The sequence below is a fragment of the Schistocerca americana genome, chromosome 1 (assembly GCF_021461395.2).
Source record: "Schistocerca americana isolate TAMUIC-IGC-003095 chromosome 1, iqSchAmer2.1, whole genome shotgun sequence".
NCBI classification, from domain to species: Eukaryota; Metazoa; Arthropoda; class Insecta; order Orthoptera; family Acrididae; genus Schistocerca; species Schistocerca americana.
In genome coordinates this window covers 303733835-303958416 of record NC_060119.1, presented here as the reverse complement: position 1 = coordinate 303958416, position 224582 = coordinate 303733835, and the positions used below count along the sequence as shown (strand labels likewise).

The window sequence follows — 224582 nt, the reverse complement described above, 5'->3', positions numbered from 1 at the left end:
GCATCATATTCGGCACTTTCCCGTGTTGTCCGACGGCCACTGTGTGCGCATATTTCTACCACTCCCCACCACGTGACAAGTGTTCTGTTTACGAATAGGGGCCTGAGCAGGCGCGAGCGCTCACGTTCAAAACCGGCGAGTTGTTAAGCCCCGAAGTAGACATCGTGGCCACCGTAGAGGTGATAATTCTGCCTTGTTTTCCACGCGCATTATCTGCACACACACGTAGTGCGGACTGTGGAGGTCACTGGGCACTGGTGTAGGCAGCTCAGACAAGGTACGCTCCGTCAGCAGGTCTCGGGGCCGTGAAGCACGGGTGGCGGCCCAGAGCGCTGGCCAGCGCTGGCACGGTCCACTGAAACAGCGGTGCGACTCAGCAACCAGTCACACATGAACAGCTTCACTCACAGCCTCGTGCTTTAGTGCGGTATCGAGGCACTTTCCTCTTATTACTGCGTCTTTGTTTTGTAGCTCATATGAGACACCTTTGAAGGGCGCTGACGTTGACTGCCCTAAACAAACAACAACAATAGCACTTACAAGGGAACCTCCCCATCGCACCCCCCTCAGATTTAGTTATAAGTTGGCACAGTGGATAGGCCTTGAAAAACTGAACACAGATCAATCGAGAAAACAGGAAGAAGTTGTGTGGAACTGTGAAAAAATAAGCAAAATATACAAACTGAGTAGTTCATGCGCAAGATAGGCAACATCAAGGAAAAGTCTGAGCTCAGGAGCGCCGTGGTCCCGTGGTTAGCGTGAGCAGTTGCGGAACGAGAGGTCCTTGGTTCAAGCCTTCCTTCGAGCCACAATTTTTTTATTTTCAGACATAATCAGGTTCGTTCTCCAAAATTCCAGGACATGTTCAGATTTGCTTGGACATATAGAGGATTTGACGGTCTACACAAGGAAAAATTAGAAAACGTTAAAAACCGTTAAAAACATATGTTTTGACAGAGCATAGGGAACCCTCTGCGACAGTGAAACTGTTGCATTCATTTGTTGCAGTATAGTGACACACTCTTATGTATTCATCACTTTTTTGGGAGTGATTATCACATCCACAAGAAAACCTAAATCGGGCAAGGTAAAACCCATTCGCCAAGTGTACAAGTTAGGTGGGTCGACAACATATTCTTGTCATGTGACGCACATGCCGTCACCAGTGTCGTATATAATATATCAGACGTGTTTTCCTGTGGAGGAATCGGTTGACCTACGACCTTGCGATCAAATGTTTTCGATTCCCATTGGAGAGACACGTCCTTTCGTCTACTAATCGCACGGTTTTGCGGTGCGGTAGCAAAACACAGACACTAAACTTATTACAGTGAACAGAGACGTCAATGAACGAACGGACAGATCATAACTTTGCGAAAATAAAATTTTCGCTCGAGGGAAGACTTGAACCAAGGACCTCTCGTTCCGTAGCTGCTCACGCTAACCACGGGACCACGACGCTCCTTACCTTAGATTCGTCCTTGATGTTGCTTATCTTCCACATGGACTACTCAGTTTGTATATTTTGCTTATTTTTTTCATAGCTCCACACAACTTCTTCCTGTTTTCTCGATTGATCTGTGTTCAGATTTTCAAGGACTATCCCCTGTGCCAACTTATAACTAAATCTGAGGGGGGGGGGGGGGGGTGCGATGGGGAGGTTCCCTTGTTAGTATTAACATTCTACTTAAGAGTAATACCATCTTATTTCTTTTTGTTCCTTACGTTCACAGGCAAAATACCCTCAGACTTCAAGAAGAATATAATAGTTCCAATCCCAAAGAAAGCAGGTGTTGACAGATGTGAAAATTACCGAACTATCAGTTTAATAAGTCACAGCTGCAAAATACTAACGCGAATTCTTTACAGACCAATGGAAAACCTGGTGGAAGCCGACCTCGGGGAAGATCAGTTTGGATTCCGTAGAAATGTTGGAACACGTGAGGCAATACTGCCCCTACGGCTTATCTTAGAAGCTAGATTAAGGAAAGGCAAACCTACGTTTCTTGCATTTGTAGACTTAGAGAAAGCTTTTGACAATGTTGACTGGAATACTCTCTATCAAATCCTAAAGGTGGCAGGGGTAAAATACAGGGAGCGGAAGACTATTTACAATTTGTACAGAAACCAGATGGCAGTTATAAAAGTCGAGGGGCATGAAAGGGAAGCAGTGGTTGGGGAGGGAGTGAAACAGGGTTGTAGCTTCTCCCAGATGTTATTCAATCTGTATATTGAGCAAGCAGTAAAGGAAACAAAAGAAAAATTCGGAGTAGGTATTATAATACATGGACAAGAAATAAAAACTTTGAGGTTCGCTGATGACGTTGTAATTCTGTCAGAGATAGCAAAGGACTTGGAAGAGCAATTGAACAGAATGGACAGTGTCTTGAAAGGAGGATATAAGATGAACATCAAAAAAAGCAAAACGAGGATAATGGAATGTAGTCGAATTAAGTCAGGTGATGCTGAGGGAATTAGATTAGTAAATGAGACACTTAAAGTAGTAAAGGAGTTTTGCTATTTGGGGAGCAAAATATCTGATGATGGTCGCAGTAGAGAGGGTATAAAATGTAGACTGTCAATGGCAAGGAAAGCGTTTCTGAAGAAGAGAAATTTGTTAACATCGAGTATAGATTTAAGTGTCAGGAAGTCGTTTCTGAAAGTATTTGTATGGAGTGTAGCCATGTATGGAAGTGATACATGGACGATAAATAGTTTGGACAAGAAGAGAATAGAAGCTTTCGAAATGTGGTGCTACAGAAGAATGCTGAAGATTAGATGGGTAGATCATATAACTAATGAAGAGGTATTGAACAGAACTGGGGAGAAGAGGAGTTTGTGGCACAACTTGACAGGAAGAAGGGACCGGTTTGTAGGACACATTCTGAGGCATCAAGGGATCACAAATTTAGCATTGGAGGGTAGCGTGGAAGGAAAAAATCGTAGAGGGAGACCAAGAGATGAATACACTAAGCAGATTCAGAAGGATGTAGGTGGCAGTAAGTACTGGGAGATGAAGAAGCTTGCACAGGATAGAGTAGCATGGAGAGCTGCATCAAACCAGTCTCCGGAGTGAAGACCACAACAACAACAACACATTCACAAGAGAGTAACAGAATCTCTAAAAGGTAAATGTTATCCTTCCAGTTGAGTACACGAAGATTCATATCAGTTCCTCCTAAACGTACAACCCATCGTAGGATTTCCCTCATGACATTATTTCGCTCTAGTCCTAGGCGACATCCTTCAAAAATTCTACTATCATGAAGTATAACAATACAAGTTAGTTCGTCGTCATCAACATTGGTCGATTTATTCAGTGCTGAGTGTCGCGACCTCATTTCTTCATACACTTCTTTAGAACTGAATCTTCAACTGGATGTCTCAATCCACAATGATCGTCGGCTGTTCTTAATCCTAGATTACCAAACTCTCGTAAAATTTACGATGCAGCTGGTATCTCTTCGCGGTTCCCGCCAATCTGGACACATGAGCAACACGTTCTCTTGATTACCTTCTTTGTAAACATTGTCGTTAATAATGGCTGAATAATTTACTGCCTGACTCCAACGATTTGCTGACTCTGTGCACTTTTCGTATATATTACGAATGTTTAATAATGGCTCTGAGCACTATGGGACTTAACTTCTGAAGTCATCAGTCCCCTAGAACTTAGAACTACTTAAACCTAACTAACCTAAGGACATCAGACACACCCATGCCCGAGGCAGGATTCGAACCTGCGGTCACGAGGTTCCAGACTGTAACGCCTAGATCCGCTCGGCCACTTCGGCATATTTGTTTTATATCGCCGTATTTGTTTTATAGGTTAGAATTTTTCAAGCACCATCATAGGTGAAATATCGAGCAGTGACAGCAGTTAGAAGAATGTTAGTATCACATTGGTGTTCTTCAGAGCTAATCTCGTTTTTGCTACTGAAATTATCAGAATATTGGTGGTGCCGAATCTGATTTTGACATTAGTATACTGGGTGATTTGCTTGAAGAAGCTGATAAAGACGCAGGCACTGGAGAATTAAGTGAAGGAAAAGCAAATGAGGAAAACGAGGAATCAGAAGAAGATTGCTTGGGTGACCATGGATGACCAAGTTAGTCTTGCTTGGATTGTAATAAGCAGAAATCTCTGTTTGCGCATAAAATACTCTTGGATTTATAATAATTATTTGTAACTTGTGCATAACATAAATTGTGACTTACTTTCCAATTTGAACAGTAAAACTGTGATTATAAAGTATAAAACAGGATATTTTATACTTACCTTATGTATAACATATCATTGCGTGACTAATAACAGTTGTTAACCAAGGTACAATCCATAAATTATGATTTTTAAAATAAAATTTGAATTAGTCAAATTTAGGATGTTTTAGTAGCAACGTAACATTCCACCCCCTTTAGTGTTCTTCTGCCTTCGATTATACTTTGCAAGATTGTCTTTTCTACACTATCCCCTTCTCTTCGCCGGCCGTTGTGGCCGAGCGTTTCTAGGCGCTTCAGTCTGGAACCGCACGACCGCTACGGTCGCAGGTTCGAATCCTGCCTCGGGCATCGATGTGTGTGATGGCCTTTAGGTTAGTTAGGTTTACGTAGTTCTAAGTTCTAGGGGCTGATGACCTCAGATGTTAAGTCCCATAGTGCTCAGAGCCATTTCAACCATTTTTGAACTCTTCACTTCCGAAAACGTGTCCAAGGAACTGGGAATAGATTTGACTGGCACGGGAGGATAACCTTATTGTGGTGTAAGGTTATTCTATAATAAAAATACTGGTTCTTCTTTCTGAGCATTGCACACATGACATATTCCTCCAACGCAATATCTCTAAGGCCCTTTAAACGAGCCAGGTCTCGCAGTCGTACAAAAACGCAGGGAACACCAATGATTCCATCAACCGCAACTCCGTTAGTTCAGATATTGTCCGATTCTATCAGATCTTGTAGATTTTGATCAGTGCATCTCGGCCAAGGACAATTCGTCGTTTTATTTCTTTAAGGCACGTCCCCGTGTCATTGATCAGATATCCTAGATGTACGAGTACTCTATCAGCCACTATTTCCAGATCCTTAAAGCAACCTGCGAGTTGTATTTGCACTAAACTTCGTCGATTGATAATCATTACCTTGGTATTTTTCATGTTTATCTATAGACTGAAATTTAAACTGTCTACACTCTGGAGAACAGATCATGGTTCTTTCTCACTTCCTGCAATGATAAAAATAACTGTCAGTTAAATATAGTCGTAAGACTATTGGTACTGGTGTTTTGCCTGTTGGCTTCTGTCTCGGATTATTTGAAAGACGTTAAACAGACAATCTTAGTTCGCTGAACATCGGTCGAAAAATCCGAGACACGTGCCAGCAGGTAGTACGTCAGCAAGTGGCCACGAAAGGCTAAAGTATTTTGTACTATTAGTACTGACGTTAAGCAAAGGATTAATAACAGTAACAATAATAATGATAATAACAGTAGTAATAGCACCACTCTTGTTCAAAGGCGTGTTTGGTAAAATAATACAAAAAGGGCGAAAAGAATAAAAACTTTGGAAACCGTTGAAACCGTTAAAGATTGGAAATAAAAAGAACAGTGTGGAAATGGTTTATCTCTCGCAGACGATACGGCCTTGATAAACAAAATATTTTAAAAGTGTAATAGAAGAAATCAGTGCAGTGAAAATGGTAGCAGAAAAATCGTATCTCCACTTTGTTCTTCAACATTTTTTGTCAGTTGCAAGCAGAAACGTATCGTTTGCAAGTCTCTTCCTATTATTAACCGTCGTCATCTAACGGGCAAGGCTCATTCACTTTCTCTAAGTGCAGACTGGAAGAGGTGGGAGAGAAGCAACAGCCTTATCTTGAGCAGCTAAATCGACAACCAACGCGTAATGGAAATATTTTAGATCTGGTAGCCACGAACAGACCAGACCTCATCGACGGTGTCAGTGTTGAGGCCGGCCGGTGTGGCCATGCGGTTCTAGGCGCTACAGTCTGGAACCGAGCGACCGCTACGTCGCAGGTTCGAATCCTGTCTCGGGCATGGATGTGTGTGATGTCCTTAGGTTAGTTAGGTTTAATTAGTTCTAAGTTTTAGGCAACTGATGAACTCAGAAGTTAAGTCGCGTAGTCCTCAGAGCCATTTGAACCAACCAGTGTTGAGACTGGGATTAGTGATGATGATGTTGTCATTACGACTATGGTTACGAAAGTTAAAAAGTCGGTCAGGAAGGCTAGGAGAGTATTCTTACTAGAAAGAGCAGATAAGCAGTTGTTAGCATCCCACTTAGTAAATGAATCGACTTCGTTTACTTCCCGTACGATGGACGTCGAAGAATTATGGGCATATTTTAAACGCATTGTAAATCACGCATTGGAGAAGTATGTGCCGAAAAAGTGGATTACGGACGGAAAAGACCCACCGTGGTTTAACAGCGCAATTCGGAGAATGCTCAGGAAGCAAAGACAGTTGCACTCGCGGTACAAGAAAGATCGGGAGAATGAGGACAGGCAAAAGTTAGTAGAGATTCGTGCTGCTGTAAAAAGAGCGATGCGCGAAGCATACAACCACTACCACCGTCATACCTTAGCAAAAGATCTTGCTGAAAACCCAAGGAAATTCTGGTCTTACGTAAAATCGGTAAGCGGGTCGAAGGCTTCCATCCAGTCACTCACTCATCAGTCTGTCCTGGCAACGGAAGACAGCAAAACGAAAGCTGAAATTTTAAATTTAGCATTTGAGAAATCTTTCACGCAGGAGGATCTTACAAACATACCGCCGTTTGAGTCTCGTACAGATTCCCGTACGGAGGACATAGTGATAGACATCCCTGGGGTTGTGAAGCAGCTGAATGGGTTGAAAATAAATAAATCGCCAGGTCCTGATGGGATTCCAATTCGGTTTTACAGAGAGTACTCTACTGCAGTGGCTCCTTACTTAGATTGCATTTATCGCGAATCTCTTGCCCAACGTAAAGTCCTGAGCGACAGGAAAAAATCGCGGGTGACGCCTGTATATAAGAAGGGTAGAAGGACGGATCCGCAAAATTATAGATCAATATCCTTAACATCGGTTTGTTGCAGGATTCTCGAACATATTCTCAGATCGAATATAATGAATTTCCTTGAGACAGAGAAGTTGCTGTCCATGCATCAGCACGGCTTTAGAAAGCATCGCTCCTGCGAAACGCAACTCGCCCTTTTTTCACATAATATCTTGCGAACCATGGATGAAGGGTATCAGACGGATGCCATATTCCTTGACTTCCGGAAAGCGTTCGACTCGGTGCCCCACTGCAGACACCTAACTAAGGTACGAGCATATGGGATTGGTTCCCAAAAATGTGAGTGGTGCGAAGACTTCTTAAGTAATAGAACCCATTACGTTGTCCTCGATGGTGAGTGTTCATCGGAGGTGAGGGTATCGTCTGGAGTGCCCCAGGGAAGCGTGGTAGGTCCACTGTTGTTTTCTATCTACATAAATGATCTTTTGGATAGGGTGGATAGCAATGTGCGGCTGTTTGCTGATGATGCTGTGGTGTACGGGAAGGTGTCGTCGTTGAGTGACTGTAGGAGGATACAAGATAACTTGGACAGGATTTGTGATTGGTGTAAAGAATGGCAGCTAACTCTAAATATAGATAAATGTAAATTAATGCAGATGAATAGGAAAAAGAATCCCGTGATGTTTGAATACTCCATTAGTAGTGTAGCGCTTGACACAGTCACGTCGATTAAATATTTAGGCGTAACATTGCAGAGCGATATGAAGTGGGACAAGCATGTAATGGCAGTTGTGGGGAAGGCGGATAGTCGTCTTCTGTTCATTGGTAGAATTTTGGGAAGATGTGGTTCATCTGTAAAGGAGACAGCTTATAAAACACTAATACGACCTATTCTTGAGTGCTACTCGAGCGTTTGGGATCCCTATCAAGTCGGATTGAGGGAGGACATAGAAGCAATTCAGAGGCGGGCTGCTAGATGTGTTACTGGTAGGCTTGATCATCACGCGAGTTTCACGGAAATGCTTCAGGAACTCAGGTGGGAGTCTCTGGAGGAAAGGAGGCGTTCTTTTCGTGAATCGCTACTGAGGAAATTTAGAGAACCAGCATTTGAGGCTGACTGCAGTACAATTTTACTGCCGCCAACTTATAATACGCGGGAAGACCACATAGATAAGACAAGAGAGATTAGGGCTCGTACAGAGGCATATAGGCAGTCATTTTTCCCTCGTTCTGTTTGGGAGTGGAACAGGGAAAGAAGATGCTAGTTGTGGTACGAGGTACCCTCCGCCACGCACCGTATGGTGGATTGCCGAATATGTATGTAGATGTACATGTAGATCTTATTGCTTTTCCTAAATCAGTCCAGTTGGAACTTTCACTGCCACTGTCATTTAGATAATTTTATAAATCATATGCTTTTGCAGTCCATTTTCCTTTCCCTCATCATAGTTGCAAACTTATCCGAGACCACATTGTCAAATGCGTTTTCCAGCTCTATAAAAGACGTACATGCGTTTCATCCTTTCTCAACAAACCTTTCCCCAAAATTCGCAATATTTTATCTGTTATGTACTCGTCCTAAAACCAAACTGCTTCTTAGCGAAATTCTCCTCCGATACTTTCGCCAGTCTTTCATTCACGATTCTTAACACAGCTATGATTGCTTATGAAACGAGACTAATTGTCCTCTGCATTTCTTGGTTCCCTGTTTCTTCGATGTTGAAATCATTACCATTGTCAGAGAGCCTCTGATCATTCACCACTGCCACATGTCTACTTACTTAGCTTCGATATTTCTCTTATTTCTGCTAGATTGGAACACTTAAATATTCCTCCTGGTATCGTGCCTGTACCTACCAACTGCTTTACGGCATTCCATTGCAGCTATTTACTTCATCATCCACATCCAGACACAAATATCGCAAGGAGTATATGCGCTATAAAGTGAATGTATGAATTTACAGATATCCGAAAAGGTTATAGTGTCCCTTTTGAAATATTCAAGCCGATATATTTGAAGTAAATAATAAAAGGACTCTGAATAATATTATATGGACATAAACGACAAATTAATTATGAAAATGTATTAAATTAGCTTCAAAGAAAGACTGTATCGATTGCAATGTAATAAAAAGATATTATTTATGTTAGGTGAAATCGTAGTGCATAACGATCTCGAAACTAACGTTATTATCTTTGTCATTATACATAAGAGAAAGAGTATATTTAAAATCACTTCGAGTCGGATAATTTCTTCTGCTGTATGTAGGGTAAGCTTGTTATTGTAAAGCGGTAGCTTTTGCTCTTTTTGTTCTCGTACGTAGCGAATAATTCAAGTGTGTATTCTGTGCTTAGTGCAAATATATTTACAAAAAGTGAGTGCATTGTGTTACTTAAAGAACCCATGCAAAAAATTCTTCCTGAATTAATAATTGCAAGAAGTTATTTAGCATTTTTTCAGTCTCTGTGAAGCGAGTAGCGGTGATCTTTGACTGGCAACAATTGGCCGCCATTGCGTGGCGTATTTAAATTTATTTTTTTGTGTAACATATCACCACAGCCGGAGCAGGAAGAATCATTTCAAGTTATTCAATTAACTAATTTTATTTTGTCAAAACTGCATGCTTTCAAAGATACGATTTATTCTAGGTCAGTGAAACTGGCCTGCATTACATTTCGCCGAAAGCCTCTGAAATAATTTGTAGAGAGCCTGGCGCTCATTTGAAACAAAATTTAATGCTTATCTTTGGCCACCTACAAATCAATATACAGGGTGTTACAAAAAGGTACGGCCAACCTTTCAGGAAACATTCCTCACACACAAAGAAAAAAAATATGTTATGTGGACATGTGTCCGGAAACGCTTACTTTCCATGTTAGAGCTCATTTTATTACTTCTCTTCAAATCACATTAATCATGGAATGGAAACACACAGCAACAGAACGTACCAGCGTGACTTCAAACACTTTGTTCGCGGAAATATTCAAAATGTACTCCGTTAGCGAGGATACATGCATCCACCCTCCGTCGCATGGAATCCCTGATGCGCTGATGCAGCCCTGGAGAATGGCGTATTGTATCACAGCCGTCCACAATACGAGCACGAAGAGTCTCTACATTTGGTACCGGGGTTGCGTAGACAAGAGCTTTCAAATGCCCCCATAAATGAAAGTCAATAGGGTTGAGGTCAGGAGAGCGTGGAGACCACGGAATTGGTCCGCCTCTACCAATCCATCGGTCACCGAATCTGTTGTTGAGAAGCTACGCACTGATGTGCTTGATGCTAGTACTGTAGAGCAATGAGTCGCATGTCAACAGAAGCACCGAAATCAGCATTACCTTCCTTCAATTGGGCCAACTGGCGGTGAATCGGGGACGTACAGTACATACTGACGAAACTAAAATGAGCTCTAACATGGAAATTAAGCGTTTCCGGACACATGTCCACATAATATCTTTTCTTTATTTGTGTGTGAGGAATGTTTCCTGAAAGTTTGGCCGTACCTTTTTGTAACACCCTGTATATACATATTTCTTATATTATCCCTTTCTTGTGTTTCACTTAATAATAATAATAATTAATAACCACAGAAAGGAAGGGATAATATAAGGTCTCTGTAATAGGCTAATTTACATATTGTTGCTGTAGATTGATACTGAATAAATAGGTCATTTACTTTAGTTACAGTGGTCCACGCGATAATTTCAGAGTATCACAAGGAGTGTAAGTACACAAGATCCTCGTCTTGTACGAGCTGTCGGACATCACCCAGTTTCTGGAGCACCTTTCTGCTGAGCGTGTATCCCCACACTCTGTGCTGCACTCCCCTTGTTCCCACGTTCCCTCTGCCTACTCCTCGAGGCGCGCGGGCCGTCGCTGGATGTGAGGTGTCGGTAATCGGTGGTATCGAGACGAGGGCTGGGTTAGGGCAATTATGTGCCGTGGCTGCAGGCGCTGCGTCCACTAACCGTTCTCGCGGCCAAGTGGGCCGCTGCCTCTTCGCTCGGAGCATGGCCTTCCCACGTGGAGAGCCGCCTCAGGCGCCGACCACCTGCTCGAGTATGCAGCGCCAGCCTGTTCATCCACGGTGTGATGTCGTAAAAACTGAAATATCACTGCGCTCACTGCGGCAGTTACGACCGGAAGTCAAACTCTTATACTGGCTGTGCAGTGTGTCTCAGCAGGAAACAGACACACGTTTTTAAGTGAAGACTATTGACCATACGGAAGGGAAAACATTAAAGAAGCACATGCTCTGTATAAGATACCATTCGTAATTTCAGAGAACAGTTTGATACGGTATACCAGAACAGACTCAGTCTGTCTTCTATCGATGACACATTCTTTGGCAGCAGCCACACTGAAAATTAGAATAAGTATTCTAAAAATACAATACTTAAAATGGTCAGTTTCTAACGCTCTCTGGCAGCACGCATCCAAAGCGAAAGTTAAAAGAACATTTCGATGTATAATGCTCACTGTAACAAATAATTTATATGTATTCCTGTTAATTGAATTTCAAAAGGACACTTAATTTTGTGAGAAAAATATAATTATAAATTTTGCTATTATAAATGGTTATTCAAAGAGTGTAAAATACTATCTGTGGCGAGGACGTGAAAACCGCCACAGAAGAAACGATACGTAATCAAAAACGACAAAAACTATACAAGAATTAGTTACGATATAAATAGGCAATATATTGTAATACAATCGCTTGTCTTCTGCACGGACTGAATGGGAGAGGAACCCGTGACTTTGCATTAGACTCTTACGTAGTCTTCATTTGTCATAAGTCGATGATCGACACCATTTGTAGCTGAGATTGTAAAAGGTGTGTAAAGATTTTAATGTTTCTGTTAAAATATATTTATCTAGTAAAATCTGTTTGTCACAATTACTGCAAAGTTCGCACCCATTTTATTTAAGAAATTTCAGCATTTTATTGGCTATCGCTGGTGGTGCGGAGCAGCGCCGCGAGCGAGCAGTCTGCAGCAGCTGCAGATTTAAATATACGATCGCTATAACGACCACATCCTAAAAAGGGTACAGGTAGAGGTGAACGAAAATAATAAAGTGTTTCTTTTCACAGCATTACAGACGCAGAATAAAAGGAGATAGTAGATTTTATCTTGTGCATTCATAGGTGGATACAAGCTGCAGCTTTTGTAAATTTTCATTCAAAAACGTGATAAATTCTGAACATATTGTAAAGTGTATTTAAAACTGGATAATTTTCCTGGGAGCTTAGCAATATAAAAAACATTTTTATATAGTGAAGATAGTCTTATGCTTCGAAGCTAGTCGGGGTATATCTAGTTAAACCAAAAATTCACTGCAACGTGAAAATGTTTGCTAACTTCGATGGGAAATAGTATTTTCATTCTTGCACAAACAGCTTTAGTACTTGAATAAAAGTAAAACTTGAATAATTATTTTGGAATATTCAAAGAAATTCATTTTTATTAATCTGCAACAGAATATTTCATACGTAAAGTAATAATCACAGATGAAAAATTTATTGCAAACTTTCATTCCTCATGTCCATCCATGTATATGTTAAGTTCAATCTCAATGGTTTCCCAATCAAATTAAACGCAAGAAGCAAAGAAAGTTTAAAACCAGACGGTCAACTCCCGAATAATCAGAACAGACTCGTTAAAAGTTCCTAGAAGAATAGAAACAGTCCGCTTTTGGGATTCTGAAGAAAACAGTATCAAACAATATACATGTGAAATTATAAACGTAAATACGTATTCAATATACTAACAGCTTCAGCTTTAATAAATAACGCACATAACTGATATTATCTGCAGGTTATTAAATCCTTTCGAACAAACTGACAGAATAGATTTCAGAAAAGGCGACTTGGTGAAATGAGATCTGACACAATTCAATCGTAATAGCATTTTTGTACTTTGTCACTTTTTTCAAATGTACATGCCAGTAAATTTAAAAATGCAAATAACACAAATAAATTCAAACATGAACACTACATTCTTATAAATTAAACTTGCCACTTCATGACCATTGAAACAAAATTTTCTTATTTAATCATATTCATGAAAGTCAATAATTACTGTGATTATATCTTGCTTCTATTGGTTTGAAAATAACCCAGAAAGCGCTTTACTTTATTTCCACCGCGAAAAATATTTGAGATTTTTAAATAAAATAATTCATTTTTCTTCTCCGTGTTGCCTTATTTAGAAGCTAGTATCTAACATTCTGCGTGGTGTCTGTTTGTTCTATATCGTGTCTCCCTACCACTTTCGCGCAACGACGCTCTGAGCGTGTTTTTTAGGGAATTGACTAGTTTGAACCTGGGACCTGTTGCTGGTAAGGAGACGCCAGACCACACATGACATGTAGAATTCAGAAGAGTTCAGTGAGACTAGCGATGATATAACCAAATACTTAATGATTTCAGCGTCAGCTTCACTGCACTCCCTGTAAAGGAATCTTAATACTAACTAAATTTAGTGGAAGGGGTTCAAGGCTTTCCTATTTTTAGTTATCTGGTAAAATAACGTCGGAAAAGCAGTTAAGTTTACCATTGGAAATTTTATTCTACTCACAAAACATCGTTTATAAATTGCACTATTGATAAAAGGAAATGTTTTAATACAGGATGGTAAAACCAACTGCGTTCAACAAAAATGTGAACGAATATTCCCTGAATGGGTTTCCAAGTTCTACAATGGATTGAAGGATGACCTATGCCATATCACATCTATAATCTAGGTTTAAATTAAGTTTCACAAAAGAGAAAACTATCAAAATGGTCTATAGTGACCTTCAATTATCTTTAATTACTTATCTAACTTGTCGTAAATTACAGTGGCTGATGTGGCTTCTCAATAACTATATAACAGAAAAATCATCGCGTTTCAGATTTTTACTTCAAGTGGCAAATGTGAACACCATGAGCTTTAATTGACGATCGACACTAGTATTACGCAAAAAGGGGGTGTAACAGATGACACTTCTGCAGTTCTGAGTGAAGCTTTATGCGCTGTTATGCGGCATCGCGTGTGTTCATTACCTTGTCGGTGTTCGTCAGGGGGCGGCGGAAAGCACAGCTCCGCTCACCTCGCCGTCTCGGAAGCAACTCTCTCCTAACTTCTCCTTACTACAATTTACCGAAGTTGGTTTAAAAAAACCATCTGGCTGTGTTTTCATCTGACCAATCAGGGTCTCAGTGTTAACCTTACGCTCCGCCTAAAAATTCTGTCTATCCAATGAGAAACGTTATACTTTTCGTGGTGGGGCAATGTTTTTAAAGTTTGCAACGTAACAGAGACGCGAAAGAGTCTCACTTGCAGCTGGTGTGGCCCTTTTAATGTTATCGTAAGGTCTATACTGTTCTTCTGGAGGACTCTATCTTTCAACATGGGCTGGGGGATGGTCCTGACATAACAGAGACGCGAAAAAGTCTCACGCTAAAACATGCGGCTGGGGTGGCCCTTTTTGTGTTATCGTAAGATCTATACTGTTCTTCTGGAGGGCTCTAGCTTTTGACATGGGCTGGGGGGTGGTCCTGACGTAACAAAGACGCGAAAAAGTCTCACGCTAAAACATGCGGCTGGGGTGGCCCTTTTAGTGTTATCGTAAGATCTATACTTTTCTTCTGGAGGGCTCTAGCTTTTGACATGGGCTGGGGGGTGGTCCTGACGTAACAGAGACGCGAAAAAGTCTCACGCTAAGGCTCTAGCTTTTAACATGGGCTGGGGGGTGGTCCTAACGGTTAGCTAGCGACGTGAGTGTCCGTCCCTTATCGTAGGGCCTTCTAACTTAACATGGTTCTGCTCTCGGCTTCTGCTCTCGTTTCTCCCCTCGGAACTGCGTCTGACTCACGGTGGGAAGGTATGACATGCATTTAGGCATTCTTGTGTTAGTCTGTGGTATTCCATTTGCTCACTCGTTACTCGTATTACTTTGGTTAATTTAATGTCACGATTTATTCAGAGCTATGTGACATACTACTCGATTTGCTTATCATGTCAGGGTTTTCATGGAAGGTGTTGGATTTGCCTGACACCTTACAAGTATAATAGTAATGTTATAAGCTATAATGTACACCTTTAAACCCTGGCAAAATTTCGTAGGTAATCATTGAGTTTAGATTTATAAACAGATTACTTTAAAAACTTATTACTAACTTTTTATTTTAGATTTCACCTAGCTAACTCATTGATACTACCTAGCTAAGCACGCTATGAAAGCACGATGGCAGTATATCATCAGAAAAACTGTAGAAGTGTTATGGGATTCTTTTCATTCCACAAGTGTTCTTTGAATATAGTAATGGTCTTGCGCGCCGGTCGGAGTGGCCGTGCGGTCCTGGGCGCTATAGTCTGGAGCCGAGCGACCGCTACGGTCGCAGGTTCGAATCCTGCCTCGGGCATGGATGTGTGTGATGTCCTTAGGTTAGTTAGGTTTAATTAGTTCTAAGTTCTAGGAGACTGATGACCTCAGAAGTTAAGTCGCATAGTGCTCAGAGCCATTTGAACCATTTGAACCATGGTCTTGCGAGCACGAGTAATGTTGTGTGGGGAACACATCATTGTTGGCCATGTGGTTAGGTCCAGTTTACTGTTTTTCGCATGCAGCTAGGGACGAACTTCATTATAGCGCAAACTATAAACACCTCAGATGGACGGGTATTTCATGCACGGTACGCAAATTGGCGCATCAGGAAGCTGTCTGCCACATGGGTACTACGAAAATATAATTTCTGCAAGCAGATTCGTTTGGTCATATCACAGCATTATTTACTGGTATTGAGGAGCAATGTAAGTACAGTTTTTTGGAGGTACGTAAGGAATAACCGAAATAAGGATGACAATGATGCACAGCATCTTCAAAGTGAAGAACAACGCACTACAAAAAACTCGAAGAACACATTAAAAGAGATGAAAATATCTGGCATCTAGAAAGCAGCTGCTACAAGATGGGCATCAGAAGCAGATTGACGAATATGTTCCTGGACATAAGAAGTCTCTTGATATCTAATACTGACGTATAGCTCAGGAGGAAATCTTTGCAAAGAATGGTAAGTATTAGAAGAAACTTGAACTTTTTGAAATGTAGTGCTAGAGACGAGTGTCATAAAGCGTGAGCAGAAAAACCACGAAATGAAGAGGTGCTGGAATGAAAGTAAAAAACGGGATAAGACATCTATGGACATTATTGTTAAACAAAGGATCAGATTAGTTGGGCATGTTCTGATGCCTCCAAGTTGGCATCAGAAGGAGCAGTGGAATGGAAAAAAATGGCAGAGATAAACGAAGATTTAATTATACAGAGCAGATTGACGAGAACGTTGATGGCTTATACAACCGAAAAAAAAATAATTGTACACGATTTAGGACGGTACCAAACCACCTAGGTACGGAGGTACTTAAAGTGTTGAACATGGCTGCGTAGTCAGTGACCGTTTACAAAGTAAAGTTAACAGCAATAGCAACACTCGGTCACAAAAAAGGAGTCTTTTGATCCTGGTTTCGGCAGTGCTGTGAGAGCCTTCATCAGAATCACAACTCTCAAATTGGTATGTCGCGCTTGATTTTTAGTTTAATACGTGACATGCCAATTTGAGAGTTATATTCGTGATGAAGGCACTTGTAGCAGTTCCGAAACCTGGGTCAAAAGACTCCTCTTTTGCGACCGAGGGCTGCTATTGCTGTTAATTTTACGGAGACACATTAATTTCCACCTACGAGCAATTAACACTCAGAAAGGTGAATGTTCCATGCTGACATGCTCCAGAGAAGGCACAAACCGCCCCCGGTCCCTCGCCTGATAGAAAAGGAGAGTTACTCTATTAGATTCATATGACATCATATTTAATGGCTACTTGAGAAAGACGAAAATAATTCGCTAGATAATGAAGAAATACCAGCACAATAGACCAGAAAAGATAGTTTCCGTGCATCAGTAGCATAAATCCGCTCCCTTCTCTGCAAATTTCTACAGTCACAAGTCCAAACTTTGCTACTTCGAGCAATGAACTGCTACCTTGGTCCCTCTCCTCCGTGTTCGTCACTTACAGCTTTTTTTATCTTTACTAACTTGAAGGAAAGGCAAAAAGGATGTAAATTCACATCGAATAAAGAAAGGATGCTAGACAAAGATATCTTTTGCGAGATAGGCTAAAGTAAGTTATGAGTATTTGTAAAAAGTATGTGGATCCACGAACAGATCGTTGAGAACGAAGTCCGGTTTAGTAGAAAAATGATCTGAAAGTAACTCCCATTTAAAGTGCTGATTGTCGTGAGATAATTCCAAGTGACAGCTACAGTGAAACCCCATCAATTCGCACTAACTGGGGAGAGTCCAAGGCTGGATTATTTAATGTGTGAATTACAAAAATAATTTCCAAAATTGTTATCTGAAACTATAGGTGGGAATGTAGTCCATGTAGTGGTCCAATAAAAACTTGATGAACTGTACACAGCGTTGTTGTTTGTTCCAGATGTACACAGTGTGTGACGGAACGTCACATAAATCGACATTTCGAGAAAAATAAAAAGGGTTTTTCGTGTGTTAAAAAATAGTGACGTGTGAACTATAAATTATTGAAAGACTGCGTCCGTGTGCGCGATGAATGTCAAATATTAAAAAGTGTAGTTTATTGTCTGTAAAGCTCGCAAACAGCAATGCGTTTGACAAATAGCCTTTTTTTTATAGTATCTGCGTAATGTAGATGAAGAAGAACGGAGATAATTCTTTTGGGTTAGACTTTTTTTTCCTAGCTTGTTTCGTCTAGCGGAAGGCCGTCATTGTATCACAGTCTGATATTTAATGTATGTCTGTCTGAAAGTTATCAGAATATATGTCCAATTGTTATTAGAAAGTGTTGGTTACTAAAGTAGTGAGCACCTCCCATAATAGCCACCATTAATTGTAATTAATAACTCTATTTCAGAACTTCGTGTTGCGAGGAGCTCTCTTTCCCTAGCAGCATTTGGTCGGCCATTACGCTGACGATGTTTTTTAGTTAGAAATTCAGTCTCCAATATTAAATGTAAATGCGGTAGACTTCTCTATTTTGATCTTTTAATGGTTTCAAAGCTAGTAAAGTAAAGACAAATTCCATTCATTAATGTTTTGATACTGAAGGAGTTCAGTATGTTTAAGATTGGCCGCTTAACGGCAGATGAGATTCTCCTCAGTTTTTGCCTTGCAGAGAACGAATAGTAAATACAGAAAAATATTCCGTTTAATAAGCATACAAAAATCTCAGTTTCTTTGTGAAAGTTGGTACATGAATGACCAGTAGCCTCTGAGAACCAAATTAATCATTACAGTTTGTGTAAAAGCACGCATATTTTCACTCAATAATAGCAGCGCTCACGCGAACTATCTGTTAGAAGGCGGTGAGTCGAGCGCTGTGTATAAAATACACTCCTGGAAATGGAAAAAAGAACACATTGACACCGGTGTGTCAGACCCACCATACTTGCTCCGGACACTGCGAGAGGGCTGTACAAGCAATGATCACACACACGGCACAGCGGACACACCAGGAACCGCGGTGTTGGCCGTCAAATGGCGCTAGCTGCGCAGCATTTGTGCACCGCCGCCGCCAGTGTCAGCCAGTTTGCCGTGGCATACGGAGCTCCATCGCAGTCTTTAACACTGGTAGCATGCCGCGACAGCGTGGACGTGAACCGTATGTGCAGTTGACGGACTTTGAGCGAGGGCGTATAGTGGGCATGCGGGAGGCCGGGTGGACGTACCGCCGAATTGCTCAACACGTGGGGCGTGAGGTCTCCACAGTACATCGATGTTGTCGCCAGTGGTCGGCGGAAGGTGCACGTGCCTGTCGACCTGGGACCAGACCGCAGCGACGCACGGATGCACGCCAAGACCGTAGGATCCTACGCAGTGCCGTAGGGGACCGCACCGCCACTTCCCAGCAAATTAGGGACACTGTTGCTCCTGGGGTATCGGCGAGGACCATTCGCAACCGTCTCCATGAAGCTGGGCTACGGTCCCGCACACCGTTAGGCCGTCTTCCGCTCACGCCCCAACATCGTGCAGCCCGCCTCCAGTGGTGTCGCGACAGGCGTGAATGGAGGCACGAATGGAGACGTGTCGTCTTCAGCGATGAGAGTCGCTTCTGCCTTGGTGCCAATGATGGTCGTATGCGTGTTTGGCGCCGTGCAGGTGAGCGCCACAATCAGGACTGCATACGACCGAGGCACACAGGGCCAACACCCGGCATCATGGTGTGGGGAGCGATCTCCTACACTGGCCGTACACCACTGGTGATCGTCGAGGGGACACTGAATAGTGCACGGTACATCCAAACCGTCATCGAACCCATCGTTCTACCATTCCTAGACCGGCAAGGGAACTTGCTGTTCCAACAGGACAATGCACGTCCGCATGTATCCCGTGCCACCCAACGTGCTCTAGAAGGTGTAAGTCAACTACCCTGGCCAGCAAGATCTCCGGATCTGTCCCCCATTGAGCATGTTTGGGACTGGATGAAGCGTCGTCTCACGCGGTCTGCACGTCCAGCACGAACGCTGGTCCAACTGAGGCGCCAGGTGGAAATGGCATGGCAAGCCGTTCCACAGGACTACATCCAGCATCTCTACGATCGTCTCCATGGGAGAATAGCAGCCTGCATTGCTGCGAAAGGTGGATATACACTGTACTAGTGCCGACATTGTGCATGCTCTGTTGCCTGTGTCTATGTGCCTGTGGTTCTGTCAGTGTGATCATGTGATGTATCTGACCCCAGGAATGTGTCAATAAAGTTTCCCCTTCCTGGGACAATGAATTCACGGTGTTCTTATTTCAATTTCCAGGAGTGTATTTCGTGCGTACTTCGGAATAGTCGATGTCCGTACGTATGTTATTGTGTTATTGGGTTATTTCAGAGTCTCATGCTAGCCTACAATATTTAACAGAGTAAGTAATATTGCAGTACAGAGTAAATAATTTTTCAGTATTCAGTATTTATTTATTTATTTTGATTAATCACTGCATATATACAATTTCACAAAACTTCCAATCCCGAGTACCGCGATAAGTGCCACCGAAAAGAAACCACACAAACTGTATTTGGTCCAGTTCGCTTCTGTTTCCCAGCTACCTCATTTTAATTTAACAAAAAAATCTGAAGTTTTATTACGTTTTATCTTCATGTGATTAGTATCAGCGGCTTGGATTTTGTCAAACACTCTCATTTTGTCTTCTAGAGTTAAAGATTTATTTTTGCATTACACTCACCTCAGTTGCTGTATTGTACTGTAAGACACTTTGTATATCGCACGTCGTCATGCGAACTGAGCTGGCTTTGACATCGTCGACCAACACTGACCTTTAACCAACACTGACACATACGTTACTCATTATAGGTCACGGATGAAAGGAATAGGAAGGTATAGGATGCGCTCGACTGATGTCCGGTGCAGCACGGCGGATCTTCAGTCAGCGGCATAAAAAGAATATATAAAAAAATTAAAAATAAATACAGTGAATTCCAGAATAGTGAAGTCCGAATTACTGTAGTGTTTTTATTTCGGTCTCCTACATCGCATTTCGTCTAATATGTGGATGTTCAAGTATTTTGTTCCTGCTTTCGTCTTTCCGTTTATGCGTGAACACTTTACTTACTATCCATAGTTTGTCTGCTTATTGCTCTACAAGCTTAGTGAAGCGTTGTTTAATTGATTTTGTTTCTTTGTCGTCTACAGATTTTATGGCTCTAAGCACTATGGGACTTAACATCTGAGGTCATCAGTCCCCTAGACTTAGAACTACTTAAACCTAACTAACCTAAGTACATTGCACATATCCATGCCCGAGGCAGGATTCGAACCTGCGACCGTAGCAGCAGCTGGGTTCCAGACTGAAGCGCCTAGAACCGCTCGGCCACGGAGGCCGGCACAGATTTTATGAATAATGTGTTTTGTTTTTTGTCTTGTTGCATACTGTGGAACAAGGCAAAAAAAATTCGTTTAATTAATGGAATATATTAATACAACATACGAGTGCAATGTTTCATCAAGTACTCTCAGCTGAATCAATTAAAATAAAATATTTGTTGTTCTCATTGCTTGTCTTTGTTGAATTCTTGCAGTGGTTTTGGTTGACAGAGGAAGCTAGCATTTTCGCATATGTCGGCATTTAGCTTCTGTTTAACTCTCACCTTGGTCTACATTTTTCCTTTCCTAGGTTCTTAGTTATTAATGGTGTTACAAATTTTTCATATTTTGAGAGATGGTAGTTTGGACAAAACAAGAAAAACATAACATGCGCAGCAAACACGGGCTCTAAAGTGCATACCTAAAAAGCTATGAGAACTGGCGCATCTCTTTGCTATTACGAACGACCGACAGAGTGCAGTAAAAAAATGAATAAATATATGGCAACACATTATTGTGTAACTGTGAAACAGCAGTGCCTCTAATGCAGTCTGCTTGCTATTGCATACGATCCGCACTTATGAAACACCGGTGACGCAAGTCCTCAATACGGTGACCGTTCATAGCGAGGCATGCTTTTGTGCGACCTCTTAGGGAATCACACAGTCTCTGAAACACTCCTGGTTGATCACAGCTAGGCGCTTCAGTCCGGAACCGTGCTGCTGCTGAGGTCGCAGGTTCGAATCCAGCCTCGGGCATGGATGTATGATGCCCTTAGGTTAGTTAGGTTTAAGTAGTTCTAAGTCTAGGGGACTGATGACCTCAGATATTAAGTCCCATAGTGCTTAGAGCCATTTGAACCATTTGGTCACGGCTGCGACCGCAGGCACTGATGACGCGTTCCTGTGTGTTCATCATTAACCCTTGACTCATAACGTGTGGTCTCCCAGACTACGCAAGAATTCTCGAACTCTTTCTTACAGGTAAATTCTGGCGGAATGCTCCTATACTCCCATCCATCCCCTCCCCCTTTTCTTCCTTAAATCACCCACTTAACAATGTTTTACAGTTCCTTCAGAATCGTACAAAACGTGTTCGCTAGTAAGTGTCAATTTTGACGATCCTAAGTTTGATGAAACTATTTGTGGATGAAAGAAGACGTCATTGATATAGATCTAGAGACAGACGAAACAGACGACTTTGCAATAACCAGCGATCACAATTCTGCTAGCCAACAAGAAGATCACTGAGAGGAAGAACATCAAGACAATGACAATGGGGGAATAGTGTTAGTTAAAATTAAATGTGTTCTGAGTGGTGCTAAAGAAAAATGCAAACCCTGGCATTGAATATCAATTTTTCAGACATTCTTTTTGTACCAATCGAGTAAAATTTTTATGAGCAAGTTTAAACACTGGTATTTAGCTTTACGTGAAAATTGACTTTTTGCAGAGTTTAATTTTTCAGAATGTAAAATTAAGTTCTCAAACAGTTCGTTTACGTGTACAATTTAAAAAACCCCACAAAAGTATACTTTAAATAATTGTAGAAATAAATGTTATACAACTTAAATTAAAATTTTTAAATTATTTACTCCCTAAATCTCGGTTTAAACATGGGTACCAGAGACTGCACCTCATAGTATACGTTACAGAAAAGTCACCTCATGAGTTAAATGTTAATGACCCCTGAATACAGCAAAGATTCAGAATGTCCACAACGAAAAGTTCTGACTAAAGTATTGGATTCCCTCCCCCTGCTCCTCCCCCCCCTTTCCCGACCAATCCATAGCCCATTAAATGTCTATGTGAGATGTTGTCGGATACTATGCAAAAACTGGACGCAGATGAACAAGAGCTCATAGGTCGCAAGGTATGCTGTTTAGAGCCCATGTTTCTGGACATTTTTCTTGCTTTGCTCCATACTACATTCCCTCAAGTATGGAATACTTCTTTCTTAACGCTCTGTATTGACTATTTTTTCTCTAATTCCTTAATGCAGCCCGTTAGCCCAGCCTGCAGACCGCTCATGTCGTCGTTTTCTATTTAAGATCCGCTACCTTGATTGCTGATAAATAAATCTGTAGATAAGTGTACGATGATGTCTGCCTGTACTGTTTTTCCGTCAGGTGAATTAACTATCGGTGCCGTGTGTACCTTTGTTCAGACAACAGCTACTACCTCAAAATTTGTGGAACTACATACTACTCACTACTTAGTTATCAGCCTCGCTAATTCTCTGAAGCATGGCGCCTTGGACTAATGACAGTGAGGAATGGTTGCATCAGGCAGTGCTATGATACCCGACACATACGACGATGCTGTCGGCCAGGTGTACCTTCGCCTAATGCTGAGTTCGCACTGTGACACCGGTGCAACTGCTGCTGAAGTCTGAGTTTCACACGTACTGCGGCACAGCACTTCACTGTCGCCGATAATGTGATTCCCACCAACGTAACATACAACATATGTTACGCAAACATGTGGTTCATCCACTTGAGCCATTCGATAGCTTTGTAATTCAGCCTCGAAATCATATCAGTTACGTTATCTGCACTGTGCCATATCTCGACGCACTTTGCTAGACTAATTGTACCACTACTGCGTGGAAAAGCTTGTCAGCTTTCCTCATGCTTTGATCCGCTGGTGATGTTGAGTTCCAACCAGCCAAAGACTGTACCGTCGCAAATTTCATTCTCTTCTTCCTGTATACGATGTACATACTGTAGATACTGTCCTCCCCTCTTAAAACCTAAACCTTGTAATGGAGGGATGTGTATAATGTATTTTCAACTCCTACCTGACGATAGGTAGATTGTAATACACTTTTGGCCCATATATGTATTATCACAGCCCCTTCTGCTAATCATATTCCCCTCAGTTCTTCATAATACTACTTCCAGATTCGGCTTGGACCCGGTCGATGACATCCACGCATAGCCACAGTGATACTTCGTAGTATCTCCAAGATAAGGAAATGCACTCTTATTTCTTGATTATGCCTAACTTCTGACTACTAGTTTAAAAATAACGAAAAATTGTTACATTTCAAAACAGAAAATCTGCATTACACGTAAGTTGTTTAGAAACAGACATTGAACGATTTTAAGAAACGAAGCGGATCCACATTTGTAACTGTTGTCTTATGCTGTGCACTTTTCGGCCCATATATGTATTATCCCAGTAACTGCTGTGAATCTTATACCCTCCTGTTCTTCAGCACACTTAAATTTATAATAGGACTTGTAGATACGGCTTGAACCCGTTCTATGACATCCAAATGTCGCCAGTGTAATGCTGCATAGTATCTCAAGGATCAGAAAAGACGCTCCTATTTCTTGATACTGCTTAACTTCTGGCAACTAGTGTAATAATAATGAAAAATTATTAAATTGCAAACCAGAAAATCTGCATTGCACACAAACTGTTTAGGAACAGACTCTGAGAGACTTTAGGGAACGAAGGGGTTGGGGGTTGTTTTGGGAAGGAGACCAGACAGCGAGGTCACCGGTCTCATCGGATAAGGGAGGGACTGGGAAGGAAGTCGGCCGTGCCCTTTCAAAGGAACCATCCCGGGATTTGCCTGGAGCGATTTAGGGAAATCACGGAAAACCTAAATCGGGATGGCCGGACGCGGGATTGAACCGTCGTCCTCCCAAATGCGAGTCCAGTGTTTAACCACTACGCCACCTCGCTCGGTGGAACGAAGGGGATCTACATTTGTAATGATCTGTTCCCTTATGCATACGTGAATGAAGTTAGTGGAAGAAAGTAATTCAACAGGGATGATATTTAAAACTGTTACCTTAAGTTAAAACTAAACTTTCTTACGTTTTGCAAAATCTTACTAGGATTGTTTACTCCCAGAATTCGTTCAGTTTTACAGTGTCTCCACTTTCTCTTGCTTCGACCAATCTAAATGTCCAGTTCTGCCCAATTGGCTACTGGAAAAAATACAACACCCTCAAAGACGAGGTCACTTTACTGGCAATTGAGGTGACATGTAGTTCATCATTTGTAGGAGCATATGATAACAAACTCACACCAACTGAAACATACACGTCACAGTAAAGCGTGCTAAACAGTCGGACCAATACGCACTCTACACTCCGCTCCCCTACCCAACTCGCCACCCTCTGGAGGCAACTCGGACGTGTATTACAGCATGCGAACGGCCATAAAGGTTCCGAACGGCATTATGCTATAGACTGTTCCAAGCATCTTGCACTTTTCGGCAGCGGTTTTTGCAGACCCTGGAGAACAAGTAAGTTCCCGCTTCAGCATGTCCCATGCGTGCTCAGTTGACGAGAGATTTTGCGATCTCGCTGGCCGGGGCTGTTGTTGCGCAGCACAAAGAGCACGGTGCGTAGCAGCAGCCAATGCGGACTTGCATCGTCCCGCTCAAAAAACACAGCACCTCCCTGTCGAAGAAATGGCAGTATCACGCGGATAACAGACTGTGCAATGTGGTGGCCACTGGGTACCTTACCCTGTAGAAACACCAAATGTGACAGCGAGCTGTATCTGATGCCCCCCCCCCCCCCCCCACACACACACACACTATGAAGCACGGAATGGGCCATGTGTGTCATGGGCGAATGCAGTCCGGAAGAGGGAGCTCACCAGGTCCACGCCATACACGAGTACGTCCATCGCCCTCATACGAACAGAACCTCCTCTCATCGCTGAAGACAATACAGCATCATTACGGTCCCCAGTCAAATCTTTCTGACACGCCAACCTTGGGAGTGTAGTGGCGTCAGTGGCAGCATGGCCAAAGGCACACGTGGTCTTAATGCCGCTGCAAGCAGGCGGTTCACAATGATCCCTGATGACATAGCAGATACAATATGTGTCCGAACATCGTCTCTGGATGATGTTCCGTCGATCATCGCTGGTTGCATATTGAGTTTATCTTGACGTGCGTCTATATTACGTGGACCTCCAGAACATTGTTTGCAGGTGTGGGAATGTCCAACAGACCACCCAGATACATTGCGCCCAACATATGCAGCAATCCGACGATACGTCCATCCAGCTTTCCACAGCTCTATAGTGCGAACCCCTCCAAACGGTTAACGCTGTTCAGCAGGAACACGTGCTCGCTGACGTGACAAAGTTGTACCTTACAATATACACTACTGGCCTCTAAAATTGCTTAGCCACGAAGATGACGTGCTACAGACGCGAAATTTAACCGACAGGAAGAAGATGCTGTAATATGCAAATGATTAGCTTTTCAGAGCATTTACACAAGGTTGGCGCCGGTGGCGACACCTACAACGTGCTGACAAGAGGAAAGTTTCCAACCGATTTCTCATACATAAACAGCAGTTGACCGGCGTTGCCTGGTTAAACGTTGTTGTGATACCTCGTGTAAGGAGGAGAAATGCGTACCACCACGTTTCCGACTTTGATAAAGGTCGGATTGTAGCCTATCGCGATTGCGGATTATCGTATCGCGACATTGCTGCTCGCGTTGGTCGATCCAATGACTGTTAGCAGAATATGGAATCGGTGGGTTCAGGAGGGTAATACGGAATCCTTGACGCTGCATCATAGACAGGAGCGCCTCAACGACGAACCTGGGTGCACGAATGGCTAAACGTCCTTTTATCGGATGAATCCAGGTTCTGTTTACAGCATTATGATGGTCGCATCCGTGTTTGGCGAAATCGCGGTGAACGCACATTGGAAGCGTGTATTCGTCATCGCCATACTGACGTATCACCCGGCGTGATGGTATGGGGTGCCATTGGTTACACGTCTCGGTGACCTCTTGTTCGCATTGATCAGTGGACGTTATATTTCAGATGTGTTACGACCCGTGGCTCTACCCTTCATTCGATCCCTGCGAAACCCTACATTTCAGCAGGATAATGCACGACCGCATGATGCTGGTCCTGCACGAGCCTTTCTGGATGCAGAAAATGTTCGACTGTTGCCCTGGCCAGCACATTCTCTAGATCTCTCACCAATTTAAAACGTCTCGTCAATGGTGGCCGAGCAACTGGCTCGTCACAATACGCCAGTCACTACCCTCGATGAATTGTGGTATCGTGTTGATGCTGCATGGGCAGCTGTACCTGTACACGCCATCCAAGCTCTGTTTGACTCAATGCCCAGGCGTATCAAAGCCGTTATTACGGCCAGAGGTGGTTGTTCTGGGTACTGATTTCTGAGGATCTATGGACCCAAATTGCGTGAAAATGTAATCACATGTCAGTTCTAGTATAGTATATCTGTCCAATTAATACCCGTTTATCATCCACATTTCTTCTTGGTGTAGCAATTTTAATGGCCAGTAGTGTATGTTGCAAGCACTGGTCACCTCTAAACTCAGCACCAGTTACTGACGGCAGGGTCAAAACAGATGGTGCCTACTCAGACCTCCTGAGACAGCTGATCGCCGATGACGGTGACAAACGAATCAGTAACACTACAATCCTTCATCATGCACATATACCCTGGTGCCACTGAATAAAGTCCTTCTCGATGTTGCAATTTTTTTCTCCGGCAATGTATTATTTTCGTCCAACGGCCTTGCCGCAGTGATAACACCATTTCCCGTCTGATCACCGAAGTTAAGTGGTGACGGGCTTGGTAAGCACTTGGATGGATCACCATCCGGGTCTACCGAGTGATATTGACAAGCTAGGTGCACCAGCCCTTATGAGGCCAATTGAGAAGCTACTTTATTGATTAGTAGCGGCTCCGGTCGCGAAACCTGACAACGGCCAAAGAGCGGTTTGCTGACCACAAGTCTCTCGGTATCCTCATCCGTTGACACCTAAGAGCTGAGGATAATACGGTGATCGGTTTGGGAGTGTTTGTTTGTTTGCTTTTAGTGTATTGTTTTCAGCAGTGATCCAGATGCCCCTAAAAGCAACTTTTTTCTTACTTGTGATTTTATCTTACCTACTGACTAATGCTTTGGTCATGTTGTTGTCAACATAAATATAAAAAAATAAGCCCGAGCTTATACTTGTTTATGTATTTCGTAAGAGTTTTTGTCACGTGATGGATGATGCATCATTGTTGTCGCCAGTATGAGAGTGCACTGCGAGCATCCTTCAAAAAATGGCTCAAATGGCTCTGAGCACTATGGGACTTAACTTCTAAGGTCATTAGTCCCCTAGAACTTAGAACTACTTAAACCTAACTAACCTAAGGACGTCACACACATACATGCCCGAGGCAGGATTCAAACCTGCGACCGTAGCGGTCGCGCGGTTTCAGACTGTAGCGCCTAGAACCGCTCGGTTACCCCGGCCGGCTGAGCATCCTTCATTGGAACAGTACTTTAAAACACAGTTTGAGACGGTCACCACATTGCTTTCAACTGAGTGACAAAATTGTACAGAAGAAGAAAAGATAACACAAACTGGTCAGTCTGAGGGAAGTAGCAGAGTAGCGGAATCGCTAATCTGTTTCTATAAGCAGACATGGTGTCATGACCGCAGTATCGAAAGAAGCAATGATAAGGCTGAACTGAAGTCGCCTCTCAGATCTTTTGCGCACGTAACCATAAGGAGGTCTCTGAATCAACAATTTCAAGCATGTTTACAGTTATGCTACCCAGCAAATCCTGACTGGATTTTTCTAATACATACATCACTGCCGCCAAGTAATGTCATCGCGGCCCGTGTGTTAGTTACTAGTTGTTGAGAAAGTGGGAAATGTTTCACGAGATACTACTCGAATGCCCGTTGACCGAAGTAAATCATGTTCTCAAGCATTTCGTGAAATGGAAAGTCACCTTCTTCGATAATCGCGAAGATAATTTCTACATTAGTGGATAAAGTGAACCAGATCTGCTACACTGAAGGCTAGTCGTTGCTCAACGGGATATCAGGCACGATGATTGCAGCTTCGGCGTTAATCTTAGTGCTTTTGGGTGAGTGTCTGATTTTGTCGCAGTTATTCAAAGATTTGAAATTAATGATTTAATAAGGATTTTCAACAAACATTTTTAATAACATGAACCGGTATTTGGTGTTTTATCGAGTCTCGAGCATTTCGAATGATGTGACGCTGGCCCCCATTTCTGTCCACCCTGTCCAAGTCTCCGTCCTGTTTTCGTCTAAAATCTGTTTTATTTTATACGTATTTTCATGTCTGTAGTTCTATCCTCTGTTAGAGTGATTATAGTAGATTTACAACTGAAGTTTAAAAATATTTTTGTCATTGTCTGCTCAATGCGCCTCTCCTTTCTTTTACTTTATTAGTATTTGGGTACTCATTCATTCCAGATCTTTAAACACTGAGAAAGAAGTGTACGATAAATAATGGATCCCAACTGAGCAAATCTGTAGCGTTTAGTCGTTTAAATGAAAGTAATTTCTATCCTAGTTATTGTTACATGCAAGTATCATCAGTCTTAAAGAGTAGACAGTATCACGCAACACTTAGACTCGAAGTATATCGCTAAATTCAGTTAGGGTAATTCTTCAATAACACGCTGTTTTCTTCAGTTGCCACCAATAAAGTGACATTATTTCCTAAAACTAGTCGCGTATAATTGAAGAATTCTCATTTTTTAAGGATTGCTCGTCGCTTGTAACCCGATTATTCTCGAGTTTGAAGTGATCATGAATTACAATTGACGGAAGTGTTGATCTACTATTTGCCTTTAAGTGTTAACTATAAAACGATGCGGAAATGTTGATTCTCACGTTTAGGTACAACGTGAGAATCATTTAAATGTGCGCCTAGACGACCCGCTGCTAACATAGCGGATTTGGCAGTATTCCTGTCTTAGATCACAGGTTAGATGATTTAGAACAGATTTGACAAAAACGGTTTAGATTGTCAAGATCAATGTTCGAATAGATATAGCAAACTTCCTTATCCCTAAGAATTCTTCTGACACGCTCTGAATTTTAGCGCACTACTTTACTGAAGTAAACCTCCGTGGACTGGGATTCAAATCTCTGTCCGTCAGCTAACACTGTACGGTCCACATGTCAAGGGACAGAGGGAAAACTTAGGGTTACCAGGAGGTGTTCTTAACTGTGTTTTACGCCACGAGGGTTTCCCATCTGTTACGGGGATCTGACATGCACACAGAAAGAATATGGGGCACAACATATCTTTCAAGACCAAGAATTTGCTTCATAATGAGTTTTCCACTTCTCTAAGACTACGGTCCACGGCAGTAGTTGATTGTAGGAAAGTCTTTAAGATAGTTGGGTAATGCGAAACGTGGTGCTGGAAATCTCCTTCAATACAGTCCACAAGCTGTGTTAAATGGGCGATCTTCTCGATACTGCTAAGAATTACTGTTTGTATACAATAACTAAATTTTCTCGTGTTCTAATAGCATATCAAGTGCTGCTTACAAAGCGGAAATGTTAACTTGTTCTATTGTCGTTGGTATTGGTTTTCGTTCAGTTAAAAGTTGAATAATTATATTTGTTCGCCCTAATTCAGTCCGTTCCCCGTGCATATACCTACATCCAATTCATTATTTGTAGCATTACTTGATGATGATGTAGTCTTACCGCAACTTAAGTTCGCTTACTACTCTTTCGATCAGTAATGATTGACAACTACCTGCAAAAAGAAATAACTTAGTTTATTGGACCGTTCTTCAGTTCCGACCAATTGCAGTGCACTTCGTCCATTGATAGAACATCAGACTCGATATGAGGTGTTGCTGTTTTCCGTTAAGAGATTTCATTACCTTTCCAAATAGTAAATAACGTCAGTTAGACCTTAGACGTAATGTTGGACATGAAATAATTCGAAACTATTTGACATTTTTTTCGATCGGCTGAGTGAGTATCTGCACGTCATATGAATATCCGGAGAATCCTTCCGAGATGTGCCAGTTACTTCGTACAATATGATTTAATAATCACTATCGAACTACCAGAAGCTTATAAATAAATAAAGAATGTTCCGATAAAATCCTAAACAGCGAGAGCGAGGAAGAAAAAGAGCTTCAAAATGTTGTTAGCACCCATTATTCTGTTAGCACAATATTTGGATTGACAGCTGAATATATGGTTCACCAGCCATGTGACTGGGCTGGTAGTTGAGGCTACGCAGTCTCAAAGTTCCCATAAACAAGACAGCGTTGCTAGAAGAGTCGCAATTAGACGGCGGCGTACATCTTCGTTGTGATAATCAGTTTCCGAAGTGTTTGATGGCTGTAGAGTCCTCTTACTCATATGTCACCTGCAAAGTGGACTATTCGTCGTGAGAACGATGGCACAGTCATTGTTTGCATTTGTGTGGACGTTAATACGTTGTGCGATAGTACTTTTGCAGTTGATGATGTGGTCGCAATAAATGAATGCGTTTATTCGGAAGACACCTCAAAATCCACAGCTGGAAACCAAAATATGGCCCTGGCACAAGGAGAGCAGCTAACTCGAGGCTTTGATCGAACCAAATGAGTTCATGTCGATTCTGCATACTTTCAAGAATTCCCATGTGACTTCATATGCGCGACTTCTTATTGATATATAAAACTAGGTCTTTCAATTTGACTAAAACCATTTACCTTCACGCTGTTTAATTTCATTCTCCAGTTTGACTAACGCCTCCTGATTTTTTCTGTTTCATTCATTTATACTTAGTATTACACTTAGTTCCATTATCAGTAAAGTGCTAGCAATAACAGATAGCACTTAAGATAACCGATAACTATTATTTTAATGACGTTTATCAAACGTTTCGTGCTAGTATCCCCTCCTGTGAAGAACGCACAAAGGATGGGAGATATATCGCTGCTCTAAAAGTGTGTAAACAAATGTGAAGAATCTCCAGAATATCGGAGACAGACCATCTCTCTTTTCAGTATGCAGTTGTTTGATATACGATACGAGTTTCTTTTCACGGGAGGAGCAGACGAGATGCTCTAAATTCAGCCAAATAGCGCAGAAAGTTACTTCTTATTATGGAAATTTAATACTTTGGACTGAGATCTATTTCATGGCTTGACATTCGGCTTCAGAACTAAGCGAAGCTAACTGAATTGCAGTATTAGCTTCCTGAGCAAGTGCGCTGCTGTTACCTTAACGTTAACATATTTTAAACTTGCATTATCGTTTGTGAAGTATGATCACATTATGAAGCTAAATACGGCAGATGACAGCACTTGAATCCATTATTATAATTATATCTACAGCTTTATCAAATAGCAGAGCTCCCTACTTGTCTGCAGCATGCTTCAGAAACGATCATGTGTCTTCTGATGAGTAACATTAAGAGTTCTCCGTGTTTCGTTCTAATATACAGAAAGGAAAAAGTATGTATACGGTTCTGCAAGTATCTAACCAATCAAAAGTTTCCTCTACGAAGTCTTAGGCCAGTTTTAGAAGTCAGAGCTTGTAAGACGTCGTGGTCTCCTGACCTTCATTGCTTACATATTCCGCCCTCACAATCATATTCCGCACATCAAGACGCTTCATTCGAACCCAAACTCGATAAGATAAAATCAATGTTGTATGAATTCATGTAAACGATATGCAATTAACAAGTCAATAGCGCGTGAGCCTACCGGAGTAGCCGAGCTGTTCTAGGCGCTACAGTCTGGAACCGCGCGACCGCTACGGCCGCAGGTTCGAATCCTGCCTCGGGCATGGATGTGTGTGATGTCCTTAGGTTAGTTAGGTTTAAGTAGTTCTAAGTTCTAGGGGACTGATGACCTCAGCAGTTAAGTCCCATAGTGCTCAGAGCCATTTGAACCATCTGAATAGCGCGTAAATACCCAGATCATACAATATTAGTTGGAAGCGACTTTACCCTACTTATTATAGAGTAGGATCTTTGGCTTCATTGCATGGAGTTCAGACAGACAGTCATGCGAAATACTTTTGAACACGTTTTCTGAAAATTGCCTTGAGCAGCTACCTCGGCGGCCTAACACACAATGGAAATACCTTAGACCTTGTAGCTACAAATAGGCCGGATCGTATCGACAGTGTCAGTATAGAAACAGGAATCAGCAATCATGGTATCGTTATATCAACGATGGTTACGAAAGTTAATAAATCAGTGAAGAAGGCTAGGACAGGGTTTCTGCTAGATAGAGCACATAAGCAGTTGTTAGCATCTCACTCAGAGAGTGAAATGGTGTCAGTTTTTACCAGTAAGATGGGTGTGGAGGGATTATAGGCAAAGTTCAAGCAGAGTGTAAATCCTGGTCTGGAGCGTTATGTGTCTAGTAAATGGGTGAAGGATGGGAAAGACCCACCACGGTTTAATAGCAAATTTCGAAAGATGCTAGGGAAGAAGAGACTGTTGAACTCTCGTTTCAAAAGAGAAAGCACAAATGACGACAAGTAAAGGCTATTAGAGATTCGTGCGTGTGTGAAGAGATGAAAGTGCGAAGCATACAACAGCTACCATCGTCATACCTTGGCAAAAGATATGGCAGAGAACCTGGGAAAATTCTGGTGCTATGCAAAATCACTAAGCGGGTCTACGGCTTCCATTCAGCCGCTTGTTGACCAGTCTGGTGTGGCAGTTGAAGATAGCAAAACGAAAGCTTAAGTTTTAAATTTCGCACTCAAGAAATCGTTCATACGCGAGAATCGTACCAACATGCCGTCATTTGACCATCGGACAGACTCCCATATGGAAGACAACACGACAAGTACGACAGGCGTAGAGAAACAACTGAATGATTTGAAACCAAATAAGTCAGCAGGTGTGGATGGAACCCCATTTCGGTTTTACAAAGAGTGCTCTACGGCACTGGCTACTTATATGGCCTGCATTTATCGCGGATCTTTCGCCCAGCACAAAGTCCCACACGACTGAAAAAAATGCAAATGACTGCTGTGTAAAAGAATGGACCCGCAAAATTACAAACCAGTATCCCTGACTTCGACTTGCTGCATCCTTCAAAATATTTTCAGTTCGAATGTAGCAGATTTTCTTCAGACTGAGAAGCTCATGTCCACAAATCTGCACGGTTTTAGAAAGCATCGCTCGCGTGAAACTCAGCTTGCCCTTTTGTCATTGCACATGAAGGGTAACAGGCAGATTCGATGTTTAGATTTCCGGATAGAATTTGAGACGGTGCCCCATTGCAGGCTGTTAACGAAGTTTCGAGCATATGGAACCAGCTCACAGATACGTGAGTGGCTCGAAGACTTATTAAGTAGTAGAAGCTAGTAGGTTGTCCTCGACGGCGAGTGTTGATCAGAAAAAAAGCTACCGTCAGGAATGCCCCAGGGAAGTGTGGAGGGACAGCTGTTGTTCTATATACACATAAACGATTTGGCGGACAGGGTGGGCAGCAACCTGCGTTTGTGTGCAGATGGCGCTGTGGTGTACTGTCAGCTGTCGAGATGAGTGGCAGGAAGATACAAGATGACTTACAAGGGGAGGCCGCCAATTGTGAAATTCAGATTCGATTCATACTGTGCATAACAAAAGCTCATGGCCAGAGGCGTAATGTGGCAAAGCACCGAGATGCACTTCTCAGCCGTTGTCGAGAAAATCGACAGTTAAAATAAACCGTTGCGGTGAAATGCCCTCTACGGTTAATAATTTTATACAGCGTCGTGGCGCAGAGGTAAGCGCTAGGGTTTGTAATCGGAAGGTCGCCGGATCGAATCTCGTGCCATGCAAATTTTTTTTTTATTATTAGGTTTTTGTAATTCAAATATATATATATATATATATATACTATTAATGAATTGCTTATGCATTTTGGTGAAGGCGGATATCGCTCTCCAATTGTACCGCCTCCATTTTTCCGTTTGTTTAACAGGGTGTACCAAAGCTCTCACGTCCGCACTGATTTTCGACGATGTTATAAGTTGCGCTGGGGACCGCATCTACCTTCTTTCAAAGTTAGCAGGCAAGTACGCTTTTATGCGGCGGCTCGTTTCGGCCCATTCAACATCTGTCCTTCAAGTGTAACGAGCGAGTAACGGAGCTTATATTTCATACCTGCCACAGCAAATTTGTGTTCGTGGGGTCTCTATTCTAATTCGAACGTTTGACTTACGCTATACGTATTCGTTTCGGAACATCGTTTCTACGTCTTCCGTTAACTATACGTGGTTAACATTATGAAGACAATTAATAACATTATATATATATATATATATATATATATATATATATATATATATGTGTGTGTGTGTGTGTGTGTGTGTGTGTGTGTGTGTGTGTGTGTGTGTATAGACACATTTGAATAACAAAAAATAAATACTAAAAAAAAAAATAATTGTATGACGCGAGATTCGATCCGGCGACCTTCGGATTACGAACCCGAGCGCTTACCGCTGCGCTACGACGCTGACGATAATTATTAATCGTTGAGAGTATTTCACCGCAACGGTTTATTTTAACTGTCGATTTTCTCGACAACGGCTGAGAAGTGCATCTTGGTGCTTTGCCACATTACACCTCTGGCCATGAGCTTTTATCATGCGCAGTATGAATTGAATCTGAATTTCACAATTGGCGGCCTCCCCTTGTTAGACAAAATTTGTAGTTGGTGTGATCAATGGCAGCTAGCTATAAATGTGGGCAAATGTAAGTTAATGTGGATGAAGAGGAAAAACAAACCTGTTATATTAGGATACTGCGATAGTAGGGTACTGCTTGTCATTTAAATATATGGTCATAATGTTTCAAAGCGATATGAAATGGAACGAGTATGTGAGCACTATGGAAGGGAAGGTGAATGGTCGACTTCGGTTTATTGGGAGAATTTTAGGAAAGTGTTGTTCGTCTGCGAAGGAGACCGCATATAAAACGCTGGTGCCACCTATTCTTGAATACTGCGTGACTGTTTGGGATTCGTACCAGATCGGACTGAAGGACATCAAAAATGTTCAAATGTGTGTGAATTCCTAAGGGACCAAACTGCTTAGGTCATCGGTCCCTAGACTTTCACACTACTTGAACTAACTTATGCTGAGGACAACACACACACCTATGCCCGAGGGAGGACTCGAACCTCCGGCGGGAGCGGTCGTGCAGTCCGTCACACGGCGCCCAAGACCGCTCGGCCACTCCGCACGGCTGAAGGACATCGAAGCAATTCAGAGGCGAGCTGCTAGATTTGTTACTGGTAGTTTCGAAAAACATGTAAGAGTTACGGAGATGCTTCTGGACCTCAAATGATAATCCCTGGAGGAAAGGCGACATTCTTTTCGAAGAACACTACTGAGAAAATTTAGAGAACCGCCATTTGAAGCTAACTGCCGAATAATTCTGCTGCCACCAACATACAGTGCGCGTAAGGACAACGAAGGTAAAATACGAGAAATTATGACATACGGAGTAATATAGATAGTCATTTTTCCCTCGCTGCGAGTGGAACAGGAAAGGGAATGACTAGTATGAGGTTGCGGAAGTGCTACAATATTTTGACCAATATACGTATGAGAAAGAACTTTTTTCGACAATGAACCTAATGAATCATAATTAAGAAACAACCCGAACGTGAAAATCAGTGAAATTGTCTGCATCTGTCACTGTGCCGACAACTTGTAAGATATAAAAATTATATTACGTCTGCAACACACCAAAAATTATTAAGCAGTATTGAAAATAGTTTTATTTTTTGTTGTGTGTCGTTGAGAAATGTGAAATATAAAACCAAGTTGTATGCACTGCGGCTACATTTCCATTTAAATATGGCGTGTTTGCAGTTTTCCGCAGGCCGCCTCCTCACACTCAGACAGCGTGCCGTGGCGGTCGGGGAAATGTGCAGCTGGCTGAGCACTATGACACTCGTGCCGGGGCACGGCACGCGAGCAGAATACTTGGGCACTCCTACTGTAATACGTGATAGAACCAAGTTTTTTACCAAACAGTTTTCTTAAAATCGGATGATAATTATTTCATAGTGCCCATCATGTCCACTCAAGAGATTCAGCTGCGGCTGCACTGCACATGTACATGTACGATGAATTTCCGCGTCACACCGGATCATGTTGAACCGGTCGAATGTTTGCATGGTCCGCATCAGTTAAGTTCCATAGGATGAAGTGTTTGCGCGAAAAAAATTAATTTTCAAGACGACAATGCCTAGTGACAGCCCGCCTCAGAGAACTTATTACCTTGGTCGATAAAATGTAGATAAAGGTACGCCTGACTAATAAGCTGGGCAGGTTTGAGAACATGCTTACCCACAAGCAGCGTACCCTCCTCCCACCAACACTGTCAGACATTAGCTGGACTTCCATTTTCTGTGGAGGGGGAGGGGTGTATCGTCAGTTATCTGGGTTGATATAGCCCGTCACGATCAGTTACAAGCTCTTCACCTCAATTATAGCTTGAGTCCTCTACTATGTATTGGACACATTCCACTCTCTGTCTGCTTCACAGTTTTTACTATCTACAACTCTCCCAAGTACTGTGTAACTTACCTGTATTTCTTGATGGGTTAATAAATGTCCTATGATATGTCCTTTTTCTTATCAATGCTTTACAAATGTTACTCTCCACTTTGATTCAGCAGACAGCCTTCTCAATTATTATCTTATCAGTCCACGTAATTACCTACATCTTTATGTGGCACTACAGGAATGCACTCTTTGCGTGTGTCAGTCTCCTTTTTTATGTCCTCCTTCTTTCTTCCGTCAAGTTTTATTTTGATTCCAAGTCAGCAGAATGCCTTCACTTTATTTACTTTGTTATCTTCAATTTTGTTGCTATTATATCGCTTATTTCTCCCAATCCCCATTACTTACGTCTATCTTCGGTTTGCTCTCAGTCTATAATACGTGCTCTTTAGATTGTTTATTCCTTTTAGCAGATCCTATACTCCTCACATTCACTGGGGATTGCATCGTCAACAGCGAATCTTGTCACTGAAATCCTTCCTTCCTGACTTTTAACCCCATTCTTGAACTTTTTTAGCCGGCCACTGTGGCCGAGCAATTCTAGGCCCTTGTCTGGAACCACGCCACCGCTACGGTCGCAGGTTCTAATTCTGCCCCGGGCATGGATATGTGTGATGCCCTTAGGTTGGTTAGGTTTAAGTAGTTCTAAGTTCTAGGGGACTGATGGCCTCAGATGTTAAGTCCCATAGTGCTCAGAGCCATTTGAACCAATTTTGAACTTTTTTTTGTTTCATTGTTGCTTCTTCGATTTACATAGTGAAAAGTAGGGGCGAAAGACTACATCGATGTCTACCTCCACCGTTTTGAACTCCACTGTTTTGCTTACAGGATTTCTTGTAGGAAGCAAAGTGTACTGTTCTCGTCTTCTAGGAGGCCTTCATACGAAGTTTTGCAAAAGTTTCAACCACCATTGGACATTACTGAATCGTATTTTAACGGTCTCTTTGCTCATTTAACCAACTACTACGGTCAGCAGATGCACCTTGTTGCTACTAATCACCAGCTTAATCAATGGCATAAACAAAATGGCAACCGTGAGCAAAGTAGACTTAAAATTCGAAGGGTCTTGCACGCAAGTGCAGCTTCCTGTACCAGAACTGTACAGTTTCGTATACAGAATAACTGATTTGCGACGCGACTGTACCCCTTCCTTCCGACACGGAGGTCGCAGCAAAACCTTTGTCCACGTCCGACGATAGTCTAGGTAAAGTGTTTAAAATTGCTAAATCATCCCAGGCTGCTTCAGCAGCACCGCGTGCTTTTACACATGAACAAGTGTCCCAAGTTGTTAGTCGCCATCGCAAGCAGTTGTCAACTGATGATTCATAATAGCAATCGTTTATATCGATATCGATATCGATAGCGACTCAGGGGCGTTACAGCTCATGATTGAAGAGCGTTTCACGTGGGCTCAGCCACTCACAGCAGCTCAGTCTTGTGTAGAACGCCACATGTATGTTCGCAGGCGTCCGGATCAGCGGCGTCTTTTGAGAAGTACGTTGGCCATTCTGTTCCTTCCTCAGTGCCGAAAGATCTTTTTGGAAAGCTAATCAGATAGATCAGCAACGCTCTCTCTTCTCGTCCATCATACATAACACACGCATTCAAGTAATCTTCAGTCCTGTCCTGGCTGCAGCAGCGGGCACACCGAACGCTGGTGCCCGCATCGTGTAGTGGACTGCTGGGCTTGCGGCAGGCGCCCGTGTGCCAACTAGCCGCACGCCGGCCTCGTGCCCAGGAAAACGCAGTCACGGCTGCGGAGCAGGCAGCTAACCTGCTCACTTTGGACTTGATGCTGTCTGGCCAGTCCATGGAATTCCAGCTGGACACCAGCACTGCCGTGTCTTGAATTAACGAGGGCACTTAGTGCCGACTCAGCTGGCCCCACTGCATTGGGGCAGCGTCGTGTAGTGTCGTGTCTTGCTGCCACGTGGCCATTCCTCTCCTCAGAGAACTTCCCCAGCATCTACGTACAGAAGGTCGAATGCGTACTAACCTTCTTAGTTGTGCGCTCCCCTACTGCCATTAACATTTGCGGGTTAGACGACTCTACCAATTAAGTGTCGAAAGTAAAGGATCAAGTTCGTTTAGTGTCCAATAACGTGTCTTTTCTGATCTTGACACCCTGTGCACTTCGTTTAAGGAGGTATTTGAACCAATGCTCGGTTGTGCACGTAACAGCCGGCCGGGGTGGCCGAGCGGTTCTAGGCGCTACAGTCTGGAACTGCGCGACCACTACGGTCGCAGGTTCGAATCCTGCCTCGGGCATGGATGTGTGTGATGTCCTTAGGTTAGTTAGGTTTAAGTATTTCTAAGTTCTAGGGGACTGATGACCTCAGAAGTTAAGTCCCATAGTGCTCAGAGCCATTTGCACGTAACATTATGGTTCACATTTCTCTGAAGTTGTCTGTGGTGCCTATATGTGGCAGAGCTCGCCCACTTCCACTTGTGGTTTGTGAGGCTGTTCAGGAGGAACTCGCTTGGCTTCGGGATCAAGACTTTATTTCCAAGTCTCCACCACTCAGTAGGCGAAGCAGATGATGATCAATCAAAAACCAAACGGTTCTTTATGTGTTCATGGTGATTTTACCTACTACTAATTCCCAGAAGAGTTTTTGAGTAAATTGTCTAAGGGCCTCTATTATTCGAAGGTAGATTTAATTGGTGCGTATCTCCAATAGCCACTGGATGATGCTTCACGTCAGTTGCTACTTTTAAATACGCCATCCAGCTTAAACAGGTTCAATCGCCTACTGTTTGGAGTTGCGACTGCACCTGTCAATTTTCCAAAAGTATTTAAAACAACTGAGTCAAGGTATTCCACACTGTGTTAATTATTTGAACGATATAATTGTCACAAGGGCGATGCACCCGGTACATCGCAAGAATGTTGAACCTCTTTTTAAATGGCTTCAGGAAGACGACTCACGCTGTCAGTTGCAAAAGTACAGTTTCTTCACCCTCAGCGTCAAATACCTGGGGCACATTCTTAGTCACGAAGGTATCATGCCCGCGCGCGACCACGTCGACGCGATCCTAAAATTGTCGGTTCCCACTAACCTTAAACAGTTGCTGGAGGTTCTGACTAAACATGTACTACGCCACGTTTATTCACCAAGTGGTGGAGATCGCGCATCCTTCTCATCACCTGCACAAGAACAGCGTCAAATTTCTCTGGTTGACTGCCTGTCACCAGGCTATTAGGCGCCTTAAGCACAGTCTCAAAACAGCTCCGCGTCTGTTACCATATATGCCATTGACACTGGCGTGTCTCAATATGGCGCTGAGGCAGTTTGTTCCACATCGGATGTTTCTGAGCGCCCATTTGCCTTCGACTCCAAGACATTAAATGCTACTCAAATAACTCTTCCCAAATTGAGAAGAAGGGTTTGGCTCAAGAAATTTCATGTGTATGTGTATCTGAGCAAATTCCACCCATGTTTTGGGCATGTAAGCACCCTGACGTGATGGTGCAGCATCGGCAGTGCTTGGTGTTGTTTTTAAACAGGTACTCAGCCCAACACAGCAGCGTAAATATTCTGTCCTGCCTCCCTCTTGACTCCGATGTGGAATTTGATCACCTGGAAAAAGTTTCTTTTGCCCTGGATCAACACCTACACATAACCCTGGACAAATGATGATACGCAGGACTGCATCGGCGCCATCCTATGACTCAGTCCTGAGAAAGGTTTTGGGCCGTTTCTGGGTACTATGTCGCTGCTGGTGGTGGACGCCCACTGAAAATTATCGTTTGTAGCTTGCATGCTGTCCACTTCCACCCCTGCTACCATCTGTGCCATTGAAAAGATTTTCAACCCACCTCCTATGAGGAGATTAAGTAGATGGTCCATACATTCAAAACACAAATGCAGAAGGCCTGGAAGAAATTATCAACTAATGATCCATTGCACACCTTCCTTGCAATGTACAGGTCCATCCCTGTATGTGGGATCAATCCAGCCAGCGGACACCAGCATCGTAACCTGTTAGTCCCGCAACCAGCGTAGCGTGCTCATCCTGTGTACCGACCCACCTACACGCAGGATGCTCTTGTCTGGGCTCACACATTCAGCCTGTGTCTATGGTGGTCCAGAGGGGTCGTTGTAAACAACAGACGACGTCAGCTGTTTGACGTCACAGCCGGGTACGTCCGCCCTACCCACCACCACAACTAGCTCAATCTGTGACTGCGTCCCTGCTCCCGTTTACGCCTCTAATCCATGGACAGACACCAGGATCGGCCACAGCTTGATCTCTCGCCCACTTCCTGCGCATCTGACGCCTTGATACGACTTTCACCACTGCACGCCCACTATGCGCGTTGCAGGTTCACATGGCTCTGAGCACTATGGGACTTAACTTCTGAGGTCATCAGTCCCCTAGAACTTAGAACTACTTAAACCTAACTAACCTAAGGACATCACACACATCCATGCCCGAGGCAGGATTCGAACCTGCGACCGTAGCGATCGCGCGGTTCCAGACTGTAGCGCCTAGAACCGCTCGGCCACCCCGACCGGCACCATGCGCATTGGTGGGGGGTTACGTTTTGAGAGTCTATGGAGATGGAACCGCTATACCCCAATCTTACCTCATGACGGAGGTTACTGTTACTCCCATTACCCCCTCCGCCCTCAACGTGGCCTCCCGATGGATTTAGCAGCAAGTGTATGGTACTAGATCTGCCGTTACTCTACTCTCCCTCTCCTCCCGCAGTTGAGGGCCCCACAAACCAAACGTCATTATCTCCCCCACCCCCCACCCCACCAATCGTCGACATTATCGGTCTTACAAACCGATTTCAGGGTGGAGGGATTTGATATCCCCACCAGTGGAAGATGCGTTTCACGTGGCCTCAGTTACTTACAGCAGTGGTCTAAGCAATCATCTGCGTCCCAGTCTTGTATAGTACGCCACATGGTGTTACCAATCACACCTAGCTTCTATACAGATCCCGAGCTGCTCTGCAAATTGACTGACTGGTTATAGTTCTTACAAGGGAAGCTCCCCATCGCATCCCCCTCAGACACAGTATTAAGATGACCCAGTCGACAACCTGTCAAAAACTGAACACAAATGGTTCAAATGGCTCTGAGCACTATGGGACTCAACTTCTGAGGTCATCAGTCCCCTAGAACTTAGAACTACTTAAACCTAACTAACCTAAGGACAACACACACATTCATGCCCGAGGCAGGACTCGAACCTGCTACCGTAGCGGTCTCGCGATTCCAGACTGTAGCGCCTAGAACCGCACGGCCACTCCGGCCGGCAACTGAACACAGATGAAGCATGGAAACAGGGAGAAGGTGTACTGAACTGTGAAAAAAAGCAAAATAGAAACGTGAATGGCCCAAGAACAAGAAGTGCGATAAAGAGCAGCCTCCAACGACAGCAGCGTCGTGGTCATGTTGTTGACTGCCGAAAGGGCGACCCGCGTGCAAAACCACCGTGTGGCTTTTTTTTTTTTTTTCACTGCATCACTGCATTATGAACTGTCCGCCCGGTCACTGAAATGTTTGTTCTCCTTCTGTAGGCTTGGCAGTTGTCATACTGTACATTGGTTATAGAATACGAGCCATGTGGTAGAATACGAGCCATGTGGTAAGAATAAGTTACCGTCGCAAATAAATGTGATGAAAGTGAGAGCAGACGAGATACCTCATAGAAGACGCTTAGAAATGAAAATAACAAATAAACGGATGTGAACTATGTTACAACAAACGAATTCTAGAGTCCAGACCACCAAAACGGAACGCAGCTTCAAAAACGTTAAAAACGTTTGTTTTGACTAAGCACAGAGAAACTGCGTGATTGTGAAACTTTCGTTCATTTGTCGCAGATTACGTGACGAACTACGATGTTTTCATCATGATCACAATCACATTGATACGAACACTTATACCGGGCAAGGAGGCATATCTCATTCGTTAACCAGTCGCACAAATTAGGTGCGTCGATTAGAGATTCCTATCAATGACACACGTACTGTCACTAATGCCGTGTATAACACACCAGACGTGTTTTTCCGCGGAGGATTCGTTTGCCTTATACCCCTGTCATCAAACGTTTGCGATTACCATCCGAAAGTCACTTCCTTTCGGTTGCGAATGGAGACGTGCAGAATCAACTGTCATTATAGGCCCCTACCTTACTCCTCGCTGTTGCGAACTGACGTTACACCACGACACAGACACAAATTTGGATAAAGGGAACAGCGCAAAAAAAATGGCACAGGAGAGGTTTGAACAAGGCTCACCTTCCTGGTAAGCCAACACCGTAACCGCTTAACCACGACGCATTTGCTGTTTTGCACCCTGCTCTGTATTGAACTACTTCTCCTTGGACCGTTCACTGTTTCTATTCTGATTTTTTATCACCGTCCATTACACCTTTTTCTTGTTTTATTGCTTGATCTTTGTTCAGATTTTGATGGGCTGTCCATTGGGCTCTCTTACGACTAAATCTGAGGAGGGCGCGATGCAGAGTTTCTTTCGTTAGTGTTTATTCAGTGCTCCGCTCATGACGAACTACACTTTGTTTATGTATTACCCATTCGTATCAGGAGCAGACGTAGAATTTATAAATCTCTGAAACTTTAAAATTTGTATAATGATTTTAGACCACTGGCCATTAAAACTGCTACACCAAGAAGATATGCAGATGATAAACGGGTATTCATTGGACAAATATATTGTACTAGAACTGACATATAATTACATTTTCACGCAATTTGGGTGCATAGATCCTGAGAAATCAGTACCCAGAACAACCACCTCTGGCCTTAATAACAGCCTTGATACGCCTGGGCATTGAGTCAAACAGAGCTTGGATGACGTTTACAGGTACAGCGGCCACCATTAATCAAACGTTTTCAGTTGGTGAGAGATCTGGAGAATGTGCTGGCCAGGGCAGCAGTCGAACATCGTTCTGCAAAGAGCGGCTGTCGTTCATGCGAACGGTTTGTCGTCGTATATTTTTGAAAAATTTTACAGGGATGGCATTTTTTCTTTGCCACATGAGCATTACTCCTGAGCAATCCCATCAAGAAAAAGAACCTCCAGGAAGGTGTAAAACGTAGATTACTGAATCTATACACCGCATTAAGAATGAATTCTCACTGTACTATGCAGTACTTGTGCCTGTGCCAGCTAAACGCAGTCTAATGAATTAGAAGCAAAGCCCGTACTACGGTGAAAGGGTCTAGTTTATCTGCTGTTGATATCCTTTACCTGACTAAAATGGAACTTTTTCACGAAAGTAACAGAGGCCTGTTTGCAATATACTGCTACCAGTCACACTGATCTACGAGCACGTGGTCACTCCACTTGCCATATAGTTGATAAAAATTTCCATCCTCCGAGAAGAAATGCAGATGATAAACAGGTATTTATTGGACAAATATATTATACTAGAACTGAGATGAGATTACATTTTCACGCAATTTGAGTGCATAGATCCTGAGAAATCAGTACCCAGAACAACCACCTCTGGCCGTAATAACGGCCGTGAAACACGTGGGCATTGAGTCAAACAGAGCTTGGATGGCATGTACAGGTACAGCTGCCCATGCAGCTTCAGCACGATTCCACAGTTCATCAAGAGTAATGACTGGCGTATTGTGACGAGCCAGTTGCTCGGCCACCATTGACTAGACATTTTCAATTGGTGAGAGATCTGGAGAATGTGCTGGCCAGGGCAGCAGTCGAACATTTTCTGTATCCAGAAAGCCCTGTACAGGACCTGTAAGATGAGGTCGTGCATTATCCTGCTGAAACGTATGGTTTCGCAGGGATCGAATGAAGGGTAGAACCACGGGTCGTAACACATCTGAAATGTAACGTACACTGTTCAAAGTGGTGTCAGTGCTAACAAGAGGTCACCGAGACGTGTAACCAATGGCACCCCATACCTTCACGCCGGGTGATACGCCGTATGGCGATGACGAATACACGCTTCCAATGTGCGTTCACCGCGATGTCGCCAAACACGGATGCGACCATTATAATGCTGTAAACAGAACCTGGATTAATCCGAAAAAATGACGTTTTGCCATTCGTGCACCCAGGTTCGTCGTTGAGTACATCATCGCAGGCGCTCCTGTTTGTGATGCAGCGTCAAGGGTAACCGCAGCCATGGTCTCCGAGCACATAGTCCATGCTGCTGCAAATGTCGTCGAACTGTTCGTGCAGATGGTTGACGTCTTGCAAACGTCCCCATCTGTTGACTCAGGGATCGAGACGTGGCTCCACGATCCGTTACAGCCATGCGGATAAGATGCCTGTCATCTCGACTGCTAGTGATACGAGACCGTTGGGATCCAGCACGGCGTTCCGTATTACCCTCCTGAACCCACCGATTCCATATTCTGGTAACAGTCATTGGATCTCGACCAACGCGAGCAGCAGTGTCGCGATACGATAAACTACAATCGCGATAGGCTACCATCCGACCTTTATCAAAGTCGGAAACGTGATGGCACGCATTTCTCCTCCTTACACGAGGCACCACAACAACGTTTCAATAGGCAACGCCGGTCAGCTGCTGTTTGTGTATGAGAAATCGGTTGGAAACTTTCCTGATGTCAGCACGTTGTAGGTGTCGCCACGGCGCCAGCCTTGTGTGAATGCTCTGAAAAGCTAATCATTTGCATATCGCAGCATCTTCTTCCTGTCAGTAAAATTTCCCGTCTGTAGCACGTGATATTCGTGGTGTAGCAATTTTAGTGGCCGGTAGTGTAAAATCACAGTGCTCCTCACCTGCCCCTCCTCACATTAATGTAGCTTCTATACTAGCTGGAATTTTGTCAATTCTCGTTGCGTCTTCCACATGAGGAGACTAGACAGGCTTACCAGCGACAAGGCAGACGTCGGTGAGTATAGGCAAGTGCTGAATTTCTGCCTCTGCCAGCCGTATAGCGCGGTTACCATGATGCATGACAAGGCGTCAACAATGTTCTCCTTTAAGCAAAATGGTTCAAATGGCTCTGAGCACTATGGGACTCAACTGCTGAGGTCATTAGTCCCCTAGAACTTAGAACTAGTTAAACCTACTAACCTAAGGACATCACAAACATCCATGCCCGAGGCAGGATTCGAACCTGCGACCGTAGCGGTCCTGCGGTTCCAGACTGCAGCGCCTTTAACCGCACGGCTACTTCGGCCGGCTTTAAAGCACGCGACAGGAATTTTCATCTGAGATCGGAGTGTACCATGCGTCGATAATTCAGAACCAGTGAACTGCCGGAGCTGCGAGCAGCTCTTCGTGTTTTAGTATTTCTCTTGTCCTTTCGATACTTTCCCGTTCGCACACCCTGCTGTTTTCATTGGTAAACAGCCTCTACGTCTAGCTTCTAATCTCATCCTTCTCATTAATAATTTGTCTTCGTTCATTGATAAACCCGAGTGATTGATGACATTTATTGCCTCTGCTCTCGCTTTATCTACAGCCGCCTATCCAGTTTTATTCCTCCTCTCCTGTATTGCATTCCCCCTCTTTTTACAGCACTACTATCGATACTTTGACCATTTTTCACTGACACAGTGAAAAATCTATTTCGTTCTCTTCTGCTTTAAAATTGTGGTATCCCGCTTTCTAATTAGGAGGATTAAAATTTTCACAACTAATACAGTTTGTGTTTCCTTAATCCGGAACCTCTGGCGCAAAATATTTTAATTAAAGTAAAACGCTGCCTGTAACCACTAGTGTAATCCAGGTAAAAATACACTGAAACGCCAAAGAAATTAGTATAGGCATGCCTATTCAAATACAGGGATATGTAAACAGGCAGAATACGGCGCTGCGGTCGGCAACGCCTATAAAAGACAACAAGTGTCTGTCGCTGTTGTAAAATCGGTTACTCTGCTACAATGGCAGGTTATCAAGATTTAAATGAGGTTGAACGCGGCGTTATAGTAGGCGCACGAGCGATGGGACACAGCATCTCCGAGGCAGCGATGAAGTGGGGATTTTCCCGTGCGACAATGTCACGAGTGTACCGTGATTATCAGGGATCCGGTAAAACATCAAATCTCCGACATAGCTGAAGCCGGAAAAAGATCCTGCAAGAACGGAACCAACGACGACTGAAGATAATCGTTCAACGTGACAGAAGTGCAGCAGCAAGTTGCTGCAGATTTCAATGATGTGTGCGAACCATTCAATGAAACATCATCGATATGGGCTTTCGGAACCGAAGGACCACTCGTGTACCCTTGAAGATTGCACTACACAAAGCCTTTCGCCTCGCCTGGGCCCGTCAGCATCGACATTGGACTGTTGATGACTGGAAACATATTTCCTGGTCGGAGGGGTCTCGTTTCAAATTGTATCGAGCGGAGGGATGTGTGCGGGTATAGAGAGACAACCACGGGAACCCATGGACCCTGAATGTCAGCAGGGGACTGTTCAGGCTGGTGGAGGTTCTGTAAATGGTGTGGGGCGTTAGCAGTTGGAGTGATATGGGACCCCTGATACTTACAGATATGACTCTGACAGGTGACACGTGCGTAAACATCCTGTCCGATCAGCTGCATTCATTCATGTCCATTGTGCATTCCGACGGACTTGGGCAGTTCCAGCAACAATGCGACACCTCACAAGTCCAGAATTGGTACAGATTGGCTCCAGGAACACTGTTCTGAGTCTAAATACTTTTCTGGCCACCAAAATCCCCACACAAAGATTATTGAACATCTCTGGGATGCCTTGCAGCGTGCTGTTCAGAAGAGATCTCCACCCCTCACACTCATACGGGTTTACTGGTGTCAGTTTCCTCCACCATTACTTCAGCCGTTAGTCGAGTCCGTGCCACGTCGTGTAGTGGCATTTCTGCCTGCTCCCGGGGATCCTACACGATGTCAGGCAGGTATACCAGTTTCTTTGGCTCTTCAGTGTCAATCTGCGGTCTCAGTGCAGCTTAGTAGCGTACACTGCGGTTCTTGGCTTGAATTACACAATACGGCTGGGGTCAGAATTGTCTGTCAATATGATTCTAAGCTCGTTTCAAGCTCACAGAAAGTGCTTAAGTCACTTTACGATCAAAATACTTGTCTTGGTGGGAAGTTGCTCGCTGAACTAGCCTATACGACGGAGAAGTAATTCGAACATTCAGCTTCTATTGTGGGACACAAAACATTGAAGGCCTACCTAGAAGTTGTCGCCAGCGATCACAAAACACCAGAAGATGACCAATATGTGCAAATTATGGCGGTTAGATACCCCGTGGAGAATACAACAGAACTGCGCCTTGCCTTTTTGGCCTACAGACAACAGTTGACACGTCCCAGACTAAATTTGCCATTACCATTTCATGTTGACATCCACCTGTCCTAGTCCCTCCCTCCTTCTCTCTCTCACTCTCGTGTCTGCATATATATATATATATATATATATATATATATATATATATATATATATATATATATATATGTGTGTGTGTGTGTGTGTGTGTGTGTGTGTGTGTGTTTGTGTTCTGAAAGGTATGACATTGCACAGGGTACTGAATTCATTTCCCTTAATTATTGCCGTCTGTATGTGAAAGCTTTGTAGTGGTTAATAAAAAAGAAAAAGAGAAGAAAAGAAAAGATTGAAAATGTGAGAAGAAATGGTGAATAAAAAGGGGGTTTTAAAATCGTTAATGACCGTGAAAAAGGGAAAGAATGAAATGCAAATCGGACTTCGTATTACAGAAGAGTTATCGGACTTCGTGATTCGGAAAAGCTATTGTTGGGGTGGTCCTTGTGGCGTTTCTGAGCAAAACTCAAACCAATTTCCACTACAAAAATTATTTGAAAGAGAACAGAGAATAACAAAATGTGATTAACAGGGGGAAATGGCGTAGATAAGAGTTCATCCTTTACCATGTTAACATGTCTTCTTTCGTGCGTCGTCCAGGTCTTCAAAAATCTCCTACTTCATTTCTGCGTGAAAAGTACTAGCTGCTCCGAAATCTTGCAGTCGCCCAGGAATCACTAAATTATACAAATCAAAATCGTCTTCATATTCAATGCAATGTATTTTACGTTGCTGCTTCCATCCTCTGAATTTCATACAAATTTCCACAATACGTCTGCACATCAATAAGTTGTTTTTTGTCTTAATCAGACCAAGACTAGCTAATAAGTAAGTTAAGCTTCCGCTCTCAAAAGACGGATAGATAACAAAAAAGTTACAAATTTAGTACCTTCATTTTCTTATATATTTTCTCTGCCGTCGAGCGCTCATACCGCTGCGACGGTATAATTCATATCTGAGGGAACGAGTGTAGCGCGGCGAAATTCAAAGTCCCGCTGCAGCTTTCTTCTATAGAAGTTATTGCTACAGGCTGTGACTGGATTTTAGTATTTTTCAATCTGCATATGTGTTATTTGGCTGTTGCCTGCGAGGGACTAAGTACCCACTAAATTTACTATGTGAGCTATCAGTTTTTAGGGCTCTAAGCTGTTCCCAAAAGATTGTTTAAAAATTTGTATTTGTCTGTCATATCTATACAGACTGACATGTGTTGTATGTAAGTTGGTTCATACCCGAGATACTGTATTTGTTTCATGTGTTCTAACATTTCTCTGTGTGGTGTTGTCTGTTGTGTTACATATTTGAAGTCCCTGTTTCTTTACAATATTGTCTATTCTGTGAACTATGTAATCATCATAGGTAAGAATATGCCATTTTGCTTTGCGTGTGGGTTTTTGTTCTGTGGTGTCGCATGTGGTGCAATGGTCTGTGTACTTAAAAACGTTTGCGCATCTCTTCGAATAACAGGCGGAACTACAGCGGTTGGACAGAAATGCGATAACACGGCGAGAAATGCATGCTTGAACAGAGCAGTAGTTGTGAGTGCATAAGCCGGAGCTAAGAGAATTCGAACGTGTACAGTTTTTTGTCCTCATATGGCGGGTGCTTCCATAACCAAGCTAACTGATGTGTTAGGGTCTCAAGAGGCACCGTATACAGGGAAAGTGGGAAACCATCATCCTCTAAGTGACAACGCGGACGAAAGTGGGTGTTGAGTAATCGCGACGATCGGTGACTGAAGAGGATTGTCACCAAAAGTCAAAAGAAGCACTGCAGAACTGCATGTGGCACTCGCGAACCACGTCAGCACCAAGGCAACAAAAAGGGAGCCCCGTAAGCAGGGAATTGCCTGGTGAGCTTGATTTCCAAAACCCACTCATCAATGATGCAAAAGCCCGTAAACGGTAAACGTGCTACCGAAGCCGTAAAACCTGGATTATGAAGCAGTGGAGGAATGTAATTTGGTCGTATGAGACTTGTTTTACGTTGTTTCCAACTTCTGGCCGAGTTTACGCACTGAGAGTGAAACATTGTGGTATTCAGTGATGATTTGGTCAGACATATAGTGGTATCCCTTGAACCCCATCGTTATTCCACGAGATCATATTGCTGCGAAGGGGTATCTACATTTAGATCTACATGACTATTCTGCAATTCACACTTAAGTGCCTGGAAAAGGGTTCTTCGAATCGCCTTTAGACCGTTTCTCTATCGTTCCAATCTCCAAGAGCACGTGGAAAATCGATCATTTAAATTTTTCTGCGCGGCTCTGATTTCTCTTATTTTATTACTGTGATGTTCTCTCTCTATTACGATGGCGACAGTAAAATATTTTGACATTCAGAGGAGAAAGTTGGTGACTGGAATTTCGTGAAAAGATCTCGCTGCATGGAAAACTTTATTTTAATGATTACCACTCCAGTTTGTGTATCATATCCGTGATACTCTTTCCCATATTTCGGGATAAAACAAAAAGAGCTTTCTTTGGACTTTTTGGATGTTTTCCGTCAATCCTATCTGGTAAAGATCTCATAGGGCACAGCAATACTCCGGCAGAGGACGAACAAACGTTGTGCGTGCGGTCAGTTCAGTAGGCTTGATGTATCTTCAAGTGTTCTTTCAACAAAACGCAGTCTTTGGTTTGCCTTCCCCACAATATTACCTATGAGATCGTTCCAGTTTTAGTTGTTCGTAATTCCTACGTATTTAGTTGAATTTATAGCCTTTAGATACGTGTGAGTCATCTTGTAACCGAAATTTAACGAATTCCTTTTTGTACACAAGTGGATGACCTCACACTTTTCCTTATCAGAGACAACTGCAACTTTTCGCAGCATGCGGGTATCGTATCTGAATCATTTTCCAATTGGTTTTTGATCTTCTGATGACTTTACTAGAAAGTAAGGACAGTATCATCTGAAAACAATGTAATCTGGCTGATCAGGTTGTCTCCTAAATCGTGTATATAGATTAGGGGGAGCAGAGGGCCTACAACACTTCCTTGGAGAACTGCATATATCACTTCTGTTTTATTTGATCATCGTCATTCGATTACTACCTGTCAGTAAATGAGGAATCCAGTCGCACAACCGAGGCGATATTCCATAGGCACTCAATCTGCTTAGAAGTGTTTTACGACCGTTCTGGCTGATCAGATCTATCCCACTGTGCAATATTTGTTGCCCACTGGTGATGCTATGCTCCAAGACGACAGGGCCGCTGTTCACACAGGTCGCATTGCCAGGTCCTGGTTTAATGAGCACGAAGACAATGTGTCGTATTTCCCGTGCCCTCCACGGCCACCAGATCTGCATATGATTGAGCCTTTGGAGAGGAGTGTGCGTGATGTCCACCTTCATTGTCTGGCAGATGATGCTGTGGTATATGGTGAGGCGTCGAAGTTGAATGGCTTTAGGAGGATACAAGGTGACTTACACAAAATTTATAGATGGTGTGATGAATGGCAGCTATCTTGAAATGAGGGGCAAATGTAAATCAGTGAGGATGAGTAGGAAAAAGAAACCCCGTAATGTTCAGATACAGCATTAGTAGTGTCCTACTTGATACAGTCACGTCGTTTGAATATGTGGGCATAATGTTGCAAAGCGATATGAAATGGAACGAGTATGTGAAGATTGTGGCAGCAAAGGGGAATGGTCGACTACGGTTTATTGGGAGATTTGTAGGAATGTGTAGTTCATCTGCAAAGGAGACGCAAGTGCGACCAATTTTTGAATACAGCTTGAGTGTTTGGCATCCATACCAGACCGGATTAAAGGAGGAGCAATTCAGAGGCTGGATGCTAGATTTGTTGCTGGTAGATTTGATCAACACGCAAGTGTTACGCAGATGCCCTGGGAACAAGCGGGAATCCCTGGAGGGAAGGCGACGTTCTTTTCGAAGAAGACTATCGAGAAAATTTAGAGAGCGGGATTTGAAGCTGACTGCAGAACGATTCTGTTGCCTCCAGCATACACTGCGTGGTTAAAACCACGATGATAGGGTACGAGAAATTAGGACTCATGTGGAGGCATGTAGATAGTCGTTTTGCCCTCTTCATATTTGCGAGTGCAAGAAAAAAAGAAATGACTAGTTGTGGTATGGGATACTCTCCTCCACGCACCGTAGGGTACACTACTGGCCATTAAAATTCCTAAACTAAGAAGAAATGCAGATGATAAACGGTTATTCATTGAACAAATATACTACAACTGATATTTGATTACATTTTGACGCAATTTGGGTGCATACATCCTGAGAAATCAGTACCCAGAACAACCACCTCTGGCCGTAATAAAGGCCTTGATACGCCTGGGCATTGAGTCACACAGAGCTTGGATGGCGTGTACAGGTACAGCGGCCCATGCAGCTTCAACACAATAGCACAGTTCATCAGGACTAGTGACTGGCGTATTGTGACGAGCCAGTTGATCGGCCACCATTGACCAGACGTTTTCAGTTGGTGAGTGATTTAGAGAAAGTGCTGGCCAGGGCAGTAGTCGAACATTTTCTGTATCCAGAAAGGCCCGTACAGGACCTGCAAGATGCGGTCGTGCATTATCCCGCTGAAATGTAGGGTTTCGTAGGGATCGAATGAAGTGTAGCGTCACGGGTCGTAACACATTTGAAATGTAACGTCCACTGATCAAAGTGCAGTCAATGCGAACAAGAGGTGACCGAGACGTGTAACCAATGGCACCCCATACCATCACGCCGGGTGATACGCCAGTATGGCGATGACGAATACACGCTTCCAGTGTGCGTTCACCGCGATGTCGCCTAACACCGGTGCGACTATCATGATGCTGTAAACAGAACTTGGATTCATCCGAAAAAATGACGTTTTGGCATTCGTGCACCCAGGTTCGTCGTTGAGTTCACCATCGCAGGCGCTCCTGTCTGTTCAAATGGTTCAAATGGCTCTGAGCACTATGGGACTTAACTTCTGTGGTCATCAGTCCCCTAGAACTACTTAAACCTAAATAACCTAAGGACATCACACACATCCATGCCCGAGGCAGGATTCGAACCTGCGACCGTAGCAGTCCCGCGGTTCCGGACTGCGCGCCTAGAACCACTAGACCACCGCGGCCGGCGCTCCTGTCTGTGATGCAGCGTCAAGGGTAACCGCAGACACGCTCTCCGAGCTGATAGCCCATGTTGCTGCAAACGTCGTCGAACTGTTCGTGCAGATGGTTGTTGTCTTGCAAACGTCCCCATCTGTTGACTCACAGATCGAGACGTGGCTGCACGATCCGTTACAGCCACGCGGATAAGATGCCTGTCATCTCGACTGCTAGTGATACGAGGCCGTTGGGATCCAGCACGGCGTTCCGTATTACCCTCCTGAACCCACCGATTCCATATTCTGCTAACAGTCATTGGATCTCATCCAACGCGAGCAGCAATTCGCGATACGATAAACCGTAATCGCGTTAGGCTAGAATCCGACCTTTATCAAAGTCGGAAACGTGATGGTACGCATTTCTCCTCCTTACACGAGGCATCACAACAACGTTTCACCAGGCAACGCCGGTCAACTGCTGTTTGTGTATGAGAAATCGGTTGGAAACTTTCCTCGTGTCAGCACGTTGTAGATGTCGCCACCGCTGCCAACCTTGTGTGAATGCTCTGAAAAGCTAATCATTTGTATATCACAGCATCTTCTTCCTGTCGGTTAAATTTCGCGTCTGTATCACGTCGTCTTCGAGGTGTAGCAATTTTAATGGCCAGTTGTGTAGATTGCGGAGTACCGATGTGGATGTAAGATCATCGTTACCTGAACTTACCACTATTTTGCATGAAGAATGGTATAAGATTGCTTAAAACCATACAGGTCCTGCTTTTATCTATTCCGAGACGAATGTTTGGAATGCCAACGGTTTTGCAGAGTGATGAGGCTTGGTAATGTGTTGTGCTTTTTTCTTGTTTCCACCCGTCGTAAATTCCCACGATTTCTTCAGCAGTGGAAGCTCTGACGTGAGGTGGGCACGCTGTTGCAGCGGCCGCCGAGGTGTCGGTGGGGTCGGAGTGCGCGGCGCGGCAGCTGGCGGACGGCGTGGTGTGCGTCTGCAACGCTACCTTCTGCGACGAGCCGGGAGTGCCGCAGCCGCCGCCAGCCGGCAGCCTGCTGCACGTGCTCACCTCCAAGGCGGGCGCCCGCTTCCAGGAGCAGGTCGTCCCCTTCCAGGAGGCTGGCCAGGGTGAGCTGCTTCTCGTCCACTTCCCCGCTATTTTACTCTTAAGTAAAAGTTGCCACGTTAAAACCGATCTATAGGTTACAAACAGCTTTACTTTTTGTAATCTGTAGGTTGGTTTTAACCTGGCAACTGCTTTACTACAGTGGTGTGCGCATATGTGTAAGAACAGAAAGAAATCCGGTAGTCTCCGTGCCGCCTCATCGTCCTGTTCAGCGCAGCTACGGCTGCACAAAGAGAGCGCTGGTCAGCCTGTTAGTCGAGCTGCAACGGTGCCATTACGAGTAGAGAGTCGCATGTGCTCGAACGCTCCCTCTGTTCTGCAGTCTTTCTCACATGATGTTACAGAAACTGTTGTTGTGGTTGAAAGGTCTCTGTTGGATTCCTTTCATGTTAATTTCTTAAATCTGTTGTCATTTATGGCATACATTCCACTTCTAAATTTACTGTGGTGTTTCTGACTATCTGGGAGGAGACAGAGCAGTGGAACGTGTTACTTTTACACTACTACACTTTAAAACACAGTTTATATGTAATTCATGTCACACAGTCACATACGGAACCTGCATCCGCTTTCTTTTATATGCTGTATATGATAAGATACTGTCATCCCCCTTCCCTTCTGTGTGAAAGGATGAATGAGCAAATGTATTTCTAGTTGCATGCTTGATGGCAGCAGACAAGCCAGTCTGCTAGAGAACAGCAGGACCAACGTCGGAACAGGTAGCTACGCTTTCTGTCTGTCTCATGTCATGTTGGTATAGGAAGCTGCCACTCTGGTAACTTCCGATTGTATCCGTGGAGCACCCTCGGTAGGGGCCCAGGCAGTCTGTCCGCAGTGAGCGTCTGAAGTGGTAAGATCTCCGGCTATCCGGTGTGGCCGTGCGGTTCTAGGCGCTTCAGTCTGGAACCGCATGACCGCTACGGTCGCAGGTTCGAATCCTGCCTCGGGCATGGATGTGTGTGATATCCTTAGGTTAGTTAGGTTTAAGTAGTTCTAAGTTCTAGGGGACTGATGACCACAGATGTTAAGTACCATAGTGCTCAGAGCCATTTGAACCATTTTTGAATCTCCGGCTAAGCGCGTCTCTGCTAAGTCCGTAGGACAATGGATTTCTTAAGTTCAGCCTAACTGAAAATTTAATCACCTTTATTTCAGGTTTAGATCTAAAAAATCTAATGTTATATTAAATTGCAACGCAGTGTAATTCGAGTGTGAAGTTCAGAATATCTTCCAGTAGTTGCTTTGTCACTACCTTGTGAGTAAAGTGGAACCACGTGTTGAGGATCCGTAACTCTAACTAAGATCATCAATCTTAAATGCGAATGTGCGTGAGATTATAACGTCTCGTCTTGACAATATTTTTCAATATAGCAACTTTTCTTTATGTTCAACCCACGTGGGGTGTACTTTGTGCGACCAGCACCACGTGCTTATACAATTGTTTGACCCATCACGTTAATAGTAAGAGGATAGTAACCAGTTCGACGTTTTTCTTTTGTAAATTGCGTTTCGATGTAATTTATTTTAATTATCAAAATTATTGTGGAGTTACACTCTTTGTGTAAACCAAGTTGACCACGTGAAGCATGTGGTGTAATCATCAAAGTAGCCCTCAGCTATTCTTTTCGGGAAGATTTCACAGAGAGTTGGTATGAATGTAGTATACCAGTGTGTGGTAATTTCATGACGGACAGGATTGCGCTACGAACGTAACTTCTTTGGGTGAAAATTAAATCGGTTGGTTGTGGCTAATTTCGTCTTGCATATGTTTCAACGTCCTTCGTGTGTTATTTTATGAATGCAGTGTTGTATGCAGTCTCCCAATCTTGGCTCCATATTTGATGTGTTCCGTAAGATTACAAACTCCCATTTTCACAATCCTAAATAAGGCACTAGTTTAGTTATGAATCAAGTTTAATATGCTGAAAGTTTAACGGAACAATGATCAATGTCCATATATAAACTGATTTATTTCCTTTTATTTAAATTCTATATATATATATATATATATATATATATATATATATATATATAAGAGAATTTAAATAAAAGGAAATAAATCAGTTTATATATGGACATTGATCATTGTTCCGTTAAACTTTATATATATATATATATATATATATATATATATATATATATATATATATCACCGGTTCTCGTAAGATGACTACTAAAAGACTATAATTAATGTTAGTCTGGTTGCGAATTTGGTAAGCTAGACTGGATACCTGGTGAAACAGCTGCTCAGTAATGCAAGCACCGCTTTAAGAACAACTTAATGCATCAACATTACATGGTCTTCAGCCCTGACACTGGTTTGATGCAGCTCTCCATGCTACTCTATCCTGTGCAAGCTTCTTCATCTCCCAGTGCCTTCTGCAACCTACATCCTTCTGAATCTGCTTAGTGTATTCATCTCTTGGTCTCCCTCTACGATTATTACCACCATGCTGCCCTCCAATACTAAATTGGTGATCCCTTGATGCCTCAGAACATGTCCTACCAACCGATCCCTTCTTCTGGTCAAGTTGTGCCACAAACTCCTCTTCTCCCCAATTCTATTCAATACCTCCTCATTAGTTATGTGATCTACCCATCTAGTCTTCAGCATTTATCTGTAGCACCACATTTCGAAAGCTACTATTCTCTTCTTGTCCGTCCATGTTTCACTTCCATACATGGCTACACTCCATATAAATACTTTCAGGAGCGACTTCCTGACGCTTATATCTAGACTCGACGTTAACAAATTTCTCTTCTTCAGAAACACATTTCTTGCCATTGCTAGTCTACATTTTATATCCTCTCTACTTCGACCATCATCAGTTGTTTTGCTCCCCAAATAGCAAAACTCCTTTACTACTTTAAGCATCACCCGACTTAATTCGACTACATTCGATTATCCTCGTTTTGCTTTTGTTGACGTTCATCTTATATCCTCCTTTCAAGACACTGTCCATTCTGTTCAAATGCTCTTCCAAGTCCTTTGCTGCCTCTGACAGAATTACAATGTCATCGGCGGACCTCAAAGTTTTTATTTCTTCTCCATGGATTTTAGTACTTACTCCGAATTTTTATATTGTTTCCTTTACTGCTTGCTCAATACACATATTGAATAACATCGGGGAGAGGCTACAACCCTGTCTCATTCCCTTCCCAACCGCTGCTTCCCTTTCATGCCCCTCGACTCTTATAACTGCCATCTGGTTTCTGTACAAATTGTAAATAGCCTTTCGCTCCCTGTATTGTACCCCTGCCACCTTCAGAATTTGAAAGAGAGTATTCCAGTCAACATTTTCAAAAGGTTTCTCTAAGTCTACAAAAGCTAGAAACGTAGATTTGCCTTTCCTTAATCTATCTTCTAAGATAAGTCGTAGGGTCAGTATTGCCTCACGTGTTCCAATATTTCTACGGAATCCAATCTGATCTTTGCCGAGGTCGGCTTCTACCAGTTTTTCCATTTGTCTGTAAGGAATTCGTGTTAGTATTTTGCAGCCGTGGCTTATTAAACTGATAGTTCGGTAATTTTCACATCTGTCAACACCTGCTTTCAAAAAATGGCTCTGAGCACTATGCGACTTAACTTCTCAGGTCATCAGTCGCCTAGAACCTAGAACTAATTAAACCTAACTAACCTAAGGACATCACACACAGCCATGCCCGAGGCAGGATTCGAACCTGCGACCGTAGCGACACCTGCTTTCTTTGGGATTTTATTTATTATATTCTTCTTGAAGTCTGAGGGTATTTCGCCTGTCTCATACATCTTGCTCGCCAGATGGTAGAGTTTTGTCAGGACTGGCTCTCCCAAGGCTGTCAGTAGTTCTAATGAAATGTTGTCTACTCCCGGGGCGTTGTTCCGACTTAGGCAGTATCTATCTTACCCCTAGTGAGATAAGCCTCTACATCCTTACATTTGTCCTCTAGCCATCCCTGCTTAGCCATTTTGCACTTCCTGTCGATCTCATCCTTGAGACGTTTGTATTCCTTTTTGATTTCTTCATTTACTGCATTTTTATTTTCTCCTTTCATCAATTAAATTCAATATTTCTTCTGTTACACAAGGATCTATACTAGCCCTCGTCTTTTTACCTACTCGGTCATCTGCTGCCTTCACTATTTCATCCCTCAAAGCTACCCATTTCTTCTTCTACTGTATTTCTTTCCCCCATCCCTCTCAATCGTTCCCTTATGCTCTCCCTGAAACTCTCTACCACCTCTCCTCTGGTTTAGTCACTTTATCCAGGTCCCATATCCTTAAATTCGTACCGAAAATTCCTAATTACAGAAACTATTCATTAAAAAAAATAATTTTTATGTCACACATAACTTTATATGTCAGCTTCATGGTGAACTGCCCATCATTTTGCTAATGGTCATACTTATTATCATATTCGCTTTTACGTGACATGGTGCACGAAATTCGAAACGTTTGCAATGAAAAATATGGGTCTTTATGATTTTGCGTTTGGTACACATTACATCAAATGTTTCTGCTAACGTATTGAATTTTTCTTCATACTTGGAAGGACGTCTCTTATTCTTCTCCAGTCTCGAGAAAATGGATTTTATGTAACACTTTCACTTCCGGCCTCATGTGCACGAGAATGAGATGTTCCTGTCTCTTATACCGTTCGAGATATCGAAATGGTTCAAATGGCTCTGAGCACTATGAGACTTAACATCTGAGGTCATCAGTCCCCTAGAACTTAGAACTACTTAAACCTAACTAACCTAAGGACATCACACACATCCATGCCCGAGGCAGGATTCGAACCTGCGACCGTAGCGGTCTCGCGGTTCCAGACTGCAGCGCCTAGAACCGCACGGCCACTTTGGCCGGTGGCTCTAAGCACTATGAGACTTAACATCTAAGGTCATCAGTCCCCTAGACTTAGAACTACTTAAACCTAACTAAACTAAGGACATCACACACAATGCCCGAGGCAGGATTCGAACCTGCGACCGTAGCGGTCGCGCGTTTCCAGACTGAAGCGCCTAGAACCGCTCGTCCACACCGGCCGGCCGAGATATCGAAACTAGATTTTGGTTAAAGATAGCACGCTAAGAGGAGAGTATGGTGTCTTATGGTTAACATATAGGACTTTGTTACCTACGTCGATATACTACAAGCTAGTTTTTGTTTAATTTTTTCAATCCAGTATTGTTTTGTATGGAACTGGGGACCTAGAAACGACGGAGATGCTTCGTAACCGCCGTAGCCCGCAGTGGTACACAACCCCACAACAGGCTACAGCAGTCCACTCACCCTGGCCGCCATGCCTTCCCGCCCAGAAAGCAGCGCTTTAGACCGTAAATATACGAGTAATTTCTTCTCTTAAGTTACTGCAAACTGACACATTGAGGTTTTCCGTAATGTACTCACCTCTCTGGTCGCGTATTGCTTGTTTAATAAGACACTCTGTTGCAAGATTCTGTCGCAATAGCTATTTCAAGGCCGGCCACTGTGGCCGTTCGGTTCTAGGCGCTGCAGTCTGGAACCGCGTGACCGCTACGGTCGCAGGTTCGAATCCTTCCTCGGGCATGGATGTGTGTGATGTCCTTAGGTTAGTTAGGTTTAATTAGTTCTAAGTTCTAGGCGACTGATGACCTCAGAGGTTGGGTCGCATAGTGCTCAGAGTCTTTTTTTGAGCTATTTCGGGGTGAGTTTGTGCAGTTTATACTGTGGTTTGGCAAAAGAAGCAAAACTGAATCTGTCAGCAAGACAAATGTAGTTGTTACACATAACTGTTGATCCATCTTCAAATGGTTAGCAATTTAGACAAAAATAAATTATCGATTCTGTTACAATATTGATAGTGTAGCGTTTCGTGACGCAAAAACCCATAATTAGAGTGCGACGGACTATTAAGGGGAGCCGGAACGATGAAAATGACAAAATTAACGTTTTTTGGTTTTTTCATTATAAAGTTATCTGGAGCTTTCTGAATAAAACAAATCAAGTTTCACCCGTCTAAATGTGTTTTTCATCGCTGCAAAGTTGACCCATCGCGTAAACGGTTGTAGCGACTTGGTGTGTCACCTCTGACGGCGCCACTCGCTGACTGCAAGCAGGGTATCTTTGCCGAATTAGACAGTGTTTTGTTTTCCAAGGTTGGTTGGTTGGTTGGTTTGAGGAAGGAGACCAGACAGCAAGGTCATCGGTCTCATCGGATTAGGGAAGGACGGGGAAGGAAGTCGGCCGTGCCCTTTGATGGGAACCATCCCGGCATTTGCCTGGAGCGATTTCGGGAAATCACGGAAAACCTAAATCAGGATGGCCGGACGCGGGATTGAACCATCGTCCTCCCGAATGCGAGTCCAGTGTCTAACCACTGCGCCACCTCGCTCGGTCTTTGTTTTCCAACGTTGTATGGCTAATGTTATCAGATAGGTTTACTCACCTACTAATTTGAGGATTAAATGGAGTAGCGTTTACCGATATGAACAGTCACTTGTCACAGAGATAAACGCTATATCGTGTGTGTTGACTTGTGGAGTTTGCTTTGTGTTGCTTAAGTGTTCAATTTTGCTTATTTGACGAATTTTGCTCGTACCTGTAGCATTGAGCATATGAGGAGAGCAGTATGGGCATTATTTTTTCGTAATGCATCAACAAATGAGCACCCACAACATTCACTGTGGTATAAGTACCAATCAAGAAAGGAATATGCCCATAAAAACAGTTTGCCAAATGCTGTAATTGATGTAATTAAAGCCCATATTCAGAGGTTTATCACAGCCAAGTTCATTGGAAAAGTGTTTACATGTGAAAACACAAAATTCAAATGAAAGTGTAAATAATTTAATTAATTTGGATTAGGATTCCTAAAAGAGTGTTTGTACAGATGTGAAAATAAATCGCAAATTCAGTTGCAATCCTACGGGAATCATGTTACGCGGGTATCCGAAAAACGAACAGCTGGGACTGAAACTTACCAAAGAATTTTATTTCCACACTTCAGTCATCTTTGACACAACAAAAAGTACAGCAAAGAGCTTACAATCTTTCCGTTCCTATCCCTGAACAGAGTGGGCGAGTGAATCTTCTTAATACAGACGTAGATGAGAAAGTTCTATATGTTAACCATAAGGCACCATACTCTCCTCTAAGCCGGAACGATGATGTTCCTCAAAAATGAAAATTTTGAAGTTACGGGAAATGGCTTCCAAAGTTTTTAATACATTCCTGCCCCATATGATGGATTATCGGCATCCTCTTCTTTTTCCAGTGTATGAAGTTTCTTTAATTTCTGTTTTGGTTTGGCAAAACAAGCAAAATTCAGTGTGGCTTCTGGATAAATGTACCGTATGCGTTAGTCAAAACTCCTCACTGATTACACTTCTGAACAAAAATGTTTTTACAAGTCAGGTGAAAAACACGCAGATAAAAACATTGCATTTTGGAGTGTATGATGCAGTGGCAACATACAATGAAGAAAACATTATCAAATGAAACTTAATGATTATGAGCATACGTCTCCTTTTCAATGGTCTTTTCTTCCCTTTTGCTTCATGTTGTAGGCTTTTGTCTCTTCTTCCTGCACCTCTTAGTCTTTCTTCATCAACTAGGCACATTATGGAAATAGTGTTGTGTCCTGGTTGGAAACCTAAACGTTTCAGCACATCACATTTTATGAGCATAAATGGAAAGATAAACTATCAACCTACACAGTGAGTGTGCAAATGATTTTTATCAAATAGTTTCGTTAAAATCTCATGAATAAGGTTATGTGGTCGTTATTATTCGCGCACCTGCCATTCGGACAGTAATCCGATAGTGTATTCCGACACTGCCAGGGTGCTTCTGCTGCGACAGCAGTGGGTTCGAGTCTTCATTTTGATCGTCATCTCTGTGTTCAATTTCTGTTGCGTTTTGGCAAAAGAAGCAAAATTTAACGTGGCACCTAGATAAATGCAACCATGTGCGTTTTTACGGAATAGTTTCTGTAAAATCGTTTGAGAAAGATTGCAGGACGCGTGCCTCGATTCTGTCAATGTAGCTCGTCGCCGGCCTGTGCAATGAAGCGGCCAGAGATTGTCTCGTTCCTGCAGTCATGGACGGTGCGGCTGGTCCCGGCGGAGGTTCGAGTCCTCCCTCGGGCTGGATGTGTGTGTTTGTCCTTAGGATAATTTAGGTTAAGTAGTTTGTAAGCTTAGGGACTGATGACGTTAACAGATAAGTCCCATAAGATTTCACACATTTGAACATTTTTTTTATTGTCTCGTTCATTCCCGCTCGCTGGCAGCCGCGAGATCGCAGCCGTCGGCGCCGCCACCCGGCTGCCACCGTGTGTTGCCTGCCTCATTAGACAACAAGGGAATATTTTTCGCGCTGGTTCAAGTCGCCTCACAATCCCCCCCCACCTGCGCAGGTAGGCCGCTTTCTTCCTGTGCGCATCTTAAGAATGCGTGTGGTGGCCCGATGGATAGTGGCAAGGAGCAGAGACGCTCCGGTCAATAGCGTCATTCTGCCCCATTTCCCTTTAGTGGCTGCTTCAGGATGTGCGTACAAATTTAGCATCGATTTTCAAGGTAGTTAAGTATGGTGAGTGTACTTAAACACTCTAATGTTCCTGGCATAAAGCAAACACGACAGGTATTTCGTTGACAAGTGACAGCGATTGTTTTCCGAACATCTAGTTCTGTCCAGGCGGAGTCATCCCCAGTGTTGGCTGTTAGCACGGTAACCATAGGTTGGGAGCACGAGGGATGGGACAAAGCGCACAGTGGCGACGCACAAAGTATTCTCACCTCTCTTCACAGAACGCATAGTACAGCCAGCTTTGTTATTTGCACACCATTACAAGCAACTTAGTTCTACATCTACATCTACATTTATACTCCGCAAGCCACCCAAAGGTGTGTGGCGGAGGGCATTTTACGTGCCACTGTCATTACCTCCCTTTCCTGTTCCAGTCGCGTATGGTTCGCGTGAAGAACGACTGTCTGAAAGCCTCCGTGCGCGCTCTAATCTCTCTAATTTTACATTCGTGATCTCCTCGGGAGGTATAAGTAGGGGGAAGCAATATATTCGATACCTCATCCAGAAACGCACCCTCTCGAAACCTGGCGAGCAATCTACACCGCGATGCAGAGCGCCTCTCTTGCAGAGTCTGCCACTTGAGTTTATTAAACATCTCCGTAACGCTATCACGGTTACCAAATAACCCTGTGACGAAACACGCCGCTCTTCTTTGGATCTTCTCTATCTCCTCCGTCAAACCGATCTGGTACGGATGCCACACTGATGAGCAATACTCAAGTATAGGTCGAACGAGTGTTTTGTAAGCCACCTCCTTTGTTGATGGACTACATTTTCTAAGCACTCTCCCAATGAATCTCAACCTGGTACCCGCCTTACCAACAATTAATTTTATATGATCATTCCACTTTAAATCGTTCCGCACGCATACTCCCAGATATTTTACAGAAGTAACTGCTACCAGTGTTTGTTCCGCTATCATGTAATCATACAATAAAGGATCCTTCTTTCTATGTATTCGCAATACATTACATTTGTCTATGTTAAGGGACAGTTGCCACTCCCTGCACCAAGTGCCTATCCGCTGCAGATCTTCCTGCATTTCGCTACAATTTTCTAATGCTGCAACTTCTCTGTATACTACAGCATCATCCGCGAAAAGTCGCATGGAACTTCCGACACTATCTACTAGGTTTTGGAAGTAATATGCCGTTGGGTGTAGAGTACTGCAGACACATGGCAGATGCGAACGGCCTGCACTTGGTGTGCGACGGAGAGGGCGAATCAGCTTCGCACAGTTTGCTGGAAGTTGCCGAAGAAGACCGACACTGCTCTCATTTTCAGAAAAAAAAAAAAAAAAAAAAAACAGAACACCTTGAACGACTAGAGGTAGGACGTTCATGTTCGCAGGACGTGTACATTAGAAATGATTAACATTTCAATCATTTCGCTTTAGCACATGTCCCGTTACCTAGCAGGCACAGGGTCCGCCATGGGCCCTGATAACTTGTTCCATGCGTGATGCCATCGACGAGTATGAGTTGCGAATGGCGTCCTGTGATAAGCTATCCATGCTGTATTCAACCGGTTCCAAAGTTCATCCGTGGTGACTGGCATTGGGTAACAGCGCTGCACCCGTCATTTCATCATATCCCACGCAGTTTCAATTGACGACAAGTCTGGTGATCTGGCGGACCGGGGCAAAAGCTTGACATCCAGTGACACCAAGAAGGCACCTGTCCTTGCACAATCATGTGGTCGTGCATTGTCTTGCTGAAAAATGATATCTGGGGTATTGTGCAGAAAGCGTATGGCTATGGGTCACACGATGTTATTCACGCAGGTCACACTGATCACAGTCACCTAACACGCCAACTGTGATGTGTGGTTGTACCCAGTAGCACCCCACACCATAAGGCCTGGAGTTGGTGCTGTAGGTCTTGTGTCAATTGATGCCACTCCCCCTGTCTGCAGCGAACCAAAACGCGGCCATCATTATCAGGCAAACAGAAACTGGATTCGACTGAAAATGCTACTGACGCCATTCCTGTCCCCAGTAACGTCATTCCATACAGCCTTGCCATCTAGCACTTCTCCACATTCGTCAAAGGTACATGGAGAAGTGGAAGAGCGCTCGTAACCCACGCAATGATAAATGATATCGCGGCGCAACACCACGTACCGGTAAAATTAAACATATGTCTCTAAAAAATGGCTCTGAGCACTATGGGACTTAACATCTATGGTCATCAGTCCCCTAGAACTTAGAACTACTTAAACCTAACTAACCTGAGGACATCACACAACACCCAGTCATCACAAACATATGTCTCTGGCAGGTAATGTAACCCCTGATACTGTACGATGTGTTACACTGTTCTACTGTTGCGCCTCGTGCGGTAGCGTTCTCGCTTCCCGCGCCCGGGTTCGATTCCCGGCTGGGTCAGGGATTTTCTCTGCCTCGTGATGACTGGGTGTTGTGTGATGTCCTTAGGTTAGTTAGGTTTAAGTAGTTCTAAGTTCTAGGGGATTGATGACCATAGATGTTAAGTCCCATAGTGCTCAGAGCCATTTGAACCATTTGAATTGTTGCGCCAGAGCCGAGGAGGACGCAGATCTGTGCGGTAATGCTATTGGGATGAGGGGTCGATCTTTTCGGGGTGTGGTGCGACGTGACCCATCTTGTGTTCTTCAGCTTTCCGTGAATCAGTCTGCATACACCCGTTGCACTGCCGAAACACTTCGTCCCACACGGGCAGCAATTTCCCGGATGGCTGCAACACATTCTCTCAGGCCAAACCGAACGAGGTGACGCAGTGGTTAGCACACTGGACTCGCATTCTGGAGGACGACGGTTCAAACCCGCGTCTGGTCATCCAGATTTAGGTTTTCCTTGGTTTTCCTAAATCGCTTCTGGTAAATGCCGGGATGGTTCCTTTGAAAGAGCATGGCTGATTTCTATCCCCATCCTTCTCTAATCCGAGCTTGTGCTCCGTCTCTAATGACCTCGTTGTCGACGGGACGTTAAATATTAATCTCCTCCTCCTCCTCCTCCTCCTCTCACGCCAAAAATCGGCCCTGTTTAAAACTCACTGATTACAATTCGCGCATACATCTACAAGGCATCCTTCACGTCTGCTCAAGTCACAATGATTCATTATCTTCCCCTTATAACGACAACGAGAGCCACAGGCACATTTTACCAGTAGGTGGCGTTGCGCCGCAATATCATTGTTGACCTCCAACAAGTGGGCCGTCATGGTTCAAACGCTAATTATTTCTGCAGAACATACTAATGTAGATATCCTGTGAATATGAATGTCCTATCTCTAGTCGCTCAAGGTGTTCTGCATATTGTGAACAAGGGCGCACCTCGCCTAATGACGCAGCTGCTTCTGCTGGTTGTGCGCCACGCAGCTCTCATTCGCTTGCGCAGAGGCCGACAAGTTGCAGTGCACCCAGGCAAGATATGCTTTCCGTAAGGATTAAACGTACGTCTCTGGAAAATAAAAACCGGAAGAATTTTATCTCTAAAACTATTCCAGTATGTGAAAAATCGGTCATATGGTGCATATCATGGCAGAAATTCGATATTTTTCAGCACACTATCACTTTGGCGTACTAGGAGGCCATTACACAACACCGCTGCAGCATTATTTTCTTTAAAATGGAGTCGGCTCTCCGATCAAGAGCAGTACAAATTCCAAAAAGTTGTGGCTGCTATTCCTTCGCTTTCCATGACAAAGAAATTAGTGATATCTGAGCTGTGACAATTGTTGCAAACGAGCTAAAAGCCCTCGCATTTACTTCTTCAAAGCATTAAACAAGGTTCACCCCAACTATCAAATGCAAGTTATGCAGATATCTATGAAATGCGTGTAAAAATCTACAGCACGTTTGCACAGGCTTCACTGTACTGTCGGTGTAATGACATTCAAAGACTTCAGAATGCTTACTGGTAAACCTTACGCCGTACCCTTGCCGTATGACCTTGAAGGCAATGTATACTGCCGACGAAATTCCTGTTATTAGGATTTTAATGCTCACGCCACTGATAACACTACTCTCTGGCTTCGAATGAACTTTCCTAACTCTGTTACTTGGAGGAGAAATACATCCATTGTAGAGGCAGGCGACCATTGAGATTTGGCGCAACTTTGAAGCATGAAAAGATCCCGATTGCACAATTCTTTATTTAGCATTACGCGTTTTAAAATTTCATCATCAAACAGAAGTTTTAAATCAAATTTTAGTAAAAGGCTCACGGATGTTACCACATAGACTGAATGTAAAACAGATATCACCTTACATAGGCATATTTCAGAGTGCTGTTTTCTAACCGATGAGAAACAGTTTGACACTTGTGAGATGCCCGGCTTAGCCCGCAGGACAGGACAGGCAGTTTAAATTGTGGAAAGGAGCCAAAATAATGGGCTGTCAGTTACATTCGAACATACAACTTTATTAGTTGATCAAACATTACAAGAGCCCAAAAGAAATTTTTTTAAGCACACAGCTTTAATCTATGGGACTTAATTACTGGCTGAAAGCCACTTTAATTTAAAAACGGCTGACGGCCAATAACTTAAAACGCAAGCATAATCAGAAATTTAAAAGGCAAGCCTTATCTTACAACAGCTCTTTATTTAGGCTGAAGGCCCAAAGAATCTGAGATTTTCAGAGCAAACAATTTGAATTAAAAATAGGCTGAAAGCCCAACACTTAAGGCTAAACAGCAGTAAATTTAAAAAGAAGGTCTTATGTAAAACAGTTCTTAATTAGGCAAAACTCAACCAAAATAGAAATTTAAAAGGCAAAGCCTTATCTTAAAACAGTTCTTTAGTTAGGCAGAAGGCCCAAAAAATCAGACAGTTCAAGAGCAAACAAGTTAAATTCAAATCGGCTGAAGGCCTAACACTTAAAACTCCATAACATCAATTTTTTAAATACCAAAGACCTTACGTGAAACAGTTCTTTAATTTAAGCTGAAGGCCTTAAGAGACATCGCTACTGACATCCATAATCGGTAGTGAAGTTTAGTATGCATAGCTATGAAGCGTTCAGATCATTACATGCATCAAAAACTGCTCGAGGGTCTCTCATTGAACGGACACACGCTTCAGGTGTGAGCACCATCCATAACAAAAGATCTGCAATACTATTAGACAAAACCTGATAAGCAAGAAATTGAAGTCAGTTCCAGAATAAAAGCTTCTTCGTCTGTAAATAAGAAATGAAATCAAGTAGATAAATCTGATTACATTAAATTTTAAGTAAAGAACTATTCGATTTAATGTGATGACGACCTGGAAATACTATATGAAAAGTATTTACTTAAGTAATTTTTATTAACAGACAAAATTATATTTATGAATATTGATAACCAGTTTAGATCTTCTTAAACGATTAACTTCAGATCTCTAAAAATTAGTTCTATGCACTTTGACTTAAGATATAAAATATATTCAGTACCGGTATTCTAGATAATGAGATCATAAATTCCTCATACTAGTGTGCTCCACATGAGGGTCACGAGGTGTCACTATCTTAAAATATTTTCTGTTAGACAAGTAGATAAAATCATCTGGCGATGGTTAAAACTGCAATAAAAACTACGTTATCTAAAGTGTGCTATATTGTTTCATTAATATGAGAAATTTAAAGCAAGAGATCTATTTTTTCTGTTTATTCAGTGCTAGTCAGGAAAAGTAATCTCTACAGAACCTAAGATTAATAATACATGGGCAGATTTCTTGCATCCTTTGCTATACAAACCTTTTGAGGCGTTATCCCATAGCTCATAGTTCAAGTTTATTAGAGTCACAAGGAAATAACAGTGAGTTGCACGCAAATAAAACACTTTTGGTAATATTTGTGTTTAAAAGAGCTCTTCTCCATAGCTTCATCTATTTTCTTCAATTCATTTTCATGAACTACCACTGATATTAAGCATGTTTCATCTGCTGCACCTACATAATTGTAATTTACCTAGTTTTTGTAGCTGTTAATCTAAGGAGCGCCAATTTTACGCAGAAATAAAAGCAGTATTCAATATTTAAACGATTTATGAACATAATCAGATGCCTATAAATAATTTCGAGTGCAGGTAGTGGAATGTTAATCTCTCACGCTGAAGATAATATCGATTTTTTTTTAAATTAGTGGAGACTTTACCAGAAAAAATTAATTCGTTCGTCTGCTTAATACCAGCTGTTGGTGCTGCCTGGTTTCACGATCCACAAGCTATGATGTTCTCATTTTATTGTCGTTTGTTACATTTATTAAGCCGAGGAGATACGACCAAACATTGCACTAAACATGACGACATCCTTCTGCCTAAATTTCAAAGCTCAACCCAGAAGAAGTTCCCTAAAATTCTGTTGACAACGTGCAACATTTCCCTCGACAAGGACGTCCCGATAATCCTCTTTTGAGAGTAGTCGAGCGACAGAAGTGGTCACCGTTGAGAAGAGGCCCATAGTGGTTTTTCTTGTAGCGAATAGAGCCCTGTCACGCCGACAAGATGCCACCTCAGATACAGTTGTCACCGTCAGAGTCAAAACTGAGCCCCTTCCATCAGCAGAGGACACAGCTCTTCCCCGTCACCAACAAAACTTTTGTCAGCCACGTAATATATAACAGTCAGGTCTAAGATGATCATACTATTTAATAAAATCTCTCTTAATATTATTTTTACTTAATTTGCGACAAACACACTATCAGGGCACAACTTATGAAAAGTAGGCGAAAAGAATTGTGTTCCGCAGTGTTTTGCGCTGTAATGCATTTTGCATCAAAGTATTAAACTAATTTTGTATACTACTGCTAGATCACAGCATTCTTATAAATATTCTAATATTATTTCAGTTTAAGTTCTAATGACACAGCAGGCAGTTCAGCTGAAGAAAAATAGACGTCTCTAAAAGGGGTGATCAAGGAATTAGGATAGACAAACACAGGTATAAGGAAACCGTGGGTAACAGAAAAAAATCTGCAACTGAACGAAGAAAGGACAAGTACAAAAATGTTCTAGGAAAGACAGGAATATAGCAGCATAAATGACTAAGGGATGAAGTGAACAGGAAGTGCAGGGAAGGAAAGGCGAAATGATTGCAGGAAAAATGTGAATAATTCAAAAAAGAAACTGTCGTTGAAGCACTGATTCACCGTATAGAGAAGTCAGAACAACCTTTGGTGGCATTAAAAGCAAAGGCGTCAACATGTGCGATGAGAATTCCAGTGTTAAACGCAGAGGAGGGAGAGGATAGTTGGAAAGAGTACATTTAAAGCCTGTACGAGGCGGAGGGCTTGCCTGATGATGTGACGGAATATGAGATGGAGTCTATACGACAGACATAAGGGATCCAATATTTGATTCAGAGCTCAACAGAGCTTTGGAAGACTCGTGATCAAATAAGGCATTTAAATAATTATGAAGACAGTAACTGTTCTCGAAAGAACAGATGCTGTTGATGACCGTGCAGCTTTCCCCTGGAATAAATGATGACAAATTAAAACCCTCAGCTACCGGCAGGTGATGTTTATATACCTCGATGTGGACAGTTGAAAATGTGTGCCCCGACCGGGACTCGAAACCGCGATCTCCTGCTTACATGGCAGTCGCTCTATCCATCTTTTTTTTTTTTCTTTCGCGGGTAAGTGCTCTACCAACCTTTTTTTTACCATCTTTTTTTTTCTTTTTTTATATGAAGGAAGGTAAGAGAAAGGAGAAACAGAAACCTTTATTATTCACAAAATAAACATAGTACGTCCTGACACACGATGACTGTCCTGGAAGGAACCTCGCTGCCGTCCTACCATGCAGCATGAAATAACAACAAAATCAAAATGGGGCCACCTCCGGCACCCTAAAGAAAAGTATTTATGGATATGAAAACAAAATTTGAAGTACATCCAATTGCTAACTGTTCAAGCGTGAGTTTTTCGTAGGTCGCATACTCGCGTAGTGTTCTTAGTCGATCACATTACTTGGTCGGTTTCACAACGAAAGCACCGCCGCTCATCTTTGCGCACCCGGCACACCCCAATTATATGGCGGGTCCGCAAATACCGTTACCAGGAAATTGGCATACCAATCCTTGTACTTTTGTAGCCGTAATAGTTTCGTGTGTCCATCTTGCAAGTAATGCCAGTAATCCAGGACGTTCAGTAAGTTCGTACGTGTGTCTCTATAGATGTAATGGACCGTCATATTTGTGATCCACGCCACTGCGTTCGTCTTATGACGCGGAAAGTACGTTTCCTCTGGAAAAAATACTATGTCAGAACAGACTGCTGTATAGATAGTGCGCCGCATGAACGCTATTATCTTTCTTGCGAGAGTCCAGACAGCCAATGCCTCGCCGCAGACCAGCCGATGGTCGTCCGTATCCAGCACGCCGCATTGCTGACACAAGGGCGAAGCCGCCAAATGTATTGCGTACTTTTTATCATTTGTAGGGTATTTTCTGTTGACGACAATGTACCATGTTGACCTGACAGATGTAGGTAGGTGGGGGTGGTGGACCGTGCGCCACACCACGTGCCAATTAACAGCTGGATGTTTGCGTTCCACCCTATTCCGGGCGATCTGTCGAAGAAGCAGATGGTACACGTCCTTCGATGTCGACTGTCGGGTCGTCGGTAAACGTTCTAGAACGTAACTGTGTTCCACGAGGAACGTGCGCACATACGTTAAAGGGGGCGATATATGGCCGACACTGACTGAAGGAAGATGCGATGTGGGTACGAGTTCTTCGATGATCGTCCCCGTAAGCTAGTGATTCCTGTTGCGCCACCGTTTGAGCATAGTATTAATATACATGGCACGCGCCTTCTCGTGCACGTTCACTAAACCAACGCCCCCCTCTCGCGCTGGGAGGGTAAGCGTGTTGTACTGTACCTTAAAGAGTTGTCCCAGGCACACATAGTACCCAAAAGCCGCCTGAATCCTCATAGCCATCGTGCGCGTCAAGGGAAGAAGGTGCGTCAGGTGGCACATCATGGGCGCGAGATAAAGGTTGACGAGTAACACTCGCTGGAGCATATCCATCGACCGTAGGGCGTTTAGTCGTACTGCCGTGCGGACTCTGAGTAACAATCTTCGGTAGTTGTCCGCAGCCGTTCTCGCTGTCTCTTTATGAAAGGTGATACCCAAACAGCGGAGGGTTTCCACCGCGGGTAAGGGTCCTTCCGTTCCTGGTTCTAGTCCACGCCCCACATGCATGAATTGTGATTTTCGGTAGTTGACCACACTTCCAGCTGCCATCCCATACGTCTGTAGCCAATCCAGTGCTGTTTGAGTCTCCCTCTCATTCCGTACGAGGAACACAATATCATCCGCGTATGCCCTGCATTTGAATGATAATTGTCGTAGGGAGATCCCGCTAAGACGGCGGCGAAGGCCTGCAGGCCTGCGAGGCACGGTTCTAAGGCGATTGCATAAAGGAGGATCGACGAGGGGCAACCCTGTCTCACTGATCTTAAGATCTTAAAATACTCAGTTCTCCCTCCGTTGACCACCATCGCTGATCTGGCGCCGTGCAACAAACGCACCACAGCATTGGTCAAAAATGGCGAGACACCCATCCTATTCATCACCGCCGTGAGGTACACATGATCCACGCGATCAAAAGCATGATCGAAATCTACTGCAACCATCGCCCCCCGGAGGCGGCATGCAGCCGCGAGGGCGACGACGTCACGATAGTCTCCCAAGGCTGTGTGGATGTTACTGATGCCGCCAAGACAAGTCTGATCGGCATGTATTCGATTCTCCAGCGACTTTTTGATACGACTTCCCAGGATGCGCATGAAGAGCTTGTAGTCACTATTAAGGAGGGTCAAGGGGCGATAATCACAAGGCCGTTTGCCACCACGGGGCTTCGGTATTGGTATCATGAGCCCTTCCGTGAATTGAATGTGAACCGGTACTTCTTGCTGCAGAAGCTCATTAAACATACATAGCCACATCGGTGTCATAATGGTCACAAAGACACGGTAAAATTCCAACGGGAATCCGTCTGGACCTGGGGACTTGTTGCAAGCACCTCGTGTAATCGCTTCCTCCAGCTCTTCACACGTAATTTCAGATAACCCGTCCGCTTCCCCGTTCACACTCGTCACGTCTGGGATCTCTTCCAGGACGTTCCCCAGCTCCCTCTGACCCTCCCCGTTGCTCGCATAGAATCTGCTAAAATGATCCGTGAACGCCTGTGCTATGCCCCTCTGTGTTGTAAAACGACAGCCATCGCCGAGATCGATCTCATGTATTAAATTCCTGCGTCTTCTTCGTCTTTCCTTTATCACATAATGCATCGAGGGAACCTCGTTGGGCAGGAAATCCTGCGACCTCGCGCGTATCATCGTACCTGCCATCCTCTGCTTCGCAAGTTGTACCAGCTTCGCCTTAACTCGGTGGACGGCCGTCTGGCGTTCTGGTGTAGGTGGTTGAGCTAACAGTTCCCGGAGAGCCGTAAAGTAAAACTCAGTGGTCGTGCGCTGCCATTGAGAAACTTCCTTCCCGTAACCTATTAACGTCCTCCGTAAAGCTGGCTTCGCGCACTCGATCCACCACTGCAGGACAGAACCGAAAGAATTTCGTCGACGGAGGCAGCCATGCCACGCGTCCTCCACCATGCGTCGGCATTCTGCATCTCGCAGGTGGGAGACGTTCATCTTCCAATTACCCCTCCGTCTCCACACCTGCTGTCTATTAAGGTTGACCGTACAAATATATGCCTCGTGGTCTGTAAATGCCGTCGGCCATATTTCTGCGTCCACCGTCGACGTTGCTAACGCCCTTGAAACGTAGATCCGGTCCAAACGGCCCGCGGAGTGGCTAGTAAAAAATGTATATCCTGGTTGGTTTCGATACTTCAGGTCCCATGTATCGACTAATTCCATCCCGTTGATCAGCTCCCTAAGTTCTTGGCTAGTAGTATAGTTAGGTTGTTGGTGCTTTCTATCGAGCACACAATTAAAATCTCCGCCGAGTATGCAACCATCGTATCGTCCCTGGAACAACGGTGTAACCTCATGGGCGTAAAAATCTGCTCTGTCCCTTCTCTTATCCGAGCCTGACGGTGCGTATATGTTGATCAAACGTATTCCACCTATGGTCACGGCCGTACCACGGGCAGAAGGCAAATATTCCACTTCGTCAGCACGTATCCCTTCCTTTAATAGTATAGCTGCGCCAACGCCCCTCTCGTCACACGGGGAACAGTAAATGTCGTAACCGTAAAAGTCCGAGGGGGGAAGTACCCGAACTTCTTGTAATAGTGCTATGTCTAAATCCGCAGCCTTTATCATGTCACTGAGCATCTTGATTTTTATCGGCGTCCCAATGCTATTGATGTTAACAGACCCTATCCGATAAGCTTGTTGCATGGCTGTCAACGTAGACAGGGCACCGTACGGTCGCTAATTCTTCCGTACATAGGCTGCTGTCGTACTAACGTCCCCCGCCGTACCCTCATATGGTCTGCCGTTATTCCGTGCACCCATCCGGTCTTACACCGGGAGAGTGCGTGGGAGCAGTTCCTCTAGCATCATCAGTTCCCCACGGGGGTGGGTCTTCTGACCAGTCCCCTAGTGTCCCATCGTTGTCGTGCGGTGCAGGCGCCGTAGCCTCCTCAGTAGCCTGTTGCCGTCGATCGGGCGCCTTCGCTGTGTCTGGAGCATCGTCAGCGGTAGGTCGTGCCGCCGTCCCGCTGGCCACCGTTGCATCCACGCTAGGCAGTTCTTCTGTATCCATGGTCGTCTGCTCTGTACCCGTAAACTTCTCAGAATTGTCTGCTAGATCAGAGTGGTCGTTCTCCACCGTGAGGCGACGCTTCTTCCGGCGTTTTGGTGATCGCTGTTTGCGTTGCCGGGCCTCGGAATCAGAGGTCAGCATGGTCTCCAGTTGTTCGTGGGGGACGTCGGAATCATGCGCCGTCGTATGATCGACGTCTCCAAGTGCGTTATCTGAAGGGGCCGCAAGCGGAACCGAAGAGAGGGCGTCCTGTGACTGCTGCAGGCGGTACACCGCAACGTCATCTTTCTGAGGCTCGCCACGATCCGTCGCTGTCTGTGTGTTCTGGTACGCGTCTGTCTCGCGGCCCACGTCATCGCGTAATGCGGCGACGTATGTCATGGGGAGCACAGTCGGATGCGGCGTGAGGGGTGGATCATCCCGTGGCAGCTGTAATAACCTTCGTTGAGCACACTCAGAACGTATGTGTCCCTCTTTCCCACATCCAGAGCACGTCCTTGGTTGTCCGTCGTAAACGACAATCGCCCGACAACCGGCGATGTATAAGTATGACGGGACGTGTTTTCCGAGTTCGATCCGTATTTGTCTGACGCCATTGAGGACAGGATACGTCTTGAAACTCGCCCATTTTTCAGCCACGTGGGATAGGACCGTTCCGTAAGGACGCAGGGCGTCTGTCACCAATTCTTCTGGCACTTCGAATGGAAGCTCAAAGACGCGGATCGTTCGGAGGCCCATGCCGGCGTGTTCAACAGTTACCGCTCCAACATTCCCGTCCGAATGACAGAAACGAAGTCCTTGTCGGTGTCGAACTAGTAGTTCGTCACATGCCGCTTCATTTATGAGCTTGACATAGACCACGCTGCTGACTATAGATAAGTGTATTCCAACTAGAACGTCAGGTTCGATTTTCACCTCGTCCCGTAAATAACGTTCGATCTCGTAAGCCTTCGGTCGAGCATATTCGTTAGCAAAACTAAATTTCAGTGTCGATTTGCGGAACGACAAGGCCATGATTCGTTCTATGTATGCCGCCACACACCGCTACACACGTAACGTAAACACCTCTCGCGCAGACGTGCGGCAGGGACGTAAACACCGTCCGAACCGCTGCGCCGCCGAAGGCTGACTGTGGAGGGCTTGCCTGATGATGTGACGGAATATGAGATGGAGTCTATACGACAGACATAAGGGATCCAATATTTGATTCAGAGCTCAACAGAGCTTTGGAAGACTTGTGATCAAATAAGGCATTTAAATAATTATGAAGACAGTAACTGTTCTCGAAAGAACAGATGCTGTTGATGACCGTGCAGCTTTCCCCTGGAATAAATGATGACAAATTAAAACCCTCAGCTACCGGCAGGTGATGTTTATACACCTCGATGTGGACAGTTGAAAATGTGTGCCCCGACCGGGACTCGAAACCGCGATCTCCTGCTTACAGGGCAGTCGCTCTATCCATCTGAGCCACCGAGGACACAGACAAATAGCGCGACTACAGTGACATATCCCTTGCACGCTTCCCTCGAGACTCACATTCCCAACTGTCCACAAGTCTACATATGTAATGTACCTTATAGACATTTGCCCATCCACTCATTACTCGCGCACACTTTGGCAATTCCCGTAAGAGTTTGGGCAACCTGGGTGCATTCGCACAGACGAAGGTCAATGGCCGGGTAGCCTTTAACTATATATATGAAGACAGTAACTGTTCTCGAAAGAACAGATGGTGTTGATGACCGTGCAGCTTTCCCCTGGAATAAATGATGACTAGCAGGAGATCCCGGGTTCGAGTCCTGACACATTTTCAACTTGACACATCGAGGTATATCAACAACACATGCCGGCAGCTGAGGGTTTTAGTTAGTCAGCATTTAAATAACATTTCATTAGAATTTCTATAACTGAAGAAAGTTGCAACCAAACGACTATTCAAGTTGCTGTGTAGAATCTATGAAACTGAAGACGTACCAACAGACTTGCGGAAAAAATCGTCGACACAAGTCCTGAATACAGCAAGGGCCGGTAATTGCGGAAACCATCCCAGAGTCAGTTTAACAGTTCATGCATCCAAGCAGCTGACAAGAACAATGTACAGATGAATGGAACAGAAAATTGAGGATGTGTTAGATGACTATCAGCTTGGCTTTAGGAAAAGTAAAGTTGTCAGTGGGTCAGTTTTAATGTTGCGCTTGATAGTGGAAGCAAGATTTTTAAAAAAAGTCAAGATACGTTGGTAGGATTTGTGGACACAGAAAAAACATTAGACAATGTAAAATGGTGCAAGACTCCAGAAATTCTGAGAAAAACGAAAGTCAGCATTAGGGAGAGACAGGTAACATGTACAAGAACCAAGAGGGACAAAAAAGAGTACAACACTAAAAACGAAGTGATGGAATTAAGAAGGGTGTAAACAGGGATGGAGTCATTAGTTCTTACTGTTCAGACTATACTTGGAGCAACAATGATGAAAATTAGAAAAAGTTTCAAGAGGGTGAAAAGATAACAATTAAAGAATTGGTATTGTTGGTGAAAGTGAAGATGAATTACAAGGCTTGTTGACGGTAATGAACGGTCTAATGAGTACATAACGCAGATTGAGAGTAAATCGAATAAAGACGAAAATAATGAGATTTAGCGATCTACTGAACACAAAAATTGGTGCCAACGAAGTAGACAAAGAATTCTGCAACCTTGAAAGTAAAATAATACACGACGGCCGAAGCAAGCAGGACATAAAAAGCACAGCAGTTCAGAAAAAGAGAGCACTCCTAGTCAAGTGATAGGTCTTAATGTGAGGATGAAATTTCTAAGAAAGTACGTTTGGAGCGCAGCATTGTATGGCAGTGAATCGTGCCCTAGAAAAGGAGAGAATCGAAGCGTTTCAGATGTGGTGCTAAAGAAGGAAGTTTGAAATAAAAGTGGACTGATAAGAGAGGAATATTCTTCGTAGAATTGGCGAAGAAAGAAACGTTGACAATAAGAAGGGGCAGAATAACAGGACGTCAAGAACAACTTCCGTGGTACTAGAGGGAGTGCAGATGGAAGAATCGGAACGGAAAGACAGAGAGTGGAATTCATAAGACAGATAATTGAGGATATAGGATGAAAGTGCTTCTCTGAAATGAAGAGACTGGCGCAGGAAGGCCAAACAGTCGAAAACTCGTAAATGATATTTTATTGTAACTACTCTCAAGTGTAATTTCTGTAATTTCTACATGTATGTAATTAATTGATATATGAAATCATCGAGTTTAGCGGAAGGTCTTCAATTTGGTTAGAAATAGCCAACTTTCGTGTCCACGTCGCTGATCACTCCGTCAGCTTCTCAGCGGACATCACGATACTGAGAGGACTCCGGTCCTAGCCCGATCGACCGCTATCGAAACCAATATGTCAACATTAACGGTCAACGACTCTACCCGCTCTATAAGGGAGACGTTCTACGAATGTGCAAAATCCTCTGTTACGAACTGTGTATCTTGTCCGACTTACTTGTAATTAGCCAATCAGCGTTGATTCTGCATACAATAGTAGCGATGTAATCGACTCGCAGCTACATTCATTATATCCTTAGAGTTAACATGTTTCGTTCCAAAACATGTACTTATTTACTGTCTCTTTTTCTTCCGCCTCTTGTCCTCTACCCCGTGTGCTAGGAAATGTCCTAAATGGCGTTCTTTTAAAAAGCAAAGGCCATTAAATTTTCAGACGTAACATTACAGACAAAACAATTCTAAACGTGCCAGGCAAGTGCAGTAGATTGCGTGCCGTTTACTGCACTGAGATACGAAGCAAGCAGAACTACATTGAAACACCGAAGTAAACATGAAATGTTACGAAGTCAGAATGTAACTGTTACACGTCAGATAACCAACGAGCCACAATTTCCTCTCTAACGGCTACGACATCGACGGGATCTTAACGTTAGCTCTTGTTTCATTCTTTCACTACTGTCAGACTAAACATATTATTCAACGGACCACTTATACTTTCCTATACCGGAAGGGAAACAACGAATAAACCAATGGAAGAAACATTTTAATTTTCACATGAGAGGGTAACATTGGTTAACTGCGTCTCATTTTAAAGTTTCAGGTTGCAAACATTGCTCAGTGTTACGACCATCTGCATACACGACAGCCTGGACCCACACTAGAAATTGTTCACAACACTTTCGAACGTTGGTCGATGGCGTGTTCAGCCGTCGCGACACAATTTGAAGATCGTACACTGCGTCCAACATTCTCAGCCACGGCAACAGTGACTGCTTCAACAGTTTGTGACACAGTTGGTCTTCGGCGTCTCCTGGAGCAATTACCAAATCGCCAGTTAAATCGAACTTCCGAATCACGTTCTTCAACCCCGGCGCGGAAAGAGAGCCTCTCCGTATTCCTTTAATGCATCGGTAGTCGCGAGGAACAGGAGCACTAATTCTGTTGTTTTGATCAAACAACTTCACGAGTAAAGCCTTGCTCGCCTTGATCGTATCCATATTGACTGTCAGCAACTGCAATGCACACTGACGCTGGTGTTCCGATCCTACCTCGCCGTACCAGTACCGGCGCCCAAACCCAAGTTATGACACAAACGCTACCCATAACGCAAATCCTGCAGTGCACAATCCGAAGATCATTCCTACAAAGTTGGGTAGCCGTACGGTAAATGGTTTTCCGTCTACACTGGCTCAAATAGCAAAAATTTATTACGAAAACCATGAATTAAGAAATGAACCAATCTATGTGGCAAAACGGAAATTGTTTTTGCTGAGCAGAATGTCACTGTTCATTTCCCGTAATCTTTCTACTGACTGTTTGAAGTAAACAATATCTAACTGAACGACTTTCATTACCGAAGAACTGTTGTTAGTTTAGTCCTCCGTAAGAACAGGAAGGCCGGAAAGCGTCTGGAACCGCGCGATCGCTACGGTCGCAGGTTCGAATCCTGCCTCGGGCATGGATGTGTGTAATGTCCTTAGGTTGGTTAGGTTTAAGTAGTTCTAAGTTCTAGGGGACTGAACCTCAGATGTTAAGTCCCATAGTGCTCAGAGCCATTTGAACCACTTTCTAGGCCGGTAAGAGAAACACGGGTTAGATAACAGTTCACAATTATACGTTTAAATATTGCATGTTTTCTGCCAATTACGTTGTGATTAAGCTTTACTTTATTGTGTAACCCTTACGATATGCTGTTCAGGAAATAAGCTCCCTTTTTTAATGTTTGACTTTTAATCACTTGTGTACATGTGATTACGAAGGCTTTCCCGGCGTAATAATTGATAATATTCTTCTCGGGTGTGCAGCTGGATCATAACGTCATCTTGACACAATATTTCCGCGGTCCAACTGGCCGCCATCTTCAGGTGAGAGTGCTGGTACACGATCTCGCCGGAACTTACTTCTCACCGCAAGCTGCGGCCCCTATATAGGCCGCAGAAAGGCCCACAACGCGTGCGCGAGAAGGTGCCGTAACTGTCTTCTAGATCAAGTAAAACATACCGCGCCGCCAGTGGTGGAAACAGGAAAATCGAGATATCGCTATCAGAAATTAAAAATTGTTGCCCCTGCATCTCGCTATTGGGACTGTTTTTTAAAAGAATCCATAGAGCTTCGTTTATCTGAAAATCTTATTAATAGAGACAAAGGTTACCTTTTAAGTAAGACTTGGAACCCAGTGTTATCACACATTAAAAAACAACGGTCTGTGTTTCGATCGTCGGAATAATTTTTAATTTTTGATAGCGATATCTCGATTTCGGCTGTTTCCACCACTGGCGGCTCGGTATGTTTACTTGAGCTAGAGAACAGTTACAGCACCTTCTCACGCACGCGTTGTGAGTCTTCTGCGGCCTATATAGGGGCCGCCGCTTGCGCTGAGATGTCAGTTCCGTGGAGATCGTGGACTAGCACTCACACCTGAAGATGGCGGCCAGTTGGACAGCGGAAATATTGTGTCAAGATGACGTTATGATCCGGCTGCACACCCGAGAAGAATATTATCACTTGTGTACATATTGTACATATGTCTGAACGTGCACCGTGTTTGTGATGCAGCCGGCGACACGGAGGCGGTCCTGTCGGTGAACCGCTCGGTGCGGTACCAGGAGGTGCACGGCTTCGGCGGCGCCATGACCGACGCGGCGGGCCTCAACATGGCGTCACTCAGCGACGCTGCGCGGGAGAACCTGCTCAGGTGCGTACTCAGCAAAACCAGCGGCAGCGGGGAGGTACCGCGCTGGTGTCCTTCTCATTCACATGATTGTTTTGCCTCGTCTTTTGGTTGTAACACTCTTTAAAAATATCCAAGTGTAACGTCCTTTAAAACTATGTTTTAGTGTAAAATTCTTTAAGAAAATATATTTTGTGCTATCCAAATTTACTGTGTGTTGTGTTGTTTAGAAAATGGTGTGATTAATCAGTTTTACTGAAATCCAAAGAAAAATTAAACAGCTTAATCTGGAAAACCAGTATGTAATGCCTATCCGGGCGGGAAGGAGCGCCTGGTCACCGGCACGAATCCGCCCGGCGGACCGGCCAGTCTGTGGATGGTTTTTAGGCGGTTTTCCATCTGCCTCGGCGAATGCCGGCTGGTTACCCTTATTTCGCCCCAGTTACACTATGTCGGCGATTGCTGTGCAAACAAGTTCTCCACGTACGCGTACACCACCATTACTCTACCACGCAAACATAGGGGCTACACTCGTCTGGTGTGAGACGCTCCCTGGGGGGGGGGGGGGGGGGGGGGTCCACCGGGGGCCGAACCGCACAATAACCCTGGGTTCGGTGTGGGGAGGCGGAGGGGTGAAGTGGACTGCGGTACTCGTGGGGTTCTGGAACACTGCGGCTGCGGCGGGGAAGGTGCCTCTCCGTCGTTTCTACGTCCCCGGTTAACATACAGTGCAATACAATACAATATAATGTAATGCCTATAACGAAAGTCTCGTAAGCACCGACTTCTATGGCCCTGTGCAATAAACTGATAAAATTCCCTATGCAAATAAACAATGAAATACATTGTCCTTAGCTCTTGAGTCGCAGTGGATGTAATCTTGGTATTCCGTTCTCTCCACAGTAGGCATACAAAATATTCAATCTTGCCTCAGCAGAGTGCAATACCGGCTGTAAAATAGCTTCATACAAATAATGTAAGTAGATTAGTTGATAATGAATAACCTTGCAAACGTTCAGTGATAATTTTGGATACTGGCTCAGCGCTGTGCAATGCTGCCTGCATTGAAACTGTTACAAACATCAGTACTTTTCTGATTCTGGCACATTAATATTTTTTTTGACTGGCTGAAAAAATTCTTTAAACAAACACCACATGGAAGAGGATGAGATACTGATAACAGCATATGCTAAGATTGCATTCTTTAATTCGAAAATTGTATTGAAATAAAGCTTCTCCTTCATAAAATCTGATATGAAACATTTTGCGTTAACTTCAAAGTCAGTGAACTTCTCAATTGTTCTGCAATTCTCACTTACTGAGATAGTTAACAATACTTGAATAGTAACATGACAAATGGTCTTACATCGATTCACAAAATAGATCCCAAAGTTAACTTGTCTGTATCAGGATTACAAAACACACAAAATGTTACAAATCGTGTATACCTAATCAACCTATGCATTAAATCTGAAGGCAAATACTTGGTTCCTACAATGAAGGGTCAGTACTGTAAAATTAGCAAGATCCACATTGCGTTGCTGCATACTTAAAACCAAATAAACAAAATTTCAGTACCTTACAAAACTGTATTACGCTGTGTCCATAGGCCAACAGCTAAATTCTCACAGATAGCCACTAGCTTTAAGTCTTTCATCCTACCTGCGACAGAGAGCAACACTGACTGCTACTGCATTCTGCGCGCCCCTACTTACAATCGATTCTGCCGCTCAGGCAACATCTTTGCTTCAGTGGTGTCAAAGATATAATCTCTTCTACATGTGATACCATAAAATACCATACCATACCATAAAACTCAATAACGGAAAGCGGAAAATAATCTAGCAGTGCTGCGTTCGATCGTGTAACACGATTATAGCGATGAAACAATGCAGGTTTTCAGAGGAAATGACTGCCAAGATTTACCTGAACATTGATGAAAACTTTCTGGTGTAAGAATCTTCGGCACTTGAAATATTTAAGCACGTATGCCGTATTGAAATTAGCGAGTTGACGCAGCATCTAAGAGATTAGCTCGTACTCAAGGATTTTTTATCCACGTTTTCCGAGATTTCCTTGAGTCATAAGTTTGGGATGAGCTCACAATCTCATTCAATTAAACTAGTGCTCTGATCATAAGATCGCCATACCAACGCCGCTTCACAAGGTACCCTTGCTACGTTTCTTCCTCAAATTTTTCTCAGTTACACTCTTTGCTTCTAAGGGAACTACGTTAACGATTTTAGAACTACAAGAACTTTGTTTCCTAAAACAGACACGTACCTGTAACCAATGACTAGTCTTTTGAAAATCCACGACGCAGCGAAAAGAATGGAAAATAGATTTAAACGCTCTGTCGACGTCAATGTGGTTAAATCTTACGGAAATAACAGTGCTGGCATTCCAAAACAACGAGCTGTTTCTATTAGCAAGCCAAATCTCAAGAATAAGTTAAAATACATACTTAGGTACCATAACCTCTATCTCTGAGCGGTGATGACAATTCCGTTCTGACGCTTTAAACAATAATTTTTTAAAGAAATTTTCTGTATCCTGTTACCAGACCAAGAGAGGCAGCTTCTCTTATCGACTTAGTAACACGCTGATTTTAAACAATACGGCAATTAGACACGCTTAGATCGTTGACTGTCATATTGCATCGTGCGAGATCTTATTCTGCTGTTGATCCGAAAGACAGCACGTCTTGTGATTCCAGCTGCGTACCTATGTCGGACGAAGCGCAGCACGCTCCAGACAGCACACCCATGTTACCGCGTATCTGTTGCTGTTTCTGTATTGTAGTAGGTGGCGTACCTGTGAAGAGTGTTTTGAGGTGAAAAGTGAATAGTTGCAGGAAGTTCATAAAACTGCGTGGCAAGCAAGCACCGGCGTTCTAACCACAGATGAGCCAGTCGGACCCGTCCGACCGCCGTGTCGTCCATCAATCAATGGCGTCACGTGGGTGGGGTCTGGAGGAGTGGCGGTCAGTGTACCACACCTCCGGCCGTTGCGGCTTTGCAGACCTGGTGCCACTACTATTAGTGCACACTGTTCCAGTCCTCCCACCAAGGAAAAAAATCCCTGGCAGTATCGGGAATCAAACCCGGATCCTCTGCATGGGAATTAGCCCCACTGACTACTCGGCTACGGAGGTGGACAACATTGTGTGTGGGGGGGGGGGGGGGGGGTGATCGAAGAACAACTGTTTAATAAATCGCATGGGCACTCTTACCGGTTTAGATAATAAGTTGTAAAAAATATGTAATTAAAGCAACCAACCAACCTGTACTCATTGCCGTGGCTCTTAAAGTAGCAGTTGTGCTTTACTAAACATAAATCGTTTTTTGATGCTGAATCACGTTGGGTCCGTGGTATTCCAATGTCTTTCTAGCCATTCCTAACTATGACAGTTCATCTCAATGATATTCCTAACAACAGTAATACTCCAGAAAGAAATTTTCACTCTACAGCGGAGTGTGCACTGTGCGTAACTTCCTGGCAGATTAAAACTGTGCGGTAGACCGGAAGTCGAACATGAACATCCATCTTTGATGGACTATAGCTTCACAAATTAACCTACCCACGCACAACCAACCACCCGCCCTCATAGCTTAGTTACCGCTAGTACCTCGTCTTTTACCTTCCATACGTAACAGAAGTTGCGGGACTACCACTCTTGGAGGAAATGATAGTGTGTAAAATGGCTTTACCACAGTCTACACAGTTTACATATTACATACGTAATTTATATGCATGATGCATTAAAGGAATAAAATTGACAACACAAAGTGGTTAAAATGGTACCATCATTTGGACGAAACAGTCGTGATGACATGAGTAAATATGACTCACGATCTGCTAAAAATTTTGATCCTGTATGATTTTAATATAGTGGTATCTGATACTCCTCAAGAGAAAATATTATAATTATAGCAGTGTATTTAGTGTTACTTTTACTACGAGACACCCTGAGTGCAACGCGTTCTTGCTTAAGTTTGGGATTCATTATGATATTTTTTGGGAGATACGCTTATTTCAATGCTTTCCCACATTTATTATTCAAAAGTATTCGACCATATCACCAACCACATATTCTTTTACCCGGGAGAAACAGATTATACTTTTTACAACTTCAGGTAGAACTAATAAGCAGCAACGAATAGTAACCGTTCTTTCATACGCTACGAACAGCCCTAATAATATCTCTGACTCAGAGGTGTCGTTGTACAGACGATTACACAGAAGGAAATATTGTATGTTTTTCAAATATTTAAAAAAGCTTTAATTTGTGTTTCTAAATTAAAACATCTCTGTTTACTGTAACCTGCCTACCTACTCGTATTATACTTTAAATATTATTACCTCTTTCAAGTAATTATGTTGACTTTAAAATTGTAAAAAGTGGCAAGAGACATGACTTCCTCTAGCTACATTTACGAAGTAATTTATGCTAGACCACTGCAGCTTAATTCAGCAAAATGGATTATACAATGATTATCGTTGTGTTGAGTCATTGTCATATAGTCATCCCACTACTTCTCTTCTAATATATCCAAACTAAGATTACTCATCATAAAAAATGAAACACAAATCGTATTTGGTCCTACTTGATAATGTCAATTAAAAAAATTTAAAAAAATAAAAAGTTGATGTAGACGGCGGCAGCTTTTGTCCTCCAGATTATTTCTTTTGTCAACGCACCTCGTTCAGGTCACTTACAATACATACAACATAATAATTCCACTATAATTAACGTACATTATCTATACTACAATATAAAGATAAGTCCTACTTTAACGTTGGTACCAAAAATATCGAGTAGTTCTTGATCGATTTAGTTTAGATTTTTACACGAAACTCTAATAAACATTCCGGCGGACATAAGCGAAAGGTTTCTCGCAAAATTCTCAGGAACTTCATGACTGATTTAATTCAGATTTTTACAGGATACACTAACGTAAGTTCGGACGGGTATAGGCCACATACTTTTTTATATGTACAGTATATAAACATATATATAGAATTTATACTTCTAAATGGAGAGAGCCGCGCGGGATTAGCCGAGTGGTCGAATGGCGCTGCAGTCAGACTGTGCGGCTGGTCCCGGCGGAGGTTCGAGTCCTCCCTCGGGCATGCGTGTGTGTGTTCGTCCTGAGGATAATTTAGGTTAAGTAGTGTGTAAGCTTAGGGACTGATGGCCTTAGCAGTTAAGTCCCATAAGATTTCACACACATTTGAACTTTTTTTTTAAATGAAGAGAACTCTTAGTTTCAGATTGTTACCAATAATCTCGGAGAGTTTTAACGATTTACTTCAGATATTTACAGGATAGTGTAATAAACATTTGGACGCACATAGGCTACATAATTCTAAATAGATATGGTATATAAGTATATATTTACTATGTAAATCGGAAAGGTTCTTAGCAAAAATATAAAAAGTTCATAACCGATTTACTTCAGGTTTTTACACGATATCCTAATAAATGTACAGTGGGATATACGCTACATATTTTTGAACACATATGATACATAGGTATACGTATTCTATCCAAATGAAATAGGTTATTACCGAAATATAGAGAATTTCTTGATTTATTTGAAATTTTCATCCAATAGTCTAATAAACTTTCCGACGGACATATGCCACAATTTTTGTAATATATACATACTACGTAAAAGAAAATCGTTGTTATCAAAAATCTTGAAAAGTACTTGACCGATTTTCTTCGAATTTTTGCACAATACTCTAATAAACTTACAGGAGGACGTAGGCTTCAATTATTAATATATATGGCATTTAAATGTATATACTACATAAAGGGAAAATAGTTGGCAAAAATCTCGGAAAGTTCATGACTAACTCGTTCCAAATTTTTACACTATACTCTAATAAACGTATGAACAGGCATAGACTATATATAGGAGATGAGAGGGGTCAGGAAGAGATGGACAGGGAAATTGGGGAGACAGAATTAAGACGAACATCCAATTCCCATACAAATTTAACAGTTGCCAAACATTGCTGGATTCACTAGTAAGGTATAAATTTATCTAGTAGTAAACTCTTCTGAGTGATGGAAATGTACTAACAACACCCACTGAGATGAGCGCTACAAAGTGGTATTTTTTCAATAGTTCAGTCAGTAGAGCGATTGGTTTCGAAAAGCAAAGGTTCTCGGTTGCAGTCCCAGTCTGCTAGATATAATGTGCCAGGAAGTTTCAGAAATAGTATTGACAGAAACTCTCATTTTTAAAAAGTGTTGCGCAGTATGATGACACAAAATATTATAACGCGTCTGCACTTCATACCTGCCAGTTATCTCGCGTGAAATTTAAAGCCAGGAAAATATCCCACTGCACTCATTGAGAGTAATTGCCTCTTTCAGTCTCTTAAGGGCTAGTCATTGTACGGTCGCCAAAGACGTACACTATGCTGTATGATGACGACCCCCTCTCGCCCTTCCTGACTGCTGATGTCTCTCGTCACATTGGGCACAGTCCGCAGCTCGTAGTCGTTCGGTAGCGTTCTCGCTTCCCGCGCCCGGGTTCCCGGGTTCGATTCCCGGCGGGGTCAGGGATTTTCTCTGCCTCGTGATGACTGGGTGTTGTGTGGTGTCCTTAGGTTACTTAGGTTTAAGTAGTTCTTAGGGGACTGATGACCATAGATGTTAAGTCCCATAGTGCTCAGAGCCATTTGAACCATTGGGCACAGCAGCCCTGACCGCGCAAACGCAGGGAACGTCACAAGACGAGTGCGCCTCACTAGATCATGCTGAGAGGTTTTCTACGAATGAAGTGACTTGTCTTTATTCAGTAGCTGTGGAACATGAAGGGATTGGACAAGGGAGTGTAGCTGCGGAGCTTTAATCACAGCAGACACTGCGACGCTACAGTGGGAGGTGTGTGCAGGGCGTACTTCGCGCCGGAGGGCCTGCACTACAATATGGCGCGCGTGCCCGCAGCGGGCACCGACTTCTCGACGCGCACCTACTCCTACGACGACGTGGAGAACGACACCAGCCTGGAGCACTTCAGCCTCGCCGACGAGGACCTGCTCTACAAGGTACGTCACGCCTTTCACACCGCTCCGCACTATGCACTGCGGTTACGAAAATCATGGAACACCTAATACCGTGTAGGACCTCCTTTTGCAGGCGTTGTGCAGGAACTCGACATGGCTTGGAATCGACTCGCTGTTACCCCACTGCAGAAGTACTGAGCCATGCCCCCTCTATAGCCGTCCATAATTGCGGAATTGTTGCTGGTGCAGACCTCTCGATTATGTCTCATAAATGCTCTATGCGATTCATGTCGGGCGATCTGGGTGGCCAAATCATTCGTTCGAAGTGTCTATAATGTTGTTCAAACCAATCGCGAGCAATTGTGGCTCAGTGACAAAGCGTACTGTCGTCCATAAAAATTCCATAGTCGTTTGGGAGCGCGAAGTCCATGAGTGGCTGCAAATGGTCTTCAAGTAGCCGAACATAACAATTTCCACTCAATGATCGATTCTTTTGGACCAGAGGACCCAGTCCGTTCCATGTAAACACAGCCCACACCGTTATGGAGACACCACCACATTGCACAGTGTCTTGTTGACTACTTGGGTCCGTAGCTTCATGGGGTCTGCGCCACACTCGAACCATACCATCAGCTCTAACCAACTGAAATTGGAAATTATCCGACCAGGCCACGGTTTTCCAAACGTCTAGGGTCCAACCGATACGGTCACGGACCCAGGAAATGCGCTGCAGGCGATATGCATTTCCGTCGGTCGTCTGCTGCCATAGCCCATTAACGACAGATTTCGCCGCACTGTCCTAAAGGTTACGTTCGTCGTACGTCCCACATTGATTTCTGTGGTTATTTCATGCAGTGTCGCTTTTCTGTTAGCACTGACAACTCTATGCAAACGCCGCTGGTCTCGGTCATTAAGTGAAGGTCGTCGGCCACTGCATTGTCGGTGGTGAGAGGTAATGCTTCAGATTTGATATTCTCGGCACATTCTTGACTCTGTGGATCTCGAAAATTGAATTCCCCAAAGATTTCTGAAATTACATATCCTTGCTTCTAGCTACAACTGTCATTCCATGCGGCTATAATACCGTCAGAAACCGTTTCACATGAATCACCAGAGCACAAATGACAAGTCTGCCACTGAATTGTCCTTTTATACTTTGTGTACGGGATACTGTCGCCATTTCTATATGTGCTGTTCCATGGACTTTTGTTACCTCCGTATATAAGTGGCATCTCTTTACCCCTTGTTAACAGCAACAAATGTTTGGCGCAACCTCCATGTCCGCATCGTGTGCGGACTTAGATTCGACACTGATACAGTCCGAGAAACTAAAACAATTAACTTGACTGTGAAGTAAAAACAAAATACTCCGTGCAACAGAACTGAAGGATCACTTTTTCGAGACCCGTAATTCCCGTCCATTGCGACTCTTAAATTTGAGATTTGGCCCAAAAGTGTGTTTTACCTTCCTCTGTAATGTTGCAAGAGCCTGGCGGCGTGTTCAAAATGTTCAAATGTGTGTGAAATCTTATGGGACTTATCTGTTAACGTTATCAGTCCCTAAGCTTACAAACTACTTAACGTAAATTATCCTAAGGACAAACACACACACCCAGGCCCGAGGGAGGACTCGAACCTCCTCCGGGACCAGCCACGCGGTCCATAACTGCAGCGCCTGAGACCGCTCGGCTAATCCCGCGCGGCTGGCGGCGTGTAACATCATCCGCGGGCTAAACGACACTTCAAACTACTAAGTGTCGACATGTGCAAAAGAAAGTCACTAATCATAAGTTCATGTGACGTGTAAGATAGGTTAACGATGTCACATTGGCACCAAATTTTACCATATTTCTGCCCACTGCCATAGTGGATGTGTAACACGATCGGAAGGTCGCCACATCTCCTCTCACCCACATTTCGCCTGTTCTTTTTTTTAACGCCTCTGTGATGGAAGTCAGAACCGCGACGGCCAGGGTTGATATCGCCGCTGCTCAGAATCGGCACGGAAATGCCGCATGAGGTGGCATAAAGAGCGCCAATGAAACCACTCTTTCGCTGGGGCGTTGATTTCATCATATTTCGCTATCGAAAACGACAATTCCCAGTGCTGTGGCCAACAGGAAGGCGTTGTTCACTTTTCACGCTGCTGACACTCCCGGGCACATCTAGCCTCCCCTAAGGACATTGTGGGGCTGCATCCTCATCGAACGTGAGCGCACCCATTTGCAGTACGACCGCAATCTTTGCTCTCGTTTACACGTTGGAACCACTAGGGACCGTTCAAAACCATTCAACAAAATGTGAATGTGATCCGAAGCAGCTAATGGTACTTATGCATTTTCAGTGCTCCTATTTTGTGTCCTCCTGACACATGGGTAAATAAAACGGCAAAGGTTCCCTCTAAATTATCCAAAATGTACCTGTTTAGACAGAAATCATGAGGAACGCCTAAGAACTTGCAGCCCGGCAAATCCATTCGACACACCCTGATTCCAAATGGCTTACAATCAGGTAAAAATGGAAATGAGCGGTTGGCGTCATTGGCCGGGAGGCCCCTTACTGGGCAGGTCCAACCGCCATGGTGGACGTCTTATTACATTCGACGCCACATTGGGCGACCTGCGCGCCGGATGGGGATGAAATGATGATGAAGACATCTCAAAACCCAGTCACCCTGAGCGGAGAAAATCCCCGACCCAACCGGGAATCGAACTCGAGCCCGTAGGACGGCAATCCGTCACGCTGACCACTTTTTTTTGCGTTTAGTCTGGTCGGACGTCGCAAGACATCCGTTCAAGTTGTTCCTTGAGTTCTTTACTCAGTCTTTTTTTTATTACAAAGGGCCACCGCCTCTCTGACCGAAGACTCTGAGCTACCGTGCCGGCTACCACTCAGCTATCGTTGCGGACGTACAATCAGGTGCAAGAGCAGCACTCCAGCGGCGAAACAGCAGGAGCACAACCCGCTTGCGGGCACCTGATGCGCTCATCTTGGGTTGTTTGTCAACGTATTTTAAGGTGCTCTACGAAGGCGGTTGGCCGCGCGGAACGGTCGCGCGGTTCGAGGCGCCGTGTCACGGATTGCGCGGCCCCTCCCGCCGGAGGCTCGAGTCCTCCCTCAGGCATGGGTGCGTGCGTTGTTCTTAGCATAAGTTAGTTTAAGTAATGTCTAAGTCTAGGACCGATGACCTCAGCAGTTTGGTCCTTTAGGAATTCACACACATTTGAACGTTTTTTGAAGACTGTTGGGAGGCACTACAGGAGGACGCGATATACACTCCTGGAAATTGAAATAAGAACACCGTGAATTCATTGTCCCAGGAAGGGGAAACTTTATTGACACATTCCTGGGGTCAGATACATCACATGATCACACTGACAGAACCACAGGTACATAGACACAGGCAATAGAGCATGCACAATGTCGGCACTAGTACAGTGTATATCCACCTTTCGCAGCAATGCAGGCTGCTATTCTCCCATGGAGACGATCGTAGAGATGCTGGATGTAGTCTTGTGGAACGGCTTGCCATGCCATTTCCACCTGGCGCCTCAGTTGGACCAGCGTTCGTGCTGGACGTGCAGACCGCGTGAGACGACGCTTCATCCAGTCCCAAACATGCTCAATGGGGGACAGATCCGGAGATCTTGCTGGCCAGGGTAGTTGACTTACACCTTCTAGAGCACGTTGGGTGGCACGGGATACATGCGGACGTGCATTGTCCTGTTGGAACAGCAAGTTCCCTTGCTGGTCTAGGAATGGTAGAACGATGGGTTCGATGACGGTTTGGATGTACCGTGCACTATTCAGTATCCCCTCGACGATCACCAGTGGTGTACGGCCAGTGTAGGAGATCGCTCCCCACACCATGATGCCGGGCAGAAGACAATTCACAGTACGATGAGTAACAGGAAGACCATGTTCACAATCTATGGCAGTGCTGACGCTCTCGGAAGTTCAACCTTCCTCTAAAGACGTTGTGGGGCTGCATCCCCATTAAACGTGATCTGACCCACTTGGAGCACAACACGACCGTAATTTTTACTCTCGCGTACAAGTTCGAACCACTAGGGACCGTTCAACACCATTCGATGAAATTCGAACGTTATCCGAAACAGCAAAAGATGTTTATGCTTTTTCATTCCTTCTACACTCCTGGAAATGGAAAAAAGAACACATTGACACCGGTGTGTCAGACCCACCATACTTGCTCCGGACACTGCGAGAGGGCTGTACACGCAATGATCACACGCACGGCACAGCGGACACACCAGGAACCGCGGTGTTGGCCGTCGAATGGCGCTAGCTGCGCAGCATTTGTGCACCGCCGCCGTCAGTGTCAGCCAGTTTGCCGTGGCATACGGAGCTCCATCGCAGTCTTTAACACTGGTAGCATGCCGCGACAGCGTGGACGTGAACCGTATGTGCAGTTGACGGACTTTGAGCGAGGGCGTATAGTGGGCATGCGGGAGGCCGGGTGGACGTACCGCCGAATTGCTCAACACGTGGGGCGTGAGGTCTCCACAGTACATCGATGTTGTCGCCAGTGGTCGGCGGAAGGTGCACGTGCCCGTCGACCTGGGACCGGACCGCAGCGACGCACGGATGCACGCCAAGACCGTAGGATTCTACGCAGTGCCGTAGGGGACCGCACCGCCACTTCCCAGCAAATTAGGGACACTGTTGCTCCTGGGGTATCGGCGAGGACCATTCGCAACCGTCTCCATGAAGCTGGGCTACGGTCCCGCACACCGTTAGGCCGTCTTCCGCTCACGCCCCAACATCATGCAGCCCGCCTCCAGTGGTGTCGCTACAGGCGTGAATGGAGGGACGAATGGAGACGTGTCGTCTTCAGCGATGAGAGTCGCTTCTGCCTTGGTGCCAATGATGGTTGTATGCGCGTTTGGCGCCGTGCAGGTGAGCGCCACAATCAGGACTGCATACGACCGAGGCACACAGGGCCAACACCCGGCATCATGGTGTGGGGAGCGATCTCCTACATTGGCCGTACACCACTGGTGATCGTCGAGGGGACACTGAATAGTGCACGGTACATCCAAACCGTCATCGAACCCATCGTTCTACCATTCCTAGACCGGCAAGGGAACTTGCTGTTCCAACAGGACAATGCACGTCCGCATGTATCCCGTGCCACCCAACGTGCTCTAGAAGGTGTAAGTCAACTACCCTGGCCAGCAAGATCTCCGGATCTGTCCCCCATTGAGCATGTTTGGGACTGGATGAAGCGTCGTCTCACGCGGTCTGCACGTCCAGCACGAACGCTGGTCCAACTGAGGCGCCAGGTGGAAATGGCATGGCAAGCCGTTCCACAGGACTACATCCAGCATCTCTACGATCGTCTCCATGGGAGAATAGCAGCCTGCATTGCTGCGAAAGGTGGATATACACTGTACTAGTGCCGACATTGTGCATGCTCTATTGCCTGTGTCTATGTACCTGTGGTTCTGTCAGTGTGATCATGTGATGTATCTGACCCCAGGAATGTGTCAATAAAGTTTCCCCTTCCTGGGACAATGAATTCACGGTGTTCTTATTTCAATTTCCAGGAGTGTAATATTCACGCAATCCCTCAAATATCTCTGTTTTCTGTTGTAAACAGGAAGATAGATGCCAGCCAAACCGTTACTCTTCTGTTTGTTCTGGAGTTTCAAACACTAGTCCCATAGGAAAAAAATCCATTTGAGTGAGAACTTGCAATGGCGCTGACGTGGGACTGTGCCACCTCCCATCCCCTCCTCCCGTGTATCCGATGACAGTGATCTTTGTTACTCAGGGGCTCACGGACATTAATATCAAATGCAGGAGGTGCACTGTCGTGTTGATGACATATCCATTCAGGACCAACGAAACGTACAACTGGCAACAACTTTGGCAGCACATCTCGAACGAACTTCAGGTAGTGCAAACGATTCAAAAAGGATGGACACAAATAGTGCCCTATAGTTGACATGGTCCAGTTCTTCCCCACAAGTTGACAGAGAATCATTATTGGCAATCTGAGATGAGCACAGCATTTGGATTTTCATCACTCCAGGCATGGGCGTGGCTACAATCTATTAACACGGTCATTTACCCCCATTGCTACCACACGTCTTTTATAATAGAGGTATAATTGCCGCTTAGAACTCCGAATACTGTATTCTAATTGTTTAGTGATGAGTTTTCTTCCACTGAATGCGACACAGCTTTCTCAGATTCTTCTGTATGAGGATGTCACTGCTGAGAAATTTGGATGCGTCTCTGTGGCCTGAACGATCCAGTTCCTCATAAGGTTTCGTCCATGTCGAGAAACTTACTCCAGTTGGGATGACCCCCATTGTTTGGATTTTCTCTGTCTATTCATTCGTCTTTCAGTGCACTACATCCTTCATTAACATACGTTAACTACACCTTAGAGTTTCCTGTAATTAATGTTACATCTTCGAAAAGCTGTCAAGAATTATAAATAATGGAGATTCGAAAGTGGACACGTACAGACGAGTCTGTATTGCGTTTTATGGTAGTGCCACTGACATCGATGCGGCGGGTTCCGACGTTTAAAGATCTTGGCCCATATGAAATATTGATTTCCTACCAATGGTTCCTTAATTCTAAGCGCCTAGCTTAAGATTTTTCTAGATCAGTACAGTTTTAACTGTAAACACTTGCGGCATCCCGTGTTTCTACACGGGCTGTAACTGTTTGAGGTGGTATTATTGATCTAAAATTTTAAAGTAAAACTGACTGAAAATACGAGAAATGGCATTACGTTTAACTTCCGAACAGTTGCGTCATGGCTGTTACTGATAATTTAAGACAGCTATATTCAGAAACCTGTTACAAATTGTACTTGTATTTATTTGATCTTTTACCTCTCGGGAGTGCCACCAGAACTTGAACAACGAACACGTTTACGAGAAGAGGCATGCAGTGTACACAGTCCTTATTGTTCACCAACTAGAGCAGTGGTTCCCAACTTGGGGGTAATTACGCCGTGAGAGTAAAATGTAATTTTCAGACGGGTAAAACAAAAGAGTTCAATTTTGTTTTGGCCAGGAAACCAAATTATTTTTAAAAAATCATTACTCATATTAGTCATCTTCCTCAAACAGGCCACTCACAACATCCATACTTTGCGCTTTGTAAAACGCATCTATGACAGTAGAACTGGGAGACATACATCAGAAACGCCTAAATATCTCATTAAAGTTCCTTCTCTGTGTTTCAGGTTGTTCCCAAAAGAGACTAGAAATTGTTTCAATATTTATTTCACAACAATTGCAAAACCCCACGTGTGTGTAAATGAATTTAACTGAAACAGAATTAGTCGTGATACAGGCACACCCTTGTGACCCAATGTTGGAATTAGTGTACTCAGCGCATTGATAAAAACTACGAAATACTGTGGCCCTGGCAGTGAATCTTAGGAGGGGAATTTGATTTAATTAATCTGTGGTTTATTACAAAAAACATTACTGTCGTAAAGCATCCAAAACAATCATGGAATTACTAAAGCTGCAATCGCAGAATTAACCACTAGAACTGTAAAAGTTAGACTATCAGTTGACAAGATCACTCGATGAGGTCAGAATTGCTTGATAATGTCGCATCTGGCTCCATGGAATATGGAGTGTAGTCATGTATGGAAGTGAAACATGGACGATAACTAGTTTGGACAAGAAGAGAATAGAAGCTTTCGAAATGTGGTGCTACAGAAGAATGCTGAAGATTAGATGGGTAGATCACGTAACTAATGAGGAGGTATTGAATCGGATTGGGGAGAAGAGAAGTTTGAGTAGAAGAAGGGATCGGTTGGTAGGACGTGTTTTGAGGCATCAAGGAATCACAAATTTAGCATTGGAGGGTAGCGTGGAGGGTAAAAATCGTAGAGGGAGATCAAGAGATGAACACACTAAGCAGATTCAGAAGAATGTAGGTTGCAGTAAGTACTGAGAGATGAAGAAGCTTGCACAGGATATAGTAGCATGGAGAGCTGCATCAAACCAGTCTCAGGACTGAAGACCACAACAACAACTGACTATATAACGATTATAGTGACTGTGTGCAGAGAGAAATGGAGAAACCAACAAACGTGGACCGAGCGAGGTGGCGCAGTGGCTAACACACTGGACTCGCATTCGGGAGGACGACGGTTCAATCCCGCGTCCGGCCGTCCTGATTTAGGTTTTCCGTGATTTCCCGAAATCGCTCCAGGCAAATACCGGGATGGTTCCTTTGAAAGGGCATGGCCGACTTCCATCCTCGTCCTTTCCTAATCCGATGAGACCGATAACCTCGCTGTTTGGTCTCTTCCCCCCAAAAACCCAACCCAACCAACAAACGTGGGACAAGGAAACCTATCATGAATCTGAACTTCAGGCACTCGATTTTCCTAAAATGACGGGCCTGGAAGCCATGCTCACCATACTCTTCAGTTTAACACAGACGGTATGGTGACACCGTGTCTCGCTACTCTTATGTTCGACACCAGGATTGCTCTCTGAGGAGCCGGATACTGGATCCCAGGCGGCTCCTCCAGTTGAGTGCGCAGCCTGCAGCCTGCACAGGGAGGGAGTCTTTCTTTCCAAGTCAGCAAGGATGTGACTGGTCCCTTCTTCCCGCCTAGAAAATCTCGACCAACAGTCCTCTCTAAGCTTACATAAGCCCGCCAATGGCACAACTGTTTCTTTAACAAGATATCCGGTCACGTACAGGCAAAATGTCGAAAAACCAAAGCTCTCAATTTCTTTCCCTCTTTTCTAAAGAACGTGTTATGCCCTCTGGACATCACTTCTGTCCCACGAATCAGTGCCCACTCAACCAACAGCTAGCCTCGCATTCCACGTCCTGGGAAAAGCTAAGAAACTGTGCTCGCTCGATGCTACCCACCAACGCTGCGACTTCTGAATCTGCAGTATGTCAGAGCTGTTTTTCAATGTCTTTTTCTTTTTCTTTTCTTTTTTTTGGATATCCAGGAGATGTTTATCTGCTAAAATCATTTTTCTCAATATGGTCCGAGTGCCTACCTCATGCTGGCAGCTTTCCATTGTCAGGAACGAATGCTTTAGCTTGACCAGGTGGATACGTAAAAAATGTAAATGTCGTGTGACAAGGGCCTCCCGTCGGGTAGACCGTTCGCCAGGTGCAAGTCTTTCGATTTGACGCCACTTCGGCGACTTGTGAGTCGATGGGGATGAAATGATGATGATTAGGACAACACAACACCCAGTCCCTGAGGGGAGAAAATCTCCGACCCAGCCGGGAATCGAACCTGAGCCCTTAGGATTGACGTTCTGTCGCGCTGATTACTCGGCTACTGTGGCCGGACAGTGGATACGTAACAAAACAAGATTCACACGACGGTAGTGGAGGTGGATTTTCTCAAGACAACGAGAGAGCAGCTACGCGTGCCGGTCCCCTGCCCACAGCCCCCGCAAAGCGCCTCGTTCCTTCTGCTCTCAATACGTCATGTGCCTCGTACCTTATAGTGCTCCTCGCTTCCGAAGCTTACTCAGAAAAACAACTGTCATAGCCAGCATCGTGGTAGGTTAAAGAATATTAAAAAGCGGATCTGATATCACCATACACAATCACTGTAATCTTATCACTCCATATAAACTAACTCAATTCCCTCCTATCGCGTTAATAATTAAAAATAAATGAAAAGAGGTGAATCAAATGGCTTGCCTCTTTTCACAGAAAATGAACTAATTGACAGCACAGCACAACAATAATTATAAGATTTCTACTACACAGTAGTAGGGATACGGTGTATTGCTGATATTGTTGTCGTTATTAATAGAGGGAGCGGTAACCCACGAATCAATAGCATCCTCAAGTCTTCCATTTTCCTCTTGTTCAGAAGTAAGGAGTCTAGCAGTCAAGTGATTTTCAAGCAGGAGTATAGTGCAAAAATTTTAATTTGACTGATTTTAAATGGGAGATGCAGGGTGTTGGTGAAGCAAGTGGCACTAGGGAATTGAGTGGTGCAGAGGAATCGTGTTTTGTAACGAATGTCTACCCTCAAAGTGTATAATTATGTTTCATTTCTGAGAAGAAATTGTTGGTAGCAGCAGGCCGTTGTGGCCGAGCGGTTCTAGGCGCTTCAGTCTGGAACCGCGCGAGGCCTACGGTCGTAGGTTGGAATCCTGCCTCGGGCATGGATGTGTGTGATGTCGTTAGGTTAGTTAGGTTTAAGTAGTTCTACGTTCTACGGGACTGATGACCTCAGATGTTAAGTCCCATAGTGCTCAGAGGGCACTGAAAATTGCTTCATCATTCCATTAAAAAATAAACAGTAAGGTCTACCATTGTCACTGTTTCATTATTGTGTGATTTAATAAAACGCCTAGAACAACTAAATGTCATTTAGATTTCACCATTTTGAAAACTGTTTTTCTTTATAAAGTTTAGTTAGAAGCTAATGTTGTTGACGAAGAGGGAAGGAGAGGTTAAAGGCTAATATCTGATTCCATTGGGTGGTAACAACCTCTGAAAGACTGGGAACCTCTGTACTAGGACCAGCGGAAACTTCAGAAAATTCAATTTCTAACCACGAATCTAGCATTTGTAGACTTAGAGAAAGCTTTTAACAATGTTGACTGGAATACTCTCTTTCAAATTCTAAAGGTGGCAGGGGTAAAATACAGGGAGCGAAAGGCTATTTACAATTTGTACAGAAACCAGATGGCAGTTATAAGAGTCGAGGGACACGAAAGGGAAGCAGTGGTTGAGAAGGGAGTGAGACAGGGTTGTAGCCTCTCCCCGATGTTATTCATTCTGTATATTGAGCAAGCAGTAAAGGACACAAAAGAAAAATTTGGAGTAGGTATTAAAATCCAGGGAGAAGAAATAAAAACTTTGAGGTTCGCCGATGACATTGTAATTCTGTCAGAGACAGCAAAGGACTTGGAAGATCAGTTGAACGGAATGGACAGTGTCTTGAAAGGAGGATATAAGATGAACATCAACAAAAGCAAAACGAGGATAATGGAATGCAGTCGAATTACGTCGGGTGATGCTGAGGGAATTAGATTAGGAAATGAGACACTTAAAGTAGTAAAGGAGTTTTGCTATTTGGGGAGCAAAATAACTGATGATGGTCGAAGTAGAGAGGATATAAAATGTAGACTGGCAATGGCAAGGAAAGCGTTTCCGAAGAAGAGAAATTTGTTAACATCGAGTATAGATTTAAGTGTCAGGAAGTCGTTTCTGAAAGTATTTGTATGGAGTGTAGCCATATATGGAAGTGCAACATGGACAATAAATAGTTTGGACAAGAAGAGAATAGAAGCTTTCGAAATGTGGTGCTATAGAAGAATGCTGAAGATTGGATGCGTAGATCACATAACTAATGAGGAAGTATTGAATAGGATTGGGGAGAAGAGAAGTTTGTGGCACAACTTGAGTAGAAGAAGGGATCGGTTGGTAGGACATGTCCTGAGGCATCAAGGGATCACCAATTTAGTATTGGAGGGCAGCGTGGAGGGTAAAAATCGTAGAGGGAGACCAAGAGATGAATACACTAAGCAGATTCAGAAGGACGTAGGTTGCAGTAGGTACTGGGAGATGAAGAAGCTTGCACAGGATAGAGTAGCATGGAGAGCTGCATCAAACCAGTCTCAGGACTGAAGACCATAACAACAACAACAACAACCAGGAATCTGTGTGGTTTATTAACATTATGACCACCGACCTACTACTGATATAAACCCGTCCAGGAGATAGCAGGGTCACCTGGCGAGGAATGAATGCTAGTCAGACACATACACAGTTCACGTAGCATCAGTGAGCGTGTTATCCGTGTGTAGACTGGGGAAGGCGCCCGATCTATCTGAATTTGACCGAGGACAGATTGCGATGGCCTGGAGGCTCGGCATGTGCATTGCAGAAACTGCAGGACTTGGGTGTTCGAGGAGTCAGTGGTAAGGGTCTTCAACACGTGGCCAAACAAGGTGAAATCACATCCTGGTGTTGAGGGGTTGGGTGGCCAACTCTCATTTGTGATGTCGGATATTGTAGGCTGTGCAGGCTGGTAAAACGGGACAAGCGGCAAACTGTGGCGGAACTAACATCAGACTTTAATGCTGCACAGAGTAAAAGTGTGTCTGAACACACAGTGTTCCGAACGCTTCTAACAAAGGCCCTCCGCAGCCAACGACTCATGCACATGCCAATGTTAACACCACGACACCGGCAACTACGACTGAAATGGGCACGTGGTCTTGGGCACTGGACGCTGGCGCAGTGGCAGTGTTGCTTTGTCTGATGAATCCCGCCGGTGGAAGGTCGCAAATCCCTCGTCTTCCAGGGCAGGGGAACAGCTCCTTGACACCTCTACTGTGGGACAGAGACAAACTAGCAGTGGTCCCATTATGCTCTGAGGAACATTCTCGTGGGCATCCAAGGCTCCATGGAGCTCGTGCAAGGTACCATGACGGCAAAGGAATATCGTACATTGATTGAAAACTTCATGACGATCGTGTTTCCAGACGGCAGTGGAATTTTTCAGGAGTGTGATGGTGGGTTCGAGGAACTGAGTGGTGGATTACAACTAATGTGCTGGCGCCAAGCTCGCCAGATCTGAACACGATCCAACATATGTGGGATGTGATTGGACGTGGCGTCAGACCTTATCATTCCTTCCCGGAATTTACGGGAATTATGCGACTTGTGTGTACAGAAGTGATACGAAATACGTCCAGTTACACTCATGCTCATAAATTAAGGATAATGCTGATACATGGTGAAACAACACTCTGCTAGGCGGTTTGGGGGTTTAAATCACCTCAGGGTATCACCATGCGGTGTATCTGACTTGCGGTCGTCGCACGGTGGCGCTGGCAGCAGTCAACATACGCAGAGGTGTGTTGGCGCATGTCAGAGTACGGTGCAGCGAGTAAGTTTGCAGACGTGCTAATGGTGACTGTGTGTTGAAAATGACTCAAAGAACACATATTGATGACGTTATGAGGGTTAGAATATTAGGGCGACTGGAGGCTGGTCAAACACAGCAGGTCGTAGCACGGGCCCTCCGTGTGCCACAAAATGTGATCTCAAGATTATGGCAACGATTCCAGCAGACAGGAAACGTGTCCAGGCGCTACAGTACGGGACGTCCACAGTGGACAACACCACAAGAAGACCGGTATCTCACTATCAGTGCCCGCGCAGACGGCCACAGAGTACTGCAGGTAGCCTTGCTCGGAACCTTACCGCAGCCACTGGAACAGTTGCCTCCAGACACACAGTCTACAGACAATTGAACAGACATGGTTTATTCACCCGGAGACCTGCTAGGTGCATTCCACTGACCCCTGGTCACAGGAGATCCCGTAAAGTCTGGTGTCGAGAACACAGTACATGGTCATTGGAACAGTGGTCCCTGGTTGTGTTCAAGGACGAGTTCAGGTATAGTCTGAACAGTGATTCTCGTCGTGTTTTCATCTGGCGTGAACCAGGAACCAGATACCAACTCCTTAATGTCCTTGAAAGGGACCTGTATGGAGGTCGTGGTTTGATGGTGTAGGGTGGGATTATGATCGATGCAGGTACACCCCTGCATATCTTTGACAGAGGAATTGTAACAGGTCACATGTATCGAGACGTCATTTTGCACATGTATGTCCGCCTTTTCAGGGGTGCAGTGGGTCCCACCTTCCTCCTGATGGATGACAACGCACGGCCCCACCGAGCTGTCATCATGAAGGGGTACCCTGAAACAGAAGATATCAGGCGAATGGAGTGGCCTGCCTGTTCTCCAGACCTAAACCCCATCGAGCTCGTCTGGTATGCTCTCGGTCGACGTAACGCTGCACGTCTCGATACCAAAAATGGCTATGGGACTTAACATCTGAGGTCATCAGTCCCTGAGAACTTAGAACTACTTTAACCTAACTAACCTAAGGACATGACACACATCCATGCCCGAGGCAGTATTCGAACCTGCGACTGTATCGGTCTCGCGGTTCCAGACTGAAGTCTTCATACCCCTACGACACTGCAGGAGCTCCGACAGGCACTGGTGCAAGAATGGGAGGTTATATCCCAGCAGCTGCTCGACCACCTGATCCAGAATATACAAACCCGTTACCCAGCCTGTGCACGTATGCATGGTGATCAGCCGGCCGCGGTGGTCTAGCGGTTCTATGCGCGCAGTCCGTAACCGCGCGACTGCTACGGTCGCAGGTTCGAATCCTGCCTCGGGCATGGATGTTTGTGATGTCCTTAGGTTAGTTAGGTTTAAGTAGTTCTAAGTTCTAGGGGACTGATGACCACAGATGTTAAGTCCCATAGTGCTCAGAGCCATTTGAACCGTGGTGATCATATCCCATATTGATGCCGGGGTACATGCGCAGGAAGCAGTGCCGTTTTGTAGCACATGTGTTTCGGGACGGTTTTCTCAACTTATCACCAATACCGTGGAAATACCTGCTATTAGAAGGTTGTGATAATGTTCTGGCTGAGCAATGTATATCCGGTAACTATAGCAATCACAGTGACTTTACCTGACCTACACATCTGAAGCTCAGTATAAAAGCACTTTGCTCCTTTGCTCCAGCAGCTGCGTACCCTGACAGTGTGTGGTGCTTTTTGTCGGCAGATTCCATACTTGCAGCACGCGCAGGACCTCAGAGGGGAGGAGCTGCTGCTGGTGTCGGCCGCCTGGAGCGCGCCCACCTGGATGAAGACCAATGGCAAGTTCAACGGCGAGGGCAAGTTGATCAGAGAGTACTGGCAGCTGTGGGCCGACTACCTGCTCAGGTTGGTCACCTGCAGTTCATACCTTTTCTGTAACATTTATAAATACGCTGCAAACGTGGTGCAGAACGTCATGTACTGCTTTCCTCCCTGAGACATTTGTTCACAGGTTGGAAAATTTTTAGTAGGGTATTCAGTTACGTTCGTGTTTAATGGAAGGTGCTAAATCGCTGTGTCAGTTTAGGATCCATCCCAGAGGTGCAGCATAGAGATATGGACTCATATTCATCTCCCACATCTACTTTTCATGTAAGACGATTTTCTGGCTACGTTTTGGGACGTTACAGACCCGAACTTTTCGACTCTGTAAGTGCAGAACAGGGAATCAGTGATCATAAGGCCGTTTCAGCATCCATGAATATGTAAGTTAATAGGAATATAGAAAAAGGGAGGAAGGAGTAATAGAAGGCAGATTTCAGACTACCTAACAGATCAAAACGAAAATTTCTGTTCCGACACTGACAATGTTGAGTGTTTATGGAAAAAGTTCAACGCAATCGTAAAATGCGTTTTAGACAGGTACGTGCCGAGTAAAACTGTGAGGGACGGGAAAAACCCACCGTGGTTCAACAACAAAGTTAGGAAACTACTGCGAAAGCAAAGAGAGCTTCACTCCAAGTTTAAACGCAGCCAAAAACTCTCAGATAAACAGAAGCTAAGTAATGTCAAAGTCAGCGTAAGGAGGGCTATGCGTGAAGCGTTCAACGAATTCGAAGGTAAAATTCTAGGTACCGACTTGACAGAAAATCCTAGGAAGTTCTGGTCTTACGTTAAATCAGTAAGTGGCTCGAAACAGCATATCCAGACACTCCGGGATGATGATGATGGCACTGAAACAGAGGATGACACGCGTAAAGCTGAAATACTAAACGCCTTTTTCCAAAGCTGTTTCACAGAGGAAGACCGCACTGCAGTTCCTTCTCTAAATCCTCGCACAAACGAAAAAATGACTGACATCGAAATAAGTGTCCAAGGAATAGAAAAGCAGATGCGCAAAACTATAGATCTATATCTCTGACGTCGATCTGTTGTAGAATTTTAGAACATGTTTTTTTGCTCGCGTATCATGTCGTGTTTGGAAACCCAGAATCTACTTTGTAGGAATCAACATGGATTCCGGAAACAGCGATCGTGTGAGACCCAACTCGCTTTATTTGTTCATGAGACCCAGAAAATATTAGATACAGGCTCCCAGGTAGATGCTATTTTCCTTGACTTCCGGAAGGCGTTCGATACAGTTCCGCACTGTCGCCTGATAAACAAAGTAAGAGCCTACGGAATATCAGACCAGCTGTGTGGCTGGATTGAAGAGTTTTTAGCAAACAGAACACAGCATGTTGTTATCAATGGAGAGACGTCTACAGACGTTAAGGTAACCTCTGGCGTGCCACAGGGGAGTGTTATGGGACCATTGCTTTTCACAGTATATATAAATGACCTAGTAGATAGCGTCGGAAGTTCCATGCGGCTTTTCGCGGATGATGCTGTAGTATACAGAGAAGTTGCAGCATTAGAAAATTGTAGCGAAATGCAGGAAGATCTGCAGTGGATAGGCACTTGGTGCAGGGAGTGGCAACTGACCCTTAACATAGATAAATGAAATGTATTGTGAATACATAGAAAGAAGGATCCTTTATTGTATGATTATATGATAGCGGAACAAACACTGGTAGCAGTTACTTCTGTAAAATTTCTGGGAGTATGCGTGCGGAACGATTTGAAGTGGAGTGATCATATAAAATTAATTGTTGGTAAGGCGGGTACAAGGTTGAGATTCATTGGGAGAGGCCTTAGAAAATGCAGTCCATCAACAAAGGTGGTGGCTTACAAATATACTTGAGTATTGCTCATCAGTGTGGGATCCGTACCAGATCGGGTTGACGGAGGAGATAGAGAAGATCCCAAGAAGAGCGGCGCGTTTCGTCACAGTGTTATTTGGTAACCGTGATAGCGTTACGGAGATGTTTAACAAACTTAAGTGGCAGACTCTGCAAGAGAGGCGCTCTGCAACGCGGTGTAGCTTGCTCGCCAGGTTTCGAGAGGGTGCGTTTCTGGATGAGGTATCGAATATATTGCTTGCCCCTACTAATACCTCCCGAGGAGATCACGAATGTAAAATTAGAGAGATTCGAGCGCGCACGGAGGCTTTCAGACAGTCGTTCTTCCCGCGAACCATACGCGACTGGAACAGAAAAGGCAGGTAATGACAGTGGCACGTAAAGTGCCCTCCGCCAAACACCGTTGGGTGGCTTGCGGAGTATAAATGTAGATGTAGATGTAGATGTACAATATTTAATGTCTGTTATTGAAAGATATTACACAGCCGGAATAAAATGAGTACACTCTTAGGTTCCCAATTCGCTCAAGATTTATTATTGCAGCAGTGCATGGAAATAGGTCGACTCACAAACCCAAATCCTTACTTTGAAATTGACCAACATTCTAAATTCATAAAAGTTCTTCAGTTTAAATACCTTGGATCACGTTTCAACAGTAAAAATTTCATAACAATTGATATAAACGAAAGAACAGCCTCAGGGTCAAGATGTCTGAACTCACTAAGCAACCCACTCAAAAGTAAAGCTTTGTCAATCACCACAAAGATGAAGATATACAACACTATCATCTGCTCCATTGTACTGTACGGTTCAGAAAGCTGGACGTTTAGAAAGAATGAAAGAGAAAAACTGAATGTTTTCGAAAGATAAGTAATGAGAAAAATCTGGGGACCTGTGTTGGAGAAGGGCGTATGGAAAATTCGAAAGAACAATGAAATTTATCAGCTAATGAAACAACCTACTATCATCCAGAAAAGTAGGAGACTGCAATGGGTTGGGCATGGGGCTAGAATGGAAAACAACAGAATCACCAAAAAAGCATTTGAAGGAACTCTCCAGGCAACAAGACCACCGTGCCGACCTCGTACAAGGTGGAAAGATGACACAGAGAAGGACATCGCAGCATTTGGAATTTCCGCAGGGTGGAGAGAGACTGCGAGAGGTAGAAGGCGGTGGAAGCAGATAGTTGATGCAGCGCGTTGTCTACAGGGCCTGTGATCGCTGAGGAGAAGAAGAACAAGAGAAGAGGAAAAGTGGCATGAAATTACACTTAGAGATGATAGTACAGGCGGTTCTGGTGTACCAGGCGTCGACCCATCGTGAACACCGATGTTAGTACGTGGTGAAACTTCCACAGGCGGCAACACCGGCGCTGATTCTGGCATCCAGCTGATCGTACAGATGACGAATACTGTACTAGGATACGCTATTTCACTCCTGTTCACGTGGTTTTGTAAGAATGCTTCGTTGAAGAGTCGCACCAGTCACTTCTCGTCCCATCACATCCCACACGTGCTCTATTGGAGACAAGTCCGGAGATCGTGCTGGCCGGGAAAACTGCTGCACATCTTGCAGAGCGCGTCGAGTTCCACGAGCAGTCTCAGGCGAGCATTATCTACATCCATACTCCGCAAGCCACCTGACGGTGTGTGGCGGAGGGTACCTTGAGTACCTCTACCGGTTCTCCCTTCCATTCCAGTCTCGTATTGTTCGTGGAAAGAGGGATTGTCGGTATGCTTCTGTGTGGGCTCTAATCTCTCTGATTTTATCCTCATGGTCTCTTCGCGAGATACACGTAGGAGGGAGCAATATACTGCTTGACTCCTCGGTGAAGGTATGTTCTTGAAACTTCAACGAAAGCCCGTACCGAGCTACTGAGCGTTGCAAAGTCTTCCACTGGAGTTTGCCTATCATCTCCGTAACGCTTTCGCGATTACTAAATGATCCTGTAACGAAGCGCGCTGCTCTCCGTTCGATCTTCTCTATCTCCTCTATCAACCCTATCTGATACGGATCCCACACTGGTGAGCAATTTTCAAGCAGTGGGCGAACAAGTGTACTGGAACCTACTTCCTTTGTTTTCGGATTGCATTTCCTTAGGATTCTTCTATTGAATCTCAGTCTGGCTCTGCTTTACCGCCGATTAACTTTATATGATCATTCCATTTTAAATCACTCCTAATGCCTACTCCCAGATAATTTACGGAATTAACTACTTCCAGTTGCTGACCTACTATATTGTAGCTAAATGATAAAGGATCTTTTTTTCTATGTATTCGCAGCACATTACACTTGTCTACCTTGAGATTCAATTGCCATTCCCTGCACCATGCGTCAATTCGTTGCAGATCCTCCTGCATTTCAGTACAATTTTCCATTGTTACAACCTCTCGATATACCACAGCATCATCCACAAAAAGCGTCAGTGAACTTCCGATGTTATCCACAAGGTCATTTATGTATATCGTGAATAGCAACGGTCCTACGACACTCCCCTGTGGCACACCTGAAATCACTCTTACTTCGGAAGACTTTTCGTGTTGGAACAACACAGCTTCATGTTGCACGAACCGACCGATAGTTAGCGTCTCTCTAGAATCACCATGGTGAACAAGAGTTGTAGCTTATCGCAACCCGGACCACGAGGCCTGCGTTGGTGCCAGTGTGTCTCGGACGAATGCACTCTACGGGATAGCGCACGCCACGAACTACGTCGCACGAACAAACGACCATCATTTGCGTGCAGGCCGAATCTGCTTTCATCCCTGAAGACTACGGCGCGCAATTCTATCTTCCCTCTGACAACACCAGTCTAGCCGTCCTTGTCCATGCTATGGCGCGAGTGAAAGACGGCCTAGAGGTGTGTGCGCTCGTAGTCCCAGTGCTAGTAACCGGTTCGCAACAGTTCGTGTTGACGTGCCTGGGCTTACAAGTCTTATGTGTGCTGTGATAGCTGCACAATCTGCCACTGCTGTCCTTACAATACGACGATTGTGGCAGGTGTATGTGTTGCATGGACGTCCATAACCACGTTTGCGGATGTGAGGACGTTCGCGAGACCCCTGATACCAGCATCGTTGCACAACTGATGCAGCACGTCCAACTTGTATGGCAGTTCTCCGAAAGGACAGCCCTGCCTCTCGAAAGGTCACAATTTGACCCCTTTCACATTCGCTCAGCTGGCTGTAGGAAGCACGAGCGCATCTTCATGGCACGGTTGCCTGCTTACTTCACAAGTTCGCACCACACTGGGCCTCCCGGCTGTGATCTTTCCCTGATAGGGGTAGACAGAGGCGGCGCTGTGGTAGCTATGCCACTGCGCTATCTGTTGGCGGACGACGTTGAAATCATTGTCGGTACATCTATCTCCCAGGTGGCATATTCCGTCATCGGATCAAAATCGACGTCGTCTCTTTAGGTTTCCCGACAGCGTATTTGCACAATATGTAGTTGTATCATGTCAGATCCCGTACCTATGATATCCACTGCCGACTAAAATGTATTGCAAATAAGTGGCTGGAAGAAAACAAAATGAAAATAAGAGGAAGGTATATTTTTTCGTGTCCAAGTGTTGTAATAGTGCAAGAGGAAAGGAGCTCAAATTTAATCCTGCTTCAGAAAAGTTAACTCCAATTGACGTTTCATGGAATGTGAGTTGGATCTTTTATTCTTGATTTATGAAATTTCATGCAAATAAGATAATGCAGTAACAGATTATATAATTTGTCGTGGAAAGTACCAACTCTGATGCTTGCACTCCATTACGCACTGGGAATGAAAGCTTTAAAAGGGTGTGCGGTGTTAACCCAGAATGTGTTTAATAAGGGAGTCAGTCAGTTATATGTCCTAAAGTTCAGATTCATCGAGAATTTAATAATTGAAATATGTTTGCTAATAAAAATTGCATTTCTTTCAAAAATGGCATTTGCAGGCGTGTAATTGACTACACATTATTCTTCCAGGTACACTCATAAAGGGTGTAAAGGAAAATACTGACAACGTTTTGCACATACTGAAGAATGGCAAACTGATCGTTTGTGAGAAGGGAAACCCTGCCAGGAAGTGAACAGTTTCAGCCGTCTGGGGTGCAAAAATTTAAAATTCGTGGTACGAGAACTTATTTTTGGCCATGTGAGGTGCCGAAAAGAACCCAGGCACTGCTAGCAGACAGAGGGCCAGGAATGTTGCCACAGGGGCCCCACGCTTTGTTGCGTCTGGGCAGGAAGCGATGGGACATATGGACCCAATGCATATTATTGGGCTGCAGGGCAAGTAGAGACTTGCAGAATAAATGGTGCTCGTCAGCATCATCTGATACATGCATGACAAGAGTAAACAAAGAGTTTTCAGTCACAGAAAAAAATGTAATTCGTGGCAACGAAGAAATTTTTTCAGAGAGGAAATTTCATGCCGAATGTGAGATAGCGTGAGAAAAGAGGACGTAACTGAACAATTACAAAAGTTGCTGTTAAATAATTAGATTAGCGAGAAGAAGAACCGGGTTTAGGCAATCAGCTGTATGAACACGCCGAGTGAAATCTTTGCAGAATGCTAGGGATGAGGTCTTCGAAGCGTGTGAGACTTTGCTGCTAGACTGCAAAGGCACTTAGCTTACACGCCTCATGGGAGACAAATCGCTGCTTTTCTGCGCAAGCAATGGCCGCCTGCGAGAGTCATAGCCGGTTGCCGCTGCAGCATTCTGGCACCGCCGCTCGCAGTGGTTGTATTCTTCCTGGGCGGAGCGAGGACACTGCAACGGTGGCACCGCTGACAAATCGGTCATCGCCCGGTAGCGACACGCATTTACACGCCTGTCATACAATTGCTGCCAGTGTTCGATTTGTCTCTGAGTTACTACAAGAAGTCAGTGGAAAACGAGCGTGAGAGTTTCCATTAATACAATGGACGTATTGATGTTTGCTGATTTCAGTCATAAGTTACCTAGAACTGTTTTTTGTATCCTGATCATTCCTCCCATGAACCATGGATTTTGCTGTCGGTGGAGTGGCTTGTGTGCCTTAGCGATACAGATAACCGTACTGTAAGTACAATCACAACGGAGGGGTATCTGTTGCGAGGTCAGACGTGTGGTTCCTGAAGAGGGGCAGCAGCCTTTACAGAAGTTACAGGGGCAGCAGTCTGGATGACAAACTGATCTGGCCGTGTAACAGCAACTAAAACAGCCTTACTGCGCTGGTACTGCGAACGGCTGAAAGCAAGGGGAAACTACAACCATAATTTTTCCCAAAGACATGCAGCTCTGCTGGATGGTTAAATGATGATGGCATCCTCTTGGGTAAAATATTACGGAGGTAAAATAGTCTCCCTACGGATCTCAGGGCAGGGACTGCTCAGGAGGATGTCGTCATCGTAGTGTGGAATGTTAGATCCCTTAATAGGGCTGGTAGGTTAGAAAATTTGAATAGGGTAATGAATAGGTTGAAGTTATAGTGTGAATTAATGAAGTTTAGTGGCAGGAGGGAAAGGACTTCCGGTCACGTGAATACAGGTTTATAAATACAAAATCAAATACGGATAATGCAGGAGTAGGTTATAATGAATAAGAAAGTAGAACTGCAGGTAAGCAACTACGAACAGCGTAGTGAACGCATTGTCGTAGCCAAGATAGACACGAAGTCTACGCCTACCACAGAAGTACAGTTAAAGGAGATGAAAATTTAATTGTGAAGGGGGACTGGAATTCGATAGTAGGAAAAAGGAGAGAAGGAAAAATACTAGATGAACCTGGACTGGGGTAAAGGAATGAAAGACGAAGTCGCCTGATAGAATTTTGCACAGAGCATAATTTAATCATCGCTGACACATGTTTTAAGAATTATACAAGAAGGTAGCATACGTGGAAGAGACCTGGAAACACCGAAAGGTTTCAAATTGATTATGTAATGGTTAGACAACGATTTAAGAACCAGGTTTTAAGAAATGGTTCAAATGGTTCTGAGCACTATGCGACTTAACTTCTGAGGTCATCAGTCCCGTAGAACTTAGACCAATTTAAAAGTAACTAACCTAAGGACATCACACATATCCATTCCCGAGGCAGGATTCGAACCTGCGACCGTAGCGGTCGCGAGGTTCCAGACTGTAGCGCCTAGAACCGCTCGGGCACTCCGGCCGGCCCAGGTCTTAAATTGTAAGACTTTACCTGAGACAAATGTGGACTCTGACCACAGTTTAATGGTTATGAACTGTAGATTGAAATTGAAGAAATTGGAAAAAAGGTAGGAAATTAAGGAGATGGGACTTGAGTAAGTCGAAACAACCAGCGGTTGTTGATAGCTTGAGACGGAACATTATATAACGGTTGACTAGAACAGCTGAAATGAATACAGTAGAAGACTAAGGTCTAGTTTTAAAAATGGTTCAAATGGCTCTGAGCACTGTGGGACTTAACATCTGAGGTCATCAGTCCCCTAGAACTTAGAGCTACTTAAACCTAACTAACCTAAGGACATCACATACATCCACGCCCGAGGCAGGATTCGAACCTGCGACCGTAGCGGTCGCGCAGTTCCAGGGTGCAGCGCCTAGAATCGCTCAGCCACACCGGCCGGCTGTAGTTTTAAGACATGGAACAGTGAAGGCGGCAGAGGATCAAGTAGGTAAAAAGACAAGGCCTAGTAGGAATCCTTGGATAACAAAAGAGGTATTGAATTTAATTGATGCAAGGAGAAACTTCGATAATGAAGCAAATAAAGCAGGCGAATAGGAATACAAGCGTTTAAAAAATGTGATTGACAGTAAGTGCAAAATTGCCAAGCAGAAATGGCTAGAGGACAAATATAAGGATTTAGAAGCCCTTCCACTAGGGGAAAGATAGATACCGCCTACAGGAAAATGAAAGAGGGCTTTGAAGAAAAGAAAAGCAGATGAACGAATATCAAGAGCTCGCATAGTAAATCAGTCCTAGGCCAAGAAAGGGAAGCTGAAATGTGGAAGGAGTATATGGAGGGTCTACCCAAGGGAGGTGAAGTTGAGGTCAATATTATGAAAATGGAAGAGGACGTAGAGGAAGATGAGAAGTAAGATATGATACTGCGCGAAGAATTTGACAAATAATCGAAAGACTTAAGTCGAAACAAGGCCCCGGGAGTAGACGATGTTCCATCAAAACTAATGATAGCCTTGGCAGAGCCGGCCATGACAAAACTCTTCCATCTGGTGTGCAAGATGTAAGAGACAGGCAAAATATCCTCAGACTGCAAAAAGAATGTAAGAATTCCAGTTCCAACGAAAACAGTTGCTGACAGGTGGAAAATTACCAAACTACCAGTTTAATAAGTCATGGCTGCAAAATACTAACATGATAACACGAATTCTCTACAGAAGAATGGAAAAATTGGTAGAAGCAGACCTCGAGAAAGAGCAGTTTGGATTCTGGAGAAATTTAGGAACACGGAAAGCAATACTGACCCTACGACTTATCTTAGAAGATAGGTTAAGGAAACGCAAACCTACATTTATAGTATTTGTGGACTTAGAGAATGCTTTTGAGAGCGTTAACTGGAACACTCTCTTTGAATTCTGAAGGTAGCAGGGGTAAAATACAGGGAACAAAAGGTGATATACAACTTGTACAGAAACCATACGGCGGCTATAAGAGGTGATTGTTATGAAAGCGATGCAGTGGTCGAAAAGGGAGTGAAACAGAGTTGTAGCCTACCTCCAATGCTGTTCACTATGTATATTGCATAAGGAGTAAAGGAAACCAAAGAAAAATTTGGAGTAGGAATTACAGTTCAGGGAGAAGTATTTAAAACTTTGAGGTTTGCCGATGACACTCAAATTGTCAAAGACGGCAAAGGATTTAGAAGAGCAGTTGAACGGAATGGACAGTGTCTTGAGAGGATATAAAATGAGCAACATAAGCGAAAAAAATGGTTCAGATGGCTCTGAGCACTATGGGACTTAACATCTGTGGCCATCAGTCCCCTAGAACTTAGAACTACTTAAACCTAACTAACCTAAGGACATCACACACATCCATGCCCGAGGCAGGATTCGAACCTGCAACCTTAGCGGTCACGCGCTTCCAGAGTGAAGTTGCCTTGAACATAAGCGAAACAAGGATAATGGAATGTAGTCGAATTAAATCAGGGGATGCTAAGGAATTAGATACGGAAACGAGACACTTAAAGTAGATGAGTTTTGCTATTTGGGCAGCAAAATAACTGATGATGGACGAAGTAGAGAGGATATAAAATGAATAGTGGCAATGGCAAGAAAGGCATTTCTGAAGAAGAGAAATTTGTTAACATCGAATATAAATGTGTCAGGAAGTCATTTCTGAAGGTATTTGTCTGGAGGTTAGGCATGTATTAAAGGGAAACATGGACGATAAACAGTTTAGACAAAAAGAGAATAGAAGCTTCCGAAAAGTGGTGCTACAGAAGAATGCTGAAGATTAGATACGTAGATAACGTAACTAATGAGGAGATACTGAATAGAATTGGGGAGAAGAGGAATTTGTGGCACAACGTGAGTAGAAGAAGGGTTCAGTTGGTAGGACTCGTTCTGAGGCATCAAGGGATCACCAATTTAGTATTGGAGGGAAGCGTGGAGGGTAAAAATCGTAGAGGGAGACCAAGAGATGAATACACTAAGCAGATTCAGCAGGATGTAGGTTTCAGGAGTTATTCGGAGATGAAGAGGCTTGCACAAGGTAGAGTACCATGGGGAGATGCATCAGACCAGTCTTCGGACTGAAGAACACAACGACATAAACAACATCCTAATCAGTTATGCACCGCATTAGCCAACAGTCCATGGTAGATGAAACTTCCTGGCAGACTGAAACTGTGTGCCGGACCGAGACTCGAACTCGGGACCTTTGCCTTTCGCGGGCAAGTGCTCTACGAACTAAGCTACCCAAGTACGACTCACGCCCCGTCCTCACAGCTTTACGTCTGCCAGTACCTTGTCTGCTACCTTCCAAACTTCAGAGAAGCTCTCCTGCGAATCATGCAGAACTAGCACTCCTGAAATAAAGGATATGCGCAGACATGGCTTAGCCACAGCCTAGGGGATGTTTCCAGAATGCGAGTCCATGGTAGATGTATAGACTGCGTACAACAGCCTTCCTTTACAGATGATGCATTTTTCCATAGTGCCCTCCTCTGATCATAATTCGCTAACTTTTTTGTAATCGTGTTTTGCAAACGGGAACTTAAAAATCTGCGGCACAGGTGGAGCTTAATACCTTTATTTATTAAAGTATGTCCAAGTACAACTATCTTATAATTAAAATTAATTAGTCTTCACGTTACTACATAAGTTTCTAGAACGGTGCAACGCATTAGCCAACAGTGCAAGGTAGATGAACAGACTGCCCACAAGAGCCTTCCTTTACAGATGCTGCATCTTGCATCTTTCCACAGTATCCTGCTCTCGTCATAATTCGGTGACCGTGTTGTGTATCAGAGCAGCAACCTTGTAGGTAGCATTATCACTACACTCCAGTAGTGCTTAATCTCCCATCACGTCCTTGGTGCCAAAATTCCAAATACAGAAGACCACGGGAGATTCCGGCAACATCTCTACCGCCTCAACATAACCCCATCTTCATATGTGAATACGGTAGTGAGGAAGATGCTAACCACATTTTATTCGGCTGCGGTAGAAGATATCACGATACTACAGCGCCGTTTGATGTCCTCTGGCAATACATTACGAACGAACATTTTAACTCTTTTTGCGGCAGAAGAACTGAATGTGTACAAACTCCGACAGATTTAACAGCGGAACGTGAAATAATAATATAGGAGAAACGAGTCTTTCTACATTACAATATTGCAAATAAATTAGTACGATTTTTCTTCTCAACCATCCTATTATATTAATGAATTTCCACAGGTCATGGACTTAATTAGTATTAAATGAATGCGATAATGGTTGCATTTAAATGTTAAGAAGCATTCTGATGCTAGCTACATGAATGGTAGTCAAAAACCATTAATAAATTTAAAAAAGAACATTATCACATGTACGAATAAACGAGTTTCGAAATGACTAATGTGCTGCTTTCACACGGCAAAGTTAGTGGGAACGATGAACTGCTGTACAGTTGTTTGTAGAAATGTTTCCCACAGTAAAACGGTGAAAACAGCAAGAGAGACACGAAAATGATGTTTTCCACCTGAGATATTCCCAGGATTATAGCGTGTATATACTTCAAAGTGGGCTTTCTGTCCTTAAATTTTATTGTGTATACAGTCAAGCTGTGTGATTGTTAGAAGTATACATTGTTTTTCTGGGCCTTCCGAACACAGCACCAATACACTGCATTTCTGTTCAATAGCATCAAAAGCGGATGTCGGCTGTCCCTGCTTGGCTCCAACAGTTGCCCTTGAGGAGGTTTTAAGAGGAACCGCCCACTTGCACTCCTTAAGTGTGTGAGTGCATAAGAACCAGGTACATCTGCGCTATCTACAGAAAGTGCAGGCTATAGTACGGGAGGGCTATCCACTACACTTAAGCAGTAGTATATATATAGGTCTATATTCTCTCGCCACAAGGCGGTACTATGGTGCTGTTCACTGATGAACGAGAGCTCACTATAGACAGCTTTGAGAACCCTCACAATACAGATATTTCGACAAATTAAAATCCACGTGCTCAAGGCGTTGGAAGAAACCAACACAGGTTCAGTTGAACGTATGGTTTGCTATAATTCGTGATTACATCATTGAAACTAATTTAATACCAAACAGACTAACAGGACCGATCTGCTTCATGTTTGCCAGATACGTTCTTCCCATCCAGTTGGATGCGGTGTGACACTGGTTCGCTTGTTAATGTGGCTGCAAAACGACGGACGTTTTTTATATAAATATGCGGCATCATCTGGTCGCCATATACGAAAATCGATTGACTGGTCGACTGATCTTATGCATCTTGCCTGTAGTACGTGGAACACTGTGAAGATGATAAAGTGTGCCACTCCTGAGACTTTATCACAGGAATGCACACTGTTATGGAAATAGTGAACACGAAGTCACACTTATTTCACGATGTGGCTGACTCCCCACACCGTCGATGTACACTGTGATATCACACTGGAGGAGGAAAGTTTGCAAGCTTCTTGTAATGCATTTGCACGGCGTAAGTTTCTCAACGAAATGTGGAAATCTGAAAATGAACATACGGCATTGTGGGCCGGGAGTCCCCCATTCGGTGAAGTTCGGCCGCCGAGAGCATTCGACGCCACATTGGGGGACTTCAGCGTTTAGATGGGGGATGAGATGATGATGTGGGCAACACAACACCCAGTCTCTGAGCGGAGAAAATCTCCTGCTCCAGCCGGGAATCGAACCCGGGCCCCTTGGCTTTGCGGAACACTGACTCATCAGCAGTACCAACATTTCTCTAACTTTCAAGCTCCTCCCACTCCGAGCGGGGTGGCGCAGTGGTTAGCACACTGGACTCGCATTCGGGAGGACGACGGCTCAAACCCGCGTCCAGCCGTCCTGATTTAGGTTTCCCTTGATTTCCCTAAATCGCTTATGGTAAATGCCGGCATGGTTCCTTCGGAAGGCACGGCCACTTCCATTCCGCAGCCTCCCCTACTCCGAGCTTGTACTGTGTACCTAATGACCTCGTTGTCGAGTGACGTTTAACACTAATCTCTTCGTTCTTTCATGCTTCACAATACGAATTTCAGGACACTGATTACTTCTGTGAAAATTATCAGTTTATCATCCTTCTCAACGTACTAAGAATTGCACAGGTACAGTCGGTGTGTCCGCTTTACACTGATGCCAGACGGGTTACGTGAGCTATTTGGATGCCAAGCATAGTCTCAAGAAACTTTGACACTAGTGTTCTCAAACTTCGGCGCCCCACAGCGCCGGAAATATACGTCTTAAGACAGGAATTCCAGTTTGCAAAATGACTAGTTTACAGCCCCGCGCAACATACTAACAGTTCCATCGTTTCTTCTGTGCATCCTTTTTGGGGAGTTATCAAGCAAAAACAAAATTACATTAAAAATTAGAGTCATCTGTTGATCTTTTATATCCATAGGTTGTTTGCTGAGGACTTTTATAGGTGAATTTTTCAATCTCTTTTGTGCTAACGTTAAATTCATTCGGTGATAGTGTACATATTTTTTCTTTCCGGTTTCGTTACTGGGAATTTCATGATTGCTCTTATCCTCAAACTGATGGTTTGTAACTAATTTTATCAATAAATGAGAGCACTATAGAGCATCATTAAATATTAAGAACCGACTAAGCATGTGTCTATAGGAAATGCTTATGTGATATCCAAATATTTATAAATTCTTTCGACTGACTTCTTCTAGGTGGGCAAATCTGCCGCTATCACTTTTACAAAGAGAATCATTTTCACCAGGATATAGAGTTTAAATGAGAATCTTATTAAGTATTACTGGCTGGTTTTGAGGATGCGCTCATTCTGAAGAACACAATGGCTGTGTACATATCGGCCCCGTGAGAAATGTGTAACAGAATCCACATACCATGCATAATGGACGAACGCGCCTTTCATAACAGTGCGTGTCGTATGTAGTTGCTTTATACCTCTTACAAATATGATGTGTCCACGTCCACTATGAAGCCGAGAATAAACCCACTCTTGAAATTATGTATTAGTTCTTAATAATGCGCTCATTTAAACTAAAACTCTGGCGTAAACGATGTCGTTCTTCGTAATCTCTTTCTCCTGTGCACTAAATAGAATACCCGACAAAAAGTTTGAAGCACCCAGAAGATGAGGAGGAAACTAAATGAAACTTCAGGGGTTGAGAAGGTATGTGATATTTCAGTAATTACAATTTCGAGTAGATTTAAAAACGACTTGGCAGTCTGTGGCCACTTATCAGTATGACTTTGCACCCCGTCTGGCCTGAATGCATCCACTGATACGGTTGGGAAGCTGGCCCACAACTGTTGTAACTAGTTCTAAATATTCTGGGTACTGGCAAAAGGGACGCAGTTGCGTCCGTGTTGGATCTACATATGTTCTGTCGAGGTCAGGTGTGGGGATCTTATTGGACAAGCAATTACCTCAACATTACGGAGACACTCCATAGAAACATGCATGCCATGTGCGGAGGATGTGAGGAGCATTGTCTTGCTGAAAAATGTCCTCACGATACTGTCGCCTGAGAGGTAACACGTGCGGAAGCAGGATGAAAATAGTTCAAATGACTCTGAGCACTATGAGACTTAACTTCTGAGGTCATCAGTCCCCTAGAACTTAGAACTACTTAAACCTAACTAACCTAAGGACATCACACACATCCATGCCCGAGGCAGGATTCGAACCTGCGACCGTAGCGGTTGCGCGGTTCCAGACTGGAATACAGGATGACCTTGGCGTCCTGTTGTGCAGCCAGAGTTCTCTCGATCACTACCAGCTGCTACCTGAAGCAGTACCCGATGGTTCTCCACTCCAAGAAGCCAGGAGTAACGCTGCTGTTCCCCTTCAAAATATTGGAAGAAAGCGATCTCTCCCCAGCTCGCCACCATACTCTTTACTTGGTTACTTTACTTTACGCGATCAGGCCCAATGGACCGCGCGCTGCTTTGAGAGATTGCCTCCACTTCAGCCTGTCTTCGGCACCTTTCTGCCATCCTTTCAGCAGTCCCACTATCTGAAGGTCTTTGAATACGCAGTGACTCCATCGAGTTCTAGGTCTTCCTACGGGCCTTCTGCCGGTTGGCTTGGTGCTGAGTACAGTTTTCGGCCATCGGTTGTCCTGCATTCGAGCAACATGCCCTGCCCACTGGATATGATATTTTTACTGTTGAAACGTGATCCAAGGTATTTAAAGAGAAGAACTTTTCTGAATTTAGAATGTTGGTCAATTTCAAAGTAAGGATTTGGGGTTGTGAGTCGACCTATTTCCATGCACTGTCGCAATAACAAATCTTGAGCGAATTGGGAACCTCTGAAAGGGTGTACTAATTTTTTTCCGGTTGTGTTATATCTTTCAATAACAGACATTAAATATTGTAACGTCTCAAAAGGTCTTTGAATACGCAGTGACTCCATCGAGTTCTAGGCCTTACTACGGGCCTTCTGTCGTTGGCTTGGTGCTGAATACAGTTTTCGGCCATCGATTGTCCTGCATTCGGGTAACATGCCCTGCCCACTAGAGTCGTCGTGTCTTCATTATAGCCACGATGTTCGGCTCATTGTAAATATTATACAACTCTGTATTGTGACGAATCCTCCATTTTTCACTCTCATTAACATAAACTGGTACAAAAAACTTACGAAGGTCTTTCCTTTCAAATACCATCAGTCTGTTCAGATCTGGCTTGGTTGTACTCTAGGTGGCGCATCCATATAGTACTGGCTGTAGGAGTGTTTTGTAGATGTTTATTTTGAAATGTCTGGACAAACTTCTGGTTACAGCGATTACATACCTGTAGTCTTGCCTGTATTTTATTTTGCTGGGTGGTTCATCTCTGAATACTGCCCCCAGATATTTGAACTCCCTGACTTGACTCGCCACCATACTTACCGAGAATAATTATCCGGTGTAATGCGAGCCCGCGATTCACCGCTGTACACAATGCAGCGCCATTCATCAGCAGTCCATGTTTCCCTGTCATATCACCACTCCAGACGCAGCCGTTTGTGCTGCTGTCTTAACAGCCCTATATCCAGTGTTATATGGGATGTGCTTTATCTGAGAGTGGGGAGATGTACCACCACCAAGGCAGGATCGCTGTATTGTGCTTCAAGCACATTGTAACTCCTGCAGATTTTCAGACGTGATCGACCGGATCCTTGATGCTAGTATGGCTGCCCTCGCATCTGACCACTGTCACATCCGAATGCCCTACTAATCTGGATACTACACAGTTCCATCAGCTGGCCAAACAGAAACAGTTCAGACGCTGTCAGATGGTGATAACATTGTCTCGTAGGAGTAAGTGACGTCTTCGTGTCCTTCATAGTGATTACTGAACTTCTGACGCTGTCCTCCCAGTTCAGACACTGAAAGGAGAGAAGTGATGGGATACCTCGTAATGTCGTGTCAGACCTCCTTTTGCCCGGTTTTGCGTAGCGTCTCCAGGTGGCATGGAATAAATGAGTCGTTGGAAGTCCCCAGGAGAAAATTGAGCCATAATGCCTCTCCAGACGTCCATAACTGCGAAAGTGTGCCGGTGCAGGATGTTGTGCACGAACCGACCTCTCGATACTGTCCCACAAATGTTCGATGGTATTCATGTTCAGGAAATTCAAATGTGTGTGAATTCCTAACGGACCAAACTGCTGAGGTCACTACTTAAACTAACTTATGCTAAGAACAACACACACACACCCGTGCCCGTAGGAGAACTCGAACCTCCGGCGGGAGGGGTCGCGAAATCCGTGACATATCGCCTCAAAACGCGCGGCCACTTCGCGCGACGATGGGATTGATGACAGGCGATCTGGGTGGCCAAATCATTCGCTCGCATTTGTAACTTATTTATTAAATATTTTGCTTAAACTGCTGAGTGGAACTGAAAGCAAGTGAACCTACTTTCTCTTTACTTATTCTTATCATGTCAACACTGACCCACAATATTCTAGCGCAACGTAATTTGACTGCTCAAAAAAATTAAAACCTGACTTAAAAAAATTAATTCAAAAGAATGGCCGTGACTAAAAAGAAATCTTAACAATAACCTATACATTTCATTAAGTACTTACCCCACAAAAATCTTCATTAGGGGAACTACGGCAATACAGCGAACGTCAATACTGCCAGCTAAATAAAAGATTCTAACTACTAAAGCCTCTAACTTCTAGGCACGTGGTTAGCAAAGGAAAGCTTTTGTTGCAAACCAAATAATGTATTTTCTACCTTAATAATGTGACATCCAGTTCAGACGCAAACATAAATCGTCATTGACATCTAGTACAAAAGCACATAATCATGAACAATATTCAGTCTCCAGGTCGAACATGTACGGATCGTTAGCCTACGCTAGCACTTCAGACCTCTCCCCTCCATCAATGCTAACTTCTCACATCTAACATCCATCACTGCTGGCCATTCACCTTCAACTGCTCAACAGTACTTCCATCACTGCTGGCGACTAATTTCCAACTGCCCAACACTACTGGCGATTAACTTTCAACAACGAGTCCAGCCAGCCACAGAGCCTCTTACAAAGAAAGCGCAGTCACACAGGTCCAAGCAAAGCGCTACACAGCGCTGCCAACACAGAAGCAGCCCACTTACACATTGTCCAGAAAGTTCTTCAAACCAGTCGCGAACAACTGTGGCCCACTGACATGGCCCATTGCCATGCATAAAAATTCCATCGCTCTTTGGGAACATGAAGTCCATGACTGACTATAGAAGATCTCCAAGTAGCCGAACGTAACCACGACCGAGTCCACCCCATGTAATCAGAGCCACCACCAGCTTGCACAGTGCCTTGTCGACAACTTGAGTCCATGGCTTTATGGGGTCTGCAGTACACTCTAACCCCACCATCAGCTCTTGCCAACTGAAGTCGAGACTTACCTGATCACGCCGCGATTTTTCCGTCTTCTAACGTCAACCTGAGATGGCCCTGGGCCCAGGAGAGGCTTTGCAGGCGATTTCATGCTGTTAGCAAAGGCATTCGCGTCGGTTGTCTGCTGCCATAGGGCATTAACGCCAGATTTCACCGCAGTGTCCCAAGGGATACGTTTGTCGTACGACCCACACTGGTTTCTGCCGTTATTTGATACAGTGTCACTTGTCTGTTATTGTTGACAAATCTACGCAAACGCTACTGTCCTCTGTCGTTAAGAGAAGGCTTTCGGCCAATGTTTTGTTCTTTGTAAGAAGTAATGAGTTAAATTTGGCATTCTCGGCACACTCTTGACACTTTATAGCTCCGCATATTGAATTCCCTACCTATTTCCGAAATGGAATGTACCATGGCTCTGAGCACTATGGGCCTTTACTTCTGAGGTCATCAGTCCCCTAGAACTTAGAACTACTTGAACCTAGCCAACCTAAGTACATCACACACATCCATGCCCGAGGCTGAATTCGAACCTTCCACCGTGGCGGTCGCGCTATTCCACACTGTAGCGCCTAGAACCGCTCGGCCACTGCGGACGGCGAATGTACCATGCATCAGGCTCCAACTGTCTTCCGGCGTTCAAAGTCCGTTGATTCTCGTCGGGCGGCCATAATCACGTCGGAAACCGCTTCACATGAATCACCTGCTTACAAATGGCGGCTTTGCCAATATCGCATTGCCGAAGCCGCCATTTGTACGTAGGCGATTCATGTGAAAAGCCTTCCAACGTGATTATGGCCGCCCGACGAGAATTAATATACCATGTGTATGCGATACTACCGCCAGCTATGTAGTATGTGCATATTGCTATTCCACGACTTCTGTCACCCAGAGTACACCATACCAGGTCTGGTAACAACGCTAAACACGAACAGCCACTGTGGTGGCATTTGTAGCTGTCATAGAGGATTGCAACTGTAATTATTTACGTGCCCGTCCATGATGTGTACGTACACCAAGTTACATTGACATCCGACCATCTCATCAGGGTGGTTCACTTCTTTCGTCAGGCTGTGTAGCGGCATCGGAGGGCTCTCTTCTTTGTCAGTAAACATAGAGCGAAAATGTGTTATAGAAACCTAAGTATGTTTTCTCGGCTGGGGACGTCACAAGACAGTGTCACAACATTGTGTACGATTTTTGCCAATGGGGCTATAGTTTCAGTCCACCAAGCAGTTTTCATCCTTGAGATTCAATTTAAAAAATGTTTTACAGATAAACATGCCTGGCCTCTCCATAGCAGCGAACAGCTCTCTGACGTTTACTATGCTGGCGGTATTGTGGGGAAACTGTCGCTAGCGATGATCGGTCCTCTGGTGCGCAGGTTCGTGGAGGAGTACGCCTCGGTGGGGCTCCCCATCTGGGTGCTATCGGCGCAGAACGAGCCGACGGACGGCAACTCTGACTTCTGGTTCAACTGCATGGGCTGGTCGGCGACGGAACAGAGAGACTGGGTGGCGCAGCACTTGGGGCCCACGCTGCAGGCCGCCGTCGCGCAGCCGCCGCCCGACGTCCTCGTCATCGACGACCAGCGCTCCATGCTCGACCGCTGGCCGCAGCAGGTCCGTACATCTGACCCCTTCTCAAAGGGCGTTCCTCCGTGATAGCATCCAGGAAGCACGCGGCGACTGCGTTTAAGGACATTCTTGAAGCTTCCTGACATCATAATACACTACTGGTCATTAAAATTGCTACACCAAGAAGAAATGCAGGTGATAAACGGGTATTCATTGGACAAATATATTATACTAGAACTAACATGTGATTACATTTTCACGCAATTTGGGTGCATACATCCTGAGAAATCAGTACCCGGAACAACCACCTCTGCCGTAATAGCGGCCTTGATACGCCTGGCCATTCAGTCAAACAGAGCTTGGATGGCGTATACTGGTACAGCTGCCCATGCAGCTTCAACACGATACCACAGTTCATCAAGACCAGTGACTGGCGTATTGTGACGAGCCAGTTGCTCGGCCACCAATGACCAGACGTTTTCAATTGGTGAGAGATCTGGAGAATATGCTGGCCAGGGCAGCAGTCGAACATTTTCAGTATCCAGAAAGGCCCGTACGGGACCTGCATCATGCGGTCGTGCATTATCCTGCTGAAATGTAGGGTTTCACGGGGATCGAATGAAGGGTAGAGCCACGGGTCGTAACACATCTGAAATGTAACGTCCACTGTTCAAAGTGCCGTCTATGCGAACAAGAGGTGACCGAGACGTGTAACCAATGGCACCCCATACCATCACGCAGGGTGATATGCCAGTATGGCGATGACGAATACACGCTTCCAATGTGCGTTCACCACGATGTCGCCAAACACGGATACGACCGTCATGATGCTGTAAACAGAACCTGGATTCATCCGAAAAAATGATGTTTTGCCATTCGTGCATCCAGGTTCGTCGTTGAGTACACCATCGCCGGCGCTCCTGTCTGTGATGCAGCGTCAAGTGTAACCGCAGCCATGGTCTCCGAGCTGATAGTCCGTGCTGCTGCTAACGTCGTCGAACTGTTCGTGCAGATGGTTGTCGTCTTGCAAACGTCCCCATCTGTTGACTCAGGGATCGAGGCGTGGCTGCACGATCCGTTACTGCCATGCGGATAAGATGCCTGTCATCTCGACTGCTAGTGATACGAGGCCGTTGGCATCCAGTACGCGTTCCTTATTACCCTTCTGAACCCACCGATTGCCTATTCTGCTAACAGTCAATGGATCTCGACCAACGCGAGCAGCAATGTCGCGATACGATAAACCGCAATCGCGATAGGCTACAATCCGACCTATATAAAAGTCGGAAACGTGATGGTACGCATTTCTCCTCCGTACAAGAATCATCACAACAGCGTTCCACCAGGCAACGCCGGTCAACTGCTGTTTGTGTATGAGAAATCGGTTGGAAACTTTCCTCAGGTCAGCACGTTGTAGGTGTCGTCACCGGCGCGAACCTTGTGTGAAGGCTCTGAAAAGCTTATCATTTGCATATCACAGCATCTTCTTCCTGTTGGTTAAATTTCGCGTCTGTAGCATGTCATTTTCGTGGTGTAGCAATTTTAATGGCCAGTAGTGTAAATCGTGCTCAGTTCGTTGAGAGCTTGCCCACGCGAAGTAAGATTCCGGTTTCGTGTCTCATTTCGTCTCTACTTTCGATTTTCCTGGAAGTTTTCGATACTCCTTCAAGTAATCTAGAGATATTCCATGAAGTTTCGGGATTGCAGCCGGATCGCTTCAACATCGTACTACGATATTTCGGCTGACAGGCATTCAGCCATCTTCAGATAAGTGTTTTGCACTGGAAAACGCTCAGTTGAAGATGATTGATCGATTGTGCGCCGAAATATCGTGGCAAGATGTCGACATCATCCGGGCGCAATCACGAAACCTCATGGAATACTCATTACCCCGAAAAAACGTCAAGAACCAAATCTATAGTTAATAGTTTTAACATTAGTCATAACTTGTTGTTAGAATATTTGACAGTGAGAAGGAACTGGTGTTTCCACCCCGCTACTTTATATGGTTCAAATGGCTCTGAGCACTATGGGACTTAACAGCTATGGTCATCAGTCCTCTAGAACTACTTAAACATAACTAACCTAAGGACAGCACACAACACCCAGCCATCACGAGGCAGAGAAAATCCCTGACCCCGCCGGGAATCGAACCCGGGAACCCGGGCGTGGGAAGCGAGAACGCTACCGCACGACCACGAGATGCGGGCCGCTACTTTATATCCAAGTACACAGTGTTCCTTATTAATTATGATAAATTGGTCATATTCATATTTTGTTGTGATACCGAGAGCCTCTTGCGAAGGGATGGGCACCACTGTCTTTATTTATTTACCTTATTGTGCACATACTTTCGTCGTTTGCATTATATTCCTATCAGTTATGGACTGAATGAATGTTTTGATTGTGATTTCGTGAATATATCAACTGTACTTCAGGAATACGTGTTTCACATATACGGATCAGCCGGAACATTATGACCACTGACCTACTATCGATATATCTCGTCCAGGACATAGCAGCGTCACCTGTCAAGCAATGACTGTTAGTCAGACACACGAACGGATCATGAAGTATCAGCGAGCGTGCTATCCGTGTAGCCGGCCGGAGTGGCCGTGCGGTTCTAGGCACTACAGTCTGGAGCCGAGCGACCGCTACGGTCGCAAGTTCGAATCCTGCCTCGGGCATGGATGTGTATGATGTCCTTAGGTTAGTTAGTTTTAATTAGTTCTAAGTTCTAGGCGACTGATGACCTCAGAAGTTAAGTCGCATAGTGCTCAGAGCCATTTGAACCATATCCGTGTGTAGAATGGGGAAGGCGGGCGATCTACCTGATATTGACAGAAGATGGATTGTAAAGGCCCAGAGGCTCGGCCCGAGCATTTCGGAAACTGAACGATTTCTCGGGTGTTAGAGGAGTGCTGTGGTGAGGATCTTCAACACGTGGCGAAACCAAGGTGAAATCACATCCAGACGTCGTGATATTTGGCGGACACCCCTCATTACAGATGTAGAACGTGGTAGGCTGGGCAGACTGGGAAAGCAGGACAAGCGTCGAGCTGTGGCGGAAGTAACATCAGACCTTAATGTTGGACAGACAAGTGTTTCTGAACGCACAGTGCACCGCACACTCCGAAGGCCCATGCATCTCACAATGTTAACATCACGACATCGACAACTATGACTGAAATGAGTACGTGACCATTGGCACTGGACGTTGGCGCAGTGGCAGAGCGCTACAAGGTCTGATGAATACCGATACCTTCTTCATCATGCCAATGAGAGGGCGCGAATCTGTCGTCTTCCAGAGGAATAGCTCCTTGACATCTGTACGGTGGGATGGAGACAAGCCGGCAGCGAGTCCATTATGCTCTGGCGAACATTCACGTGGGTTTCCGGTTTGCTTGGGTTCAGTGGAGCTCGTGCAAGAGAGTGCAAATGCGGTGATTCCTGGAGTTGGGTAGACGCGCCGGCCCCGGATCGAATCCGACCGGCGGATTAACGACGAGGTCCGGACTGTCGGCCAGCCGGGATGTGGTTTTTAGGCGGTTTTCCACATCCCGCAAGGTGAATACCGGGTTGGTCCTCAAGTTCCGCCTCAGTTACACCAATCACAGACATTTGAAAACGTTCGCACTATTTCAAGACTTACACTAGACGCAGACAGCTGGGGTACACTACTTCCGTCCCGGGGGGTTCGGGGTGGCGGCAGGAAGGGCATCCGGCCACCCTCTGTAGTTAACACTGCCAAATCCGTAATAACAAAGCCTACCCCGCGTTGGAGTGGGACAAAGGCCCGAGAAAGAAAGAAAGAAAGCTCGTGAAAGGATCCATGATGGCAAAGGAGTATTGTACACTGGTTGCAGACCACGTACACCCCTTAATAACGATCATGTTTCCCGACGGCAGTGGCATTTTTCAACAGGATAATGCGCCAAGTCACAAGGCCAGGAGTGTGATGGAGTGGGTTCGAGGAACACAGTGGTGAATTCCAATTAATGTGCTGACCACCAAAACGCCAGATCTGAACCCGATCAAACATATCAAGAATGTGATTGAACGGGGCGTCAGAGTTCATCCCGTCCCCCCACCCCCTCCGAAATTTACGGGAATTACGTGATTTGTGTGTGCTGATGTGTTGCGAGCTTTCTCCAGCAGCCGATCAAGGCCTCATTGCTTCCATGCCACGACGTATCACAGCTGTTACCTATGCCAGAAGTGGATATACGGGTTGTTAGGTCAAAGACGCATCTCTAATGGCAGAAACTTCGGGGTTTTGTGGGAAGTCCTCCCCTCCACTTCAGGGATGAGCCGAGTGAGCATTAGCGGAGCCCCTCCACTTTACGTCACCCGTCTTCCGTATGTCTGAGAAGGTGGTTGCACGCTGTAGTCCAGTCCAATAAATTTCAAAAGGATGAGGTACATTGTAGCCATAATTACTAATCCGTTCTTTTTCACCACCGTCGTAGTCAGGGTTATTTTGTCATCACGAGTTTTAGTCATTTTCCAAGTAAAATCATCTATTTTTGTAATGAGAGCATAGTGTTCATTTTCAGTCTAGTCATACGAAGTTAATCCTGCATTGCTTTTAGCACATTCGATGTTTATCGAGTTCTTTTTTCCGTTCTCTTGCGTTCATTAGTTTTAGTTAACTTGTTTGCTGAGTATTTTGTGGTTTTTTTTTTTTTTTTAATTAGAATGGGCATCACCCTTTTTCTTCAGTCAACCATGTGGTCGCAAAGAAGAATGGGGAATCTCTTACAGTGTTTTCAATCTAGGCTTTCTTGACTGAAGTGTGAAATATTTAAGTAATCTTGTGTGTGAAATTATTTGATTTTATTTCATTTTTGGTCCGATGGTTAATGTAATTCTGCATGGAGAAAGGACTATTTGCATCCTACGTCAGTTAAAAATATGACTTGCGTGTGAAGCGCGTCAAATTTTGCTATTAATCCAAGAACGATCCATTGGTAAGTACACGTTTGAGCCACTAATTTCCAGCTTTCCACGTGGGCGTTCTGGTAGAAATTCAAAACAGGTCATGCGTGTCAAGCTTTGTCATCAGTCCGATAACGATCGAATATTGTGAGTAAATGTTTATGGCATTGATCTCCAATATCCCGAATGGTGTTGGGTGGACGGTCTTTGCACAATTATCATTCTTGTGGAATTTCATAATAGGAAAAGCTTGTGATGAATTTTTTGGGATATATTAATGATTTGCTTGTATTTTATCATATATACTTGAACGTTTTTGCCCCAATTTGCATTATCCTATGCACCCCACGTACGGTTGGTTTCTTCCCTCCAAAACCATTAAGACCCCAGTAGCAATTTTGTTTAGTTTATCTTTCGAATTTGGATCCACTATCCCATGTATGAGCGGCTTGAAACTGAAAGTTATGCGTGAATCAGGATTTCATTATAACAACATAATATTCCTCCCTCTCCCATGCATGATTTACGAGACCGATTAGGTTAAGCTGAAGACCATCAGCGCATGTAATATGTTTATTGTTGTTTGTTCCTCACTGAGATATGGCAGAAATGTTGGAATACTTCATATATCTAAATGAGAACCCACAATTGTTTTGACTAATGATTTGAACCACCTGATCTCACCTGTTAATAGACTACTGAATTGAAATATCTCAGTTATGATTCTAATGCAGCCAGTAAATAAAACTACGACCCCTGTAGTAAGGAATCGTGTCTGACTGTGGCGCTAATATTTTCAACGAGCTAGCTTCTTTGGTTGCTTGTGTTTTCCCGTTGCGTTATCCGTTGGCAAAATTGTCCCTTTAATATGCGAATCGTTATCTGCTCAATTAGATGTACCTAGCCCACCTCCTTTTATAAATGACCAAGAAGCACTGAACCAGAGAAGATAGTGAAAGTGTTAGTTTATCCGGCACATCAACGTCCATGGTCAGGCAACGAGATAGCAGTGTCCTCTGCTGTTTGTTAATGTAGAATGGAAACTCCAATCCGATATGTATCAAACTTTATCACATGCGATAAGATAAAGCTCTACTACTCATTGTGCTGTTGATATAGGTACGCTGTTGCCTCTCTCGGACATTTGAACTAACGTACCAAGTCACTTATAAGACGACTCCAAACCACGTGGAGCTCGAAATTCTTTTAACATTAAAAACTATAGGTAGTAAATGATTATACTTTCATTCCATTCGGAACCGATGTCTATCATCAATATCAGTAAGAGATGTTAACCCTCCACCCCCTCGGGCAAAAAAAAAACACTCTATGGCTGTGGCATGAAAGCAAACAGCCTCGAATTTCATCTTGAGGAATTTATTGCCATGCCCCTAAATAGATGCCGTATCAGTTTGTGGACGTTGCTGACTGAAGGATGGTATGAATGTATACGTCTTACGATGGCATCACAGACGTTCTCTATGGATGACGTATCTGGGGACTTGGCAGGCCACTCAGTTATTAGTGCATTCCTCAAGACGCTAGTGGTGTAAACTGCACTATGAGGTCTTGCTTTATCCCATTAGGTACCCTGGTCATGAAGAATATGACAGCAGGATATATAATCTGGCCACATACGTGAAAGCAATCAGCAGTCCTTCAACAATTATCAAGTCAGTCCTATCGTCATCGTTGTACAATGATTCCAGAAGTGGAAGTGCTATACATATTAAGAATTACTGCTTCATGTGACTTATCACCAGGTCTTCTACGGACACGTTGGCGTCGATTAGACCGCCGCAAACAGAAGCGTGATTCGTCACTGATCACTATACTTCAATGTCCCATTTGATTTTGGCTCTACACAATGGTTCAAATGGCTCTGAGCACTATGCGACTTAACATCTGAGGTCATCAGTCGCCTAGAACTTAGAACTACTTAAACCTAACTAACCTAAGGACATCACACACATCCATGCCCGAGGCGATTTATCATACACGAACAGCAGTTGACCGGCGTTGCCTGGTGTAACGTTGTTGTGATGCCTCGTGTAAGGAGGAGAAATCCGTACCATCACGTTTCCGACTTTGATAAAGGTCGGATTGTAGCCCATCCCGATTGCGGTTTATCGTTTCGCGACATTGCTGCTCGCGTTGGTCGAGATCCAATGACTGTTAGCAGAATATGGAATCGGTGGGTTCAGGAGGGTAATACGGAACGCCGTGCTGGATCCCAACGGCCTCGTATCACTAGCAGTCGAGATGACAGGCATCTTATCCGCATGGCTGTAACGGATCGTGCAGCGACGTCTCGATCCCTGAAACAACAGATGGGGACGTTTCCAAGACAATAACCATCTGCACGAACAGTTGGACGACGTTTGCAGCAGCATGGGCTATCAGCTCAGAGACCATTGATGCGGTTACCCTTCACACTGCATCACAGTCAGGAGCGCCTGTGATGGTGTACTCAACGGCGAACCTGGGTGCACGAATAGCAAAACGTCATTTTTTCAGATCAATCCAGGTTCTGTTTATAGCATCATGATGGCGTATCACCTGGCGTGATGGTATGCGGTGCCATTCGTTACACGTCTCGGTCACCTCTTGTTCGCATTGACGGCACTTTGAACGGTGAACGTTACATTTCAGATGTGTTACGACCCGTGGCTCTACCCTTCATTCGATCCCCGCGAGACCCTACATTTCAGCAGGATAATGCACGACCGCATGTTGCAGGTCCTGTACGAGCCTTTCTGGATATAGAAAATGTTCGACTGCTGCCCTGGCCAGCACATTCTCCAGATCTCTCACCAATTGAAAACGTCTAGTGAATGGTGGCCGAGCAACTGGCTCGTGACAATACGCCAGTCACTACTCTTGATGAACTGTGGAATCGTGTTGAAGCTGCATGGGCAGCTGTACCTGTACATGCCATCCAAGCTCTGTTTGACTCAATGCCCACGTGTTTCACGGCCGTTATTACGGCCAGAGGTGGTTGTTCTGGGTACTGATTTCTCAGGATCTATGCACCTAAATTGCGTGAAAATGTAATCTCATGTCAGTTCTAGTATAATATATTTGTCCAATAAATACCTGTTTATCATCTGCACTTCTTCTTGGTGTAGCAATTTTAATGGGCAGTAGTGTAGATAACATAAAGCAGAAAAACTGGGATTTTCCATCATTTAAAAATATAAGTGTAGAAGCTAATCATTCACTTCTTCTATATGTTATGTGATTATCTAAAATCAAAGGATGGAAATTTTTATCAACTACATGGCAAGTGGAGTGACCACGTGCTCGTAGATCAGTGTGACTGGTAGCAGTATATTGCAAACAGGCCTCTGTTACTTTCGTTAAAAAGTTCCATTTTAGTCAAGTAAAAGATATCAACTAGCCCCTTTCACCGTAGTAGCGGCTTTGCTTCTAATTCATTAGACTGCGTTTAGCTGGCACAGGCACAAATACTACATAGTACAGTGAGAGTTCATTCTTAATGCAGCGTATAGATTCAGTAATCTACGTTTTATACCTTCCTGAAGGTTCTTTTTCTTGATGGGATTGCTCAGAAGTAATGCTGATGTGGCAAAGAAAAAATGCCAGCCCTGTAAAATTTTTCAAAAATATACGACAAACCGTTCGCATGAACAACAGCCGCTCTCTGCAGAACGATATCTGACTATTCGTACGAGGAGCTGAACATAGATCCCATTTTTATCATTTTATGAAGGGCATTCTAATTGTGCCACACTATTAACCGATAACGCAGAACGATCACACAAATTATCTTATCAGGTACGTGATGAATTCGAAGAATTGCTGACAGATATAACACTTTACGCAATCCTGAACGGCGAATGTTTATCAAATACGTTCACCCAGTAACACGGCTTCTGTATACAGTTAACTCTTCGGCTGAATCAGTCCCGCTACGCGTATCCGCAATACAAGTGAGCAGAGCGATTTGCTAAGAGGTGAAATTTGTGTTCCACGGTAGCCACAAACAATGATAAATTTACGATTTACAGACTGCGAAGCACAGAAACAGGAGTATTCTATACTACGTGTCAACATTGCTTCAGAAACGTATACTACTGGGGAAAGGAACAGTCACCAAAAGTTCTCTTTAGGCTAAATAATGCCTTCAGTAAGGTAGAGAACGTCGACAGCAACTACTGAACTTCTTAAAATGTGCTGTCATACACACTTAGACGTACCTATGTTGACATCGCAACAGGACGGTCATGATACCGCTAGCAGAAGGTGCATTTGGTCTGATGATAACCGCTGTCTTGTCTAATCCCATTACACATTGACAAATGCTTTCGTGATTGTATCGTAAGCAAATAAAAGAATAATAAGTAATTACGTCACTCCCTATGAAATTTTCACGTAGTTGGTATCCCACAGTTCTAAGGCAAAAACGTTACCTACTAGTCCCACATAACACAAATTACGAACTGTAAGTATCAATGCGCCGTGACGGAAACAGGGAGTCCTGCAGTATCTGTATGAGTGGTCTTCCAGAGATTTAATTGCTGAACAGGTGTAAAATAAGAGCAGTCGCAGTACAAACGTCGTGGAGAAGGGTGCTTACATATAATGGAGCTAATAAAGTTTGCTTGTCATAGCAGAAGTCAGTACACAATGCCAAAGCGTCTGAGATGAACAGCACAGATACCATGACACGAATTTTCAAGTCTATAGGGAACTCTCACGAAACAAAAGAAGCAGTCTCAAGCTATTTCTTTATGCTCCTCTTTCCCTACCAGAAAAAAATGGCTCTGAGCACTACGGGACTTAACATCTGAGGTCATCAGTCCCCTAGAACTTAGAACTACTTAAACCTAACTAACCTAAGGACATCACACACATCCATGCCCGAGGCAGGATTCGAACCTACGACCGTAGCGGTAGCGCGGTTCCAGACTAAAGCGCCTAGAACCACTAGGCCACACCGGCCGGCCCCTACCAGAAGACCAATTAAAAAACAACGTGCACTTTCAAGTCTTCGTGATGGGATCAACTAGCGTATCAACGAACCCTCCAAATATAAGTTTCACTTCAACAGTGTGAAAATGTGAAAGACAAGAAACAATAAAATCACACAAGTTAGATGGCTCCCACACACCATTGGAACCAGATTGATTCAGGATTCATGTGTACGAGTTTCCTGGTATAGTCAGGCCCACGTCCCGATGCCCCTAAGACAACCACTACTGCGCCGTTAGTCAACAGCTTCCAAAGAAACGATGACTTCCTTGGACTGAGGGCTAAAAGTGGTGTGGCAATGCTCATCGTGGACGAACATAGTTCCACAGTCCGCCTCCGTAGCGTAGCTGTAGCGTTTTCGCTTATCACGCAAGGAGTCCGGGTTCGATGGATGTTGTGTGTCCTTCATCATCGTTTTCATCATCATTGACCTGCAAGTCACCAAACTGGCGTCAACTAACTCTCCCGGATGGGGCCTCCCGGCCAACAATGCCATACTCTCATTTCCATAGCTCCACATCTCTCATTCATATCAACATACGGGAAGTTAATGTAACTGTACATATGACGTATCGGGTGCTCTCTATACCTCCCCTTCCCGTCTTCCCGCCATCCCTCCTTCCCCTCCCCCTCTCCCATCCTTCCCATGAATCAAGCTACCACAATAAATCATTGCTCAAGTTTCCTCTGAGGGATATTAATGCACGGAATTTGTGAAGTGGTTCTATTACCACCTGTCACCTACCTGCAAGGTAGAGCAATGGAGAGCCTCGTACGGGTTTTTGAACATACAGCAAAGCATGCATTTCAGCGGTGTTGTCCGCCATTGATCTCTCGATGCGCACTTTACCGTTGTCGTGAATAGCACATTGTCCACGACAGTTATGCTAATGCAGCGCTACTTAGCCACGCATTATTTCGCTGGTTTCTACTTTCTCTTTAATCCTGCCACAGGGTTTAATCTCTAGATACTTCGAAGTCATTAAACAAGGTTAAATTGTTTGGTGTTCTTAGAAGGGAACCGCGCCTATTCGTCATCAGCGATTTCGTCCAGGGCTCTGTGGGAAATGAAAGCGACAGAAGCGGAAGCTCCAGACGGCCAAGAGTTCAGAGAAAATAGCATTTCTGGTGCAGGTCGCGCGAAGCATTAACCATTTATGTCAGCGTTGATTTCAGGCAGCGGTTGGCGCAAGGAGAGAGGACAGAATGGTAATCCGAGGGTGATGGACTCGAGGCTTACGCCGAAAGTCTTTTATTTTCAGTTTTGACGTTTCTTAAGCTGCAAACGAGCCGAAATAATATTCAGTGTATTCGATTTATTAATATTTTCATAAAAGGCATGAAAATAGGCAAAGGAGAATTTTGTATTAGAAATAAATTTCCAGGAAGGAATTATAAAGTGTACTTGAGAACTTGTAATATAAAGTTAGATACTTTTGTCGTTTTGCAGTTGATGATTTAGACGTGCTAGGGTGATTTCATCACGAAAACAGGTGAAGCTGTAATTTTCTCTGATCTTGCACACACCATAAACGCCACATTTTTACAATTACAGGTTATCTTACAGTTGATACAGAAGTACAGACTTGGTTTCCATTCACAAAAGGCTCGTTCTCATCGCACAGTTTGGCAGAAAACCACGCATAGTGCAACATTTGGCCGGCCGGAGTGGCCGAGCGGTTCTAGGCGCTACAGTCTGGAACCGCGCGACCGCTACGGTCGCAGTTTCGAAACCTGCCTCGGGCATGGAAGTGTGTGATGTCCTTAGGTTAGTTAGGTTTAAGTAGTTCTAAGTTCTAGGGGACTGATGACCTCAAATGTTAATTAGGTCAAATGTTAATGATGCTGATGAGGACAACATAACAGCCGGTCCTCGCGCAGATAAAATGTCTAACCTGGCCAGGAATCGAACCTGGGCTCCCTGCACGCAAGCCAGCTACACTGCCCACTTTACTTTTTTTTGGCTTAAAGCTCTAACGATTTTTCTTTTTAGACTTCTTCCACTTCAGGCATTGGTCCCTAACACCGCAACTACCCCCAACACCTTTGTAACACACAAACAAAACCGGTATCTAGTGCCACCGCGACTTTCTTCTTCGAAGGATGGATGTTTCTCACAACCTCAGGCTCCGTCCACGAGCAGAAATGAAACCTGTCTCCAAACAGTTTGCGGGTCGTCTTCTCGCTCATCTAGGGTAAACACCCTATAATTATCGCTGATGTCTCTCGACAGTCCATTCTATGCTACATCTTCAATTTTTTCTCGCACATTGTACGCCCCAATGCTCTGGAGAGTGCGTCAATAAAGAGCGAATCACACGACACTTTGTGTCGTAAAACCGTATCCTCAATCAGGGTACCAGTTAGTGTGTCCTTGTGCGAAGCACGTAGGTGATGCACAGTCCTCAGAAAGAGGGCACTTGCCCTATTTTGCATGTTTATCATTCCAACACCGTCCGAATTTGTGGGAAACTTCAGTGTGTCATAACGGGTCTTGAACACACCACCATCGGTAACGAAATTGCCAAAGGCCGCTTGGAATTTGGCAGCCACTAAAGCAATCAGTGAGAGAACGTGTACGTAATGATTAACTTTCGGGGCTTGGTTGACGTTCACAAAATATACGCGCATTATCAAGGCAAGCGTTCGAAAGGTACGGAGACGACCTCGCGTGCGGATCGTATTAAGTAATCTGCGATAAGTAGCTGCCACAGTACGCTGCTGCACGCTCTCACGGAAGATCACCGCCAAACACCGATGGAACCTCGGTAACGGGCACCAGCGTACGGATAGTCAGTGTTCTGCCAACTTCCATGTAGTGCAACTTCCGCAGATTGATATCGTTGCCAGTCACCTCTCCGTATAGCTGAAGCCACGCTGTAGCCGTACGTACATCTTCTCCAAGAAAACTACATCTACATCTATATGGATACCCTGCAAACCACATTCAAGTGCCTGGCAGAGGGTTCGTCGAACCACCTTCACATTTCCCTATTATTCCAATCTTGTATAGCGCGCGGAAAGAATGAACACCTATAACTTTCCGTACGAGCTCTCCGTTATTTTATCGTGGTGATCTTTCCTCCCTACGTAGGTCGGTGCCAACAAAATATTTTGCATTCGGAGGAAAAAGTTGGTGACTGGAATTTCGTAAGAATATTCCGTCGCAACGATAAACGCCTTTCTTTTAATGATTTCCAGCCCAAATCCTGTATCATTTCTGTGGCACTCTCTCCCATATTCGGCGATAATACAAAACGTGCAGCCTTTCTTTGAACTTTTCCGATGTACTCCGTCAGTCCTATCTGGTAAGGGTCCCACACCGCGGAGCAGTATTCTAAAAGAGGACGGACAAGCGTAGTGTAGGCAGTCTCCTTAGTAGGTCTGCTACATTTTCTAAGTGTCCTGCCAATAAAACGCAGTCTTTGGTTAGCCTTCCCCAGAACATTTTCTATGTGTTCCTTCCAAATTTAGGTGTTCGTAATTGTAATACCTAGGTATTTAGTTGAATTTACGGCTTGTAGATTTGACAGATTTATCGTGTAAGCGAATTTTAACATGTTCCTTTTAGCACTCATGTGGATGACCTCACACTTTTCGTTATTTAGGGTCAACTGCCACTTTTCACACCATTGAGATATCTTTTCTAAATCGTTTTGCAGTTTGTTTTGATCTTCCGATGACTTTATTAGTCGATAAACGACAGCGTCATCTGCAAACAACCGAAGACGGCTGCTCACATTGTCTCCAGAATCGTTTATATAGAGAAGGAACAGCAAAGGGCCTATAACACTACCTTGGGGGACGCCAGAAATCGCTTCTGTTTTACTCGATGACTTTCCGTCAATTACTACGAACTGTGGCCTCTCTGACAGTAAATCATAAATCCAATCACATAACTGAGACGATATTCCATAAGCACGCAATTTCACTATGAGCCGCTTGTGTGGTACAGTGTCAAAAGCCTTCCGGAAATCCAGAAATACGGAATCGATCTGAAATCCCTTGTCAATAGCACTCAACACTTCATGTGAATAAAGAGCTAGTTGTATTTCACAGGAACGATGTTTTCTAAACCCATGTTGACAGTGTGTCAACAGACCGTTTCCTTCGAGGTAATTCATAATGTTCGAACACAGTATACAGGGTGGTCCATTGATCGTGACCGGGTCAAATATCTCTCGAAATAAGCGTCAAACGAAAAACCTACAAAGAACGAAACTTGTCTATCTTGAAGGGGGAAACTAGGTGGCACTATGGTTGTCCCGCTAGATGGCGCTGCCATAGGTCAAACGGATATCAACTGCGTTTTTTAAATAGGAATCCCCATTTTCTTATTTAATATTCGTGTAGTAAGTAAAGAAATATGAATGTTTTAGTTGGACCACTTTTTTCGCTTTATGATAGACGGCGCTGTAATAGTCACAAACATATGGCTCACAATTTTAGACCAACAGTTGGTAACAGAAGGTTTTTTAAATTAAAACACAGAACGTAGGTACGTTTGAACATTTTACTTCGGTTGTTCCAATGTGATACATTTACCATTGTGAACTAATCATTTCTGAGAACGCATGCTGTTACAGAGTGACTATCCGTAAATACCACATTAATGCAATAAATGCTCAGAATGATGTCCGTCAGCCTCAATGCATTTGGCAATACGTGTAACGACATTCCTCTCAACACAGACGTTTTTGAGATTCCCGATTCCCGCGCAATTTGTGTGCTACTGATGTGCGGATTAGCCGCGACAGCAGCTAAAACACCTACTTGAGCATCAACATTTGTTGCAGGTGTTGGTTGACGTTTCACATGTTGCTGGACACTTCCTGTTTCCTTAAATAACGTAACTATCCGGCGAACAGTCCGGACACTTGGATGATGTCCAGTATACCGAGCAGCATACATACACACGCCCGTTGGGCATTTTGATCACAATAGCCATACATCAACACGATATCGACCTTTTCCGCAATTGGTAAACGGTCCATTTTAACACGGGTAATGTATCACGAAGCAAATACCGTCCGCACTGGCGGTATGTTACGTGATACCAAGTACTTATACGTTTGTGACTATTACTGCGTCACCTATCACAAAGCGAGAAAACTGGTCCAACTAAAACATTCATGTTTCTTTACGTACTGCACGAATATGTAATAAAAATGGGGGTTCCTATTTAAAAAAAAAAAAGGCAGTTGAATCCGTTTGACCTATGGCAGCGCCATAGAGCGGGCCACCCATAGCGCCATCTGGTTTCCCCCTTCAAGCTAGACAAGTTTCATTCTTTGCAGTTTTTTCGTTTGATGCTTATTTCGTGAGATATTTGGCCCGGTCAGTATCAATGGACCACCCTGTATGTTCTAAAATCCTGCTGCATATGGACGTTAACCATATGGGCCTGTAATTTAGTGGATTACTCCTACTACCTTTCTTGAGTATTGGTGTGACCTGTGCAACTTTCCAGTCTTTGGGTGCGGATTTTTCGTTGAGCGAACGGTTGTATATGATTGTTAAGTATGGAGCTAATGCATCAGCGTACTCCGAAAGGAACCTAATTGGTATACAGTCTGGACCAGAATACTTGCTTTTATTAAGTGATTTAAGTTGATTCAGTATTCCGAGGATATTTACTTCTATGTTACTCATGTAACACCCTGAACTACGAAAGCAGACACTGTCAAGGGAGTATTTTTGCTCCACGATAAGGCCCTTGCGCCTTCTGTACAGGAGACAGTCACACATGCTGCTCCTTAGGCTATCAAATTTTGCCCCCCCCCCCCCCCCACACACACACCATCCTGTATTCTTCTGACATGATACCCAGAGACTTCTCCCTCTTTCCTAAGATAAAGAAACTGTTGCATGACAGGTGTTTCCGGGATGAAGACGATGTGATTTTGGAGGTAGAACGTTTCCAGAAGAACCAAAATGAATTCTTCCACAACTAAGGCACCCAAAATGTCATTCATTCCTTGAAAAAATGCGTCGTATTTAAGAGTGAATATGTAGAGAAGAAATAATACCGTCAGCTGAACTTGCTGAAGGTAACTGAAACTTTCTGAGTAGCCCCGTAGATTCCGGACGAAGCAGCACCCTCTCGTGCACCAAGTCTTTCTCCTGTTGAGAGGCTTCAACGGAGTCCGTTGCAGCTATTTAACGAGACGTTGACAACATGGCCGTAACAGTTTAAGAACTGATTCGTCTTCCATATTAAGTGAGAATGAAACGAATGAGGCATGGGTTACAGGTTCTGTGTTGCACACCTAAATTGTTATATAGGAGAGCACCAGCAGCAGCGAGTACTGTTTGTATAAAGCGTTTTTGTACTTATTTGCTGCGCTTAGCTTTTAAATAGTTTTTCTGGGAAAACCTAGCGTAGTTTTCGCGTCTCGTATTTCAGTGAGTGTTTCTTGATTATCAGAGTAGCTCATCAGAAGATTATCTTGGGAATTTGTCACCGTATAGAGTAGGGTAAACATAGTCATGTGTAGGGACTGTGGTTGTTGTGAGCGGACGCAAGGAGAATTGGCCACTCTTCGGGGGCAGGTGGAGGCTTTGTCTGTTAGGCTCATCGAGCTCGAGGCGCAGGCGTCGGCTCGTAGTGGCGTTGGGGCAACTGTGGTGAGACCTATGCCTACTTCGGTGGCCTTGGAATCACATGGAACCCCTGATGTCGCTGCGTCTTCCGGCAGTGAGCATCTTACCGGTCAGCCATCACTCCAGGGTGAATGGCGGACAGTGGTGGGCTCGCGCGTGCCTGGCCGAAAGGCGAAGGTGGGATCTGGCCGCGTGGAAGCTGCCTTACCCCTTTCCAACAGGTACGGGGTGCTTCCTAGTGGTGATGACATCGTTTCCGAGCCACCACAGGATGCCTCGCCTGTTGGGCCAGTGGCCGATTCTCCGGCAAGGTCCCGACAGTCACAGAGGGCGGGCCTATTAGTTATAGGGAGCTCCAACGTTAGGCGGGTTATGGAGCCCCTTAGGAAAATAGCGGGTAGGTCGGGGAAGAATGCCAGTGTGCACTCGGTGTGCTTGCCGGGGGGTCTCGTCCGTAATGTGGAGGAGGCCCTTCCGGCAGCTATTGAACGCACTGGGTGTGACCGGCTACAGATAGTAGCACATGTCGGAACGAATGACGCCTGCCGCTTGGGTTCTGAGGCCATCCTTGGTTCCTTCCGGCGGCTGGCTGATTTGGTGAAGACAACCAGCATCGCACGCGGAGTGCAAGCTGAGCTTAATATCTGCAGCATAGTGCCCAGAGTCGATCGCGGTCCTCTGGTTTGGAGCCGTGTGGAGGGTCTAAACCAGAGGCTCAGACGACTCTGCGACTATAATGGTTGCAAATTCATCGACCTCCGTTATTGGGTGGAGAACTGTAGGGCCCCCCTAGACAGGTCAGGCGTGCACTACACACCGGAAGCAGCTACTAGGGTAGCAGAGTACGTGTGGCGTGCACACGGGGTTTTTTTAGGTTAGAGGGACCCCCCCTTGGGCGAAACGATAAAATACCTGACGGCTTACCAGAGAGGACATTATCATCGTTGATAAAGAACGTCCGTCCTCAGAGACCAAAAACAGGAAAAGTTAACGTAATATTGGTAAACTGCAGGAGTATCCAGGGCAAGGTTCCTGAATTAGTATCTCTTATTGAAGGAAATAGTGCGCATATAGTATTAGGAACGGAAAGTTGGTTAAAACCGGAAGTGAACAGTAACGAAATCCTAGACACAGAATGGAATATATACCGCAAGGATAGGATAAACGCCAATGGTGGAGGAGTATTTATAGCAGTAAAGAATTCAATAATATCCAGTGAAGTTATTAGCGAATGCGAATGTGAAATAATTTGGGTTAAGTTAAGTATCAAAGGTGGGTCAGATATGATAGTCGGATGCTTCTATAGACCACCTGCATCAGCAACCGTAGTAGTTGAGCGCCTCAGAGAGAACCTGCAGAACGTCGTGAAGAAGTTTCGTGATCATACTATTGTAATAGGGGGAGACTTCAATCTACCAGGTATAGAATGGGATAGTCACACAATCAGAACTGGAGCCAGGGACAGAGACTCTTGTGACATTATCCTGACTGCCTTGTCCGAGAATTACTTCGAGCGGATAGTTAGAGAACCAACTCGTGAAGCTAACGTTTTAGACCTCATAGCAACAAATAGACCGGAACTTTTCGACTCCGTGAATGTAGAAGAGGGTATCAGTGATCATAAGACAGTGGTTGCATCAATGACTACAAGTGTAATAAGAAATGCCAAGAAAGGAAGGAAAATATATTTGCTTAACAAGAGTGATAGGGCACAAATCGCAGAATATCTGAGTGACCACCATCAAACGTTCATTTCTGAGGAAGAGGATGTGGAACAAAAATGGAAAAAATTCAGAAACATCGTCCAGTACGCCTTAGATAAGTTCGTACCGACTAAGGTCCAAAGCGAGGGGAAAGATCCACCGTGGTATAACAATCATGTACGAAAGGTACTACGGAAACAAAGAAAGCTTCATCATAGGTTTAAGAGTAGTCGAATCATAGCTGATAAGGAAAAGCTGAACGAAGCGAAAAAGAGCGTAAAGAGAGCAATGAGAGAAGCATTCAACGAATTCGAACATAAAACATTGGCAAACAATCTAAACAAGAACCCTAAAAAGTTTTGGTCATATGTAAAATCGGTAAGCGGATCTAAATCCCCTATTCAGTCACTCGTTGACCACGATGGCACCGAAACAGAGGACGACCGAAGAAAGGCAGAAATACTGAATTCAGTGTTCCGAAACTGTTTCACTGCGGAAAATCGTAAAACGGTCCCTGACTTCAGCCGTCGCACGGACGCCAAAATGGAAAATATTGAAATAAACGATATCGGAATTTAAAAACAACTGCTATCACTTAGTAGCGGAAAAGCATCCGGACCAGACGAGATACCCTTAAGATTCTACAGTGATTATGCTAAAGAACTTGCCCCCTTTCTATCGGCAATTTATCGTAGGTCGCTGGAAGAACGTAAAGTACCTAGCGACTGGAAGAAAGCGCAGGTCGTTCCCATTTTCAAGAAGGGTCATAAATCAGATGCGAATAATTATAGGCCTATTTCGCTTACGTCAATCTGTTCTAGAATAATGGAACATGTTTTGTGTTCTCGTATTATGACGTTCTTAGATAATACAAATCTCCTTCATCATAACCAACATGGATTCCGCAAACAGAGATCATGTGAAACTCAGCTCGCCCTATTTGCCCAAGAAATTCACAGTGCCGTAGACACTGGCGAGCAGATTGATGCCGTACTCCTGGACTTCAGGAAGACATTTGATACGGTTCCGCACTTACGTTTAGTGAAAAAAATACGAGCTTACGGAATATCGGACCAGGTTTGTGATTGGATTCAGGATTTCCTAGAAGAAAGAACACAACATGTCATTCTTAACGGTTCAAAATCTGCAGATGTAGAGGTAATTTCGGGAGTACCGCAGGGAAGCGTGATAGGACCTTTATTGTTTACAATATACATAAATGACTTAGTTGACAACATCAGTAGCTCCGTGAGGCTATTTGCAAATGACACGGTTGTCTACAAGAAAGTAGCAACATCAGAAGACTCGTACGTACTCCAGGAGGACCTGCAGAGGATTAATGCATGGTGCGACAGCTGGCAGCTTTCCCTAAACGTAGATAAATGTAATATAATGCGCATACATAGGGGCAGAAATCCATTCCAGTACGATTATGCCATAAGTGGTAAATCATTGGAAGCGGTAACGACCGTAAAATACTTAGGAGTTACTATCCGGAGCGATCTGAAGTGGAATGATCACATAAAACAAATAGTGGGAAAAGCAGGCGCCAGGTTGAGATTCATAGGAAGAATTCTAAGAAAATGTGACTCATCGACGAAAGAAGTAGCTTACAAAACGCTTGTTCGTCCGATTCTTGAGTATTGCTCATCAGTATGGGACCCTTACCAGGTTGGATTAATAGAAGAGATAGACATGATCCAGCGAAAAGCAGCGCGATTCGTCATGGGGACATTTAGTCAGCGCGAGAGCGTTACGGAGATGCTGAACAAGCTCCAGTGGCGGACACTTCAAGAAAGGCGTTACGCAATACGGAGAGGTTTATTATCGAAATTACGAGAGAGCACATTCCGGGAAGAGATGGGCAACATATTACTACCGCCCACATATATCTCGCGTAATGATCACAACGAAAAGATCCGAGAAATTAGAGCAAATACGGAGACTTACAAGCAGTCGTTCTTCCCACGCACAATTCGTGAATGGAACAGGGAAGGGGGGATCAGATAGTGGTACAATAAGTACCCTCCGCCACCCACCGTAAGGTGGCTCGCGGAGTATAGATGTAGATGTAGATGTAAAGTGTTGACAGGTTTACTGATTCATCTACTATTTACATAACAGATCAGCCTGCTGAAATATGTCTGGAACTTTACTTGATGTTTTAGCCTCTTCCGGTTACATTTTAGTTCTTAACAGAAATAAATATTTACAAGTTTATATGTCTTGCGCCCGAATATGTGCGCGTACATGAGAATGGAATGGGGGTTTGTGAGTGAGTAATCCTCTTAGAAGATTTTGTGGAATCCATATTAGAGTTCTGAAAAACAATTGAATCATATTCGTCTTGGAATGTTTTAGTGAGAGCGTCAATAACAGTGCTGTTGCGTGCTCTAAATGCATAACGGTCGTCATCTTCGTGATGACGTGTCAGTCCAGTACTCGGTGACATCACCTTTCTGATGCCTGCGTAAAAGGCAAACCGCAGCCGAAATCTTTTGGTCCAGTTACATGGAGTAAATAACTGAAGACTATGGTCGTAATTGAAACCTGAATCATCCTGATGGTAAAACTGTATCATAACTATGAATAACAGAAAGACGTATATTTGACCACCTGGCCATCTCTACGTTTTACAGACGTTCGGTTCTCATCGGCCCTCCACGGCAGTTCATATAACAAATGATGCCTCGACGAGACAGCATTAATTGGAATTCTGCTCTGAAACACACAGCTACTTCATAGTTGTTTGCTACGTACACCCGATACAAGTCAGTTGTGGCGCCGTGAGGCTACACGCACTAGCACTACGGCATCACACTCAACTGTTGTGTAATATTATTTAGGTATTCGATGATTATTTCTGTGTTTGTTGGCCCATCTTTAGACGGGAGCTTGTGTTTCTCCTGCATGTTATTTTCCTCGTATTATGATAGAATAAATGTGTTTAATAATCTCCACAAACTTTCACCAAAACTCGTCAAACGTTAATGGAGAATTCGCAGACGAGGTGTGCTTGTCTAACCGATTTCAGATTGCGTTTTTTGCGTCATATAATTTCTGCAAGAAATGTGTGTATTTTTTTAGTGGCCTCTTTCTTTCAAAAATGGCTATTTATTACCTTGAAAATACAGGAATATTCTCAAATCACAAGACATTTCAGTTATATCAATTACACAAAAATCATTGATAAATATATCACCACTGTAACTGCGACCTTTTCCTGCTGCAACTTGACCCAACTCAAGTTAGCACTTGTGCGTTGCTAGTAACTAGTGCCCACTATAATTTTCCTCTAGGCTGCTTCAACCCCCCAACTGTGTCACCTGTTTTTTTTTTTTGTTTTTTTTTGTTTTTTTTTCTCAGTCGTCTCTTCTGGTCTTTCTCGTTTGAGTTTGTAGTGATTATCATGTCGCTTACTCACCTCCCAATTTCCGCGATTGGCTGTTTAAAACTACCAGTGTCATATACAGTACATAAAATTAGGAAAGTGACCAGCCATAGGTACGTCATCTATCTCAGATATTTCATTTGTTTTCCCATTTAGCATGTTTTTGCAGAGATTGTGTCCATCGGTTCAAAAGAGAAAGCTCAAATGACGGCAACCAAAAGTTAGTAGAGATTTTCGCATCTGTGTAAAAATCTATGCATCATACCTTAGCAGCCGCGCGGGGTAGCCGTGCGGCTAAGGTGCCTTGCTACGGTTCACGTGCCTCCCCCCACCCCCCCCCTCCCACCCCCCTCCCCGTCGGAGATTCGAGTCCTCCCTTGGGCGTGGATATATGTGTTGCCCTTACCGTTAGTTAGTTAAGTTAGTTTTAGAGTAAGTGCTGTGTAAGCCTAAGGATCGATGAACCGATGATCTCAGCAGTTTGGTCCCATAGAACTTACCACAAATTTCATACCTTAGCAAAAGATAGCGAGAAAATTCTGGTCCTATGTAAAACCTAAAAGGCTACCATCCAGTCATTCGTTGAACAGTCTGGCACGGCAGTAGAAGGCAGAAAAACGGAGGATGAAGTTTTAAATTTCAGTTTCAATAAATCGTTCATGCACGACTATCGTACAAAGACACTATACCTATAAGGCTACCATCCAGTCATTCGTTGAACAGTCTGGCACGGCAGTAGAAGGCAGCAAAACGGAGGATGAAGTTTTAAATTTCAGTTTCAATAAATCGTTCATGCACGACTATCGTACAAAGACACTGTCGACATAAAAGATTTCTGGGTATGGTACCGCGTCATAATGTATAAAACAACTGCTGCTGGAGAAACAATAACGTTTCGGCCACGGTTGCAGCGGCCTTCTTCTGAGTCTACTGGGCTATTATGTCGACTGACTCTGGCCGCGGAAGCCTACGCAATTATAAAAGACACTGTCGTTTGACCATCGCACACAGGTCCTTATGGACGACATACTAATAAGAATCCCTGGCGTAAGAAATTTACAACAAATAAGTCGACAGGTCCGGAAGAAAACCCAATTCGGTTTTACAAAGAGTACTCTACTGTATTGACCCTTTACTTAGCACCGAGCGAGGTGGCGCAGTGGTTAGACATTGGACTCGCATTCGGGAGGACGACGGTTCAATCCCGCGTCCGGCCATCCTGATTTAGGTTTTCCGTGATTTCCCTAAATCGCTCCAGGCAAATGCCGGGATGGTTCCTTTCAAAGGGCACGGCCGACTTCCTTCCCCGTCCTTCCCTAATCCGATGAGACTGATGACCTCGCTGTCTGGTCTCCTTCCCCGAAACAACCAACCAACCTTTACTTAGCTTGGGTTTATCGTCAGTCTCTCGCCCAGCGTAAAGCACCAAGTGACTGGAAAGAAGAGCAGGTTATTCTTGTTGCCGGCCCTGTGTATGAGAAGGCTAAACTAACTGACCCCAAAATTACAGACCAATATCCTTAACATCAGTTCGCTGCAGAATTCTTGAACATATTCTCAGTTCGAATACTATAAATTTCCTTGAGACGAGAAAGCTTATGTCCACGAAACAGCACGGTTTTAGAAAGCATCGATCAGCCTCATATTTTCACTAGTCCCCGTGTTGACTTAGAGTTTGTGTATTTTTACTGTATTTAGTGTTTTTTGTTAGTAGCTGTGCCTGGGATGCAATGTACACTCTATAGCCCGGATTTTATCGCTCTTCCTGATCACTGGATAAATAATGGAAAGTGCTGCTCGAGTGTTTGCAGTCTGCACTAGGTCGGATTAAATGAAGACATCGAATCAATCCAGAGGCGGGCTGCTACATCTGTTACCGGTAAGTTTGAACAATATACAAGTGTTCGGAGATGCTTCGGGAACTCAAATGGGAATCCCTGAAGGGAAGGCGACGTCCTTTTCGAGGAACACTATTGGGAAAATTTAGAAGCCCAGCATTGCAACTGACTGCAGAACAATTCTATTTGCGCCAACATACTTCTCGCGTAAAGACCACGAAGATAAGATAGAGAAATTAAGGCTCTTACGGAGGCGTATAAACAGTCGTTTTTCCTTCCCTCTATTTTGCGAGCAGAACAAGAAAGGAAGTGACTAATAGCTGTCCAGGATACCTTCCGCCACGCATCGCACAGTGGGTGGTTTGCGGAGTATGGATGTAGATGTAGATTTAGATGTAGATGTAGATTAGCAAGAGAAATAACATCAAATTCATTGGAGAAAGCTACCAGCAGCAGCAAACCAGACGTAAATTAAAACAGCAATATTCTCGTTACCATCTCTTCTTTTTTTTCTCTTTTTTATGTTTTTTCCCCACTGTTTTCCCACCATTTACAGTAGGTCCAATGCTGATTTAGAGTGTATACTTTTGCTATATTTAGCGTCTTGCGTTACTAGTTGTCCTGGGATGCATCATGACTCTACAGAATGGCTGTGATTTTTTGAAATACAATTGGGCTAGCGCATAAAATTATTTTATGCGCTTGAAAACAGTGACTTCGAGGCTTCTCATGATTTCATTGTATTATTTACCACAGAAAAGTAATGACGTACAACAACTGTTATGCTGTGTCTGACGATGGTCAGATAAATGACAAAAGGCTTGTGTTGATCGGTAAAATAGCAACCGATACTAAACATCGAGATTACCAGTCATTGCAGCTTCACTATAAAGCACCAATATAATGCCGCACCTCATTTTTAAACGAAAATCAAAATAAAGCCGTATCTGTGACGTTACAAAAATTACAAATTATTGCGCAAAGCTCCAAATATAAGGTGAAATGTACGAAAAATTAAAAAAAAATGAAATGAAATTACAAATATTTGAAATGAGACAATTAATATAGAACGTACGATCCGTATCTATAAAGGAAACTAAAATTGTTCAAAAAACGGGTATTGTTCAGGCCATCAAAAATAGTTAGAGAATAAAATAGTAACAAAATGTGTAGTAAAATGTGTCATCGGTGCCAATGGTTAAATTTTTTTCCTTGTTCAGTGCTGAACCGCATATGTCAGTTGGGCGTTGTTGTGGTTATGTAGTAGTAAGCTATCTTGTATTGATTTCAGTAGGTTGGTTTTTTACGCTGCTGTTACGTTATTGCAAAGTATTTCATTTAAAATTATTTAGTCTCACATTTCACATTTTTTGCTATAAATCTGATTATGGAAGTCTCCCGATAGGCGTCGTGTGACAATAAATAAAATTATTTTGGCGTTTAAAAAAGTCTTTTAGCATTTAGTACCAACTGGCTGCAATACACGACAGGTCAGAGTACATTACACGGTTGATAGCAAGCGGTCCATTACCCCTTTCAGATATACTACAGATATATATATTGTATATTAAGTTAATTGATCAACAACGCGAAAAAATATTATTATTTGAGTGAAACAGGTTAGAGTCAAAAGTTACTTACCCTAAAAAGAAATTTAATTTTTATTGTATATAAATATAGAAAATGTATATTTTTCATGTTTTCACAGTACTGTTGTTCAGATTATAAATAAACTAATTGTGAGGTGACCTGAATCATGAGCAGGCGACGTACAATTGACCGTGCGAAAAGCTTGATTCCCTTAACACCACAATGTCGGAACGATTGGCCATGTGCTTTGTTGATCATGCTGTAAGCCAACTTTATTGTAATTTCAATCGCCTTAAACTGAAGGACAATCCAGATGGTATTAAAGGTAATCATGATATAAGTACCGTCTGCCCTTTTCCTTTGTCAATCATTATACTCGCTTAGATGACGTTATCCTGCAGTTTTCTGATGCAGAGTCTTGTAATTTCCTCAGTTTCGGCGAATTCAGATACCACAGTTATGACTAGCGAAGCAACCTTAAATCTGAGGAAGTGTAACAGCATTGGCAAAATGCAAATAGCTCTGAGCACTATGGGACTTAACATATGAGGTCATCAGTCCCCTAAACTTAGAACTTCTTAAACGTAACTAACCTAAGGACATCAGACCCATCCATGCCCGAGGCAGAATTCGAACCTGCGACCGTAGCAGCAGCGCATTTCCGGACTGAAGCGCTTAGAACCGCTCGGCCACAATGGCCGGCTAGTGTAACAGCATTACTGGAACATTCGCCGAACTTAAAAATTCAATAGGAAAATTCACAGTTTGATTCTCATTTGTCATAGTATCGATCGACATGTTTTTTTTCCGGAATCATCTCTTGAACCGTTGTGTTGTTGTCGTTGACAATGTCGTTTTTCTTCGCTAGAATAACTCGTTCGCTTAGCCATTCTGAATTGGTATAATTTCGACTGTATCCGAGTATATTTCGATTATGAGTTAATCAGATGTTACAACGATGTTACACAATTCATTTTTCAGTATGATCTGGCCGGAACTTTCGTCTCCCGACATTTGCCTTCTCATATTTCTCGTTAACTTGATTATTTTTACATACTGCCATATGAACTTTTTTTTTAAGATGGCGTTTGCTTCATCCCCTGGCGTCGATTTTGAAATGACAGACAGCGTTTGACGAAAATCGCCTTACAATATTAGTAACACACTTCCCATTAAACCCACGTTATCTCTTAACTCCTGAAGTATCATTTATTGCTTCCAAAGACATTCTGCGGGACATTGTTGTGCTTTTGTCTCATACGATGACGTTGCACTGTTTCAATATACCGTATGTCCACGACCTGATGGTTCTGTTATGTCACATACCAGTACCGGAATTTCATGTTCAGCTACAGTCAAAGATAATTTTAACGCAGAATGTGCTGTTCGTCCACCATCCATTAGTGTAGCCGCTTGTCATAAACGCAGTGTCTGAGAAAACGGTATTGATAAGATAGCTTATCTTCTCGGTGACATTTGCTCTAACGATTTCCTAAGAGACATTCTTAATGGAGAAACGTAAATATAGCTTCGGGCGTTACAGGCCCGTTTCTTTTCACAATATACAGGGTGATTCACCTAAAACTTAAACTGCAAATATTGCGGAAATGGAAAGTTTTATTAATGTGTGGTTTTCAAAGAATGGATTGGTAGTCAGAGGCTCGCACTGTAATATTACTTAGAAAGAGTATTTTGTGCAAACATGAACTTTTTGAAATGGAACATTGCCGATTAACGTAAACAGACTAAAATTAGGGTAAGTCAGAATATCAGTTGTGCTAGTTGTAGGATTATAGTGCGAATCGTTTATGAGATATCGTATTTCGAAAAGTTCCCACACCGACACGGGTACAATACCTCTGGTAGGACACACTAAAGATCAACAGAGGTGCAAACACTAGATATGTGGATTCTGGCCAGTAACAAGTCACCTGACCATCACAGGTTGTGTTCAAAATGACCACCGGCAGCGACAGTACACGCTTCTTGTTTGGTAGGAACTACTGCTGCACAGTTAGCCGAGCGCTCTAACGCACTGCTTTCCGGAGCGCCTCGTCTCCGGCACGAATCCGCCCGGCGGACTTGGGTCGAGGTCCGGTGAGCCGGCCAGCCTGTGGATGGTTCTTAGGCGGTTTTTCATCCGCATCGGCGAATGCGGGCTGGTTCCCCTTATTTCGCCCCAGCTACACTATGTCGGCGACTGCTGCGCAAACAAGTTCTCCACATACGCGTACACCACCATTACTCTACCATGCAAACATAGGGGTTACACTCGTCTGGTGTGAGACGTTCCCTGGGGGGTCCACCGGGGGCCGAACCGCACAATAATCCTGGGTTCGCTGTGGGCGGCGGAGGAGTGAAGTAGACTGCGGTAGTCGTCGTGGGGTTGTGGAATACTGCGGCTTCGGGAGGGGGGGTGGGGGGGGGACGGAGCCTCTCTGTCGTTTCTAGGTCCCCGGTTGACATACAACACACATACATACTGGTGCACACGTGGTGCTAGCATTTCAGAGGAGATTTCCGTGCAGGCTGCCGTAATACGTTGCTTCATATCATCGGGTGAAGTTGGTATGTCTTTGTAGACAGCGTCTCTCAGCATTTCACAGGCAAAAATCGTCTACAGGTATCAAATCCGGGGAACAGCTGGGCAAGGTACACGTCTTCGGCGTCCAGGCCCACGATTTGAAAACATTTTTTTAAGAAAATCTGTAGTACTTCTTGCACTATCGGCTGGAAAACGATCATGTTGGTACCACAGATTCCTCCTAGTCTGCAGAGAAACGTCATCTAGCGTTTGTGGAAGATGGTCTGTTAAGAGGACGCGATTCTTGTGCGGGTTTAGTGGTCCGTCTATGAAACACGGGCCTATGAGCTGATGATTCTCTATCCCACACCACACGTTTACAATCCATGGACGCTGATGTTCCATCTTACGAAGCCAACGGATATTGTCAACAAACCAAGAGTGCCAGAATGAGATTTTCACTCTGCAGCGGAGTGTGAGCTGATATGAAACTTCCTGGCAGATTAAAACTGTGTGCCGGACCGAGACTCGAACTCGGGGCCTTTGCCTTTCGTGGGAAAGTGCTCTACCAGCTGGCAGAAGTAAATCTTTGAGGACGGGGCGTGAGTCATGCTTGGGAAGCTAGTTGGTAGAGCACTTGCCTGCAAAAGGCAAAGATCCCGAGTTCGAGTCTCGGTCCGTTACACAGTTTTAATCTGCCAGGAAATTTCAGACCAACACTGCATGTTTCGGCAGTTTACCTCGCCTTAATTTGTAAATGTGGCTTCATCAATAAACACGATAAACGATACATGTGGAGTATCCTTTCTTAATGGCAAGTACAAAAGTTAACACCATTCTCACAATCGTTTCCATGTAGCTCTTGGTGGAGGTAGATATGATAGGTATCGAACCTATGCCGATGGAGTATTCTGACTTATGCCACTTTCTCGTGCGATTGCGCGGGCGCCATCGTGCGGATCAATTGCAACAGCAGCAAGAACATTAATTTCCTAGTCTTCTGTCGTCAGTTGTTCCCTTCTGTTACGTTATGTAGATGTTACACTACCATTCTCACGCAACTGAATGAAGAGGTTGATAAATAACAGCGGAGGTGGTTGATTCTAATGTGATGTCTTGCTGCATACACTATAAAAGAACTGACTGCAGTCTTCCTACACTCTCTATGCACCACGAGTGTATCGGCTTTTTCTGTATTGGTAAATCCCATCATCCACTCACGACCTACTGCTTGGACCATCACACACCAACTAACTAGCAGCACGTCGCAATCCAGTCAAGGAACACAGAAGCACACTATAAGCAAACATAGCATGATACCTAGCAACTACGCAGGTTGAATGGCACAAACAAATGTCACTGCGGAAACTTTTCAAAATGTGATATCTCATAAGCGACTCGCACTGGAATCCTACAACAAACGCCAATGACATTCAAATTTAACCTACTTTCTGTCTGTAAATATCAATAGGCATTGCTGCATTTAAAACAGTGTATATTTTCACAAAAATGCACTTTTGAAGTATTATTACTATCTGTTTATTGGCTAATAATACGAGCCCCCCCCCCCGCGAGTATGAATCCATTCTGAGAAAACCGCTCATCAGTGGCACATTCCATTTCTCCAATATATGCGGTGCAACTTTTAGGTGATTAATCCTCTTACACACCGTCAGTCCAGAAAGTTCCAAGATTGATTTTATTTCTGGTGTACAAGCGACATCAGAGCAACAGCTACCATGGCAGCTTCAACTAACAATAATAAAAAACATACGTGGATTCGACCAGTCAGTCCTGAGCAAGCTGTGCTACGCAGTGGATGTGCTGCCGCAGTGTGTTATCGTTATTGTGTCACAGAACGCAGCCGGGCAACGAACTGAACAATTCCAAATCAAGAATGTCATGAAGAAGAGGAAAGTGTGTGCGAAGTTCGTCCCGCACACTTTGACTCCGGAACGAAGTCAACGACACATGGACGCCTGTCGCGATTTGATATAACAGATATACGCAAACTTGGTTTTATAAATACGAATACACCACAAAACGACGAACAGCCCTAATATAAATCATATTCCTTGCTAAAAATATACACCACTTTTAAAGACTACCTCTATAATGCTTCGGTTGTAACTGTTGCGCGAGCAGCAGGTCGTATGCTTTGGAATGTAGCAACCATCGCAAAATCAAGTTCGTGGCTGACGCGGACCGTTATTATTTTTGGACTTCATACGAAACTTTACTCCGTCCTCTCCATAGTTGCATTTGGCACACTTGGTCAACCGATACCGTTCTGCTTACAGAGGTAACCAGTGTCCCTGAATTGTCGATACCACCGCACAGCACTCTGTTTACATGGCGATTGCTTTCCATAATTTCTTCTGAATGAGCACTAGTCTATTGTAACAGATAAATGTCTCGCAAATTCCAACACACAAAAGCACTCTTTTCTTGCTTTGTCACTATTTTCTCAGAGCTCTGACTCTTAAAGCCAAATGCCGAGCACAATGCACGCTCGATGTGTGAAGCTCATGCATCAATCGTATTAATATATGTAATACGAGGGTAAGTCAAATGAAAACCTTAAATATTTTCGCTTACAAAGTGCATAAATTCCTTTAGAAAAAAATTGTTTTGGTAGTCCGCGAAACCACTCATACACCGCTTGGCGTACCTCTTCATCAGAACGGAACTTCTTTCCTCCCATTGCGTCTTTGAGTGGTCCAAACATATCGAAATCACTTGAGGCAAGGTCTGGTGAGTATGGTGGATGAGGAAGACACTCAAAATGCAGGTCTGTGATTGTTGCAACTGTTGTACGGGCAGTGTGGGGCCTTGAATAGTCACGTTGCAAAAGGACACCTGCTGACAGCAATCCACGTCGCTTTGATTTGATTGCAGGCCGCAGTTGATTTCTTAGGAGATCTGTGTATGATGCACTTGTGACAATGGTCCCTCTAGGCATGTAATGCGCCAAAATGACGCCTTCTTCGTCCCAAAAGAGAGTCAGCATAACCTTCCCTGCTGATGGTTCGGTTCGAAACTTCTTTGGTTTTTGTGATGAGGAATGGCGCCATTCCTTGCTCGCTCTCTTCGTTTCCGGTTGGTGGAAGTGAACCCAGGTTTCGCCCCATGAACGATTCTTGCAAGGAAGCCATCACCTTCTCGTTCAAAGCGCCGAAGAAGTTCTTCACAAGCATCAACACGTCGTTCTCTCATATCAAGAGTCATCTGCCGTGGCTCCCATCTTGCAAACACTTTGTGAAACAGGAGCACATCATGCACGATGTGGTGTGCTGACCCATGGCTAATCTGTAAACATGCTGCAGTGTCATTCAGTGTCACTCGGCGGTTTTCCTTCACTATGACTTCAACTGCTACAATGTTCTGTGGAATCACAACTCGTTGTGCCTGACCTGGACTGTGGTATCGATAGCAACGATGCCACGGCTTAGATGCAAGTTAAGTTGGCACTACGACAGACACCGACGACAGCGCCCTCTAGCAGGCGCTGTTGAGGTCTACGAGCGCCCCTGAAGATTCGGCCCATTTCATCAAGTGCAGACAGCCAGGAAACACCGCTTCAGCTTAGTTTGCTATTGAGGCTATGTACGAGTTACGACGGAATACGGTTTTGGATCTACGGGCTTTTCAGTTGTATAGTTACGTATGTCATAGACTAATAATTAAATGTACTTTCACGTAAAAAGCTGTACAGAGAGTCTTACCTCACCTGCTCCTGCTCACTTCCTACAGTCGGCCTACGCTTCAGTTTACAGGAGCAGACCCACGCGCTGCCTTCTAGGCGGGATACAAAATGGAAGAGGAGCATCTTTCACTGAAGTCATACCATTTGCGAACTTCCTACTCCATTCGTAGACTTGCTGCCGTGACAAACATGCATCACTGTACTGAACCTTCATTCGTCGATGAATTTCAATAGGTTTCACACCTTCACTACGCAAAAACCGAATAACCGAAGGCCGTTCTCCCCTGTTGCAAGTCGCAAGTGAGGCGGCCGTCTTTGTACTGATACTGCGACGGTATGTGTGCATCTGCACTATGCTGCCACCTACAGGCCATTCTGGACGCTGTTTGAAGCACGCTTACCAACTTACAGGATAACGGCGCGAAATTTCGATTTGTTATTACAAAAAAAAATGGCTCTGAGCACTATGGGACTCAACTGCTGAGGTCATTAGTCCCCTAGAACTTAGAACTAGTTAAACCTAACTAACCTAAGGTCATCACAAACATCCATGCCCGAGGCAGGATTCGAACCTGCGACCGCAGCGGTCTTGCGGTTCCAGACTGCAGCGCCTTTAACCGCACGGCCACTTCGGCCGGCTGTTATTACAAATTTAAGGTTTTCATTTGACACACTCTCGTCCTTGGGAAAACAGAACTCTGGTAACAAATGAATCATTTATAGCAGCCCTGTCGTTCTGCTTGTTAATGAGCAGGAAAGTTTCACTCTTAAGCAGCTCTTGACGTTGGTTAACATTTTGGATTCGGCTGTTAGTTGCTGGAAGCAAATTAGTATACAATACGGCTTGGAACCGCGGGCTGCAGATTGACCCGCGGTCGCGGCCCCGACGCAGCCCAGCCTTGGCGCTCCCGCAGAGCGCGTGGGCCCCGCTTAGTCACCGCCGCCTCTTGTTCCAGATCCTCACCAACGAGACGGTGACGCAGTACGCCAAGTTTGTGGGCGTCCACTGGTACACCGACCAGTTCTCGCCGGCCTCCATGCTGGACGATGTGCACCAGCTGTCTCCCGAGACCCAGATCCTCTACACCGAGGCCTGCAATGGTGAGCCATCTACTCGTCGCTTTTCATTCAGCCAGCGCCCTCCAGTGGGAAAGCCCATACCGCACAACTCCATTACTACACCTTCCTTACTTTATATTGTTGTAATATGTGCACTACTGGCCATTAAAATTGCTACACCAAGAAGAAATGCAGATGATAAATGGGTATTCATTGGACAAATATATCATGCTAGAACTGACATGGGATTATATTTTCACGGTTTTTGGGTGCATAGATCCTGAGAAATCAATACCCAGAACAACCACCTCTGGCCGTAATAACGGGCCTTGATACGCCTGGGCATAGAGTCAAACAGAGCTTGGATGGCGTCTACAGGTACAGTTGCCCATGCAGCTGCAACACGATACCGCAGTTCATCGAGAGTAGTGACTGACGTATTGTGACGAGCCAGTTGCTCGGCCACCATTGACTAGACCTTTTCAATTGGTGAGAGATCTGGAGAATGTGCTGGCCAGGGCAGCAGTCGAACATTTTCTGTATCCAGAAAGGCCCGTACAGGACCTGCAACATGCCGTCGTGCATTATCCTGCTCAAATGTAGGGTTTAGCGGGGATCGAATGAACGGTAGAGCCACGGGTCGTAACTCATTGAAATGTAACGGCCACTGTTCAAAGTGCCATTAATGCTTCCAATGTGCGTTCACCGCGATGTCGCCAGTCACGGATGCGACCATCATGATGCTGTAAACAAAACCTGGATTCATCCGAAAAAATGACTTTTGCCACTCTTGCACCCAGGTTCGTCGTTGAGTATACCATCGCAGGCGCTCCTGTCTGTGATGCAGCGTCAAGGGTAACCGCAGCCATGGTCTCCGAGCTGATAGTCCATGCTGCTGCAAACGTCGTCGAAGTGTTCGTGCAGATTGTTGTTGTCTTGCAAACGTCCCCATCTGTTGACTCAGGGATCGAGACGTGGCTGCACGATCCGTTACTGCCATGCGGATAAGATGCCTGTCATCTCGACTGCTAGTGATACGAGGCCGTTGGGATCCAGCACGACGTTCCGTATTACCCTCCTGAACCCACCGATTCCATATTCTGCTAACAGTCATTGGATCTCGACCAACGCGAGCAGCAGTGTCGGCATACGATAAACCGCAATCGCGATAGGCTACAATCCGACCTTTATCAAAGTCGGAAACGTGATGGTACGCATTTCTCCTCCTTACACGAGGCATCACAACAACGTTTCAGCAGGCAACGCCGGTCAATTGCTGTTTGTGTATGAGAAATCGCTTAGAAACTTTCCTCATGTCAGCACGTTGTAGGTGTCGCCACCGGCGCTAATCTTGTGTGAATGCTCTGAAAAGCTAAGCATTTCCATATCTCAGCATCTTCTTCCTGTCAGTTAAATTTCGCGTCTGTAGCACGTCATCTACGTGGTGTAGCAACTTTAATGGCCAGTAGTGTAATTACCCACACACACAGACGAAGGAAGCATCTAGGAGCTCACGATTAGTGTGAGATAATTAAGTATAGGTGATTGAGAATTGGAACTTGGGCATCATGAAGTTTACGCTGTAAAAACACTGCTACTCGTATTCCGATGCGATTTCACTATATGTCTTGGTTGCACAGTTTTATTCATCGACTACCGCTTTCGAAAAAATATTACCATGATTTCTGCACGGAACTACAAAAATGGCTCTGAGCACTATGGGACAACTTCTGAGGTCATCAGTCCCCTAGAACTTAGAACTACTTAAACCTAACTAACCTAAGGACATCACCCACATCCATGCCCGAGGCAGGATTCGGACCTGCGACCGTAACGGTCGCGCGGTTCCAGACTGAAGCGCCTAGAACCGCTTGACGACTCCGGCCGGCACGGAACTACACTCATGCTCATAAATTAAGGATAACTGCAGAATGTGGTGCCACACAACGTCGCACTACACAAAACTGGCGCTAATAGCATAAGCACATAGGGAACACACACGACACAGCTCTGTAAGTCCACGGTACAGGTGATAAGTTGAGAAAACCGTTCCGAAACACATGTGCTACAAAACGCCACTGTTTCCTGCGCATGTACTATGACATAAATATGGGATATAATCACCATGCACACGTACACAGGCCGCACAACGGGTTGGCACAATTCCTCTGTCAAAGACATGCAGGGGTGTACGTGCACCAATCATAAGCCCACTCCACACCATCAAACCACGACCTCCATACAGGTCCCTTTCAAGGACATTAAGAGGTTGGTATCTGGTTCCTGGTTCACGCCAGATGAAAACCCGGCGAAAATCACTGTTCAGACTATACCTGGACTCGTCCGTGAACATAAGCTGGGACCACTGTTCCAGTGACCATGTACTGTGTTCTTGACACCAGGCTTTACGGGCTCTCCTGTGACCAGGGGTCAGTGGAATGCACCTAGCAGGTCTCCGGGCGTATAAATCATGTCTGTTCAGTCGTATGTAGACTGTGTGTCTGGAGACAACTGTTCCAGTGGCTGCGGTAAGGTCCCGAGCAAGGCTACCTGCAGTACTCCGTGGCTGTCTGTGGGCACTGATGGTGAGATACCGGTCTTCTTGTGGTGTTGTACACTGTGGACGTCTCGTACGGTAGCACCTGGACACGTTTCCTGTCAGATGGAATCGTTGCCATAATCTTGAGATCACACTTTGTGGCACACGGAGGGCCCCTGCTATGACCTGCTATGTTTGACCAGCCTCCAGTCGCCCTAGTATTCTACCCCTCATCACGTCATCAATATGTGTTCTTTGAGCCATTTTCAACATACAGACACCATTAGCACGTCTGAAAACGTCTGTACAGTTACTCGCTGCGCCGTACTCTGATAAGCACCAACGCACCTCTGCGTACGTGGACTGCTGCCAGCGCCATCGTGCGACGTCCGCAGGTCAGATGCACCGCATGGTCATACCCCGAGGTGATTTAAACCCGCAAACCGTTGTTTCACCATGTATCAGCATTATCTTCAATTTAAGAGCAGGAGTGTATTTCCATAGAGGAAATGTGCTGAATGCCTTTAAAAAAAAACACTTTCTTCACTTTAATCTCCACGAATAATAGCGTAATTTTTTTAAAAATATTTTCACAGTTTTTGGAAAAAACGGCAAAGCCCACAGAGAAGTGTCACTGACTTTCAGTAGAAGTTTCGTATTAACCCTTTTACAAATATTTACATAATACGCTATTACTCGTGACATATATTGGCCATCTTCAAAAACAACAATAGAAAAATACAAAATAAATATACTTTATCACCTAAAAACATAGAAAAATTGGTCATCTGATTAATGTTATAGTAGAATTTTATGTACCTATAAATGTTTTTCACTTTTTAAATTTTTCAATGTTCTGTCCTGACATAAGAAGATGCGCAGGTACAGGGTGAAAATTATTTAAATACACAAACTCTCGTGGGTTGCTCGAGACACTGAAACAAATGTCTTTCTCTAACGTCATATTTTCGTGTGAGGATTTTTTAAACTTCGAGACTGACTTTTTTTGGATGAAAATTAATCGAATCAACAAACTCTTTGAGGTTCCACGGGACACTGAAAGAACTTGTTTCTAATCTGTTTTCCTGTGGGGCACCATTTTACAAGTACATCATATCTTACTAAATGTAGACAAAAATTTCTTTATTGACGAGAGACAACAACATGAACACAACATAATTGCTTCAATTACAGTAGAGGTTCAAAAATGCCTCCACTGACTTGTAAACAAAGGTTACACCGAAGGAGTCAAGTTCTGTCTAACAAGACCAAAATTGGTGTAGTGTCCTTAATTCTGCTACTATTCTGGCAACCAGATCCCCTTTTAATTCGACAGGGGTTTTGTAAACAAGTTTGCGCATCTCTCACGACACAAAAACTCCAGAGGGTCTAAATCAGGGGGTCGAGTAGGCCGTGGTGCAGAACCATCTCTGCTGGTACACTTTTACGGAAACTGTTGATTCAAGAATTGACGCACAGGACGACTGAAACCTTCCCGTCGTGCTAGAAATGGCACGTCATCCAGCAATTCTGCCAATGTTCGAGATGTACAGCTAAATTTGAATGTCAAGCAGCTATTATGACTGAACAACGGATTATGCCTGCTACCAGTACAACAGGAACCGTTTCAAGAACAAGTCAGTCATTGCAAAAATGGTTCAAATGGCTCTAAGCACTATGGGACTTAACATCTGAGGTCATCAGTCCCCTATACTTATAACTACTTAAACCTAATTAACCTAAGGACATTATAAACATCCATGCCCGAGGAAGGATTCCAACCTGCGTCCGTAGCAGCAGCGCGGTTCCGGACTGAACCGCCTAGAACCGCTTGGCCACAGTGACCGCCCAGTCATCGCAACTGAAGCATCCGTGATTCCCTCTGCCCCATGGCTAGCCTGCAGCTGTATTTACCTGGAAAAAGCAGTAGTCTACAACTGCCATTCCTGTTCTCATAAACAGCGAATGAATTATGTAACAACTAAATTGAAGTAAAGCAACCTCTGTATGGACGGCGGCCAGGCTCTATTCGAGGCGAGAAGGGCGAGACCATCGCATGTGTTCCAGTAAATGATACCTCGACGCCGATCCTCTAGGCTGGCTTCTTTCACTCGTACAGCACCAGCGGACTCCCGTTCCCAGATGTGCTCTCGTTGCCAGCCACGTATAGGTGACGCAAGCAGACTGTAGCGCCGCTGGTTTGGGTGCCGTAGTCGAGCGTTGTTGTACTGAAGTAACGACACCCTCGTATTCATTATCAATTGTTTCTTACATTCTTCTTATACAGGATGATTCAGGACGAATGTCACATAATTTGTGAGGTAATTCTAAATGTGAAAATAAACGGAAAAAGTCCTATGAACCTGTGTCCAATTTTCGAAATTCTGATAGGCGGTGTATTGGACAAAGTAGTGGTGGGACAGATGTCTGATCCATCCTACAAGAGGTGTTCAAAAAATCCTCCACCCATCTCAGTGCACTTGTCAATGCATTGGAGGATGTGCTGTGTTGCACATCGAACATTATCTTGGCAAGTTTTAATGCGGGTAGCAGAATCGTTCATGCGAGTGAGGAGTTCTTCAGGTGTATCCACCTCCGTAGCGAACACATCCCTCTTTAACCGCCAGCCGGGGTGGCGGAGAGGTTCTAGGCGCTACAGTCTGGAACCGCGCGACCGCTATGGTCGCAGGTTCGAATCCTGCCTCGGGCATGGATGTGTGTGATGTCGTTAGGTTAGTTAGGTTTAAGTAGTTCTAAGTTCTATGGGACTGATGACCTCAGAAGTTAAGTCCCATAGTGCTCAGAGCCATTTTGAACCTCTTTAATCAGCCCCATAAACAGAAGTACATTTGGATTAGGTTGGGTGATCTGGCAGGCCATTTAATGGGTCTGGCGCAGCCAAACCACTGTTGAGGAAATGCGTTATGCAGGTACAGTGAATTGGTGACCCATTATGTTGTAGGTACATTTTCTGTCATTGGTCTAATGTCACATCTTCCAAAAGTACATGTAGGTCTTCTGTCAGGAAATATGCTTATGCTGCGGCTGTCATACGAACTGGCAGGAACACAGGCTGTATCACCAGGTTATCAATCATACGACACCAGACGTCCACTGAGAACGTAACTAGGAATCTTGTTTTCCTAGTGTTGTATGGGTTCTACATCGCCCATGTATAAGAATTGTGGGTGTTCATTGTGTGTAAATGTTGTCTCATCTATAAATAAAGTCTGTTGCATGATGTCTCTGTGTACAGCCAACCATTCTACTAACTGTTGTCTGCTTACTGAGTCACTTGGCTGCAGATGTTGCACAGGCTGCACATAGAATGGGTACAAGCCCTAGGAATGTAACGCACGCTACACTCGCGTTTGTGGAATATCGAGCTGATGGATAATGCATCGTATACCGGTGGTTTGACTCCGTTGTACCATTACAGTAATGACTTTCCTTTCCTCAAGTGACAGGACAGCCTCTCGTTCTGTTATTAAGTGTACATGTGGTAGTGTTCTATATTCATTTAATGTTTGATTAAAGCTTGTGGTAAGCTGCTATGGGACCAAACTGCTGAGGTCATCCGTCCCTAGGCTTACACATTACCTAAATTAACTTACGCTAAGGACAACACACATACCCATGCCCGAGGGAGGACTCGAACCTCCGACTGGGGAGCCGCGCGAACCGTGGCAAGGCGCCCAAGACCGCACGGCTACCCCGCGCTGCTGATGTTTAAAAAAACCTCGGAAATACGCTGGCACAGCGGGTTCATCGGTCAGAGAAACGTCTCCGATATTTTGTCACAGCAGCATAGGCACTGTCATTACAGTACCTACACACAAACAACATGTCTGCATATTCTGCCTAAGCAAATGTATGCGGCATGTTGGTATTCGTGGACACAATGGTCTTGCTCAATTAAACAACGCTCATGCTTGACAAGCACACGGCCTCACGATTGCATGCTGGCTACGCTTACAGCTGTTGACTCGGTTCGATGTCATAGTGATGCCATCTGCTGGAGAACCGCCAAACCTCTTGTAGGATGGATCAGTCGTTGTCGCACCATTATTCTGTCCACTACAGCGCCTACACAGCATTTCAGTAAGTAATATTCACACTTCTCTTCGTATCCATTCTTCGATGTGTGTAGTCTTTAACTCGCTCCATTTCTCTAACGATCGAAAATCGAACGTATGTTTATAGGACGTTTTCGGTTTATTTTCACAAGTAGAACCACCTCACACATTATGTGACACTCCACCACATTTACCCTCTATGTGTTGCTGTTATTGTGACTCTCCCCTTATTTAATGTGTTTGAAACTTTCTTGTTTGTTTTATTTGGAATATACGCGCATTTGGCCAGCTTTTGTAAGCAGATTCAGATGTAAATATAGCCCCTAACTGCATACTGAAATTCCTGGAATGTCTAAACGTTTCTGGTAGCGAAATAGTTCATCCCCAGACATACATCGATGGCGAGCCCTCTGTTGGAACAAATCTTTTAAGTGTTCGATGTAATCTGATCAAATTAAATACAGCAATTCATTCCGACTGCTTTTAAACCCAAAACTGTTCCTTTCGATCGCCATTTTTAATAATTTATTTGACTGTAGCAGCAGACTTTAGATAAAAGAAATTCATAAATAACAGTCTGTGCGTGTGTTGTCACCAATTTACTGTGCTTCCAGTAAGAAATAAACTTCGCATCATCTGAATAATTCTGTTCTATGATATTAGGTCAAAAATCGTTCGTTTCCAGACAGACTCTAAAACCACAATACTTCTTTATTTTTGACATTCAATGATCGTTGATGATGACTTAAACAATACAATTTATATTGCTTGATTGTGATTCTGTTTATAATTACGGTGTTATTTTCTAAATAATTACCTCAGAATATATCCACCGTACTTGTGGTTTGTAAATTAGATTCTGACTACCTTTTCTGTGCCTCGGATAATTTTCTGATCTCTGTGAAAACAGCAGACAACGTCCTGTACCATCTTGTTGCAGGACTGAGGGACATGGGTGAAGTCGCTGTTCTCCTCGGTTCGTGGGAAAGAGGGGAGAAGTACGCCACGAGTATTATAGAGGTAAGGAGGCTACAAACATCTAATATTTGCCTTCAAAAGTACCCAGATGACGACCTATGTTCTGACACTACAACTCCATATAAAATTAGAATACCGTCACAAATTGGCTTCTGTTTTCTACTTTTGGCAATAGTTTATCACCGCTTTCACCCTTTGTGATGAATTCATCGCCATGAACGAAACATGTTAACGATATTAACTTTTTGCATGTATAAAGATGGGTATGTCATGTAATTAATATCATATAGCAATATCACGTGGATGGGTTGAATAGCATCCTACGATTTTTTAACACTCATCCAGTTGAAACTTCCTGGCAGATTAAAACTGTGTGCCGGACCGAGACTCGAACTCGAGTTCGAGTCTCGGTCCGGCACCCAGTTTTAATCTGCCAGGAAGTTTTATATCAGTGCACACTCCACTGCAGAGTGAAAATCTCATTCTGGACTCACCCAGTTGTTCGCAAAACTTAGTTATCTGTGTGTATTTATTTATACTTCTCTACTGCGCAGTTTTGAGGTGTGAGAACGAATGTAATGTATCAGTGTATTATGTACGCAATGGAATTTTTAAAACGTTGTTTTAAGAGGTGGCACTGTCACTCATAAATACCCCCTGGAGGAAATGTTTAGAGTACAAATCATACGAAACATTAACTGTTACCCAATAAGAATACCATTGCAATATCAATTTATTCAGTGGATTATTCCAAACAGTGTGAGGTTAATCAAATATCCAGTCTTGTGCCCTACTGGCACAGATCAAATACTTCCTCCGAGCCGCGCGGGATTAGCCGAGGGTCATGGACTGCGCGGCTGGTCCCGGCGGAGGTTCGAGTCCTCCCTCGGGCATGGGTATGTGTGTTTGTCCTTAGGATAATTTAGATTAAGTAGTGTGTAAGCTTAGGGACTGATGACCTTAGCAGTTAAGTTCCATAAGATTTCACACACATTTGAACATTTTTGAACTTCCTCCGATCGATGTTCATAAATACATACCAAACGAACAAATTAAATGATGGAGGGAGAGCTATGCTGCTACTGAGAGGATAAATTCTGGACTTGACAAAACAGTTTGTTTGCAGTAAGACCTACATGATGAACATGAACGAGAAATAAGCTACAGATGGACCAGTGAACACATAAAAACTTGAAATGTCTACAGTAAACTAATATTGACTATATTCTGCCTAATTCTTCCAAATTGTGAATAACGCGATCTGGGATTTTCTACAACTTCGCTTCCATAATGAAAAACTAGAAGAATCTACTCCACTCAGTTAATGTGAAACGTCAGTGGAGAAAATTTTACAGATGATCCCAACAGTTTAAAGTACATGCCCTGAATACTGGAGTGGGTGTCTATTTCACCGTCTCAGACAGCGAGATGGCGGCCTGCACTGACGGCTCTCGAAGTATCCGGCGCTGCGAGCACGGCTGAGGCTCTGCAGTATTTTCAATACTGAAACCTAAATCCTCAGACAGCAGACTATCGTCCAGGAACTGCTAAGTCCAAGCTGTATCAAAATAGCTCCACTGCCAACAACCAAGGTAAGACGAAGAAGAGAATTTGAGAACCTTATTAATCGTAAGTACACAACAGAGAAAGAGATCTTCACAGAATTGTATGCCAGACGTAAGACGAGAACTCCCAGCCAAGAAGCGGAGTTCAGAATCGACTTAAACGAACAGCAAAGTTCTCCACACGAGCTACTCCCTCTACACGAGCTATCACCTGTAATAGAAGTTCTATCGAGCCCAAGGGCTCAGACGGAAGTCTGTCCAGCTAGCTGGCTCAGACAGATCTCTCTCGCCTTTCCTAAAAACTCATGGCTGTCCAATTCATCTCTGGTTACCTCTCCCCTACATAGGAGCAGGCATAGTGCATTCTTTTCTGACTCCCACTCTCCTCACTGTAAAACACCTTTGGTAAACTAGAAACTCAAGTTTGGTTTCTTCCACTGAACTTCCTAGAACAGAATTTCTCTACTCTTACTTCACACAGTTCTTTGGTTGTTCGGGGGAGGAGACCAGGCAGTGAGGTCATCGGTCTCATTGGATTAGGGAAGGACGGGGAAGGAAGTCGGCCGTGCTCTTTCAAAGGGACCATCCTGGTATTTGCCTGAAGCGATTTAGGGAAATCACGGAAAGCCTAAATCAGGATTTCCGAACGCGGGATTGAACCGTCGTCCTCCTGATGACGAGTCCAGTATGCTAGCCACTGCGCCACCTCTCTCGGTTTCAGGCAGTTCTACCAATTGGAAACGTCTGCTTTAAAAATCGCGGGAAAGAGGGTGGTGGACGTGACTCTGCAAACGGCTGATGGCGCTAGCCCACTGCCCGACACATTCCAGGCGGCTTCTGCATCATCATCATCATCATCATCATCATTTAAGACTGATTATGCCTTTCAGCGTTCAGTCTGGAGCATAGTCCCCCTTATAAAATTCCTCCACGATCCCCTATTCAGTGCTAACATTGGTGCCTCTTCTGATGTTAAACCTATTACTTCAAAATCATTCTTAACCGAATCCAGGTACCTTCTCCTTGGTCTGCCCCGACTCCTCCTTCCCTCTACTGCTGAACCCATGAGTCTCTTGGGTAACCTTGCTTCTCCCATGCGTGTAACACGACCCCACCATCTAAGCCTGTTCGCCCTGACTGCTACATCTATGGAGTTCATTCCCAGTTTTTCTTTGATTTCCTCATTGTGGACACCCTCCTGCCATTGTTCCCATTTACTATCACCTGCAATCATCCTAGCTACTTTCATATCCGTAACCTCAACCTTGTTGATAAGGTAACCTGAATCCACCCAGCTTTCGCTCCCATACAACAAAGTTGGTCGAAAGATTGAACGGTGCACAGATAACTTAGTCTTGATACTGACTTCCTTCTTGCAGAAGAGAGTAGATCGTAGCTGAGCGCTCACTGCATTAGCTTTGCTACACCTCGCTTCCAGTTGTTTCACTATGTTGCCATCCTGTGAGAATATGCATCCTAAGTACTTGAAACCGTCCACCTGTTCTAACTTTGTTCCTCCTATTTGGCACTCAATCCGTTTATATTTCTTTCCCACTGCCATTACTTTCATTTTGGAGATGCTAATCTTCATACCATAGTCCTTACATTTCTGATCTAGCTCTGAAATATTACTTTGCAAACTTTCAATCGAATCTGCCATCACAACTAAGTCATCCGCATATGCAAGACTGCTTATTTTGTGTTCACATATCTTAATCTCACCCAGCCAGTCTATTGTTTTCAACATATGATCCATAAATAATATGAACAACAGTGGAGACAGGTTGCAGCCTTGTCTTACTCCTGAAACTACTCTGAACCATGAACTCAATTTACCGTCAACTCTAACTGCTGCCTGACTATCCACGTAAAGACCTTTAATTGCTTGCAAAAGTTTGCCTCCTATTCCATAATCTCGTAGAACAGACAATAACTTCCTCCTAGGAACCCGGTCATATGCCGTTTCTAGATCTATAAAGCATAGATACAATTCCCTGTTCTACTCATAACACTTCTCCATTATTTGCCGTAAGCTTAAGATCTGGTCCTGACAACCTCTAAGAGGCCTAAACCCACACTGATTTTCATCCAATTGGTCCTCAACTAATACTCGCACTTTCCTTTCAACAATACCTGAGAAAATTTTACCCACAACTCTGATTAAAGAGATACCTCTGTAGTTGTTACAATCTTTTCTGTTTCCATGTTTAAAGATTGGTGTGATTACTGCTTTTGTCCAGTCTGATGGAACCTGTTCCGACTCCCAGGCCATTTCAATTATCCTGTGTATCCATTTAAGACCTGACATTCCACTGTATTTGATGAGTTCCGACTTAATTTCATCCACGCCAGCTGCTTCATTGCACTGCAATCTATTGACCATTTTCTCCACTTCCTCAAATGTGATCCTATTTCCATCATCATTCCTATCCCATTCTACCTCGAAATCTGAAACATTATTGATCGTATTTTCACCTACATTGAGCAACTCTTCAAAATATTCCCTCCATCTGCCCAAGGCATCCACAGGATTCACCAGCAGTTTTCCTGACCTGTCCAAAATACTTGTCATTTCCTTCTTACCTCCCTTTCAAAGACTGCTAATTACACTTCAGAATGATTTTCCAGCAGCTTGACCCAAGGTCTCCTACCTGTTTCCAAAGTCTTCCCAAGATTTCTTCTAGGATGCTGTAATTATCTGTTTGGCCACCTGTTTCCAAAGTCTTCCCAAGATTTCTTCTTGGATGCCGTAATTATCTGTTTGGCTTTGTTTCTTTCTTCAACACAACTTTTTCTGTCTACCTGAGTTCTAGTATGTAGCCATTTTTGATACGCCTTCTTTGTCCTTTTACAGACTGCCTTGACTGTGTCAGTCCACCAAGCTGTTTGCTTCATCCTACCTTTACACACTACTGTTCCAAGACATTCTTTAGCCACTTCTAGTACTGTGTCCCTGTACCTTGTCCATTCCTTTTTCAATGACTGTAATTGACAACATTCAACTAACTGGTACCTTTCTGAGATCACTGTTATGTACTTGTGCCTGATTTCCTTATCCCGAAGTTTTTCCACTCTTATCCTCCTACATATGGACCCGACCTCCTGCACTTTCGGCCTCACAATACCAATTTCACTGCAGATTAGATAGTGATCAGTGTCATCAAAGAATCCCCTGAATACACATGTGTCCCTCACAGCTTTCCTGAATTCCTGATCTGTTATTATACAGTCAATGACAGATCTGGTTCCCCTGCCTTCCCAAGTATACCGGTGAATGTTCTTATGTTTAAAAAAGGATTTTGTGATTACTAAGCCCATACTGGCACAGAAATCCAAGAGTTGTTTCCCGTTCCTGTTGGCTTTCATATCCTCTCCAAATTTACCCATAACCTTTTCATACCCTTCTGTTCGATTTCCAATCCTGGCGTTAAAATCACCCATGAGCAGAACACTGTCCTTGTCCTTTACTCTAACAACTACATCACTGAGTGCCTCATAAAAACTAGCCATTTTATCTTGATCTGTCCCTTCACAATGCGAATATACTGACACAATCCTAATTTTCTTGCTAGACACTGTCAAATCTATCCAGATCAGTCGTTCGTTTACATACCTTATTGCAACTACGCTGGGTTCCATTTCTTTCCTGATATAAAGCCCTACACCCCACTGTGCTATTCCTGCTTTGACTCCTGACAGGTAGACCTCGTATTCTCCCACTTCCTCTTCTTTCTCACCCCTTACCCGAATGCCACTAACAGCTAAAACGTCCAGCCCCTTCTTACTTGCAGCCTCTGCCAGGTCTACCTTCTTCCCAGAGTAGCCCCCATTGATATTAATAGCTCCCCATCTCACTACCATTTGTTTGCCAAGTCGTATCTTAGGAGTCCCTGGTTTGTCAGTTAGAGGTGGGACTCCGTCACCTCCAAAGGTCCGAGGCATTTTGCTCTGATTGTTGCCAGCATCATATTTAAAGTACCAGGGAAGCAGGTTGCTAGCCTTACTTGCCCCGAGTCCCATTGGGTATTACCCCTAACGGTTGAGGGACTAACCGGTGGATTTGGTAGTCTTTGCCGTATGAGCACAAAGGTGACCACGACTCAGAATATGTCCAAGATGCCCTGCCTTATTCCAAAGTAACTGGTGCATTGTCTAAAAAAATTTGTCGGCTGTCGTTGTACGCCGCTTGCCCTCTCATTCCATTCTGGACGCATGCTCGTGAAAGCTGGCGCCATCGGCGTCTCCGGGTCAGCGACAACTCGCTTGCAGTATCCGTGCCGCTGTTGCATCTCCAGACACTACCTGAAAGGGCGTTTGTGCGCGCAGCCATCGGCTAGCACCCCGCTGTCTTTCCTGTTCGCCCGCTTCTGGCTACACTCCGGCCGAGGTCCCATTGTCCCATTCCTCCACCGAGCTTTTCACAGCAACACTAGTTTCAGGGCCAATCACCTAGCCTGATTCAGTTATTAGTGCCAAGATGTGCTTGTCGTTATCAGTCACATTCTGTGTTCGTAATAAAACGGCCCTTCTCCTTTAAAATATCAGAACCCAGTGTAATTCCATGTCATAGTGTATTTTGAAAGCGCTTACGACATTAAACCTTGGTCAAAGTATTATTGTGGCCGGTAATAATCAAGTTCTGGTGTTTCAGACTCGAATAACAGCCGGTCTTCGTGAATGTGGTGTGTGGTAACGTGTAACTTCGACCGTCCCCCCAACCTCCCCCTCTCTCTCTCTCAAACAGTTTATTCCAGTGTGGGACATTGTGCCGATACTGGGTGGACATGTTCTTCCGGAAAACTTAGCAAAACGATCACTACCAGAATCAGGTGCCATTTTACTCTGATAGCAAACGTGATGGGTGCTTACAGCGAGTAGTTAAAACTGCTGACGCGGGGTTGCGGGTTGTGGATGTGAAAGGAGGCAGCGAAACGGTCTAGAATGGTGTACCATGTAATGTTCTTCACCATACTTAGTGGTATGCTGTATGGAGCTTCTTACGCACGTCCATTAAATTTCATTTTACTGTACTCGTAATACAGCCACATTTACATCTACATCTATACTCCACAAGCCACCTTACAGTGTGTGGCGGAGGGTACTTTATCTAACAGTGACTCTTCACTGCCGGCCGCGGTGGTCTAGCGGTTCTAGGCGCGCAGTCCGGAACCGCGCGACTGCTACGGTCGCAGGTTCGAATCCTGCCTCGGGCATGGATATGTGTGATGTCCTTAGGTTAGTTAGGTTTAAGTAGTTCTAAGTTCTAGGGGACTGATGACCACAGTAGTTAAGTCCCATAGTGCTCAGAGCCATTTGAACCATTTTTTTTGACTCTTCACTCTTTTGCTGTTCCACTTGCATATGATTTGCGAGAAGAACGGTCGGTAGTGTCTGTGCGGGTTCGAATCTCTCTTTTGATGATTGATATTCGTAGGCAGCAATATATTGGTTGGTTCTTCTAGGAGCATAAGTTCTCAGAACTTGAAAAGTAGACAATTTTTACTTGGCAGTTTACGCCCAAACTGCCATACAACCCCTTTTATAATGTAACATGTACAACCTACTAGTTAGTGTAGTCGACTGTTCAGTGCTGCACAGAAACTGCAGACAGTATTTACTACTCCCAATGATTTAAAAGCTATTTATTTCCTCCTTCCCTTTTCTTATGGTCATGAAGAGCTGTCATTTTCTGGAACCTTAAAGCTTCCTTTAGGTGATTCATGACAGGGATGTTAACTTAAATGGACCAGAGTGCTATAAACTTATTTGGCGCTGAAGGCAGCCCCAAAGCAAGTAAAGAATAGGGAAGTTGTAGTGTCTTGTCTCTGGACAGCAGCTGCAGGAGGGCAGGCTACATTCCATCAAACAGCATTGTGCGGGACACTATAAGAAATCCTTTCTGGTGAGATAGAGATCTGAAAGCCAAGTGAAGTACTCACAACTTGAGACCGTGAGACCAGTAATATGTCTGCAGCCATGCCACAAAGTAACGTTCGTTTAATCCGAGTAAGCGAGTAATAAGAACTCTGATTGCCTCACAATAGCTCCACTCCGTCTTCAGGCCACGAGAGGCCTACCGGGACCATCCGACCGCCGTGTCATCCTCAGTGGAGGATGCGGACAGGAGGGGCGTGTGGTCAGCACACCGCTCTCCCGGTCGTTATGATGGTGTTCTTTGACCGGAGCCGCTACTATTCGGTCGAGTAGCTCCTCAATTGGCATCACGAGGCTGAGTGCGCCCCGAAAAATGGCAACAGCGCATCCGAGTGCTGACCACGCCAGACAGCGCTTAACTTCGGTGATCTCACGGGAACCGGTGTATCCACTGTGGCAAAGCCGTTGCCTTCTCACAATAACTCACAATAATTATTTCAGTTGGTTGTGCTTTTTCCCATGTGTGTTAATGCAGAAAGTTTCTGGTTGACGGCTGTTGGAAAGCTGTCATGTGATTTCCCTAAATCACTCCAGGCAAATGCCGGGATGGTTCCTCTGAAAGGGCACGGCCGACTTCCTTCCCCATCCTTCCCTAATCCGATGAGACCGATGACCACGCTGTCTGGTCTCCTTCCCCAAAACAACCAACCAAAGCTGTCATATAATGAGACAGATTTTCTGCTTTCCCTCCTGCACCGCACTATTATTGATTACCATGACAGAATCGACAAGAGTACGAATCTGTTAAAGTAGTTTATTAAATTATCATTGGCCAGAATACTCAGTGTCTAATGCAGTTGGCTGGCAAGATTCCTACACTGGATGAACGAGCTACGTTTTTGGAGAGATATCAGTGAGTACACTTGCAGAGGCAAATTGAACAGTAGATCTGTTCTCAGTCGTTGAAAAGTACTGCACAGACGGATGTCTCCTACTCAGAGCAGAGTGCAGAGGTACTCAGAATTTTCAGTTGCTGCTGCATACATCTTCCACACTCATTCCATCCAAGAGTGGTAAGCATGAGCCTTTAGTGCAGTCACTGAGCTGAGGGTATGCGAAGGTAATTAATGTACATCAGGTTTTAGTTGTGCAGTTTTAAAATTCTCTGCCTGCCGGTTGCACCCATCGCGCACTCTGGTGAGTGTATTTGTGTTTGTACTCGCTTTTCTGGGTTCCTTCTTCAAATCACTAACCATTTTTGCGGTCATTGGTCATATCTGTGCTGCAATATCACATTATGCTTTTGTCTGTCCATGCACCAACGCCAAGGCTATAATTTATAATTGCAATCTTTTGTCCACTTATTAATTCTTTACATGCCCGACGCAGTGTGTAAATCATTTATTTGATGGCTTATGGTTGTAAGCCATCAAACAGCGCCTGCTAGTTTCCTTTTCTAGTGAGATGAGCCCCTTCATTAATACATCCGTGTGAGGTGTGGTACCTGTACTTTCATGCTTAACTGGGCCACCCCCTACAGTTTTAATTCAATAAGACGTTACCCGTAGCACAACATTGTTTCTCTTACATTTGCATGATCTTAGGGGTATGCTAAGCAGCTCAGATGACACCTCAAACCACATCGTGGTGCAGAACTCTTCTTTTGCAGCGCCTAGGACTGGAGTTGAGTGGGCGTGTCCGTGACGATTTCGCACTTACTAAATGAACCTAAAACGAAACATGCTGCTCTCCTTTCAATTTTCTCTATTTCCTCTATCAATCCTGTCTGATACGGTCCCCATACTGACGAGCAGCATTCAAGTTTTGGCCGAACGAATGTTTTGCAAGCTGCTCCCTTTGTTGATGGATTATATTTCCAGAGGATTCTTCCAGTGAATCGCTGTCCGCCATCTGCCTTCTTCGCGATTAATTTTATGTGGCTGTTCCTCTTCAAATCGATCCGCATAGATACTCCCAGATATTTTACAGAAGAAACTGCTTCCAGTGACTGTTCTGCAATTTTCTAATGACACGATAAAGGATCTTTCCGTCTGTGTATTCGCAATACGTAACATCTGTTTAAGATGTCGTTCAGTTGGGACTCCCTGCGCCATGCATCGTTCCTCTATAGGTCTACCTGCATTTCTCTACAATTTTCTAGCTTTGCGACTTCTCTGCGTACAACAGTATCATCCGCGAAAAGCCTCTGCTTGTGAAAAGTAATAGTCCTGAAACACTCCATTGAGGCAGGCCCGAAATTAATTTTATGTTTGAACGCTTCTCACCGTTCAGAATGACTTGCTGTGTTCTCAGTCCAATCACAGAGCTGGTCTGATATTCCATACTCTCGTATTTTGTTCATTAGGCGGATCAGTATGCATTCCAGAAGTCAAGCAACACGGCATCTGTCTGGGCGCCTCTATCTACTGCTTTCTCTGTATCATGCACGAAGACAACGATCTGGGCTTCACACAATCGTTGTTTTCGGAACCCATGTCGGTTCCTACAAAGGAAATTCTCGGTCTCCAGAAACGTTATAGAACGCGAACATAAAACACGTTCCAAGTTTCTACAACAAATCAACGTTAGAGATATGGGCCTATTGTTTTGTGCGTTTGTTTGACGTCCCTTCATGTAAATGGGAATGACCCTTTTTTTCGAAACATTATCATTGCTTAGATACTATGGTACACTGGTGCTACAAGAGAGGCAAGTTCTTTCGCATATTCTTTGTAGAACAGAAATGGTATCCCGAGAGGTCCAGCTGCCTTTCCTCTGTTGAGCGACTTCAGTGCTTTGCTATCCCTTGCTCACTTATTTCGACATCCGTAATTTTGTCATTCGTGCGAAGATTTAAAGGAGGAAGAGCCGTGTGATCTTCCTCTGTGAAACAGTGCAGGAAAAGACGTTTAATATTTCTGCCTTCTCTGTTTCAGAGCCATCATAGTTACAGTGTGTCTGGACAGTTGTCTTCGACCCGTTCACTGATTTAACTCAAGTCTAGAACTTCTTTCCATTTTCTGTCAATTTTTTTATGTGCTGAGATTGTGAAGGTCTTCCTCTTGAATATAACATCCAATTTTTCTGAAATTGTAACCATTTGTTTATCTGTGCATGTACAGCGCTGGACAAAACGAGCGAGACCCCTCGCCTTTTCGTTATGCTGAACCGCACAGCTTTAAAGTCTGCTCCACAGCATAACAGGCAAGGCGACGAAGTGCTACCAACATACTATACACAGGCGTGAAATTGAAAAACTATTCGAACTTTGTCAGACTGTTTTCAGTCGTGAGTACGGCTATATTAATGCTGATTAATGTGTTAAACACATCACGTAAATATAAGATATAAATGAAAGAAGAAACGCTAATTAGTATGAACTGTACTAATAAAAATGAATTTCAGCTTATAGAGATTGCATAACTGTTTCAGTTAGACAAAGTACTCCAGATAGTTACGAATTAGCGAAATATTATGCGCATTCGGCCGCAAAATGGTCTGTGTCTACGTTCAGACCAATCATACTGGATTACCGTTGCTGACCTGCCATGAAAGTGTGCAAATTTAGCAATGCGTGAAGATTCATAACGAAATTCAGTTTAAAATCATTCATTGAGACACTTAAGTCAATACGATTATTGACAGCAACGGAAAAAGTAGGCAGTAATACGTATGAAATTCTACAAGAGTTTCTTATTGACATCCACAGGCCACAGGGCGCCAGTACGGTATAAAGGTAGCAATAAAACGTATTGGGTGCGCGAGAATTTCTTAAAATTGCTTTACTGATAGTCTATCTGCCTCCATCGATATTAGAACCGAAAACAAACCAGACCTCCCTTGCAGCAGCAAACACCTTTCGCTACGCTAGCAGACAACCCAGGCAAACAGCGCTATATTATTACCCCAGACATGAATAAGCCGGCAATTTCGCATGGAAATTGTAAAATGATCTGCAGTTTCTGTTGCATAGAGCTTTCTGGACTAAAAAACATGAATTTTCTACCTTTATGTCACCGCTTATGTGACAATCATTCGGGATGTTTATCGAAATAACAAAATATTGTTATTAGCAAGTAAATTTAGTAGGATAATTCTGCACTACCCCAGGAAATAAACGGCGACATAGCTGGCAAACGTATTCTACAATGTTTCGAATTCTCCGTTAGACTCGCCACAGCTATAAAACGTTCATTAGCCGAAGTGTTTCTTAAGCTAGCTAGCAATGGGAATGCTCACACTTCTAAAACGCGGTGCCATTAATACTGGGATTTGAATTACCACGTGTATAGGCAAATGGATTTTATTTGCATTGCTGTAAACGTGATTTGGATCGAAAGCGTAGCTACGATTAAGATGCTGATGTATCGACTGCAAATAGAACATTTAGAATAAAGAGTAGGGGAATTATTTATGTGGCCCTCATCTTCAGTAACTACATCGGTAAAAATGGAACCGTACTAGTCTCACTTTCTTGACCGTCTATCTGTCTACCCAACCCTTAAAACCCGTTTACCTCCAGGACGGGTACACATAATAAGCGGCAATGTACCGCACTTCCTGCGGTACATGGTCCCTTGGTGGTGTAAAAAAGTTAGCTTCTGTGTCAACGCAATCTAAAGATACGGCCGTTTACGTAAACAAAAATTTACGCGAAAGGTCAAAAACTGGCTCTAAGAACTATGCGACCAACTTTCTCAGGTCATCAGTCCCCTAGACCTACTAAAACAGTTATGACATCTCGATAAGCTGAAATTTATTTTCATTAGTACAGTTCATACTAATTAGCGTTTCTTCTTTCATTTATGTCTTATATTTACGTGTTGTGTTTAACACACTGATCAGTATTAATATAGTCTTACACATGGTTAGCTCGGATAGTTCTTCAGTTTCACGCCCATACATAGTATGTTGGTAGCACTTCGTCGCCTTGCCTGTTATGCTGTGTAGCAGACTTTAAAGCTGTGCGGATCAGCATAACGAAAAGGCGAGGGGTCTCGCTCGTTTTGTCCACGACTGTACATCACGTCAACCGATGTCTTAATTCCTTCGTGGTGCGTTGCTTTTTTTGTCGTAGAGTGTATGTGGTTGTAGTAGAGAGCGTGGTACACAAATACTGACTTGACATGTGTGACTCTGCTAACGCCAAGAAGAACAATCATTGGCGTAATAACATCATTATTTAAACAATATTGATCTGTAATTATGTAAGAACTTCTTAGTATGCAATACTAATTGATAATAAAGCAAGTCATTTGGGGAGCCGATTGGACAGTTATATATTTTCATTTCTTCTAATTTATCCATTTTCTTGCTCTTGTGTAGCGTAAGCATGATCTGTAATGACACATCAATTCTTTCACCCGGTGATCATTCTCTTTTAAATGCTTACTGAATCTTAAAGTGTATATCTGTTTTCCTAATATATTCTTTAAGGTTAGCGTGAAAAGAGCACCCTGTTTGTGCAATGTAATAGTTGTCGCATGTTTTTCACATAATCTTGTAAATATCGGGCCTCCTCATAGGGCTGGTTTCATTTGTACTATGTGTCTTTTGCCTAAGTTGTTGTTGGGTTAAAAACCCAACTGGACGTTAATTTTGTCAAATTCTTTTGCAGTTTTGTTCGAGACAACACCCACATATGGAATGGTAGCAAACATATTCTTTTTCATTTTTAATTCTTCTCTAATTAGGGTAATATCCATAATATTGAGATATTATTCTCTCTCATTTTCTTTTTACATAATTTTGCGAGTATTTTTGGTCTACACCTATTGTTGAAAGCAATATCCTGTAGAATTTGAAATTCTTTCTAGCTGTTCAGTAGAAGATTGATGAGTTGATGTACCATAAAGTTGAAGTAAGCCCTTTTGTCGTTAGCTGATGACAAGATTGGTTATTAATCATACAGTCAGTAATTGTTGGTTTTCAGAATATTCTGATCACGTATCTGCTGCTAAGTCAAGGAAATTAATGGTGTTTTTTTCTACAGTTTTATTTGTTGAACTGAACCTTGTGATAGGGGCTATTTAAATCCCTACCTCATTCAGGCAGCTATCAAATAGTACTACTGTGTCACTGATATATCTTTTATAGAAACAAACTTTGTGGCTGATTATTGTAATTTTTCAAAAATCGCACTTCTACATTATTTTTATAAATGTCAGCCAATGTCCCGGCCAGACCATCCTGTTGTATTTAAAATTCCCCTTAGAAAGCGATATGGTTATGGTCTGTGATCAACTCAAACAGCTTAATGATTTGAGTAATTTCAGTCAGTGACAGTGTTTTATATTTAATTAGGACGCCCCATATCAACACAACGGGTGCAGTTACTGATATGTTTGTATACATATCAGCTCCATCAAATGATACTAGTATACCAGTTTCCATACTTTAAGGTGTTTCATTTCTTGGGTGACATCTTGTGAATTATGTACACTATATCGGTTTTCATACGCGCAGTATTCTCTCAGCAGTCCATCCACTTTTTAACTTAATTTATACGCAGAGTTACTTATGCAGTTAACATTGGACATAATTTGAATGTTATCTTCATTTATTATTTGTTGTACTCTGAGTTTTGGGGGCATTAGGGTTTATATTTATACATACTCTAGCCCCCCTATCGTTCAGAGGAAAGTTACAATTCTTTGCCTATTTTTGTTAGTATGTCATTGAAAATTGCAATATTATCTTTATTTAGTACAGTAATTTTGAGGTTTGCAAAAAGTTCTGTTATTTTAGCCTCATAATCAACCTCGTTAATAATTACAATGCATTTATATCCAAGGCCTGTTTTGTTTTCAGTCACTAATTAATGCTTTTACTGGTCCCACAATCTCTGTTACCTCACATGATAACTACTTTTGTGCATATATATTTGCTCTTTCATAATTCTAGCAACATTACTTGTTATCAGACTTTGTTCTTCCACTCGTAACCTAGCCATACCCAAAGCAATTTAGTACTTATAACCAAATCTTTAATATACTGACTACCATGAGGCCACTGGCGATCACAGCAGATCTGTCTGCTGTGGCTGCCGGCGACCACGTGGCAGTCAATGTCTTAATTGTATTGCCTTGTAACTTGTCTGCTACATTAAATTTAAGACGTTTATTTAATTCCCCTATCTCTTTTCTGTAGAACTGATGTTAATTAAATTCACTGTTTTCTTACAAAATTAGCGTTACTATGCATTATTTTACTAGTTTTATGTTGAGACATACCAACAGTGAGAATGAGATTAGACATTTTCTTAGAATGCGTAAACCTGACTATTTTCACTCAGTTAATGTACATACTCACTCACAACAACACAGAATCGTATTGTAGGAGTGAAAGCACTTCACCCTACACAACTGAGAAGAATAAAACTTTACAGTAAGAACATTTTTATGTTTATAACTATCATTATCATTAATTTGTTCTTTAAGTAACAGTCGTTTACATACCAACATTGCTCATCTCATTGCTTTTGATATTGCTTTGGAAACCAAATGGATATATTTAGGTATCACTTGTTTAGCCCTATACTTTTTGTTAAATCTATTACGTTTCATCGATTTAACTCATTTTATCTTCACCCACTGGAAACGAAGAACATCCTCATATCCATGGCTCGGTAAGAAGTGATTGATTTTTTCTTCGCTGGGGATCACAGTCATGTAGACCTTTTTGAATGTAATTTCTGCCTTTGAATGTTTATTAGTATTCAGTTATTTCACACAATCGCGATTTTGGCTTTGCAGCCAATATGAAGAGCATTGTGAACTGAAAATTCAATAAAATGTAGTTCATTCAGTGCAGGTTATAATATGAAGAACATAACAGTCGTTACGTATTCGAGTATCATTACTTCGATATCAAAAATGTCTGACATGTCTGCATGATACGTCATCGTCTAATTTTTTCCTTACTCTTATTTCATCCCCCTCGTTACATATAGGCAAAGGATGGACTTTTAGCTGTACATTCAATCCATCCCTTACCCAAAAACACTAGCCAAAAGATGAGATACTTACAAGTGAATTACAAATGTTTTAAAGGGAAAATTACAAAAAGGTTTTGCATTTGACAAACTTAAGTTTTTCGTTTTTAATGTAAGTATGAATAAGAAATTTAAAACAGAAAACTATAAGAGTGTATTGAAAATATTTAAATCATGATACAAAACACTTATGTAAAACTTAAAAAGATGCACTTCACTCTCACTAAAAGTGGAAGGTTCGGCTCTGGGAAACGTCTTCTATGTCGAAGGTGAATGAGACTGGACATTGGGGATGGTAGGAGGTCGGAGGTATAAGGATAGAGGATTTATGCACAATACGATGGAGCAGAAGTAGATTTTTAGAGGCAGGACTGGAGCAGTTGGAAAGGTTGCTGAGGACACACATTGAATGGAGAGAAGGTGTTGTGGTAAGAAGGGGGAGGGGAAATGGGTCGGGAAATACGCTAATCGCTGAGGTGAGGTGGATATGGTGGTAGGAGGAGGATTTTAGAGGTTTTCCACACTTCACGATATTAACCTGTAGAGAGGATAGTGGTATAAAGGACTGCTTTCCAGAAGAAGAGTTAATAGAGGAGAGTCTGGCGCATGTCTGGTGTCAGTCCCGGCATTTTTTAACATTTAATAACTTCCTGATATATCTCAGTATTTGTCAGTGGCATATGAGTGTATCCCAGTCATGAATCCAAAGTAAGAAGTGATGTTAGCAATGAGAGTCTCGGACAAGGAGTAGAGAGTGAGAATATGGTTGCAGGGAGAGCAGGGTGCTAGGCGTCTTTTTTTTCGCTGACTTTTGTCTAAGAGCAAACAGAACTTAGTGTTCATTTGCCACCATTACGAGAAAATTTGAAGTAAGTTCCAAATTTTCAATTTCTTCGTTTTGAATAATTTATTATACACTCCTGGAAATTGAAATAAGAACACCGTGAATTCATTGTCCCAGGAAGGGGAAACTTTATTGACACATTCCTGGGGTCAGATACATCACATGATCACACTGACAGAACCACAGGCACATAGACACAGGCAACAGAGCATGCACAATGTCGGCACTAGTACAGTGTATATCCACCTTTCGCAGCAATGCAGGCTGCTATTCTCCCATGGAGACGATCGTAGAGATGCTGGATGTAGTCCTGTGGAACGGCTTGCCATGCCATTTCCACCTGGCGCCTCAGTTGGACCAGCGTTCGTGCTGGACGTGCAGACCGCGTGAGACGACGCTTCATCCAGTCCCAAACATGCTCAATGGGGGACAGATCCGGAGATCTTGCTGGCCAGGGTAGTTGACTTACACCTTCTAGAGCACGTTGGGTGGCACGGGATACATGCGGACGGGCATTGTCCTGTTGGAACAGCAAGTTCCCTTGCCGGTCTAGGAATGGTAGAACGATGGGTTCGATGGCGGTTTGGATGTACCGTGCACTATTCAGTGTCCCCTCGACGATCACCAGTGGTGTACGGCCAGTGTAGGAGATCGCTCCCCACACCATGATGCCGGGTGTTGGCCCTGTGTGCCTCGGTCATATGCAGTCCTGATTGTGGCGCTCACCTGCACGGCGCCAAACACGCGTACGACCATCATTGGCACCAAGGCAGAAGCGACTCTCATCGCTGAAGACGACACGTCTCCATTCGTCCCTCCATTCACGCCTGTCGCGACACCACTGGAGGCGGGCTGCACGATGTTGGGGCGTGAGCGGAAGACGGCCTAACGGTGTGCGGGACCGTAGCCCAGCTTCATGGAGACGGTTGCGAATGGTCCTCGCCGATACCCCAGGAGCAACAGTGTCCCTAATTTGCTGGGAAGTGGCGGTGCGGTCCCCTACGGCACTGCGTAGGATCCTACGGTCTTGGCGTGCATCCGTGCGTCGCTGCGGTCCGGTCCCAGGTCGACGGGCACGTGCACCTTCCGCCGACCACTGGCAACAACATCGATGTACTGTGGAGACCTCACGCCCCACGTGTTGAGCAATTCGGCGGTATGTTCACCCGGCCTCCCGCATGCCCACTATACGCCCTCGCTCAAAGTCCGTCAACTGCACATACGGTTCACGTCCACGCTGTCGCGGCGTGCTACCAGTGTTAAAGACTGCGATGGAGCTCCGTATGCCACGGCAAACTGGCTGACACTGACGGCGGCGGTGCACAAATGCTGCGCAGCTAGCGCCATTCGACGGCCAACACCGCGGTTCCTGGTGTGTCCGCTGTGCCGTGCCTGTGATCATTGCTTGTACAGCCCTCTCGCAGTGTCCGGAGCAAGTATGGTGGGTCTGACACACCGGTGTCAATGTGTTCTTTTTTCCATTTCCAGGAGTGTACATCAGCTTCGAAGAACAGTAATGAGTCGGACTGAGGCACAGAAAGCTAGACAGACACCATTTTTGCGCAGACGAAGTAACAGGAATTATGTGGACACTGATAATAATAATTTTTATTGCTTTGAAAGATTCATTTAAATGTGCACTGAACGCTATAGCAAATAACAGGTTTGATGAATTTACAGTGAAGATTTTTTAATGCAAAACATTTCGCATCTGAGATTCTTTAACGTGATACAAGGGCACACACGTTGTGTTGTTACAAGTGAAAAATTAATTTGCCGTCACTAACATAAAAAAATTATTTTTCAATGCACTGCATCAAGAATTCGCTCCAAATGATTGAACAGTTAAAGAGAAATCAAAGAATTATTTCAATAAAAACAAATGGTCGAATTTCGATCACATGCGAAACTAGTTACTATTATTTCTCTCGATGGTTTACTAATTTTTAGAACTCAAAAATATAATAACTACTTCGTTAATCATGTAGAAAAATAATTAAAAACAAACATTAATGTTTCGAGTGGCTTTCTCGCCGCTAGGGCACTAGTGTCGTTCTAACTGTCAGACGGTAACAGTTTTCACAGTAGTGAGTGTCGCGACTGTATATGTTAATATACGTTTACATTTGGGATTTGTATCGGCACAAGCATGCGCGAAATATGTACACGTCTCTGGGACATGTATCACGACTTGTATGAGCGCGTTACTTGCAAGTCATACATGTACGATCGTGCGTTTACATCTAGCGATTTGTATTTATGCTTTCGGTGGTGCAGAGCTGTTCGGAATTCGTGATGGCTTCCCGGAGCTATGTGGAAGACTTAACATTTTTATGTGCTGGGATGCCTGCCCTTTTGAACGAAGAATGAAAACCCACAAAATGCAAAGAATACAACAATAGATTACGGAGAACACTCAAGATCAAATACACTTGTAAACAAACATGGCGGCACATAGCCAAGAAAGACTGGTACTGCTTCTACCCAACTTCTGCGACTTGTCTAGCACATCTCGAAAAGTTTATATACAAAATGTGCAAGCCACTTGTATACGCGGAAGGCGCGCATAAAAGTCGGGTGAACGTTTTTATGAAAAAAAATGATAATTAGTTGAAACCCTCAACTGCCGACAGGTGCTGTTGATATACCTCGATGGGGACAGGTGTAAATCGGTGCCCTGACCGGGACTCGAACCCGGGATCTCCTGCTTACATGGCAGACGCTCTATCCATCTGAGCCACCGAGGTCACAGATGAATAGCGCGACTGCAGGGACTTATCCCTTGCACGCTTCCCGTGAGACCCACATTCCCAACCGTCCACAATCCTGCACATGTAATGTACCTAATAGATATTTGGCCATCTACTCATTACTCGCGCACACTTTGGCGATTCCTGTAAGAGTTCGGGTAATCTGTGCGCATTCGCACAGACGAAGGCCAATGGCTGGGTAGCCTTTAGCTATATATATGAAGATAGTAACTGTTCTCGAAAGAACAGATACCATTGATGACCGTGCAGCTTCTCTAGAACAAATGATTATTAGTTGAAACCCACAACTGCCGACAGGTGTTGTTGATATACCTCGATGGGGACAGCTGAAAATATGTGCCCCGACCGGGACTCGAACGAGGGATCTCCTGCTGACATGGCAGTCCCTGCAGTCGCACTATTCATCTGTGTCCCCGGTGGCTCAAGTTGATAGAGCGTCTGCCATGTAAGCAGGAGATGCCGGGTTCGAGTCCCGGTCGGGGCACATATTTTCAGCTGTCCCCATCGAGGTATATCAACAACAGAGGGTTTCAACTAATTATCATTTGTTCTAGAGAAGCTGCGCTGTCATCAGTGGTATCTGTTCTTTCGAGAACAGTAACTGTCTTCATATATTTTGTATGAGATGTTGTATCGCGACATGTCAAATTGACATGACGCTCAAACAAGTTGTGGAACACGTATCTTAGTGTAAACGTACCTTTAGATGTGCTACTACTGTGACACGACCGATGAACCGTGCAGGTGCTAAATCACTGGTCGACGGGCTGGCTGGACTGGAACCTGGCGCTGAACACGTCGGGTGGGCCCAACTGGGTGAACAACAACGTGGACTCGCCCGTGATCGTGAACGCGACTGCGGACGAGTTCTACAAGCAGCCCATGTTCTACGTGCTGGGCCACTTCTCGCGCTTCGTGACGCGCGGCTCGGTGCGGCTGCAGCTGGACGCACAACTGCCGGCCGCCGCCTCGCTGGACAGCGTCGCCCTGGAGACGCCGCAGGGCCGCACCGTACTCGTCCTCTCCAACAAGTAAGCCTCCTCCTCGTCCTTCTTCTACACTTCCAGAGCGAGACATCTGCCTGTACCGATACTCAGGTCTTCCTCTATTTCTTTACGCTTGTAGCTTACGATTTTGAGAGGTAATCTTGGCTACTCATCCTCTTAAGACGGGTAGGACGTCAAACGGGCCGACTTGGAGCAGGAGAGGCACCACAGGACATTTTAATTTGCACTGTCTATACTTTTACAAATAAATTCATAAAACTTTGTCAGCATGACCAGGAAGGATTCAGAATTCACACTCATAGCAGTGGAAGTTCGAAAACATAACGAAGTAATTTTTTTACATGTGAAATTTCATCATTTTTTTCACTTACTACTGGAAGCATTTGTTGTTATAAGTACACTTTTCTTCATAAGTAAGAGAGATTCTTCGATGAATTTTGCACAGCATACAAACCATACTTAAAGGTGTATAAAGCTCTAGAATTTTGCAAATCTATTAAAAACTGTGGTAAAAGTTGTGGTATTTAACTATAAAATTTGTGATTTTCCTAAACATGAAGTTTAAAATAACAGCTCATTCGTTTTTTTTTTTCATAAATGAAATAAATTCTAGATTTCATACACCTGTAAGTATGGTATGTATGTTGTGAAAAATTCATCGAAGAATCTCTCTAACTTATGAAGAAAAGTGTACCTATAGCAACAAATGCAGCCATTAGTAAGTGAAAAATAATGAAATTTCGCACGTAAAAAAGAAAATTATTTTGTTATGTTTTCGAACTTCCACTGCAATGAGTGTGAATTCTGAATCCTTCCTGGTGATGCTGACAAAGTTTTATGAACTTATTTGTAAAAGTATAGACACTGAAAATTACAATGTAGTGTGATGCCTCTCCTGCTCCAAGTCGGCCCGTTTGACGTCCAACTCCCCTTAATGTGTGTCAGTTCCATTTTTTCGAGGATTTTATTTCAAACCTTCTAGCAGATTAAAATTGTGTGTAGGACCGAAACTCGAACTCGGGACCTTTGCCTTTCGTGTACAAGTGCTCTACCATCTGAGCTTCCCAAGCACGACCCACGACCCGTTCTCACAGTTTCAATTCTGCCAGTACCTCGTCTCCTATCTTCCAAATTTCACCTTGCAGAACTAGCACTCCCGGAAGAAAGGATATTGCGGAGACATGGCTTAGACACAGCAGCGGGGATGTTTCCAGAATGAGATTCTCACTCTGCAGCGGAGTGTGCGCTGATATGAAGCTGTGAGGACGGGTCTCCAGTCCTGCTTGAGTAGCTCTCAAATAGTGGTGTACGTTCCCGCGAAAGGCAAAGGTCCCGAGTTCAACTTTCGGTCCGCCACACAGTTTTAATGTGCCAGGAAGTTTCATATCAGCACACACTCCGCTGCAGAGTGAAAATCGCATTCAGGATTTCATTTGCTAATTGATAAACGTTAAATTTATTCCTAATTCTCTACATTCTTAATTCTGTCTAACCTACTACACTCCTGGAAATTGAAATAAGAACACCGTGAATTCATTGTCCCAGGAAGGGGAAACTTTATTGACACATTCCTGGGGTCAGATACATCACATGATCACACTGACAGAACCACAGGCACATAGACACAGGCAACAGAGCATGCACAATGTCGGCACTAGTACAGTGTATATCCACCTTTCGCAGCAATGCAGACTGCTATTCTCCCATGGAGACGATCGTAGAGATGCTGGATGTAGTCCTGTGGAACGGCTTGCCATGCCATTTCCACCTGGCGCCTCAGTTGGACCAGCGTTCGTGCTGGACGTGCAGACCGCGTGAGACGACGCTTCATCCAGTCCCAAACATGCTCAATGGGGGACAGATCCGGAGATCTTGCTGGCCAGGGTAGTTGACTTACACCTTCTAGAGCACGTTGGGTGGCACGGGATACATGCGGACGTGCATTGTCCTGTTGGAACAGCAAGTTCCCTTGCCGGTCTAGGAATGGTAGAACGATGGGTTCGATGGCGGTTTGGATGTACCGTGCACTATTCAGTGTCCCCTCGACGATCACCAGTGGTGTACGGCCAGTGTAGGAGATCGCTCCCCACACCATGATGCCGGGTGTTGGCCCTGTGTGCCTCGGTCGTATGCAGTCCTGATTGTGGCGCTCACCTGCACGGCGCCAAACACGCATACGACCATCATTGGCACCAAGGCAGAAGCGACTCTCATCGCTGAAGACGACACGTCTCCATTCGTCCCTCCATTCACGCCTGTCGCGACACCACTGGAGGCGGGCTGCACGATGTTGGGGCGTGAGCGGAAGACGGCCTAACGGTGTGCGGGACCGTAGCCCAGCTTCATGGAGACGGTTGCGAATGGTCCTCGCCGATACCCCAGGAGCAACAGTGTCCCTAATTTGCTGGGAAGTGGCGGTGCGGTCCCCTACGGCATTGGGTAGGATCCTACGGTCTTGGCGTGCATCCGTGCGTCGCTGCGGTCCGGTCCCAGGTCGACGGGCACGTGCACCTTCCGCCGACCACTGGCGACAACATCGATGTACTGTGGAGACCTCACGCCCCACGTGTTGAGCAATTCGGCGGTACGTCCACCCGGCCTCCCGCATGCCCACTATACGCCCTCGCTCAAAGTCCGTCAACTGCACATAGGGTTCACGTCCACGCTGTGGCGGCATGCTACCAGTGTTAAAGACTGCGATGGAGCTCCGTATGCCACGGCAAACTGGCTGACACTGACGGCGGCGGTGCACAAATGCTGCGCAGCTAGCGCCATTCGACGGCCAACACCGCGGTTCGTGGTGTGTCCGCTGTGCCGTGCGTGTGATCATTGCTTGTACAGCCCTCTCGCCGTGTCCGGAGCAAGTATGGTGGGTCTGACACACCGGTGTCAATGTGTTCTTTTTTCCATTTCCAGGAGTGTATATTCTTTTACTCCTCTAAGAAATTTCATTGCTTCTGACCGAACTCTGCTCTCTTGTTACTTACGTATGAACGTGATTCACTTCCGCACAATACCATGTGGTGTGGAATATCTCCTAATATTGCGACAGACCTCATTTCAGCCGGCGTTGCGCAACAACTCAACGTGGCATGGACTCAGCAAGCCGTTGCAATTGCCCTGCAGGAATATTGAACGACACTGCCTCTAAAGCCGTCCTTAATTGCGAAAGTGTTGCCGGAGTAGGATTTAGTGCACGAACTGACCTCTTGATCATGTCCCACACATTTTCGATGAGATTGATTTCGGTTGATCTGGGTAGCCAGATCATTCGCTCGAACTGTCCAGAATTTTCTTTAAACCGGTTGTGGGTGCACTGCCATCCATAAACATTCCATCGTTGTCTGGGAACATGAAGTCCATGAACTGCAGCAATTGGTCTCCAAGTAGCCGAACATAACGGTTTCCAGTCAAATATCGATTCACATGGACCAGAGGACCCAGTTCATTCGCTGTAATCGCAGCCCACACCATCACGGAGCCACCACCAGCTTCCACAGTGCTTTGTTGACAACATTGGTCGACGGCTTCGTGGGGTCTGCGCCACACTCGAATCCTACCGTTATCTCTTACAAACTGAAATCGGGACTCATCTGACCGGGCCACGGTTTTCCAGTCGTTTAGCGTCCAACCGATATAGTCACGAGCCCAGTAGAGGCGCTGCAGGCGATATCGTGCTTTTAGCAAAGGCACTTACGTCGGCCGGGTGCTGCTATAGTCCATTAACACCAGATTTCGTCGCACTGTCTTAACCGATACGTTCGTCGTATGTCCCACGTTGATTTCTGCAGTTATTTCACTCAGTACTGCTTGTCTCTTAGCACTGACAACCGTGCGCAAACGCCGCTGCTCTCGGTCGTTAAATGTAGGGCATTGGCTACTGCGTTGTCTGTAGTGAGAGGTAAAGTATTCTCGGCACACTCTTGACACTGAGGATACCGGAATATTGAATTCTCACACGATTTCCGAAATGGAATGTCCTATGCGTCTACTCCAACAACCATTCCGCCTTCAAACTCTGTTAATTCTAATTGTGCAGCCATAATCACGTCGCAAACCCTTCAACATTAATCACCGAAGTACTAATGACAGCTCCGGTAATGCACTGCCCTGTTATACCTCGCATACGCCGCCATGTGTGTATGTGCGTATTGCTATCCCATGACATTTGTCACCTCAGCGTAAACTAGGAACAGACATGGTCTTATAATATTTTAGTCTCCTCTCTCTTTGTGTTTTTTTTAGTTTCTCTTTCTCTCTCTCACCCCCCCCCCCTCTCTCTCTCTCTCTCTCTCCCTCCCTCTCTCTCTCTGTCTCTCTCTCTCTCTCTTTCTCTCTTTCTCTCTTTCCTCTTTCTCTGACTCTCTGTCCCTCACACATACAAACACACACACTGTCTGATAAAAAAGTGAAGCAGCCATAAGACATCGTCGGATCTCAATGTAATGTCGTACACACACACAACACACACACACACATCTTGAAGTGACGGGCGAGCTGTGGCGCCCTGAAAATATTCTAAGTTCAGAGTTGGTTGCGGTCGCGCGGGCTGCTCAGCAGGCCGACTGCGTGGTGCCGGACAAGAGGGGTAGCCCTAGTGCGCGGTCCAGCCACCGCGCCGCTGGGAATTCCTTGGTGACGCTGCGTCGATGAAGGAGACACGCCGGGAGTGCCAAAGGTGGCGGACGTTGTGAAATCTTAATGGCAGACATATAGAAATTAATAGTAGCCAGATGAATCATGATACCTCAAAAAGAAACATATACATTACCATTATTTGCACAACGGTTCTGATGGTGTAGTCAGATTTTCAATGTCTTTATTAGTTTAAAGTTTTGTATCTGACGATAAATTATGCAAGTAACACCCAGTAATGAATTTCCAAAATCTAAACGGTTCATCCGATACTGCCGATCGACGTGTCTTTAGAAAGCAATTAGTGTAAACGTAAATTGGTATAAATTACAGGCATGTAACTTGAATAGTACATGAGTTATTGGAGGCCAAAGTGGCCGATTACTGTCGATCGTGTCAGGCCGTAAGTACTCCACAGTTACACGAAAAAACGGTTGCAGCATGCTTATAAATATTTTTATTTGTCTATGTCTTTGTTTCTATCCGATAAGTACCATTCATGAAAAATTGGTCAGTTATTTACTATGTTTTAGAAAGCACAGAGACATTAGGCTACTGGCTTATTTCTGTTCTATTCCTTTGATATATGTTTCTTTAATTTGTTCATGTATTTAATAATGTGTGTTAGAGCGTGTTTGTGGCCCAGCTGTAGAAATATTTATTTAATTTCAAATTATTTAAATGTAAATCCAGTATTTCGAAAGTGTTTCATTATGTCTGTGAGTGTGCATTGGCTTCGAGACAGGGCGGTGACGCTCTAACCAATCACAGTGATCGTTCCAAAAAGGACACGTATGGAAGTGGGGGAGTTCTGAACAGTACGGGAGAAGACACGAGGGAGTCCTGGGCGGTATGGCGCGATGGATGCATAGTCGCGGGAAAGACTTGGGGGGTGGAGCAGTTTGCGTGTGGTCGCGGAAGATAGAAATATTTTGGAGTGCCGACTTGTGCACTTGTGAAATTTCCATGCGTTCTGCAGTGAAGACGTGGTATGTGTTTAGAAGTAAATTTCTCGTGAGCTATGTTGTTGTTCATAACTAATTACGTGAAGTAGGAATCTATTGTTTCCCTTTATTCAACTTACATGTTACTTAATTTCTGGACCATCGACACCAATAAGTGTTTTACAGTAACAAAGGGCATTCTTAAAGGTACTTCTGCTATCGTACCCATAATTTAAAGTCGTTAAAATGTTGTTGTTGTGGTCTTCAGTCCTGAGACTGGCTTGATGCAGCTCTCCATGTACTCTATCCTGTGCAAACTTCTTCATCTCCCAGTACCTACCGCAACCTACATCCTTCTGAATCTGCTTAGTGTATTCATCTCTTGGTGTCCCTCTCCGATTTTTACTCTCCACGCTGCCCTCCAATACTAAATTGGTGATCCCTTGATGCCTCAGAACATGCCCTACCAACCGATCCCTTCTTCTAGTCAAGTTGAGCCACAAACTTCTCTTCTCCCCAATCCTATTCAATACTTCCTCATTAGTTATGTGATCTACCCATCTAATCTTCAGCATTCTTCTGTAGCACCACATTTCGAAAGCTTCTATTCTCTTCTTGTCCAAACTATTTATCGTCCATGTTTCACTTCCATACATGGCTACACTCCATACAAATACTTTCAAAAACGACTTCCTGACACTTAAATCTACACTCGATGTTAACAAATTTCTCTTCTTCGGAAACGTTTTCCTTTCCATTGCCAGTCTACATTTTATATCCTCTCTACTTCGACCGTCATCAGTTATTTTGCTCCCCAAATAGCAAAACTCCTTTACTACTTTAAGTGTCTCATTTCCTAATCTAATTCCCGCAGCATCACCCGACTTAATTCGACTGCATTCCATTATCCTCGTTTTTCTTTTGTTGATGTTCATCTTATATCCTCCTTTCAAGACACTATCCATTCCGTTCAACTGCTCTTCCAAGTCCTTTGCTGTCTCTGACAGAATTACAATGTCATCGGCGAACCTCAAAGTTTTTATTTCTTCTCCATGGATTTTAATACCTACTCCGAATTTTTCTTTTGTTTCCTTCACTCCTTGCTCAATATACAGATTGAATAACATCGGGGAGAGACTACAACCCTGTCTCACTCCCTTCCCAACCACTGCTTCCCTTTCATGTCCCTCGACTCTTATAACTGCCATCTGGTTTCTGTACAAATTGTAAATAGCGTTTCGCTCCCTGTATTTTACCCCTGCCACCTTCAGAATTTGAAAGAAAGTATTCCAGTCAAGTCGTTAAAATAGTACCTGCAGAATTTACTCAACTGCAATCTTTCATTTATAAATTTCTATATAACATTCAAAATTCGCAATTGCCAAGTGATAGGAATCTTCGAACATTCGATTCATGAATATGTTGATATGCTATACTGTAGACTCAGCAGTATTTGGCTTGTAAAGCGACAACTACGTATCCCATCCCCTAAACAACGATACCAGCCAAAACGTTTAATACTTCAACTTTGAGTGTGAGGGTACGTAGTTGAGGGCCACCACATCACACCATTTATTATTGAAACCGCACAAAACAAACACACGCACACACACACACACACACACACACACACACACACACACACACACACCAACGGCTTGCTTGTCAATGGTTAGAATTGCAGTTCTCTGTGACACATGGAGCGGCCATCAGAGTGCATTGGTGTAGTTCATGTTTAGTGTTTTTAGCAGCCTGGTGGGGTATTTAAGGTGTGTGAAGAGCGTCAAGTATTGAGAGACTCCTGGGAAGCATATGGAGATATCACGTATTCATATAAGACAGCGTTATCAGCACCCAACAGAGTTTGAAAGGGGATTCATACTGTGTCTTCATTTGGCTGGCTGTTATAGTTGTGCAATGTCCAGATTTGTAGAGCATTCGAATGATGGAGGCCCTACGTTGGACTGCATCGGGACGTGACTGACATACTCGTCGCCGAGGTTCTGGTCGACCATGTCTGTTCGCTGCAGGGAAGAATCGCCGTACTGTGCATCAAACACATCGTAAGCCCTTCACATTTGCGCTTGCATCTGAGGACGAGTAATGGACTCTCTGGAATATTCTGTGTCATATCGCACCATTGGTAGGAGAGCTCCCATTCTTCTAGTGTTTCGTGGAGGCATAGCGGTGTTAGTGCTGGCGTCAAGGTATGGGGAGCCATCAGATATCACTGGAGGCCACGGCTGGTAGTAATTGAGGGAATTCTGATGGCACAGCGATATGTCACGGATATCTTGCGTCCTCATGTGTTTCTACTCATGCAAAAGCGTCGTAGTATTCACAATTGCAATGCTCGTCCACAAAAGGCACGTAACTCTATGAACTATTTGCGTGATGTTGAGCTACTCCCGTGGCCAGCAAGACCCCCAGATCTGTTTCCGATATAACACGATTCAGACCAGCTCGGGTGTCAACTTCGTTTCAGCGCGTTTCAGTGCTAATACTCGTGGTATCAAGGACCAGTTACAACAGCTGTGAGCCGGCTTACCTCAGGGGAGGTTTTATGGCACCGCGCCCAACCAAATGAGAGTATACATTAATTGCAGAACGGGTGCAACGTCATATGAAACATGGGCTCAGACTGCCAAGTTCGTTAGAATTTTCAAATGGCTCCGAGCACTATGCGACTTAACTTCTGAGGTCATCAGTCGCCTAGAACTTAGAACTAATTAAACCTAACAAACCTAAAGACCTCCATGCCCGAGGCAGGATTCGAACCTGCGACCGTAGCGGTCACTCGGCTCCAGACTGTAGCGCCTAGAACCGCACGGCCACTCCGACCGGCCGTTATAATTGTCACTCGATTTTTTTAATCGCTGAAATAACATCACATACGCTCTCAACTCGTGAACTTTGATTTCGTTTTCTGCTCCCCATCTGGGTGCTTCACTTTTTCTTTCAGGCCGTGTATTTAAAAATTTTGCTGTTTTCTCCTGAAAAACCCAAACCACAACTGGCAAGAGGCTACGGCTCATATAAACCTGTCTTTAGGGAATCTCTCTATGACAAGTTCACTCGCACTCCTCACCAAAGCTGTTCCTGTCCAGTTGCAGCCGCCACACTCTCCGCAACACCAGATTTTTGCCGACTTTAAACGTTGCTGTCCGCTTAGTAACAGGAGCCAACTATTTTTGCCATAGTGGAACGAGCGTGCCTGATTTTGGCATTGAAAAAGTTATGATTTGCCGTTTTTCGCAAGCTTCTCTCTTCTGTGTGACGTCCAGGAGTACGATTTGAACTGAAACAGCGGTGAGAAACATCGCTGCTACATAATTTCTCACGTCACTAAGACGTCAGCCACAGGCGTTTCGTCCACGTGGCACATTTGCACATGCAACAGGTCCAGCGCTGAACAGTTTTTCACGGAAAAGTAACCGTTTTCAACTGAATATAATGGCACCGTTTAGGATTAGGTGCAGCACTGGAAAAAAGTATCATCGGCGTAAAACTAGGTGTATTTTTTAGCGTTTGAAGAATTCAGTCATCGTAATTCTTCTTTATTAATCCAAAAAACTTATTTAATACAAATCGATGACGGTTTTTTCTCATATTTACATACTCTGTTACATTCTGTTCTGCAGTGAATTATTGTGGACTCGATCACAAAGACTGTTTGCTTTACTTTGTTGTCAAAGCTCGCCTGAAAATCATTTGCTTATATACTCTCGCATCAAACGACGTTCTCCTGTAAGTTAAACTGTCGGGTAGCCAAAACTGAAATTAGTGATACTGTAACTCACTTCGAGCTGTTTTTGCAATCCTGATTTACGTATATTTCACCGATTTTTGCTTTCACATAATACGTCTTTACAATAGGTCGTCTACATGTTTCATTGCAGTTCTGGAAACTTTTCATGCTTGTTTTAATACTTAACCCTTTTAGTTGCCGTAGTTTTAGCTCATTTTCTCACGTCGAATGTCGCAGTGCTGAGTCTGCAGCTTCCACCGGGGTGCACAATGGAGATCAGACTGTGTTAAACAGTGTGTCGTGACGTTTCACTGTGTGGCTTACTATTGTGGGGTGTGTCTTGAAATTTTCTTCCATCCAGAGCGACACGCCCATCGTTTACGCCAAAAGATGATACGAGTGAAAGTCATCCAAACGTTGCGCTATTGCGATAAACTCACTTTGCTTTCTAGCCGGCACCTTTATATCGAGTAAAATGGTTGTGTCTGTGTGTCTGTTTTTAATGTCTTCTTTAAAAGACTCGTCTAGTTTCATCGGATTACATCCCATTTGTGTTGGCCGTCGGAACTAAATACTTCATTTACATGGATGTAACTTTTCGATAACGTATAACGGACCTACGTGTTCCTAACGTCCCTGTTGTCCGGGAAAAAGCATCGGTTCCGAAGAACAACTTAAATCCAAAAGAAATGTAGAATTTTTGTAACCGAGTTGTTATTGCGCGATTACTTTTACTCAATAACGATCGAAAGAATTTTGATAAATGATAAAAACCGAAAAGTAGTGAAATTTCAGATAGTGATGTATTTTTAGTTTAGATTACAATGGTTTAGAAAACGGTAGCCAGCGAACAATATTGTATAGCCGTTAATCAATTTGGAAAAGTATTTACGTAATAATTAATGTAAAACAACCAAGTGGGAACGAACACAATAAAATTGACTCGAACTCAGATTCAAAACCACAGCTGGTAATGTGAAATAAATCTAATCGTGAAATCAGTAAAACAAATTGTGCTAAGCACGTGCACTTGATTGGTAATTGTTTGGTACTCAGTTTACGTGATAAATAGCTTCGCGCAGCCTACCATAACACATACTGTTAGTATTTCTATTAGTGTAATAGTTCTTAAGTAAATATTTTCTGTTAAGCAAAATATGTCTTATTAGCACGTAACTTTCATTAAATAACTACTGATTAACTTTTTTATAACACTGTTACGTATTTTGGAAATGATAACAGAAATTATTGATCACACAAAGAAATTAAACATTCTGATTGCACACTAATCTTTAAAAACTCGCTGAAATTACATTTTCATAACCATTGGATGTTAATAACTGTTTTTAAGTGAAGATTTCGCTGAGCAGCAAAGCCCATTATTTATATCTACCAGTCTCAATTATTTTTTAAGTTTTATTACTTTCATTTTTAAACAAATTATCAAAATTAAATCAGCTCTGCAATTTTAGTCTTTTTATTGTCAACAGTGACACTGGGTTTTAGTTAATAATCACAGGATAGGACTCTACTTGGTAAGCGTACCGGGTTAAGCACTTTCAACACAGCGTTGACGTAAAGTTAGTAATTATTCACAAAATGAAACTACTACCCTGGCTAATCTTGGTATACTTCGGAATATTAAAGTTGGTCTGGCCGTACTTCAGTGACTGGCTGCTAGTGCTGCGTAAGGTAATAATCGCCGACAATGCATGGCGACAGGCTATTCTTATAGACACGTTGCAGTAAACAATTTTGGGTCCACTTTGCCCTTCTTTCATTTTACACCACTGGCCATTAAAATTGCTGCACCGCTAAGATGATGTGCTACAGACGCGAAATTTAACGGACAGTGTGATATGCAAATGAATAGTTTTTCGGGGCGTTCACACAAGTTTGGCGCCGGTGGCGACACTTACAACGGGCTGTCACGAGGAAAGTTTCCAACCGATTTCTCATACACAAACAGCAGTTGACCGGCGTTGCCTAGTGAAACGTTGTTGTGACGCCTCGTGTAAGGAGGAGAAATGCGTACCATCACGTTTCCGACATTGATAAAGGTCGGATTATAACCTGTCGCGATTGCGGTTTATCGTATCGCGACATTGCTGCTCGCATTGGTCGAGATCCAGTGACTGTTAGCAGAGTGTGGAATCTGTGGGTTCAGGAAGACAATGCGCCAGTCACTACTCTTGATGAACTGTGGCATCGTGTTGAAGCTGTATGGGCTACTGTACCTGTACACGCCATCCAAGCTCTGTTTGACTCAATACCCAGGCGTATCAAGGCCGTTATTACGGCCAGAGGTGGTTGTTCTGGGTACTGATTTCTCAGGATCTATGCACCCAAAAACCGTGAAAATGTAATCACGTGTCAGTTCTAGTATAATATATTTGTCCACTGAATACCCGTTTATCATCTGCATTTGTTCTTGGTGTAGCAATTTTAATGGCCAGTAGTGTACAAGTAGAGCTTTCAGTAGGATAATTACAGCATTTAGAGCTGAAATGGTCAATAATCCTAGATTGGGGGCCGGGACAGCATGATGGGTGAATAATGTGCTGTTGTGGTACTCAGTCAAAACACTGTTTGATGTAGCTCTCCATGCTACTCTATCCTGTGCAAGCCTCTTTGTCTCGAATAACTACTGCGACTTACATCCTTCTGAATCTACTTACTGTATCCATCTCTTGGTCTCTCTGTACAGCTTTTACCCCCCATACTTCCCTCCAATGCTAAATTGGTGATTCCTTGATGTCCCAGTGTGTGTCGTATCAACTGATCCCTTCTCTTAATCAGATTGCGTCACAAAGTTCTTTGCTCACCAATTCAGCTCAGTTCCTCCTCGCTCGTTATGTGATCTACCCAACTAATCTTCAACATTCTTATGTAGCAGCATGTTTCCAACGCCTCTATTACCTTTTTGTCTAAACTGTTCATCGTCCATATTTCACTTCCACACATGGCTACACTGCATACATATACTTCCAGAAAAGACTTCCACTCACTCAAATCTCTATTCGGTGGTAACAAATCTCTTCTTCAGAAATGCTTTTCTTTCCATTGCCAGTCAATATTTTATACCCTCTTTACTTCGGCCATCATCAGTTATTTAACAGCGCAAATAGCAAAACTCCTCTACTACTTTAAGCGTCTCGTTTCCTAATCTCCCTGACCATGCCCTGAATCAATTCGACTACATTCCATTATCCTTGTTTTGCTTTTTTTGATGTCCATCTTATATTCACCTTTCAAGACACTATCCATTCTGTTCAACTACTCTTCCAAGTCTTTTGCCGTCTTGACAGAATTAGTGTCATCGGCAGATCTCAAATTTTTTATTTCTTCTCCCTGAACTTTAATTCCTTCTCCTAATTTTTCTTTGGGTTCCTTTACTGCTTGCTCAGTATACAGAATGAATAACATCGGGGCTGGGCTACAAACCAGTATCAATCCATTCTCAATCACTGCTTGGGCCTTGTTTCGATTTAGGTCTTTCAGTGCTCTATAGAATTCTTCTCGCAGTATCGTGTCTCTCACCTTTCTCTTCATCTACGCACTCTTCCATTTCTAGAACATTGCCTGCAAGTTCATTTCCCTTATATAGACCCTCTATTTACTCCTTTCACCTTTCAGATTTCCATTCTTTCCCTGGGACTGGTTTTCCATCTGATTCTAAAGATGAACTTTCAAAACGCAGTACAACAACACCACTGGTCAGAATGATGTCAAATTTCAACGGAATATTATCGGATAAGGGGGAAAACGTATAGAAGAAGAAAAATTGATCAATAGACGGTGCTGTATGTGTCAGAATACGTAAATGAAAACACCTACCATGCGCACGACCCACTGAAGTTGGTATAAACACGCCGGGTACATGGCTTTTCCTCCTTTCGCGTCTGCGACGTTCGCCATGACTGTCTCAATGCAGGATCGCGCTCTGCTTGTAAAGCTGTATTACAAGAATGATGACTTTGCACACGTCACTCTATAGAAGTTCCGGGCACTGAAGGGTTTGAAAAAAGGCGTTGGTCCAATGACTATCGTGGGTATGAAGAAAATAATTCGTAAATTCGGAAAGACGGGTTCTTTTGGTGTGCAACCTGCTAGAGGGAGGAAACGAATTGATTCGACGTCAGTGGAAGCAGTGGTCACAGCAATAGAGGAATGGGGGTGTGCAAACGTATAGTGCTCGGAGGATTGCCTGAACAATGGACATACCCGTGAGCATGGTGCATAAAATCCTACGAAATATCCTTCTTTGCTATCGATTCAAAATTACCCATGTGCACGAGATGCTTCCTGTTGACCTGCCAGCAAGGGAGACCTTTGTTTTATGATTTCTTGCTCACATGGAACTGGACAATGACTGGCCGTGGAAGATTTTTTGTGCAGACGAAGCCCACTTCCGTCTGACAGGATATGTCACTACACAGAGTTGTCGAATATGGGAAACGGAAAATCCACACGCATATCAACCAGTACCACTTCATCCTGAAAAGGGTTTATGTCATAATTTATCATAGGCCATAATTTTTCGAAGAGACAGGTGCTTCCGGTCCTGTTACCTGTACCGTCACTGGTAAGCTCTATGAGTGTCTTTTGCGCATCCACGTCATTCCAGCTCTCCAGCAGCATGGAAGTGTTGATGGGATCATTTTTATGCAAGAAGGCGCACCTCCGCACATTGCAAATCCAGTTAAGCAGCTGCTGAAGAGCCGTTTCGGAAATGCTAGAATTATCAGCCGCCATTTCCCTACAGCCTGGCCGTCCCCGTCGCCTGACTTCTGGCTGTGGAGCTATCTGAAAGATGTTGTGTTCAGTGTGTAACCTCCCCACCGCAATTTTTTTTTTTTAAGAAAATAGAGCAATACTTAATAGAAATGGGAGCCAAGTGTAACCTCCCCACAAAAATTTTAAAAGAAAATAACGATACTAATTAGAAATGCTGATGGACATGGCTCTATGCGTAACCTGCCTACAATCAAATGTACTGACAATGGCAACAAATGTGAAATTCGCAATCTGACTCAATTATAAATCCTTCAAAAAATTTAAAGTCCGTTCAGTGACAAGAAAATACAATTAAACCGAAATATCGGTCTTTGGCCCTGTGTAAAACAATCAGAATTAAAGTCTTACCTCGGAATAAATGGATGTCACATATCTGCTCTTGTTGTTGCGCACCACTTGGAGGAACTGCATTGCAAATAATAATATTCTCCAGAATGAGATTTTCACTCTGCAGCGGAGTGTGCGCTGATATGAAACTTCCTGGCAGATTAAAACTGTGTGCCCGACCGAGACTCGAACTCGGGACCTTTGCCTTTCGCGGGCAAGTGCTCTACCAACTGAGCTACCGAAGCACGACTCACGCCCGGTACTCACAGCTTTACTTCTGCCAGTACCTCGTCTCCTACCTTCCAAACTTTACAGAAGCTCTCCTGCGAACCTTGCAGAACTAGCACTCCTGAAAGAAAGGATATTGCGGAGACATGGCTTAGCCACAGCCTGGGGGATGTTTCCAGAATGAGATTTTCACTCTGCAGCGGAGTGTGCGCTGATATGAAACTTCCTGGCAGATTAAAACTGTGTGCCCGACCGAGACTCGAACTCGGGACCTTTGCCTTTCGCGGGCAAGTGCTCTACCAACTGAGCTACCGAAGCACGACTCACGCCCGGTACTCACAGCTTTACTTCTGCCAGTACCTCGTCTCCTACCTTCCAAACTTTACAGAAGCTCTCCTGCGAACCTTGCAGAACTAGCACTCCTGAAAGAAAGGATATTGCGGAGACATGGCTTAGCCACAGCCTGGGGGATGTTTCCAGAATGAGATTTTCACTCTGCAGCGGAGTGTGCGCTGATATGAAACTTCCTGGCAGATTAAAACTGTGTGCCCGACCGAGACTCGAACTCGGGACCTTTGCCTTTCGCGGGCAAGTGCTCTACCAACTGAGCTACCGAAGCACGACTCACGCCCGGTACTCACAGCTTTACTTCTGCCAGTACCTCGTCTCCTACCTTCCAAACTTTACAGAAGCTCTCCTGCGAACCTTGCAGAACTAGCACTCCTGAAAGAAAGGATATTGCGGAGACATGGCTTAGCCACAGCCTGGGGGATGTTTCCAGAATGAGATTTTCACTCTGCAGCGGAGTGTGCGCTGATATGAAACTTCCTGGCAGATTAAAACTGTGTGCCCGACCGAGACTCGAACTCGGGACCTTTGCCTTTCGCGGGCAAGTGCTCTACCAACTGAGCTACCGAAGCACGACTCACGCCCGGTACTCACAGCTTTACTTCTGCCAGTACCTCGTCTCCTACCTTCCAAACTTTACAGAAGCTCTCCTGCGAACCTTGCAGAACTAGCACTCCTGAAAGAAAGGATATTGCGGAGACATGGCTTAGCCACAGCCTGGGGGATGTTTCCAGAATGAGATTTTCACTCTGCAGCGGAGTGTGCGCTGATATGAAACTTCCTGGCAGGAAGGTAGGAGACGAGGTACTGGCAGAAGTAAAGCTGTGAGTACCGGGCGTGAGTCGTGCTTCGGTAGCTCAGTTGGTAGAGCACTTGCCCGCGAAAGGCAAAGGTCCCGAGTTCGAGTCTCGGTCGGGCACACAGTTTTAATCTGCCAGGAAGTTTCAATAATATTCTCCTTTTTTATGTAATTCTAGTGAAATTTTTCTTCAAAAAGAAGTGGAATGAAATGGGAAGTGCAACGAGATCTTTAGTTCAAAAAAAATTAAACTTTTGAGAAAATGCTTTTGAAATAAAAAATTATTATTGGGAGACTTGTTGGAGAATAATTACAATAAATAAAATTTTTCATTATCTAATGATTATATTAATTAACAGTATACCTTATTCCTCATCTTGACCATTGTTGCCGACCGCCTACATCACACAACCGCACTGGGCTGCTACTACTGACCGACCGCTTTGCATGACGACTACAAACTGAGTACTGCTCTCAACTAGACAGAGCTACAGACTCGCAACGACTGACTGACTGCTACTCTGCATAGCGACAACTAACTCGCAAAGACTACTACTGCTGAGAACCGCTCGCAACACTCGCGCGGTCAAGCGCATACTCTCTGGTCACAGATGCTACAATGCCTCGCCATCGCTGCTGCGTTACATACGTGTTTCATAACCCTCCACTCGGGGGGCAAAAATTTGGCAGCGATGGTGAGTCATTTGGACTTGCCAAGCGCGGCAAAATTTTTCTTTAATTAACAAAATCCTACAACTTACAGAATATTTAAATGTTGTGCACACGCACTAAGTACAAAATATATCAGACAAGGACAAAATGTGAATACTAAACATAGTAGCAAATCAGAAAAAAGTATATACAAACTTTTTGACAGATAAAGTGCACAGGCACTGAAAAAATTCTTTAGCATATGCAGAACAAATAAACAGACTGGCAAGAATAATTAGATGTAGTACATAAAGTAAATGTTGTGCACACGCACTAAGTACAAAATATATCAGACAAAGACAAAATGTGAGTACGAAACATAGTAGCAAATCAGAAAAGTATATACAAATTATTTGACAGATAAAGTGCACAGGCACTGAAAAAATTCTTTAGCATATGCAGAACAAATAAACAGACTGGCAAGAATAATTAGATGTAGTACATAAAGTAAATGTTGTGCACACGCACTAAGTACAAAATATATCAGACAAAGACAAAATGTGAGTACAAAACATAGTAGCAAATCAGAAAAGTATATACAAATTATTTGACAGATAACAAAGTGCACAGGCACTGAAAAAATTCTTTAGCATATTCAGAACAAATAAACAGACTGGCAAAAAATATTATGTTGACAAGTGTACATGCACTGAAAAATGTCTTTAGCATTTTCACAACAAATAAACATAATGGCAAAAAAAAATTCATGTCCAAAGTGCACATGCACTGAAAAATGTCTTTAGTATTTTCACAACAAATAAACATAATGGCAAACATCATGTCGACCAGTGACATAAGTGTACTCACACTGGAGTTTAGCGAATCGAAAAATGTATAACCTATGAACATAAATGATGTTACCAAAAAAAATTTTTTTCTTTATGTGACAAGAATCAGGATAGGAAAGGGAAGGATTGCATCATGGTTGTAGCACTTTAGATTGCACACAGCTGCTCTGAAAGTCCATATCTTTCCACAGTAGTACAACACCAAGTGACACAACTTGAAGTTCTTTTCCCATCAGAATTTATCAGTGTAGCCAAGACACTGAACTGTCGTAGTAATGTTCCATGTTTTCATTTTGGCAGTACATTAGGTACACCAAACAGTGGGACCATAATAATGTCCTCATCGCTCATGGTGGTGGACAGCATGTCGTGTCAACACCACACTCTTACAAGGCACACCAACGTAGAATTAGTGCAAAACCAAATATAGTGCTCCATGATCACTGGGATAAACAGGACAAATGGACATTGCAGTAATTCAGGGTAGTCAGCTTATGAGGTGAAGGACATCAAGTCACATAATATTGACAATTACAGTCTTCATTGATAGTTCGTGGCATTCATAGCCTAGTTATTGAACATTTCTGTACCAAGTATGTAGTATTACAGAAAAATGTTCATTAATTGTTTTACACAGAATCAGTAGCCTTCTTTTCCTGGTTACAAAGCAATATGAAATAATCGCATTCTTTTCAGTTACAGAGTATAATCAAGAATCATTAACCTTCTCCTAATTACAGTTAATTAATCATTTGTCTTTAATTAATCATTTGTCTAATTACAGTTAATTAATCATTTGTATAATTACAGTTAATTAATCATTTGTCGTTAATTAATCATTTGTCTAATTACAGTTAATTAATCATTTGTCGTTAATTAATCATTTGTCTAATTACAGTTAATTAATCATTTGTATAATTACAGTTAATTAATCATTTGTCGTTAATTAATCATTTGTCTAATTACAGTTAATTAATTATTTGTCGTTAATTAATCATTTGTCTAATTACAGTTAATTAATTAATCATTTGTCATTTCAATATACTAAGAATTATTAGCCTTAATTAATTACAAAGCATTATTAAACAGTACCATAGTTAATTAATTATGTGTCATTCCAATCTATTAAGAATCATTAGTCTTTTCCTAATTACAAAGCATTATGAAACAGTCACATTCATTTCCAACAACAAAGTATCAACATTGGAAACAAGAGCTAATCAATGGCATAATTAATAACAATTCGTGGAGTGACATTAATTATTGGCACTCAGTGGCCAGCAAGTATTGAATAAAATCATCATTCAGTATTATTCAGATTATTACGAAGTCATTATTAAAAATCAGTTAATTACAGTCAAATCATTAGTAATCACAGGCATTACAATAAACAGTGGCAGTTATTAGCTAGTGACAAAGCATTATTTTGAATATAGTCTCATTAAGAGGTCATTACTCGAGTGACATGCTATTCAGAGTTGATCAGTATTATTCAGAATTATCATAAACTAGTGACATTATGTGGGACTGGTAATACATTTTTTTGGTAGCAATGCATTGCGTTGGGATCGATAATTAATTGCTGAGGCATAATACTTTTTGCTTTTGACCTATTGCTGCAAATGAGGATAGGTAACGTCATTCGTCATGAGTCAGCTGTAGCAAGATTATGTAACAAGGCAGTACATGTGATCACATTTATAAATGATAAACACAAATGGGTACAAAATATAAAAATGCAAGTACTAGAACAGGTATAATAAGTAACAGGTTTAGTAAGTGTCATGAAAAACTTCTCCTGGAAAAAATTCAAAAACGGATTATTGACCTGAAAGAAGAAACGCACACTATGCTGAAAAGTAGTGAAATTCGAATTAACAAGTAGTGAAATGTGTATAAAATGTGTTCCATAGCTGTCCTTTCCAAAACTTTCCGTCATCCTACTATGCAATGTAACACCTGCTGTCAAAGCAAACTGCAACAAATACTTAAATAACTACGTAGCATAAATACATTACTTCAACATTATCCTCATCTGTAAAGAAAAAAACTCCATTATCCATATCATCATAACTTCATTATCATCATCACCTGTAAAGAAAAACTTCATTATTCATAATACCATATCCTTCATCATTATTCATCAGTATTCATTATCATCTGCAAAAAATCACTTCATTACTCATTACATAACTATTCCTTATCTCTAGCATATTTCATCACTAAAACTAAGATGTGTAGTTCTCTCTGACAGCCTGCATCAATCACCTTGTATTCTGAAAGAAAAAATTAGTTAAGACTGCTATTCTGTGATGAGTATAGTATAGTCTTGTTAATGCTTGTTAATCCTGATCCCTTTACTCTTCCTCATAAAGTTATTGCATCTCCTTTCGTTTATTCCGTAGGTGAAATTCCCATTTATGTTAAATTTATTTCTTAGAATCATCATTCCTTTCTGAAATTGATGAACAAAGATTAATGTCTTGCATTTAAATCCTATACCCACTAAATAATGACTGGTTTATGGTGACACAATTAACCATACAGCATAACATGACAGAAAACGTAATATGTCCAAGACATTGACAGTGTTCGGATGCGAAAAAATGTACACAGAATAATACAATGCAGTAGCAAAAAAAATGTGAAACAGTCACGATGTTGAGATGTCATAAGGCAAAAAAAAAAAATGTCAAAGTCGACTGGTGTGTGTTATATCTTAACTATTTCATAGTGCATACAAACAAAACTGGAGTACAGTCATATACACAAAAAAATGGAAAATGTGCACGGTCTGATGTGTAACGACAAGAAAAGCGACCTGCTAACCTTACCTTGCCGGGCACTTGCCAAGAAAAAAAATACGATAATCATCAATAAGTAGTCACATAAATATAATTGCAGAAATAGTCGTAAATGTGTAAATTCATCTGCAAAAATATGCACGGTCTGATGTGTAACGACAAGAAGAGCGACCTGCTAACCTTACCTTGCCGGGCACTTGCCAAGAAAAAAATACGATAATCATCAATAATTAGTCAGGTGAATTAATTGCATTAGTAAATGGCATCATAGTGTGTTGAATCATACAGTGGTTTCACTCAATAAACGGTTTAATGTTTGAGATATGGTGATTGCCTTTCGATTTTCTGGTTCTCAAAGTTTCGACGTGTACAACATTGGGGTGAGGGATGCTGCGAATCCGATACGGACCTGCGTATAGAAGTTCAAATTTACTGCACTTACCTTTTAATTTGCTGGATAAATAGTGTGTACGTACTAATATCTTCTGTCCAACGTGAAAGTCGCGGCGTGTACAAACCTGTTTTTGCTGTCTTCTCCGGCGCTCTGCGGCACGTTTGATGTTGTTCAGCGCAATGTCAATTATTTCGTGGTGTCGTAGGCGACGATTTTTGGGGAATTCTATTAATTCTTTAATTTTGTTCGGTGGTTCAACGTTTTTCAGTATAACAGTCGGAGATAGCATAGTGGATTCATTTGGAATGGAATTAATTACATCTTGGAATGAGAGTATGTGTGTATCCCAATCAATATGTCTTTTGTGGCAGTATATTCTGCACAGCTTACCAATTTCCTTCATTAATCTTTCACAAGGGTTCGAAGAAGCGTGGTACTTGGATATATAGATCGGAGAAATGTTTCTAGCTCGTAACATGCGTGTCCATACACTACTACGAAATTGAGATCCATTATCAGAAATTACTTTCATTACATGCCCTACATGAAATAGAAAATGTTTTACAAATGCTTTCGAAACAGTTTTAGCAGTAGCTTTGCGTAACGGAGTGAAAGTAACAAATTTTGAAGTGAGCTCAACAGCGACAAAAATGTAGCAAAAACCTCTGTTAGTTCTCGGAATCGGACCAAAAATATCTACTGCGGCCATGTGTCTTAATTTCACAGGTATAATGGGATATAAAGGAGGAATATGTGAAGTGGTGTCTGATTTAGCTTTCTGGCAAATTTTACAAGACGCTAAAACTCGTCGTATACGTTTTTCCATGTTGGTAAAATAACAGTTCTGTCTCAGTATAAGAAAACATTTTCGTGCTCCGTAATGTGCGTAACTTAAATGAGTGTACCAAATTAGTTTGTTAACCAGTTCGTCAGGAATGCATAATAACCAATTGTTGCTGTCAGGATGAGAGCGGCGAAACAGAATGTCATTGCGTACAGTGTAGTGGTTCCTAATCGTAACATTTTTCCTATCTTGCCAAAGGTGTTTAATTTCTTTCCACACATTGTCCTTATTTTGTTCTTGTGCTATGTCCTGTAATGACGATGAAATAAAATTTTCAAATGCAACCTGCTGAATGTACATGACACTGAAATTTGCTTTGCAGAAGTTGGTTGCTACGTCTTGCTGATTGTTACTGAGAGAACGCGATAGTGCGTCTGCTATAACATTTTGCGTACCGGGAATGTGAACTATTGTAAAATTAAATTCCTGTAAATATAGTTTCCATCTGCTTAATCTGTCGTGAGTAAATTTAGCTGAAAGTAAAAATTGTATCGCTCTATGGTCTGTGTAGACGGTGGTATGTCTGCCGTAAAGAAAGTGCCTAAATCTCGTGAAAGCCCATACAACACATAATGTTTCAAGTTCTGTGACGGAATAATTTCGTTCAGCAGGTGACAAAATGCGACTTGCAAATGCGATGTTTTTAATTACTGTAGAACCATCTTCTTCTATTTCCTGGAAAATGTGTACGCCTAAAGCGGTGTTGGAACTGTCGGTAGCAATGGAAAAATTTCTGGTAAGATCTGGGTGCGATAAAAGTGGAGCATTCAACAAAGCATGTTTCAAATAACATTCTCGTGAACAAAATTCTGCGTGTCAAAAGTAATGTTTGCGTTACTGTAATATGCAATCTGTGCTGTATCTGGTTAAAATCTATCGTACGTGTTATTATTTACGGGAGAATGTTGTGGCATATCCACTATATGAACTGTTCTGTTATTTCTTACTGACGTGTTACGCTATGGATGACACCTATTGTCTGTTTCATTCATGATAATGTGTTGTTGCTAATGTTCTTGCTGCTGAAAAGATCGACTGTTATTAAATGTGCGCTGAAAATTGTGCTCATCATTTTTACGTCTGTCATGATAGTAATTTCTATACGGCGCATAGCGATGCGAGTTGAAATAGTGTGTTGTCTGTACGTAGTTATTTCTTTGCTGCCATGCGTTACTATTTGTTGGGGCTGGGACTATACGTGCACGCGGCGAAACATTAAAGTTTGGTTGACCTTGTAGACTGCATTGTTGGTTACGTATGCTAAGCGGTTGACTTTCATGCTATTGTGGTGAAAAACATCTATTGTTACCAAAAAATGCGTTTGCTGTTAATTTTACTTTTACACATACTGATGATTACGATTTTATCTGTAATTAAAATTACGGCGGTAGTTGTCATTACGGGAGTGCCTACTGAAAATTGTCACATTCGGTAAAAGTTTGTCACATCGGATATTCATTACATGTTTCTTAATACTACAAAGAGCAATAGTTAAAGAGCAGTTTGGATAGATATAAAGGATAGTAGAAGAGAAGGCAGCAGTGCAGAAAACTAAAGATGAAACAGCACTACTACAGCTCGGGGCCCTATGCTCGCTACGGCACATATTCATTAAAGCGTAATGAATCCCCTGAGGTCATTTACGCACTGCAAATAAATTTTAGCTTTTGTGTTACAGGCAATAGCGGTAAAATTTCAAAGGCAAATTGTTGTATTCGTGCTAATTCAAATTTCTTCATTACAGGCAATGCTGTTGTAAATACAAAAATAAATTGTCGCATCTGGTTCAAAGCTAGTTTCTCCATTACCGATAATAGCGGTGAATGTACAAAGATAAATTGTCGTATACAGTGCAAATCGTGTATCTGTGTTCTGTCATTATTAAATTCTTTACATTTGCTTACAAATGCAAATTGCTCGAAATCTACGTTCTCGTCACTCAGTTTGATAACACGTTCAGGTTTGTGTGTGAATCTGTTCGTCTGTGTCATTTCGGATTTCAAGTTGCGTAGCTTTTCAGATTTTAAGTCGCGTAGCTTTTCGGATTTTAAGTCGCGTAGTTGCTGTAAATTGCTCACATTATACACGCTGCGTGACTCTGACACATGTTCATAAAGTGGCGTCTGTTGTGGTATGTTATTAACTGAAATGTTTTTCTTCTCTGTTACTTCTTGTTGTAAATTTGATAACTTCCGACGTAACGTGTTGTTAGATGAATCAATTTCATTAATTGTCAGCTGTAAATTTTGAAATTCAGGTGTTTGGATAAAAGAAACCGGTGCAGTATCGTCTGATTTATTGTCATTAGTATTTTCGATAACATCAATACGACTGGCCAATTCATCACATTTTTCAGTCAGTATTTTAACCTGATCATCGGTTTTAGAATCAGACGCATTAATCTGTTTTTGCAACTTGCGCGTAGTTTCGCTCAGTTTTTTAACATCAGCTTTGATGACATCGCAATCCTGTGTTAGATCTAGTTGTTCGAATCTATCTGTCACTGTTTGAATATTTACTGTGTGTGTATCCGTTTTTGCTTTAAGATCAGAAATTTCATCCCGTAATTCCGCGTTCAATTGTTCTATGGTATTAATTTTGTCGGACACTGTAGTAATATTATTGTCTACATACGTCTTCGCTTTCGCGAATATTTTACGTTTGTCCTCTTGTCTCTGTGCAGTGATTGTTTCCATGACTTGTCGTTTTACTTTGTTTTGATCTTGAATAAATCTGCGGAAACGCGTATCACTGTTCTGTATGTGCTGACTAAAGCGCTCGTTAATCTGAGTGTTCTGCTGTTCGAATTTCGCGTCTATCTTTGCGTCCATTGTGCGCGAAAGTTCTACCGTCATTGCTTTAAACTCATTCCGTAATTGTGTAGCTTTTTCAGAGCACTGTTTAGCGACTCCGCTAATTTCGTCTCTGAGTGTCTCTGTTGCGACTGTTTGCATTTCTCTTAATTCCTTCGCAACAGATTTAATTTCTTCGCTATTTTTTTGTGAACAAGCCTCAATTTCCGCGCGCAACTGTTCCTTAGTGTCATGGCACTGCGCGGCAACGTCTCTAATTTGTTCACTAAGTTTGTCTTGTTTTTTGTCATTATTGTCAAGTTTTTCGTTAATTTTATTAAATTTTTTATCCTGTTCACTAAATTGTTGTTTGAAATTGTTGTTTATTTTCTCACTTTGCTGTTGTATCAAACTTGTCATAATTCGTACCAAGTCAAAATTAGCGTTTATATTCTCTGCGCTGTTTAGTGGTGGATCTGGAATTGTCTCGTTTACTGTAACCATTTGGTTATTCTGTATTGTAGAAAAAGGTTTGCCAGTCAAATGTATACTATCAGTCATTGTTTCGGAATTAAATAAATCTGTCGTACCTTGTGTATCCTCTTCATTTTCATTAGACAAATTTGTCTGTTCGTTACTTGGGTTTTCCAAATCGGGTGTGTTAAGCTCTGCAGCGCTCATTATAATAGAGCGCTCCGCGTCATCAATTGTCGTCAAGTTAACAGACGAGACAATTGAGTTCGTTTGTTCATCATTAAGGTGAAAGTCATCATTAGTGGTTGGAATGCACTGATTGTTAGTGAACGCAGGATTGTCATCATTACGTTGCGTATCACAATTACTATCGGTCACGTTGTTTAAGTCGGTAATTTCATTCACAATACTTCGCGATACACTATTCACAGTCTTTCGCGGCATTTTTACAATAGTCAAAATTTTTCACAAAGCAAATAAGCACAATGCAAAAGCAACACACAAATACAACAAAGCAGCAAATTGCCGTTGACCTGTAGAAAGAAAGTCACAATATTATTAAAAGCGTTGCGCCAAATCCTAATTATCTAAGCAAATAAGAGCAGATATCTGACTGTCGCTCAAAAGACTCTCAACGAAATACGATCCTGGACTGGGTGTCGCCAAGTGTAACCTCCCCACCGCAATTTTTTTTTTTAAGAAAATAGAGCAATACTTAATAGAAATGGGAGCCAAGTGTAACCTCCCCACAAAAATTTTAAAAGAAAATAACGATACTAATTAGAAATGCTGATGGACATGGCTCTATGCGTAACCTGCCTACAATCAAATGTACTGACAATGGCAACAAATGTGAAATTCGCAATCTGACTCAATTATAAATCCTTCAAAAAATTTAAAGTCCGTTCAGTGACAAGAAAATACAATTAAACCGAAATATCGGTCTTTGGCCCTGTGTAAAACAATCAGAATTAAAGTCTTACCTCGGAATAAATGGATGTCACATATCTGCTCTTGTTGTTGCGCACCACTTGGAGGAACTGCATTGCAAATAATAATATTCTCCTTTTTTTTGTAATTCTAGTGAAATTTTTCTTCAAAAAGAAGTGGAATGAAATGGGAAGTGCAACGAGATCTTTAGTTCAAAAAAAATTAAACTTTTGAGAAAATGCTTTTGAAATAAAAAATTATTATTGGGAGACTTGTTGGAGAATAATTACAATAAATAAAATTTTTCATTATCTAATGATTATATTAATTAACAGTATACCTTATTCCTCATCTTGACCATTGTTGCCGACCGCCTACATCACACAACCGCACTGGGCTGCTACTACTGACCGACCGCTTTGCATGACGACTACAAACTGAGTACTGCTCTCAACTAGACAGAGCTACAGACTCGCAACGACTGACTGACTGCTACTCTGCATAGCGACAACTAACTCGCAAAGACTACTACTGCTGAGAACCGCTCGCAACACTCGCGCGGTCAACACTCTCTGGTCACAGATGCTACAATGCCTCGCCATCGCTGCTGCGTTACATACGTGTTTCAAGTGTTCCGATTGCAAACGTAGCTGCATTGAAGGCGCTCACTGCGCAACACATACTGAACGTGACCCCGCGAACGCTTCGATCAGTTGTGGGACATGCTGTTTCTCCATTTCAACTTGTTGCATAAAACGGTGGACGGCATACTGGACATGTTACGCGCCAGTCACACGGAAATTAATAATCCAATTTGATTTTGATTGATGCTTTTCATCTGGTTTTTGACGTCAGGGCAATTAAAACCGATGAGAGTGATGCTTTTTATGCAGTTTTTGGCCTCATGACAATTAAAAACTGATTTTTCCCATCCGATGTGATATGACGTGGTGGATGGGTTTACGTAATTCACAGTATCACACCTGTACACCCATGCACACTGAATAATACAGTTTGTTTAAGGTCAAACGTACATCTTAGGCATTGTTGTATGATTCATTCGTCATTTGCAGTCGACCACTGTTAAATTATGATGCTTACAGCGCCATCTATTGTTACATTTTGTAACTATTTACTTTTTCTTCTTCCATACGTTTTCCCCCCTTCTCTGATAACATCCCGTTGGAATTTGATGTCACTGTGACCAGTGTTATGTCTACAGCGGTTTGGAAGTTTAATTATGATCATGCTGTATGTATACAGCTGCTTTTCTTTTCTCTTTAATTTTCCGTAGGCGGTATCTATCTTTCCCACAATGAAATAAGCTTCTAAATGCTTACATTTATCCTCTACTCATTCCTGCTCAGGCGTTTCGCATCTCCTGTGAATCTCATTATTTAACTTTCATGTCCCCTTTTGCCTGCTTCATTTTCTGCATTGTTGTATTTTCTCCTTTCATCAGCTAAAGTCAATATCTCCGGTGTTATCCAATAATTTCTACTAGTCTTGCCTTTTTACCAATTTGGTTCTCTGTTGGCTTCACTATTTCCTCAAAGCAACCCATCCGTCTTCTATCGTAACCCTATCCCGTGTTCTAGTCAATCGCTGCCCAATGCTCTCGTAGCAACATCTGTTTCTTTCAACTTATCCAGGTTCCAGCTCCTTAAATTCCTTTTTGCGATTTCTTTAGTTTTAAACCAATAAATTGTGGTCAGAGTCCACACCTGTACCTGGAAATGTCACTAAACATGATTCAGATAACCTTAATACGGGTTGCCCTGTTAAATGGAGAAGGCGACGATTAAGAATACATTGAAACCAAGCTGCTTAGTCACTTTATGTTACACGAAAACTGCTCTGTTACGTTTTTATGGGTATAAAAGAAATTACGAGGGCTATTCGAAAAGTAAGTCCGATCGGTAGCGAAATGGAAAACGCTATGAAAACAAAAAAATATTTTATCTGCAACATTCAGCTAGAACTTCTAGCTACTCTCTTCATAGTCGCTGCTCCGACTTAGACATTTTTCGTAGCGTTGTGCTAACTTTCCAATACCAATTCTGTCGTCATAAAAGATAGCCACTTGTATATTCCGCCAATACTCTACGTTGGTCTAAATGTCTTCAAAGCCAGCGGTTCATGTAAGCAGTGATGAAGCTGTCATCCAGTTATGGGCTGTATTGTGGGTGCCCAAACACTTCACACTGAAAACGCTGCAGGAGCATCTTCATTGCCCCTGCAGAGTGCGGCCGAGAATTGTCATGAAGAAGGAGCCGCATGACACTTGTGCTATGTGAGCTGCAAGACATCAGGCAAAGTCTCTCACCAGGCCCTCGTACTTGGCGGGAGACGCTATTTCTCAGACATCTTTGCCTGCTATCTGTGCATTAGGAACTGAAAACAGCGTCGTGACGCGATCTACAAGCATACTGGAGACTCTGGCCAACACATCTGTGCAAAGGTCCATCGAATTTTCACAGTGGTTTGCGTTTCGCAACCGATTGGAAATTACTTGCCGAATAGCTCTCGTACGTTTTGTGAATGACTCTCCATCTGAGGAAACGTGCACTTGTCTCTCTCTCTCTCTCTCTCTCTCTCTCTCTCTCTCTCTCTCTCTCTCTCTCTCTCTCTCTCTCTCTCTCTTCCAACAAGATTTCAGTCACAGCTATGCTAAGATACAGCATCTGAACATATTATCGGCGTCACTGTGGAGTACTGAATCTAAAGTGTTTAGAACGTCTGGGAATACCGCCGTTCTTAGCAGAGATACGCCGTGTCTGTAGGGCGAGAGTTCCGTTGCCACGGTCGACGCTGTCGGAAGGCGTGCAGGTGGCCTTGGAGCAGGATGTCCCATCCATTTACGCCACTGGTGTGGTGCTGTGTTTCAGGGCGACTGAGGAGGTGTCGGTGCGCGTGCGGGATCCAGCACTGGGGGAGGCTCTGCTGACGCTGCCGGCCAACTCCGTGAGCACCCTGCTCTACACGTGAGTCCACCACTTGCGGCGCCAGATGCTTACTTGTTACACCACAGCTGATACCAAAGACCTATATAAACAACACAGACCGGCCAAGGTGCCTCCATATTTGAAACTACACTACTGGCCATTAAAACTGCTACACCAAGAACAAATGCAGATGATAAACGGGTATTCATTGGACAAATATATTATACTAGAATTGACATGTGATTACATTTTCACGCAATTTGGGTGCATAGATCCTGAGAAATCAGTACCCAGAGCAACCACCTCTGGCCGTAATAACGGCATTGATAAGCCTGGGCATTGAGTCAAACACAGCTTGGATGGCGTGTACAGGTACAGCTGCCCGTGCAGCTTCAACACGATACCACAGTTCATCAAGAGTAGTGACTGGCGTATTGTGACGAGCCAGTTGCTCGGCCACCATTGACCAGACTTTTTCAATTGGTGAAAGATCTGGACAATGTGCTGGCCAGGGCAGCAGTCGAACATTTTCTGTATCCAGAAAGGCCCGTACAGGACCTGCAACATGCGGTCGTGCGTTATCCTGCTGAAACGTGTAACCAATGGCATCCCACACCATCACGCCAAGTGATACGCCAGTATGGCGATGACGAATACACGCTTCCAATGTGCATTCACCGCGATGGCGCCAAACACGGATGCGACCATCATGACGCTGTAAAAGAACCTGGATTCATCCGAAAAAATGATGTTTTGCCATTCGTGCCCCCATGTTCGTCGTTGAGTACACCATCACAAGCGCTCCTGTCTGTGATGCATGGTCAAGGGTAACCGCAGCCATTGTCTCCGAGCTGATAGTCCATGCTGCTGCATACGTCGTCGAACTGGTTGTTGTCTTGCAAACATCCCCATCTTTCGACTCAGGGATCGAGACGTGGCTGCACGATCCGTTACAGCCATGCGGATAAGATGGCTGCTAGTGATACGAGGCCGTTGGGATCCAGCACGGCGTTCCGTATTATCCTCCTGAACCCACCGATTCCATATTCGGCTAACAGTCATTGGATCTCGACCAACGCGAGCAGCAATGTCGCGATACGATAAACCGCAATCGCGGTAGGCTACAATCCGACCTTTATCAAAGTCGGAAACGTGATGGTACGCATTTCTCCTCCTTACACGAGGTATCAGAACAACGTTTCACCAGGCAACGCCGGTCAACTGCTGTTTGTGTATGAGAAATCGGTTGGAAACTTTCCTCATGTCAGCACGTTGTAGGTGTCGCCACCGGTGCCAACATTGTGTGAATGCTCTGAAAAGCTAATCATTTGCATCTCACAGCAACTTCTTCCTGTCGGTTAAATGTCGCGTCTGTAGAACGTCATCTTCGTGGTGTAGCAATTTTAATGGCCAGTAGTGTAATTGAAAACTTAGCCACCAGGATTTGCAAAGTCATGTTACGCGACATAGGCGTCTGCAAGTACAGAGTTATACAGTTTCGTTTGTCACGCAATAACATTTACTATTACCAGTTGTGATTCTTTCTCTATTTATTGCCCACTCGACGCGTTTCGGGAAACACTTCCCAAATACGAAGTGCGTTTTTCAAGTTCTATGGCATCTCAAGAGTGATGTTTGTGATGTGGGAGCTGCTGCATTATTCTGGTGCCTTTAATGAAAACACACACATTTGTGTAGTTATTACTGAAGTATCCTGCTCTATAGATCCTGGCGGATTTCGGTGTAACTTCTACATACAGTTATTACACCTTTGACTTGGATAACGTTTAGCGAATTTCGCTCCATAAAGTTATGTCGTACGTATGAATCAAAGAAATATATTTATATAAGTCGCTGGTATTTATAAGGAAAGCACAAGAGAATAGTCTTAAATAAACATTTTAATACGCGGTTCGGAAGGTTAATTACCGTTGCTGTTGAGGACAATTCGAGATATGTGAGCTAAAGCTTGTTTTATAGCGTGTCGTTTTTTTCTGTGGCTTTCAAATGGTTCAAATGGCTCTAAGCTCTATGGGACTTAACGTCTGAGGTCAGCAGTCCCCTAGACTTAGAACTACTTAAACTTAACTAACCTAAGGACACCACACACATTCGTGCCCGAGGCAGGATTCGAATCTGCGACCGTAGCGGCACCGCGGTTCCGGACTGAAGCGCCTAGAACCGCTCGGCCACAGCGGCCGGCTTCTGTGGCTTTCAACAATTCTGATAGGAGATGGGACGGTTGTGTTTCATCTCATACTGCGGAAGGATTTTTGATTAAGGGATTGAACAATCCATTCTCCGACTCGTAGAACGCTGGTTTTGGCTTTCCTGATAACGTCATCCTCCTGAACAGGTTGGTTGGTTGGTTGATTTGGGGGGGGAGGGGGGTCAAACAGCGAAGTCACGGGCTGTGTCCTTTCAAAGGAACCATTCGAGCATTTACCTGAAGTGATTAGGGAAATCACGTAAACCTAGACCAGGATGGTCGTACGTGGGTTTCAACCGTCGTCCTCCCGAAAAGAAGTCCAGTGTGCTAACCACTGTGTCGCCTCGCTCGGCCTCCTGGGTAGCCCTCACCCAAAGTTCCGTCTGGGGAATTATTTTATCTTCGGAATATTTTACCCAAGACGATTCCATGATATTTACGCCCTACTGTTGAGCTGCATGTCCTTAGGGGAAAAAGGGTCTGTGATTTCCGCCTTGTTTTCAGCCGTTCGCAACACCAATACAGAAAGGTCATTTGGCATCTCCATACATACCTCTCCTTTGGGGTTGAACCTACGTTTGTCTGTGTCGTTGGGGCAAGCAGGCTACCCTACGATGGCAAGGTGGTTGGTTCACTTGCGGTGGGATCAACGTACAGTCACAAAAATCTTTGATATTTTGCAGGATCACAACAAAATCTTCAGATAATAAAGCAAATCTCTTATCATTTCTTCTGGAAAGATCCTTCTTACTTAGAAGAGACACTGCAAACAATGGTCAAAAATAATGGTTACGTTTATTTGAAAACCTATCTCCGTGGCCGAGGCTGCTAACGCACGAATGTGAGGTGGCGCTCGGCTCGAGGGCAGACGTTCAAGATTCTGGTAGCGGAAGAAACTTTCACCACCAGCATTTTGTCGGCACGTGGTGGAGACGGGGTAGGATTAAGTTACAGATCACCAGACTTTACGTCAGCGTCTTGGATTAGATCCCAAACCCCTCCGCAGCGTGTCGTGAGGTGAGGGCGTGTGTCACTGCTGACGGTGATCACTCGGGTGGAGACGCTGAACGCGACGGTCGAGAGGGGCAGGCTGCGTAGCAATACTGGATTACACCCTCTCCGTCCTCTCGTGACCACAAAAGCAAATACATGGTACATTACTATGAACATACTGTTTACAGTCACATACACTTAAGGCACAGTTACTACACGCCTCGAAAACTTTTTCCAGTTAGGCTTGTTCTGTTGAACCCACCTTCAAGGACTACCAGCCAACAATTTCATAAGACTCTTTCTTTTCATTTTTGTTGTTAAATTTTTGTTTCACTTGTAACATGAGTAGTGCCAAAGAACATAGTACTCGTTTTTATTACATTTAAACCATTGTCCTACGTAAAAATATGTGAATGACAAGTAAGCAAACTTCCTGGCAGATTAAAACTGTGTGCCCGACCGAGACTCGAACTCGGGACCTTTGCCTTTCGCGGGAAAGTGCTCTACCAACTGAGCTACCGAAGCACGATTCACGCCCGGTACTCACAGCTTTACTTCTGCCAGTACCTCGTCTCCTACCTTCCAAACTTTACAGAAGCTCTTCTGCGAACCTTGCAGAACTAGCACTCCTGAAAGAAAGGATACTGCGGAGACATGGCTTAGCCACAGCCTGGGGGATGTTTCCAGCTGTGAGTACCGGGCGTGAGTCGTGCTTCGGTAGCTCAGTTGGTAGAGCACTTGCCCGCGAAAGGCAAAGGTCCCGAGTTCGAGTCTCGGTCGGGCACACAGTTTTAATCTGCCAGGAAGTTTCACATCAGCGCACACTCCGCTGCAGAGTGAAAATCTCATTCTGGTGACAAGTAAGCAGTTATAGAACAGAAAAAAATGTACACATTATCTGTAAACACAGTCGTTCTACATCATTTCTACAGAACTCGAGTGAATAACCCAACCGGCCATTAACTAACATTTGGTAATAGTTGATGGCGTTCACGCCTAAATCTTGCCAGAACTGTTTGTCAAGTATTCTCAAGACAACGGGTAATGTGATATTCCTTCTTCAGAATGGGCAACAAAGTTGTATGTATTAAGCTAGGGGCGTATGAATTAGCCTACCATTTCATTTACAACGTTAAGCGTTGGCCTAAATGTAGTGTAATTAAATCAATATTGCCAAAAATTAAAGTGATATTACAAATTTCATTTCCTGAAGACAGTGAGCTGGTGCTCCAGCGAAATACTGAGAGTTTTTATTATATACATGCATCATGAGGCACAAAGCTCGAGAGCTTTAGCTGCTGGAGAAATGCCTTTTCTCAATTTCGGCATTTAATCCCGCTGAAAATTAATTGTTCTTATTTTACAGGAGCAGCTGACGCAGACCACATGGATTCGAAATAGCGACGGAGCAACTTGGTCCTCGTGAACTGTGAAAGGAAGAGAGAGAGAAATATAAAAGAGCTGAATTATTTCCTTTTGTGTTTAATTCACAAGTTTTGTCAAATTCAAACTCGAACAGGTACAAAAATGTTACCAACTTCATGGGCTAATTATTCATTCGAAACTATGGTTCAAGTACATTCGTAGTTCACAAATTTTGTATAATATGCCTTCAATACTGTATACATGAAAAAAGTAAAGCTACATTCTTTTACGTGTTATTTAATTGCAAGGAAAAAATCATGTAGAAAATGCATTTACTTTATATAATTTATTAATCTCCTCTGCTACCCGCTAACCAACCTCTGATGAAGTACACTAATAGTTCCATAGATAAGAAAAATAACTTATTTAGCGATATTATCTACAAAATAATGGTTAGTATTGTGAATTACATAAGAGTTCTTTGGCTTACGTCTGTTTTACTAATAAAAGGTGTGTCAACACAAACATATTTTCTCGGGCGGTGTAACACGACACATACTAGAGAGGTAACTGAAAACGGGAGAGAAGAGAAATTAATGTGAATAACGTAAAACAGGTACAGTTCGACAGTGTGATCAGGTGAGCTGGCCAACCAGTTGAAGAACATTTTACAAAGACTTTAGTTACATATAAATACAAACAGACAAATACCGCTATGTTTTGTGTGGGGCCGCTGCAGTGGGAAGAAGTATTTGGAACATATAATTATTGTGTTACTGATATTTCACACAAGCTCTGCAGCAAATTGAGAAACTGAATAATAAATCCAATAAATTCAATTTTCTGTTATCAAATTACAGTCTACATAATGCAGAAAATGCACTACCTTCACATGTACTGTAAACCAAACCACACAGTACAAATCTTTAAAAATAGTAATTCCGTTTTCGTGCTCTAAACCTAAATAAGTAACCAGTATCAACTTGTAGCATTCATATAGAATTGATAAATCACACAAAATGTCCGAAGTATCATACGAAATTTTAAAGGGAGTAAATTCCTACAAACAGTTATCGAAAAACATGAGAGACGCACCGAAAAAATTAGACAAATTTCTGAAGAGAACAACATTATAAAGTAAAAAAACGGAAAGAAAGGTACTAATCTGCTGCAGATATTTCTGACATTCTAATTACATGAAACGTAAATAGTTGTAGCCAAGATAGGCCCCGCCAAATGATGCAAAAAAGTACAATAAAACTATAATAAACATACACAAAGATTTTCAAGCGAGAGTAAGCACTCCATCATGTTTTACGCATTCAGCGAAATCGCATCACGTGACTTTCGTTACGAAATTGTTCTAAAGCTACAACAATTATACTCATAGTAACTTAACTATCGCTCTGCTGTGCTATACGAAAAGAGATGACATTGTAAAGTTGAAGTAAATAATTTTGAAATCTGTAGAATATAAATCATTCTTCGATTTCTCATTGTTCTTTTGTTTTATAGCTGATTTCGATGTGTTTATCTGCTGTCCTTCTAAACTACTGAATAGAACATAAAAGTTTTGCAGCCAAGATAGGCAAATATGTAAAACATAATAACACTATATAAAAAAAACACACACACACAATTGTCCCGTAGTGTTAGGATGCTGTCAGCACACAGTATGCTGCCGGTGACCTTATAATACGGATCAGTTGTGTTTGTTTCTTATAGTCTCATTATGTGCTTACGTGTTTTGATGGCTCCTATCTTGGCTACAGATCTTTTTTGAATACTATTTGCTGACGGTGACATTACAATAGGGGTCAATTGTGTATGTTTATTATAGTTTTATTGTACTTTTTTACACCATTTAACGCGCGTCTATCTCGACTACAAGTATTTACGTTTCATGTAATTAGAATGTCAGAAATATTTGATGATAATCAACTAAATCTAAAAGCTCCAGAAAAAAATAAAAATATTTGGGATAAAGGTTCTTATACAAAGGTTGCCCAGAAAGTAATGAACGTCATTTTTTTTCCTTCAACAATTCTTTATTAAAAATAATGAGAATTACACACAACAAAGAATGGTGTTTTATCTACACGCCTTATTTTTCCACGTGATCTCCATCACGTTCTATGGCCTTCCTCAAGCGCGAAGCAAGGGCGTGTATGCCCTGTTAGTATCAGTCCGTGTCCTGGTGACGGAGCCAGTGTTTCACTGTGTGAATCACCTCCTCAGCTCCTAAAAATGTCTTCCACGAATGGCATCCTTTAATGGCGAATGACAAGATCAGCTCGCTGCAACATGTCAGGCGTTACAGGCGTGGATGGTCTCCCCGACCGCTGCAAATCGTGGAGCTTCGCCGAACTGCTATCTGATGACTCCATCCTTCATGCCCAGCGACTAACTGTACTTCTGTCGACAGCAGATGCTCCATAGATTTTGCACAAGCGTTTGTGAATATTCTCCACAGTCTCTTTCTCTGTGAGAAATTCAATGACGGCACGTTGCTTGTAACGTACATCACCTACAGACGCCATTTTGAAACTCTCCTGCGGCTGCGCTATTTGATGGAAGTATCGGAAACTTGGAGTAAGCACTCAGGAGGCTTCAAGTAATACATAAGTAACGTTTCACATTCATAGCAATCATCGCCTCTTTCACCACAGCAGGTACAGTTGGAAGCGTCTACGAAGATGATTGCAAGGAATGGAACCGTGTGGAAGATTGGAAATTATTCATCTTCTGGAAGCCGGTCAGCTGTGAATGTTCTGAAGGAGAGAGGAGGTCCCACTGCCTATGTTTGTCAATGAGTAGACAGCTCTGTCATCAGTGCCTTCCGTCTTATTTCTGATGCATTGTTACCAAGCAAAGCAAGATGCAGCTTCACTCAATTCGCGTCCAACAAACCAGACAGATATGGTTTGAAATTATGGTTGGCTGTTGATGTAACGACAAAGTATATATGTAATGCTTTCCCATACCTCGGCAAAGAGGACACGCATAGAGAGAAACAACCACTTGGAGAGTACATCGTTCTGTGTCTCATGGAGCTATTTGTAAATCAAGGAAGAAATGTGACCACAGACAACTTTACATCTCTTCAACTTGCTAAAATACTCAAAGAAAAGAAAGCTTCATTAGTTGGTACAATGAACAAGATCCGCTGTGAAATCACCGATGAAGTAAGGAAGCCGAATGCTGAAATACACTCCACCACAATACCGCACAATAGTGGCAACACAGACTGTAACTTGGCTGTATACCAAGGAAAGAAGAATAAAAATGTCATTCTTCTGAAAATGCTGCATGCTGAAGTAGCAATAAGCAAGGAAGGAAAGAAAAAACCTGAAACCGTAATGTTCTACAATGCAACAAAGTACGGGGTGGATGTGGTTGATCAAATGACCTGTAAATATGCTATGAAGGTTGTATGTAGGAGACGGCCAATGCATGTCTTCTACAACATACTGGACATGGCGGCAATGGGTCATCTATAAGATCGTAACGAACAAGAAAATGGAAAGGAAGAAGTTCATATTTCAGCCGGAAAATGAACTCAAGGGAATGGAAAAGCAAGAACATCAGGCAAAGGAAGAGGATATGGGACTCAAATCACCTAGAAAGCGGAGGAAGTTCGAAATCAGTCTTCTTAAAAAGCAACAAGACCAGCGAAAACTGTGTGAAACAGAAATCACCTGTGCTAAGTGCATTTAGCAGCTTCAAATGACTTGAGCGAACAGTAATACAGAGCTGTTTGTAAAATATATGTGAGAGTAAAATGGACCAAATATATTAAATGTGTCTAGAAGGTTGTATGAATAGTTAATAATCTATAGTTAAGAAAGTTGTTAGCAGTAGCAACAATAAATTTATATGATACAATATTGTTCAAATAAATTAGTAATTATTATTTATAATTGTAAATAATTGTTGTGATTATTAGAAATAAAGTATGGATTACCAGACACTAAAAAAAGTACTTGTTTAAGTAAAATATGAAAATATTTTATGTGAGGTCAAAATGACCCCTTTCCGCCGTTTTAGGAATGTTAGAAACTCCGCCTTTCTAGAGTTATATCACTCCTGTCTAGAACCTGTGTGTCAGGAGAATGACTTGCGTGCACAGTGACAGATGGTAATAAGTGGTTTCAGTCGAGTACGTAGTCCCAATTTTCATCCACCAGTGTACAGCAGTGCACAGAGACATCCAAGAAACAGGTCAAGAGAATGTTTTTGTGAATTGTTCTGTTTATTTCTTGAAGGCTTTTTTGATAAAGAAAATATCAGAATGTTAAATATTTATTTCGTGAAAAAGTACAGTCCGAAAGTGTGTTATTTGTTGATTGGTTAGTCATGAAAAGGGCGGACTAACGTGAGAGGATGATGTTATTCTATTGGCATTAAAGAAAACTGACCAATCAGAACGAAGTATTCTTCGCGTTTCTATTCTCTTGGAGACGTAGAATGATTACAGCAGCCTAGGGAATCGGAGTCAAGATTTTCAATGGTATGGTCGTGTGTAGTTCGTACTCCGAAGGAAGTTATAATTTGCCAGTTTTAGTTGTGCAGAATGCTTAAAAACTGTTTTAAAGTGAAGGCATAATTATTCCTGTGTGTTTTTTTAGAAAGTACGGATTTTTAAATAGTTTTGTGAAGGAGAAAAGACAGTAATTCCACGTGGCATATTGGCCAGATCGGTGACTAAAAACTAGACATTAAAAATTAGACACCGATAAACTTATACACACATCAAAAAAAGTTTTGCATCACCCCAGTTCCCAGAACTCCTGATGATAGACGTTGATCGTGGATACTGTATCACAGACACAGTCCCTGTGACTCTTCAGAGATGTCACTAAACCCGCCCAAAGATATAAACAACCATGCAAGAGCAGCGCCTATTAGACGGAGGTGATCCGACAGCCGATCAGTTCCACTCATTCCACCAGGAAGGAGGTACACGGCTCGTGTTGTCTGTAGTTCAACCATACCTAGACGGTCAATACCGCGATTCGATCGCGTCTGCATTGTTACTTTGTGCCAGGAAGGCTCTCAACAAGTGATGTGTCCAGGCGTCTCGGAGTGAACCAAAGCGATGTAGTTTGGACATGGAGGAGATACAGAGAGACAGGAATTGTCGATGACATGCCTCGCTTATGCCGCCCAACGGCTATTACTGCAGTGGATGACCGCTACCTACGGATTATCAGTCGGAGGAACCCTGACAGCAACGCAACCATGTTGAATAATACTTTTAGTGCAGCCACAGGCCGTCGTGTTACGTCTCAAACTGTGCCCAATATGCTGCACGATGCGAAACTTCACTCCCGACGTCCATGGCGAGGTCCATATTTGCAACCAAGACACCATGCAGCGCGGCACAGATGGGCCCAACAACATGCCGAACGGACAGCTCAGGACTGGCATCACGTTCTCTTCACCGCTGAATGTCGCATATGCCTTCAACCAGACAATCGTCGGAGACGTATTTGGAGGCAATCTAGGCAGGCTGAACGCCTTAGACCCACTGTACAGCGAGTGAAGCGAGGTGGAGGTCCCCTGACGTTTTGGGGTGGCATTATGTGGGGCTGACGTACGCCTCTGATAGTTATGGAAGGCGACGTAACGTGAATGCCGTCCTTCGACCGATAGTGGAACCATATCGGCAGCGTATTGGCGAGTCATTCGTCTTCATCGAGGCCCCCCTCGTGCACATCTTGTGAATTATTTCCTTCAGGATAATGACATCGCTCGACTAGAGTGGCCAGAATGTTCTCCGGACATGAACGCTATCTAACATGCTTGGGATAGATTGAAAAGGGCTGTTTATGGGCGATGTGACCCATCAACTACTCTGAGGGATCTTCGCCGAATCGTCGTTGAGGAGAGGAATTATCAGTGCCTTGCTGAACTTGTGAATAGTATGCCACGACGAATACAGGCACGCATCTATGCAAGAGGGCGTGCTACTGGGTATTAGAGGTACCGGTGTGTACAGCAATCTGGACCACCACCTCTGAAGGTCTCGCTGTATGACGGCACAACATGCAACGTGTGATTGTCATGAGCAATAAAAAGTGCGGAAATAATGTTTATGTTGATCTCTATTCCAATTTTCTGAACAGGTTCCGGAACTCTCGGAACCGAGGTGATGCAAAACTTTTTTTTTATGTGTCTAATTCCGAAACGCGTCACTTGCTGATCGATTAAATCATTCTTCATCTGTTCTATGACTTTTTATGTGACGTTGTCAGCTTCAGGATAGATCTATGTATAATTAATAGAGAAGTCGCCAGCCTCCTACGTGACTTAATGCCAGACCTTCAGTATGCGTACGTAACACGGGAACCACTGTAGCAACTGCATTTCCGTAGAAGTCTTTCGAAGAGCGTGTGCTCTAGACACATGTAATGACATTTGTTGTTATGTGTGCGGAGAGCACACACTATTCGAAAGGCGTCTACGCAATCCAGCTACAACAATGGTTCTTGTATTAAGTACAGATGCGACTGTAATACTATGGACGTTTGATGTACTGGGGCCTGAAGAAATCGTCACTGAGGCATTACAGCTTGTACCCTAAATAAAGTTTTGAAAAATAAGGGCGATCGTACATACTTCTACAATAACGCAACGTTTTTGCTTATTCTTTTTTTTTATTGAGACCTTTTTCTCAGTACCCATTAGACCAAAAGAAATGGCTACGTGCAGCCACCCATTTAATCGAGGGTAAAGTAAATATGTTTAAAAAAAAGGGAGAACGTCGAAATACTCACCTTGATACATGTTCACAGTAATCTGAAAGAGTGAGCCCACATTATAGTACGATAACATCCCATAGACGTTGCAGAACCACCTTCAAGACTGAATTACACTGAAAGCAAAACGCCTCATTCGGCCGTTTCTGCACTCGACCGCTTGAGCAGTTATGATGTGCATTCGCAAATTGAATATTAGATTATACAGCAGCTACGTGGTTTACTAATAACGAATGAAAAACTGTGCCGGACGGGACTAGAACTGGGATTTCCTGATTTGCCGAGCGATCGCTTCCAGGACCGACTCATACTTTTATATCTCCTAGTGCCTACGTCCCAAAACATCTTATACAAATCGTATGATTCCCGCACAAGGAGAGACAATGTTTTGCTCGTCAGATCGCCTTGCTTTGGTATGAAATGCAGTAGGGCGTTGTCTGTATTCTTTATGGTTTCTATAGGGCAATGTCTGCATAGTATCTGTATCTGTCTAATCATGATGTACATCCTCCCTTCTTTTCAACAGATTTACTTTTCTCTCCATTAAATGAGTGCATATAGTGATTTCCTGTTACCTAAATGCATGCATATCCGAGGGAGTATTGCATCCAACTATACAAACACCTTACATTGAGTTGACAAAAGTTATACGACACCTCCTAATATCGTGTCGGACCTCCTTTTGCCTGGCGTACTGCAGCAATTCTTCGTGGCATGAACACAAGTTTTTGGGAATCCCCTGCAGAGATACTGAGCCGTGCTGCCACTATAGCCGCATACCCACTTAGCCATCAAGGTGTACCCAGCACCTGCCCCACGGAACCAATCAACAAGATTACGTGGCGACTCTCTCGGTTTGAATGTGAATTTGCTCAGCCCATTGTTTTCTGGATTCAATGTTTCTGTCATAATTTGTAAAGATAAAAAGTCATCAAATCTTGATGAAAACTGACAGATCTGTCGGATAGTCTAATTCGAATACGAGGGTTGTCCAGAAAGTAACTTCCGATCGGTCGCTAAATGGAAACCACAGTGAAAATCAGAAACATTTTATTTGCAAGAGTTAGCTACACTTTCCAGATACTTCTCTACATAGTCTCCGCTCCGACCTAGACATTTGTCGGAGCGTTATACCAAATTTCTAACACCATCGTCATAGAATGCAACTGCCTGTGCTTTCCGATAATTCTCTACGCTGGTCTATAGCGTCTTCACTGCCCCTGCAGAGTGCGGCTAAGAATTGTCTTGAAGAAAGACGTGCGTGGCAGTTGTGTTAGGTGGGCTGCATTCATTAAGGCGAAGCCTCTCAGTGGGTCCTCCTACTTGGCGGGAGACATCGTTCTTCTAGGCACCTTTACTCGCTCACAGTGAGCTCACAACTCAAAAGAGTGTCTTGATGCGATTGACGGTCATACTAGAGACACTACCCACCACATCTGTGCAAAGCTTCATCGGGTTTTCACTGTGGTGTCCATTTCGCGACCGATCGGAACTTACTTTCTGGACAACCCTCGTATATAATGTAGTCTTGAGAGTCATCAGGTTAGCATTTGGTAGCGTACTTCCAAATACTTCTAGTGGAGAAAGAACTAATTTGTAAGCGTAATTTTTATGATTATTCTCTTCCAGCTTCTATACATCTGACGATGTTATGAGGTTATAAACTATTCTTTGTGGTTAATTATGACGTTTATAATTTTGGAGAGTCTGCGGCCTTGCCAAAGTCGAACATTTCAAATCACTAAAGTAGTAAGATGAAACAAGCATGTAATAAAGTGTCTCCGACGAGAACTAAAATGCATTTTCTGTGCTACAGCAGTTCTCAGTTGTCAGAAATGAATAAGCCAAGATGGGGAGGGGGGTGGAAGGAGCATGACACTTGATTTGCATCATAAATGCAATCGGTCTCTT

General features: G+C 43.6%; 1 protein-coding gene and 1 non-coding gene across 2 annotated transcripts; one reads left to right on the top strand and one right to left on the bottom strand.

The window, feature by feature from the left end:
- Window positions 1–28726: 28726 nt before the first annotated feature.
- On the top strand, window positions 28727–216249 carry LOC124622469 (lysosomal acid glucosylceramidase-like). The gene is made up of 11 exons (XM_047148179.1): window positions 28727–28797; window positions 54523–54723; window positions 81027–81165; window positions 88053–88206; window positions 102767–102927; window positions 122649–122886; window positions 155086–155230; window positions 162744–162823; window positions 182573–182859; window positions 211287–211382; window positions 215912–216249. Exons 1-11 carry the CDS (start codon window positions 28761–28763, stop codon window positions 215919–215921), a joined length of 1548 nt encoding a protein of 515 aa, XP_047004135.1. The 5' UTR covers window positions 28727–28760; the 3' UTR covers window positions 215922–216249.
- Trnat-ugu lies at window positions 181731–181804 on the bottom strand. Its single transcript has one exon. It is a non-coding gene; the product is annotated as a tRNA-Thr (tRNA).
- Window positions 216250–224582: the final 8333 nt, after the last annotated feature.

Excerpts from the sequence above, each read along its gene's own strand:
- LOC124622469 (XM_047148179.1), top strand. The coding sequence starts at position 28,761 with ATGATTGCAGCTTCGGCGTTAATCTTAGTGCTTTTGG. Across the intron at positions 28,798-54,522 it reads GTTAATCTTAGTGCTTTTGG|CGGCCGCCGAGGTGTCGGTG; the intron begins GTGAGTGTCTGA and ends ACGCTGTTGCAG. Across the intron at positions 162,824-182,572 it reads ACGCCACGAGTATTATAGAG|GTGCTAAATCACTGGTCGAC; the intron begins GTAAGGAGGCTA and ends TGAACCGTGCAG.